Genomic DNA, 288,358 nt, shown 5'->3' on the forward strand with positions numbered 1-288,358 from the left:
TGACAGCCATTCCCCAGTATATTAAGCAACTAGATCCAAAGAATTCACATCAATCTCATTCTTGAAAGAGTTAGCTGTTTTTTTCTTAGCATGTATTTATTTAGCTCTCTGTCTACATAGGCAGACATGTAAGACTAGAAAGCTAACTGTTCTCAGTCAATACCCACATATAACATTTTCGTTTATAGTAGCAATTACAGGATGTGGTTGCCACAATAACAAGAGACTGGAGTTGGGGGGCGGGGAGAATTTCTGTCCTACATTCCTGTGAGTCATTCAGCATTCGGCTCTCATATTACATGAGGAAAGATGTTGGCTTACCCACAGAAGTGGGAACTTCTGTTAATGATATTTTTTTTACAGGTACTGTTCTTTTTATGGTGATATCCAGTTTCACAGAAAAGAAAGAAACATCAGCTAAATTGTAAAGGCTTAAGTAATTAGTGTGTTTGAGTCTCTTATCCATGTCAACTTCTTGGCTAAAGTTAGAAAAGATTAAAGAACATCTAATTTTAATTTCAGAGGTAAGCAGAGCTTTTAAATGTTCTCTTTTCTCTATGTCCTGAAATCTTGCTGATATTCTAGTTCATATAATTAATCTACTAGGAAGAGACTGTGGCATGTCACTTTCTTCTGTAGGTATCAAATTCACCCTCTGTTTCCTCTTGTATTTTAAAACCCAAAGATTAATGATTTTCTTAGGTACAGTACACATAAATATTTGTTTTCTAATTATTTTCTATTGGTGGTCCTTCATAAAATATTTTAATTGAACTGAGTTTGGGAAAAAAAACATATGGCTGACACATTTAGGTTGGCATCTGCAAAGAGTTGTATACTATTCAGTTGTTTCAAATTGGGAAATACAGAATTCTTTATATGTTTTGTGGTTACTTGAGTAACATTCAAAAATGCAAGCATTTTGAACTCTCTAAATAAAACTTCATTTCATCCTTTTCCAAGTTAAGATTAATTCTTAATCTAGCAAACATCTGAGCATTTTGAATTCGCAAGTCTTCATTTTTATATTGTAGAAATTATTTAAGCTTCAGAAAAGTAATTGAGTCTAGGAAGAATGCTCACACTGGCTACTTATTTTGCAAATTTACAAAAGTATGCACACAAAGAAGGGATGATTTTATGAGCAAACCAAAATATCTGGACATAGGTCCTATATTCAATGTGAGAATAGTTTGTCCAATTTTCTTAAAGTGGATAAATGGGTCTTGGATGTAACTCTCAGTTTAATCCTCTTCAAAATCTCTGAACAGAATAACCTGGAGTTTAAACCCTTGTGGTCTGTGTTGATTTGAAACTCCATGAGCAGTCCCTGTTGGCCTCTGTGAATTTGCCTCTCATCTTACTTTCTGACAAAGTGATTTAATGGTAGTGAGACTACTGGGGATGTTCCCAAACCTCTTCCACGTTTTCTTTAAGAAGCAGTAAATGAGCTTGAGGTTACACAGAAAATGCTGTTAGACCTGTGTCACCCTGTTGCTGACTTACCAAAGAGTCCGGATGGAGGGGGTGATAGTGACAGAGCCACTGATACAGCATGTGTGACAGAGCCTGGCACACGAGTGCATGTAGTCTCTATGTGTAGCCATGTTTGTAATCTCAGGGCCAGGGAAACCCAAACAAGAAATAGGCAAGTGAATCACAAAACACAGAAATCAAACCGTCTAAATGAAAGCAAGCTTGACAAAGAAAAAAATATATGATGCCAAGCAATACATGGTGATCCAGAATGTAACCATAGGTGTGTCATGTGCTTAGCCTAGGAACACCAAACGTTTTCCAAGACACAGCAGTTGTCAAGCAAGAATTAGTTTTCCTGCATACCTGCTGATTTGGCAGCCCACAATAGGCCCCCTCCCAACTGGACCCCATGACTCTGTCTCTCATAACATTAACCTTAGGTCTGATGTGATGGAGGGGTCAGAGGACCCTTTTGACAGCCCAGTACTTCCCTCGGCAGCCCTGCCCTCAGTGGAACCATAGGTTTCATGTCTCTCTAGCTATAAATAGGCTGAAGTTTGTAATGGGAAAATAGTGCTTTTGCTAAGAGAAGGGAAAAACCCCCATCAATTCTGAGTAGGTTTTTAAGCAGTTTTTTGCTAGCAGGTTTCCAACTGAGTGTTTTAACTCTTTTAGCTTGCTGTCTGTCAATGCAGGGAGTGGACTTGGTTCATTTTCAAGTGGGGTTGTTATGTGGGAAGATCCTGTTTAAATATCAGTGTAGAGAATTTTCTGGGGTCCCAAGCTGCTTTTCCTGATTCCAGTGCTCTCACATGTCTTCTTCCAGTGCCATACCGTGCGTGTATGAGCTCATCTACATCAAGCAGAACTGCCGCAAGGAACAGTAAAAACATTTTGGCACAGAGCAGGCAGAATGAGTCAACCATCCAACCACGGATGGGTTCAATGACGGCCCTTGTGATAATTGCATATCGTGGTTAGCAGAAGCAAAGAGGATGATGCATAAAGTTCTTGTTGCGTTAGTGTTCCCTCCTGAGAGTGTTATTTTTGTGGGGTGGAGTGGAGAAACATTGGAAATGTTGGTGATGTATCTGCTGCCAAGTTTCAAAACAGTGAGTACCGGCTGCCATCATCAAAGCAGCTCCTGTATGTTGATCCCATAATTCTGGCTAAACTCAGTAGCAACAAAGGCAGCTATATTTTGTCTGCAGGACTATAGTTAGAAAAAAGTACAGTCAGAATCACCAGATTTGGATCTAAGGAATGCAGTGCTTATTTGGACGAGTCTTTAAAGACCACAACAAGGTACTACACCAAAGCCACAGTTCTGCACTGCCAGATTCTGGCATTCAGGACAGTGATAGAAATAAAAGAACTCTGTCTTGCTTTGTGCCGTGCATTCTTGTGATTTCTTCAAGCAAACAAGTGTTTAGAATGCAGTGAATACACGTACGAACAAAGTAAGCTGTGTTTGGTATTCAGCAATGCTTGTCGAGTAGTTTTGGGCATAGAGCCTACGATAATGAATGGAAAACTTTGATCAGGACATCTGTGGCCTACCCAAATCATTTCATGGGATCTAAAGTTCTGCTGGGAACATCACTCTGACCCTATTAACCAGGGATTTTGGAGCCTTTCTTCATTGTGTACATTGTCCCAGCACACTCATGAAGTAGGAGTCATCAATTTTTATTGGATAGAGAGCTCTAAAGCAGTATATTCAAGGACATCTGAGCCCTTAAGTTACGCTTACATTTATCCTGCCTCACTGGGAAAAAAAATTTAACAGGTCTCTCTGGACAAAGAGAAGATGAATGTTGAGAGCATTAAGTCAGAAGCTTGACTTTACTTCTAGCAGACATATTTTTAGTTCCAGCTTGACTCTACCTAATGTAACAAATATATATCTCTCTATATATATTCTCTGTAGATTACAGTCATGGCAATTCTGTGACTTCAAACTGTTTTCTTAGTGCTGCTGACCAGTGCAGGCTTATCCACGAAAACAGTCAGTTTCTGGAAGATCATCATTCTTTTCCCTCTGCCCTGTATATTGGTGGTAAGACAAGCCTTTTAAAAAGTCTGTGAAAATCATAATAACTGCCATCCCAAGAACCACAAAAACACTGCTACCCTGTAGGTGGCCCTTTTAGATGTACTGATTTTTCACTTTAATTCTTGTGCCCTTTGCTTTGTTTTCAAATACCCTGTTTTACAAGTCATACTTGATTGATAAAGCACTGTCTGAAGTAATCCCAAGGTGGCTATTAGTCTGGTCTGGTCACACCTCCCGCCCCAGCAGTGACATGTTGTAGAAACAAAGTCATTCTCCTGCATTTTCAGCTCTGTTTTGACTTTACACTATAATGAAGAGAGCATGGTCATGGTATATTAAACAACTGGATAAGAGCAACATATACATTATCATTATTCTGCTTCTAGCTAAAGCCCTGACACTACAGTGGAGAAGCCTGGCTAAGAATTTACTCATAGTTTTCTTTTGCCATAAATTCAGCCTAAAAAAAATGCAGAACAGCTGAAATGGAATAGTTGTTGGCTGAGTAAAAAATAGGCACATTTATAATATCAAAGAAGACTTATGAAAATATCCCAGTTGGATTTTGAAAAAAAGTAGGAGGGAGCAGAGTGGAACAAATGCATTTCTGTTTATATTTGCTCTACAAAGTAGCCCACTCTGAAGAAACATTTATAGAAGTGAATGATTTTGAGTTTGTCTGTTATAATTTCTTGTTAACAACAGGATTTTTTGGGGAATGATTTCTGCCTACAGTACACAGGGATTTAATCTATACAGTTTTACATGGAGAATTTCTTATAATTCACCCTTTTTCTGTATTTACTTTGTAATAAATAAAAGGCCAATGTATAGTAAAAAAGGGCTAAAATAAAAATTCTTCTGCTTCTAGCAAATGGAGAGCATTTTTTGTACAAAAAGGAAGATTTTCTATGCAAATGTTTATTCCATTCATAGCAGTAAATGAAATTTCAAGAAGCCACCTTTCTAACTGTACAGACAGAGTGTAAGGTTTAAAGGCAAGTTTAGTTATTAACCCACAAACATTACTGAGGATTTTTGTACTGTTCAGTGAATTATGATTTTTATGTTTAACTTGTGACATATAACATCTATGAACCCAATCCAAACCCCAAATCCAAACAAAGCAAGCTTCTACTTTATCTAAGTTTGTTGTACTTCTAAATTTCATATTTTGGGTCTCTGGTTCTAAATACCAAGATGAAATTACTCAGCACATTAGCATTTATTTTTTCAGAAGCATTGATAATGCTGAGACCCTGCTGTAACATAGTTTAACAGCCATTCCTCGTGTCTTATAGAAATGTATTTGTAACCATCAGAAGCTGCTAACAAATGCCGACTTTTTAATAGAAGCCACTGTCCATACTTTCATTTAATGTGATTTAATGATATCTACTTGAAGGCATACTCAAATAAAGTAATGGCCTCTTTTTATATGTAAGTGCTGGTTTTACCCATAGTTTATTTTCATTGTCCTTTGCATGAATGTACTGCTGATGTGCATTAGCATGAAGGAAATCTTTTAGGAACACATGGCTTCATCCTAAACAATAGCCAAGCCATAACTGACTATAATACACTGATAATCATCAAAACTGTAGATGTAGCAGAGATCTGGCATTGTTTAGCTCCATAACTCACAGCTTGAAATGCACACACAACAGCAGCACGCTTGAAGTGTTGCTTCTTTCCACTGCTGTCTTAGGAGGTGATTACCACACAGATGCCTTTGTATCATCAGAAAGTCAGAGTAATTCCACCCAAAACTATAGCTTCAAGTAAATGCAGTTTTCATGACAAATCTTTGCCAATGAGCTGCACTCAGAAGATTCTGAATTGATTAATGATTCATTAACATCCGGGTGTCTTAGTTGCCCATGTGACAGGAGGGTGAAGAGACAATATTGTGAGAAACAGAGACAGGGCTGTGCCAAAAGTGGTGCTTTTGGGGTAAACTTTTTTTCAGGATATCGGTCATTCAACCTGAGTGCAGTCATGGTTCCAGCTTGTTTTATGAACTGGCCCAGTCCAGTTGTAGCATAGAATTAAATATTCTCATTTACAATGTAAACTGGAATCATGTTCTCAGTTCAGGGAAGACTCTATGATTCTTTTTCAGCAATAAAGTTATATTTGTTGTGGAATCATGGGCCTATTTTGAACAGTAATCTGAAGATGTGTTGTGCAAACAACTATTATCCTATGTCGCTGTTGGACGAAGAGAAACTTACCTTCTTGGTTAATAACTATCTCAGTTTTTTATGCTATGCATATTACAAACACTCTATTATTGTTTAGTGTTATTTTAGTTTTTTCATTGTGTGTTTAAAATAAATGTTAATTAGATATGACTCCAGAGAAAGATATCAAACATACACTTATTCATAGAACTTCACATTCAAAACAGACTTGCTAATATTAGGAACTATCGTTAATAAAATTTACTGTCTTGAAAACGTTATAATCTCCATTTCCTCATCCTTCTGCTCAAAAACCTCGTGATGAAAGTTGTTTGGTTTTTTTTTTTTTTTTTGTAATGATCAAATGAGAGCTATAAATCCTGCTGAGAAAAAAATAAGTTAAAGATAGAGTTTTCTTTTGGCAGATCCATAATAAAGCCCATACAGACAGAGAGCCCAGTAAATCTGGTAGATTTCTATAGTTCTAAAACGGACCCGTATTTAGCTTTACATGGCTGCTTAGAAATCAAGTTCCAGAAAGTCCTAACAGTGGCTACTGTTCTTTCCCTTAGGGTCTGAACAAGGAAATCCAATGTTTTCTGGTCAGCAGTGGGAATTCCACTTTGTAATCTGACACTCTTCATTCCTCTCTCAAAGGCAGTAAACCAAAAAATTGAAGGCAGGACAGATTTTCAAATTGTGTAGCATTTGCAAATCCTCACACACCTTTAATGATTTGTTGGCATGTACAAACTGAAAGCTTCATGACCTGGCCTTTATCTTGTCAGTTCCTGCTCTCATCACAGCATCTAGTTATGCACGTTTCACTGAGAATTCGCGATTTCAGCTCTATTGTTCCAAACTCCTGAGGAATGTGAAAAGTTATGGAAGAGTCAAGATTTTCATATTAGGAGGCTGATACAGCTCTACTGTAGCCACCTGAGTTATGCTAGTTTATACCAGTAAGTATTATGCAGTTATTAGAAAGATGTTAGTCCCTTTTTTCTACATTTTAAAAAATTCTGGTCTCTAGCAAGCATGTGGCGGTGGCATGCTTCTACATATTTATGTAGTGGTAACAACTGGATCTTTTCATGACTAGAGTGAGTAACTCAGCTCCAGTCAGTCTGTAATTTATTTCTGACAGGCTCATTATTTCTTTGCCAATAATACGGTGATGGTTAAAGCCAGCTATACAATTTAAAAACAGACAATTTTTGTGAGCACAGTATGTCTATCCAAGTACGCTTCTGTCCTAACAGTGCACAAGCCTGCCCATCCAATGCCCACTGGCTGCATCAGTTGTAGAACATGGTTGTAACACACTGAATAGAGCAAGCACATTGCCATAAAGTTTTACTTGCTGCTATAATTTCTGTTTATTCATCTTTCTGTGGTGCTGTAAATGATGGATATATATTTTTTCAAAAGTCATTGCAAAGTCTGTGGACTCTGGACTAAGAAGGTTATCCATTTGCTTTGGCTGCTTGTTGTCATTTAGGGTTTGTTCAAATGCGTGCTGGTGTCAGCATGCCGTCTGACTTCATTGGAAGATGTCAGTGCTACTTGAAAAAAATGAGACTATTTGCAGTGAAAGACTTGTCAAGCATGACACAAGCTGCAAACTCAGTTGGAACTGTGTAAACTTCTGTAAGACTTGTTTGTAGTAGGAACAAATGTGGGAAGGAGAGTAGTAGTAGGAAATCTCTAGTCGCTGTTCTCTGTGCTTTCAATATTTGTGCTGCACTTCATCCACTTCTGTGACTCATCTGTTAGAGGTGCTTTTGAAGATATATTGATTTTTAGAACATTTCTTAAAACTGTGATATTTGCTGGACTTGCATAAGAAGTTCTGACAAGTTCACTCCTGCAGATAGTGCAAATTTCTTGGGAAATCATAGTAAGGTTTGTTAAATTCTTGTATCTTGAGTTTGAGCACATCCTTATAGTTGGCACCTTTAGTATATGACATGTAGCTTGGATCCATACCCAAATAGTGACAGAAACAATTCACGTAAATTAACAAAAGCCTGCATATTTCTGTATGTTTACTATAAGAGGTTGCAACAGTAAATTCTAGCGCAATGACTTTATGCTTATAGGAAATGATGTGGGTATTGTTCATTGTCACTCTTATCAGTGCATGTTATACAGCTGAAATTTATGCATTGCCTACAAAGCAGAGAGAGATTTAGAAGAGAATGCATTGGTAATTACTACACCCTGCTCTTAATAGGTCCACCACCTTAGATGTTCTGTATCACCTTCTGAAATCAGCTGCAGGGAGGAAGGAACACTGACAATAACGTAGGGAAATGCACTCTCAGGCTCTGCACTCTGTTAATTAGGAGCCTGAGATTCACGGTTAGCACTGATTAATGTTCCTTTATATCTTGCTAGTTTCTTCTGTGTGGGAAAGATCACATAAAACTGAAGTACTTTCAAGCAACTATTGATATTAATTAACGATTTAAAGTTATTTCTAAATTTGTTACTGACAAATTAAAAAAAAAACTCTCGTCAGAGAGTGTGTCATTTAACCAAATCAGATGAACATAACTGCACTTAACTATTGTAACTGCTGCTTTTTCCCACACTGTCGTTTTATTTTTTGAAACTTCAAAGTCTCCAAATTCCTCTTGATTGATGCACTGATATTTTAACAATGTCTTTTTTGTGTACTGCAATAAGACAAGTGCTAATCCCCTTGAGGAATCTGGCAGGGCTGTGGGAATCTTCCAGCTATAATTGTACCTCTGTCGCAGATGTGATGATATTGTCAACTTCAACTGAGTTGACAGAATGTGCTGTTGTTGTTGAGGGTGTATTATATCAACTTTCTCCATTGACTCATGAGCCTAAGGGTCACTCATTTATGCATTCTTTGCTGTCGCTGGTAGGGGGTTTTTGGTACTTTTCTGGAATATGTTAGAGATATAAATGCCTGCTGTATTTAAATAAGAAAAGACTGTAATCAGAAAAAACTAAAAGGAAAAGCCAACAGGAAATCCTAATTACATAGTTAAAATAAAATTACTAGAGAAAAAAGGGCTAGTAAATTATAATCAGTGAAACTGAATTTTAATGTTGTACTAGTGGGCTGAAAAACACATCTTTCATCTTTATTAGTTTGAACATTAGGAGAAAATTAAAGTGATATAAAGATGCTGAATGTAGTTCTACTTACTGTACAACCGTGTTACCCCAAGGCTTTGATTTACTTATTAAATTGTTTATGTTATTTTAGCTGAGCATTTTAATGTTTGTTCTTCTTTAATAGTTTTTAAGTAGAGAATAATTCCATTTTAAACTAATTTTTGCAGCAAAGGACATTGCAGATGATTCATTAAATGCCTAAATGTGTAATCTCCTTGTATTCATTCAGTTTTGGATCTCTGCCTCAAGCCATTATTATCATTTGTTCAAATTCTGGTATGGACCATCCATTTCTCTGGTAATCTTAACAGGGTTTCCCTGAGTACAGAGAAAAGTCTTGACTTTTATTAGTGTGAGTTAGTTTACAGTTCTTTCTCTGTATTTACATAAGAAAAATGGAAGATACCTGTCATTCAAATAGTCTAGTAGGCCTATGAGTTGCAAAGTATTTATTCACTCTATTTTATTTTCTATGACCACACTATGAACAAATAAATCCTGTTTGCAGTTTGTTTGTTTAAGAGGGATTGCTTAGTTCAATCTTATTACAATAGCACTAATGAAGGTTCAGGGCCATAAGAGTTCTTTAATCAATTTGAAAGAGAGAGGAGAGAAGAGGAGGGAGAGGAGAGGAGAGGAGAGGAGAGGAGAGGAGAGGAGAGGAGAGGAGAGGAGAGAAGAGGAGAGGAGAGGAGAGGAGAGGAGAGGAGAGGAGAGGAGAGGAGAGGAGAGGAGAGGAGAGGAGAGGAGAGGAGCGGAGGGGAGGGGAGGGGAGGGGAGGGGAGGGGAGGGGAGGGGAGGGGAGGGGAGGGGAGGGGAGGGGAGGGGAGGGGAGGGGAGGGGAGGGGAGGGGAGGGGAGGAGAGGAGAGGAGAGGAGAGGAGAGGAGAGGAGAGGAGAGGAGAGGAGAGGAGAGGAGAGGAGAGGAGAGGAGAGGAGAGGAGAGGAGAGGAGAGGAGAGGAGAGGAGAGGAGAGGAGAGGAGAGGAGAGGAGAGGAGAGGAGAGGAGAGGAGAGGAGAGGAGAGGAGAGGAGAGGAGAGGAGAGGAGAGGAGAGGAGAGGGAGAGGAGGGGTGGGGAGGGACGGGGAGGGGAGGGGAGGGGAGGGAAGGGGCGGGGAGGGGCGGGGCTGGGAGGGGAGGGGAGGGGAGGGGAGGGGAGGGGAGGGGAGGGGAGAAAGAACTCTTCTTTGTTTGTTTCTTTTTGTTTTTCCTGCATATACTCTATTGGTGCTCCCTGAAGTCCACTTGGCCTACAATCAGCTTTGGAAAGACCATGATTTGGCTCTGAGTCAGATGTTTCAATTGAAATCAGATAGCCAAAACCACAAGAATCTAACTTGTTAGGAATGGTGACTGTTCCAAAAATGTGAATCCACAGGACTGGCATACACACAGTAAGTAGAGGACATACAAAAGAGCTTCTGCTGTGCACTTAGCTTAGAGTTTTGTTAGTTTTGCTGCTGTTACATCATTGGGAAACCATGTGCACCTTGCCATACAAGGTTGATTTTGTGTGTTTGCTGTTCCAAAGACAGAACATATATTCCATATATTCCATATATTAATAGTGGCTTTAATACTAATTTTCATTGTGTAGTACTTGGCCTGAAACTGCTGCATGGAACCATTTCTTAATGACCTTGCTCCATCTCCTGTCTTCCTGCAGCCCTCAGAATGACCATGTGTACTGAGTGTGTCTCTGCGGTGCTGGGAATTCCCAGACAAAATGTGATGCTTCCTGTTATTGGAGCAAACAGGTCTAATTCTTCTCAGTTTATTAAATTATACTGAGAATTTTCTTCCGTAAGAATTTCACCACGTGCTGTCTCAAGGATTTGTAACCAAATGTGACTCCCAGGAAAGATAACCAACTGAATCAGTTTTGATGTTAAGATATGACTTTTGCTTACTTGTCATTCAGTGACTTTGCGAATGTGCCTCCTGCTTTCTTCTGTAACTGTCCCCCAACTATCAAATACGAAAAGGCTTGAAAAGATCTCTTAAGAGAAACAATAGCAGCTGAAATTTGCCATTTTGCTAAAACTAACTCACCTAGCAAAACCATGAATTTTGCAGGTTTCAGTGGGATAGTTAGCTGGGTTTGTTACTGTGCTGTGGCCAGCACAGCATTATTTGGTGAACTACAGCTGATGTACTGTATAATTATTGAATTTGGCTATGATGACAGGCCCTAAGTTGTAGGCAATAGCTAAGTAAAACCATTACTCAATGAAACTGTAATTTCCATTACTCTGGGTTGCATGTCAGAATTTTCTTTTGCGCTATAATGCTCTTTATGGATATTTGGTACTGTGGGAAAAGCATGCACTAATGAGTATGCAACCTACTCTTGGTCAATATATACCTTATTTTTCTCTGTAATTAGTTTCTTCCTTTCTCTTCCCTGTTGAGTTTATTAGCCCTATAATTGTGATTATTAACAATGTTTACCTTTAATCAGTTGTGGTATTTTAATTATCATTTCTTATTTCCTTATTATTCTCAATGATTAGTGTCCTTGTAATATCAGTGCTGTCTGCAGCTAAATGGAAATACTGAGTTTCCATGCTATTGTCTTGATTCCATCTTATCTGTTCAAATAAGGAAAGCAAAAATTCCTAGGACTAATTGTTGTAGTGTTTCATTAATGTTATCTCCAGCTAAGCATTTTTGTTCATGTTTTAATGTAGATCATTTTTTCCATATTGGTAAGATAATTTAATTCTCAGAGAAATGAAAAACAAATGCAATTTAAAATTTAAATGTAATTTAAAGTTTTCAACTTACACACAAAATACTTAGAGATGCAGCATGACTTGCCAAGACTCACTTAGTATGTGAGAGAATCTTTGAGAAATAAAAGGCTGTGTTATTGCTTGAAAGTGTGTGATCCAAGAGTTCTTGAATTAACCGTCTTTAACAAGGATAACTATTGTGGAAACAGGTTTTGTGCTGTAGTCAGAATTGCCCAAAAGACAGGAAAAAGATTTTTTATTAGTTCACAGACACAAGGCAATTGACTTGTCAGAAGACAGGGTTATCACTGAACACATACAAATTCAAATGAATGGCTGAGAAATTTAAATCCCTTGTGAGGCAGTGCAGCAGTGTTCACAGTGTATGTAGTTGTAAGGGCTGTGAAGAAAAAAAATGACCGTTTTCCAGAAGAACTATCAACCTATTCTAAGACAAGGATTCAAATACTGAGTTCCTATAATCATAAAATCATAGAATCATTAGCATTGGAAAATACGTTAAATATTGTCAAGTCCAACCATTAACCTAACACCATCAAGTGCACCTCTGTCTTTAAGAGCCTCATCTACACATCTTTTAAACACCTGCAGGGATGGTGACTCCACCACTTGCCGAGGCAGCCTGTTCCAGTGCCCAACAACCCTTTCCAGGAAGTTTTCCTCATATCCAATCTAAACCTCCCCTGGTACAACTTGAGGCCATTTCCATTCGTCTTGCCACTTGTTACTTGGGAGAAAACACCAACACCTTCCATGCTACAACCTCCTTTCAGGTAGTTGTAGGCAGTGATAAGGTCTCCCCTCAGCCTCCTTTTTTCCAGGTTAAACAGCCCAAGTTCCCTCAGCTGCTTCTCATCAGACTTGTGCTCCAGGCCCTTCACCAGCTTTGTTGCCCTTCTCTGCACTCTCCAGCATCTCAATGTCTTTCCTGTAGTGAGGGGCCTAAAACCAAACACAGGATTCGAGGTGCAGCCTCAGCAGTGGAGCCTGAGTTTAATATCCCAACCGACCCCCCATACTAACATACACGGATATGTGCCTGAAGGGTAAATAAGCAATACAGTGAAAGGAATTGTTATGAAAATGCCTTTATTTTAAAGGAAAGACAAGGGTGGTTAGAAATACATATTTTATCTTAGGGCTGGATCTCTAAAGAAGTTTAGCAGCCTGTGGTCCAGAATTCTCAGCCTCTAGACCAGCAAAAACTCATATTTAGGTCTCCCCTATTTATATTGCAGCAGATTTTCACATTCTTGATATAGAGATACCATATCAAACAAAGTGATGGAATCATCTTCCAGTGAATAACTGGAGAAAGACAATGCTCTCTAGAGGGAAAGGCCATAAATCCTAATTACCAGGCTACTTCAGAAGTTTTCTCAGTCATTAAATTTGTTTTCAAAGTTTGTTTTAGGCAGCACACCACTCCATTGCTAAAATCAAGTAAGTTCAGTTGCATGGAATTTAAAACCAAAACACTCGCTGAACGTTTTTATGGCTTAATAATAATTAAAAACTATTATTGAGTTGAAATACAAAGTTAGAGTATTACTTTACAGAAATGCCAATTTTTGATGAAAAGGTACATTTTTTTCAAAGAAACTTCATTAAGAACTGTGCTTTATTTGAAGACAAATAAGCACTTCAATATAAAAAATAACAGCTTATTGCATTATCTTTTTTTATATTATTATTTTAAAAAATAATAATTCCATTACTTTGTCATAACAGCTTCAGGTATCAGAACAATTTTAAGTGTGCTGACACAAATTTCAGGCTTTTTTCTGGATTCCTGTTCGAGCTCTCTGAACATCTTCTGAAGTTATATGTTTTCTTCAAAATAATGTAAAGTTAGCAAGTTTTTTGCTAGTTATAAGCAAATGCTTGCTCACTCATCCATGTTTATTCAGTATACGCTGCTTAAAAGAATCTAATGTTTAGGCTGTCTTAAATATAGTGTTGTATGCTGCACTGCACATTGAAATCTCATTTCAAAAGCTTTTGAATTTTTTAAAGTATCAAGCATAAACCTCTTTGTATGTCTTCCATTATTCTGTTAAAATTCAGAATGCATGGCCTTGTAACAAGGAAGCGAATATTGTCATACTCTGTAGTTTGCCCAGTTACAAGGAAATTGCTACATCCTTGTAACTCCTAGTACTTAATTGTGATTAGTGATTGACAGACAAAAGCCACCTGGTGTGAGCTGGTACTGGAGTCAGTAAATGAGCCATATCAAAAAATACAGCATGCAAGTTTAAAGACATTTTCCCAATTAGTTTACAAATGTTTTGTTTTAGCAAGATCCAGGATCTTCCAGTTTGTATAAACTGTATTTGATCCTCTACATTAAAATGTCGTCCCCAAATTAACGTAAGTATAGACTGTGTGTATCTCCCGTTCTTTGGAAGAGAAGTGCTGTTGTGTGCCTCCAGGCCACTTAGGACATCTGAAGCTCTTTAATCTGACACATGTCAGATTAGTACTCTAGTGGGGCTATTAACATGAACATGATGTAGCCCCAGAGGATATGGAGGATGTGTTAATGATATTGCAGGCTTTTTTTGAGAGAGGATTGCTCTAATCTGTAATATTATTTTGAATTCATATTTGATGGGTGTTGCAGGTATTTTATAGCTAAAACTGTCTTGGGGTTATTTTAAAAATTACATATTACGTCTAACTGCCTTCTGGAAAAATGTAATAGATTCTCTTAATGAAGATGGCTTGTACAATATGTTCTACATAGGTTATTTTTTTGAATCTTCAGTATATTGGAATAGTTTGTGGAAAGGTCCAAGCAGATGGAAAAAGTTACCTCTCAGGAATCTCAAATTTAAACACAGAACAACTCTTTTTGCGTGGTTTGCTCGTTTGTTTTGTTGGGTTTTTTGTTTGTTTGTTTGTTTTGTTTATTTTCAGAGTTCTGGTTTAACCAAAATATATTGTGCTGGCAAAAGCACTAGACTGCATTCTTTCCAATTTGGCTTTACATTCAATAAGCTTCAAAACAGAAAGTAATGCTTCTGAGGGAAAAACAAGGATCAAAGTGAAAAGTGTGATTCAAGACAGTATAGCTAACCATATGCATGTAAATGAGAATTCTGTCCTTCTTTTCCACAGTCTGGAAATAACAAGCTGATAGATCAAGCCTGCTATGTAATGTCATTTTGGAGATGGATGTGTTCATTTCATATTATCTATATTCAGAAGTAGGGAGGGTTCCAATACATTTGTGATAAGAGCAGGAATGGAAAATAGAGTGAAACTAGAGACACATGGGACAATAAAGGGAAAAGATTTCAAAAACATTTTTAAGTGCCCTATTACAGATAACAGACAAGTAAAGAAGGTGAGAAGAGACTACTATTTCAGACTTCTGAGCTAGAAAGGATTGTTTTATCTTCTGTCAGAGCAGTTTTATTAGAGTTCAAGGTGTGGAAAGGAGACAAAACTGAGAAGGAGAATCCAAAATCCAATCTGTATCACCATTTTTGTCTCCTTCTCCATTCTGGCAATGCCATGGTCAGTGTGTACAATCCTGAGCATCCAGATAAGCATGAAATATGCTAGGAATCCACTTCCCATCCTTGAATATGGGGAATGTGTGGAAATTAGCTCAAAAGCAGCACAAACTGCCGGTGGGAGTAGTTGATGTCTGTAACTGCTCTGATTTGTGTTGCTGTGGATCTCACTGACACTCCACACGGAGCTTAGAAAGCCTTAGTGTAACCATGGTTCGCTTCTTTCCCAGGCAGGATTGTTCATTGGGATGCCCATTTTAATTCTGAAAAAGGTTTTAAGCTCTAGAGCTGGGGTTATGAAATAAGAGGCCTGTGTCACTGAATTTCTTTGAATCTTCCCAATTCTTAAGCAATTTCTTCGAGTTTTAAATCGTTTTGAAAAACTTGGCAATGTTATAATCTTTGAGATTTTTCCTATCTCTAATGAGGATAGCACTGGTGAATGAAAAATATTGAAGAATTTTGAGATATATAGTGCCTAGAAATAGCACTAGACTGTTTTCTTTTATAATTTGTAACACAGCCACTAGAACTGTAGGATATTTTAGACAAAGCTCTAGAAAATGCCATATTTGTGATAAATAAGCTTGAAGTTGAAGAACATATTGGAGTTGGTTTTTTTCAACTGGATATATGAGTTGATAGAGTAATTTCAAATATTAAGTGCATAGTATCCTATTCAAGATCATTAAATCATTTGACTGTATATATTTTCTCTTTAGGACATGAAAACAGATTTTAAGACATTAGAAGAGAAATAGATTAACATAACGGGTATTAATGTGAGAATTTTAATAGATGAATGTCATATTTTAAACACACGGTCTTTAATTATTTATACCCAATGCGTGTCTCGGTTTGTTCAGTAGAAAGGATACTACTAATTTAAATTCCCATGAATTACTGCCTCAAAGTGCACTTAAAAATATTCTGTGTCCTAGAGCCCCAGATTATGGGAAAGGAGATAACACAGCTGTTACTGCTGTTGTGTCAGGCAACATTTATTTGGCTAGACAGCTTTTTTTTCATACTACTTACAATAATATGTGTTTCGAAAGTACGGATTAGACACAGTGATAAATCTGGATCCCTTCAGTGAGCCTGAGTGCCTGCATTCAATTACAGCCTGCTTAAAATACAGTGGTAGATTCCTGCTTGTACCACACTGGCGAAGTCTCAAATTAGTTTAACAATTACTGCCCCCAAAACACCAAGCTTGCTTCAGAGCTGGAATGTGAGACCTCAGAATACTCAACCAGGGTCAACAGAGATCTCTTGACACCCACCAAAGGACTTCATCTCTTCTTATGTTGCCCTCTTTTTAAAGGTTTCAGTCTGTGAGACACTGTTCTAACCGACCTTATTTTTTCAATTTGTTTTCATTTTAATGAATGCATGCTGTTGCCTTGCATTGGTCTGCATGTCTTGGAAGAGTTTTCTGCATCACTTTCCCATGGAAGTTCTGTCCTTTGTCCCCTTTACTTGTTCCCAGTATCAGAATAATCTGCACACTATTAAACTAACTTTCCTGAGTCACCCTCGATTCCTTTCTCCTGTGGAGACAAAAAGATCAAAGTACATCTCTGGATATTTTGAAATTAAGCCATCAATTCAAATTCAGTATGGTTAAAGACAGGTCCCAGTCCTTCCTTCCAAACCTTCTTCCAGTTCCCTTTCTCACTACAGGCAACATCTCCATGCTTTCTGCCACTCAGCACTGATCTCTCCCTAGGTCATCACGTGCAGATAATCTAGATACTGTACATTGACTCTGTGCATAATAACTTGGAGACAGTATTTTTTCTGTCAATTCACGGGTAAAACTCTCAGATGAACTTTATTTTGTGTCTGAACTACAACATCCCTTTTCTCTGAACTCAGTATCTACCCAGGGTGCTGCTGCACTCTTTTTTATTATCTACAACATAAGGTGATAATTTGAGTGTCCTTTTTAGCTTAACCATGCCTCTTCTCATCTCTCATTAGCTACCAAAATGTCCGTTATATCACAAACAATCTGTGATGATTGATTTGGAGCCTTCTTTTTTGGGGGAAAAAATAAAAAAAGAAAAAGAAAAAAGAAAAAAAAACAAAAAGAAAATAATTTTGCCAAAAAATCTCATCAGTAATTGTTATTGTTATTTAGTTCTCAGCATTCCTCTGCTTGTCTGTGTCTAGGCATTGGGGGTTTTGCCTGATTTGCTTATAATGTAAGATGTTTCTGGCCACGATACTCTTATTTTACTCTGTTTGTAGTATAGTGTGAATGAGTCTGATCCATGCTCAGGGTTCCTAGAAGCTATGGTAAAACAAGTTATAACAGACGAGTTTCATGGATTTCTCCATTCTTCATCCTCAGATGTCTTTTTGTGTGAGTGTGTGTATGTTGTCCCTATTGTCAGTGGCTATAAAGTAGAGGGATCAGGTTCTTTTCTGTAACACCATATGCTGGTTGACACCAGAGGAATGAACTACTGAAAAATTAAATGTCATAACTAAGTGCTTACAGGAACTGAGATTTCTGAAAGTGATAAACAAAAACAAACATTACATGAGAAAGATACATTTTCTTGGAGATCTGTCTCAGCTAATGTTTTACATCTTGTTTTTCTTTGGGGTAGAAGAACAAACAAACCACAATAAAATAATACCCATGCCCTCACTCAATTCCCTCTGACTCCTCAGTTCTTCTAGAACTGAGTCCTCTCTTTTTTGTATTTCCCACCATTTTCTGCCTCCTTAACTCCTCTCTTTCCATTTTCATTGGAGTTTGCAGGACAAGTTCCAACTTTAGCATTGTTTTTTCCAACATTATGTTTCTCCAGTAAAATTCTTCCTTGTGTGTTTCTATAGTCAGGCCATAATTCATTTCAACAGAAATAGTGAGAAGGTTTTGGAACAGCAACAACTTAAAAAAATAGGCAAGTAAATACAATCAGGGAACAAATCTAATATTAATATATCCAAAGCTTATAAAGTTGAGATTGATTTGCTGTTTAGTCTAACTACTTCCTCTAATTGCAGTATGCGTACATGACAGTCCCTTTGTTCAGATTTAGCTTTTTGTAGGCACCATATAGACATTTTTGTATCTTCTCCAATATTTTTAATAGTTTCCAGTGACTATTCACAGACTAAGTGAGAGCTTAATTTTGAGCCAAATAGTGTCTGTTCTGCTTTCCAACTTACATGTTATTTGTTGGTTATTTGGATGTCATAGCCTTCTTGGTTGTACTTTCTGCTATCCTGTTTTGTCTGCCCTGTCTATATTCTATTCTTAAAACCTTCAGATAATGTTTTTTTGGGCCACATCCAAGGCTGTATTTGTTCAGGTGAACTTCAGGAAATTTCAGGGTAAAATAATCCGTCATTCTTACAATCCACAGAGAATATAAATAGATCAATCAAAATGATGTCAGGTATTAGTATCTGGGGTTATAAATAAACCCATGTTTAGGGAGGAAAACTGTCTAAACAAATGAATGCCTACAAAGTTAATACATGGGAAGATCTATGAGCAAGAGGAAGAACCATTATAATCATCTTTTCCATCTCATATATTACTTAATCCAAAGTGTGCTTGTTGGATGCCTCTGTTTCCTGTTTGGATAGTGCATATGTGCTATGTTCTGGTGATGAGTTATTTGTTTGTGCAGTTTGGTTTCAGATAATCCAAATAAAAATGTGTAGAGCTGCACATCAAAGCCAGTATCATAATTAGTTAGCATTAAAACCTCGCTACTTTAATAGAAGGAAATAACAAGTTTCTCACACCAATTCCAAATAAATAAGCATTTCAAATTAAGAAAATAATATGCTATGCTTAGATCTGTCTGGGTCCCGATCCTTGGCCTTCAGGACCAAATCGGGATTTCAGAGTGCTGCTTCCTACCTCCTAGTAAAAACTACCTGCTCATGACTTTTCCTCTGCCGCAGTCTCTTTCAGCCCCACAACCTGGTGCACTGAGATTGCCATGCAAGTTCTGCATCCAGGGTAGTATGGCAAAAATTTAACTGGAGCAATCTGTGCTGAGGACCAGACAGCACCCAAATTAAAATGAACTAAGCCATGGTGGTTGCCATTTGTATTACATGCAGTACTGCAAGTCAGTAATCAGTTTCTTAAAGACTTAAATATAGTGTTCTGTGGATTATCATTTTCTTATTATCCAGTGTCATCATTCCCATTAGCAATGACTTTATCCAATTGGTAAGCCTCCACATAAGTGCTGATAGCAGGACTCTGTAACTGTTCCTGCTGTGCATTTTTAAATAGCAAACAATTTTTAAACAATGGAAGAGAAAGAAGAGGCTGCTGTTGCCACTGGATCCACTACGACAGCATCCATCACAACATCACTCCTTATCACATCTGTTAATTACAGTGAGACTTACATGTGATTTGGACACACATGGGTGTCTATGTTTGCAAGCAAACTTCATAAATGAATATAGCAGAGATGCATTAATAATTATTTCCTTTCATTCAAAGTAAGCTTTATTAAATCAACAGGCACTTTATCTTTTTATTAGTTAATAGATGATCAGTGAAAAAAAAATATTTGCAATGTAGGTTTTATACTTTCTGGTTTCACCTGATTGATGGACTGTCATGGTTCTAATGCATCCTTTTGAAATGGTGTGGGGCATTTATTTGTTTGGAAAAACTTCGATCCAAAAGTTGTAGAGCCATCTGTTAGGGAGACTAGCTCAAAGTGCACTCAAAAACTGGAAAGTAAAGGTATTATAGCTTATTGAAAATTAATAACTTTGCATTATCAAGTAACATTGTGACTGCTCTATTTGTGTGAAGTATCTAGGGTTAAAATATTCTTTGAAGAGATGTTTATTTTTGGACAGGCCTATTGAGTTGTCTCCTATTGTATGTTAAAGTAACTGCTTTGGAGGTCAAAGAGAGTTCAGCTTTACAAAGACACCCTTATTTTGTAGAAAATGAGTTTTCAGAGTCATTAATGGGAACAAAAATGTCTCTAATAAAGCCTTTTTAGAATGTTTCTTTTGATGACTTGTCCAGAAACAAAGGGGAAAAGTAACATACAGATATAAGTTTGGACAATGAGCAGACATGAAAGCATATGCTCTGTTTTCGAAAGTGTAGATACCTGTGTATGTTTTCAATGTTTCTTCCACAGGAACATAAGTCTTTATTTTTTGTGCTTATTTCTTCCTCTTAAACGTACATACTTAGGAAGACATTAATTGACTTTTGTTTTTCTGAGCAGACACTAATAAGAAGGCACATATCCAACAACTGGACCCACTCAGATGGAGTGTTCCCCTGCACAGCTGAAGCCTTTGGAGTCCCAAGCAGTCAGCAGGGCCAGCCTTCATTGATCCTTCTGTATCACCAGAATGAGAGAATAATTCAGCTCAAAACCATAACTTCAAGTAAATGCAGTGTTTGTGAAAGATAGCGCTCTGATAGCTGTGAAAAAGAGAACTCTACTCTTTTCCAAGAGGAGGACAGCTTTAGCTGTAGCAAATCGAGTTTTGCATTGGTGTAGCAGTTAATCAATCTATGTCTCTGAGATACCCAGGGTGATTTATTTGCCCCTCAGTTCCAGAAGGACAGGGAACTGCTGGAGAGACTCCAGCACAGAGCCACAAAGACGATGGAGTGGAGCATCTCCCTTATGAAGAAAGGCTGAGGGAGCTGGGTCTCTTTAGCCTGGAGAAGAGGAGACTGAAGAATGACCTTATTAATGTTCATAAATATATAAAGGGTGAGTGTCACGAGGATGGAGCCAGGCTCTTCTCGGTGACAACCAATGGTAGAACAAGGGGTAATGGGTTCAAACTGGAACACAAGAAGTTCCACTTAAATTTGAGAAGAAACTTATTCTCTGTAAGGTTATCAGAACACTGGAACAGGCTGCCCAGGGAGGTTGTGGAGTCTTCTTCTTTGGAGACATTCAAAACCCTCCTGGACACATTCCTGTGTAACCTCATCTGGATGTTCCTGCTCCGGCAGGGGGATTGGACTAGGTGATATTTTGAGGTCCCTTCCAATGCATAACGTTCTGTGATTCTGTGATTTACCCATCTGGTAAATAAATTTTGGTAAATAAATTTGGTTTTATCTATTGCAACAGGCAGTTCCAATCCAGCAAGTGAAGCTGATATTGAGAAGAGCTGTATAAAGTTAGACACCTGTCATCCACTTGCAACCATCAGCGTATTACATGAAGACACAACAGTAGGGAATAGCAGAGGCATGCAGAGACGTGTCCAAGCCTAAACCATAATTTTCTCTGCAGAAGCTTTAGATGAGTACTGCTGCCAGTAGACACGTATATGCTTAGCATGAGACGTCTTAAGACACTTTAAGATTACAAAATTATTAAAAAGTCTGGGTCATCAGATTGCTGTCTTGAAACTGAAAGAATGTTAACTGGGATTTTAAAATGAGATTAGTGGGAAATTTTTCATTCTGGGGGGAAATGTTCCAAAATAGAAAATTTGCAGACAATTTTTGAGGCATTTTCTTGCAAGGTATGTCGTATGAGTATTAACTGCATTTTTTTCAGAAGATCTAGTCTAAGTAGAAAGTTTGGAAATGGGGGGATTTGCTGTTTAGCATTTCTGCTTTCAGTTCAATGCATCCTCCACGGCCAGGTCCAAGGGGACAGATGAGAAGTGTGATAGTTCATCCCGGGCGGGCACTGCCGGTCCGACAGCCCAGTGCCAGTTCCTGGCCTATCGGCCGGAGGAGGCGAATGAACGACCGTTGGTTGTTTAGACCACCAGGATGGCGGGTCAGCGTTTATTTGGACTGCTTCCAGAGCCTCTCCCCCTCTGGCCGGCCCCCGGGACACCCATCACCCTGGCCGGGGGGCACACCAGGCCGCCCATGGCCGAGGTGCCGGCTGCCCGCCCCGCCGCGGCGGCTGCCGCCGAGGCCCTGGGCGAGCCGGACGGGGCCTCCCCCGCCTTGTTAGTCTCCCGCTCGACCCCGCTAAGGGCGGCCTCTCCCCCGCCCCAGCATGGGCATCCCGCCGCAGCCGGCGGTGTGAGAGCGAGGGACGTCAGTGTGAGGGGGCCGGTCCTGGGCAAGGCAGGGCGGCCGCGTCCCGTCCCTCCCCGCCCCTCGCCGCGACTCTTTCCCTCTCTCCCTCCGACTGGGGGCGGCGGGGTCGGGGCTCGCTGGGGTCCCATTCCTCTTCCCTCGGTGCATGGTTGCGGCGGGAGCGAAGGAGGACGAGCCCGGCGGGGTGCGGGCCGGAGGCGGCGACGCAAGCGGAGACCTGGCGCTGGGGAGCCGCTCTGCCTGGCGGAGGTGAGGCGGCGGCGGCGGCGCTGAAGTTGCGAGGAGGCGGGAGGGAGGACGGGAACCGCTGGGCGCGTTTCCATTCATTGCCCGTACGGCGGCCGGGCTGCAGCTCCCCGCGAGCCGGGGCTGCAGGCGCAGGACAAGCTGGGAAGGCGCCGCGGGGTACGGGGCACGGCGCGGAGGTAACGGCGGGGACGGGGCTGTGGCGGTGGGGACGGGGCTGTGGCGGTGGGGACGGGGCTGTGGCGCCGGCGAGAGCCGCTCTGCGTCCGCCGGGGAAGCGGCGGGACGGGAGGGCACCAGCTCGCACCTTCCCCGCGGGGCCGGGGAACCAGGGAGCGACCGGCGGAGTGACCGGAGCCGCCGGGCTGCCTCCCTCCCGCCTTATCTCTTTCCAACGCGGAGGTGCCGCCGAGCAGCCAGCCCCGGCGGGACGGGACTCCCGCCGCCCGGCACCGGGCGGGAGCTCGACGGCGCTGGGCGGGGGTTCCTCGCGTACACGTACACAGCACCGAGCGGTCTCCGGTGGCTGCCCCGCTCCCTCCTGTTCCGTTCCTGCGGGAAGCGCCGTTAAGGAGCGGGGCGGGAACGGGAGGGCCTGGGGCGGGCGGAACGGCGGGGCAGCCGCTCGCCGGCGGTGTCCCATGGCGGCGCCGTGCGGGACAGGGAGCGTGAGGAGGGGAGCGCGAGGGCAGGGTGCCCCCGCCAGGCCTGCACCCACGGGCCGCGGCACCTGCGGCCTCGCCCGCGAGGGCGAGCGGGAGCCGCCCGTCTGCCCAGCCAGCTGCCCGGAGGAAAGAGGGGCTCGCAGCTCACCTTGGCACCTTCCCGCCCGCGGCGTGTTCTTTCCTCTCGCATTTCTGGGCTCAGTTCTTGAGGGAGGATGAGGATATTTTGTTTCTTCAGGTCGTTTAGGAAAGAGCAAGAAGTGGATGGCACAAGTTACCAGTGAAGGTTTGCTGGTGCTTCGGGCATCGCTCAAAGGAGTAGTGGTAACACACTGCTGAGATTGGATCCCGTAATTCAGAAGTTGCGGATGCGTTGGAGCGATGTCAAGTAAAACAGCACAGGCTGGCAGTGCTGTGTCTGGACAAGTGTATATGCTGCCAGTACCTGGTGGCAGAGCGGCTCGATTGCTCCATTGCAGTAAGTTTACACTGAGACAGAAATGAGCAGATGAGACAGTGTGTGCATCCTGATGAGAGATGTGTTATTAGGAATAACTGAAAAAATAAAAAAGCTCTAGCTGACCTCATCTACGAGAAAATATTATATATGTAAATTCAGGGCTTGGCTTTCTTAGGGAAACATTCCTAGGCACCATTACAGATACATTAATGAAAATATCTGCTTGGTCCCACTGCTGCAGTGGGTTCTGGTTGGGTAAGCTCACACCTGCAAGGAGACTTGTTTTCAGGGGGGTTGCTTTGGTCACAGAAACCTTACAGAGCTGTAACTCATTGAGGCCTAAATATATATTATAGACGAAGAGTGGCTTATTAGAAAGTATCAGTGACACTAAAATCAATATTCCAATTTATTCTGAATAAAACATGCTACAAAAATATAATCCAAATTAATCTCTGGCACTTTCTTGAGTGTTTTATCAATGCCTACCCATTGTTAGATGCAGGATATATACAGACTGTCAATGTGCTCTGTTAGGGCAGTTGTTAATGAGAGGCTTTTATCTCATAAACATTTTTATGGGATCATTCCTTGATTTTTGTTGCATTTTCTAGTTGCAGCCACTCCAGCTTTAATCACATCTCTGCTTTCTTCACAAGTTTTCTTTGTCTGGGTCGTGGAGTAGGTTTAATCAGTATGTAGGAAATTGCCCACTTTATCTTTTTTTTGTTTTGTTTTGTTTTAGTTAATCATCTGTTTTTATTAAGCGTTCTGGGAAATGCTTGGGTGATGATGTACCCACATGTCAGGCAAGTAACAGTAGTGTGTCATTTGCTTTTACGAGTATAAATCACTGGGACTGGACACAGCATTTCTCTAAAAGAATGTTATAGTCCTGTTTGTTTTTTTTTTTTTTAACCTATTTAATCAAAGCAAACTCTTCCACATCTTCTGGGTCACTCTTGATTGTGCTTGGCTGGTAAGTTTGGATCAGGAATAGTGATGGCAATGACTGTTGTGATCCCTTTTCATGATCTGACTCATGGCTGTGAAAATTATGTATGGTGTTCTGTAACACAATAGGACAACAACATATTAAGCGCCATATGCTATTCCATCAGCAGAACCTGATTGGGCTGCAGGTGACTGTAGAGGTGGCAAAGGCAAGAAACCCAATGTTTTGTTTTGCATACAGTGTAGACATTATTGTTTAAATAGTAATTACAGGAAAAGGAAGGTTCATTATTGTTCTGAGTGATGTGAAGAACACAATTATTATTCATCAAAATATGTATTTCCAGAAGCTCCTCCTTTGTTAGACATCAGTACTAGTTGGAGGATGCCTCAGTAAAAGAGAAGCAGTGGTCGTGACGAGGGGATGTGTTGAACATGGCATGGCGGCTCATAGCTGATATAAGATTCCTGTAGGCAACAAGCAGTTTCTAGGAATTTCACCCTCAGGATCTTAAAGCCAGCTTGTTACAAGAGGAAAAGGAAGAAGTCTCCTCATGTAGGAGCCCCACTGAGGTGGCTGGGCTTCCCCCTCACCATGCCTGCCTGATGAAGCTTGGCGAGGGGCTGAGGATGGCTGCTCTGCTGTCCCTAGCTCTCCTCACTTCCCACGCACACATGTGCTTTCATGCACAGGCACAAGCACACAAGGCTCCTGTTGTTGGCTGACCCTTTGCACCATCCAGCCTGTGGGGAGGAGGGCAGAGATCAACTTCTGAACTGTTGGTGGCTTTTGGCAATGGAAGATGTTTTGTGTCCCCGTTCCTACTTTCCCCATGAAAAGGGGCTTTCTGTGTCTTCCCATTTGCTGCTTTCCTCACTGTTTATGATGCCTCCCTTCCCCCACAACAGTTCCCATTTCTTTGCGGTCTACCTAAGGCATAAATCATTTGGGATCTCAACATTTTGAACTCACTTGGGAACAAGGACAGAGGTGGTAAGTGGCTGGAAGGTGGTACTGTCTCTCGGAGCCCTTTGATGCAGAGACAATTGCTGATGTGATTATAGCTGACAGATCTGCTAAAATGATGCCAAAAACTTTTGCTTAGATTATTTTTTCCTTCAGGTTTTCTAGCTTTCACAAAAATTGACAGGATTCTCCCAGGTTATAGTACCAAAAATCTTCACTGGAATGTGGACATAACAGGGTGTGTTCTTTTAAAATCATTGTCCTACATACAGATGAACTGGAATTAAGCTGAATGTAGGGCCTTTGTAAAGCACAGGAAAACTAAAAAACGAACAAGCCAAAGGAGTATTGTTATCACTTGTCTTTTAAAATCACTGGGCAGGTATGGTCAGATATTCTGAAAGCTGTGTAAACAACAGATTTATTATTTTGTTTTTAAACAGTCCTCTAAGTAAAGCAAGTAGTTTCAGTAATTTTCATGTTATATTATTGAAAGTAGTTAAGGCATTTTGAAAAATATTTTAGTGCTAATCTGAGATCTTATGGTTTTTTAATTGCCTTTGTTTCTCCCTATGTTTAGATTTAGCAGGTCAGACGTAAACTGCGGATAAGCATTTCAACACCAGTTAATCAGAGAATAATCAATTTTCCCAGAAGTGTTTTCCTAGAAGATAATTTTCTGGAAGGAAATTCCAAAGAAAACAAAATCCACAATGAAAAAAAAACAATTAAATTGGAAATTTGCTGCAAAAGCAAGCAAGTTACAGCAAATGTGCCCGATCTATGTGACTGAATCAGAAATAGATCTGAAATTCTGAACTCTGGGGATACATGTAACAATTGGGCAATTATCTTTTCCATGACCAAGAACAAATAAATCACAGCAGATGATATTTGGCGACTGTTGTGCTGTTTACACAGTCAATAGGATCCAGTTTCTAATTTACTGTAAGTAATAAAAAAAACAAATTACAGCCTGTTTCTAAAGATTATCCAGTTTTCCTTGTCTTCTGGACCTCAAATTCATAGTATCTTTCTCCACTTGGATCTATGTAGTAAGTTAGATGTGAGCTCTTCGAAGAAGAATTCAGGATGTTTAAGACATAACTGCATGAACAGAGTGCTGCAGCGTTATTTGTTCCTTACAACATTTCTTATTTATATTGGTTTAAATGTTGTTAGTTGGGGTTTTCTTTGAGGGTTTCTTTGAAGCCTGTGGTGAAAACATAGAAACTAAATGATAGACCATGAAAATGAAGTACTCTAAAAAGAGGGAGAAAATGTCCTGGAGAAAGCATCATATTGTGTTGCAGCCAGGGAGAAGACTGTGATAAATGAACCCCTACACACAATGAAGCCTTACTGTAAGCTGGTTTTCAGGATGTTATAATTTTCACCTTTATACAACTTCTATTGATTACAAGGCATTAATGAAGTAATATTGCTGAAGCAGCTGTACAGCCCCCATTACCATTGGTGTCAATGCTCCTTTTCGAATTACTTTGTCTTAATATTGTCTTATTATTTTAAACACTGTGGAGGTGTTGATAGATTTATGTGTTATATGTGGAATTTAATGTCCTATCAATGAAGATGTCTTGGGTTTGAATTAGCTTTAGAGTTCACTAATTGTCCTTCATGCTTGGTAACACCTGACATTTCATGCATTGTGGGTATTTTTAAGGATTGTTTATGACAATTCACCAACAATAGTATTAATGCTGTCATTGTGTTCCAGGTGAATAACACGAAGTTTTGTAGATAAAATTGTATAGTAGGCTTTAGTAATAATTTAACAATAATGCAAATTATATTTGCATTTATATCACCGATATGCACTGATGTATTACTGTAGGTTGTTGGCATCTTAATCTTGCAAGATTCTTTTTGATCACAGGTAGGCTCTTCAGTTACAGTGCTTTAGGAAAAAAACTCTTGTAAGTTTACTGCTAATAGGAATGGTCAATGTGGTTGTTGTAGCAACTATAACCAGGCCTGGTCTGAACTGAATGTTGTGTTCATTTATTAAAAGCCGTACAGTTTTTAAGCCAGCTTAATTCAAGCAGTGCAGCTTCTCAGGGTGTCTGAAACTTTGGGTAGCTGTGACAGAACTTTCTTGTTTCAGCTTCCAGGCGTAATCCTTTAAACCTGTTTGGAGAGAATCACCTGTGATGTGGGAGGATAAATTCAGTCTCTGTATTTGATCTTCTGTTGAGACTGCAGATAGAGTGCCAGTTGGTGCCATCTGTGTTTATAGATTTTGCAATAGTATTCACTGGGAGATTATCTGAAAGCCAGATCAGTTTACATAGGTCAATGAATTGCAGCTTGAAAGGCTTACATCTGGTATAACTGTAAACAGATTTTTCAGAGTTTTCATTGAACTTTCATTTGTCAAGATCTGACCTCATCACTGAAGTGAGTGTTGGTGCTAATGCACTGAGTCTATATACTGGCAAATGCATTTGAGAGAAGCTTTATTTTAATGGTTACATACACTTGTTTTGTCTCTTAGTGTATGTGCATTGCCTTGATATGTCCTGTGCAAACAGTAATTTTGTGGAGGGAAAGCTGTAACAAAAAATATGTTCCTATATAGAGGTGGTTTTGTTTTGTTTTGTTTTGTTTTGTTTTGTTTTGTTTTGTTTTTTGTTTTTTTCTGAAATGTTAGACAAGTAAGATATATATGCAGTGCTGCACATATAGTTACCATTCCTGCAGTAAAATATGTGTAAAAGACAAGGTGCTGTAGATAAGAGTGCAGTTTGTCAGATGCCTGGAGTTTTCTAAAACAGGTTTTGTACAGAATTTCTTAGGAGAGTTCTTAATGTACAAAGAATGACAGCATCTTTCAGCACAACTATTTAATTCTGATAAATAGTATGTGTTGAATTGTGCTTGTAATATAAACAGTGGTGAGTATCTCATGCAAATGCTATAGTTCTCAGCCTTCTATAGAATTTGCTTATTTCACAAAATAAGGCCATAAATATACATCATCGTTGTGCCAATTTTAGCAATTGTAACTCTGTTTCATAACAGACACCTGATAAAACCTGAGCATCATTTTGCATAGGTAAGTTTGCATAATGTAATGTTTACCAGAAAATTTCAAATATAAGTTCTAGTCTAAGTATAGTAATGTATTATTTTATAGTTTTTACATGTTGAGATTAGTTGCACATATGTTAATTTTAAATTCAGTCATATTTGTGGATTTGTTTCTGTGCTTGTAGAAAACCATTTAAAATTATGAGTTCAACATTTAGTGATGGACCAAGTTTGTCACGATAAAGAAGTCATGTTTTTATGCACAATAGAAAGTTTCATGCAAAGTTAATGTCTCTGTTCTCTTTCTGCATTGATTTTTCTCAGGACAGTATTGCTTTGGTATGGTTTACCTTTCAAGAGTTAACAAAGCTCTCATCTTTCTCTCTTTCTTAGATTTTCTTTAAGCTACTAATAGACATATTATATGACAGCTGATGTGCAAGATTTTCCACAGACTGTCCAGCTGATTGTTCTGCTGAGATGCTAGATAATTTAGCAGAGCTGTCCAGTTTGCAGAAATGTGCATGAGGTTTGTGTTGCGCATACATGTTTATTCAGTCATTAGTCATGATCATGACTGCATAAAATCAGTGTAATTACCTTCAACCAATCTTTATATCTAAGTGACCCAGACTGCATTCCATAACAACCCTGACAGCTCGAATTAGAGCTTGCCTTTCATCGCAGCCAAACTTGGAGTACAGAAATATCCAGCCTTTCTTGAGCTTGCTCAGTGCAAGAATGGGACATGTTAATGTGAAGGTGAAAGTCCAGTTAAAACGGAGCCTTAGGAATGTTCTAATTCATTGACACATGACCAGCCTGTATCAGCAGAGTTTACCTACTTTTTCTGTTGCACACTGCGTGCATTGCACAGTAGATGCTGTCATGGTTTAACCCCGCTGACAACCAAGCTCCATGCAGCTGCTCGCTCACGCCCCCTCAGAGAGATGAGGGAGGGATGTGGAAGGGTAGAAGTGTGAAAACTCATGGGCTGAGATAAAGACAGTTTAACAGGTAAGGCAAAAGCAGCACACACAAACAAAGCAAAACAAGGAGTTCATTCACTCCTTTCCATCATCAGGCAGGTGTTCAGCCATCTCCAGGACAGCAAGACTGTATCCATTATATGTAATGGTGACTGGGGAAGACAAATGCCATCACTTCAAACATCACCCTTTTTCTTTTCCCCCCTGCTTTCTATGCCGAGCATGACGTCATAGGGTATGCAATATCCCTTTGGTCAGTTGAGGTCAGCTGTCCCAGCTGTGTCCCCTCCCAACTTCTTATGCACCTCAGCCCACTCACTGGTGGGGTGGTGTGAGAAACAGAAAAGACCTTGACTGTGTATGAGCACTGCTCAGCAGCAACTGAAACATCCCTGTATTATCAACGCTGTTTTCAGCACAAATCCAAAACACACCCCGATACGAGCTACTATGAAGAAAACTAAGTCTGTCCCATCCAAAACCAGCACCATGTGCAATCTGTTGCTTTTAGGGTGCATCAGAAGTGTCGTGTACGCATGTATGCACTGTACTCTGCATAGTGTGTGTCTGCTTCCAAGCCACGTTTAAAGAACGTCTGGGCAAGGTCAGAGAATAGAAGTCCAAACTTTCAGCATAATTTCTCCAGCTCTTGGCTGCTAGTCTTCCTTTTTTTCCACAAGCTTCTTGAAACTGGGCAGGGAAGGGGTCTGGATGAATAGTTTATATGTGAGCAGGTTGTTTGTAACCTCATTTTTTCTAAGGCAGCCCTGTACCATCACCCACCCCCTCCCCCCCCCTTTTTTTTTTTGTTAAATGACTGAAAATAAGAGATTCTTCCTCAGGTTCCAAAGAAAAGATATAAAAAGATCATGAAGTCACTTAGTTCATTCATCTGCCTGAGAGTAGGATCACCCATTTCTGTCTTCTGTGACTTGTTCTAAGGAGCTCAACAGTCTCCCTTACATAATCATGCCATGGGAATATTTTCTTTTCATGTTATTCAATTTACACCTTTCACGTTGCAGTTCAATACTATGACTGCTCATCCTGCATCTGTGTTGGACAAAGCAAGTAATTGTTGGGTTTTTTTCTTACAATGTGTTTTATGTTGCTTCTTAACTGCTATAGGCTGGTGTTTCTTTAAGCTCAATTCTTTAACCACACAGATGCTGTTTTCTGTACACCAGTTGATTTTGTTGCTTTTCTTTGGTTTATCTTCCATTATGTCACTTTTTTTTTTTGTTTTATCCAGGTTAAAATGATATTCCACTTGAGGTTTTAATGATGTTAAATTGAATTTTATGGCATCCTCTTCATACTTGCTGACACGATGCATGTCTTCTTTGCAGCACTGTGACTCTTTCATGGTCATACAGTAATCCACCAGATCCTCATCCAAGGATACACGTTCTAAGACACTGTTCTCACTGATCGTTTTATAGGTGGTTATTTCTGCATATAATGCATAACTGCATATAATATATATAACTGTAGCATCTTGCACATGTTCTTACTGAAGATGACACTGTTTTTTCAGGTCATTCCTCCAGTTCATCATAATAAATATCTAATAAACATGCTATCTTTTCTCTATTAGTGTTGTCTGGTAATAGAATAACTTACTTTATCGCATCATTCAGATCCTGAAAATACTGGAAATCTTATCTTAAGAAAGGAAATACATTTTTAACTCTCCTTTTTCTCCTTGTAATGATCATTTTCAGGGAAGGTAATGTAGAGGGTTGAGAAAATTTTAGGACAAAGTATTTTCCTTGTAGTGCAAGTGATCTGAATTAGCCATATGTATTGAAGAATCTGTGGAAAGGAAAAATCACCGTACTCCTGACAGTCCTGCAGACTGGGAAAAGCAATTAATGCTGATACTAATGCTCACAGGGAAACTTCCTTTCTTCTCTAGTCTTTCCATTAATTTACAGGTGATAGAGGTAAATATTTTCACATAAAACTGTCAGCCTCCATCCTTGTCCATTTTTGTAATACTAATACTAGTTCATTGTATAATCCAAGCCCATTGAAAAATGCAGGTTTGAGGGTAATAGCTGTTTTGTGTGAAAGAGGAAAAGTGGAAGGTCTAACTCTGACAGAATTAGATGTGCATAAGACAAGTTAAAAAAGAATTTGAGGAATAAGTTGAGGAGCAGGAAGTCTGCCACAGAGAGTCTGCAAGGCCAGCACATTTTTGGGAAATAAAAAGAACATTCAGGAAAGATAAGGCCATTGTATAAAGAATAAGTGCATATGTTGCTTTTCTGTTCACAGTGGAAAAAACTGATGAAGGTTTCTGCACAGGAGTTCTGTTTTGTGAGAGATTCATCAGAGGGTCAGCCTCAAATTAAACTATTGACAGGAGAGAGAGAAGAATTGACAAAAATGAACAAGAACAAATTGGCTCATTCACATTCGTTAAAAAATGAAATAACTGCTACATGTGTTGTTAATGGCTAAAAGTAATAAATGCATGGCAATTTAGTGGGATTCCAGGTGTGATTTTGGAACTACAGAGGAACATATCACCTGTCTGTAATACAAAGGTGTGTCAAAGACCAGACATAGTGGACACCTGTATAAACTTGAGATAATGGAAAGAGATAACATAAACTTTTGAAGGGGAGGTAATGCCTTGTAAATGTGGAAGCATATAGATGATGGAGATCAAGTTTTATTTTTAGGCTTCTTAGATTTCAGAAAGGCTCTTAAGGAAAACAAGCTACCTTTGGAGTAAAAGTGAAGCTTCTTGCACAGATAAGAAAGCAGAAAACCAAGGGCAGATGTAAATGGTTTGTTGTCACAATGGAGAGAAGTTACCTGTGGAGATGCATGTGGATCTGTTGTAATGCCTCTGCTCTTCATTTGTTCATACATGATTCAAAAGAAAGGATTATAGAGTTTGCATATGCTGCTGTGTTATTCGGAGTGGTAAACATCTGCAGAAATACTTTGTAAAACTAAATAGGTAGGCGGTAAAACAGTATATCCAACTCAGCATTGAAGAAAAACTGATGAAATATCAGGGCAGGGAGGGCAGACTTACTTTTGCTTGTAAAGCAATGGGCTCTGAGCTGGCTTGTTTCTTGGATATAAGAAAGACCCTAGATTTGTAATAAATGGTTCCACAAGTATGCCACAGTCAAAAAAGCAAACTGAGTGTTAGAAGTCTGCAGGTTTCTAATTGAGTGTTAAAGGAATAGAGCACAAATCCATCATTTGTGTCAATGGTGTACCCACATCTTGAGTGTTGTGTGCATTTCTGGACCATCATCTCAAAAAGGATCCAGGAGAGCTGGAAAAGAACCATAGAAGTACTGCAAGGACAATCAGAGATGCATAATACCTTCCATACAAAAACCAGTTAAGTTGGTGAGGAAAAGAGACAATGGGGGTTGTGATTATAGTTTTATAAAATCATGAATGTCATAGCAAGGGTGCTAGGGTTCTGTTGTTTGTTGTCTCTCCCAGTGCAAGAACTAATGAGCATGGAAATTGAACTAGCAGGTGTTGGGTTGCAACAGCAAAAAGAGGACTTTTGTTTCATGCACATATCATTAAGTTGTGTATCTCCACAGGATGCAGTGGGTACTGAAAATTTGTATTGATTCAAAGGGAGACTGGACAAAATGAGTGGAAGAAAAAGTCTGTAGGGGATTATTAAATACATAAGCATGACCTCTGGCTTTGAGAGTCCCTGAGCTGCAAATTATTGGAGACTGGAGAGTATTTGGGGAAAGTATCGCTAAATACTTATGCTATTCTTATCCTCTTCCCCAGACATCTGCTTTTGGCTCCTCTTGGGAGCTGGGGTACTGGGCAGAAGATTTGACTTGGCATAATTTTAGATTTGTCTTTTTAAATTTTAAAAACTCAGGACACATTCTTCTGTGTTAGTAGCTCAGGATAGCATCTGCAAATCTTGTACTTTGCAGACCAAAAGCCTCCTCTTCATTTTCCTTATAATTTAAGACAGAAGTACATTTTTAACCAAACACAAAAATTACTATGAACATTTGTCTGTCTCCTGCCAGTTGGCGTCAGCTACAAATTATGTTTCATTTCAGTCATGCTAAACTGCCAGATGAGATAATACATATTGTCTCGTTTAGGGAATCTAAGCAGTTCTGTCTGTAATCCTAACTTGTTTTTTCTGATTTATTTTCTCCTATGCCTGTCTGAAATTGTATTTAATATGGAAGTTTTTAGTTTCTTTGCCCTTCTGCCTTCTACTATAGATTCATTTTAACTGCTGACATGAGCATGAAATATGCAAGATTCCTTGCAGAGTTAGAGTGAAGAGTGAAAGCTGTTAGATCATTGATTGGGACAAAGTAGTATAGAGGGAGGAAGGTTCTGTGTTATTATTCTAGAGACACTGATTTACTGGATTGATTTAGAGTGTTGATTCAATCATATGCTGTTATGACACTCACCAGCAGATGAAGAAACACGTAAGCACATGATGCAAGCATCACACATAAACATACCTTGTCAGCTGAAATGTTAATGTTAACATTGTACTAGTAGGTTTTCTGCTCTGTCAGATACTGTTCATCTCCCTACAAATCTGATGGTGCCAGAACAGATATTTTTTGTCCTCCTTCGGCTGATGTGAAGTCAGGACGAATGCAGCATCCTGCTCTCTGGCAAACTTGACAGAAATGTGATTGTGTCTGCACTTGCTCGGGGGTAAACTTGTGTTGCGTGGCGATCATACCAGATGGTAATGTACCAGATGGTAATCTGGCATTAATGAAGACACAGCCATGTGCCGCACATGCATTCTTTACCTTTCTGTCATGTATTAATATATTTCACACACTTTTACCAGATTTTCAGAAGTGGTTATGGGGGTTAAATGAACAATGCTTTTCACTCCAAACTGTATCTGCAGGCTTCTTCATGTCTTACCACCTGAAAGGTGAATGGTTCTTATCTTCTTGTGGTACCAAATAAACAATTTTATCCTCTCTTTCTCTGTGGGCTGAGACATGGGGGAAAGTAATTTTGCCTGGAGGTGGAAAGCCTGTGCAATGGTTATACTGCCGTGGAGGGTTTTTTTTGTACTGGGTATTAGACTGTGCTGTGCTATGAATAGTTGAGTTCCCAGGTTATCTCCTGCTGCTGCAGTGGAGGCTGGGTTAAACAGGCAAGGGTCATGCAGGCATTAGGAAGTTCCTTCCTGAGCCTTTGTAGTCTGTTCCCGCATCTGCTGCTGAAGCAGACTGATCATACTGAAACTCCATACAATTTACTGAAGTGGGTTTTATTGAAGTGTGAGGCTTTGGAGGTGGATGAGGAAGGGCAACATTTAGGTTTGTGTAGATGAAACTATTGAAGTTTGCTGTAAATAACTGTGAGTGCAGTTTTGTTATTGTTGGGATGTTTGTATGTAGTGGCTACTTTGATCTCTGCACACTGACTGAAAGTTAATTAATGTTACTACATCAGGGTTGTTTTGTGACTACCTTAAGATTAAACTGCAGGAAAACCCAGAAGTATTCTCATGTTCAAATATCATAATCTGATACCTGTAAATATTTGAACTGATTATATATTTACATATAGCAAATACAATTATCTGAATATTTATTAAAGCTGTGCCAAATGCAATTACTCATAGTCAACAGCATCACAGCTGGGTATTTTGGAACTGATAAAGGCAGACAAGTTTTCTGTTTAGCCAGCTCTTCTGTTAGACTTAAGCACCTCTCCTGTATGGGCAAGGGAAGACTCGGCCATGTCATTAGCTGATTACACTGAGAATTATGTCAGATATCATTAGGCTACTGTTTAGATCTGTGAAAACAGTCCAAAGAAAATATTTTTAATGTTTTCTCCCCATTTAGCCTGTTGCTATTGAGTTATACTGCAGAAGAAAGAAAAGTAGCCTTGTATTTAGCTATCAATTGATAGGATCATTGACCTCAGACCTAGTATCTATGATAGCGATTCTTCTAAGATTTTATGTAACTAAACCACACTTTTTAGGAGAAAACTGTTAAACACTCTTTTTTGAGATTAGATTATGGAAGGGAAATCATTAATTAAACAATAATCCAAATAAGTCTGTATTACTGTCCTTTCCTCCTGCAATAATTGTGGTTAAAATTTTGAGCGTGGTAATAATTATAGCAATAATAATCTGTTAAAGTGGTCAGACACTGTTTTATTTTTTTGTTCTGTTATATGGTCCCTAAATATGTCAGAAGTTGTATCAAATGCACAAGAAGTTCTAACATTGTCATAAAAAATAATTTGATAACCAATTAACAAACCTTCCATTTGAAGTTTTTCGTTCTGAATCATTATCTATGGCCACAGAGTTCTCTGCCAAGGGACAGGCTGCATTTGCAGGCATTGACGTTTATTACTTCACTTGCCATTTGTGATTGCTCTTGTGACCAAGTAGAATATATTATTTTATTGAGTCCTTTTTTTTTTTTTTTTTTCAGTGAGGATAAAGAGTTCAGATTTGCATCAAACAACCCAGATAATTTGGTAAACAAATGTGTCTCTTTCCAATGTGCTTTCCTCTACTTGAAAGGCTGAACAAAGACTGATCAAAATCGATGCTGTTATTACTCACTTGTGTTTTTCTGTATCTGATAATGTGAAAGGTTATTTATAAACACTGGTTAATTAAAATCCAGAGCGTCAGACCTGTGTCTGTCTCTCTGGGCTGAGGCAGCATTCAGCAGCTGAGGGGAATGGTAAATGTGTAGCCATCTTTGCAAACACATGTAATATACTCCATATTATCTTTAACATGCTCAGACACCACAGCCCATTTCAGGAAGATTTTGGTCTGATAGATGGTGAATGGGCAATTACAATCCCATCGAGTAGCATGGTGAAGCAGTTTGCAATCCAGAAGGAAACAAATTTATCTGATACTTATTTTTTGAGGGCTGACATATGTGCCCCTCCTTAGTCAAGTTCTCAAAAATATAAAGCTTATTTCTCATTTTGTTTTTAGAAAGCAGTGCTTTGTTTTTAACATTAGTTTCCCAGGGTTCCCTGCAAAGCCTCAGAAGCTCAAAGCATTATTATGCATCTCTTTATTCAGAGAGGAAGCAGGTACAATAAAACATTTTTATTTTTTTTTCCTAAAGGAACTGCAAATGGTAAGAATAGCTAAAAACATTAGATGAAGTAATAACAAGCATGGGCTTCATATTCACAGATGTCTAGAGGAGTCCTGTGCACAGGGCATTGTCCTTGTGAGGATGGAGTGGGCAGAACGTCTGAGTGATGGCGCAAGGGTAGATGCAAGGGCTTAACAGGCGGACTTTGAAGTCTGGACTCCTCCTGGCAAAACCTGCAGCTGTCTCCTGTCCCTCCAGGAGCTTTCTGTTAGTGTCCTTGCTCAGGGCAGGGAGCACTCTGTAGTCTTTGGATCAATGCAGATGTCTTCATTTCACTTGGAAGAAGTCAACACCCTACCTCTTAATCTGTGTTTATCTCATTGCCAGATGATAGAAATAGCCTGTCTGCTGGTCTTGCACTGAAACTACTGTCCTGTTTAAAAAATAATAAATATGTCCACCTACTGTTTCTGTCTGCTGTTTGCAACTGCCAGCTTCCTCTTTGCTGTACAATACCATTCTGCTTTTGCATGTAACTCTAAATTTTTTATCCTAGATAAGTTGTGTGTTCTAAAAATGAATACGTTTGTTCTCTTACGTTGGAATTATTTGGGAGTGTAAGCCTGTGCAGAGGCCTGTAGATGTCCGTGCGTCCTAAAATGCCCCTGGGATGGTTGGTGTTGTCTGACAGTGCCAATGGTTCTTGAGGAGCTGGTAACCATTTGATGAATGTTTCTCTCTAATTTTCTAGCCATATGTGAGTGATTTGAGCATTGCCCTGAGTGGGTGAGTTGCTTCATCATTACTACATGTGACTTTCTGGAGGGATTGTGTGGTCCGAGAGACCTCACAGATTTCCTGGACGTGGCCCACACTGTAGTTGTGTCTGTTATTTATTATATCCTTTCAGAAACAGAAAATAAACTATTTTCCCTAATGACTGTGTTTTTTTCATATGCTTAAATGAGTTTCTGCCTTTAGAGGGAAGTTATTCTGGCTCCTGTTGATTTATTTGTCTGTACTAATGCATTTGCTCAGCTCAGCTGAAGATTCACCACCTACACATTGGTTTGTTCCAGCACAAAGTAGATAGTTACATTTAAGTATGTGAAGAGTTACATTTTTAAAAACATGCACTACCTGGAAGATATTATAAAAGCAAGTGGCTGTGTGTTGCAGTTTTTATGATACTTAATATTTATAATAATGTGATTGCTTGTTACATAGTTAACTTTTGAGATATGTTTTGGGTCTTACATACACACACAGCCTGTTAATTTTGTTTGATCAGACATAGAAAATGTGTTATTTGACCATTCTTTACATGATTTCATAAATAATTTTTTAGGACGCGAAGTTCACTCTTGTGCAGAACTGAGCCATAATTTCTCAGAACAGGAACCTATTAAGGAAATACCAGCAGAGACAGACATCATAGTATCATCCTCGTTCATCATCAAACCTCCCAAATGAAATATCAGCAGGAAAACAGCATTGAGTTCTGTCTTGAAAAATATTATGTAATACTGTGCACCTATGCATTTTAAATTAAGAAGCAGATGGGTCTGGGAAGCATAATATTGAAAGAAATGGAAAAACATGTAAGATCTGAGTTTGAGATAGTAATGGAAAAAGGTAAGTTCCAGTTGTTTTTAAAAATATTCTAAGGACCAAAACAGGAGGATCAAGAAAAAGTGTTTCTTGCCTATTTTATAACACATCTCTCTGTCCTGGAGTACATTTACATTCTTTTGAATTACAGTCAGTTTAAGGTACCTGTTATGAAGAAATGTTGACAGAATCAAAGGAATTAAGAAGAAGGTGTCAAAAGCATCAAAGGGTTGGTGGGATGATTTATGAGGAAAACAAAACTGCTCTTAATGGCTTTGTTAGATGGTGGTGAAATGAGGTCAAAGGAGCAAGGTGATAATAGGATGAAATGAAGAAAATGGGTGCTGTGTGTCAATACTACTTTGTGTGTTGAAATAATTTTTTCTGGAACTGTTTCTTGTCAAATACCAAAAATTGCATTAGATATGATAAAATTAAATAGGATCCTTTGTTCTGAAAGCAATGCTGTAATCAGCAGTCTTACATTGACCTAGACTGAGCAGACAGTCTGTTCCCTATCTCATTTCTAAGAACAGTTTGTGGTTCTTGTTTTGTCTTTAAATGAACTTTGGCTTCATTAGTGCTAAAGTTCACTAGTTCTTGAATTTGTGTTAGAAGTTGTGATGGAAATATTCATTGGATATTGACCTTAATATATAGAACCTAAAGGATCACCACAATATTTAGATGTGTAGGTTTGTAGTTAACCCTTTCACTCTCCACCTCTGGGAGGAGACTCTTCCATTTCATGCATTTAAACTGACATGTTTTCCATGATTTTTCATTTTTTATGATTTTCTTTTTTGTTTTCTGTAATAACGTTGTCGTGCCTGTCATTCCCATCTCCTCGCTTTTTTGAGGCTCATTTGTCATAAGCAGAGAGCTGTATCCTGCCTCCATCTCCCTCACTTGGATACTGGATACTTGTCCACTGTGGATACATGACTATGTGACCTGAAGACACAGGTGAATCATGAAGGTCACACCATACCTGTTACTTTAACTTAGATTTATACATTTTGATTGTGTGAGTGTAAATACATGCAATTATTTATGACTGAATATTTGAGAAGCTATATATGTCTTGCATTAACCAAAAGGGTGAATGCTCTGTTTCATCAAACATCCATCAGACATAGTCATGGCATTTGTTTTTCTTGGCTCAAGCTTGTTTGAAGTTGTTATCTTTAAAAGCATTGAAAAATACTGGGCATCTGTATGTTTTGGATAGGGATGGTACAGCTGGTCCCCAGTCTTTCTTGTGAAGAGTTGGTTTATAAAACCTTTCTTTGGAGACTTTAAATGTTACCAACAGACAATGAACTACATGAAACAAAACAAGAAAATATGACCTCTGCTTTAAAAAGCAGGGAAATGTTGGTGCAGGTGTTTTTTTTAAACAGGAGGAACAGTTGAGCTATTTCCATTCCCTTTCCAAAACCTCATAATTAAATCACCTCTTATGAATTAATAAATACCACTCACAATGTACTTTTTCAGATAACTCAGGGACCAACCACGTCATAGTCATACTTTCGTCTGGTGTTTCCTGAAGAGGTGGGATAGGGCACACTGCCAGGATGTGTGGTTTATTAAATTAAATATCTATGGTAAATGCAAATTTTGAAGCTATGAGGCACTTGCATACTTCACAACTTAAAGACAGATTTCTGTCTGCTTTTATTTTTAGTTTGTGCATTTACAGTTGATATTTTAAAAATGTAAATGTTAACCAAAAATCATCAAAATTTGTTCCTAAAGGCTGAGTTAGCTTATTATTTTTTACAGTTATTTTTTCATTGCATTGTTATGAGGTTTTTTAAATGGATGGATCGTTTGCATTCATTGACTTAAGGAACTAAATACTCAACCATCTGTATCCTGGCACGGCTGCTATTGAGAAAAAGTACTTCTAAGAAACATCAGTATTCTGAAATGTAACAGGGGGGTATTGTGCGATTAGTAGAACATGTACAGTATCAGTTGGTCTTTCATTTATAGCTAGGGAATTTTTTTAACGTGATCATTTAAAACAAATTCTGTAAGTTTGTAAAACACTTGATTTGGTTTTATTCTAAACCAGGCTCCAATAGTGTCATTGTTTTCTTCCTATAAGTAGATGAAGGTGCAAAATTATGAAAAATAGAGTTTCCTTTGGTTTGATAGGAGCAGGGCAGCAAAATTTTGAGCCATCTTGGCTGGGTACTGTCAGTTTCTAGATAAAATTTCAATTATTGATTTTTGTATTGAAAACACGCGCATTAAAGAGAACCTGTCTGTCTTGTTTCAGCTGAAATGAAGTTACTTGCTTCAAAAGAGTGTATGTTCACTTCAGTATCTTGAATTATTTTACGTCCTGCCCTTGCCAGTTCCTCAGAGCCTATAGTAATTACTACTTTGGTCAATTATTAAGCTTACATTGAACGTTTGAGAAAGAAATGGATGCACGTAATAGTGTAAGGACAGAGATGTTATTTACTTAAGAGATCTATTGTTGTTATCAAGAAATGACACACTGACCTATGTGCTGTGTATGCTAATGTATTTTCTACGTGGTTTTCATGTGTGTGGTGTACATCCATGTACTCTGCGTATATGGTCCCATTTTGTGGTACTGTTGGTTAGCTTGTCACATCCAGATCTCATTAGTGTCACATAGCTGATGGAGAACTCTTGAAATGGTATTATTTTTCCATCCTGAAATACAAATTTGCCTTTAAAAATGTGATTGGTGAGCAAGAAATTGTCATCCTTACATTGGTATTACCCTTCCTTCCTTCCTTCCTTCCTTCCTTCCTTCCTTCCTTCCTTCCTTCCTTCCTTCCTTCCTTCCTTCCTTCCTTCCTTCCTTCCTTCCTTCCTTCCTTCCTTCCTTCCTTCCTTCCTTCCTTCCTTCCTTCCTTCCTTCCTTCCTTCCTCCCTCCCTCCCTCCCTCCCTCCCTCCCTCCCTCCCTCCCTCCCTCCCTCCCTCCCTCCCTTCCCTCCCTCCCTTCCCTCCCTTCCCTCCCTTCCCTCCTTCCTCATAAGCCCAGTTATGCCATGTATTTTCTGTGATATACTTTCAGTTGCTTTCAGGAGATCTGTAGTTGTTGTAGAGTGACAGGAGTTTTTGGAGTTAAAAAAAAAGAAAAGGAACCAGAATACATTAAATAATGCTATGAGCCTTGTGTCTATTTCTCTTTCTTTTTAGGAGTGATTACTGGTTAATATTGTCTGGAGCTTCTCTTTTTAAGGCCATTATGCAGTGTTGAGCTCATGTTGGTGAGAGTTTGTGGTCTTTCAAAGTTGTCTCAGAAACTGTCATTAGAGACATAACCTTCCATTCCTTTGTAAAGCTTTGCTTACTAACTTTATGGGCAAATATCAGCATCAATTATAACAGAAAATGATGCTGGAAATTTTAATAACTAGGAATAGCTATAGATAGCCTTTAGCTATATCTTTGTATTTGAAGTTTATACAAATCTGTTGATCTAAAATGAAATAAAATTACTTTTCTTCAAAGTGTTGAAAGACAGACTACCTACTTGGCAGTGATACTGTTGCAGTGCTAGCAGAGATCTGACTGAAGTTTATAGAGGTTTTATGCAGGGTAAGAGGAAATGAACTGAAGTGTGTGGTTTCCACCCATCAAGATTATGTATGATATATATACTTAGGATCACATAGATGAGAAGAAATCAGTTCTGCCTGGGCAGAAATGCAAAATGCAAGCTGGAAATTTAATTAAAAACCCCAACCCAACATAGTTGATGTAGTCACTGTTAAAGCACTTTTTTAGCAGGAACTGCCCCATGCAGTTGTCATAAAATTCTGGAGGAGCATGCAGGCACTTTGTGAATTATTTGAGAGAACAGAATTGCCAGAGGACCTCTGAGTCCTAAAGTCTGGTCTCCAGCTGTTGAATTAAGCTATATGGTAGATTTTTAGTTTTGAAAGATTTGCAGAATATCTTTTTGCCCACCATGACATGCCACTCAGAATGCTCGCCAGTGCTACCCATTAAATTCTAGACATCTGTACATTTCTAGGACACACAGTGTATCAGGTTCTGAATATACAAAAATAACAATTTGTTTTTTACGCTAATCCTTTGTGGTTTTATTTATTAGGGTGGGATTATAATCAGTGTTCTCAGGACTTAGTCTTCTCCTGTTTCACCTGACAGGTGACTTCTGTCTTTGGACACTGAAGAGGAACCAGCTACAAATCTTGTTTAAAAGAAGCCAAGATGCTGCTCCATGGGAGTGGTTGTGCTAATCACTGTGTTCAGGGCTGTTGAGATTGTTCTATGAGGAGCAAGTGGAACTGGAGCATTACAGTTGGTGCATTACTCAATAGGAATGGTATAGCTGTAAATAGAAGTGCAATACCAGCCAGGATTTTATTAGATAGTTTAGTATTAGATTGTTTAGTATTTGGAAGAGACACTAGCTCTCTTCAGAGATTTATAACAAAACAGATTCCGTTCCAGTAACACCAGCCATTAAACAACATCCTTTAAAATCACTAGAGCCAAGGAAAGTGCATCCAGAAAATTTGGAAAAGCTAAAGAATGAGTTCTCAACTCTGTTAATGCTATTTGCATCTCTATCCTCACCACTTCTTCCCCCAGTTTACTTATTTGTTGCTTCTGGAGAAGTTTCAGAGACTAGAATATGACATAAGTGTTTTTCTCTAATTTATTAGATTACACATGATGACTTAATGTTGTACGGCACAGACTTGTGGAGTGGGTCTCAGATTTTGTTATGGGCTGCTGGGAAGAAGACATTAGGAAGACAGCTGGACGTACAGATGGATGGAGGGGCTGTGCTGTCAGCCCTGAACAGTCGGATTGCTGTTGGTGCCTGTGAAGGTAAGAGCAGGCTGATGGTCGTGGACAGTGGTATCATTGCCAGCAGCTTCAGCCTGACCCTCTGCATTAGGTGGTGGTGGGCAGCAGTATTTTGCTCCTCAGACAATGGGTACTACCTGAAAAGAACTCTGCCGCCTCCAGGGAGAAGCTTCTGTGTAGGCTGGATGGAGACGCTGAAAAAGCCAGGCTTTAGGGTTGAACATTGTGCTGTCTATCATTGCATTGACTTAATAGACACTGGGAGAAGTATATAGTACTTAGTATATAATACTAATGCCAACTGGTATGGGATTGTGAAAAATTTATCTGATAAAATTAACTTGATAATGCCTTTACATGAAATGACAAGTTCAGCTGATGGATAAAGATGTAATAGACTTAGGTCGTGTATTTAACTTTTCTTTTTTCACAAAGTAGAACGAAGTAAAACCAAAAAATCATCTTTGAGCTGGCTAAATGACAGGCGCCTAAGGTAACTGTAAATATGGAGTTGCCATTGTTTTGCTGGGTTTGCATATAAGCTGCTGGCTCTTCACTGATCTTTTTAAAACAGAAATCACATTACCCTTGCCAACCTCTGAAAAGAGTCACAAAACCAGAGCTTGCAAGACCTGGAAGTACAGCTGTGATCAGGCAGCTTGACTTCCTGAGCAACAGAGACACTAAAACACTTATAAATTAATTCTTGTTTGAGTTGCAAAATAAAACCAGCATTCCGTGTGAACTGAAAATCCATGAGTGATGGAAAGATCACTCCTTTCCCTGCCAATGGCATACAGCAAACAGTGGGATGACAACAGACTGTGACAGTAATGTGGATTGGCTGGTAAACCAGGTCTGGTGAATGGCAATTCTGAAGTCAAAGTCATCAAGATAGGAAACACGAATAACTCCCATGGGCATGTCCTCTGTGAAATGTGACAACTCTGAATAGAGGGTCACAGCAGATAATCAGCTCAACATGAGTTCTCAGTGTAGCAGTATGCCTGGAAAGGACTAGTGTGATTCCTGAGTGTTAAAAATGAGGTGTTCTGCCTAGGAATTGAGATTATATTATCTGTTTGGCACTGGTACAACTGCTACTGGAATACCCTGCTAATGCCCGTGAATCCAAGATGATGTTGACTGTGACCAGAGAAGAGCCAGGGAAATTCATAGTGGACTGAGAACTATGATCTATGGTGTATTTATTTGGTTTACGGTGTCAGTAAGAAAGTTATGGGCAATCCTAGAATCCAGATTACACTTTTTTCCTCCTGAAAAATAAACTGTAATTCAACACTGAATTATTTCAGGGAAGTCATATGGCTTGAGTTACATAGCAGCACTTCCTTTCCTGTGCCATACAGTGTGAATCTATTTTACTTTGCTTGTCAAAATATCAGCTATATTTCTAGCTGTGTGTATTTGCATAGAGGCCATCTGACAAAACCATGTCTTTCATATCTCAGATTCTGGGTTAGTGTTGCACCATACAGTACTCAGGAACTCTGAAGTCCATTAAGGTGTTACCGTTTGAGAACTCCAGAAAATGTCCAGAAGGGAAAAAAAAAAACCAACAGTGGTTGAAATTGGCTGACTGCAGCACTTCTTCATGTCTGTCAGGAGGGTAACCAGTGCGTCTCTTGGGTGTGCTTCCTATGCTGGTAAGCTTGTTTTGGAACAGTCCCTCCTGCAGCACAGCCACTACACATCAGTGCAGAATTGCCATGTTTGGCTGGCCAGAGGGACCTGTCTAGTCCCTGGCAGCAACTTGTGGCCTGGAGTTCTCACCCCTCACAAGCTTGAACACTTTTTTAGAGGCTTCTCTTGTATGAAGTGATACATTCTTGAAGACCTGAATGTAATTGAGAATGTCTGTAAATCGAAATAATTTCTCTAGATATATTACTCTTCAACAATAAACTGTGGCAGCTGGGGAACTGCTTTATTTATACCCGCAATGTCTTATTTCCAGACTGTAGCACCAACATGTGTATTTGATTTCTTTAAATAAAGGTGTCTTCACAGTTGCAATACATGACTCCACTAGGCCAGAAGGAAGGATAGTTTTTTGGAGCTTTTGTCATTAGCATTCCGTTGAATGTTTACTATAGGTGCTAGTTTTGGCATGATCTCATTAGCTGAGGATTTGCTATGTCAACAAGGCTCTGTTTGATTTTGAAGTCTTTTATTTCCAGCATGACTTCTGCTGTTTCACAAAAAAAAAAACCAACCCAAAACAAAACAAAAAACATACCAAAACAACAAAAAAAATGCCACTCAACTCAAAAAAAACCCAATTAAAGTGCTTGTCTTTTTTTACACTTCTCTGCAAAAATAGCTTTGTTTGAGATCCTGTGTGATCTGATGTAGAAGAAAGTCCTGTGTACTGAGTAATGCTGTGAAATAAAGCCTTCATAATATATTGATTCAAATATAAACTTCTAGAGACACATCTGGATACTTAGCTAAAAAAAAATTAGATAGTACGGTGCTTTATTAGCTGATGTAACAAATTGCAGATGTTAAAAGAGCAAATTAAAACATGCCTGAGCAATGTAGACTTACCATTATTAAAAAACAAATCATTTGAAAATAGGGTAAAAATACAAAATTAAGTAAAAATTCTAGAAATATCAAGCAAGGTCTGTTTTTAGTTCATGTTACGATTTTTGAGTCTGAGTGTGCAGTGATTTTTGCCTAATAAGAAAAGGTGAGAATAATCAGCGGTTTCTAGCAATTAACTGATCTGCCTGCAGGATGATAATTAAAATGAGTCATGCATTTAAAAGGAAGCTGAATCTTTCTCTCCCTTGACTCATTTTTCTTCCATAAATTTGTTTTCAGAATGGCTTGCTTTAAAATTCTGCCAGAAATTGATATACCAGTATATTAAGTAATAAAATTGCTGAGTATGATTTCAAAGCAACTCCTTGCACAATTCCCATGCAGAGCTGAAAAACGCGGCGGATGATTCATGTTACCGGAGTTGAGAGCCTGCAGTGTTTGTAGAGTCAGTAGACAGGACCAGAGATCTCCAAGGGAATGGTGAGGTTTCCAGCATTAGCCCGTGGAAAGTGTTGCTCATCTCTTGCCTACCTGTGGAACACAGGTATCTGGCTGGTGGGTGCTGATGATCTCTGCCAACACGAAATCCTCTCCTGAGGACACATAGGTAAAAGATCTGTCCCCTGCCGTGTAGTCACACAGCATATTGGTTAAAGAGGATGATCTGTACTCACATCTCTCTGCAGTCTCAAGGGACCCAAGTTTGGTCACCACCTCTGAGTGGTGTGTTCTCACCACCAGGATCAAGAATTGTCTGAGGGAGAGGAGCTGGAGGATTTTCTTATTGAAAGGCTCTCTCTTATTGAAGCTGACGGACTTAAATTGAGATTCAAAAGAGAACCAGGAGGAAGGAGAAAATGGTTGAGGGAACCTGATTCTCTGTGTCTGTTTAGTTGGTGCCTGCAGTGGGGAGTTATTGTTTGTCATCCCTATGCATAGTGCATGACTGGTTTTAGGTGACTTCTTAAATTGTGAACAATGTAAATTATGTGAAGAGTCTGAGGTGTGTAAAGCATCACAAGCATCTCATGGTTTAATCAGAATTTCATGTTGTTACCTGCAACTGGTGGTGAAGGCAGGTGTTGGACTTCTGCCTGTGAAGAGCACCTGTGTTTTGGCATCGGTGAAAGAAACTCTCTGGCCCAACAAAGAGCTGACTGCTGAGCTGTCAGTATTGTGAGGTGAGTGGGCAGGCTGGCTGCTGCCCCTTGTCTCATTAGGCTTGTATTTCAGAAACTAACTTCCTCCCAATTCTAATTTCAGGCGCCAGTATAAGCAACCTGATGTTAACTTTATACACCTAATTACCAGCTGTGTTTGAAAATTTCATTCACAGTATCACCAGAAAATGTGAATTATGCGGTATTTGCCAGTATGTTTTGGAAGTTTGTGATGTGATGTGATGTATCCTTTGTTTATTACCATGAGACATTCCTCATATTCAAGGCTTGATTATTTCCAAGGAGCTGAAAACCAATGGCCCCAGTAAAGATCAGTGGAGATGATGTACTGCTCACTGTCCCTGACTGCTTTTTGCCATAAATCAAAGGGAAATAATCTCGGATTTCTTAAATGTGCTAGGATTAAAGTTAAAATTTGTCTATTATCTAGTGTATCTTTTACTTTTGTACTTGCTTAAGAATGTTTACTTGGAGCTATGCTAATATATGTTAGTTTTTCCAAAGAGATTGTCAAAAATTAAGAATGCTTTCTGGTAGTTGAGAAGATGAGAATAATCCAGCAATTGACTTCAAATGTTTTGCCAGGTGAATTTTTCAGTGTTGTTGTCTTTTTTTTTTTTTTTTTTTTAAGTTTGATTGTAAAGACTTTAATTGAGAAAATAGGTTTAAATTAGTTTCTTAGATCACAAAGAATCAGCAATAGCATTCAGACCACTAGGTTCCTAGTCATAATTAAAGTGAACCTTAAAAAAGAAGTTACCTCATGTCTAAAAGTTGCCATTTGCTAGTGGCAATTGTGTGTATTTCCACATCAAAGGAAATGGGCTGCAAATATTTTTTTAAGGCTAACTAGCTTGTACTTTCTGCAGACTGTAAATGTTAATGTTTAAACACATGGAATTAAGGGGTTAACTTCTTCTTAAGTGATTATTCAGACTGGTTAAATATTTTGCCAATTAAGAAGCAGTAGATTTTGTGTCATCTTCTAGAGTGGGGTAGAGAATTGTTAGGGCTTGATCAATTGTAGGATATGCTTGATATAAGAGGCTAATGTTTATTGACTGAACCCTTGGGTTTAAGAGCACTTTTTCTGAAATGCTATGGGATCCAATTTTATTTCATGTTGCTAGAAAAGTCTTGTGGGTTTGGGTGTTTTTTGTTGTTTTGGGTTTTTTTTGGTGTGTGTTTTTGTTTTATTTGGTTGGGGTTTTTTGTCTCTTAAATACTTAGAAGAAACCCCAACTTTTAAGTTACTGATACAGTTAACTAAAGATTCCTGGAGCTTTTCTTGCTAGAGATGTACATGGCAGATGCACAGACACAGAAATACGTATGTGTTAGAAGTGAATTAATTTGATTTTAAACCAGCTTTTTTTGTGGAGGGGTTTAAAATCTGGAATATCCTGCATTTACTGAGAACTGAGTTTCACTGTATTTACTATGTAAGTAGTATACTGGCCATATGAGGAATAATTAAACATATGGGCCCCTTCACATTTTCTCTGCAACACCTGTAACAGGAGTTTGATATGGTGGGGAGAGCTAGAAAGAAAAGGATCAGGTTAATTTGGCCTCTGATCAGGAAAAGAAGCAGGGTTGTGGTTGGTTGGTTGATTTGTTTGTTTTGGTAGAGTTGGTTTATTTTTTGGTGAGGAGCCTGCTTGTATTCAGAAACCAAACCAAACCAAACAATTTTTCTGGGAAGCTAGGTATCACTGTGGTTGGGTAGGAGCAAAAAAGTGAGGCTCTGCTAAAGGCATACAGAATGGCCTTTTCTTGAGTGTTTATTCCATTTTGCGAAGAGGGGGATATTGACCATCTTGAAGGAACGTGGATTGCCTTCTGACCGAGTGAGCTGAAACATCCCACTGTTTTCAAGAGGATCCAGTGTAGACGGGTTTCAGGAAGGTTCATGTAGTCATCAGAGGGCCACTGAGCTACTTCTGCATGAGTTGTGACCAGTTTGCTTGTGGCATGTGTATTGCTGGAATGAATGCTGTTGTCCTGCTTACACTGTTCTGCCTGATGTGTCTGTTTTTCTGTGACTTTATTCATGTCTGTTACTCCCAGAATTACAAGAATCTTTTTGTGTCTTTATCTCATCTGTTACAAAAATTACTGTATTTATATTATCAACTTGCAGTAGAATTGTGATAACTAGGTGCTGTTCTTGAAAGCTTGGAAATTATTATTTATAAAAGGGTGAGTGTTGTGGGTTTTTTTGTTTTTGATGAGGTTTTTTTTGTGTTGTTTTGGGTTTTTTGTGATAAAGTCTTTGTCCTCGTAAGAGATGAGCTTGCCAATTCTCTAGCATGCAAATAAGGATGCAAATGCAACCTTATCTGAAAAAAATATTTATCTAGATTGGGGCAGGAGGTTCCTCCTCCAGTGTCACAGTTTACTTTGTTATCACTCACAAGGATAAAGGTCTGTTTTTCATAACGATCAGCTCTTGATGTTTCTTATCAGGAGAGAATTTAGCTTCAGAGGGTATCCACCCTTCTAGTAGTGAAGCTTGGGTATCAGGTTTACTCTGACATCATTTTGGCACTCTCCTTGAAGCAGAAGAGTTCAGATGGTACAAGGCAAATAATGTTTTGTTTACTTTTGTGGTCATTTGATCATTGAAGAGCTGCTGATGTTTAGAAGAGTGGCAAATGGGCAGGTTTTTTTAAGCATTATCTCTCTAGATTTAAAAATTGCACAACAGAAGTGGTTTATCCCTTCAAACATACCTCAAACGATGAGGTATGTGTTCAGATATCGTCAGATAAATTAGTTTAACTGGTGGGTAAGTTTAGGCCTTTTAAATTCCTGTTCTTTAATTAAGCTTGTAATTCTAAACGCTATTTAAATTACGTATGGTATTCTAGAAGATTGTGGATGCTCGCATTGCGGAAGTGAAAGAAGCAGGTTTGTGTTTTGTTGTACCATGAAGTATCCTAAAAAAGGTAGGTCAGTAAATCCTTAGCAGTTATTATTGTATACATTAAACTTAGTTTACTCAAACAAATGAAGAGAAGTGTCAGGCACTAGGTATAATATTCCATGAAAGCATTGTATTTTCTAAGTAAACTGTGAAATTGGATAATTTTATAGACACATTTGTAGGCTACGTTCATTTGTTGGTTACTGCACAAAATACTGTGAATATGTCTTTATTAAAATATTTAGGACACATAATGCTGGCCTGCCCTTATTACATAATTTACAGATGTTTTATTTTAATGGAAAAGTGTGCTACAAATGTAACAGCGTTTGTGTTACTCAATTAGAAAATTATTTTGTTTGTGTTAAACTGTCGTACCCTTCAGTCAGTTAAAACAAACAAGCAAGCTAATAACATTTTTAGGTAGGTCTCTCCTAAATCTGAAAGATTCTGTTTATCTTCTGACATGACTGCAGAAAGCCTTAGCATGAAAATCTGCCAGAGCCAAGTATTTGTTCACTACTACAGTCCTAATAGAAAGCAGAAGTGTCTGAAGTTAGCAGAAAAAAATAATGTGTGGCCTTGACTCATGTCAAAAGATACAAGAAAAAATATTACAGGCGGGGCAAGCTAGAGATGTTTTAAAATCTTGTAGGTGAAGCAACTTTTTCCAATGGTACCTGAAGAGGTCAATCTTAAGAGCGGCTCAGTGTTTAGATCCCCCAGACCAGAGTGAGTGCATACCCTGGCCCTGCTCCTGACTGGCTCAAGAGGAAAGAATATCCAGGCTTTTAAATGTACTGTCTTGTTAGGAGGGTCTGTCACATCCTGGTGTAATGGAGGGAATGAGATGGGACTGCGTGGCTAGGTGCAGGGCATTGGGAAGGAGCGCAGGAGGGGGACGGTCTCTATCGTGTTCCTATTTGGGTGGCAAGAAACCTTCAAACTGTTTCGGCTGCTCCTGAAACCACAGCCTTGGGGTTACATGCAGGCGTCTTTCTTCTACCAGATGCTTTCCTTTTGGGTGCAAAAGGGGCTACTCATCATTTTGATCAAAGGAGGTCAGTGGATACAGGAGACTATAAGATGTATGGAGTTTTAACAAAAGATCTCAGCCTTGGCTGCCTGTAAAGGCCGTGACATGACTGATATCGTGAAACCAGCCTTGCTGCACTTCAGATCAAAGCTTTGCAGTCTGCTGCCCATCTTATTTCTACTTTCAGATAATTGGGGACAAGCACAGCAGGACACTGTCTGTCTGACACATGTAAATAAATTCTTAATGCGGAGATTCCTCTTCAAAGCATTCCCCCTTTACCCTCCCAGTGGTTATGTTTCACAGATGGAAGGAAGCCATTTTGTTTTCACAACTTCTGTCGTTAGAGTTTGATTCTCCCCTGGGTATCTCTTTTTCCAGGATTACAGTAGTAGCAATGTTAGTTTTGGAAATAGGAAAATAATCTGGTCTGTTCCTGGAAAGTTTAAGTAGTGCTGTATGCAACAAGGAGAGCTGTGGTACTGTGCTGGCTGTACATGGTACTCTGGATTGAGGAGTGACTGGGAGATGTGGCACTGACGACTGTTTCCAGGTAAAAGTCTATGCCCTAGAAAAACATTAATTAATGGAAGGTGCAGTTGTTATCAGGAAAGAGTGAGGGATATCACAGAAACAAAGAATACCTCCTCCTAAGACCCATCAAGATGTTTGCTGTCTTGCAGAGACATTCAGTGGTTGAGTTACTTATCCAGTGACTGTGGATGTCTTCCTCTCCACATTCTCACCATCCATGGGGCAACCATCCACTTCTGTATCTGTTGGTGGCAGAGACCAACTTCTGTTTGAAGAGATCTTCCTAGAATCATAGAATCATTTAGGGTGCTAAAAGACCTTTAAGATCATCAAGTTCAACCATTAGCATAACACTGCCAAGTCTACCTCTAAACCATGTTCCTAAGAAGCTCATCTGCATTGTCTTTTAAACACCGCCAGGGATGGTGACTCCACCACTTCCCTGGGCAGCCTGTTCCAATGCCTGATAACTATTTTTGGTGGATAAATTTTTCCTAATATTCAATCTAAACCTCCCCTGGCACAACTTGAGGCTATTTCCTCTCCTCCTATCACTGTGACTTGAAAGAAGAGACTTACACCCACCCTACTACAACCTCCTTTCAGGTAGTTGTAGACAGTGATAATGTCTCACCTCAGCCTCCTTTTCTCCAGGCTAAACAGCCCCAGTTCCCTGAACCGCTGCTTGTTCTACAGACCTATCAGCAGCTTTGTCACCCTTCTCTGCACTCTCTCCAGTGCCTCAATATCTTTCTTGTAGTGAGGGGTGCAAAACTGAACACAGGATTTGGGGTGGGGCCTCACCAGTGCTAGGTACAGTGGCAGAATCACTTCCCTGGTGCTTGCTGGCCACACTGTTCCTGATACAAGCCAGGATGCTGTTGGCTTTTTTGGCCACCTGGGCACACTGCTGGCTCATGTTCAACTGACTGTCAGTCAACACCCCCAGATCAGTTTCTGCCAGGCAGCTTTCCAGCCACTCTTCCCTGAGCCTGTAGCGCTGCCTGGGGTTGTTGTGACCCAAGTGCAGGACCCGGCACTTGGCCTTTTTAAAGCTCATGCAATTGGACTCAGCCCAATGATCCAGCTGGTCTGGAGCCCCCTGTGTGGAACCTTCCTGCCCTCCAGCAGAGCAATACTCCCACCCAACTTGGTGTCATCTGCAAACTTATTGAGGGTGCACTCAAACCCCTCATCCAGATCATTGATAAAGATAATAAACAGAACTGGCACACGCACTGACCCCTGGGGAACACCACTCGTGACTGGCCGCCAGCTGGATTTTACTCCATTCAGCACAACTCTTTGGGCCCGACCATCCAGCCAGTTTTTTACCCAGCAAAGAGTACAGCCATCTGTCCAAGCCATGAGCAGCCAGCTTCTCCAGGAGAATGCTGTGGATTACGGTGTCAAAGGCTTTACTGAAGTCTAAGTACACTCATCCACTAAGCGGGTCACCTTGTCATAGAAGGAAATCAGGCTGGTCAAGGATCCTATGCCTTTCAAAACCCATGTTGACAGGGCCTGATCGCATGTTTTTCTTGTATGTACCGTGTGATAGCACTCAAGATGATGTGCTCCGTAACCTTCCCTGGCACCAAGGCCAGAGGGACAGGCCTGTATTTCCCTGGATTCTCTTTTCAAGTGTTCTGTATGGGTTTCACATTTGCCAACCTTCAGTCAATTGGGACCTCCCCAGTCACCCATGACTGCTGATAAATGATTGAAAGTGGCTCAGTGATCAAATCTGTCAGCTCCCTCAGCGACCTTGGATGGATCTCATCTGCCCCCATAGAATATAAATTGTGTAGCAGGTCACTAAGCATTTCTCCTTGGATTACGGGGCCTTCATTCTGGTCCATTTTCTCTCTTTTCCACCTCAGGTGCCTGAGTACCCAAAGAACAACTGATCTTACCATAAAAAACTGAACCAAATAAGGCATTAAGTATCTGAGGCTTTTTCTCATCTGTTGTCACTATGTTTTCCACCACATCCACCGAAGGATGGAGATTCTCCTTAGCACTCCTTTTGTGGCTACGGTATTTACAGAAACATTTTTAATTGTCTTTTGTGGCAGTATCCAGATTATGGTCCTGATTCAGTTCAGGCAAAGGGCATTCAAGGGTTTGCTCCATTACCTGCCACTGACCTGGAAACTGCTAATGATAAACCCATTCTACCAGTCAGTATGAGAGGAGACAGCAGGAACTGGGGTGGGGGGAGGTTGCCCCCCTTTTTTTTTTTTCCTAATTTTTGTTGGGGTTTTTTTAGGTTGTATTTGGATAAGATTTTAAAAATTTTATTCATAGTTTCAGTGATCACCCATAAAGGAAGAAAAGATAGGACTGAGACAGTGACTCTGACACTGTTTTTATACATTTCTGGATGGGGAACTGTTGCTCTTTGGGTTGTTTAACAAAACACAAAGGTTTTGGAAATGCTCCTTGGCAGAGGGAGTTTCCTGGTGAATAGCAGGCTTCCATCTGGGTTCATGTGGATTTAAAAGGAGTATTTGGATGATGTGGTATGTTACTGAGGTAAGCTTCAGAAGGACGTCAACAAGTGTTGTACTGGTTTATGTAAAGTCCAGCAGTTACATATAATATTAAATGTGAAACATAACCATGATGACTTTTTATGAGAGTTTTGGACAAAAGTATGATGATATTATACTTATGATATTAACACATGCAAGAAAAGTGTACTTTTTTCAAGGATCGCAGCATTATATTATTCCTTAAGGTACAAATTTTATTCTAGCCCTGCAGTTTGTAGATTTTGACTTAATTTCTCCCAATACTATACTAAAATGTCTTGCTGTATCTTGAGATCTACTGCATCACCACTGGGAGAATTTATTTGAATTTGAGAACTTTCCTAGGAAAAATAAATGTTTTTAAATCATGAAACTATTCCTTCTAACGGTCATGGCCATTCACTCTCTTGAATTAATTTGAAAACTGGTCTTCTTTCATTTTAGTATCAATAGTGAGTCCTTTAGGAGCTTACTGCCCTGAACAGTTGTACAACTTGAGTAAGGATCTATAATAGTTGCCTGTCCAGTGCTAGTTCAGTATTGCACACTTTTCTTTTTCAGTCTTGGTCCTTATTTACTGCAGATGTTATCAGTATATCTGATTTCTGAGTGAGAACAGGAGAGGGGAAAAGAGCAGGGGAAGGAGGGGGATGCTCATTTACAGTGTGCTGTATGTCCACACGGGAAAGCTATTTTTCTGCTCTCCTTCCTGGACACACAGGTCCCATTCTAATGGATCTGTAAACCTTGATGTAAGGAAAAAAGAAAAACTGTCATGTTTACCTGAAACTTTATTTTCTTTAAGGATAAGTTTGCGTCAACTAAGTCAGCTCAGTTAGTCTTGCTAAAAAGTGGAAATTGAGCTTTTATAGTTTGACTGTTTTAGTAAGTAGAACATAGGCTGTCTTGCAGAATGATAAATTAATTGAACCATGCATAAAACAATCTACTTTTTAGGAAAGCACCTCTTATTGGAAAATGCAGGGTTTATGTAGTATGATAGGGCTTCACAAAATGCAGTAATGTACAAGGAAGCTTACCAACCATATTAATAGATTGGGATACAAGTGAAAAGCAGGTATCTCAGATTAATTTTCCTTTGTGGCAGATTTAACTCTTGTTCCATTGCTTAACAGTGAGGAATTCTATTCACTGTTACCTTTTGACTTTTCCAGCTGCACTCCTACTCTTGCTCAATCTGTGCTATCCGTAGCTTCAGGCTGTTTCAGGCTTCAACACAGATGAGAAAGCAAACAACCCCTGCCATCCAAAACCAAACTAAAACAAAGCCCCTCTAAAAGAGTCTTGCCTGCCTTTCTCCCCCTTGCTGTGACATACATACTCTGTCTGGAGATTTGAGATATATTTTCCGTGTTCAGGTTTTACATACTCTTCCTACCCAGCAAACTTTAAAGGACTAAGAGTTAATGCATGATTAATTGCATTTGCTAGTTAGATGTGACTGAACTACATCTTTGTAAGATGTCAAAAGAAAGTGCATTTGCTTTATAGTTTCAAAAAGGGGAGTGATTTTGTTAAGGAGAACTTTACATCTAGTGCCTGGAAAATTCCCAGAAATATTTGAGAGGCATAGGTAAATTTTTGAAGCAAAATCTTGGAACTCAGATGTTGCATAAAGCACACTTTCTGTCAATAATATGCATGTACTTCCATTCCATCTTCATCTTATGAGCATTTTATTCTTCTTCCTTCCTAAGTTTGTTTTTTTTTTTTTTTCCTTTCCTAGCCTGTCAGCATTCTCTGTCCTTGTGGTTCTTGAAAAAAGGAAATGCAGATGATAGCATTCTTGAACAAAAACTGGTGATGTTTTTTACAGGGTAATGTGTCAGCCTTCATCTTGCAGAGTTTTGTCATGTTTGAGAGTCTTTGCGTAATTTGGGCCTTGCTTAGTTTAAAATCCCAACATTGACTTCTGAAGGCACTCCAAGGTATATATTTTCAGTGTGCCTTCAGTTACTAGCAGTCAAATTTGTTTTAGAAGCTTATTCTTAATGAGGCAAACTTTACAGTAGGGCACAGGACACCAGCACTATCCTATTGTTTAAAAGGCACCATTTGTTTACTTCTGGAAAATGTGGGAACTGTGATGGAGCCAGTGTTGCAAATTTGAATGTAACCAAAACCCAATGAGACTGACTGATTGTCAGGGAAAAAAACTATACATATACTACTGAAAGAGAAGTTTTTCAGATGAGCCTGGTGAGATTATTTTTAGACATGTAAACTGGTTGAGTGTTATCAGTAACACGTTCTTATACTTGAACTAAAACCAATGCTTTGCCAATTCTTCTGTTTAGTCACTTAAAGATTAAATTAGGGTGTATTACAAATAATAATTTTTCTGTTTAGAACTTGTGTTTCAATTTCTACAGATGTGAAATAAATCATTAAAAAATAAAAGTTGGTTTTTTTCTATGGTAGAGAAGCAATGCAATATACTGTCTGTTCAACAGATTTATGGACAAGATCATTGCAGGCTGCTAAGCATAGCTCTAGAAAATCATTATATTAAAACAAGGACAGTCTTTGTCAAGCTTTATGGATTAGCTACTTCAAAAATAGGCCCCAAGAGCAGAAAAATTGCAGATTAAAGAATAGTGTATTCTGTGCTTCTATGTCTTGAGTTCTTTTGCTTCTGAAATCTGATTTTCCCAAGGCTCTATAGAGATTACAAGCAGTAAACTGACTGTATTTTGGTTGCTATGAACAAGTGAGGAATTTGGAAAATACAGAAAGAAGAAAGCAGCAATTGATCCTGGTGTTACACAGGAACATCTGTCTGGAGTTTCAAAAGCAGCTAGCTATCAGCTAAGGCAGATTTTCTGTCTGGCTGTGTAAGGACTGTGTGAGCTTGTTGTGTCTATACTGAAGCTGCTATTGTTCTCCTGCTGTGAAATGACAGATGGATGTGTCTATCCTGAGAGATCTGCGACTTTTGGCTGACTTGTACTTTCTGAATTCATGCATAATAGAGCTTGCTCTAGTCCTTCAAGAGAGAAGAAAAACAAAACAGAAAAAAAAAAAAAAAACCACAACACAAATGAAACATATGGTGCCAGGCTGCACTGTGAAATCACCAGAAGTACAGTCCTTTCTTCTTTTTGAAGACAGATAGGTTATTTTTCTGAAGGGGAGCTATCAGCTTTTGGTGTATTTTTGTAAGGATATAACAAACGCACTGCTTATGTATGTGCATAGTTTCCTGTGCCTTAAATAGAACAAGTTTTGTTGCTGTTCTAGAGTATTCACATAGACAACCACTACTAAAACTTGGAGTCCTGAAAACATAATGATGGAGGAGACTGAATTTATTGACAGGTTGGGAGGGAAAGGTACTTGATTCAGAAATACATATTTTGTTTTCTAGTGACACAGAGGAACATGTCATTATAAACATGTTAATTAATTTTCTAATGACATGAGTTTGCATTACTTCATTTGTAGCATGAATGCATGGTAACTAGAGTAATAAACATACCATATGTGTCTGAAGGTAGGGTTTGGTTTGTCTGACAAAATCTTATTCAAAGCATTCCTCTCTGTTCAGCTCGGATTTTTTTTTTTTTTTCTCAAACTAAATGATCCTAGCATTAGAAAAGGAATTAGCACTGGTTTTAGACTGTCTATAGGAAAAGTGCTGTTGAACTCATTTGGATTACTGTTATAAAGTAGAACTAGATGCCAGTGTTGCTGTTGTTTTGTTCAAACGCTGGCTTTTTTGCTTCTATGATTTTGCTTCTATGCTTTCCTCTGCAAGTTTGCAAATTGTTAAGGTGTGCTAAGGCAATCCATTAGTCAAGTATGCACCACTATAATTGTTTAAACTGGAAACTATAAACCATCTCCATAGACTGAAGGATCTGTTTAAACAAGATGTTTATTTAAGTCCTGTGCAAACAAATACACAATAAAGAGCTGTGTATTGTAGAAGGGGAAAACATGGAATGGGCTATTGGTCAAGCACTGTTTTTCTTTTCCAGGGTATTTTGTTGTCCTGTGAATAGCAGGTGCAATTTTTAAATTACTAGAAAGATGGCTATTAATGTAGTTAAATATTTGGCTTGCTTTTCCTCACACTATGCTTTAGACAGGTGTGTTACAGCTCATCCCTGTGCTACCTTCACTTCTGTATAGAAAAGCTGAAGGAACCAGACAAGGCCATGTGACTCATATCCATCACATAGACACAGGGCGACGTTATCAAAGGATGCATATTGTTCTCGAACAAAGCATCAGTCAGAGTCAGCCAGTCAGTATGTCTCTCTTTTTCTTAAACTAGGAAGAGACTGTCCAATCTAATTCCTTCAGCTGCTATGTTCCGTGAAAAGTGATATCTTTCTGCTAATATGTAACTTTCCAAATAAAAAATAATTTGTTCAATCCAGTGCAGTGTATTTGTAGTCCAGTATAGGTATTATAACCTTGATCCTGTTCAGTAAAATTTTGATCCAAATCCCAGTGGAAGGATTCCTGCTTACCTAAATTGACGTTCGCCAATGTGGATGAAGAAGCAGCTGTTTCTGAATGATGCTAAGATGTTGTGATAAAGGCATGGCTGATTTCAGTCAAGTTTTTGTTGAATTATAAAGTAAAAATAGTTACTGCTGGCAAAAAACATTTCACATTCAGAACTTAATTAATGGAACATGGACATTTGTAATGAGTAAGAGATAAGAAAGGTGTTGATCTAGTCCTCCTTCATCTATGTGTGATATTGTGGTGTTCTCTAGTATGTTAGCATTCAATTCAGTTCTTCTCATTGGGTTTTGGATGAGTTCCTTCTCTAGCACTCTACTATCCGATGAGGTACACCACTGGATTGCCAGCATACAGGAGATGTGAGGCCTTGTACTTGCTTGAGTCCCATATATGCATTGAACACAGCAAACTGAAATTGTGCAGAAACTCTGCACAATATCAAGCTAAAATAGTAAGTATGGATATTTTACTGATGAGTGGGTGCCAGTAAAGTGAGTGACTCTACTAGTACATTTTCTGGGCTACAGATAGGTTTGAAGCTATAATGTATGTGTTGGCCTAACTCAGCATCTGTAGTGGCAGGTGGTATTGATGGAGAATGGAACCAGAGTGCATAAATGCTAGAAATTACCTATGCTGAGTAAACTGAAGAAACAGTTTTTGATTGCTATCTCTTGCTCTTTGTTTTCTCTTTTTTTAAACCTTCCTTCTCTTTAATTTTCTTTCTTTTTTTTTTTTTTTTTAAATACTAGGAGAGAGAGAAGCACTTTTTGATGTCTCTTGAAAGTTAGGTATGTTACTGTGACCAATATTTAAATTAGTGCACAAATGATAGGGGTGTTTCTGGCAGTACCGGCAGGCTGCTTTAACTGTTTAGTGTGTAAGAATACATATCAGTGGAGTAATGTCTTCTTCATAGCTGAATCCAGTGTTCAGCCTACCTTCTAGGTAACCAACATTTCCATTTACTTTAAGGCAGGTACAGAAAAATAGATTGCCTTCTTGCCATTCCTGCTGCGTTCTCTGTGTCCTGACAGCCTGCAGAATGGCTTGTGTCTCTCCTGTCCTTGGCAGGGCGAGCTGCCTCCCAGTCTCAGAGAGAATTTCTTTACAGGCTTTTTTAGGCACTCACATTTTGGGAAAACTGGGCAGGAGGGAGAGAGTTCGGACTGCAAGTGAAGACTAATGGGATTTCCATTAGCACGATAACCTCCTGCTATAGCAATAAGGAGTGCCTCAGACCGGAGCGATGGAGACAGGGGCTTCCTGCGCTTTCCCAGTAGTGCAGCTGAAGGCAATACACGAGCAGGTCCCAGCTTACCAGGCCTGGCCAAAGTGGTTTTACTAGGTTGCACAGAAGTGCATTGTTAAACATCTGTTGAAGCAGTCTGTTTTACTGCCCCTCAACAGGCTTTTGAAGGTAAGCAATTATGTTAGTGGCTTAGGCTATTTTTTGCTATTATCTCTGCTATTTAAAAACAAAGAAACAACATTTGAACCACTGACATCTCCTCAGGCAGCAAACTAGTGCATTTTTTTTTTAACTAGATGGTTAGGAGTCACGCTTTGTAAAGTCCATGTCTCACCATTTTTGTCTCTGTCCTCTTCAGAGACCTCAGCTTACTATTTAATCTCCTATGTGATTAACTTACCTTGCTCTTTCACTAATTTTAATAGATTACTGTGCTCAGATAAGAACTGTGAGGTTGCTAAACTAAAAAGTCAGCATTATCCTTCTCCTCTTTTTCAGGGACTCCTTAGTCTGACTCTTCAGAAAGTCTTTAGCAGGACAGGAGGAGATTCTTTAGAGGACTGAGGAAGGTCAAATGTAAAAGTATACTCCATACTTCTTTCTTTGTATGTATGTGTGTATATAGATATATATTTATTTTTTTTTAAAGGTGCTGGGGAAAACGGAGGGATTTGTAAGCCAGTCAATAAAACCTTAAAGATGAAAGGAATTATAAACTGGTCAATGAAACCTTAATCCCCACACAACTTTTTAACAAGTTATTAAACAGTTTCTTTTTAAGCACCTCTGGTATAGCAAAATGGATAAGCAACCAGCATAGATTTATCAGGATCAAACTCTGTCTGGCAATTTTGATTTCCTTCCTTGGCAGCATAGCTAGTCTGGTAGATAAAAGATGAGCGGTAGATGGATGAGGTATCTTGACTTCGTTACTTTTTTCATGCAGTGACTGAATGTGATATTCTTGACTCTCCCTCACAGGTCATTCATAGAAAACGGATGGGGAAGTCCACATGAAATCATTGTAAAGTGAACACACAATAGATTGAGAAAAGATCTCCAAGTGTCATTAATGGCACATTGACAACCGAGGGGGCATTTCAAATAGGTACAGTGCATCTTCTGTTTGGTTGTGTTCTGTATTTTTATTAGGCACTTGGCTAGTAGCATACAGAGAATGTATTTGTGGCAACAGCAAGCTGGGACGTTGCATTCGCATGTTGAAATTTAGACGGGTTCAGAGTCATGATGGTAAATGACTTTCAAGCTGTGGTCTGCAGGCCCTGTGAATCCACTTGTTGCTTATAAGGCATGATGAATGATAACTAACAAAAGCATGCCTGTTATCGTTAGGCCTAAATTCACTACACAGGGTCTTATGCCGCCACTGGAAAATTTAAAGCGGTTCCCATGTGGGAAAAAGGTTGGTTGAAAAGCAATTGTTTTCGTAATTTAGAGAGACAGTCCAAACATGAGTTGAAATTCCAAATGGTCAGCACAACTTGCTGTGTTTTGCATTGAGTGTTGAAAGAGAAATAAAAAGCTAAAGTAGTCTAGCCATCAAAAATCTGAGGTTTATAGTCCAAGGACAAATCTCATCTGAGATGTATGAACAAGGAATGTTTCATGCAAGGGGACACAGCTGTTATTCTTTGCTTAGTACTGATGAGGCCTCAGGTAGAGGACTGTATACAGTAGCTGTAATAAAGTGCTTTGATAATATGACCTGCAAGAAAATTTTGAAGGAAGCAACTTTGTTTCATCTCATTGAAAAAAAACCAACAGTTGTAGGAGAGACATCTCATGGGAAGTGAAAAGCTTTATCTGAGAACTGTCTTCTGTTAGAGGAGAGCAGAAAAAAAAAAAAACAACTTAGCACTGTGCCCTTGTGGCCAGGAAGGCCAATGGCATCCTGGGGTGTATTAGAAGGGGGGTGGTTAGTAGGTTGAGAGAGGTTCTCCTTCCCCTCTACTCTGCCCTGGTGAGACCACACCTGGAATATTGTGTCCAGTTCTGGGCCCCTCAGTTCAAAGACAGGGAACTGGTGGAGAGAATCCAGCGTAGGGCAACAAAGATGATGGAGGGAGTGGAGCATCTCCCTTATGAGGAAAGGCTGAGGGAGCTGGGTCTCTTTAGTTTGGAGGAGACTGAGGGATGACCTCATTAATGTTTATAAATATGTAAATTCTGAGTGTCATGAAGATGGAGCCAGGCTCTTCTCGGTGACAACCAATGATAAGACAAGGGGCAATGTGTATAAACTGGAACACAGGAGGTTCCACTTAAATATGAGAAGAAACTTCTCAGTGAGGGTGACAGACACTGGAACAGGCTGCCCAGGGAGTTTGTGGAGTCTCCTTCTCTGCAGACATTCAAAACCCGCCTGGACACATTCCTGTGTAACCTCATCTAGGTGTTCCTGCTCCAGCGGGGGGATTGGACTAGAGGATCTTTTGAGGTCCCTTCCAATCCCAAACATTCTGTGATTCTGTAGTATGACTTAGGATGGATAATAGAAAAATAAGAACTGCCTTAGGTGTGCAAGTTTCTGTGACAGGTGCCTAATACCCTGCCTCTGTTCTGTGATTTAGCCCTCTACATTTTTCAAATAACTTGTTTGTGTGCATAGGTAGGCACTGAAATAGATGGTTAAAGATGTTGTGGAATAGTTTTTGAGATCAGAGGTTCCCAGAAACAAGTTAGACACAAAAGAAGTCTTGAGGAGAATCGAACTATACTTGACTGTAGGAACCACGTAAGGTGATGTTCAGAAATAGCTTCTAGCTCCTCCTGTAGTTTTACTAGTATAGGAACAACCTGAGTTAAGAGAAACTAATTGTCTTTTGAAACAAGGTATTGCTTCACAGGAACGAGCATTCATGTGGATAATCTTACGCTAGAGAGCAGTAAGGTGGAATATTTTTTCTGTGGACTTGCTTGTGACCAGAACCAACAGGAAGGTATTAGTTATCAGTCCCGTAGAGTTAACTGTGTCTGAAGAAAAAGGGGCATTCTCAGCCATTTGGACCCATCTGTAAAGTTTGTTTCCCCATAACTCTCCTTAGTAACTAAAGGAGCTGTGCCAAAACTGTTGTCTTATTGATTTTGTTTTGGTTTACTAAAAGAAGCAGGTTCTCCTAGGTCCCCTAATTGGGGATCAGTGAATCTCAGTTGCTATGGGCATCTGTGTCATGCTAGTTTTCCAGACTGAAACTCTCCTGTCTCGATAGCAAGAGCCAAGAACAGAGAAAGCTGAAGAGCCAACCAAAAGATCCTAACTCCCAGCTCTCCTTAAATAATTAGCATGATGCTAATGGGATGGAATACTCTTATTGATAACCCTGGATGTCAGTCAAGCTCTGCCCCATCCCTGCCCCCCTTCCTTGCTACTTCACACCTGTGGACAGAGCACTCAGAACCTCCTTGTCTCTCAGACCAGAGCGATTAAAAACATTAACTCTGTCCTGGGATATTATCTGCCTGTTTTCAAACTAAGTCCAAATAATGAGCATACTAGCTATGAAAAAGAAAGGTTTTTAACTGTATGAAGAAAACAAACTTGTTTCAGTCAAATCAACACACCCACGGAAAGGATATCAGATTAAATATCACCCTTACTTTTAGAGAAAAGTTACAAAAAATTCCTGTGTACCTAATTCTTCTTGCATTATCATTATGCAATAAGTACCATAACACTAAAAACCAAACACAGACCCCCAAAACACATGTCAAACCATGCCATTCCTGTGTAGCTGTATTTGACTGGACAGTTCACAGACTTCCAGATAAATCTGAGGGGCCTGTAGATCTTGATGGAAATTTAATAGGTAACTAAAAGAAAAGTAACATTTAAGACATGAAGGAAATCTTGGCTTAAGTGACTTCTCACTTCTTATGCTGGGCAGGATCTATGTACTGCACTGGGGCATTCGTCAGATACAGGATCTACCTGCCCAGTCTTGATTTCCACTGCATTAGAAAAGCTTTCTGAAATTGGGCCAAAAAATAACTTTTTTTTTTGTAGAACACAGACTCAGCTTCTAAATCTGCTTGTACCTAATTTGTTTTTCTGTTTGAGAGCTGGCTGTGGATCATGGCTTGTCTGCCAGCAGTGAATGAAGTCACACATATGAGAGAGGTAGAATCATTTTTCTCGTTTGTAATTTTTGTTTCTCACAATAATTTATACATGACCCTGTCCAAATCTGTTGTGTCTTACACTAGATCAGTTGTGTCTGTTGGTTTATCTGCCTTCATCTGATATTTGGAATGTCTTCCAGTATTTCATGAGAACAGAACAGCCATGTTCTGGTCAGGCCAAGTGTCCACTTAGTTCCATATTTTCTTCTATGGCAGCCAGTAAAGATGCTTGGGGAGAAAAATGTAAGAAATTCCTGAAGTATTTACAGTGATTCTTTCCCGTGGTCAGGTTCCTTAATTAGTGGTTTAGGGACCTTCTTAGTTAAAGGTTGCCCCCAAGCATTTGTATTTTAAATAACCAGCAGGGATCTGTCATTCAAGAATTTAGTTATTTTTTGCATTCTTTTGTGCTTTATGTGCATCCAATGTCTTGCTGCAATGATTACATAACTCAAGTTACGGAAAGCATTTCCTCAGTTTTTACAGATTTATCATTTAGTGAGCTGTCCACTAGTTTTTGTTGCAAGCAATGGTTCCATGATGACTTTTCCACACATCCGTCATTTGGCCAGTATCTGTGCTCTTCTTGGTGATGTTTCTTCTTTGCTGAAGCCTTCCAGTGATTTTGGTCTTGGAAGGTTGACAGTGCTCCACTGAAAGAGTCAATCTCACAACACTGTGAAAGCGCCACTGTCTACTTTGTGGGCAAGGCACTGTTTTTTTTTCTTTGCTACCAGTAAAACTGACTTAAGATTTCTATACTTAACCCAGCTTCTATACTTAACCCAGCCTCTATGAAGACTGGTTAATTCCTGTCTTCATATATTATGGGTTAGGTGACATGTATAAATTAAGGAGGAACCAAATTGTAGTTCTGAAAATGGTGATACCTCCCACAAGTAGTGTATTGCTGAAGTTCCTCCCTTTGTATGCTGTACATAGTCATTAATGGTGGCTACTATTGTTTGATGAAAAATATTTCTACAAGCATTTTTGTTGCTGATAGCACTTGTAATAGCTTTGTTTTTATGGTTTCTCCTTTCATTTTTCTATAAAAGTGTGAGAATAATGAACCAAATCTTATTATAGCCTCTTACTTTGTTTGAGAAACATGCTGAATAACTAGCAAGACTGAGAAACAAGATATTATGTACAATTTCAGTTAAATAGAAACAAAACTACTTTCGAATTTAAAATACCAAACGCTTGGTTTTGGTTCCAAAGAAAATCATCTGTTGACCTGATCGTGAGTTGGATCTGAACTGTGACCCAGTTTGTTGAGCCTGCATGAGGATTCTGTCCAAGTGCCGTGGCAGTCCAGTTGTGCCTCTGTTTGCCCATCAGGCAACCATATGTACCTCTCTATGGTTTATCAAACGCTCTGTTACTCCACTTTTGCCTACGTGGCCTTGCACAAAAGAATGAGGATATATTTGACATACAGTAGTGGAAAGGACAGCATGAGTATAGTGTTGTGGCACAATTAGGGAGCTGTAAGTCGTGAGAAGACCTGCGTATGGCCGTGCTGCTAAATGCGAGTGCATTGACCATGAGGTGGTGGGTGGTAGTGGGAAATTCGGCAGAGAGGCTGGTGGAACGTGGTCTTTGTGGCCTGGCAAAGAAAACATTCGGGACCTGTTCAGTTGTTCGCTCCTGTGTTAGCAGGAAACTGCGTCATTCTGTGGTATTAGGGGCTTCAGAGTGTGTATAGCACATGGTCCTTCCTGCCAGCAAGTGTCTTTTGTGCAGCCTTGTACAAGGTGTTGTCTTCTCCTAGCTGTTAGGTTTCTGGGCTGGGATCTGTAGGTGCTTCTGTATGTAATTTTTTTTATTAAGTCAATTGATTCAGCTATCAGCAGAAATGCAGACTTCTCAAAGCTAACAGGGTACCTCTGTTTTACAAAAATAGGTGGCCAGTTGGAGAAGGATGATAAAACATCCTGTCAGAAGTCTTGATCAACTGTGAATCACAATCTAAAAAAATCAAGTTTCATTAGTAGCAGAGTTCATGAAACTACTTGCTTTAATTAGTTTTCCATACTGGAGGAATTCTTTACTGTGTAGGGGTTTATTTCAGATGTGAGTTTTCCACTAGCAGCCAAACACTATGTATTTTAATTAAAATAATTCAGACTTCACCCCTCCAAAAGTTGATGAAATACCTCTTCTTGTTTTGTGTGATTTCCTCACATATTGCATTAGGAGCTTTAGTGGTGAGGAGGATCTGATGGATGACTTGTCTGTCCTTCCTGCTTGGTATGTTACATGGAGGACACTATGTATGTGCTGTTTGCAACTCTGTGCTAGAAGTTACAAGTTTGCAATAGACCATGACATGGTCTACTAGGTGGTATTTGGATCTGAAGAGCTAGAGCAGGGAAGCAGCATGAAGACCAGGTTGGCCAACGAAGGGTAGAGCCAATATGTGGCAGGATCCTGCTATGAAATACCAAGCTTAAAATAAAAGGAAAATGTTTTATGGGTCTTTCTTCTGCACATTTGTCAGTGTCATTTTGATTTGCAGAAGTCAAAAGCAAACCACAGGTTTTTGCAGGTAGGCTAATGCTTTCTAGCCCAGTGATCATAAATGATAGCTTAAAACATGGTTTTTAAAATAAATTGCTTGTACTGTTATCTAATCACTCACACTATGTTTAAGTTATATTGTTACAATTATTTGGCTCTTCTCTATTTTAAATTTTTAAATATTCTTTTTCTTTAGTAACAGAGAATTCAGACTGGTGAGGTTTGTAAGTCCAGTAGATCAAATTTAGTGTAGTATTAAAACTGCATTTAAGAATTCTTAGTCCTTCAAAATGAAAGTGTTCTATGGTGGACAGCAATAGCTTGAAGTTATTCCCACTGACACAAGCAGGAACATTTGATTTAAACTAGTGTTTAGCACTTTAAAAAAAATACTTAGAATATCTAACATTTTTGCTGTTACCTTAGTGTTTTGTGTTTGTTTGCTTGTTTTTCTTTTCTTTTGTAGCCAACTGATTTCATACTATAATTTTGTATTTGCTTTGCTGTTGATAAATACCGAAGAGTAGTGGTTTAGAGGGGGGATTCTTTGGAGCCTCATTTCTAGGCATTGTTCAAAAATATATAGCTAAAATGCTTTATAGGTTTTGTTTAGAGCAGGGCTTTTAATGCAGAGATCATCACTGAGTCTTTTTTTGATGCAATTTTGCAAATACTTCGTTCTTGTTTGTTCCTTCAAGCTCAAAGTTACATTTCAGTGCTGGGGTGTGGCTGTTAAAAATACATGTGATTGTGCTGCATACTGTGTTTTAAAGAGAAACAGAGAACTTCTCAATTTCTTCTGAATATGTGGTGTTTTTGGAGAAGTCTGGTAATGAAAGAAGAGGAGAGGACACAAGTATGAACTGTGTAGAAGGTTCAAGAGGTCATCTTGTTGCAATGAATGTGAAGCAGAGAGCGTCTTTCGGACTATTTGGGTGAGGTTGTACCTTGGCCTGCTCCTCAGTGCCCATGACTGAAGTTTATGATGCATGGTGGGATGCCTTTAGGCAGAGAATGAGCAGTCAGCTTTTCATTAATTTGTAACAGACAGATGGGTGGGAATGTTGTTCCACACCATGGAGAGCATGTAGTGAATTCCTTCAGTGCTAAGGAAGCTAAAAATAATACTCTAGAAAATGTATGCTTTAACCAGACCCTTTGTTTTCCAAACATCAATTTGAATGGGGGTTAAAACTATACTGTGAAAGTAAAAAGAGCAAGAAGTATCCTCCCTCATTGTAGTCTTGAAACTATTAAGCTGTTGAATACATTTAAATAAAGATTTAACATTGGTCTATAGTGCTTACATAGGAATGATTTGAGGAATTTCTCTATACGCTGTGTAAAGATTCTGTTAGAAAACTGGTGTGGTTTTGTAAGCTCTTCATATCCTGGCAGGTATTTTTTTGTACCCTTTGTGCATCTTTATTCTGCAAGGGGACTGGGGTGGATGAGCTAACCCATCTGTGAATAGATGAGTTGCTGAATCCAGTAGCTCCCAGTAGGCAGAGATAAATAAGAGTTGCACGCTAGATAAAACTAGTTTTCTTAGCTGCTGTTCAGAGGCAAAAAGTTTCAAGAAATTTTAATTTCCACAGAAAAGGGAGCAAAGATAAGAGCCATTGATACAGCCCTTTAAAATCTGTGGTGGAGTGGGTCATGTAGTGAGACTTGCCATAATGGGAAGAGAACAATAAAGGAACAACTGTTTGGAGAGTGCAGAGATGTTGTAGCTGAGGGGCCAAACACAGCTGAAGGAGGCTGGTTGCAAGGCAGAAAGAAAGTTTCCAAAAAGCAAGCAGAGACTTGCAAGTGGGACATCTTGGCTATGCATGGTTTTCTTGATCCCAGTGCTCAACTACATTCAAATATAGGGGGAACCAGAGGGAGTAAGCTGTGTGGGCTTTAATATTACTGTGAAATTAGAATGCGTTTATATAATTTTTAAAGCAAATTTAAAAACTATGGATCTGTATGTCTCTTCCTTGCTTCAGAGAGCAAAGATGTAAAAATGCTGGATGGAGCTGTGTAGGTGTGTTTCAGCTACTGCATCTCCTTGAGGAGCAAAAGGTCCATGGCAAGGATGTTCAGGGGAATAAATCTGCCCTCCCTTAAGGTTTCACACTTTTCTTGCTCAGGAGGGAGGCCCGGGCTAGAGCCCTTTCCTACAGATAAATAATTGCACTCTTTTTTTTTTTTTTTTTCCTAAAGGAGAAAAAAGGGAATTACTGGATTATTAAGATGCTGTTCTGCTCCCCATCTGCATGGTAACCAAATCATTAGAGCACTTGTATGTGAAGGTGTGTTTCTGTCCTCTGCAGGGTGGTTCATATTGTCCCAGCTCTCCTGACCACAGGGGCTGCAGCTGGCAGGTCACCAGCAAGGGGCTGCCCTCTCTTGTCCCACTGAAGCTGTGCCACTGCACAGCTGGGAACATAACCCCCTTTCTGTGGTGGGGAAAGGGAGGTTGGCCCTGACCTCATTATTTAGCTCATAGCACTCAAGGAGAAGAATGCTGAGATCTCACCTCTGTTCCAGAGACTGTTCTTTCAGCTTTAAATAGTGAGCAGTTGCTAAACTCTCCGTGGATCTCATCTTGATTTAAACATTTGGTTTTTGTATTTATACTGGGGAGGGGTTGGGGGAGGGGACAGGAAATAGCTGCAAGCTGACCTAGTATCACTAATTTAACCTGCTATGTGTAGATCCCCAAAAGGGTATGCATTAGCTGCAAGTATTCTGTTTTTAAACTACTTTTACTTTGCTAGCCTAGTTCCTTACAGCAAAGTGTACTTTTGAAATCGCTGTGGTGGGCGGCTGTGATTGATTTTGGTGGCTGCAGTGTAGTTTGTGTGTCTGTGAATTCAAGAAAGAAGAAACTGAAAATACTAGATGTGAGGTTAAACTGCATAACCCATACAATGAACTTTATGTATCAGAACATCTCAGCCAGGTAGATTTTTGTGATGTGGAGGTCTGTGAATAGAGCTGCTGTCACTCCTGTGGATGAGGGTCTGGCAAACATAACTCCTTTACTTTTTTGGGGGGTAATACTCAGAAATAACAAAGATGCATTTATCAGAAAAAACCCTCCTTGAAATTAAAACATGAAACAAATGGAAATCCCATTAACATTGTGTTGAACCACGAAAATACTCTTAATTCACAGATATCCTTTTGACTGAATACAGGAATGTGTTTTGTAAAAGGGGGAAGAATTATTGAACTTAAAAGCTGTTTGAGGCAATGTAAACATATTACTTATCCAAAACACTTAAGCAAAGGAAGTGTACCTTTCATGCTTTCCCTTAGGAATTAATGCTTTGCTTTAAGTGGTAGTAATTTACACAGCCTATAAATACAAAAAGTAATGTGAACTATAAGAGACTAAAGGTTTTTTTTTTTCTTCCTTCTTCTTTTAAGAAATGTCTGTCATCTCTTTACTGCTCAAAGCCTTGTTAGGAAAGCAAACTGTATTCTGCTATATTCAAAAGCACTAGTATGATTTTCATGTTCTTACACTTAGGCAATAGCCTTAAATATCAGTTCCTACTGCTTATTATTTATGTTAATGGTGGCTTTAAAGTCATACTTGATTGCTGCATAAGTATGGTGTAGAAAGTTGTGAAAGCTTTTTCATTTGTTTGTCTGTCTTTTTCGGTTTGTAGGATTATTGAAAATGTATTACGGCCTCATGGTTGGCCTCACAGCTTTCCTGTGCAAATCTCGAAGTTGTTTTTTCTGCCGAGAATATTAAGCATAATTATCATATTGTGCTGAGTTTTATAACAAGAATTTTTGTTTTATATTCTAGACAAAAGCATTCAATTTGTTTCCTACAGATACTCACAAAATGGGGAATTCAGGAGAATTCCTCTTTACCTCCTTACCTTTATTCCTCTTTACCCTTTATGGGTAATTAAAGCATCTTCTTCCACTCAATTGTTTTTTCCTTCCCATTTTAGTTTTTTGAATAATTTGTCTAAATACTAACTTAGGACATCTCCATTTGAGATCATCTCTACCACAAATTGAAAAATACTGGTCCAAAGTTAATGTTTAAAAGTAGTTTTGAACAAGGCTGTCCCTTCCATACAGGCAGAAAAATTGGAGTCACACAGGAGCCTAGCAGGTAAAGACAAGATTCCTGAAGAAACTGAGTGTTTTTTATAAAGCCGAAAGGAGAAAAAAAATAATTACTGTCTCTGGCCAGACCATTGGTATGGAGGTGAGGAGCTGTTTGGCCACAGGATCTCTAGTGTTGCAGCTCAGATTTTACCTGGCTGAAAGGCATTTTTGCCTTTGCATCCAGCCAGCTCATTGCTATTGAGAAGCTCTTTGGCTTGTCCATGCAGGGTTGAATCACTGTTCAGTTGTGAAGATCCAGAACAGCTTTCAGGTTAAATGTGTTGTTCTGTGATTATAGAGGATGCTCTTTACTTTCATCTTCAAACAGTGCTGCTTGTTCTGTTCATATTTTTCACTCTTCAGTGGTTTCTTGTCTTGGCATTCAGTTCTTTGAATGTGAGCAGACATTAAATAAAACTCTAAAAAGTTCTAAACAACCAAGACTTGGGCATTCAATTAGTAAGACACTAGTGCTAGAATAAGGCTTTTGAACAAAAAAGGCAGACCCAGAGTAGCAAGGTTCTTGAATGCTGATCATTGAATTGTTCTGTTGTAGGTTGTTAATAAAACTAGACAAGTTAAAGTTTTAAATCCCCTACAATAAATTCACTCCTAAGAAATTTTACTGCAATTCTATGATAAACCTGAAAGTCATAAATATTTATTTTAATGAAGAAACTACTTTTTGTCACCTGCCATTCAGCTTTGGTTTTAAATAAATGTAATTCTTCCAAAAGTTCCACAGAGCTTCTGATGTCGAAGATGCAGAAGGAGAAGGTTTCTATTTTGCTTGTTTGACAGTTGCAGCTGCCTCTGAATTTCATTCTTGCTTGCTGATAAGGTAGGCAACACATTTTATCAAGCCAAATATGCATCTTAGTATTACTCAAGAAAGACGTGAAAAAATACCGACTGTGACTAAAAGCTATGTGAAGCTAAGTTCCTGGCCTCATAGGTTCCTGATCACTGGTCCACATAATCCTTCATATTGTCAAAAGGAATGATCGAGGCAACCAAACTGACCAGGAAAAAGCTTCCCCGATCAGGCTTTTAAAATCATATATAAATATGTTTGGAGCTTGGTTGTAGTGTGATCATGGAGCCATTATATATTATTTATGAAGAAAATAATGTTGATGATTAGAGAAAATGAATCAGCATTAAGTTAAATGATCTTTGATTCTGGTCATTAAAAAATACTTGTTTTGGGAGTAAGATGCTTTTGATTAACTCTGTGGGAAGCCATGATGTTAGACATAAGGTTTGAGAGTCAAGCTTAATAGTGATGTATGCTGTCGCCCAAACCTGTTTATCTTTCATTAAAAGCAAACTATTTAGGCTGTAAGAATAATAATAATAAAGAACTCTTATTACAGACCTATAGGCTTTTAGAAGTATTTTAAACATGAGAACATGCTTTTCAGATAACTGTTCAGGTATTATGACATGTAACCTAATAGAAGAGGTATTAATTCACATTAATATCTCAGATGAATGTTAAAAGTGCCTGGAGCATACACCAAGAAAATAAAGAGTATTTAATATTAGTTTCTGTGGCTCTTTTTTAGTGCAGTTAGATTTTGAATTAATCATTAGGAATCTTTCATGAGTGTATACTCCCTAAGACCACTGTTAGACTCTGAAGTATTTTTAAAAAGAATATACAGTATTATGAAGGCAAAGAAAGGACAGGTACTGTTAGTTAACTCAATTTTTTGAAGTAGCATTTCCTCTAGATTACTTGCCATATGTGAGAACTGAAATACTGTACCTGGCTACACAACCCCAAAGAGCCTTTGCTGGATTAATTTTGTTTCCAGAAAAACGGAAAAAGTTGCAGAAACTTTAGTGTTTATTCTAGTGTATTAGTTATCCTTGCTAGGTATTTGTTGATTGTGAAGTAATCTGTCCTGCCTGTAACTTGTGAAGGTACATACCTTCTGTTAATGGCAGTGGAAACTGTCTTCCAGTTATGTGCAAGTCGTGTTTCTGATATCCATCCGCAGTGCATGATTATTCATAAATCAAGGGTTTTGTCGTATGATTAATTTATTTTCTGCCGTGCTTCTGGTTTACTCTCTATAACCTGTTTCTTTCTTATGTCAAATATTTCTGCTGAGTCAAAGACTGAAGTTTATAAATCCCAACCTTCTGAAGCATGTTTTTTGACCTTGATTTAGAATTTGGAAGGTGAAAGCAGATTTTAGGATCTTAACAGCAGGTGCCCTGGGAATTAAAAGGATGTTGAATATTATTTAAGACTCTATAGAGAAGAATAGTAGTTCTGTCTGATTTCTGGTGGCTAAAAAAAAGCACTAGAGAATTAGAAGAAATGCTTTTATTTAATCCTCTTGGTTTTTACCCTTCTATTACTTATTTTCATCTTTGAGAGCTATTATTTTCTCTCACTTTGAACAGTTAAATGACTGGAGAAAAACCCCACTATAAACTTCTGATCTGGTTCAGAAAGACAGGGATGAGGCTTTTTAATTAAAGTGAAGTTCATGTTTTGCATACTTGCATACTTGGCTGATGTGTTAATGAAGGACATGTTGAGTTTCAAGGAAACTGAAGATGCCGTTTACACAAGCAATTTTTAAAAGTCAGAATAGTAGCAAGCACAAAATAGTCCATTCTCAAAAAGACAAACAGAATGACTAGCCTTGCTGATGCTTATTTTACTGGATGGTATAATAAAAGTTTCAGTGTTGAGCATTTGACAGGTTCCTCAGTGTAGGTGATAGAACAGGATTTCCTTCTTTGTTAAGTACATTTCTTGTTTAGTTATGAAAAGGGGAATCAGTTCAGCTTTGCACATGAATGCTCCCTCGATCAGAATCATCCTCTGATTTTTTTGTTTCTTATCCAGGATGTTGGTATAGAGTATGATTAAGTTCCAAGCCACTATCCTCCCCCTTTGTAAAGTAAACAGCCTCTTTTCTTCGTTCCTGTTTTAATTTATTTCCCGCTTAATTTGCTGTCTGTTGCGTACCGTTCATCCTTCCTTATCTCATAGGAGGCATTAAGTAGCTGCTGTGATATTTTTAAAAGGTATGAAGGGATTCTATTAGGGATTTATTTTCTGTCTGGGTATGTTGAAATCAATTTGATGGCTGCATGTTGTGGTGCACTTCCTCCCTCCCCCACTGCTGGAAACATGAGTGGATTAATCTAGCTCCAAATTGCTGTACGGAAACCCTTTGCACTTAAGTCAAAAAAGTCAGTGCAAGTCTGTGAATCGTTTTATGAAAATACTGGATTGAGTTTCAGGCTTCAAGTCCCTGCTGATACATTAAATTCTTCACGGTATTGGCAGAGGGGAAGCAGAGGACCTTTCTTTAGCTGGATAAATAGGAGAAGTGTCAACTCCAGATGCTTTGAGAGGGAGACTCCAGACAAGCTTTTAGTACGATTACAGAAGGACAAAGTGGAAGAGACCCATGGGATTCCTGTGTGTATTGAATTTCATTTAGCCTTTTGGTCACACTAACAGAAGAGGAAACAAACCAACAACAAAACCAAACACAAACCTATAGGAGTCTTTAGAGTGTATGCATTTGTAGTCTTTTGGATGGCAATATGAGGGTATTGCTTTTGGTTGTTGTTTTTAATATGTTTATATATGCATATGCATGCTGTGGTATTTTAGGAAATGGTATTGGCAGAGGCCAGTCAAGCTAAAAAAAAAATAGAACTACATCTCTTCAGTGTCCATATTACATGGAAGAAAAATTAAGACTCTTCCTTGAAATATTTCCCAACATTTGAAGTAACTGGTCTTGTATGGGACTGACACATTATTTGGTAGCATGAACACTTGGCTTCGGTGCTGTGTTGGCATCAGCAAGTTTGGATGTGTGGGGTTGAATTTTGTTTGTTCACTTGGTCTTTCTCTCCAGACAGTCAACAACTTCTCTAATCTTCTGTAACCTGCAGGGAGCCTTCAGGGATACATGAAATCACAGCTATGGTAATCATGTCTGTATAACCTGCCTACTTTTTATGTATAAATAAGGATATTTATTGTATTTTAATCCTTAGCCAAGCAATATTGCCTATTCTTTTAATGTTTCAGTGGCTTTAATTCAGATTTGATAGGAACGTGTTCCAAAGCACAATGCTGTCTGATCGCAGCATGCTCTGCGTTAAAAATCTTCCCTTTTTGATATTCTTTAAGTTACATGATGAAACTGAAAATATATAATTATCATATGCAGTGGATCCTCTCTGTGCCTTCTGGCTTATGGAATTGGTTATCCTATGTATTTTAAATAGAAGTCCTAATTAAATAATAGATAGCAATTTTACTGAGCAGAAAATTTTTAGAACCCAGTAGTGTCCTTTGCTGTACAAGGCAGATTTTTTTTCCTTTTCTGTATAGCTTCTTTTTACATAAATTCTGTTATTTGATTTCTTCTGCATCTTTTCTCTTTTTCCACTCTAGGAAGTCTCTCTGGTTCTCATTCATGTTCTTTATCTGTTTCATCTAGTATGATGCAGGGTTTCAACACCGGTCACATGTGGAACTACCCAGATTTAACTGGGTTTCCACTCTCACCAGTACCAGCATGGGGGAAAAACAGAGCTGAAAATAATGGCACTTTTTGTTTTACAAATAAAGTGGCTTGGTGTGGTGTGTTGCTGTTGTTTTGTTTTGTTCACTTGTTTGGCTTCTGTTGTAGGGCATGTTTCTAGACCTACTGACTGTGGAGAGAAGTTTGAAAACACCTATTATAATGTGAGGTAATTGCATATCTCTGGCATCCACAGTTTTAGAAAACATCAAGTATTGGGAAGTTCACAGTAACACTGTAGGAGTTGGCAGCAGTATTTGGTTTCTCTGACTGAGTTATCAGTTTGGTGTGACTGAACTGAAATTTTGGCCTTTCTTTGACACATCCTCATAGATAACTAATTGTTACTTTAAGTTCAGCATTAAGTAAAACAAAGATTTTTAAACCGTCTTCCATCTACCCTGAGCCTGTGAGTTTCTTTCTCAGTCACTGTAGATAATGTCACTCTTGCACTCTTTGTATGTATAGGTCAAATGAAGGTCCATGGTAATGTCATAAGACCATAAATAAAATAGTTAACGAGAGGTTCGTTAACCCTGTATCTGATCATAGCCAGTGGCCCAAAGTACAAATCAAATTTACACTGATACTTTCATAGTGTCCTCTGCTCTGCATCTTGAAGATTTACTGAGTCAAAGGAGGAAGTTGTTGCCTTTAGTGACCATAAGTGGATCTGTCCTTCATGAACTTGTCCTGTTATTTCTTGAGCAAATGTGGAATTTAGCATCCACAGCAAACTGTGGCAGACTTCCTTAGCATAACTGCATCTGTTGTGGAAAAGTGCTTTATTGAACCTTAGTTCCCCAGTATGCTTTGATGCTGTCAGCACTTGCATTAGCAAATACAGTGAAGAGTTGTTCTCTATTATTCCTTTCTGTGCTTATCAACATTTTATAGAGATCAAAAGAAAATACATCCTTACCATGTAAATGCGTGATTCATTCAAGAGATGCTGACTCTTATACTGTAATAGCGTGGAACATTCTCTCACAACTGCAGAGCTCCATGACGAAAACATGTATTTTCTGTGTTACAGTTCTCAGGATTTTCCCATTTCTGCATGATTTTTAAAAGTTACCTGACAGGCCATAACATGGATTTTGGCTCTATAGGTGAACTACTGGGACAAGGCTGGATTTTGCTTTGCCTTATTAGTTATAGTGGATGACTTCTCAAGCGTATATTAATGATTCCCATCTGAGAGCATCTTAATTTTTTATCTTAGGAAAGAAACAAAAACATCTAGCAAAAAAGGCTTCTTAGACTCATGCACTTTGGGATACTATTACACATGCTTGTGATTATCCACTCTGCAAACAATTGTCAGAAAAATTCGTCTGTTTTCCAAGTCCCACAGAAGAACAGATGTGGAATTAAGTTTCAAACAATGTACTCTTAATTACTTACATGTGGACACAAAACGAACTGAAGCTCAGTGGGAACTGATTGGATACTTTGTTAGTCTAGCATGGAGTGGAGAATTTACATTTCTCTTAGACTTCATTCTCTGAATGGTCTTTTGAAAATAGTACTAATAAATGAACAAGCAAAGTGTCTGTTCTAGATATTTTAACTCTTTCTAGAGGGCCAAAACCTCAGGGGACCACCTGAACAGAGCTGGGATATATTATGTGTATGAATGTGAAAGAGAGATTGTGTATATACATGTAATTTTCTTCTCTTATTTGAGAGCACTTTTGATGCTGTAAGGGATATTGGGGAGTAAAGTAGCTGTGTGTCATCTGTGTGCTTTCAAAGGAATGATTTAAACCAGCCAGCTCTGACTGTGAGAGATTTCCAGTCAATATTCAATTGCTAGAATACCATAAGAAAGCAGTTATGTCAGAAAACTTGCTCATGTTGTGTTCTAAACCTCAGCTTTCAATTCAGAAAGCTAGTTTTGAGGGAGAAAAGGTTGGTATTTAGTGACTCTGGAACTTACAGCTTCAGATTTTACAGAATTATGATTTTGAATCAGTCCATTGGACAGTCACTGAGACTTAAGGAATTGTTGGATTCTTGTTCCTTGATTGAATTTCTTCATAATTAATAATAAAACTCATGGAAACAGGGCTACTGATAATTGTTCCCAGTGTGATTGCCCTCTCTCATATATGGATAGGTCTTGATAAATTGTGCCTACTAGTAGGGATCTGCATTTTCAGTTGATGCGGAACTGAAACTGTTGTTAAAATATGTAGTTTTGTATGTATAAGATTATTTTCAGTTTGCATTCCTGAACCTGCAAAAAAGGTGGGGGGGAGAACCTACCAAATGTGTTGCTTCTTAAATTTTGAAAAATTTTATTATACAGACAAGATTATGACTTGTTTCCTTGGAAGCTTTTAACCCCTTTGGGAGTTTTAAAATTAGCCTTATCATATAATATTGAAGGGTTAAGAGGCCTGTGAGCTGAGCTGCAGATACTTTTTCTCTGGAAAATCATAGAGTTGCCTCCCAAACTTCAATTGGGGCATAAGATTAGTAGTGATGCATTATCCTACCTTCATAGGAGTAAGAATAGAAGTCCTCCATCTTACTGCCTTGTAGGCTGTTCCTTGACTTCTCACCTTCCACATTCATCATTATGTTTTTTCTGGTAGCAAGCAAATGACCAATGCCAATTAAAATGTCCATTGCTAATAAAATAGCAAAATACAATGTTTTGGGAGATGGAGAGAACAAAAGGAACTTTCAGAAATGTTTGGTTTGTTCCAGAGAGGTGTTGTTTCTTAGCTTGACTCCTGGAGAGCTCTGTGAAGGTTATAACAGAATTTATGTTTGTTTTTTTTTTTTTTAAATCTTTCATATGGATTTCCTGAGGCTGTTTTGCTTTTACTTTGTTAAGTGACCAGTTTCTTCCTTTTCTTTGTTTTTGGGGAGGTCTCCTTGACCTTAGTTTTTCATGTTTTGTTTCAAAATAACCTTCTTTCATGGATATTACTTTGTTTATACACTTTGCAAAAGAAAAAAGAGATAATAATGTTCAAAATAAACATCTTTCTACCCCCGTGTCTTGTTTTTCAGCCTTTGTCTAGAGTGACATAAATGGCTAAGTATTTCATGTTCTTTAAACATGACTTTTTGAATGTAGTCAATGTAGATATCTTGTGCATGATCAAGACTTTTAATAAATGCAGTTGTCTGCTGCCTTTAATAATCACAAGCATGGGACAGAGACAGTAATTCTGTATGTGGCTGGTAAAGCTCAAATGAGAAACTGCGTTTTTGATGTTTAATAATTTGTGAGTACTTTAAATGGACTTGAATGTGTACCTTGGTCTTAACATCAGGGTTTGGAGTGGCTTTATTCTATTAAATACATACTTTCTGAGAGGTGATGGGAAGCTATGCTAATGTACTCTAAAAATGTACCAATCTTTCCATGAGAAGGCCCTTATAAGGGAGTTTGTTGCCTTGATATTGCAGGCAGCCACATTGTATGCAATTCTTTTCAACATCTCATCAGCCACTTACTTAAAACTAGGAAGGCTTCTTGCCTCTGTCTTTGTCATCGAAACGCTGTTGCAGCATCTTGCTCTTTCAGATGGTTTAGAAATCATCTCTTAACCTGCACCTTAAGTGTATTCACAGTCAATTCACAGTTTTGTTTCTGCTGCGATGTTGGCTTTTAATTTAAATATCTCTTCTTTCTTCTCGCTAATTAGCCACCTGCAGTAACTGTAGGAAACAATTATACTTCATTTTTGTCACCATTTTTTTAGGCTAAAAAAGACCAGACTTCATACCTTTTCTTAGCCCTTTTCCTTTAATCAGTACAGTATTCCCTCCGTGTTCCTAATCCAACTTGGATGTCTTCCCCTGCTTCTTGCTTATGGATGATAATTCTTTGTAGTATTCGAAGAGGGACCTCACTGGAGGCTTCAGCAACTGGTAGTACTTTCCTCTGGGCTGAGGACAAGCCTTTTGATATATTCTAAGATTATACTGGCATTCTTCACCCCCCATTTCTTGTTAGAGGTATTGCTGAAGATCAGTTATGAGATGCTTCTGAAGGTCATCCTCAAAACTATATATGCATATTAAGTAACCATTCTCTAGGAACTGAAGCTACCAGTAAACTTTAAAACTCTGTGAATCTGATGGAGAATGCCACCTGAACTGTAAGTAAGATATTTTCTTTTCTAATTAATTGCTTAAATTTAGAAAATGATTGTTTAATGAGAAAGTACAGTGGTTTTGGTTTTTTTTGAAGTTATGAAACAAGCCCAAGTTAAGCAAACTGATTCATGTAACCATCTCAGCCTCTCAGTTGTAGACATGAGGAAAGCAAGGAGTCTTCCTTCACTCCTGCAGTTGTTGATGAAAGTTAAAGGAGAAGACATCAAAGAATTTGTGCTGGTTTGAGCTGGGATAGATTTCATTTTCTTCGTAGTAGCTAGTAGGGGGCCGTGTTTTGGATTTGTGCTAAAAGCAGTGTTGATAATACAGGGATTTTTTATGTTATGGCTGCATTGCTCACACCACGCAGCCGGTGCATGGGCTGGGGGTGCACAAGAAGTTGGGAGGGGACACAGCTGGGACAGCTGACCCCAGCTGACCACAGGGGTATTCCATATCATATGACATCAGACGCAGCAAGTAAATCTAGGGGAAGAAGAAGGAAAGGCAGATGTTTGGAATAATTGCATTTTGTCTTCCCAAGTCACCATAACGCCTGGTGGACCCATGCTTTCCTGAGATGGCTGAACACCTGCCTGCCCATGGAAAGTGGCGAATGAATTCCTTGTTTTGCTTTGCCTGTGTGTGCAGTTTTTGCTTTACCTGTTAACCTTTATCTCAACCTATGAGTTTTCTCACTTTTACTGTTGTGATTCTCTCCCCCATCCCACTGAGCGGGAGTGAATGAGTGGCTGCATTATGCTGAGTTGCTGGCTGAGGTTAACCCATGACAGAATTTAAAAAGTTTTTGCATCAAACTTAAAAGTATGAGTCAGGTAAGCATCCCCTCATGAGTTTCAGTCAGTAATTTAGGGGGTGATCTTACAATTACCATAAACTTTCTTGTACATTGAATACCTTTGAGAATGTAAGGGTTAATCAGTGATAGAAGATAAACAAGCAGGAAGCCCAAGAATGCATACTGAAGAAGAACATGTCTGACTAAAATTTATATTCAGTTACTTGTATAGTTAGAGTTATACAGGTTAGAAGACAAGATAACAGTGAGTTTTACCCTCAGCTGGAGAAGAGGGGTAAAAAAGAGTTGAATAGACTTCTCCCACACACCCCCCAGACATTCCTATTTCAATTGAATCCTTCATGGATTATTCTGCAAGCCCATTTTTGGAGTCTGCAATTTGCCTATGACACTCCAGTTAATCCTTGCCAAGTACCTTTGTCCAGGAAATAGAAAAGGTAACAATGAGTTTGTATCTTTAAAGAATTAATTTATAATAATCTTGAAAGGGAAAAGAAAATCAGAAACAGAGATCTCTTTTTGCCCTCTGAATCAGGAAACCTTTTTAGGTATGATTATTTGTACATCTGTATGTGGAGAGGATCTTTCACCATCTTCTTTTAGGTAGTGAAAAGGATAGTAGAAGTGTAGGGAAAAGAAAATATTATCATTAGGAGCTCATAACTTGCAAAGAAGTTATATCTCAGTTTTACTGAAAAATCTATTTTAAATAATAATGTAAAAAAAAATTTACAGGAATTTAAAGAATAGTTAAAACTTCTTACAAAGTGTATGTTGTGACAATGAGGATATTATCAGCTTCAGTAATAGCTAAACCCAGATGTTTTATTTCTTGTATTACAAGGACAATTTCTGAAAAGAAGATTGTCTGCCTAGCAGCATTTAAGCAAATTGGCTCCAGAGAAAGCTTAAAATGACAAAAATTAAAAAGGCAAAGGAAGGCTTCTTTGTGATAAACAAAACCACAGTTAACATAGTTGCTGTTCAGTTCCCACTGTCCCTGGGGCTAGCTGATTCTTCCATCTATGAACCGAGTATAATTTTTAACTCTTACCAAGCAGTAGCTAGCTCTGGGTTAGCATCAAAGGACTGCCACTTTGTGGGTTTGTAAGCTCCCGTTGGAAAAGCAGGTTGGATGGAGGTGGCTCAGCACTTTCAGAGGTCTGTAGAAACTTGAGGATGTTCTCCACAGCAGGAAAACTGGACAGATAAGGCTTGAGTAAGGATTTTCGTTTCTATAACATGATTTTAGTCAAACATTCAAGAAAAGTATGTGAAAATTTGCTCAGGGTCCCATCTTTATTTAATTTTTCTTTATATTTGGTTTGGGTGTGTTTACAAGACTGAAGATCTGTTTTGAGGCATGAGCTGGAGAAGAGCTGAAAATAAGTTGATCTGCTCTAGGCAGTATTTTTAGCTTTGAATTAAGCTCTTGAGTGCATGATAGACCTGTTGGTTGGGTAATGTTCAATTATACTATTTTCAGTAGGAGGAACTTTGCTAAGAGGTCAAATTGAATGGCCGGAGTTCTAGAATTTTGTCACTTGCTAGACGTGAATCACTGTTGTGCTTCATGATGAAAATGCAGCTTTTCACCTCTAGAAGGTCACAGGTAGTACCTGTGGGTGGCTTAATTTGATTAGCTACTTTTTCTGTGTATTTTTAATTGCATCTATGAAGATGAAAGCTGTGAGGAAAGCATTGAAATTAGTCCAGTATATGCTTTAGGTAAATAATGATGTTTTCCTGACACCATAGAGGAGTTTGAAACTGTGTTTTGAGGACTTGTAACAGCTTGCTTGTGTCTTAGTTAGTCGGTCCCTAGTTCTGTGTTTGGTTGCTTTCTTAGATGCCTTAAATATAAGTGATGTTGAATGTTAAAACAAGTCTGCTTTGCTTTGGTGGGGAGAGGAGGATTGTGCTTTTGACATTTTGTTGTCTAGGTTGAAATCACAAAACCAACAGGTTCCTAATTCAGTTGTGGTGCAGGAGTACTGGAAAATGCAGGAATTCTATAAGGCAATTTGCACATTTTAATGACTGTTTCATTGATTTGTAATGGTCAAAGCTTGCATCACTAGGGTGGTACTCTGAGTGTAACTTTGGCCTGAGAAGGTGTTGGATTGAAAGCAAAAAACCCCCACAGCTGCTGGTTTAAAGAGCATGTGTGATATAACACATCTTTTGTTTCCCAGACTATTAGAAGGGGATAGCTCAGCAGGCTTCTGCAACAGGCTCACGCTGTCTACTGAGCAAATAAGAAAGTGCATTAATTGCTTACACTTCAACAAAACTCCACAGTTGCCATCTCTAGGCCTTTAGAAAAAAATAACTGAGCTGTCTCCCATGGAGTGGTTCTGTTCTACTTCTGCCAGCAGACGGCTTCATTTGTAAAGTCAGCATTTTGCAGGCCACAGTGTGTGGTAATCTGAGGGAAATAATTTGGATGCTAATAATACTCATCAGAAGATGTTATTTATTAAGCCAGATGACATTTTGGGAAGAAGAACAGCCTGAGTTTGCCAAGTGATTCTAGCTTGTTGCTGAGGATAGTGCTGCTGGGTAGAGCATTTAATTAGCAACCCAGTTTAGGGCTCCTGGGGGTCTAATGGGCCTCAGCCTCCCCTGGGTCCTGCCTGTGGGTGCAGGAGCTTGTTTCAGCCCAGCCTGAGGCCATCAGTCAGTGTTGGAGCTGTGTTACCAGAGTGCCTGTTCCAGTCCCAGCAGCTGCAGGGCCAACATGGATCCTGCCATTGCCCATGACAGCTGAGTTGTCCGTGGGACACATTTCTGTCCCCATCCGTCTGCAGGCAGCTGAGCGGTGCTGCCCTGGGGTGAAGCTGCTTTCTGAGTCACTTCTTGACTGGTTCCTCTCAGTGGTGGCCATGCTGCAGCATCCTACTGCAGCTTTATGGCCAAAATGGAGCCAAGGAACAGTTGTTGTGGCTGTGGATGTTCCTGCTGGAGATAACTGCTGCTGGCTTCGGCTGCCTTGGGCTGCCAGAGGTGGTGAGTTGTATGGAGCAAGACGCTCCATGCTGGCTGTGGTGTAACTCACGGTGCTGCCATGGGACAGTGACTTGCCTTATTGCTTTGCTGTCCCTGTGACACAGAGATGCGACTCTAGAGGCATGTTGTAAAGTGAACTTGTTAAGTGCTTTTACACCGCCTTTAAAGTAAACAATTTATGTCCTTTTATCCTTATGGGTAACAGCTAAAGATAAGAGCTTGCACTGATTTCAGTGAGCGTGGGTTTGGGGTCCTGGCTGATATTCTGTGTTCTGAACTTCAAGTTTTATTGCTTAGGTAAAATGAACCCTAGAAGACAAAATTCATTTTAGAGAATAATTTTACTAAAAATAAGTTTGCATATCTTGCTCCAGTAAGTAATGACTGACTTGTTAAAGAAATGTGGTAATTTGATTCACTTATCACTCAGGTACTTCTTGTATTAAGTAACAGGCTAAGAGGGATCTTTCATTCCCGGTGCAAGTCTCTTAATGCTTCTGTATTTATTCTGTTTAGTTTTGTGGGAATTTCTAGGATTATAAAAATGTAATATTTGGTTTAAACATTTTAATGATGTGTAAAACTATGTTGTACTGCTTTTTTGGTTAAGGTGGTGCAGTGGGAAAACAGGCATTAAGAGCAGGGATCAGCAGAGTATTAGAAGCACATCTGGCTTTTATTAGGTGTAAACTTCAGGGCAGGTGCATTTGGGTGAAATATTTTTTGTAGCGTAAAAAAGTGAGAATTGTTTTGTCCTCATTGAAACAGCTTGCAAATTACGTTACTCTGTATGAGATACTCTTTTGAATTTGCTTTAAATTACGTGCATATAGATATGTACCCCGATCTTCTAGGGTGAACAAATTAGGTAGATAATGCAAAGGGCAAAACTGGAGAGTTTTTTACTTTCATAGGTTTGTGTGAAGCAGAGAATAATCATCCTGAGAAGAAATGTTAAAAAAAAAAATTATTGTGTATCTCAAACTCTTAGTTTCTTATGGTCTTCAGCATTGTAATTCCTTTAGACCTTTTTTTTTAACCTCCTAGCAGTGTATCCCTAAAGAAAATACTTTCCCCTTCTTGTTCTGCTCTTATTTCTGAAGGTAGCCTTAATGACGCCTATGGATTAGTATGTTGGTTTTTCTTTTTTAATTTTATGCTGTTCTGCATTGATAGAAAAACAACCTATTGAATGCATTATGTCTATTCATAGTGACATAATTGATCATACAAACCTTTCTGAAGTACTTAAATCTTTGATTTGGATACTTGCTGTTACATAATACATGGAAGTATCACGCAGTAGTATATCTGAAGAAAAAGCTACTTGAAAAGGAGGGTTTAAGATACAGTGGATATACCCGTATTCTTTTTTTTACTTTATTTTCAGTGGGCACCATAAGTATACCCAATTCTTGTGGTTTACAAAGCCAGTGTATGTGACATGGGGATGTTATCAAACCAAATGTGTTCTCGTTACAACGTCCAGCTATCTTCTTCTCTTGCTGACTATAAATAAAAAACTTCAAATCAATGGCTCTGCTATAATTCTTCCTGAACTACAGTAGAACATTATATTTGCAAATGAGAAAGGAGTTAAAAATGAATAATGTCAGATTTTATTCTTTTGGGGGATGGGGGTGATGGGGGGTGATGCAGCCAATTTTACAGATAGTCGAGTAAAAAGGCAGAGATGGATTTTATGTATTTTTTGCCAGCTGTTGTATAAATCTATCTGAGCTATTGCAAAATTTGTAAGACAGAGCTCCTGAGACAAACAGTGAGAACCGTTTGTTTTTTCTCATTCTGACTTGTTTGGGAGGATTTGGGCTTCATTTTGGCCATCTGTGGCATAAGGAAGGTGCATCCTACCTGTGTAGTGACGGGGCAGTGGAAGGCTTGTGGAATTTCCTCTTGTTAGCCTTGTCACAAATGTGGTGGCAAAAAAAGAGCCTTTATTTTTGATATAATGCTTGCTCTCCTTCTTTTCTTTTTTTGGTATTTCTTGTGTCTTCTTGGGCAAGGAAGATAGTTGCCGTGCCCTCGACAGGTTGATGGATCTGTGAGAGAAGGCTCTTCCACAGCCACCTCAATGGGTTGATCCTGTCTAAGCCTGTCCAAACTGTTTCTCTTTCTTAGGGAGCTTAGACTCCAAGCAAGCAATTCTCCTTAAAATTTTAACTTACTTCTGTCAGAGCAATCCATCGTTTTCACATACTTAAAACCGACTGTGCATTTTTAGGTGCCTGCGTCTAAAAGAAAACAATTTGGCCTTTTTTTTTTTTTGTTCATGAAACAGTCTTTGTGTCTGCTAACAGTGCTTTATTTTCATTGCCTTGTTAACTACTTTTGAGACAGAAAAGCTGGAATAATCACAGCTACTTAGTCTTGCCTGTTGTTCTTTTTTTCTGGAGGAATATTCTATGTGCCAGGAATTCAGAGGCTGTTTTAAACTCTGCTTGCCTTTCCAGTGCTCCCAGTACATTTTCCTCTGCTCTTGGCAGCACACTCCTAACAGAGTTCTGCACTAATTTTTCTGTTCTTAAACCATCTTCACCAAGGCCAAATTATCTTTGTTAGAGTCTACTGACCTTCCGACTCACTGTTCTTTTATGTAAGGAGGTGTTCTTCATGTATCCTGTCCAGATGTACGTATAAAAATGGAGAATTTTTTATTCTTGTGGGAAATCCTGTAGTTCAATATCACTGAATCAACCTTACCTTTATCACCTTATTTTGCTGCTTTTTGGTACAGGGAATACAAAACTGGATGGAGTATTCCAGACCTGTAATCCTGGAGTGCTGGCTAAAGGGAGTTTAGTGGAGTTTAGTGGGAGTTTAGGTTGTAAGTACAGACCAGGGTGTTCTTGGCCTCCCATGCTGCCAGGGGTAACTGCTGCTTCGTGTTTAGTCCACTGTCTGCCCAGACCACCAGCTCCATTTCAGAGAGCTCTGCCCTGGGTGGCCAGTGCCTGTCCAAGGGATTAGCCCATCTCAGTCAGGTACAGGACTTTGTGTTTGCCCCTGCTCACTTCCATGAAATACATGTGTAGGGTGGTGGAAAGGGTTTGGAGGTGCATTTCATAAGCTTGTGGCATGAACGTGCTAGGTAGTTCAGGTTTTTATTCCAGTGGTTTAGGATCTTTTGGAGTTATTCCTAAGTCGTGCCTGACTTTAAAATGTTGTTACAAACTGGAATATACAAGTAATTTTAAATATATTTTCAAATCTTGGCATACTTTATTAGTAAAATAGAGGAAGAGAAAAATATGCAATTTTGTGTATGCTTAGTGGTTTATGTGTTACTAATTCATGTGTGCTTGTTTTTCTTAGCTCCTTAGTGGAGTGATGTCTAGAATGCTGCATTTCTAGCAAAACTGAAGTGTCCCCATAGTGAAAAGTTACCCATGTGCATGTAATCTCTTACAAGCAGAGATGTACCATTCCAACCACATCTACTAATCAGGCACATTGTTTTAATGTTTTTGACCCTGTACTTTTCTTACATTTTACATCAATTATTTCCCTAGGTAATGCCAGGCTTCTGAAGTGGTTGACCAAGACCTAAGGACTTGAAACAGTGGTGAGTAAATGAAATTCAGACTATATTATCTGGTATTTTCACTTGTTGCGTGACTCTGGAGACTGACTGCTGTTCAAGGGGTGGAAGATGTGCAGTAGGTTATACCTTTATGAATATTTTCTTCTGAGTACCAAGTTCCTATTCAGAGTATTCATCTGACTTTTTAAAGCAGAGACTGTAGGAAGGCAAAGAGGAGATAGTCTCAGTGACTGCTTTTGATAAGTGAAACCTCCTCCCTACCATCACCTTGACTTAGAAAATACTGAACTTAGTCTTTCAAGCAGAATAGCTAAATCTATACTTGTTGAAGAAGTAACATACAGTGTAGTCTATTGTATTAAATGAATGACACCTGAATCCAGGCTTCTCAGAATGCCAGTGCATACATTAAGCAATTATAAAATCAGACATCATTCTAGAATACATGGAACCCTGAGGTAAGTTAATCAGTTACTGCAAGCTGATTTTTTTTCTTTCTGTAAACCTCCAAGCTTGTGTCTGTGGTTCTTAACTCTGCAAACTGTGATCTCTTTTGAAAAGATAGATCATTGTTGATCCCCTATGCCTTTGCATCCTATGTGCCAATTGTGTACCTGTTGTGACTAGAGAAGACTGCAGGAAGGATCTGAGGAAGAACTTTAAAAATTTCAAATACTTTTTTAAAGTGAGTTTTGTTTAGTAGTGCATTTATGAATATATTATTCACACTTCCTTGGCTGTAGGTGCAGGCCGGCAAAGAGCCTTACAAATCCAGAGATAAACTCACCAACTGATGATTGTACTGAATAATAGTAGTAGTAGTAGTAATAATAGTAATAAGAATACTTTGAAAAAGCAACTGAATTTTCTTGCCAAGAGATAGTTAGTTGGAATAATGCAACATTTCTATTTTTCTGATTTCCATAGCAGAGCCAACTGATGTGAAATATTTTGTGTTTATGAGATCTTGTTTGATTTCAGTGCTGTTGACAGCAAATGTAAGTTTTTAGCATGAGTGGATTTGGTTGCATGTGCTGTTGACTTAGGTGAACGAGAACCAAATGCAATACAGTGAGAAGCTTTTCCTTTTTATTCATCTTCTTTTTTGCTTTAATGACCTCTGAAAATTATGTTTGTGTAGTTCTTAATTTCTATAACTACCATTTAGTTAAAACTTTGAATAAATTTATCAGTTTAGAACATTTACCTTCATGTAGTTCTATATTTACTATTTCCTATCTATTTCTACTTGTATTTTACAAGCAAAAGAAACCAAGTGAATTTTAAGTGAATTTGTCAGTTAATTTTGGATACCTTTTTGCCTACCATATTTCTACCCCCGCTCCCCTGTCCTCCACCCTCTGACAATTCTCAGGACTAATCTGTTCTATCCATGGTGTCCTGGGAAAGGTTGTCAGGCACTGGAACAGGCTTCCCAGAGCAGTGGTGGAGTCACCATCCCTGGAGCGGTTTAAAAACGTGTAGATGAGGTTCTTAGGGACATGGTTTAGAGCTAGAGTTAGGTTGTGGTTGGACTTGATGATCTTAAGCGTCTCTTGCAACCAAAATGATTCTATGATGCTATGATCAGTGCGCAAGTGGAATGAATTGATGGTTTCTGTGCACTTTGCATCCACCTTGTTCCTCCTTGGGCAGAATGAAACTTGTTCTGTTCCTACTTCTGCAAGTGTTTGTCGGGGCATTCAAGAGTACTCAGAATTGAATGGTAGATTTTTCCGGTATTTATATTAGTCCAGTTAGTACTCTAGAATACATGTTACAGGTCGTTGCCCACTTTGAATATGTTCAGTTATCTAAGATACTTTTGGTCATGATGGATACCAGAAAGACTCAAACAAAATCCTATAGAAAAATCTATGTTTTGCTCTTGCCATTAAGTGTAGACTTAATAGGAGTCATGTTAAATTTCAGGATCATGAAGAACTGTGCAAGAAGGAATTGAAACTACTTTGATCCTCATCAACCAGTCCTGTCCTTGCTGAGATACCTTCATGTATATGGATTTATATGGCTTAATTTACCTGTGTGCCAGTGTGACACCTGGATTGGACTAGATGATCTTTTGAAGTCCCTTCCACTCCCTAACATTCTGTGATTCTATAATTTGGTGACTCAAGTGTGTTTAAAAGTAGTCTTACAAACAACTAAATAATTCATGTGAAGCAACTTCTAGTTTTTTTACGGACATTTAATTGCATGACATCAAACTGAAATAATTTCCTTCTTTGCAGAGTGCTGGTAATTGTTATTTTATGATTAGTATGGTGGCTGTTCTGGTGGGATGCTCTGATACGAGGCCCTGATTCACCAGAGAATCAGAAGATATGCCTAAGGACTGTTGAAATACAGGTATAATGCTATTTGTTTAGAAACTAATGAAGTGTTTAAGAGTTTTGCTGAACAGGGGAAAAGCTGAAGCACCAGCTTTTGCCAAACTGGAACCTTGCTCATATTACAGATTATAGGGAGATACCACACGAAACTTTCACAGCAGTTGCTACAGTTGGCAACTGAACTGTGTACTGCATGGAACTCTGTCTGATGTTCGTACCTCGTAGACAGTTTATATAGCTTTATCTGACACCAAATATAGGTATTCATTCTTTCAAGTTTGTTGCTCTTTAAGAAGTTAAAAATTAAAGAGAATTCTTATTAATTTAAAATAGCTTCTTGGGTAGTGTAACACATAATATGACATATTTTATAGTAATGTACCTTGGACCAGTTAAGAGGAGCTAAGCTGTAATCCTTAGCAACGTAACAAAAACACCAGCACATGCATTAAGAACATGAAACTAACTTAAACAACTGCTTGAGCAACTGTCAGCAGCAGTAGGTGGGAAACCAAAGTAAAGGGTTAAGTGTAGTGGTGATGGTAAAATTGCACAGTTAATAAGATTAGCTCTGTGCAAATCTAATATGTTGAAAGAAAATTGAAAATATAACTTTCCCTTCATAACGGAATATGTAAATAATAATACATTTTCTCTCCAGATGTGCTAGTGAGTCTAGCAAAGGCCTAGTTGTCTGAGTTTTCTTCATAGGCATTGCATAAGTTGTCTTGGGAAAATATCTGTAAATAGGTAAGCATTTAATTCCATTAAAAAAATATTCAGTTGCAGTAAAGTAATTAATTAAGTTTTAACTTGAAGCAAGAAATAAACAACTGAGACAAAAATTTAAAGGATAAAATTATCTTCTGATAAGGTCGTAATGAAATCTTTGGTATTTTGCATACTCTTTCCTCTTCTTTTTCTCCCCAAGGTTTCCATTTAATTATAACAGCATTCACATTCATCGTGCTGTAATAGGAGTAGGATACAAGCTTATAATGCCTTTTCTAATAAACATGGAAGATAGACTCCAAAACTGTATTAGGCAACAAAGCACCACTTATTATATGTAAAATTGAAAGAATCAAGAACTGACTGCTTAGTGCAGGGTTGCTAAGCTCTTTCCAGGACCCGCATATCACAGCTGGCAGTGATCCACGCTCCAGTGAGATGCCTCAACCATGGTCAGATGCTGCAGTAGATGTCAATGTTGGACATCTCTGGAAGGCAGCAGGTGTTAGTGTGGTTGGGGAATGTTAGCCTGGGGACTCTGGTGGTTGATAGTGAGACTCATCCCCGAAGACTTGGAGGTTTGATTCCCTCTTTCAATAGCTGAAGTTTCACCAGCCACTTGCCAGTATTTTTGTGACAGGTTGTTACGTAGGTGCAGTTCTTGGACTATGGACTCTTGGCATGCCAGCTGATATAACAAATATTCTCCTGTGTTACAAGAAATCAAATGTTTTGACCAGCTAGTCCAGTTCCTCTTTGGTTAATTAATACTTACCTAGCTCTCCTGCAAAGGGACCCCATTAGCACTGAAGGGTGAGGGCTGTACTTCTGGCTTTGGGAGCAACTGGGAGAAAGCCAGGTGAAGGAAAGCAAGCCGAGTGTCTTTCAGAAGGTCTTTACTTGTGTCTTGATAACTCACAGAGAAAGGAGAGCCGAGGTTTGCTCAAGTTGTTCTGGCTGTCTTACCTATATGCTGAACTTTGCCTCATGACAGTGCTTTGTGACTTCAGGGATTACGTTCTAGGTTTCAAATGAAGCGCTGCCATATCTTAAGCCTGACATTGAAAAATTGCTGATAGTTTTGAGGTGACTAATGGTCCTGTGTGTTAATCCAACGTAGCTCACAGCAAAATACAGATGGGGACAAGGAGTTGATTTTTATGCATTATACATAAGAGCACAGAGACAGGGTGGGTTTTTTACCTGTGAAAGCCGAAACCAGAACTGTAGCTAGTGTTGCTGGTTTGTCTTTTTTTTTTTTTTAATTAAGAGCCAGAGTAAGTAAGAAGTTGTATATTTGTAATGCTTTTCCTCAATCTCTTTTCTGTGTCTGTGCTTTGCTTTTTCGTATAACTTGCTTTGTTTACTCTTTATTTGGAGAACTTTAAGGTGATTTTAAAGCCCTAATCCAAAATTGCACCCCACTTCCATGTTAATAGAAACAAAAATAGCAGTGGACATTTTTTCACTTCCTTTCTTTTTGTCCATTATCAGCAGGGAGAGAGGATGAGTTACTGAGTCAGGAAAATATTAAGGTTTGGAGTTCTTGGGAAGGCGCTGGGAACTTGCAGATGCTGTAAACCACATTGAACTGATAATTTGCTTATGGAGCAACAAATACAATGCCTAATTTTAATGTTGTTATTTCTGGAACCTAGTGCAGTTCTTGACATGGGGATGGCGTGCTGCAAGCAGGGGAGTAAATAGCAATTGCAGTGACAGGAAGGAGTGTGGTGTAGTGGATAGAGATGCCTGTCCTGACTCTTACATTTGATTTTCACCTCAGTTTTTAAGCCGCTAAGTGATATTAGGAAAGTTAATTAATTTCTTACTCTTTTGTTCAGTTTGCAAGGCCTTTTATCCAGATACTGCTCTCAGTTCATCTCACTGTGCTTTGGTGTCTGTGGAGTCCTTCAGTTGCTATAGTATTACTATTTTTACTTGCAGACTTTCTCTCATGCTGTGACATTAACTTTTGGGGATTCACTGTGTGACACTGAATCCTGAACACAACTTGAATATTCATTCTGCAAGAAGAAAGCTAATAATACTATTCAGAGCATGGCTTAGTGTTGCATCTGGTCTTGAGCAACCGCAGGCTGATGCCAAAAGGGGCAGCAGCACTTCAGGCTGTTCTTCCCCTCTCTCACATCAGCCCTCAGCCCCAAGGTGAGTTCAAGGTAAGCAGCTGATTAAAGAAAAAAAAACCTAACTGCTTGGGAAGGAAAACTACATCAGCTAACTACGCTGGCCTGGCTTGTCCTGTGGCTGAGAAATTACTAGATGTAACACAAGGGACAAAGAGGGAACAAGCAGCTGAAAGCAGGTGGGGAGAATAGTACTATTTCTTTCAGCAACAGGTAATAAATACACTAGATGAGACCTAACAAGAAAATCTAGGCTTATTAAGAGCTGCATTTTACAACAAGATTTTGCAGAAGAATATCTTGCAGTGGATGTGACAGCCCAACTTCAGTCCCGCTGATGTTAGTTGCTGCTGTTACATATTCTTCACTGGAAGTTTTTTTTTTTCTAACATAGCTTTATAAACGGCTTTTCTGAAGTAGCAGTCATATTTGGGATCCATATTACAATATCAAGGCAAATTTCTGATGCCTAAATGTTACTGTATTTTCTTTAATTTAAATTGAAGTCCACTTAATCTCACAAATTGACCTGACATAAGCTGTTCTTTATATGATATATTCTGTGGACCTTATATTCATAATTTCCCCTTTAAACTCGATCAAGAAACTTCATTCTTCTTTGAAAATGACTTCTGTAATTGGAGTTGACTCCTTGAAGGGCATTTTTCATCCAATGCCCTTTCTCTTAAAAATGTATACACCAGATTAGGTTGGTTTTTTTGATCTTACTTTCTTTGTGAGCCTCATGTAAGAAGATCTTGTATTGAAGGACCTGTCTTTTCATCTCCACTCACCCTAAGTATCCATGAAATAAAGAGAAATGAGCAGAACAGAGGAGGAGAGAAGTGAAATGCTGAAATTATTTTAGAAAATGCAGTGACTAACTTCAATTGTGGAGCTTTCATGAACAGCCCACACATGCTTGCAAGGATGCAAATATTTCCTGTCGATCATGTTCTGGGGTGAGATCAATGAGTAATTTCAGCTAAGCAAGGGGAACAGTTCAGCAGCTCAAAAAGTGAGTGTGCCTCTGAGAAAGTTGCAGCCCAATGGGGACCCCGGCCCTGAAACCGTCTGTGTGACTGACTTGGCCAGTGATGTTGCTGAAATTTCACATCTGTTATTTCTTACTGCCCACTTTTCTGGCGGCAACCAATCTTCATTTTTTCCGTTACAGGCAGCTGCTGGAACTAAAAAGAGCTTGAGTTCATTTTCAGATGTGCTAAATAGACTATGTTTTACCTTTCTTCTCCCTCCCCCGTCTTCTTTCTACCACATACTCTACAGCACACTGATGTATTTCAAAAGTGCAGGATCTGTGAGCTGTACAATCTATATGTGTCTGAAGATAAACAGATGTGTTAACCTATGCATGCAAATAATTTCTTATAAACAGGGCCATCATAAAGTCTGGGGAAATAAATATTCTTAAGAAGAATCTGTCAGCAGCAGAAGAAACCTATATAGATGGAGAAGGACTGATTGTCAGGACTCACCAATATTATTTGTGTAATATGCTTTCTACTCTGTCTGTGATTAGCTGTACCCTACGAAAGAGGTAGAACAGTACACAGAGCTCAATGGTGGAGCCAAGTACTTTATGTCCAAGTAGAACTGAATTGATTGAAATAAATAGTTCTTTTGTAATTTCTGAGGCTGACTTACTCTTTTTCTCTTCCCTTATATACTTCTGACCCTCTCTAGCTTAAGCTACGGGATCTGTTAGATTACTTTCCAAAGCTATTAAAAGGAGGGAGGTATTAGAACCTCTAAGCAAACTTGCAAATAACAGGTTGATGGCTTTTCAAACCCGTGTGTCTAAATTGTGGAAGTGAAGCATAAGACAACAATATGTTTGGGTTTTTTTCCCCCCAATAATTTATGCAGGCAGACCATGGAAAAAGCATTCAGTGACAGTTATGAACTGAGCACTGGGCTGCCTGGTGAGCATATGTTACCAGCTGAACTCTTTACAAATACCAAGGAACCACAAAAATCCCTGCTTCAGTGATTTTTTAAAACTGCATGAGATCAATAGAGATGTGACAATCAAGGACATCTCCTGACACTTGAGTCCTGTGGTCTGATGATGCTGCTGCAGTTCTGCACAGTGACAGTGCGTCCCTCAGCCCAGTAATCGCAGCTCCCCGCGAGGTAAAGCAAAAGGACTTAGGACAAAGAGTAAACAACAGTGAGAGAATATTAGTGATTTTCAGTGCAAGAGAATAAATAGGAGGACTGAATGGGAGGAGCTCAGGTCACCTAAATGTGAGATCTTCTTAGGCTATACATACCTCCTAAAATGCTTCAAAATGCTCATGAAAAATGTCTTTTAAATTAGTATCTTATTGTTCTGAAATATTAGAATGGTATTCTGGTGAACTATAGTTAATATCCCTGATAAAATCAGATATTGCTGTAATTGAAAAAATTTGCTATACCAAGTGTAGGCTGATGATTTTCTTTCATTCTGCATTTTTTGTATAATTTTTTGGTTTTAAGCACCTAATGCAAAATAGTTTTGTTTAGTTGGTAAAAGATTGCAATTGTCCTCTACTGGATTATTTTTAAACCTACTTTTTGGACAAATAATACAGGAAGATAAATATTTTCATAAAGATTCTTTTGGGGGTAAAATTTAATGCAGCAGAAAATTAGAAAGTTTATAGTCTCTAAAGATTTGTAGACTTTATTAAATGAGGAAAAAATCCTTCCCTGCAGATAATTATTTTTTTCATGTATTGAAAATGTTGAGACTGATAAGAACAAAAAGAAATTCTATACTAGGGAGGTTGAAAACAGCCCTTGCAATCGAACTAGTTTTCCAGATTGCATAGAGGATATTTCTCTCTGGAAACTGAATACCATTCCTATCCCTTCCTGAAACTGTTAAATCTGTTAGGAGTATGATAATAAAGTAATCTCGCATGCACATATGTCAAGACAACATTATATTTAGTGCAATTAAAGCAGTTTTAGGTCTGCCTCCCTGGCATTCTCACCAGTCCATCCTCTGATGACTGGCTATCAAGCTGGTTTTCTTTGTTAGTGAATTTTTTTGATGACTGTTCTCCTGGCAGCTGGAGGGACTCCATCTCAAAGGTACTGCTAGCATACTAATGCCTGTGAAATATAGAGGGGATGCTGCTTAGTCTACGCATGCAATATCTGAGCAAATCAAAAGATAATTGACCAAATGCCATGACTTTCACTTGGAAAGTCCTTATCTCATTTATTTTTACCTCCTTTAATCTTCAGTCCATGTGTACAGTTCCTTCTTATTAAAGGAAATCAGTGAACAGTAACAGTGCACTTTAATTTGTGCTACATTTCAGCAAATTATTTCAAAAATTAATAATTTCTGGTTTAGGGCAGTACTCAACTAACAGTGAGATGGGAATTAGGATTAGATGTGTAAAATCGTAATTTTTAACCTGTTTTGTGACAGTCTGGAAGATTGCTATGTTGTTCTAGATCTGAATGTAGCTTGTTTGCTTTATGTCTGTCCTATATTCTGACATTCTTGCAGTGGTCTGTGTTTGCTGCCGTGCCTATAGCAGCTCACATGTCACTCTTACTAATGAACCACTGCAGATATATATACTGTGCCAGCAGGGAATAGGGTGTTCATGGTTAATCAAGATCTCTCTGTGTTGCATCTTGGCTGTGCTATGGCAGACTTCACTCTAGCCAGACCAGAAATGAAAACAAGGTAAATAAACAAACAAAAACTCTGAAGAAATTGAGCAACATCTTAAAGTATTGAAGGTATTAGAAATGATCAGTCTTATTAACCTGAAATTATGTGAAATGACATTTCATGAGGTGATGGCCTAGCAAAACTATAACTTAAAAGCTATTTTTGAGCCAAAAGATGTGAATAGATCTTTATTGCTGTTTTAAAATGTGCTTGGAGACACAGCTCAGAATTTCATACTTACAGAAATCGGGTTGCGAGACTTGCATGTTTCCTGGTATCTGAGTAACCTTAAACGAAACCTGGTTATTCTGGCACACTTTTAATAATTTTACGTGTTGGAGCATCAAATAGCTCGACATACCATGAGCAACCTTCTAATGCTGACTGGACTTGATTCAGAATGGTTATTAAAGTGTAATTAAGATATATTTGAAGTGTTTTGCAGTCACCAGAGAAAAGGAATTCTTTACTTGATGAATTATTGGCTGACATTATAAAATGTAGCAAGGTGTCTGTAATTGTGATGGTCTAAGGAAACATCCATAAAGGGGGGAAAAAAAGGGATTTCAGATAGGTAGGCCTTCTTCGATGATACTCTGGAAAAGGTAAAAGTTTCTGCATTCACTTATGAATACCAAAACCTCAACTTACCTGTTAGAAACATTTCTGTTTTAGTAGTTGACTTCGTGTAATTTCAGAAAGGTTGGTGAAAATAAGGGTAGTAGATTAAGAAAGGGATGGATAGCAAACAAAACAGTTAAAAAAATAAAAGCCAGTGGCTAGAGGTTGAAAGCTATTAATTCTCTGGCTCCCATGAAGTACATAAATCTTCTTATTCCTCCAACACCCTAAGATGGGAGCTAGTAAACTCTCGGGTGTCCAAGTGTGAGGCACATAATCTCTGAGAGTATTGGAAGAGCTTCTGAGGAACTTCCAAGGGTATTGGTGGTGTCACCTCAGTACAGTGCTTTGCCCAGCTGCTTAGGCGGTGTATTACTGGGGTAGAGAGCACAGAGCAAAAGTACTTTGGAAAGTGTTTCATTAAGTTGTTTTAAAACTAGACTGTAGAAAGGATGAGAAATTACGCATATGAGACATTAATATGGCATACTGGGAGAACACTGCAGGGCTTCCTTGCTTTCTCAGGCTGTGAGATGTTCGGGTATAGAGACCGACAAAATGTTAGTTCTTCTCCTTATGCTGGATGCTGATGATACAGAAGATATTACATCCCCTGCTCTGCAAACCCTTATGCACATCACTTAGATGCATAAGAATTCCTTTTGGAGGTGAGAATCTCCTGTGACTACACAGAGAGAGAAACGTCTTTGTCTTTAGAGATGGGACCAGGATTGACTCTGAACTTGCTATTGCTTTGTTCCATTTTCACGTATTTTTGCAGAAAAACAAACAAAAAGATTACTTCTAATTTAAATCCACTAAAGTATTCTGCATAAGTAAAGAGCTGAGTTTGCTCAGCTGTTGCAATACTTCATTTTTTGTAAAAATATTTTTAATATAAACCAGGACTTTGCCAGGACTTTGATTCCAGGTGTTTTCTTTCTTAATATAGGCCAACTACAAATTGCCGACTTCACAATGTATCATACAGAAATTTTATTTTCACTCTGAGTGAGTGGTTCACTCCATATTTGTCATGGCTGCAGTTCTTCTTTCCTCCAGGATTGTTAAATTCAGTGACCACAGAAATTCTGAAACCTTTGCCCTCTCCTTATGATTGCTGTTGTGACAGGGCAGCTGATAAGCACTTTGAGCTCAGCCCAGTTGCTGAGGCCATCAGCGTCATTTAAGACTTGTTTTTACAGCTTAATAACTGGATTTTGGTGACAGCCATTGAGTCAGATGCAGTCCATTTGTTCTGCTAACAGCCCAACTGTGGGTATGTAAAATTGCCTTTCCCTGTTGCTCCTTACAACAACAGGTTTAATTGTTACAGGCTCATAGGAACCAATTAGATTAACAGATGTTAAAGTGAGCCAGTTTCAGGTCTTGGTGGGAAGCAGTAATTTGAGAAGACTTGTGTAAGGGTTTGCTGACACCTAGGTGATGAGTGTCTGACTTTGAGGATGTGGGTGCCATGAAAATTGCATCACTTTTCTCCCCTTGTTTGCTGAGGCCAAATGGAGCTGTTTGTAAGAATAGCAGCCAGAATGCAATCTTACTGATTTTAGAAAATAACAGTACACTCTAGAAGCTCATCTTTGGTTTTATATTTTTCTTACTGCCATCAGCTCCATGGAACCCTTAAATTTGTGCTTGCTTGGATCTGTCTTGTGAGAAGAGTTTATTTTGGGGTCTTTTTAGTTTTCCTTATTAAATGACAAGTTAGTTAAAATGTGGAACATCATCAAAATTTGATGTGACAGAGATTTGTTAGTTCATCTGCTTAATCCATTGTTGAAGCAGAATTGCTTCCTGCTGTGTGCAACCTGAAGGAGAGTTGTAATACTTTCAGTATTGTAAATGAGGACAGGGAAGTTTTTCTTTTTTTGTTCCTCTATTGACTGTTTGGTCACTGCTGGAGCAGTGGTATATGCTTCAGACAATTATTAGGATTTACAGAGGTTTACGTGAACATTGAAAGGAAGTTTGTTTGTGGCAGCTGCTTTTCAAAAACTTAGTAACAGTTATGAGGATATTCAGAGCAGCTGAATTGTAAAATATGTAAGTACCTTTGTATTGCAAGTACCTGTATGCTTTCTCCCTCCCCTTCCGATTTAGATAATGTTGATTCTTACATTACCACTTGCATCTTGAATAGTATTTGAATGGTCTTGAAATCATACAACAGGATAACAGTTTTTAACAACAGAGATCTGACCAATGTTGTTTTTTTACTGATACTGCTCATTAACGTTATTTGGTTGATTAAAAAAAAAGGCAGAAAATTTAGCTTCATGTATGTTCTTGCAGTTTTCTGACTTGTTCCAGCTTATTTATGGGTAGAATGTTATAATATTGGTATTGTAAGCTGTCCATTAAATAATGGGAGTTCTCTCTCATTAGTGAAAGTACAAAACAAAGGTATGTTGGAATTAATGTATGTGATCTTAGTGCACTGTCATTAGGAAAATGATCAGATGAAAAGTACTTTTGCAACTATCTTTTGCTTTTTGTGCAACAAAATCTGATACCCAATAGTCTGGCGTGTGATCACGGTTGTCACCTGAATGCCTCACGTCTGAATGCATATATGTAAAAAGGCAGATTCCTTTCCCCCTCACCACAGTAACAAAATTCTAAAATGTAATTACAGGCACCACTGCTGAGGTTCCTAATTGTATGACTCAAGGAAAGTGCCAGATATGACTCATGCTGAAATCACAAGAGCTGGAAATCATCTGTGGTCCCTTAGTTTCGATGGGTATCAGCTATAGTTGTACATTTCTTTACAGGATCGTGCTTGTAGATTCTCCTAGCACCATATTTCTGTGGTGTTATCCATACTAATAAAAATAAAATTAATATAAACGGGAACTGTGCCAGTGGTATTTTGACAATGGAATCTTGGTTTTGTACCAGGTGATGAAATTATAAGCATTGATTTAATTAATGATACCCATCCTTTATTAAGGGACAATATAAGTTTTACTTCATATTGGTTAAACATAGGATATTAAATAATGTGACACAGGTCTTTACAGTTTGATTCACTGGAAGCTAGTGCATTATAAAATGTCGTGTATTTAACAAAAGGATTACTTTCCATAAAAGGTCCATAAAACTGGGCTTTCCATATTCACATGAATATTCCATTCTTGTCTCGAGAAATGAGATTCAGAATACCAGACTCGTAGACAAACAGAAAATAAGTCCGTTTTCTACTCAAGTTTAATCTATAGATCTATTCCATATTCTTAGCTGATTGTGTGTGTGTTAGTCCTGGTTCCTAATAGGCAAAGGGTGTAATGATGCAATGTCTATTGTAAGGGTCCAGCAATTTGCAGCATGCCTAAATCAGTGAGATTTATATGAAGTTATGTCTTTTGTCAGATTTTCCAACCGGGGTGGCCTCATCCACCCAGGTTTTTCAAGCATTTTAAGAATGTTGGCTGTGTTCAAACTTGGAATAATCAGCACAACTCTAAGAGTCATTACATGATCCACCTGGATTTAAAGCTTGAAGTGAGAAACAGCTGTGGCTTTTTCAAGAGCTATTCCTATGATGTTTGTGTGCAAGTTTGTGTTAAGTTTGAATGAGGGAAGGGTATCTCTGTATCTGTTGTAACACTGATGAGCCTCTGTACAGAGTCCACTGTAGGTAAAAAACTCCAGTTGGCTTCAGTGAGCAGTGACTACACCCTTAACAATGGACTGTGTTTTGAAACATACCTGTGCTGGTTTTGCTGGGATTGAGTTAATTTTCTTCATAGTAGTTAGAATCTTTTCTTTTTAGTAGCTAGCATGGTCTTTTGTTTTGGATTTAGTATGAGAGTAATGGGATGACAGACTGAACTCCCTATGCCTTTGCCTGGGACAGAATTAATTTTTTCTTTCCAGTTGCTAGGTAGAGTTGGTGTGAAAAGAATGTGAGGAGTCGCTGATGTTTCGGCTCTTGCCAAGGAGACCAAAGACCTTTCAACTTTCCAGCTGCAGGGACAGCATCAGTTGTCATCCAAGCTGGCCAATGAGCTCTTCCCTACCATTAGCATCATGCTCCCTATATAGCTGCAGCCGGCTTTTCTGGCTCACTCAGGTGTTTTTTTTCCTCTTTCTGGGATTTGCTGTTCAAGACCAGGGTGCCTTCGAGACCGGCTATTTGGTGCTACTGTGTTTCAGCACGAACTCCTGTCTGGGTCTCTGCTCTTCCGCAATCAACTCTAGGGGACAGGTGCTCATGATTGCTGCTTGGAACAGGCCGGGTATCGGTTACCAGGTGGTGCATTGTGCATCACTTACTTTGTATATATATTGTTATTATTAGTTATAATGTTCTCTTTTTTTGCCGTCCTAATAAACTATTCTTATCTTAATCCATGAGTTTCTGCCTTCCCCTTTGAGTCTCTCTCCCCCAACCATATGGGCAGGGGGTGGGGGGCATGGGTGGGAGTGTTTGTGTGTGTCTCTGTGTCTGTGTCTGTGTGTGCGTGTGTGTGTGAGTGGTTGCGTGGTCCTAGTTCATGGCTGGGTTTAAGCCACAACAACACTTCATCCTGAAAGGGTCTTCTAGAACTTCCCACAATTTGGCATGTTGCTTGAAAAAGTCTGCAAAAAAGGTTGTTACTAGAACACTATTGAGTAGTTTTATTTCTTTCAAATCATTATGTTTAAGGCATTTTTTTCACCTCTAGAGTATATAAATCAGAGGGTTAAAAGAGGCCCAGAGACACATGTAAAAAATACTAGCCTCAGATGTTTTAGGAGCCTTGGAGAAGAAGAGAGCAGAGATAGAAAACAGTGGATAAAACATTGGACCTTTGTCATTGCTGTAATTATTTTTGGGACAAAAGCAGTGTTCTTCTTTGAGACAGTGTATTTAGACTGAAAAAGTATGTTGAATTGTGAACTGCTCCAGTTCTTTTAATTTCTGAATAGTTTGGGGTAGTTTACAGCTTACAGCGTCATTTGTTTAAATTCTGTGATATGAGGAAGAAGAAAAAGACCCAGGCAGACTAAAATTTAAGAGCCTTAACAGTCTGTTTCTGTGGCATAGTCTTGTATCATTCAATCTAAATTTATGATAACAGAATATAACTTTTGCCTTTGTAAAGTTATTTAAACAGTGATGGAGCTAGTTTGATGTTTGCTCAACTGTGATGAAGTACATACTGGAGTGAAGAACATATTATTTTAATTAAATAGATGCACAAGTCTTCGTGATCTTGTTATTCTGATCATCTTTTGATAAAGGTCTAGACTGAGTTTTTCAGTTGCTAAAGCATTTTGCTGACTCGCACATGATGGCTTACAGTTGCACAATAAGGGTTGATGGCAGCTATGCTGATTAACATAATGCCTTTATAATTTTAACAAAATAAGAGGCATTGTCCTAGATCATTATCATAACCTTTAATTCTCAAATGTTAGCATAGTGTTATCTGGTAATGCTGTTAGCTATAGCTGGAAAGAATTTTGTGCTTGCTCCTTTTAAAAGGTAAATTGAATTGTATCCATTTGTTCCAAGCGGACCTCAGCTTTTGGTACAGAGCAACCCTGGGTAGGTGACTTGTCTTTTCTAAAGTAGAAAAGTCTAAGGGGAACTATGGTTTTGCAGAAGAAAAAAGGAAAACTCGGGACTCTAAATCACAGAGGTGTTTTGGAAGTTGTGTGCAGCATATTGAATACTACTGAATCAAGAGCAGATTCCAGCCTTTTCTTTGCTGAGTGGAAAGCCTTCCCGCAGCGGTATTCAGAGAAAAGCATTCAGTGTTGCTTAACTTCTGCTTCTTTTCAGCCTTAGTAGGAATATTCTCTGGAGTTTGCAGTGTTGTAGAAACTATAAATTATGTAGCTTCTGTCAGTGCCATATTCAAGCATAGTATATTGTTTACCCATAGCTGCCACCTTTGAAATGCAGAGTTGCTTCATGTAGCTCTTTGTTGTTCTGTTAGAAGCTGACATTTACATGTTACAAAAAAATAATTAGTCCTCAAACATTAATTTTAGGTCTCAGGGATGATATGTAATTATTTCTCTAAAATGAGGGCACTATTGTGACTTTAGTGAGAGTAGCAACTGAATTTCTGCGATGGTGTAATACTGGAGAGGGGTCACTGAAGCTTGATCTGTAAGTTAAGAGGTTCTCCCTGAAACTGAGTGATAACGTTTGTTGACTTTTCTCACCCCAGGACTAATAAGAAAACAATAGTTCTTAGCAGAGTCTGTTGCCTTGGGTTTTAAGTCTTACTACTACCCCCATCACATTTTAAAGATTACTTTTAGCTCAAAAGGGAAGGATAGTGGGGAGATGCTTAGCAGATGGGAGGCTGACAGATAAGCAATGGTTTAAATGTTGGTCTATAGCAAGTACACAGTACTTGTTTGGAAAAAAGATATTGGGCCAAGACTGTTTTGAAATGTGTTTTCATCAAATCTCTTTCTAACTTGCGTGTTCTCCAGAATAGTTTGCAGTTGTTTCAACTTGCCGTTTACCAGGTGACGCTGCCTGATATCAGGCTGATGAAGAATTTTCCATGAACTTTCTTAAAACCTGAAAGTTCATAAAATCAGTATTTTTCATAGGTGTGTATTGCAGACTTTGACAAGAATGGAATTGGTGTGCAAAAAAGACTTTGGGTTTTTTGGTGTTTTTTTGCTCTGAAGCAGCCAACAGGGAAGTAGCTGGTGCGCATTCCAATCGAAAACCCTGGGTTGTGCCCTTGTTCACTGATATTCGGTCACGATCTTGAAAGTCTTGTTTGCATTTGAAGTGATTATTCTTAACTCTTGTGGTGCTGGCTATTAGAGGAGAGCCTGAATGATTTCTATTTCCCATGTAAACTATGGCTTTTGGCTATAAGGCATAGGCTTGATTTTGTTTTATGTTATGTATATGTTTTGTTTTGAGAGAATAGCTGTCTGACAGACAAAAACATATTGTATGCTTGCTAGAAATACTTCCAAAAATCTTTCCTGTGGTGTTGGTTAGAGAACTGTGTAATTTGTGTGCTTCATTACTATGGTTTGATTTATATTGCCTAATGGCACCTAGATTTCTAGGACTTCAGAAATGTTCATTCCATTAGAAAAAGCAGTAGCTTCTTGTTTAAAGAAGAACAAAAATTCCTGGCAGGAGGTAAAAAAGGCTGTAAATACTGCCTGCATGGCAACTCTTTTGTGCATGTACATCTTTATAAAATTGTCACTGAAAAATAAATGCCTGTACACTTACTAAGAGGCTATTGTTGTGGGTTGGTGGCTGGAAGCAATTTGAGTCCTTGAATAAAACAGAGCAATCACTGAAGCTGGATTCCTTAGTACAGTCTGGTTGGTTTGATTTCTTTTTTTTTTTTTTTTAATAAGAATAGTGTGGCTGCATTCATTCTGTAAGAGAAACAGGAAAATATTTGATGAATTTGATAAAGGGACTTGGCATGGTTTCATTTTCTAATAAAACACAATTTGAAAGTTTGGATATGTGAATTATATATCTTAGTTTCTCTCTTGTGCTCAAAGGACCTCTTCAGAAAACAAAGTAGATGCCTTTGCTTGAGTGCATTGTAGGACAGGACAGCCAGAAAGATGTTTGTCAGGTCTAGGTCAGTGTGAATTTTCTTTACATTTTAGTGTGTTGAGTTCTGTATCTCATTTTGTACTGTCAGACCTTATGGATAATGCCTCTGAGGTAATGGGCATTAATGTCAGACCAAGCCTTAGCTCCCAGTTTCGGCATCCTGATAGTGTACGAACAAAATGATTTGCACTAGGAGGAGGCAGTGCAGCCCAGTGACTTGAGTGCTGCTGCTGAGCATCAATGGCTGTCCCTGCTATGTGGAAGTGGTGATTTATGACATGGCGTCTCCTGTGACACTTTTATTGGGTATGCAGTTGTTGTGTGTGTTAGGGCAGCAAATCCATGTTGTTGTGTACAGTTCCTTGGTGGATATGAGAGGTGGGTATCAGAGGTTGCAGGGAAAAAATTGTGAGGAAAGAGAAATTCATCACACTTCTATAACCTTCCCAGTTGTTTGTATTAATTTTGGAGAAGACATCTGGAAAGCCTAGCTCCAAGAATGCTAAAACTCAGCAGGCAGCTATTAGTAAACGTACAGAGGAGAACATCTGCAGCAACCACAGGATGGCTTTCTGTGCCCCTCCTCAAGACCTAGCTTATATGACAACTTCACTTACAAGCTATCTGTTAAGACTTTGATGTAAAAGAGAAGAGAAGCAGATGTAAGATATGATCCTTCTGAGTTATTAGTGGGTATTACAAAGAAACAGAGATACAAGTGGCTTAGCAGCTGTTTCCAGTTAGCCGTGACTTCTTGTGTAACTTGGTGGTGATGCTTTAATCCAGGGAGGGCAGAGTATGGGTTACTCTTCCACTAATACAATGTAAATATTTGTGCGGAAGAAAAAACGATTATGCAGAACATTATTCTGTGAGATTGTAGTTCCCAAACATAGAATCATAATGATTATATACATATTTTTTAAATGAAAATTTGGTTATGTGAGGTTAGGTGGTTACAACTCACATGAGCTTTCTGCCTATCTTTTCCAGGCTATTCATATATTTATATTTCATTACTTCATCCACCTGTGTGCTTTCTGTTTTCACCATGCTTTCTCCCATCTTCAGATAAAGCATAGCACATTTTCTCAATTTCTCTTGTTTTTGTCATCAGTTTGTCATCATTTTTCTTTCTTTTTCCAACAGCAACCAGAGATATTTGCATCTTTTATCCATTACTAAATGGTATGGATCTCAACAGTGAAGGAGAAAAACAACCAACAGCACAGGCAGGCTGGAAGCCTGATCGTGTGATCAGTTTTGCTAAAGATCAGGTCAGCCAGCAGCAGAGCTTTTGTTCAGAGGAAAAGGTACATGATTACAAAGAACTGACACGTTTGCTTAGACATTGAAAAAGTTTATTGCCGGTTTTCTAAAACTCAATGCAGGATCTTTTTGAGAGTGCAGATCTTGCAGTGGAAGTTTGTTTATTCCGAAGGATATGTTACAGAGATGTGCTAATAGGCAGATAGGTTGAGTATCTGTGAGACAAAGTGTTAAGAGCATCCACTGGCAAAACATTAATTCGTTGTTTTGTCTTGCTACTATTCTGGTTTAGTGGGCCATGTTATGATTACACTGGTAGACCAAGGTCAAATACTCCCCTACAGAAGTGTATGAGGACTTGTGTAGTCTGTTTTTTGAGTACCTGTGAACTGGATCTGCATTCTTCTGCTTTATTTATCTGTTGAAGAATTCTCATACTAGCTATTGAAGGAGGAGATTTAAAGTTTTGATGAACATGTCAAAGTTCTTCCTGTTCTTAGAACTCAGTTCTTGGCTTTAAATGCAATTTTCAATAACTCACAAAACAGCATAAGGAAAATTTAAATTAACCTTGCATCCTTCCTACTTAAAAGAGAAATGTGACCTCAGGCATCAGCTTTTTGTGTAAGGAATTGTCTTTGACTTGCCAAAAGATAGTCTTAAAAGATAGAAAGAATTTTCCCTTGCTCTTACGATAATACCAACATTCATAAATGAAGAGCCTATAGACTGCACTTTGTGGAGGAGAGATGAGTGACAGGGGAAGGGGAGGTAAATAGAAGTATCACTCTTTTTCTCTTTCCCAAATATAATTCCATAGAATGAAGCTATTTAGACAAAAATTGAAACATAAAGACTAAACTGTCAATGAAACAGAACAGGAAAATTAATTCAGTCCACACCTAAGGATCTTTTTTTTTTTCCCAGGACATCTACCAACAAAGAAGTGAATTAATGTTGATCTGCTAAGGCAATTAAAAGATATTTCCGCTTCATGTTCAAAATAACATGTCTAATAGCTAAAATACCACTTCCTACAGGAGGATTTTTATGCAAACTACTGTACACATTTTAAATATGTCACTATGTTTTAATTTTGTGATAATAGAGAGGATATATTCTCTGTATGTTCTAATGAAAGTGTGCAAGCAGCGCAGTAACTCTTGACTGAACTGGGTGCGTTTTGAGTATTCTTTTCAAATTTGTTTCAAAGATATTTGTCAGCACTAGCTGATGGCTGCAGCAAAAGAATAATGGGTTGTGTTCAGCTTTGTGAATGCTGTTTTTCAGAATACAGACGGTGGAAACATTTAAATTCAACTTTCAAGGACTCTTCATAGCAAGAAGACTTCTCAAAGGGCTTTTTGTAGGTTTTTAAATAGCCAGCTGTAATCTTCAATGCTGCAAAACAGATTCACTGCTATAGACACAAACCCCAGGCATGTTTGTATGCTTATTATGTAAGTAAGGAGAATTCAAAAAAAGAAGCATGTTCTGGCATTACAAAAAAGAAAGCAAGGAAAACTGTTGTACTTCTTGTCCTGTTAATGCCAGAGGCCTCTGTTAAGCAGAATGAGGTGAATGGCCAACAAAATATCCCCAATGTACTGTGTAAAGCTTCACTTTCACATAGGATCTTAGTCTTTTTGGCCATGCTAACCTATTAACCTGGGACTTTCAGCATCAAATGGCAGCTTGACCCATCTCAGAGCACTTCCCGTATTGCCATATGCTGCACACAAAGATCACTTCTTGCCAATTAGGTCTACCTTTATGGCTTTCAAGGGTTTTTTTGCAAATTCAGTTCTTAAGCCTGCATTACATTGTGAAAGGCCCTGAAGGACTGACTTCTGTCTTTTGCCTGGGTGACAGGCAACAGGATTTGTTTTAGAGGACTTCTTAACAAATGGTTTAAGTAAGAGAATATTCCATCAATAATTGTAGGGTTTTTTCCATTTCAGCATTCTTTTTTTCAAACTCTGTGGCTAAATCAGTGCTAAAAGCTTTTACGAAATCTGTCCAACAGTATAATTTATTATTAGACCTGAGAGGTGAAGGCTAACTTAGCAGTGTATTTCACATAAACAAGCACTTATTGTGAGTTGGAAAAGCAACTTCTCTGGCACAGAGGCAATTTATGGCATTTTAAAAGCCTCAAGAAACTGAGACAATACAAAAAAAATATCAAAGGCTGGAATATTTCATGCTCTGACTTGTAATTTTAATTCTTTTGGGGCTTTTGTTGTTCTCATATGCCAAGTTAGCAGCAGAAGCTGTAGCCTTTGTTTTAGCTACATTTTGAGTTAATTTGATGGTTTTTTGTTATGCCTCTAGATCCAACTTTTGGAAGAGAAATGCTTGCTTTTGGACTGTCTAAACTCTTCTAGGAACAGAAGTGACTTTCGTCTCAGCAGCGTGGTGCAATAAGGGAGGCAAACCCAATTACATCTCAGATTATTCTCTTACAGCTTTGAAGTCTAAAAAATGGCTGAATGTGCTCCTCCCTATAAAGTATTCTGAGAAGCAGGATGAACAGGTTAAATCCTGCTTCTGCTGGAACTGAGACTAAACTCTTATGCATCTTTCAAGTCCCTATTCAGTATTGTTAGATTAGGGTTGACACCTATTTTGTCAGTAGTGAGTACATTCAGGTTCCCCACAAAGAACAGGAATATAGCTGCTTGTCTGATGGTCCTGGGCAGTCCTGGGGAAAAAAATGGACTACAAGGGGTGTCCTGCTGAATTTCCATGTCCTTCCCTCTCAGACCTTCAACTTCTTTGTTAAAATACAGTGTGTACATTTATTAGGATTTTGAATTTTGAATCAACCTTCTGGGCATCTGGCTTAGAATACAGTAGAGCTTCCAAACTATCCAGGAAATATTTTCATGTTAGCAAAATTTTGTCATAACAAAATACGTGTACTAATGAGTAATTAGTGCTGAAAATAAATAGCGGTGGAGTTCAATAGGTCATTACATGAATTAGAACCATGTGACAAACACATCTGAACCGTGTCTTTTGGGCAAATAAGCAGTGAAATCTTTACTTCAGACTCTTGGACCAAAATAATTTTGCTTGTCCCTTCACTTCCCCATCTAGTACTTTCACAAGACTTAATTTATTTCTCAGCTCACATTAAAACAATGGTTTTTATGTTGAAAATAATTGGGAAACTGACTCCAGATATTTTACCAACAGATTAATGGGAAATAGCTTTGTTTCAAATAGAATTTTATTCTCTGTTTCTTAGCTGAGTCCATAAATAAACTCACATATTCTGCAATTTAATCAAGCTTAATCTTTCCTCCAGCACCCGCAGGAACTGCCAGTGATGCAAACATCTGGGAATTCTAATCGTATATACAGTGTTACCTAAAGCCTTTCATCTCTCTCAGAGAAATTCTTTCTTGTCTGTTATCTGAAAACCAAATTACTTCAGTTAGTATCAGCTCTTCCTGAAGGGAAAAAGGAAAAGGTGATATATTTTTTGAAATACAAATTCACTAATGCTCTTATTATTTGCTGGAAGCTGTCTTGTTGCTTTCTCTACTGTGTATACTTACAGACACTCATAGATATACTTTTTTTTCTATACAATATACACTTAGCATTTTTTTTTCTTTTTTAGTCACATATTTATTGCAGTTTGAGTTTCCAGATGTAGGTGTTCACATTTATTCTTTAAAACTCTGAGAGGACACATTTTGCATTTAGGATTAGTATACCCAACTCATGTGACTGAGAGTAAAGGTATTTTCAATTATGTATGTAATGATAAAAGTACTTGGCACTTGACAGTCTAGAAAGAGCTGGGTGTTCTCAACATGTATATTTTACCTTGCAGGAGCCCAGAGAAGCCTCCAATAGAGGCCTTCTCTCATTAATCCCATGTCAGGATTTAGTGTGTGATGTTCTGATTTCAAAAGTGCTCTGCCCCCAGAAAGCATTCTGCAATAAAATTAATGTCTTGAACATAAGAACAACAGGCTGTAACAAAGCAGATTGCGGGAACTGGTTTACTAAGCCAACTGGAAGCTCATTCATTGAGAGCTTGCTTGGACAGTCTACGCATATTTAGTTTTTTTAATGTGCATGTGTAGCTGCAATTTCTAACTGCTGAGCTCCCTTGAGGAAATGTGCTTTGAGATGAAACTTGGAGGATAGTCATGGTAGATGAGATCAGAAAGAGAGTTCAGGCCAAAAAGGCCCCGAATGCAGAATAAGAATGTGATGCAAGAGTCTTTCGTTCTTGCTGCAGACTGCTTAGTGTTTGGTGGGGTTTTTGTTGCTTTTCCTTTTTCCCCCCAGCGCACAGGTCTAAGCTGTCAGCTGGTGTGATGAATGGTGCTCATCTGTAGCTGGAGAGTGGTGTGGCAATCCCTTCCCTGCTCCAGGACATTTCATGCTGCAGACCTGTGATGCAGACCCAGCTCTGTCTGGGAGGACCATGGAGCGGGGGGAGAGGCCACAGATGGATCTGTATGTCTGGAAAATAAGGACTGAACTGCAGGGAACCATTTGGGAAGCCAAGTTGTGTATGTCTTCCTGTGTGCTTCAGGATGATCAGTAGCTCCACGTTTACAATTAACATCCTGGTATCAAGCCTGTGCCATCGGGGAATTTGCCCTCCCCAGGTCTCTCTGCAACTTTGGGGTAATTTCACGCAGCACCAGGGTTCTCAAATGGGTGTCTTGTGGCTGGTGAGACCATGAGTCTTCTGGTGTGCCAGCACCAGGGTCACTGGCTCTGGTCACAGCAGCGCTCCTGCTCAGTGTCAGAGCCAGAGGCACTGCTTCTCTGACCACCTGGCTGCTGTTATTAGTATTTTCAAACATAAGCATTATAACTGGGAACTGGATCCCAGCCTCTTTTTTGAGATGATTTAAATATGTGTTTTTTCAAGTGTTGTCAGGATTTGGGGTTGGAGTGGGGTTGGTAGGCAGCTGTTTAGGAAAAAATTGATAAAAAGAAAACTCTTCAAAACTTCATCTGTAATGTCTGAATATGATTTCAGTTGTAATGTGAGTAAAGGAGGAAGAACTTTTTAATGAAAACAGAAGGATTATTTTTCTAGTTTTAAAGTGGGCAGGGTGCCCACTGGATACAATTGGACTAGTGTGACTGAACTACAGAAAAATAAAGAGAGACTAAATACAACTTTATTGTTTTTAAACAGTGTAGATACAAGATAATAAAGCTGACTGAGTTCTTTTGGGGGAATATACTGAACACCAGCCTGTAAGTCACTGAAACATTGCTGAAGTGAAATCATTTCAGTACCTGATCCCAGAGTTGTGACTGGGAATTAAGAAATACCAATGATTTTGTCATGTTTTCTGGAAGAAGCTTCTGTTTCTAGGGACCCTAACCAGTGTGGAGGTTTAAGCAATTGTGAAATATTTCTTGTCTGTAAACAGAGATAATGGCTTAGCTTTAAGTAAGCCAACAATGTTCTTGCTCCTAAAGCTTTGATATGTCACACTGTAATTTTTGTAATAAATATCCTTCAACTTGTGATGCTGAAGGCCACTATCTGAGAAGAAGCAGGAGGACTTGCTCTCTTCCCCACCCACTCCCTGTTGTGTGGTCCTGCCCCCTTGCCACTGCCAGCTGGGGTGCTTTTGCACTGGGAGCCAGTTCAACTAGCTCACTGAGACAATGCTTGTGTGATTGCTTCCTGGGTGTTCTCGCTTTCTCTTCTGGGTTAACTTTTCGCTGGGTTGGTGGATTCAGGCAACTCCATGGAGGCATCCAGGGACCACCAGAGTGGTCGAGGGAAGTGGAAGGAAAATGTGTCTGGCAATGGGAAAAAAAAGGTCTGGTTTAGCCTCCCTGCTAGGCTGGGTCAGCTACGACATCTACATTCACTCTTCACAACAGTGTGTGTGGATATTTTAAAGTAGCATTGTATAACAGATGCAGAACAAGGGAGCTTTAAGCATGCTGTCATGCGGAGTTTTGCAAAAGATAAGGAGATGCTGGATTTGAGGTTCCTTGTGCAGAGTAAATTCTGTACACTTCTAGGTGCTTTTCACCTCTTACTGTTAACACCCAGCTGCCCTCCCTGAGTACACTGCTTGTGGTGCCTCCTAGACAGACCCCATCTGTTCCTTCATCTGTGAGTCCTGTCTCTGATCCAGACTCCATCTTCTTCCAGTTCTCTTTATTCCTTCAGCCCACCCAGTCTCCAGCCGTGTTGTGGTTGTTGTTATTGTTTGTGTGTGTTTGTTTGGTGGGTTGGTTTTTTTGGGTTTAGTTTTTAAAGCTCTTTCACTGTTTCATTCCAAAGCAGACCCCCTGCCTGGCCTCTGCATAGCCCAATCACTGGCAGGAGAGAGAAAAGCACGCCCTGTATTCAGCTCCGATTCCAGCTCTGGTCCTTCCTGGTGCACAGCTGATTGAAATCACGATTTGTACCCTGGGGATAGTTACTATGCTCTGCTGTTCTGGTCAAGACTCCAGCTTGAGGGAAAGTTGTGCAAAGTAAGGATGCAGTTCATGGACGTTTGAGTTGCGAGACAAACTTTGGAAAGGCTTACCCACTGCCAAATGTGGGTAGATGCACACCACTCGATATCACACACCAGCTTACAGAAGATTTTATCCTCCATTGCAGATCTTACTTCTCTATCAAGCTAATAATAATTAGAAATCTGTCAGGAATGTCTTTTCTTCTTGAAGAAGAGGTCACCAGGAGCTTTTAATGCTGAAAAATGTAGCTTCATTTTCTAAAAACATATGAATTGTTTGGCTGAAACTTGTTCAAGAAAATTCAGCCTCAGGCAGGCATCTGGTATGGAAAGTTTCAGCCCAAACTGCTGTTTTGGTGAAGTTGTAAGCAATGAAAATGACTTTTAAGAGTGGAAAGTGTTGAACAATCTCTATACTAAGGCAGAACTTACATTTTGGTGGATAATGGAAACCAGTGCTGGAGTTTTAGGCTAAAGTGCAGCAACTTTCATTCCCCTTTCCTGTAAGGGAAAGCCCTTAATCAACTTGAAATTCTCCAGCAAACAATTGTGTCAGTTTAACTTTTTTCTACTTATGTGGTTACTTTCTGCAGCCTTAGCTATTTCCAAGTGAAATGTGGAGAAGCTCCGTACTAACGTAACTAACACTTCAGGAAGAACATATTTGGGTTGTGATGGTGCACAAAGGTTTTCTTGTGAGTTCCAACAACATGTTGCTAATGCTGTGAGAAAGCAAAGCAGCAGATTGTGTTGTGGGATTTAGTTTTACAATTAGTTCTGGACCATTTTGAGTGTGTGCATCACCTGGGCTGGAAGTTACTGCAAAAGCCCTTGTATGTCTTGTGTCTGCATCCCAGAGGAGCTGTTCTAGCAACATAGCAACTGCCTTGCACATCCTGTTTTGATTTGGTTGATTTATTGCCCTGTGGTTTATAGACTGGCCATGTGAAGGGCATGAATCTTGAGTTTGAATGATTGCACTGTAAAAGAAAACTCTCTTCAGATCACCCTGTAATTCTTAGCGCACTTCTGTCGAGCCATGCGAGCTTACCCCAGCTACAGCTGCTTTCATAGCACTTGATGAAACTTGAAACTGGAAGAAAGGTAGAGAAAGTCTGTATATAAATTTTTTGAATGTTAACCCCACACAGGACTTTTTCCTGTTCCATTCTGTTTTCTTATGGCTCTATTCAGCAGTGCAGTTGTTTTTACGAGTACCCTAGTTAGCTTGTGTCTCATATTTAAGGACAAAATTGTTTGTTGGATAAAACATCCATTTGTTAAGGATTTATGCACTATGTTGTGAACCTTGTTTCTAGGATCCTTGTTCCGTTACTTTGCTCAGTTAATACCAGTTAATACTCTAGTTAATTATAGATCTACTCTTTAATATGAATTAAGACTCCTTGCATCTTCCCTCAAATGTCATGTTTTTAAGATCTCTGGCCATTCTTGTTGCTGTCCTCTGGTCTCTCTTGTCTGCATCTTTTGCTGAAGTGTAAAGCAAAAAGCTAGATGCATTGAAAATGTGTGGCAGCACTTCTTTCTGTGTCCTGGTGGGAGTACTGACACATCCTTGAATTAGAAGTTTTTAATTTTGACTTTGTCATATTGTTGTCGTTTCGGCTCCTACTCAGTTGAGAGCCACTTTACAGTCAGATCCCTTTCTATAGTTCTGCTATATGTTCTTCACTCTGTACTTACAGAGCTGATGTCTCTTTCTTGCTATGCGCCCTCATCAACGTTTTCTTAATTTCGTGCAATTTTATTTTGTCCTTTCAGGAAATAACTGAGTAGTGTTCTGTGTTACTGCTATGTCCAGATTCTTGGATGCTTCTATTATTTTTTAAAAATAAAACCAAAACTTAATTTTCATCATCTCCTTCTGACTGAGAAGGAGAATGGGACAGATTTGAAGTAGGGCTTGGTAGGGCTTGTTCTGGCCTACCCCCGTTTTTTTTTTCTTTTTTTTTCTTTGTCTTTTTTTTTTTTCTCCCCCCCTTCACCAGAAACATTCTGGATCTGTCTGCCTGCAATTTTCTGGACATCTGAGCAAAGACATACATTCTTGAGATACAGCAAAAGATTATCTCCTTCTAATGTACCATTTCTGTCTGAGAAAGCAGCAAGCTGTTCCAAAATGCATCATTATTCTATTATTGCATTTTCGTTTTCCTCATTCAATCTTACTGGTGTCAATAAATAGTCCTTGATATATGTATTGAGGCTGACTTCTATTTCAATTAGATGCCTCTTGAATTCCTCTACTTATGATCATGCCTGCCTTACAATGAGAGGTCATAAGGATTACCTTCAATTTAATCAGTTCCAGCATACTATGTTTATAGACTATTAGAATCATGGAAAAACTTTGGTTGGAAAAGACCTTTGAGATCATCAAGGCCAACCATTAACCTAACACTGTCATAGCCACCGTTAAACCATATCCCTAAGAACCTTACCCATGCGCCTTTTAAACACCTCCAGGGATGGTGACTGCACCACTTCCCTGGGCAGCCTGTTCCAATTACTGACAACCCTTTCTGTGTAGAAGTTTTTCCTGATATCCAATCTAAACCTGCCCTGGCGCAACTCGAGGCCATTTCCTTTTGTCTTATCGCTTTCTACCTCAGCCTCCTTTTCTCCAGGCTAAACAGCCCCAGTTCCCTCAGCTGCTCCTCATCAGACTTGTGCTCCAGACCCCTCACCAGCTTTGTTCTCCTCCTCTGCACTCTCTTCAGTACCTCAATGTCCTTCTTAGGATGAGGGGCCCAAAAATGAACACAGGATTCAAGGTGCGGCCTCACCAGCACAGAGTACAGTGGCACAATCACTTCTCTAGTCCTACTGGCCACACTATTCCTGATACAAGCCAGGATGCTGTTGGCCTTTTTGGCCACCTGGGCACACTGCTGGCTCATGTTCAGCTGCTGTCAATCAACACCCCCAGATCCTTTTCTGCCAGGCAGCTTTCCAGCCACTCTTCCCTGAGTCTGTAGCGCTGCCTGGGGTTGTTGTGGCCCACATGCAAGACCCAGCACTTGGTCTTGTTGAACCTCATACTATTGGCCTTGGTCCATCAATCCAGCTAGTTCAGATCCCTCTGTAGACCTTTCCTACCCTCCAGCAGATCAACGATCCCACTCAACTTGGTGTCATCTGCAAGCTTACTGAGGGTGCACTCAATCCCCTCATCCAGATCATTGATAAAGAGATAAAACAGAACTGGCTGCAACACTGAGTGAGCCCTGGGGCTTGTGACCGACTGGCAATTGGATTCATGACTCATCCATTCATTTGACTTCATTTACCCAGCAAAGAGCATGCCCATCCAAGCCATGAGCAGCCACTTTCTCCAAGAGGATGCTGTAAGAAACAGTGTCAAAGGCTTTACTGAAGTCGAGATAGACAACATCCACAGCCTTTCCCTCATCCACTAAGTGTGTCACCTTGTCATAGAAGGAGATCAGGTTGGTCCAAGCAGGACCTGCCTTTCATAAGCCCTTGCTGACTGGGCCTGATCACTTGTTAGACCTCTCTCTGTGCTGTGTGATGGCACTCAAGATGTTGTTTGTTTGTTTTTATTTGGGTTTGTTTGTTTGTTTAAATAGTATTTTCAAATGAACCTGTTTATTTAAAATGCGGTCTTGGAAAGCCCTTAATTGTACCTCCTGAGAGCTGCTTGGTGGGCTTAGTGTAAAGCACTGTCTAAGCTCACACCATTGCGACACAGCACAAGAATCTTTTGACACAGATAGTCTTCTAGTGTTACCGCATATATGGGCAATATGAATATAATGTAAGCATTGGTTTCAATTGTGAAGAGGAAAATGAAGCATCACTTTTTTGAGAGGTTTGGCGCTTAGCCTTGTTGTATTCAAAACACTGAAGTCAGGATGTAACAGACACAGTGATACTTCCACCATCAACTAAGTTTCTCCATTACCTATTTTCTTTAAGAAGCTGTTTCCCAGTGATTTCATGGTACATGTTTATTCTTCTGAACTTCTAAAAGGTCACTCATCATTTCAAGGGCTCTCTCAGATGATTAGTAATCAGTCTCACTTCCTGAATACCAGCTGATGTAAGTGAATACATAGTAACTGAGTCAGCTTGTTGTTTTGTTTCTAAGATTACAGTTGTATGTTAATGCTCAAAAGGAGCTTGTATTCCTGTGATCTAGTAAGGCAAACTTTATGGAAACAATGAGTTCATGAACTATGGGCAATGAAGTCAGAAATTTTAAAGGATATTAAGCATTTCTAAGTGTATCCTATGAAATCTTTCTGCTCAGGAAAAAAAAAAAGTATGCAACCATATTTACCATTTCAAAAGTTTTGCTCTAGTTGGGAAGTCTGATACATCTACAGCCTTGATGTTGTGTATTAGCTGGTTCTGGGAACTGAATTCAAACAATGTCACCGACCAAAGGGGATTTGTGTTTTGTTATTCTCGTGGGTGAATGAAAGCATTTTACCAGCTGAAAGACTAGTGTCATAGTCTGCATTTGTCTTGTGCTTTAAGCCACAATTTTATTTTAACTAGGAGCTAAATGCATGACAAGTTACTGCAGAATATGTCTAGTGAACCTTTTCAAAATAAACCAAAACCAATGCAGACTCTCCCATTCCTCCTCACCAGTGAGCATTGCCTGGATTCTGTTGTTGAAATCAAATGGACTTCAGCTTCTTGTTTTCATGGCTGGGGGGAAAAAAGTGGCTGGAGTGTGTTCTCTGTTTGACAGCATGCATAACAGTTTATCAGTATCGGAATAAGATCTCCTTGAAATATTGTGACTTTGAATTAATTTAGATATACATATAGCCTGTTTCCACAAAAATAAGACAGGGTCTTATATTAATTTTTGCTCCAAAAATTATTACTTTTTTACATGTATAGCTGCCTGGACACTATTTAAATAGACTTTTTAAATGAAGTGTAACTAGGGATTATTTTTGGAGTAGGATTTATATTTCGAGCATCCTCAAAAATCCTGAAAAATCATGCTAGGGCTTATTTTCAGGGAAACAGGGTGGTAGTATTGTCAGGCTTAAAACTGACCTATGATAATGCTTAATTTTACCAAGTTAAATGTGAGTATTTTTTTAAAGATATGTTCTTTATATGCTACCTTACTTAACTGAGTTTATTGTTTATTTTTTAAATCACCATAGATGCTTTTTAAGAAAGGTGCAGTAATGGAAGTGTTGCAATATCCTCTGTTTTTCCACTGTCAATGTAAATATGGCTTATGTCTAACGAGGCAAGGAGGAAAGAAAAAAAAAAGGCAAATAAAGGTTTTCTGTGTTGTTTACATGCCTCATTTGTCTTACAAAGGCAGTGCTTGTTCTTGAGTGATTAACTATCACGTAAGTACAGTACCAATAAATCTAAATGAATGCTTTTTTCTCTGCCATCTCAGAAAGCAGAAGAGAAAATGGACAAGTCATCCTCGTTTTTCTCAGTATGGTGCTGCTAAACAGTTATTTTTTGAACTGTTTCACAACCAAGATTAGGATAATTCCTGCTTTTTAAGCAATATCTCTATTGCTCATCATGATCATAAGGGCATGACTCTGCAGTGTGATGTAAAATGTCTATGGATCTTAGTGGCTGTATTGAAGTCTTGAATGCTTTGCTCTCTCAGTTATCAGAGTCTCTGTGGTAGCCTACCCTTACTATAGTGGGTTGTTTAAGATCTGATAAAGGGATATAAACAGTTTTAGCCTAGCTCAAGTTGTCTTCAGCAGCATTCTTCTGTGCATGTCTTCTTAGTATTTTCAGGAGACAAAATATCATTTATATTTCATGGAGGGATAACTGCCTGTTTGTCCCAAGACTATTCTTGACCTTTTCCTCCCAAATAAATAGTTGTTTAAGCTTTGAGTTTTGGCTTGTCATTCAAAAGGAGCACACTATGGGAAGGTCAGGCTTATTTCTATAATCTCTAGTTCTTCGTAGGTTTAAGGGAATTGCTTACAGGAGTTCATAGGTGTCCTGTTTCTTGGTCCTAGTTGAGGCTGGGTTGATTTTTTTTCCCTTTCTACACTTTCCTCCAGTGTTGTCAGAAGCTGTGGTGCTGCTGAGCTGCCCTGCTGAGTGCCCTCAAAGAAGGGCACAGGCCTTGAGTTGGCCTTCAGCAACCAGCTTTTGGAGCATGAACGAATGCATCGTCACCACGTAGGTGCAACTGAATGTCCGTCATTTCTATTGTTCCTCTTCATATTTTAGCACACGTTCACTGTCTTCAAGTATAGTAGTAGTGCATTGACCTTGACTTTTCTGTGTAGCTTTCCCGTGCAGGTTATTGCAACAGCCTGTGTTTGCATTTCTATAGTGTGCTTTGTTCCACTGTGCTCTTCCTCTCACCAGCTGATTCCTATTTCTTTACTTTCTTTTTAACCATATTTGCATAAAGACATGTATGTTTTATTATTACTTTCCTTCCTCAGCAACTTGCAACTGCTCCAGATTTATTTTTAGTATTTCACCTTATCTCTTCCTTGCATTTGCTTGTGGTTTAAGGCCTTTCTGCTTATTGTTTCTTTTTATAGCTTGCTTGGGAAAAATAAAAAAAAAGCCTTAAACATAAATATGGGTTTCAAAACAAGGGAGAGGATTGTTTTACTAGATATAACTGTGACCAGCGTGTTAGTTTTACATTTCAGACACACACATCTAATCTAACCTAACCTGTCATGTTTGTTTGGGTTTTTTTCCTACAAACCAACCAACTTGCCAAGTACCTTTTAATACAATCTTATTGTAACAGATCATAAAGAAAACAAAATCTGGTACACAAAAGTTTTGCCACTTATGTGGAAAGAAGCTATATGCATTCTTGTTCTTGCAGCATATTTCATTGCAGTTGCAACTGCTTTCAAGCCCTCACGCATACAAGACAGCATCTGTGGAGTAACAAATTTAATCAGGGCTGCACATGTGTTGCAAGTAGTGTTTGGCACCAGCATATGGCAATGGAGTGCAAAGTTGCTCTGCGGCTACGTTGCTGCCGGACAGTTCCTGCAGTTTCTTATTTCAAGCTGCAGTTGGGAGACAAGATATTGGGCGTGTCCTGGGTAAACACTCTTTTCAAACTCTTCAGAGTTTTTCTGATAATTTTATGTTAACCCTCCCGAAGTGAATGCTGATGTTCTTCTTTTGTAACTAAGTATTTTAAATAAAGTATTCAAGACTTTAGTATAGCTGCTAGGACTTATAGAAGTCTTATGTCATACTGCAGAGCCATGGATTTGCCCTTATAATCATGATGGGCAAATACAAAAATTGCTTAAATGGTGAGAATTTCCCCAAGCTTGGCTTTGAAACTGTTCAATAATAACTGTGTAGAAGCACCATACTGAGAAAAACAAGGATGACTTGTCCATCTAATATTTTCTGCCTTTTATATTTCCTCCCCTGAATAGGATAGCAGATTTTCATTGTAGTGAAAAAGGAACAAAGCATGTTCTTGGGAGAAACACGTGCAGTAAACAAATGTCAGTGTTCTTGTATTCAGTGACACACACCTTGAACACAGAGGAACACAATTGCTGTTCATCTCTTGCAGCAATCTGTGTAAGTCTCTTCCAGTCCAGAGGAGATAAACCTGTGGATTTTGGTAAAAGATATGCTGTGCTTTCTAGTGCTCTATCCAGTGCTGCTCAGGCAGCATCTTAAAATACAGGGCATTTCAAAAAGATGGACCAAATATATTACAATTACACAAAAATTTACGATTTGTTTAATGAGTTATCAAGTTTTAGTAACCTTTTTATAAATGCTCTATGTTCTCTCCACTTGCTGTACAATAGTTGGTAGCTCATAGTTGCAGAGATACCTTGATTTCAAATTGGGTCCATGCTTTTTGAAACACCCTTTATTGCTGCAAAAAGACCCTGTATCAGAACAGGCATCATCAGCTGTGCAGATGCCACCACCAATGAAGCCAGTGGCAACAGCTCCACTACCAGAGCCTGGTACATGGTTTTTCCAAATATGAAGGTGAGCAATCGAGGTGGATCTCGGCCCTGCAAGGGCAGAACCAGTAAAAGCACAGGGTACGAATGGCAGCTGGGAAAGGACAGCCTGCTGTGGAGGGGCTGCCAGAGCCCTGCTGACAGCGCTGACCCAGCTGCACTTGTGTGCCAACCGGCCTCTGGGCACATCCCCAGCAGTGTTGGCTTTAAGAGTCTCGCATCTCTGTCTTCCAACAAAGCCCTCTTTCTAGGAGAGCTACAGAAGAATCTAGGTTTTGCAACAGCAATTATGTCATCTCAAGTCACTTGGTATTTTCACAGCTTCAGTTCAGATGAGATCATTATCCAAATGGTGAGTCAGTCCAGTTAAATCTTTTGGCATGTTCTGGATGTGCTGCAAATGGGCCGGACTCCACCAAAGCACTTTCAGAGCTTCTACTCTGTTACTCCTGTGTTGTCTTGACAGCTCAGGGAATATGCAGGGAAAAGGGATTCCAGGAGCAAGGACTTAAATGGTTGGTTCAATCTGTTTTATTCTTTTATTACTTGGAAAGCTCTATTTCACCCTAGTGTGGGAAGTGTAGCATATACCAGCCAGTGTATTTTTTGAGGTTATCCCATGTAGAACACTGAAGTGATCTGTCAAGTCTCATTGTAGACAATGTATTAAAGATAAAAAGAAAAGAAATAACCTCTTATTTTTTAGAAGATGGCATTCACTGAACGCAGATTAGTTGCTTTTATGTCCAATTTAATGTCGAATTGTATTCCCTGTCATATAGATAAGAAAGGAGAGTTTGCTGTGCCATTTTGGTGCAATAGATCCCAAATTGTTGATCCCCTGCTTGTGTTGCAGACACTATTCATCTAACAGTGGCTGGGGGACTGGCAGGGCAGTGGATGTGCTTGCAAGCTGCTTTGTTTCGATTTTTATTTATTCAGTGGATTGTTGAATTTGTAACAGATTTTTTTTTTCTCTTAATGCGTTTAGATGATGATAATTTTTGAAGATCAGCTTCCTAAATAGGTAATTTTGCTGGTTAACTCTAAATCAAATAAGAACTCTGATGTCCACTAATCTTTTCTGTGCTATAATGAAAAATAGATAAATCTCCTGATTGAACTTTAATGCAAAAAGAGTGGAAAGTTATTCTGTAAGGTGAGAATATTTCCAACCTTTTTGTACTATATAGATACAAGATAAAACTTTAACTGTGTCAATTAGCAAGATTTTATGCATTATCAGAGATCTGAACCTTAGTAATGGGTAGCAGTCATTGGAGGCATTTCAGTACAATAAGCAATGCTTCATTAGTAATCACAACAAAGCCCTGCTGCCAAAGGAAACGAGCTTCAGAGATTATAGCATTGGACTTTTGCTCTTTTACCTGCACGTTTTTGTCCTCTCCACGTTTAGGTAGTCTATTTTGATTTTTTTTCTTTCTTTCTTTTCTCTCCCTGGATGCTTTGAACCAATCTCATAACTTCATTACTCAACAGTGAGGCAATGTAAGGGTAAGATCTTGAAAAAAAAACCAACACCAAACAAAAAAAAAACAGGTAAAATCCTGGTTTGCTCAGTATATTCCATTTTGGGTTCAAATAGTATTGATTATTTGCTTACTTTAGGTAATCTATTAATTCTGCAGTATTAACAGAACCAAATAGACGAAGACTGGGAGAAGAGCATGTTCTGCCCACCCGAGATAGACATAAATGTGTAGCTACATTAACTAGGAAGTTTGTTCCAGAACATAACTGAAATACATGTTTGAGGAAATCACTGTGAACAGGAATATATGCAAATGGTGGCACTCTCACAGCTTAGGCTGTCACACTGAAAGACCTTTGTGGATTTGTGATATTAGATTCTGAGTAAAATTCTGATAAATGTTTAAATAAATGTCTGGCCTGGAGGACCATATTTTTTCTGTTTTCTAAATGCTGTTAGTCATTTGTTCATATCTGCTCAATTTTGCCCGTGATGAAATGAGTTGGTTTTCTAGGAGGCTATTTATTAGGAAATGGAAGATAAAAGCTGTAATTTCCAACAATGTATTTTAAAGAACCAACTAATGTTAATAATTGTCAATATCAATTTACAGAACGCGGTGCACTGTTTAAAATTGTTTTGAAACAGCACATTGCGTGATGGACAATTTTTGAAAGCGTTTCTTGTGCTGTGTACATATGCTGTACTTTTAATTTTGCACTTAAATTCTATATTTATAAAGAGCTTGGAATCAACAAGGACATCTAATAGGTAATCCTATATTTAAAGATTGTTTTCAGAATGTTTGAAACTTACTGAGCAGACAGATTTTCTTAGAGCAAGGAGTTTTTCTTAGTAATAGATGTCTATCTAGGCATTGGGAGATCTTCAGATAAAAAGGTTTGATTTTGATTTATTTGCATTTCACAAGGACCAGACATAATCAAGAAATCTCCACCTTTTGGCAATAGTACAATCAGATGCTACATTTACACTAGCTTGTAGACTGCATTTGCTTTCAAAAGGATTAATAGCAGTGAAAGCTTTAAAAATACATAAGAAAGCTGGCCGTCCTGAAGTGAGTCTACTCCCTGTAACCTTCTGGGACCTGTTGAATACCTACTATTGTCCTATAGCTTCATTCTCTTCAATAAGGTGTGAATGCAGGCAGAATCATCTCCTATAGCTGTTATGATTGAAGTTATGTTCTCTGAAGTACAAGTAGAGAAGTGTGGTCATAAAGGTAAGTTTGTTTCTTTGCAGGTGAATTTGTATTTTGTGATATGATGGACAAGCTGTTGTGGCATGTTGCTATGGGAACTGTTTATTTCAATAGTGAGTACTGCAGGAAAAAATTACAGTTTAATAACAAAACTGTTCCTTAGTGACCAGGAAAATCAAAGTAACTGTTGAAGATACGATAATTTCATTTGGCATCCTTTGTCCATGGTCATACTTGGTGAAGGAGAAGTACCTTTGCAGGCAGCATGCCAGGGCTGGAGATTCAAAATGACAGAGGAATAGCTGAGGTTTGTGTTTGAAGGATGACAAGAAAAGTGGTTGGCACAATGCATGACACCGAGGAGTATATCACACCTCCAAATTTTTAGGGTTTGTAATGGCGACATCCAAGTTTCCAGTCCCAGTGTTGCTACAGACTTTGTTATATGACTGAGGAACATCTCATCTGGAAAACTGGGATGGTTAATAATATTTTCTTCCTTCCATTGTTCCTGTGTATCTAGATGGCAGGAAGGTGTTGCACTACCTTACCTAAACGCATATCCCCACACAGGTCCAGTTTTAGTTTGCTCCATTAAGTGCTGCTGCAACACAAGCAGCAGGACATTAGTGGCAGAGAAATGATAGAGCATTTTCAGACAAGTAAAGCTGAGAAAAGTACAGATTTTTTGTCCCTCTAGCACTTTCCAACTTTCAAAAATTTTGATTAGTCATTTTCACAGTCATATGCATTTTAAGTACAGAAAAGGACTGTTAGCAATACCTAGTCTAGCAACTAAAAATGCATAAAACAAACCAGAATTTTGTACACGGCTCAGCTTGTCTAAGTATGTCCAGTCTTCATTTTAGAATTGAATCCAGTTGCAAAAATAAATCATCTGTTTCTTTTTGTTTCTTGGTCTAAAATGAGGTTTTCAAAATTTGAATTACCAGTTTGGATTTTTCAAAGCTCTTTGCAGTGAGCTTCCATTTTAAAGTGTAGAGATCTCAACTGAACATAGCATTCCTGAAATTATTAATTAAGGAAATATGCAGTATCAGAAACATCTCATTTCAGTTCTTCTTGCTTGGCTGTGGTTAAATGGTTAACCATTAATAAAGGTTAAAGCTCATGTTCATTAGATGTTTGCAGAGATATTGTACATCTGTGTTTCTCTGAGTACCTTACTTTTTTCCAGGCTAGATAAAAGGATTTTCTTGCGCTTTTTTCAAGTTTACTGTTGTGTGTGGTGCCCAGATATTTCAGACGTCTACATGCCTTTCCAGTATGGAAACATGGCAGTTCTGATCCATCACAACCCTTTTCAGTTTCCTTCAGTCACTACTGGTTCTCCTCAGCTATAGTACGACAAAAAGTCAGTGTTTCCTCAGTATGGGTGTTCCTGTCACGTAGAGAAGTTTGCATGCATTAGTGTGCTGAGCTGCTCATCTGTATTGATTATTTGGGGAGGATGTTTCACTTTAAATTTGAATTAAGAGAAACATAAATGAATACATACATTTTGAAACATGATAGGTTCTCCACCTCATCTGTCACTGATATTATAGCTGGGTAGTTTGTTTGAACTGTATGGCCCAGATCCAAAGTGCTTCCTGTTTTGCTGAAAGTGCATCCTTCCCATGCTATGGTAACGTTACACAACATAAAACCGGGGAACAGTTGATACCTGAGGTGACTCACTAACTGGTGGCTTTCTGAAGGGACTGACGTAGATTGTTGACAGTGCAAACTTGCCTGGGTTCTTCCTGCCTGTAAAAGGCAAAGCTTGGGTCCACAGCCTTAGGTCATGTCTCAGCAGAAGAATGGCTCACCCCAGGCAGTTCAGACAGACTGGAGATCCATAACCTTTGTGGTCACCCTGCTAACTAGGCCACAACTCTGGAAAGAGATACAGCAATGGTTTGCTTTCGAGAATTAGCTGAAGTGGTGCTTCCTTCATACAAGGAACCATGGCTGATTGCTACATGTCTAATTTGCCTGAAGGCAAATGGGAGGCCCAGTGTGGTGTCTCATCTTGGCCTAACTTCAATGGGCACCTCCAGTAGGTGCCTCTAAGCTTTTTTTGTCCAAAACAGCTTCTCTTTCCTTCAGTTTAAGAGACTGTTCCTTCCTAAACAGGCCTCACATCTTTGATCTGCTGTGTATGCGAGGCTTTTCCTGTCTTAGTATTGTCTTTTTAGTAAGCAACTCTCCAGAGTTTGCTGAGAAGAGGCATAAGTGAGTCATTCTTTCCTTTCCTGCCTGTTTTTCTCACCAGCCACATATTAAACAATAACCAATATATTAGTCTAATAAATACAATATTCATAAATTATTAAGAGCAGTTCCAAATCTGTCACAATGAACTCATGAGAGTGAATTGCTTTCTACAACAAGCACGGTTTCCAAGTTTTTTTGGGCTGATGCTCTAGTTCATGTGCACACTTTTAACTATTTAAACAGCCAAAGCCTAGCTTCCTTTTAAGGTAAAAATCCTTAGTATAAAAATAGCAAGGATTTGTTTGCTACTAAATATTAGTAGTACTTTCCTTCTGACTTCCTGTTTTCCTCCTAACCACCCTTTTGCCCCACCACAGTCCTTTAGACAATATAATTAAGAGTTGTTGTAAGAAGTAATTAGGTAACAAAGAAATGGGAATTCAGCTGAGACTCCTGAAGACTCCGACTTCAGTGTGCTAGTGAGGAATCAAAGTAGGAAAGGAAACTCGCGATTCCACTCCTAGTTGGTAAATTCCTGAGCACTTAGGCTATCACTAATTGTAGCCAAGATTGCTCCCTTAGTGATGATTTTTGATGTGATGTGTAATTTTCTCTTGAGATAGCAACAATAGAAATACTACACATTAGCTTTCCTTAACCCTATAGGTTTTAATAAATTTTGGAATTGCAAAAGATCTTGAGTAAGTTTTCAAAACATAATGTAATGGCTGTAGGATTAAGGAATTTTATAAGTCAATAAATACAGAGCAATGGAACAAATCTGCTTGAGAATTTGCAGTTCAGAGGAGATGCTGGAAGTCTGAGTTAGCTTGATCTCCTCTTAGTGGGGGGGCAATAAGCAAAGTTTTGTCTGGATGAGGGAAGAGGGAGATGAATCCTGTGTTTAAATTTCCCCTGCAGTTGGTCTGAAAATTTGGAAACTCTTATTCTTCTAGTGACTTCTCAGTGATGTATTGGCCTCATTAAAGTCAGTGGGAATTTTGCCATGGCTTTTAATGAGGTCAGAAAGATAATAGTGCATTTCAACTGCTCTTTTTTTAAAGCTGGAAATGAGTTTTATATCTGTTTCTTTTACAGTGATGTATTCTAGAAACAAATCCACCTGTAATTAGATGATGTTTTCCATAGCATGATGGGAAAAAAGCCATCTTGCAAAATGGGGTAAAATAACCATCTCTTGCTGCCTTAGAAGAACAACAGTCACTGTCAGTATTTTTCTTTTTTTTTTTTTTAACCTGTTATTTTACATAGAATTTGCTCATTTTGGCACATGAGGGATAGTTTAATTTAAGATTTTACATCCACAAGCTCTGCCTTTGGTAGGAAAAGGCTGAAATAAACAGGGCATAATTCAAATGAAAGGCAAAGAAATAGGGATTTGATTAGGAAACTTAGGAGAGTTTTAACTATTTTGCAAAATATTTTAGTTATATTTTACATCACACATTGTGCCAACAGGATCAAGACATGATGCACTGTAAGTCTACATTCCTTCTACTACCAGTGAAATGCATCTGTCTGTGAACAGAGTATGGCATGTTTTCAACAGCCTGTCACAATAACACACTCATTAATATGCCTGTGCAGGTTTATAGCAGTTACATATTTATGAGATATGCAAATGTTTGCTCTCCTTCTTTAATTCACAAGTGACGACTAATCAAAGCTTTGCTTTCTGTTAGAAAGCTCTGCTCTGGAATCTTGTTTTAGTAAGCAATAATTTGATGAAAATATGGAGGGGGAGGGAATCCTTCGCTTATTCTCTGCTGTTTGTCTGAAGCTGTGCAACAACTTCAGCTTTAAAGCACCTTCTCCTGTTTTGTTTTCTGACTCTGAATATTTTTGATGACTTTGAAATGTGTTGCATTAAAAAAAAAAAAGACACAGTGAAGTATCCAAGTGTCCTTCCTTCTTCTTCATCCATGTGCTTCCCATTGGGAGTATGTACAGCTTACCAGAAACCAGTGCCAGTAGGGCTTTTTGTGGTCTGCAGAAAAACCTTAGTCTGAGCCTTGTCTTTCCTTAAGTACTAATCCTTGTCCCTATTCTCTTGTACAAGGGAGTGTGATGAATGTACCTCTTCTTATATTTGCAAGGCACCTACAAGTGCGTGGGGATAGAAATGCATCTTTAGCAGGGTCGCTGGTGTTCTAGGTGGTATTTCTAGAAATACCTGCTTGGTGTCTGGTCCACTACTTTGAAGACTGGAGTGGAAGTCGGAAGCTTTCCATCTCCTCCTGGACAGCAGCACCCAGATGAATACACCTCCTGTGATGGGGACCAAGTGCGAGGAGAAGTTTGTTTACGCACATTTATAAATCACCGAGAAAATGAATAATCTCTAATGCTCATTCCACATTGTCCAAGTGTTGTCATCCCTCCTGCCTCCATGGTTTGGTGGCTGCCAAACCAGGCAGTGTGAGCTCACAGATGACTACCTCAGGTCCAGCAACACCTAAGGATGAAACCTGCATAAAGTGGGAGCTCATGTCAACCTGGGTGGGGGTCAGCTTGAGGTAACTGAGTCTTCATGAGTGAGCCTCTTTCTGTTTGTTTTAAATAGTGAGTCTGCAAACATCAATGTAAATAGGAGCCACTTCCCCTCTCATAGTTCAAAGCATTTTCACAGTGTTTATAACTGCTAACAGTGTTTCAGAGAAAGCAGAACCCAGGCTTCCAAGATTTGCACATTTTGGGTTATGAGATGCTCAAACGTGTGTTGTAAACAAGGTTTAGAAACTCCTCCATGTAGTTGTCCTTTGGACTGTAGTGAGCTTTAGAAGAAAATGTTTCATTGTGCCTGGATTTATTTTATAAATTGGGATAGTTTCAGCAGTCTGTGTGGCCTTCCATTCAGCTGTTTGTTTAAGCCAAGCCAAAAGCCACTTATCTAAAGATGATTTATTCTCACTCTTGAACTGACAGAATCAGACTGGGAAGGGTGACAGCTGAATTATAGGGCTTAGTCCTGAGCTCCCATCTTCAGTCAGACCATAAGGGGAGCATGAAGGACTGGCCGTAGCATTGTTCTAGAAGGTACTTATGGGTCTCTTGTACATTGCTTGCAGGACACCTTTTTAAAATAAACAACTGTGGTATGTGATTGACTCAGATTTGAACTTTGCAGCTGTTCCTTCCTATCTGCGTGGTATGCCAAAGCAAAACCCTGCGACTCAACATCTCCAAAATCAAAACCTTAATTCAAATACTATAATTTGGATCAGCTTCTGACTTTATGGTTTTGGCAGTGTAAGCAAAATTAAGGCAAGTGTGTTTCATTATCTAGTTCAGAAAAATAGATGTTATTTATCTACTTAGAATCACAGAATCATAGAATGATTTAGGTTGGAAAAGACACTTCAGATGATTGAGTCCAACCGTTAACCTAGCACTGCCAAGTCCACCACTAAACCACGTCCCTGAGACCCTCATCTACATGTTTTTTAAACACCTCCAGGGATGGTGACTCCACCACTTCCCTGGGCAGCCTGCTCCAATGCCTGACAACCCTTTCTGTGAAGAAGTTTTTCCTCATATCCAATCTAAACCTCCCCTGGCACAACTTGAGGCCATTTCCTCTTGTTCTATTACTTGCTACTTGGGAGAAGAGACCCACACCCTCCAAGCTACCACCTCCTTTCAGGTAGTTGTAGACAGTGATAAGGTCTCCCCTCAGCCTCCTTTTCTCCAGGCTGAACAGCCCCAGTTCCCTGAACTGCTCCTCGTCAGACTTGTGCTCCAGGCCCCTCACCAGCTACTTAGGATATAGCAATGTTGTGTGGTAAAAGTCAACAGCTGAATAGACTTAACTACAGATGTGAAAGTAATAAGTTGAGGCATCTGGCTGTCAAAATTGTATCTAAAGAGGAAAAAATTTTTAGGCCTATTTTAAGATGGTTTGCATTGTTATATTAAAACAAAATAAACAGTAATATTTTTTTGCATCCAAGAACTCAGTTTTATTCTCTCTGGATGCTGTGAGGATCTCATGTTCTCACTGACACACTTTTGCTGTGTTATACTTCAGTTAATGCAGAGCCTGACCATGAGCACTCTTCTGCAAGCAGAGTAAATGAGCCTAAAGCTATAGTTTTGACTCTTTGAAGAGCTGTGCTGTCCAGCCAGGGAGCGGTGGGTTGTGTAGTGGGTTGGGATGGTTCTGCCAAGACCCGCACACTGGGGAGCTGCCATGGTGTGCAGCCCACGCGGGTGCTTGTCGTGTGGGGCCGTTTCCCTCCAGGGACATGCACTTCCCAGCGTGAATGTTTTACTTCCATGCCCATACCATTGCAATTGTAAGAAGAGAGCGAGGCCCACATGACTTAGGGGGTGAGCCTACTTTTTGTAGTCTGTTCCCTCAGTAAGAATTATTTTGAATGAGTTAATACTAAAAGGGTTAAAGAACCATTGTATATTTTGAATTTGGGCTGTCAAAGCAAATATTTTGACAGTCGGTCAGAAGTGGATATTGAGTGTCGTGCTGTGAAGAACATAATGTTCTGTCATGGAAAAAGCTTGTCAAGGGATGGGAAACTGAGAGGAGGAATAAACGACCAGTTTTCAGCCTTGCAAGGGCCTGGCTTGAGTTTCTGTTGAGCGAAAATTGAAGAAAAGGGGAAAACAGAGTGCTGGAGGGAAACTTCATGAAGTGCAATTATTTAGCACAGTCTGTGTCTGGAAAGGCTCTGATGTATGGCACAAATGTGCTGTTGGAACTGCCTGGGAATTGGTTAGATTCATTTAGAAACTCAAGGTGGGGTGTGTTGGAAGAAAAAGGTTAACTACACAAGTATGATCAAACTGTAACTTATCTCCAGTACTTTATCTGAAACCGTTCCTTGCTAAGTATCACAAATAAGAAATGCCCTTGCCCCTTCTCTGGTCTGTGTACCAACCTACTTCGTACATTTCTGTCCATCTGCTCAGGAAAATGAGTTTTAGGTGAGTGGTGCTCCTGTTTGACATTATCACTAGTGCAAAAACAAATTAATGCAGAAGTTCTCCCAGGAGTAAGGATATGCTGATCTGGAGATACATTTTATACCAGAATAATTTCACTGGAAAGCAGGGTATATTCTGTTGAACTGTAGTTACCTACAGCATTTACTGACCTTTAAGTGCTGTAGAAGTTTCCTTGTGTTGCAAAATGGGAAATGTATGTTCCAATGAAGTCCTGAGATTCAACATGACCTCACTATCATCTTTAGACAGACTGTTTTGCTTATGCAGTGACTTTTCTGGAGATGCTGTATTTTAAAATGTTACTGCAATTTATTCTTGCATTTCAAATGAAAAAGAACCTCATGGTTTGGTCTTTTCTTCACATTCTAATATAGCATCCCACATTTGTTATCAGTGCCATGTTTTTATGGCTGCCAGTGTCTGGAATTTCCACCTACTTAAGTAAATATGAACTTTGTTCTCATCTGTATTCAATAAACAGTATTTTATGTTCAGCAGGTACAGAGTAAGCAGTAGCAGCTATGTCCTTTGCACCTCAATTAAAATCCTGGAATTACAAAGACAAGGAGTTCACATGGGTGTGGTGCTTGCACAGAAATAGAGACTCTAGAGCTTTTTGGAACTACTTTTGAAGAAATAAAGACATTTTCTGTTACATTCTCTTTAATTGTGCAGATGACATCAGAAAAATGTAGGTTTGTAGTGGACATTTACTACATTCCAGTTGTTATTTAAAGTGGAAATACTGAGAGAATTAACTTTTTTTTGGCAGGCTGACACTTCAGCTCTGTTATTACAAAGGGTGTATTCAAGTCATCAATATGTCAGGTTGTTTGAAAACTTGATGCTTTCCGTCCCAAAATGGAAAATGAGCTGAACTCTGAACTGTTATCTCAGTGTGGCTAAAAGCATAACTGAATATGTTTTGCCTTTTTTTAAAGGCAATGCTGTAACATCGAGACAAAATAGAGTTGTTGGCACAGAAGCTTAATTCTGTGTATCTGCTAGTACCAGAGAAGTCTGCAGATCTAGATGAGAAAGAGTAATGTGGATAAAATCTCACGGATGATTCACTATGACTAGTATAGGAGGGAGTAGAAATTGCTGGATGAAATTCTGAATGTGCTGAAGTTGTGGGTGTGTGTTTCGTTTTGCATTCAGTGGAACTAGGATTCAACGACTGGGCTCAAAACTCGTAAGAAATTAAATACCAAGCCCATGACAAATCTGAAAAAAAAAAAAAGGCGGGGTGGGGAGGGGGGAGGTCTGTTTCTGTGGCAGATGCTGGCCCCTTTGTGTTTGGCAGCAGCACAGCAGTGAGGTCCAGATCTGGTTCTCGACTCTCTTGCTTCCAGTTCAATGTCGATATTTTGTTCTTTGTGAGGAAAACTTGGAAGTGTGGAGGGGGTAACGTCAGGGCATTTCCTGCTCCCTCCCTTGCATTGAAGTGACACGGTTTCAGTTCAAGCTCAGAGGCGTGTGCAGTGACCCGTTTGTTATTTTAAGGCCAATATTTGGATACCAGTTGGAAGTATAGTGATCTCTGATTGCCTCTTGTACTAAGATAAGTGTAACTCTGGGAATGTCATCAGCTGCTGCTGAGAGGCAGCATAAAGGCTTGGGGAAAGCCCTCGGGAACATTTTGCTGCAATCCCAGCGTGCGTGGGACTGTGGAAGGGGGGAATCGAGGAGAGTCAGAAAGCTCAAGGCTCGCTGGCAGCCCCTCTCACTGCAGCTCTCGGCCACTTGGCAGCCACTGGGGCATTTTTCCACAGATTCCTGCTGACAGTGGTATAAGTCACCAGAGGCTGCCAGTGTTGGCATCAGTTCAGGATGAGGTGTGTGACATACCTGCAGGCAGATTGCTTTCTTGAAATGCTGGTGCAAAGCCCGATAGAGAACCTGAGGAAGGAGCTCTGCTCCTGCAAACCCCAGGCTCCAAAGGGATGGGCTGTGACACCACATCACAGTGCGGGCTGTCGCCAGCCTGTTTGCCTCTTCCCAAGGCCAGGGTTGGCTCAGCTGCAGTCATCAGGAGCCCAGAAGGCTGGAACAAAGTTCCTTCACTGCCCCTTGCACCCAAGGCGCCCATGACACGCAGAGCTGTGCCCAGCGTCCTTCCCAAAGGCGCTCTGTGCTGCCTCTGCACACTGAAGGCAGGAGCTGCACGTCTGTGAAACAGCTTAAACATGTATGAACACTTCACTGGGTGACTGCCAGCAACCTTGGTAATTTTGACCAGAGGAAGATGGAGGGGGCGTGGTGGTAGGAGTGGGTGGGACCACTGGGTGTTACTGAGATCTTTGCTTGCAAAGTGCTTGAAAAACACTCGTAATTGGATGGGGCAGAGCAGATACCATAAGTACAGCCGGGCAGCCAGAGATTAATCACTCCCCTGAGACAAATCCGGGAGGTTTTTCCAGCAAGCTCTGTTTGACAGGCCCTTGTGAGATCTTTTGCATGTTGATGTGGATCTATGCGAGTTCTTGGCTCGTTGTGGGGGTGGAAATGAAGACTTTTTTTTCTCACTGCTGATGTGTTGTCTCATTTTTCTTGTAGGTGTGTGATGTCAAACAGTGGGCAGTCCTTGCGGCCTCCCCCGCCAGCCTGCAGCATCATGTGCCAATATGAATATTAAGAGAGAAAAGCGTACTTCAGAGCTCAGCATCCCAGAAAGAAAAAAGGAGGAACTAAACGGACAGAACAAATGACCACACTGCTTGCAAAACTTGGGGCCGTTCACTTTTTCTCCTGAGAAATTTCATCTTGGCCTCTGCAAGAGAGCTGAAAGAGCAGGCAGAGCAGCTACAGTGATTTTCTTTGGGTCCTTTTTTTCTTTCTTTATTTAATTTTTTTCCCTATCGTGCCTGGATTTTAAGATTGTCAGCTGCACTGATCACCAACACTGGACATCAATATGTGTCATGTCATTGTAACGTGTCGGTCGATGCTGTGGACTCTCCTGAGTATTGTGGTGGCTTTCGCAGAGCTCATTGCTTTCATGAGCGCAGACTGGCTGATTGGCAAAGCGAAGCCTTCAAGCTCCGACGATGTGGACAACAGAACGGGGGGGTCACAGGAGCCTTACTATCCAACACTGGGCATCTACGGGCGCTGTACCAGAATCTCCCACATGCAGCTTTCTAGACGAGACACGCTTTGTGGTCCTTACGCCGAAAACTTCAATGAGATTGCCAGTGGGTTCTGGCAGGCAACCGCTATTTTCCTAGCTGTGGGAATCATGATTCTCTGTGCTGTGGCGTTTGTGTCTGTCTTTACTATGTGCGTGCAGAGTATCATGAAGAAAAGCATTTTTAATGTCTGTGGGCTGCTACAAGGGATTGCAGGTACGTGTACTTTGAAGAGCCACTAAAGATTTTAATTTTGGGGCAATTCAGGTGAAATATCGTGATCTGTCCTGTCTACAGACAGACTGCGTTAGGCAGACCTAAAGCAGTTCTATACGCTTGTGCTTATTCAAACACAACTGAAATTTATAGCTACACAGCATGGAGCAGTAGAATTGCAGCCTGATGTGTGCCAAAATGAACTGACCAGTGTTGCTTTTGTTTGCTGTTCACTTTTTTCCGCTCTGTTTGAATTTCTTTCAGTAACAAAAACTTCTCTCCTTTGTTACCAGCAGAGAGCAAAGTTAATACTCATGTTAAGGCAGTCTGTCTCCCTCTCACTACTTCAGTAATTTTTCCATGGACCAAAGGCAGTTCTTCCAGTGTCTCTTCATAACTGTGGTGAGAGCAAATACCACCCCAGGGATAAGAACAGCCTGCAGTCACACACCCAGTTCTCCAGCATTTCATGCTAAGCAGCCTCCTTCCGGGCTGTGAGTGTGACAAGCGATACCTTATGATAAACCTCCTTTAGGCAGCTTATTGTTCAGCTGCAGTTACACAGCCCGGTGAGCTTCTCTTTTCACTGTCCAAGTATCAGCTTTGCTTCGCCTGAAAAGATGAATTGCTTCTAGAGATGTGGCGTTTCTGCTTAAACCCATGGATTTTACAGAGATTAAATGACTGTTAGTAAACTGACACTAGGCAGCCCTCATTAGAGAAGTATTTGGCTTTCTGTACTTGCCAGTGAGCCATGGGGAGAACCCGTCCCATACGCAGGTTTTCATCTTTTGTGCTGTGTGCGTGTGGTCATCTGGAGGAGGAGAGTGATCTTCTGCCCTACCTCTGGCAGCCCTCACAGACCTGTGAGGAGGCAGGGAATGAGCAGGGCCACCTCCTGTTTTCCTCTTGGTGGTGCTCTTAAACAAATGTTTTTGATTCACAAAACAGTTTTGTTACAACAAAAATTAGGAGTTTTAACTTGTTTGATCGAAATGTGAATCCAGCTTCTCACCTCCACTGAGCTGGCCAAACATGTCTGTGGAGGGTGTACCTAGACAGGAAGTGTCATGACAGGTGTTCTAATGAAGCCGGTTGGTTTCATTTGCTTAGTGGAGACCTAAATTCATCTTACTCTAAACACACTTGGGGAAGTAGGCAAAAACTGAATTTGCTGCCTGCTGCAGCCAGAGGCAGCAATACAGGCCAGGGATGCTGGCTCCTGAAGAGCTGGCATGGTGGCCCTCACTGTCCTCCACTTCATGCGTCCACAGTATAGAAGTACACTGCTTATTTCATGTCACCCACAATGTAAGGTTTGTGCTTCTGAGGTAGAAATAGATCCCTAGGTTGGCTCAAGATGCTTCTGTTCACATGATGGCATGCAATTAGCAGATGAATGTTCTTTAGATAAAAATTACAGGTTTTGCTGTAGTCACTCCTGGTTTACAGAATTAGCTGCAACTAGTGTGAGAAGGATCGAACTGTGCAGTGCAGATTAAGCCAGGGGAAGGTTTTAGCTCCTTGCTTTCTTACCCTGTAGTTCAGAAATAATCCATGAAACCTGTTTTTCAGGAGATTACATCATTTTTTTTCTGTTGGAGGGGTATTTGTATAGGAGAGATTTGTTAGCAGCATAAGTAGATGCTTGGCATGTCAGACTTGGGGCTGTTGAAAAGATAACTTTAGTTACAACTCTGATACCATCTCAAAATATCTAGTCTAACATCAAGATTAGCAGGAAGTAGGTTCTTGTATCTTAGAATACTGTTCTGGTGACCATGCATGTGTGACAAAATATGTGCAAAGACAGTTTCAGTTTTATTGTCAAACCAGCTGTACCTATAATGGGACTTGTGGTCTCAAGAATTGAATACTACAGTCAACAAAGCATTTTGTACATGTTAGGGAATAGATCAGTCCTTTTTGAGATGTACTGAGGATGGAAGCACTTCCCCTCTTACAATTTAGATAAATGACACAGCATGAAACCGGGTACCAGAAAGGTCACGTTACTGAAACCGTTGCTATGAGAAGTACGCCTGCCAGTACTTGCAGCCATGCGTCTTGTGGCTAGCAACTCGTTTTCTCGAGATTGGTTTTATTGGGTCCACTGCTACTTTTGTGCCAGTAGCATTACAGCATCTGCTTACTTAGTTGAAATGATTTTCCGTATGACTTATCACAGCTGTTAATTTCAGCTTTCTCAGTTCCTGAGTTTTGGAAAATGCTTAAGCAAGTCGTTCAGGAAGGACATCTGTCGGCATAGTTAATCCATACAGGGATTATGATAGCTAGACTAATGCCCCGACCAGAGAAAAAGATACAACCCTGCTTTAATCATCTTAAGCATAAGGTCATTCTTTCAGTTGCAAACAATTATGTTTTTAATAAGCATAGGACAAGAATTCACAAAATCATTTTGTTTATCTGCCTATACCAGTCCAATATTTGCAAGTATGTCAAACATCTCATTTTCAAAGATGGGATGCACCCACGGTAGAGTCATCTGCGGGAATCCAGGATCTTGAAGCTTTAATCTCATTTAAAATCTCTGTGTCTTTGCAGTGGAGATTTAATATAATTAAAAACATAAAACAAGTTAATTTATTCCTGGAATTCATCATGAAAAAATAATAAAAGACACCGGATATATATTTTCAGTCTAGCAACATTGTTTGCGACCTGGATGATGCCTACGGTGAAATTACAGAACAGAAAGCAACATCTCCACTGTTTTGGCCCTTGGACAAATGTGCAAACTCTCATTTAGGTCAACAGGAAGGAGCCATGAACATGCCTGGTCCATAGAGGGCTTTTTTTGTGTGGCAGAAAATTAGAAATACAAAGCCATAAAGGAAGAAAAGATGGTTCTTGTTTAAACTCCCATAATTCCTTTGTTATAGAGCGAGGCCTTCTACACTTATTTTCAGGCTACAGTGCCTTTCATTATGGAGCTGCAGAAACTGTAATCAGTGGCCCTGGTTTTGGAGATGTTTGAGGATCGTTTCATCTGGAAAAGCATCTTTTCTCTGCAATAGAGAGCGCAAAGAATGGAGCCGTGTAATTAAACAGATAATTACTACCCAGCAGCAAGAAGACCAGGCAGACTTTCATTTGAATGTCTTTTTGGGGAAAGTATTCTATTTTTACAGCCTGTGAATCACTTGAAATGCAGAGGCTAGAAGAGGCAGCATGTCGTTATATGGTAGCTGGTAAGAACCGATTCAAAGTAACATTTCACAGTAATCATCCAGTTACAGGAAGTGAAAAATGGGTGATCTCCTATTAGTATATCTTGGTATGCATATAGGATTGTTGCATATGTGTTTACAAGCCTTACCCAGGCTTGGATACTTCACTTCGATGCTAAGTAATATAATCTAAACATAATCTGGCCTCAAAGTAGGGTGGAGGGGAGCTTGCGACAGAGCCTAAAAGGGGTTCAGCTTCCACCTCTGACAGTTTCCCTTATGAAGTTCATCACCAGCAGCTTTCCTTGGCTTTTCTTTTTCACACCTGAGGCCACAGCTGGGCAGAGATGGCCCCTGGCATGGTGGCTGGGTGACACGGCCCGTACCCTGCAGCTGCCAGACCTGAGGGCAAGCCACAGCTTGCCAGAGACACACTGACAGTGTGCCAGGAGGAGGAAGCTGAATTAGCAGCACGTATATTATCTCAGCCGCAAGCCTTGGGCAGGCCCCTGTGTTTCCTTTGGGGAGCTACGCCATCGTGTGCCTGGGCAGGCTTTGGGGAGAGCGGAGGGGAAAGGGTGCCCGTGTGTCAGGAAGGCAGCGGGGTTCCAGAGGTCAGTTTCTGTTATTCCTGCCTTGCCCTGCTGCAGCGGGGCTGCATTGCCAGGCAGGTTTATTGACAGGGGATAAAATAGTTCCTGTCCTCTAAAGTCTTTCCAGAGTGCTGATGGCTTTATCTGAGAGGTCAGTTGTGGGTCACCCCCTTCTCACTACTTTCTCTGTGGTCCCCTGTCTTCTAGCTCAAACAGGCCTTGACTAAATGAGTTTCTGACAGAAGAATGAAAAGAAAATAAGAATGTAAAACTTGGTTGCATCAGTCAGGAGACCAGCTGCATCCCAGCTGTGTGCTGAGGTGTGTCCTTGGTTTGGTGAGGTGAATGCACGGCTGTATTTTGCCGTCGTGTGGCTCAGCAGGCCAGGCTGCCAGCAGTGCCTTTGACAGGTGTATGGCCAGTCAAAGCAGAGGTTTGTGTCTTCAAAGGCTGCTGCCAGTAACCAGGAGCACTACGTTCCCCCAGCCACCTTGTTTGAGTCTGTCTGCTTGGGCCCAGATGCTGCAGGTTTGGGCTTCCTTCCCTCACCCCTGGAATTTCTCCTCCAGCATTACTCGGGGATGACTTGGCTTCCTCCTTTCCGGGATCCTGCTTGAGTATTCTCCTCTCATCAGCCAGTGCTGAAGTTTCCTTAACATTTCGCCCTACTTTACTCCTGCTGAGCATGTCCTCTAGTACCACCAGTTTGTTCTAGTAGGCTGTTGTTTCTTTTTCCGTGGCACTTGTCCTGCCCAGTCCCGAGCCATGAAGTCTTTTCCATGGTACTTTCTTTTTTCAGGTGTCTCACAAGGTCTTCCTCATCCATTCTTCTGTGCCTTCCATGATTTCTTATTTTTTTCCTTTTTATTACTGTTCATATCTTCTTCTGTTCCCTGCTGTGGTATTTTGTGGGATCCCTCCACCAAAATCTACTGCAGTAACTGAGCAATGGTTCAGCTCCAGGAGTGCAGCCTTACCCTCAAATGCAAGGAAACTTATCCACAATTTCCTAAAACAAAGATGTGAAACCCAGTTTAAAGCCAGCTGTGTCTGTAACAGTCTGTCTTTGCTGCTGAAAGAGTTTGTTTTACAAGTCTTGCACTATGAAATAGTTCAGTGTTTTATACTTACGGGTCATTATGTCCATTTGGGAGGCTGGCTAATTAGGAAGATGGTCTGAGCAGGTTGTAATGGGAACCATCTGAAGGGGAAGAGGATCTGGAGCTGCTTGTGGGGGTGTAGGAAGTAGGATCTGGCTGCCAGGGTGGGCTTGTGGTGCCTGGGGCCGGGGGGCTGTGCGCTGCTGGCGGCTGGAAGGTGAGGAGGCCCTGGGGAGTTGTGGAGGAGGAAGCTGAGGAGGAAGCCGGAGGTCAGCCAGGACTTTTCTTGGAGAGGGGAGAAAACACAGGAGAAGCAAGCTGCTGTGGAGGGGACATGAGGCTGCTAGAGCTCTTCGATGCTCAGAACATGTTGCAAAAGGTTACAATAGTTGCAGAGTAGTTTAAGATACTCGATTGTAAGCAGCAGCATGCTGTAAAAAAGCATCATTTTGTTTGAGAAAGGGCCAGGCTGGTGAGCAAGGAAGAAATCACCTTGTGAGCTCACATTGCTGCCTGCAGGCGACGGAAGCTGTTCCTCGGCCAGGGAGCGCAGGCAGTAGGAGAGCAGAGCGGTTTTGCCCTCGAAGGCAAGGAAGTTTCTTGTTTGTCTTTCTAAAATGCAGAGCATGCATTTTTTCAAAAAGCGTATTTCCTCTTGGATTCAGCTCAGAGTTTTTATTTTCTGATGCCAGAATTCTGAATTCTTGGGGTGAGAAGAAAGAAAAAAGGGGGGCTAGGGATTTCGCATGGAAATTCTGAGAGTCTGAACTGCTTTTGCTGTCTGTGGTATAGTGCTTCCTGTAACCTATATGGCCAAATGCCAGCACAACATCTAATACACACTTGGCTGATGAAAGTTCAAGTGAAGGGGACTGCTATGTTGAGTATGCCAGGGAAGGAAAATTGAGTTCAAGTGCTAAATTGCTATTGAGCCTGAGGGAGAGAGAGTATTAGTAACTTCAAAGACATGAAGTTTTGAGTGTTTTGTTAGATTTGGTGGTCAGCTCATCTCCTGCACTATCAAGGTGGGTACATGGGAACCAGTAAACACCCAGCAGATTGTAAATAGAATAGAAAAACAAAGAAAAAAATCAAGTTTTCAGTGATCAAGTTTGGCAGCTGATTTTCTCAGCAAGCATAAATCACTTCCATCAAGCGGTGCTCAGTGGAAGCCTCTTGTGATACCCACTGAGAAACATTTTACTGTGGCACATGTGCACAGCAAGGTCCCTTACCTCTACCAGTGTGGCTGCGATGCCAAAAAATTCTTTACACCCCAAACATGGCGATGTGGGGTCAGAGAGCACTGGCTGCCCCCCAAGAGGCCAAGGGGAGTGGGGCTCCCTTTCTGTCAGATTTTTGTTTCCTGACTTCAGAGCCAAGACTGTGCTGCTGTTCGTATATAGGATGCAAGCAGTAAGATAATATTTAAACCCAACAAATGCTATGTTTTCATTCAAACACAAGAAAAAAGATGGAAGTGGTTCTTTCAAGATGAGGGCATACTTATGCCTAGCTCCTGTCTTCAGTGTGCCTGTGTGGTGGTGAAGGAAATCGGTCGTTTTGAGTCTTGCTTCCTTCCCCAACAAGGGTGACCTGCATTCTGCTGCTGTACGACCCATGAATCCACCCAAAATTCTCCCCTTCCTGCATCCCTCTTCTTCTGTTCCTTCTCACTGAGCCTTAGTTCCTCTTCAGCTCCTCCTCCCAGCATCCCCAAGGTCTTGTTCGTGCCGCAGGATCAGTACTGAGGAAATGTAATGCCATGAAAAAGATGGTCTTCAGCCCTTTTACCTCTTTTTGTAAGCCAAGGCAGGTTGTTGCTTCGGCCTCTCTTGTAGACCTCTGATTGGGAGGTGGTGGTTTTCATGCCCTTTCTGCAGATTCAGCATAAGCGATGGATGGTTTGGAGGGCATGGTGCTCACTGGTCAAATGGCAGTGGTAAAGGTTGTGGACAAGAGTGAGAAATATACTGGGTCTTCTCCTCTTGCTTCTTTTATGGATGGACTAATTAGCACGACCTAACATTCCCTGACTCAGGAACCTCCCAAATTTACCATCCGCATTTGAGTTTCTCATTTAGCAGCTTAAAGCCTTTAACTGGGCTGTCCTTGATTGAAAACACTCAATGCTTCATTGGCTTTTAAGGTAAAATGGGAGAGGTGACCAGCCCTCGTGACTGTGCCTGAGCAGTGGCCCTGTGAGTGGAGACGTCTTTAGTTACCTCCGCATGCTGAAAACTTGTAAACATTTGGCTTTTCCCCTATAAGCTGCTTTATCTTGACTTAATTGCATGGTTAGCATCAGCCACAGAGGAGACCCCGTAGTGTGGTGACATGACTCCACATGGCCAACAGCTGGCAAAGAGGCAGTGGTGTCATTCCAGAGCTTGGGACTCATCTTACCCTGAGTCTCCACATTTACTTCCCACCAAACCAATAGTGGCTCTCGAAACATATATAAAAATTATTAAAAGCTAACAGGGAATTTGCCCTCCCCTCTCATAAAAAACAGGAGTCTGCAGGCTTGCACTTCATTAAAGAGAAGTCCAAGCAGTTAGATCACACCAATATTAAAAAAAAATAACACAGAAAGCCCTTAAGATATCATTCTGCCAAAGCAACCCATATCAACCTGATAAACTGACTTAGTTTCAGCTTTTTCTGTGGGTAGCACAATACGCTTAATAGTTGAATCTCACACCAGTAGCCCCCTTCGCTGTATTCCTGTCCCTCTTTCCACACCCCAACATCAGTAATGCTGTCAGAAGTTTATGTAGGTTTGCATGGGTTTGGTTATGAGAGAGCATCTTTGATTTGTTTAATAAATGGGAAAAGAACGCATGAGCAAAAGTATAGTTAATTTATGGCTGAAAATACTAGGGATCTTACCCTCTTCCTCAGGCTGGGGAAGGCAGTGGTCGGGGAACTGATCTGTCTTCTGGTAACTGCTTACCATTATATGACCCAGACACAATTTTAAAAGGAAAATAATATCCTTGCAGGTTTCAAGCCATCACCTGGTTATAGTTTTAAACAGTTCATTCTGTTGCCTCAGCTTAGGGTATCCCAGGTACGCTGAAATCTCTATACAGCTGCAGTCCTTTGCAGTGACTGCGGGCAGTACAGAGGAATGGACCTTGCCTCAATGCATTGCCCACTGGCAACCCTCTACAGCCATGCTTCTAACCCACCCCAAATCCCCTCTGCTTGTGTGAGCCTGCATCGAGTGTGGTGTCCAGGTAGGCTTTTTTAAGTGTTTTATCTTGTTAATGTTATGAATGTTTGTTTGTTGTGTGGCATTTCCAAGTGGGCCAGAGGCCATCTCCAAGGCACTAGAGCTTGCAGTCTCCTCTTTCTTTTTGGGCAGACACCTTCCTGCCCCTACTCAGCTGTGTGCATTCAGTGGGTTTAGCACTGATCCAGGGAGAGGGACAGCAGCTGTAGAGGCAAGTCTGGGGCCCTGTGCTGTGAGTCCCCTTAGCTGGTGCTCCCTTCAGCAGCCCGGCACCACCCTCATCCTTTACCGTAGCCAGCGTGGAGTGCTGAGACCACCACGTTGACTGGCCTGAGACCTCCTCATTAGCTCTTTTCTGAGTAAAACATGATTACTGAATCTTTTCACAGGGCTGAAGGTGTCTGTTGTGCAGCTGCTGAGCAGGAGGCTGTCAGTTCGGTTGCCTCTTGGTGGATGATACGGTCCAAAGCACGCAAGTGGTGACCTGGTAGTATTCCTGATAGGTAGGGCTTTGTCAGGGAAAGTTTGCGTGTATGAAAACTTCATTGGTTTAAGCTAGCATAATACATTTGCACAAATATTTTACACATGTAATTTTTCAGGTAGCATATTGAGACATTTGGAAATATGAGCAATAAAGGCAGAGTTATTTTGCCTGTCTGGTGCAGTGCCCCCGGGCTGCCTTTCGATCTCCCATAGTTGTGCGGAAGATGAGAATGATTGGGATCACTGCCACTGAGGACACCACCCCCTGCGCGGCCTGCGTGCTGTTGTGCGAGGCTAATCCCTCCCCGCCTTCACACTTTTTCTCTTCCTCTCTTAAAATGTTGCTGCTCGGTTGTGCTGCACCATGGGAGACTGTTGCAGTGCCACCTCATTGACCACAGCTGCTTAATTTCCTGTTTCTTCAGCAGCATTTAAAAGCTTTTTTGCTGTTTTGCTAGGAAATGAGAAGATAGTTTCAGGCTTTGCAATGGAAATTGGCTTTGTTAGTATATGCTGTTGTTTAATATGGCACAACAGCAGCTGCACAGGAGACTGTCAAAACTAAATAGCATGCCTTCACTTAGCTAAACAAGCATCTGCCTAACCCCTGTCTCAAGGGTTGCTTCCAAGGTTGGAATGAAAAGGCTTTTATTCAGATCTGACCCCAGCACATGATGTGACCTACAAATGCCCGTAACGACAGACCGGTCTGTTGGTTTTCCATTATGTTAGCCTGGCAGTGCTGCCACTGTGTAAAATCCAGGAGACGCAATTGCTCGCCGCAGTTCCCTTGCTGCAGGCCCTGAAAAGGGGGAAAGTTCTTGGTGCACAAACACAAAAAGGATTCTTCTATAGAAAAAATATTACTAAGCTATCATCTGCAGAAACAACTTTGCACAGCAGTGCAGTCTGCTGTATTTATATTGATATTTCACAGTATGCTGTAATGTTTTGCTTTGGTGTTTTAGGAGAAAGAAGTTGCCTTTACATCTTTCGAATATAAAAGGGCTGATGTTTAATAGGAAATATATTTTAGTGTAATACTCCCAATAAAATTTAAATTTAGTCTAAATTCTGTATTTCTTAAGGCTTCTCTTTGAAAGCAGGTAATTAGGGATTGATAGTAAAATGTTATGTTAGCAAATTGCCTTCAGTGGAAGATGGGAAAATGTTCTCTGCTGACAGACTTATACCAAGGAGTTTTAGTTGAGGTCTCCAGATAAAAAAGCAATTTGAACAGTTTTCTGTTGTCATTTCTAGGCATCTGGCAGCATCATGCAGCATTCTTTCAGGCCTCTGGTTTAAGGAATTGTAGGAGGAAAGGTATAAGAGAGCTGGCAACAACTAACGAAAAGGAAAATGCAATTATGAGAAATTGTCATACTGATTTAAAGAGGTGGGGTGGAGCTAATTCAGAAGTGGGAGCAAGAGTATGTGTACAGCAGAAGCTGCACTCCCAGCAGCGCAGCTGCGCTCAGAGAGGGGGTTGCATCTATAAGGGAGCGAGCCTGAGCTCTGTGAGCCTGTAGAGGAACACAGTGGAAGACAGCTTGTAACATTTTCAAAATGAATTTGTTCCTCTCAACAGGGGGAACAAACAGCAATAATTCCACAGGTAGACTGGCTGTGAATCAAAACTCTCATTTGCTGTACATCAGCACGAAGAACTGAAAAGGATTAATTGCACAAAGCTTTCATTTAGACAGGGCACTCGATTTTTGTTCTCTGCCCTTTCTCTTGAAGATGGGCTTCTCTTCATTGACACTGGGACAAGTGCAAAAATTGATTTATTGTGAAAAAGAAATCCATCATTAATATTTATTGTCCTCCTGCCAAATACATCTCAAGGCAAAATGTCGACAGGAGCTAATTGTTGCTTTATCCGATTATGCTGATATAAACTTATATGACACAAAACTGAGCTTTGTACCTCTATGGCTATCAAAAGCTTAAACACTTGCATCTTAATTTATAGCATTATATGGCTTAGAAAGCTGCACAATGCAGAATTAAACACAGAAGCAATATTTGAATGAGTCAATATTTGAATTAATTCAAACTCAAGAAACCTGAGAATTATCACAAATCTGCAGATTGTCCTAGGAGCTGGTCCTGTGTCCTGGTGCACTGCGAGTACACATGAATGCCAGAGACAAGGTGCTTGGCTCCCTTTTCCAGCTCCTCGCAGTCCCCAGGCCATGGTCTCTGCCATGTTCCGTTCACTGGCAAGAAGCATTGCTCCTGGCTCCCATCCAGCATCCTCCTCTGCCTTCTCACCTGGGACTCTCCAGAAACAAAACCACATGCTGCTCTGTGCTGTCCACAGGAAACCGAAACCCCATTTCTCTTCCTCTGACATTTTTCTTAAGACTCTCTTGTTGTAGAGGCTGGAAAGGAAAACCTTGGTAGCCAGCAGGTTTTGGATTGGATGAAGCTATGGCCGGTGCGCTGTTTGGGGATATCATCTCACTTGTGCCTTGCACTCCATCTCTGCGTGTCTTGTCTGGAAAGCAGATTGTCAGCTATTGGAGGCAGAAACTGTGAGCAGAGCTGCCAGTCACTGTGGTGATGCAAATAAATCACCAGAATGAGAGTCCTGCAGGCAGGAGAGCCCCAGAGACTGAGCAGCAGTTACAGAAAGGCAGGGTTACAGGCAGTTAGGCTTAAACTTCTGTCAAAGAAGCAAAGAGCTGTAAGGGACCTGGCCAGGCTCTGCCCTGTGGACACTGGTACGAGAAATCAGCACAAAGAATTTACCATGTTTTTTCCCCTGGTGGATCGTGCCACTGCAGACTGGCCTGTGTTTTTGGTCAACTGCAGCTGCTTGCACATGTGTTAGATGTAGATCAAGGCCACGCTGTTAGCTGTAGAAACAGCCCTCTGGCTTTTTCATGTTGCATGAAAGTGGTTGTGCAGCTTTCCTTAGGTCAAAGGTGGAAGAGCACAGAGACTGCTGAGCTATTAGTTTTGCATTTAGCTGTTTTGCCTGTAGACCATGACTTCCCAAACAGCACCACAACCTCTCCTACCCTTACTACCTCTGCTATATCTTACCTTATTCTTTCCACATGGGCATTTTTCCTTCTCTCTTCATCTGTGTTGCCGGGAGAAGGTTCTTTTTGAGCGGGTCTCTGGAAGCTGCTTCTCTTGTTACAAATAACTGGAAAGTTAACTCCTTTGGGTTGCTGCCTTCTGCTTTAGCCCATGGTTTGCTCTGTTGGTGGGTGATAAAGCATCTTCTGTCTATTTTGTTTAAGCAGAAGCAGTCATCAAGGTGACCTGTGCAGCCTCTGACCATCTCTTTTGTAGTTACTGGGAAGCAGGAGGCAAAGCTCCTCTTGGTCTTTTCACTTGAGCACCCCTTTTTGGGCAGGTAGGGAGGGTCAGGAAGGGATTGCTGGACCCTGCACAGCTCAGCCATTGCTCCAGGTATTGGAGCTTTGAGCTGAATATGCGATTGGGAGTCTGTGCCTCTCCACTTGCTGTTAGTTGGCGTGAAATCCAAGCAGTGCTGTTTCTGTTGTGTGTTGAATTGGCTTAATTGAATCATCTTTATTTTATTTTCCTAGCAAGTAGAAACCAGGTATTAATAAAATGAGAAATTATTATAAATATTAGTGGTAATGAGAAGAGGTTCATGTCCTGAGAAGCTTTCTGTTTGCACTTAAATGGAGTAGTAGCAGATAGGTTCGGTAGTGAAAACATTGCTTTTTCTTTTTCTTCTCATGCCAGGCTGGTATAGGATTCACAGAGTTAATTATCTGAAGGAAAAAAATCAGGTGAGACTTTGACCATATTCAAGTCCATAGTTAAGACTTTTCTCCAAATTTTGCTTTCATCTGTGAGAAAACAGCTGTATTTTTTCAAATTCTGGGCTGTAGTCAATATTTCTCCAGGAATTTTCTGTACTCTTTAAAAAAAAAAAAAAAAAAGGTTTTAAATCAGTGAAGTGCTGATGACTACGGTTGACAGCAGCGCTGCAGCCTTTTGTGGGCCTGCATTTTGAGGAATGGCCTTTCAGCTTGGGGCACACCTGCCATGAACCAGTAGCTTTCAGTGGTTCTGTTGCCCTAGTTTTTGTAAAAAGAGATGGGTGTAACTTCTCAGTCCTGTTTGTGACAGAGCTGCAAGCCAGGTTTGCTGCTGGACACAGGCTCTGGAGGCTTGTGAGTGATGGAGCGGTAAACTTTAAAAACTTCCTTGTTGGCAGCAGCTACATTGGCATTTCAGATCCAGTTTCTTAATTCGATGATGGTGATTTTTTAACCACCAAAGGGCTTGTGATCATTAGGGAAAATGGCAACTGGCCCATACCAATGCACAGTCAGAAAAAAAAACATATTGTAGTGATGCTGGTAATGCAGAACAGGAAACTAGTGATGAACAGAGGAGAACGAACTGCTGGTGTTTAGTCTGAAACAGCTGTGGGGCTCAGCAGGATGAAAGCACAGCTTATCCAGGTCTGTCCAAGATAAAGCAATACTTTATCCTTAATGTAGTTTGGCCAATCAGCCAGGAAACACTGCATAAAATTTGTCATTGGTTCTTAAAAGCAAGCAGTGATAAAATCCCTTCACAGAGAACAGATACCACTCACTAATGGATTTTGCCGCCCCAAAGAATAATGACATTTAGTTCATTCATGCCCATGGCATTGTGTCACTGTTAGAAAAATGCTGGAGGAAGGACTTTCCTTTGTGAAATGTCTGGCATCCATAGACATTAATTTTAGACAGTTGGATGACGGGTTTTGCATTTTGTGTGTATTAACTGCTTACTAGCTAGGAGACAGCTTTTCTTTCTCAGTGAGGAAGTTTTCTTGTATCTGGCTGAATGTCTTTAAACAACTAAGGAAACCTAATGTACGGCAGAATAGGCTGGTCTCACTAAATCAAAGATGCGAACAAGTCTTTGCTGCTGTTCTTGGTAATCTCAGTATAGGGAAGAAAGCAGGACTTCTATTCTATTCTATTCTATTCTATTCTATTCTATTCTATTCTATTCTATTCTATTCTATTCTATTCTATTCTATTCTATTCTATTCTATTCTATTCTATTCTATTCTATTCTATTCTATTCTATTCTATTCTATTCTATTCTATTCTATTCTATTCTATTCTATTCTATTCCTTGGTAGAAATTTTAGGATTAGATGGAATCTAATGTGTGAACCAGTACCACACACAGAAAGAACAACTTCCAGCCCACTTCTAGGTGACATTGCCTTTACCAGCTATTTTCATCAAGGTTGAATAAAGGGCTGTACAGTGCAGGACAAATAAAGCGGTAATATTTATGGGATGTGGAAGGCTGCACTCATTTTCTGCATGACCTGGTTGTGTTTAAGCAAAAACTAACTTTCATAATTCCTCCTGTTCTTCTGAATAAAATTTTAAAGAAAACAGCAAATTTTGTTACCTATGAGCTGTCCTGTAGCCACCAGCATATTAGACATTTTGATTAAATCTGCCATCTTTGTGCAAAGACGCATCATGTGTGCAGGGACGCTAATGTGACTTTTAATTTCCTTAATGAAGCCCTTCACTGCTTAGATAAGACTGGTCCTCATAGGATAGAAAACTATCAATATGAGAAATGATCAGAGGGGCAAAACATCTCTGAGGCACAGCAGTGTGTTCAGGTGGTTTAGCAAAACGGGGAGTTGAGGCTTTTGGTCATGCAACCCAAAAATGTGCTTTACCTCTGCAGCCATCAGTCCCCGGTTCAGACTGTCCCAGCGTTACCTGTGCACTGGCTGTGGGTACTAAGATCTGTTTGTTTGCAGCTGACTCTAAAATCTCTTCATTAGGAAAGCAGCTTACTGAACTGGCTGTTATTTTTCTGCTATGTCCTAGTGTGGCCAGATAAGCAGACACAGTGTGTTTTGGGTTTTGTTTTGTTTTTTTTTTTTCCCAGACAAGAAAATCAATGTAGAAAAAATCCAGAGGAAATAGGGCAAAAACGTTTATGATGAATGACTAAAGAAAGCTGAATGAGGGCTAGCTAAACACAAACTGAGAATGGATGCAAACATTCCTTAGTATTTGAAAAGTATAAGTATAAACAGTAGGTAGAGATGCTCAAATGTTTTGCAGGCTCTGTATACCAAGCAGTAATCTGTTAAAACAAAGGATGTAGAAGGAATATGGGTAATTAAAATTAGGAGCTAGGCCATTATCAGATGAAATAAACCTTTCACAAGAAAAAAACACAGGATAGATCCATGTCTAGATAAACCACCCCCCAATATATACTAGGAATAATCAGTAAAGGAAGGATGAGTTACCTTCTCCTAATCCTGGTACTTTGGAACAGTGACCATGATAACCCATTACTACAGGTTTTGCATTTGGTGTTACACTGACAATTTGTTAAACATGTGTCTTTTTGTTTTTATTTCTAGGCCTCTTCCTTATCTTAGGCTTGATACTTTACCCTGCAGGTTGGGGATGCCAGAAGGCAATAAGCTATTGTGGACACTACGCGTCTGCTTACAAACTAGGAGACTGCTCCTTGGGCTGGGCTTTCTACACCGCTATCGGTGGCACTGTGCTGACGTTCATCTGTGCAGTCTTCTCGGCTCAAGCTGAAATAGCCACATCCAGTGACAAAGTGCAAGAAGAAATAGAAGAAGGGAAAAACCTTATCTGCCTCCTTTAACTCCAGTGGGGAAAAATACCAGCACCTGGATCTTAATCTGCTTTCCATTGACTGGACAAGCAGATCTGCTTACCTGTTTCTGCCATTTGTGTCATTGAGCCCTGTGCATTCCAGCCACGAACTACTGAAAGGGTCTTTCTTCTTTACAGGGCAATGAGGATCAGAGAAAGGATCCCAAAAAAGCAGAATGTAAATACTTGGGGATATTATTAGTTTCATTCTGTGATCAGGACACAGTGGAGTATGTTAATCTAACTGGAGAGGTGAGGAATCATGTGCGTATAGCAGGAATGTTGTTTTAACTGACAAATTCTGGTTGATTGGGTTGCCTTACCTACCTTGGTCGCCTTGAAGAATTTGGATTTAAAATAATAAAAGCCAGCACCTATTTTTTTTTTTTTTCTTATACAAAAAGGAAGCCTATTTTGGTTAGGCTTTGTTTCCAAGGGCTCCCCTCACCTGTGAGTATTTCACCACCACCACCTGGTTTGGTACCATCCTTTTCGTTGAGGTGCTTTTTGATACTGAACTTCCTTAAAATACAGTGCCTTCTCAGACAGTAAGTGTATGGTGGAGAAAGCAAAGTTGACATGATGCAGCTTACACCAATCTTTAAGCATTTAAAAAGCTGAGTCCCTGCCAGTGCAAGGCATGTTCCACCTGTTATTTAGCAGGTAAATTATTTTGTTTCCATTGACTAGAACAGTGAAGCTGTTCTTACACTGGCTTTCACCCGATTCTGATAAAATTTCTTGAAATAGCCATTACTAGAAATATTTCTACAGCCCTTATTGAAACTCTTGAAATCCCAAGCAGATGACAACCCCCCATTATCTTGTGAATGCCAACAGCCAGGCCTGGGCTGTGGCCTCTCCTACAAATGTAGATCCCATGTTGGGCTTCAACAGTGTTATTCTTTCTCTTGCCAGTGAAACCTCATTCCTAGTGTACAGATCCGTCTGTCTTATGACCCAGAGCCACATGAGTCCTTAAGAAATTTACATTTTTCAGGAAGTCTTGCCAAATTCTACATGGCTGGGAAGATCTTTTCTGTTTTTATTAAACCACATGTAGTATGGACTCTTTTCCAACTAAATCAGCAGAAATAAAACAGACTAGCCACAAATGACATTCCTTTCTCAAAGGCAGTAGGTTCTATTACTTGTGGTGTTGCGTCACTTACTAGAACTAATACACTTCTGAAAAAAAAAAATCAAAGGTATTTTAAAAAACAAAGGAATGAAGAACTGTGCCATAGGAGCATTGGGGATAATTCATCTGAGAAGTACTAAATGAATTTTAGACTCCTCTTCTTATTGGTAGTTTAACATCATCCAATGACAGTGTTGCTCTCCAGCACTTAACTGTATAATATGGAACAGAGATTCTTGTTTACACCTTGTCAGTCCCTTAAGGTGTGACACAGATATTAAAAAAGTGTTGTTTCTGTACAGGTAGATAGCTAATTTCAATACACCACTCAAGTCAGTCGCAATACAAGAGCAGTTCAGCAATGATGACCGTGAGCTGTGCACCTGCTCCTGCAACCCACGCCCACCGTTTTCTAGTTTAAAACGGGTAATTCACTTTTCTTTTTAAAAAACCCAAAAGTTATAGTCTGGAACCTTTTCTGCCAACTGCCTGCACAGAGCAAGATTGTGCTCGTAATTTTGATTTGTTAACATCTGCAGGGCATGCACTGGGCTTGTCCCTCAGGTCCAGCACAGCTGCCAGGTGACTCCGGCTGTCCTGTGGACATTCCCCCTCACCTCCCCCTGTGCTGGGGTCTGCACCAGAGGCTGGGCTACCAGCGCAGCTCTGTCTGGGTGTGCTCTGCAATTGGAAAAGGCGAGGGAGAACAAGAGTAGCATATAAATCAGCTAAAAATTAATTATGGAATAGTTTTATAGTTTTAGCTTTTCTTAGGTGGGTAGCAATCCAGTGTCCAGGTCACCACTGCCAACAAATCTTGACACTATATTAGGGGGACAAAATGCTGTTTTTGCTTGAGCCCTTGATTAGTCAGAATAAGGTCAGTTCTTAAACAAAACAAAACAAAACAAAAAAAAACAAAAAAACAACCAAGGAGGGTATATAGTGCTTTGGCTTAGAAGTAAACAACGACCAACCTTCATTTACATTACTAGCTGACCTGTTCTATGATCTACAGAACGCTTAAAAATTTTGAATAGTGCCATTTTTAAGTACAAAGGAGGTATTTCCAGTGGCATGTTTTGCTTTTGTTTGCATTTCTAACCAAGAAGAACCAGCTTTTCTGCTTGTTGCTGACCTACTATCAACTTGCTCTGCAACAACATAATCAACTAACTTGCAAAAATATCCATGTTCATCACATAGCACAGATAGGAGCCAGGCTGGGAAGAAACACAGAACAAAAAATAAACGGAATTTATTTTCTCAGGGTTCTGTTTTTCTAGCAAGTGATAAGGTGGTATAGATATTGCAGATTTTTTTTGTTTTTTCTGGATGAGGTTTTTAGGTGTAGAGTACACTCATTTCATTTCACAGCTGTTTAAAGTTGTTCCTGAAGTTCACCTCAGCAGTAGCTTTCAAAAATACTTTGAAAAAAATAATCAGTTTAAAGCTAATTTAATTAATTTCACGAGAGGGCTGTGGAGTGTAACTGCTTCTTAATGCATATGCACTGCATAGGATGTAGAAGAATTTGCTGTGGATTCTTTAAAACCTGTGTACCAGTTATTTCAGTTTAACTTTGTTTTTGTGGTATAGAAGAATTCTGTGGTTTGATCATCTTCGTAAACTTATAATCTGTAAAGTGCCATAGACTTTTTTTTAATTGTAGCATATTTAAAAAAAAAAAGTATATATATATATATATATATATATATATATACACAAACTCGTGTGAGATGTGCAATACCAGGAATGGGGTTTGTTTGTTTTTTTATTTTATTTTTCTTAGCTTTTGCTTTTAAACCAGATATTTGAAAAGGGACGTCCCAGGGAAGAAGTGGCTGAAGTTCTGGTGGTGTGGAGAAACTAAAACATAGAGTAATGCAGTAGAATCACTGATTTTGAAGATTAATACAAGAATAGTAACAGCAGCTTAAGGATTTAACAAAAATATCTTCTAGTTTGATTTGAAATACTCAGATTTATGTAATACAGACAATTCGAATGTGATGCTGTGTCCATCTCTGGCAATATACAATCTAAAAGCTACAAAGGCCTAGCAAGGTTTCTGAATGTGCTTTATTTATAATGTGGCACTGCAAAAAAACATCGCTACTGAGCTATTTCTGGGTTGTTTATATCACCTTTGTATCTATCTTAAGTTCCCTGGATTTTGGGATGGTTTTTCAGCCAAATCATTTCCATTTTGCATTGTTATCCCACATCAGAGTCTCTCACGTCCCAGTGGTAAACACAGACGGGCTCAAGCCTTCCTGGGAAGCGGTGGGCACTGGTGCCCACCTCAGGGGCAGGACGGAGCTCAACAGAAGCAGAGTGTGGCAGCAACGTATACACCACAGCTGCTTTGTATAGGAAAAGCGGCTGTGGCAATCCTGCTAGAGTAGCTTTTGAGCCATGGTTTATTTGTGGTACTCTTTTTCTGTTCTTGAATCACCACTATGTACATTTTTTTAGCATGAACTATGTACCTAATGTGTTATTTTTAATCTAAATTTCAATTAAAATGTGAGTTTTCAAACTTTAAAAGGAGTCTGACTACCTTAATTCAAATATTCTGGACAAGTTGAGCCACAGCAAGGTCGCTTTAATTGTAGCTCTAATAGCGTGTAAGATCCCAGCCTGCTGATGTTGTGTTTCAGATTTCCATCTTACTTCAACAATTACTACCACTTACTGATCAAAAAGTATGTGATCTGAAATTGTAGCTATCTATCTGTTATACAATACAGTTGCATTAAAGAGACTTTCCAATTGACTATGTCTGACAAATGTTTCTCATTTTGCAAGTAAAGCACTGCAGTTCCTTTCTCATGAAAACAGGTAGCAAAGGTTATAGAACAAATACTGCTTAATCACATCATAGACATTTTAAATGGTGAGTGCCATGGTGAGTTTATCTTTCACCTGTGACTTGACAAACACTAGAGAGAGGTTACATATTGTTCTCTAAGCAAATCTACGGCTGAACTAGAAGTAAGGCATTTGGTAGTTCAAAGGAAAGTCAGGATAGCATTTCTGTCTCATAGTTCCAATGGTCCATTTCTATTAAATTTACATGTAATTAATTGTGTTTAGTTACTCATCTAACTGTTTCTAAACTTCCAAGTAGTAGCTTTTGGTTAAAACTTGGAACATCTAGAAACCTACAGAAGAAGTTAGGGGATGGGTGCCACTAAATGCACCACCACATTAGTCATCTCCATGAATTTCAAAGCAGGTACAGATACAGCAGTTATTCTACAAATACAAAACACTACCAAAAGCAATTACAAAGTACTGATTTGTATAGCTAAAAATATTAACTCCCATTTTAAGGTAAATGGAGTTGGCAATAGGGAACAGAGAGTTTAATTCTCTAATTGTGTGAAGTACTACAGATTCCCGTGTTCTAGTAACTTCTTCCCCAAGCTCCAGCTAGTTTTAGAATGGTGATGCAATGAGAAAGTGAATCATCATAGAATCATAGAATGCTAGGGATTGGAAGGGACCTCAAAAGATCATCCAGTCCAATCCCCCTGCCAGAGCAGGAACACCCAGATGAGGTTACACAGGAATGTGTCCAGGCGGGTTTTGAATGTCTACAGAGTAGGAGACTCTACAGCCTCCCTGGGCAGCCTGGTCCAGTGTCTGGCACCCTCACTGAGAAGTTTCTTCTCAAGTTTAAGTGGAACCTCTTACGTTCCAGCTTAAACCCGTCACCCCTTGTCCTACCATTGTTTGTCACCAAGAAGAGCCTGGCTCCATCCTCCTGACACTCACCCTTTGTATATTTATAAACATTAATGAGGTCACCCCTCAGTCTTCTCCAAACTAAAGAGACCCAGCTCCCTAACAGCCTTTCTTCATAAGGGAGATGCTCCACTCCCTTCATCATCTTCGTTGTTCTGCGCTGGACTCTCTCCAGCAGTTCCCTGTCCTTCTTGAACTGAGGGGCCCAGAACTGAACACAATATTCCAGATGTGGTCTCACCAGGGCAGAGTAGAGCGGAAGGGGAACCTCTCTTGACCTACTAACCACCCCCTTCTAATACACCCCAGGATGCCATTGGCCTTCCTGGCCACAAGGGCACAGTGCTGGCTCATGGTCATCCTGCTGTCCACCAGGACCCCCAGGTCCCTTTCCCCTATGCTGCTCTCTAATAGGTCATTCCCCAACTTATACTGGAACCTGGGGTTGTTCCTGCCCAGATGCAAGACTCTACACTTGCCCTTGTTCTATTTCATTAAAATTTTCCCGCCCAACTCTCCAGCCTGTCCAGGTCTCTGGATGGCAGCACAGCCTTCTGGCGTGTCAGGCACTCGTCTCAGCTTGGTGTCATCAACAAACTTGCCGACAGTGCACTCTATTCCCTCATCCAAGTCATTAATGAATATATTGAATAGCACTGGTCCCAGTACCGACCCTTGAGGCACTCCACTAGATACAGGCCTCCAACCGGACTCTGCCCCACTGACCACAACTCTCTGGCTTCTTTCCTTCAGCCAGTTCACAGCCCACCTCACTACCTGATCGTCCAGACCACACTTCCTCAGTTTAGCTGTGAGGATGCTGTGGGAGACTGTGTCAAATGCTTTACTGAAATCAAGGTGGACCACATCCACTGCCCTGCCATCATCTGTCCACCTCATTATATCTTCATAAAAGGGTATGAGGTTGGTCAAGCACAACTTCCCCTTGGTGAAGCCATGCTGACTGTCCCTAATGACCCTCTTATCCTTGATATGTCATGAGATGGCACCAAGGATAAGTTGTTCCATCAGTTTCCCAGGGATGGAGGTGAGGCTGACCAGTCTATAGTTACCTGGGTCTTCCTTCTTGCCCTTTTTGAAGACTGGAGCGACATTTGCTTTCCTCCAGTCCTCAGGCACCTCTCCCATCTCCCAGGACTTGGCAAAGATGATGGAGAGTGGTCCAGCAATGACCTCAGCCAGCTCCCTCAGCACCCGTGGGTGCATCCCATCTGGGCCCATAGATCTGTGGATGTCCAGATTGCCTAATTGTTCTTTAACCCAACCCTCATCAAATAAGGCAAATTCTTGCACCTTCCTGCCTTCCTCTGGGGTCTCAGCAGTACAGGGCTCCTCAGCGCAGCCTCCGGCAGAATAGACAGAGACAAAGGCAGCATTCAGTAACTCTGCCTTCTCTGTATCTTCTGTCACCAGGGCACCCACCCCATTCATCAGTGGGCCTACATTGCCTCTGGTGTTAAGTTTTATCTGCCATGTATCTGAAAAAGCTCTTTCTGCTGTCCTTGACCCCCCTCGCCAGGTTTAATTGTAAGGAGGCCTTAGCTTTCCTAGTTGCCTCCCTACATCCTCTAACAACAGCCTTATATTCTCCCCAAGTGGCCAGCCCATCCTTCCATGATCTGTAAACTCTCCTCTTCCACCTGAGCTTACCCAGCAGTTCCCTGTTTAATCACACAGGTCTCCTGGCTCCCTTCCTTGGCTTCCTACGTGTCAGGATGCTCTGCTCTTGAGCTTGGTAGAAGAAATCTCTGAATATTAACCAACTATCTGGGGCCCCTTTACCTTCAAGCAGTCTTGCCCATGGGATTTCCCCCACCAATTGCTTGAAAAGGCCAAAGTTTGCCCTGCTGAAGTCCAGGGTTGCAATTCTGCTTGCTACTCTGTTCCTGCCGCACAAGATCCTGAATTCCACCATTTCATGGTCACTGCAACCAAGGCAGCCCTCAACCTTTATCACTTCAACCAGACCCTCCTTGTTAGAGAGGATGAGGTCCAGCAGTGCACCTCTCCTGGTTGGCTCCTCCACCATTTGCATCAGAAAGTTATCAATGCACTGTGGCTGGCTGGCTGAGGAGTCCTTCCAGCAGACATCAGGGTAGTTAAAATCCCCCATGACAACCAGGGCCTGTGATTGTGAGGCTGCTCTCAGCTGCCTGTAGAAGGCCTCATCAGCTTCCTGACCTTGATCTGGTGGTCTGTAATAGACACCCACAACAGTGTCTCCCTGTTCATTCCTAATATCACAGGGAAAGCAATATAAAGGTGTTGTCTTGTTCCTGTGCTACACTGAAAGCTTGTCTTCAAATAAAAGGCATCTATTTGATTTGCAGTATCTTAAGTGAAATTCTGAGAATGCAGGAATCAGTGTCCCAAACCAACTTTAGAAACCACTCAGATGCAGTGGGATCAGAAATTTGGTCTAGCTGAGAAAGGCAAAGAAAAAATAATTCTAAATTTGATCACATTATTCTGACCACTACCTTGGACAAAAAGTATCAGCCACTGCTCAATACAGCCTATCCATTTTTTTCTCAAAAAATCCATCAAAAACACATGCATAGCAAAGACAACAGCGCTGCACTGCAAAACAGCAACACATGCTTTGGCACATGTGCAATGACTACAGCTCAGACACTGTACGATTGTTCCATTAGGCTACAAACATTGTACAATCTACTTGGAGCACTGTCAGCTGAAACAGTGACCGAGCAGCTGATGCCGCAGAGGCATGAGTGGTCAGAGGCAGCTGCTTTTTAGAATGTCCTGGGCTCCAGCCAGTATATTCTGCCCAGCTGTGGTTGTATGCACACATCTGCAAAGTGGAAAAGTTGACTGAATGGTCACAAGTAATTGGACTCTAAACCAGGCTGTGTTTTCCAGGTCTGCCTGAGCCCTGTTCCAGGCACACTGCCAAGTACTGATAAAACCTCCAACTTCACCAAAAAACAGTCTCTGAAATCTCCCATATCTCCAGCTAAACGTTTCCCTTCCTGAACCACGGGTACAACGCTTTGTACAGCAACTCCTTTGTGTTGAAGTGTTGCCCTTCACCTCTAGTGATGTAACAGCACCATGTAGGTACACTCACTGAAGCAGGACAGTATATTTTTAATATATACATTACTTATGTTGCAGTACAAAGTATATTGAGAGAAAGTGAAACAAAGCAGATAAAACTGTTGTTTGGTGTAATCACTATCCGTTCATCCAACAAAATGCACATTTTATGTGAGCTGTATATACTTCCATTAAACAGCTGGAAAATTAATTTATTTCCAGAACAAAATGTCCAAAATCGTGATCCACAAGTCATACTTCTCATCAACGTTTTCTTTGTTCCCCTCAGTAGTGTGTGATATGGCATGTAGTTTAAATCCTACCATAAACTAGTATTCTGCTACTAAGGTAAGAAATCTACACCATTTCTTTTACAAGTCTTTCTGATTTTTCTACTGATAAAAGCTACTTGCAGACATAAAATTCATTTGTAAGAAAAATAGTACAAACATTCTTACACATTTTAATGTGACTGAGTGAAACCTGACACACATATGTTTTAACTACCTGACCCACTGTGCCTTACTACTGATTCATAACCAGAATGCCCTATGTGCATGCCTTTTCCTTGACAGAAATCTTTCCAGAAGTTGTCACTTAGTATTTTTAGTCACATTTTAATTCCTTTTGCTGTTTTCTCTGTGTGTATGTGGCCTCCCAACTTTGTGTTTATATCTGCTTCAGGAACACTAGCCTTAGCAGACCAGTAGAATTATCTCCACACAACAGCACTTGAATTGTTTAACAATTCTAAACATAAAACACGACTGGATCATGCCGCACAACTGTGCTTACCATTTACAAGAAAGCACAAAACTTTGCTTTAGTCTGCCATGCTAGATCTATAAATTACAAAGAAACCCATCAAGGTGATGAAGAATTTCACTACTAAATGACACATGCATACATGACATCTGTAATCTCCCAAAAATAATCCTGACTGTATCTCAAAGCACTGTTATCTGTATTGTGCATTTGCAAATGTAGCTATGTCACCGTGGTCTAGATGAAATTGTTTTACCCTTCAAAGAAAACCCAGCAATAAATCTAGTACTGGAAAGCAGCTGTTAGAGTTACTATATGAAAAAAATCAAAAGACTTTGATAATGGCTAAAAGAAGAGCAAGACACAGCAGTGATACAGAAATGTTAATTCATAAGCAGAAATTCGGAAAATAAACAGTACCAAAGCAATGCTGTTTTCACCAACTTCATTTTACTTTCAATAGTGGTTTAAGATTCACTTAATACCTGTAGAATTTCATTCAGTAATGACAGAACATGTTTAGATTTTCACCCTTATAAGTTTACAGCACAAGAATGTGGGCTGCAAGTGTTTAAGAGTTTTCTTTGTAACAGTTGAGTAGACTAATTCTCAGTACCCTAACATTATTTTGACAGTGGACATATTGCTTCCCCATTCAGCAGAATTACAGCATTTATATACACAATTATAAAAACCAAGCAAGACTTTTACATAGATCAGCTGCCCTGCATGTTACCCTGACAGTTAAAAGAGAAATCCCCATATTGGTCAATACTATGCAGAGCAAACATCCACGAAAAAAGTCTTTGTTTATTCTATGACACGGTGTTAATACAATAAATATACAAAACTTCTAACTACTCAGACATGCAACAGAAGGACAGAAGTGCATTTGTACAGAACCATGACATTCACCAGGATGGCAGAGCCTTGTTAGTAATTTACAAAATATACAAACATCCCTCAGATAAATAAAACCAACTCCTAAATTACAGATCAATGACTACTGACATTCCAGTGTTTAAACTTCATACTTTGTAGTCAATTTGCCACAATACTACAAAATGACAACTTAAATGGGCACCATACTCCAATCAATTAATAAGAGACTGAAAAAAATCGAGGTTTTGTTAGGTACAAAATATTTTAACAAATATCAGCCTTCTCTTGTCAAAGCTAAAAATCAAACTTCTCCCTTTTGAGCTGCAAAGCATCAGAAATTTCTGGTTTAAACAATTCATGTGTAACTGAACCTTCAATTTCACTTAGGAGGTTAAAACCGTCTATTCAGTCCATGACATTGCAAATCAATGCTCCCTATAGAGAGGACATTAAATATGTTTTCTCAAAGAGCCTTTCAACATTTTTGTGGGAATTTAAAAAAAAAAAAAAATCTACCTGCCAAACTCAGGTATGTTCCTGATTTTTTTTTCCATAATGTATTTTGGTAATGTATGTTATTATGCAGTCTTTCAAACTTCAGTTAAATTCCATGGATTATGTCCCTGGGAGTCCTACCCAAGAGATATCAAGATAATAGCTTAAATTTAGATTTAAAAATAATCCATAGTAGAGTTCCTAGAGACAATCCTCAAGTCTAGAAGATTATGAAAAGAACAATCATAGAACCATAGAATCACCTGGGTTGGAAAAGACCTTTAAGATCACCAAGTCCAACCATTAACAATCTTGATATACAGCTGCTAGAAGGATTATGTCTTATCTCAACAAAAAATAGTGGCTTCTGTCTGGAAAGCTTTTAATAGCGTTCCACACAAATTTAAGTTCAATGCTAGCATGTCTACTAGTATGAAATTTTAGAGTCTCTGTTACACAGAAAATTTAAATTGCTTCTAACTTCATGATGCTGAGAACATTTAGAGACAAGTATATTCATTAGTATGAACTTCAGCATAGGTGAAACTACTTCATTTATCCACATTGAAGTTGGAATTAAAGAAATTAGTAAAAGAAAGGAGACTAATAGGGACTTCATACTAACACTACAATACTGATCCAGGGATTAAGCTGGGCATTTTATTTTTTGTAATGCTCTTCTGTTATTATGAATACAGTGTAGTGAAAAAGAACCTGTGACCGTGGGTCCACATTCAGGGCACGGAGGGGCCTCAGAATTTTATGCTGCCTTACTAAAGGTGGTTCACCTTGAGAGCTGAATTCATTTCAGTTGCAGTGTGTACTTACATAGGTTGTGGGATGTCGTCCTTCCTGTTTTCATTTTCTAAAACACAGTTTGGAAAAACATCCATAGTATTGTGCATAAGAGTCATGAGGCAATCCAAGAATATAAATAATCTTCAAAGGAGAGAAATACGACATTACACTAAGACTTGATTATATTGTAGAATATTATGACGGTAGGTACCATTATGGATTGTTCAGTTCCACAGCAGCGATTTAATCTCTTAGGCCTCCAGTTCAATGAGTTAAAATGTGATTTTGTTAAAGATGAAGATTTCTTACTTTTCCAACTCAAAATAGTTCAAAAGGTTTTTTTCCCTCAGATCACATCACAGAGATGGCTGAGTTAATGTTAAAATGAATTCAAGTATCTGTTAAATGCCATTGCCTAAAGATCTTGGGTTTAGACAATATTCCTGTTAGAAAATTAAATACCGTATGTGTAGGTTTTTGGACAAGCAGAAAGCAGAGTGACTCACTAGGCTAGAGATTTAGTACCACTGTTAAACACAAATCTACATTAAAAGAAACTAAAAAAATTTCCAAATACAACAAAATACCACTGCACATAGAAGAGGGAAGGAGGGCAAGAAACTAGTGTTCTAAAAGTCAGTATCCATTTCTTTTCCAGCAAAATTATTACTCCAGTACATGAATACTGACATTAAAACCAGCAAATATATAATCATTTAGCTTTGTGATTTAAACCATCATTTAACTTCCTTAAAAGTGTACACTGCATTACACATTCCATTACAGAGAATGTTTATGCACCATAGCCATTTCTCACAGGTAGAGAATACTCCATGAAAATAGATACAAACAAATGCTACCATTATAAAGTGGCACAGGTAAATTCTGGAGCAAAACACTATTTAAACAAGATCAAGTAACTCAACAGTACTCATGCAAACTTACAGGCTTATATCAAAAGACTTATCCTAGAAAAAGAAAAACGCAAGAAAAGAATTTATAATATCTACTCGTATTTGTCCTCCAGCAGCTGCTGAAATGGTAAAAGTAGCAGCCAAACTTAACTTGCTACATCTCTCAGCCTACTCCACTTCTTGCAGGCTGAGGGAAAAGAGTTCTTAAGAAAAATAATTGATCCAACCCCCAAAATAACCCTAGAGTGAACCACTAAAATACCTTCAAAGTTATTAATACATTTATTTAATCATTATATAACACAATTAAGTCTCACGCCAATTGTTGAAATTATTTATCCTCCATATAATATGGAAGGCTTTGTATTCTAGAATGGAACATCTTCTAAGAAGGGAAAAGAATGGCTATCTTTTTAAAATAAATAAATTTATAATAAAATAAACCAAACATTTCCCATTTTACCCATGCACAGCTGCAGAAGAGACAAACATGCTGTGTGAATTTTGATCTAGGTTTTTAGGGAATATTATAAGTAGCTGGAAAATAAGGTACAATCGAAGAGAACCGTGATGACTTTTTATGTTTCCCTACATGCGGTTTCCCTTGAACGCATTCTGAGCTGCACTGGTTGCTGCTGTTGATGCGGCGTTGGCTGCAGCAGTTTGTACAGTTTTGTTGGACATCACTCCCGTTGCGAACTCCTGCTGCGCCTTCTCAAAACTGGCACCAGTCGTGCGGTAGAGACCATGCACCTAGGGAGGTGGAAAAGTGGTGGAAAAGCAGTGAAAAAACGGTGCTGACCCTTCCATTTCTTGGTAGGCTAACAGCAATGTCTCAAACGCAAAGCAGAGCTTTGTGGTGGAGAAATCTGGTTTCCTTTTGTATTTGGGAGGACCCAGAAATGAGTAAATGGACTTTTTTTTCCCACAAATCCTATAACTTTTGGTTGCCCTGGTGCATGCATGGTTTGACTGTAGGAATACCTGTAGCTTTCTGCAAATTTAGACAGGTCTCACAGGTCTTTACGAAAATGTGTGTGGTATCAACCGTCTGAAATAACTTATATAAATACACAAACAGGCTGCATGCTTAGCATAGTGCAGGGCACACAGCTTGCAAAAATGTCTTCTGTGTCAATTTGTTTACAACTTGTCACACTCCTTAGAAGAGTTGGTAAAGTGTACATGCTAAAAAAAAAAAAAGCAGGTGACAAAAACAAAAAAGTAGTTTTGAATCTTCTGTGTCAATAACATTTTAGTGAACTTTCTTCTACTTAGTTTTTAGAAACATTTTAATTTCTCACTGATACAGTTACAAGAACAAACTAAGCTATGACTAAGTACAAAATATCCTAATAATGCAGATACACATCTACTAAACTAGTGGGATGACCAATAGCTCTGCATAGTAAGCACAGGTATTAAACTATGATTAACAAACACTCTAAACAATATGGCATATAATCCCTAGTGCAATAAAAAGACAAATCTTGAGGAACTTCCATTTACCTGCATATTGAAACTAAAATACTATTTCTGACTCATATTCAATGAAATCACAATAAAATTGTCAAATAATATCGTAAAGAAGTTTTCATTTAACTGTAGCAAGAAAATTAGCTTAGTAACTTTTTTCTTTGCTATAATGTAACTACTAATCATTCATAAAGATACACCAGGTCACATCTGAATATGCAGCTTTTTGTAAAGAATCCAGACGCATACAGCAGGAAGAATGCAAAAAAAAATTCTCTGCCATGATTTTTTCGTGCTTGTTTCTTTCCACTGTACCTGAATATTTATGCAGAAAACAAATAAGGAGAAGGGAAATCTCCAGGCAACACTCAGAATTTCTAGCTTACAGTAAACAGGCCAGAAGACTTTGGGAATATGAAAAATCTTTGAGCATAACTGTAACTGAGGCTGAATTATTAGAATTGCCAGCACAACATCAGTTACAGAATTCTCAGTTGCATGTTACCTAAAGAGCATCAAAAACTTACTAGCACATTAGTAGCTAAACTTAGGTCTTCTGGATGGAAATTCACAAAAAGGAGTCAACGGGAAAAAGTATCTTTCTTTGAGCTTTTATGTTATGCAATCACTAATTGACAATAAAATGTTGAAATAATAGAAGCAAAGAAATAAAAATCCTTTTCTGAGGTGCCAGGCATCTCCCACTTCTATTGATTTTAATATAAACGATTTTTGTAAAAGCTGAAACTTAGAATAATTTGAATCACCCTTCACTCGGCCTCATGAATCACCACAGATTTGAAAATTACAACCTGGCATCTACAGACACAATCACAGTGTTCAGTGCCTTCACTGACCCTCTCATTGTGGGCTTACCTCAGTTTATCCTATTCAGAGCTATCCTTTCCCATTTTAGTTTGCAGAAAATAAGTGCGTTGCACAAACTGCATTTTTTAACTCCAGAACAGTATAAGCAAAAAAAGTACAGTTGTTAATAGGTAAGGCACACCCCCAAGAATATAATTTAATCCCCGTTACTTGCTGAGAGAGAACCTCTCAAGCAGGAAAGCAAAATCCAGATCAAGCACAGGAAACAGAAGAGGGATAAATATGCAACTTACCTTTTTAAACATAACTAATGAGATAACAGCAGATGCTGTGAAAAGTGCAGCTATGATTATCATCATAATGCCAACAGGAATACTCTTGTTAAGACCAGTAAGAGATGAAATCCACCCACTGAAGGAAAAAGAAAGAACAAACCTTACTAGCACAGCACATGAACCATTCAACCACAAGTACCTAAGGGAAGCTTTATATCCTCCTCATTCTGATCAACTTTCAATATTTTTGAAGGAAAAGTAATGGGAATTTTACGTAAGCATAATTCAGTTCTATAATAAGCTTTTAGAGCTTAGTTTTCATTTTCCCCAATGCATGCAGTGAAACTATACAAAAAAATACCATAAAGATTATTATCTTTGGGCAGAATTGTGAAGAAAATAGAGTTGCTCACCAACATTTAGGGTTTTTTTTGGTCAAACTATCATTTCAGACTGATATAAAACTACACGATTTCGTGGAAGATAAATTTCCCTAAAAAGATAGCTTCCAGCATCTCTAAACAGAAAACACAAACATAATACACACATACAGCTTCTATGCAGGAAGACTCACTTAACAGTGATGCTCTAGCAATTGAGGTAAATAGAATATTTTGAAGCAGATAGAATCAGATTAACTAACAGAAAACACTGTATCTCAGTAGCTACCTCAAACATTTCCCAATTCTTCAAAACTGAAACACCAACAGAAAAATACAATATCAAACTTGAACTCAGAAAAGGCAGGATGCCTTAAGAAAAATAAAACATGAAGATGGAAAAGATTCTTCCAGAGAAAGAAAAAAAAGTAAAAAATTTCTGTAAACACAAACACGCTTAAAGCTTTCCTCTACTTCTTTCAAATTGCTTTGATATCCCCTATGCCCAACGGACTCTACCACAAAACTCCAAAATCCAAACTCTAATTAGCATTTTCTGATCATCTGGCTACTTTTCATACCCTATCTTCAAGATCCTTAAAAGCACACTCCACATACTTGGAGAGTTAGACCTCTAAAATAGTTTTTGTTTTGTCAATGTTAATCAATTTATCTATGAAAAAGCAAAATACCAGATTCAGAAGCAAAAACAATGAAACAGGATCTTTCCTTACACTACAGTTCTAAAGCAATGCTCTTTTGTCTGCCTTACATCTGGTGGAAGCAGCAAAAAGCACAGATACAGAGAAGCACCATTACCCAGCTACAGTGCTGCCAATCATGGCTCTCCATGCTACCATGGAGCTATAGCCAGCTATATAGCTGGCTGCTATAAACACGCTTTTAGGTAATTCAATTCTGTTGGTTTTTTTTCCTCCAAGGACAGCGACTGATTCCCAATAGCTTTTTCTTGTAAAATCTGAGTATTAGACCTCGAAGACTCCAGTGAATGACAATACACATAAAATCTTTGTGTAAAAGCTTATAAACTTACAAGCATCAAAAAGACAAATAAACTATTACAGAATAAGGAGCTGACTCAGACAAATAAGATTTCAAATAATATCAAATATATACCACTATATTCACTCAAATACACTCTTGACTTCTTTAAATTTTAGCCATAAACCTCCTTAAGAAGTAGTAACAATATTAATATACTGAGAAATAACTAATGATGTGAAATAACACGTAAACATCATATTATTACTAATTTTCATTTTCTCAAAGTTTTGCTAATGTCTTTTTCTTAAATATAGAACAAATAACATCTCTACAAAACACCAAAATACAGAAGGTAATACACAAAATAGTTCAAAGTGGTTTACACTGAAGGATAAAATTTTCATCAGCCTAATAACGTAAGTACTTCATACTCTTGGGGTATGTTTCACTCACTTCTAGATAAGAGCACTCAAAAAATGCTTTTTTGAGTGCTAAATGTAACAATTTCAGGGAACACAAGAGGTTGTTTGAAAAAATAGACTATGTCGCAGGTGGTATATCAACTCTAAGTGTTTGTCTTGCAGAAAGTACAATGCAACAGCAAACAGAATACTCACCAGTTTCCCCATCTTTGAAATCCTGCAGCTTGAAGTACATGTACAGCAAACTGACAGATATATACAAAGAAGAACACAAAGAACCTGAATGAACTGTCACTCCTGAAAGAGAGGCGGGGGGGGAAAAGATCAAAGCCACCAGGAAATTAATGACTTTTTGTAAATATTGCAGTACCAATATAAAAATATTTTCTGCATTAAATAGAGGAAAAGTGCTTTCATTTATTGACAGTGACTTGAAGTATCAGTAATTCCATGTTTTTGTAGTGTTTATTTACAAGATCTGCTTCAAGATAATATTTTTGCCATCTGCACCTCTAACAGATGAGAACACCAGCAAGTTCCTATTCCTTAGTGCTCTATTCAGCACAGAGCAGGGCCTCTTAAACTACATACAGAAGCTTTGTTACAAAGAATGAAGAACAGAATTCTGCTCCACTTTCAGACTGAAATTCAGAGTGCTGGCAGGATGGGAAGAAAATATTTTACTCATAAAAGGAAATAAAATCAAGTATGGAAATACTGAAGCATGGTGCAGACCAGATTACTGAAGCAGTTGTTGCTTAAAAGCAAAATATACAAAATAGGTTTGCTATTTGAATTACTAAAAATGCCAGCCTGACAAAGACTGAAAGTGGTAAGAAAAAAGGTATAGATGTACAACAAGCAAAATCTCAAACACCTAAACTTATTGCTATCAAAACTAATGATCACAAATGTGTTTGCTACCAAAATTCTACAGCAAGTAGAAATCAGTTAAGTCACAGAACAATTAGCTCCTCCCGTAGAAGGGATTCTGTTCATTTCTATTTATTCAACCATTCAGTTCAGTAACTATTTCATTTCCAGCTGAGCAACTGATCAAAAGCAGTTGAATATGCAAGTAGTAGTCTTTCTTTTGCAAACAATCAATTTTCAGTAAGAAAAGCTATGTATTTACTAGAGAGTAAATGCAAGTTAAACTATCTGATTCCTCAAAGATGTGTGGGTACAGCAATATCTCGTTGGTTAGCAAAAAGAAACATCTCCTTTAGTCTAAAAGTTATGCTTCATGCATTCTCTACAAGAATTAGTGAGAGAATAACCTGAATCACTTCAACGTAAAAAAAAATAATCTCAAGAAACACGTAAGAGTACAGCATTTAGAATGTCTACATGCTGATTTTCAGGAAAAAAAAAAACACACATCATTTTTGCATGCAAACCAACCATTCTATTCTTAAACACAAAGCTACCACACATCATGCTTGTGAAGTCTGCAAAGATTGCTAAAAGCTGGGAAAAACAGTAGAGTTTGATTACTATACACGTGGTCTACTCATTCTTAAGAATCTCAGTTACTCCAATTACAGATAGTGTAGGTCACTTAACAATACAAGATTTTCAAGTGTAGAATTTTTTGAAGTTCATTCAGGAAGCCAAAAATCTAAGACACTCTTAACTATTAACCTACTCAAATTCTTGGTGTGAAGGGATAGAGACTTCATGAGAATTTTCCTTAAAATTGTTATCAGCCCAATGTAAAGTTAAGTATTTCCTACAAATATTTTGGCAGTGGTAGAAGCTATAAATACTTCAAAGGATATTCCATGATATGTCTAACTATTGCCATCTATGTTTCAAATATAACAACTGAATTAATGGCAAACATACAATTTGTTTCTAATGAAAGCATACTAAAGGATTATCATAATGATAATCAAGCAAATTCTGACATCTTAACGCATTTCAACAAGTTTTTAAATATCCTAAGTCAAGCTGAAGTTGTTACCTGAAAGCTCCATAAAGTGGTCTGTACCAGCAGACAAAAGAACAAGGGGTAAAAAGCAAGAACCAGAGAATACTCAATCCAAAATCAACCCCTCGCGTAGCATCAACGTAAAACCAGGCCAAACATCCAAAGATATTAAGAAACAGTGTCACTGTATGGACTGTAGAAGCAAAAGCAAAATAGTCTTAATTAAGTTATGTATATACAATAAATTATTACAACTGTTAAAGTTAAAAGCCAAACTGCGCATTTTTAAACAAAGCATCAGCATGCTGGCAATAATCAATAGCCTCAGCAATAAGTTGATTTTCATACAATTTTCTAACTTTCAGGTAAACCCTGTATTCACAAATAAAAGTACTGAACATAAAAATTCAAGTACTATCAGGTATATGGTGAAGGAAAAAAAAATCTTATAATAAAAAATAAATCATTGTCAAACTTAAAATGATGAAAAAGAAGGTTTCTACAGCTGCAATAATTGATACTTTTCTACAGCAATAACTGGATAGAGATATGTAACTGACTACTAAATATTTTTTTGAGAGAAAGCTTATAAACTATATAAAATGCATCATCAATTTAGCATAAATTTACATTTGAAAATAAGTTAAAAAAAAAATCTTTGATGAAAAGCACTTTGTCTTCCATGTAATCAAGTAAATATTTTTATCCACTTAGTAAAAATGTTTCTCAGTAAAACAAGACTCCAAGAACCTGGCCTAGCTCCTTTAGTACATACTGCATATTTAAATATTTCTTGTAACATTGGTCTTTAGCTTCTTCCTTTTTCAGTGCTTCATTCTCAGTTCAATACTAGCATTTTCTCATCAGCAGGCCTTGTTACAGGTTAACTTTTGTATTTCCACTAAAGAAAATGCATTGGCATTACTATTTAACAGTTTATCTCAAACATATGTAGTTCTTAGAACAGGAAAAGACACGGCAGTATTAAGAAACATTACAATTGCTACCTTCATGCTATGTGGCACAGAAGTTAATTCTGCCAGACTTAAAATACAAACACGAATTTTGTCTTTGTTCAGCAATAAATAGTGACTCAGGAGCGATTTTGCTATCTCAGAGGACAGTTTCTGTCCTTGTGGACCAGGATAAAGTATTTCTAATTGAGAGTGTACAAGCTGATCCTTCCTTGCAGCAATGATTTTTTCATGTAAGTTCAGAGAAACATTTTAGTCATTCTACTGGAAGGTAAGGCTAACAGAACTGGTAAGATAATAAAGATTCTGAAAAAAAGAGTCCTCAAACTCTTCGCTGCTTTCTCAATTAGTACTTAACTAAGTCCCATATCAGCTTTGTGGGAAAAAAAGTCTTAAAGCATCATTGCATGAAAGGCTGACAAAACCCAAAACAAATCATATTTCACTCTAAGAGTCACCAGAAACAGAAAACTTCATACTTTTACATAAAAATCTTAGCACTGTTCCACGGGGTCATCAAAGCAACTCATTTATGAATTTATGTGTACGCCTCATAAAGCACAACAGATAATAAAAATTCATGCCTTCCTTTGAAAAATATGAGAAAGCTTACTAAGGGGTATTCTTTCTTTTTCTAGTCAATATCGGAAAACAGACCCCCTAGATTACTAGAAACATCCACATTCTGGTGTAGTTTGAACTTTCTGAAAATACTACTTTTTTTGTAACTGCAACTACAATAACAGGACGAGTTTTAAAAGAATACAATTGGTGCACAAGAGGGTTGAAACATCACACCTACTACTGACAGTTACCAGCAAAACAAAACCAGCAACATCAGGGTCCACTTCACCACTGTAATGGAGAACCTCACCTGTAAATATCAACTAATAGCAAGCTCTGGATGAAGACAGGGAACTTGGCTGACAATTCTCTCTTCGCTCCATTCTTCCTTTTCTGCCTGCTGCAATCTGCAGAGAGGTATTTGTTGTTCGAGCCAGCACCTTCACTAGCTGACCTAGATAAGCTTTGCTTCCGTATGGACAAGTGCTTTTATGTTCACAGTAATAGTTTAAAGTACTTTCCACCTACCTGCCTCTTCAGTTAAATGATGATACAGGTTATGAGAAGCTAACAACCACCTCAGGGCTGAAATGACCTAAGGCTTTGGCAGAAGTCTGCAACGTGCAATGTCTATACGACAATAACTTCACAGCTATACTAATAAAGTACTCAGTGTGAAGGGATCTAAGAAAACTAACAGCAGAAGCAGCTGAAGTTAAAAAAAAAAAGGGACTCATGACAGCGTAAGAGTGAATAATGGGAAATTACACTAGTTTAATAAATACTCAAACTCAACTTCATTTTTAGTAATGTAAATTTCCTTTTACAGAAGAATTCTACTTAAATATACATTCCCTGACTTAATTAGCTACACTTTATCGTCCATTAATGTTTGAAAGTGAATCACAGATAAAGACCAGGAGTTGCTACACACTAAAACACCATGATACAGAGTGGACCTAGCAGCAAATCTGTAAGAAAGCAACAATCAGACCTCTAGAAAACATAACCTACAAAAAAAGGCTGAATAAACTATGCTAATAGAGCCAAAAAAAGATGATTAATGGGGATAAATGTGTTCAATAACAACAGTGGACAACAGGGAAGATCAATCACAGGAAGGGACAGTTAAATCAAATACTTGGAAACATCTTGTAATGATAAAAGACAGCAACAAACTACAGCAGGCTTGGAAGGAGTTTATGAAGTTTCCATCCTTAGAGGTTCTCAGGAACGGGCAGATCAACAGAATAATATATGTACTATTGATTGTATCCTCAGACAGAAGGATGGGTGAAGTATTATTATTAGGGTATTGTTCTTCTACCAGAATCTACAGTTTAAGTCATTGGTCTTTGAAAGCCTTTAAAAGCCTTGTTCACAGAAAATGGAAACATTCACAACCTATATAAAGTAACAAACCCAAATGCCACAAAAGCTGTCCATGAGATTAAGCAGCTCTTTGGTTTGTAATTTCAAATAAGAAATTTTCTTTGAAAATCAGTACTACTCATTTTGTACATGCTATCAGCCTGTGGGGAAAGTAGCTGGAAAACACAGGCTTCTGAGCCAAAATAATTTTGGCATTAGATATGGGTCAAGAGACATGAGAGATTTCACTAGTAACAGCACAGAAAGATCATAAAAAGTAGTCCTCACTGCTAAAGAGGCAGGAAAACTGTAATTCTATCTGCAAGCCACTAAAAGAGAAACAGTCACAAACCCAAGATAGAATAGAAAAGCTCGAGTGGCAGCTGATAGAAGCCATTCTAACTGATTGCTGTAATGCACAAAAACATGGGAACACCGAGTCAGTGACAAAAAACAGAGGGTCTCCTCAAGGAGGGTCAAAAAAAAAGTGTGAAGACAAAACCACATCAAGGAATCAGAAAACACTGAATTCTGATACAGAGAAAAAAGTGGATGAATCCACAGAATAGGGATACAGGCTTGTTTTCCCATGAGATAAAGAGCATATAGATTCGAAACAGGTAAAAAAGTTTCCTCAGATACATAAAGACTAAGAATAAGGATATAAAAATTGCTACTAACCATGGAAACACACAGAAATCTGAAACAGTAAGGTTTGTTCCTAAGGCTGCTAAAAAGGAAGAGGAAAACTAACCTACTTTACAAAGTGCTGAGCACGCGGTACTAGATTTATGCAAATGTGATTACATTCACAGAACCCCCAGGCCTTACAAGACCTAGGGAGTTCTGGAAGAGGACCTACGACTTAGGGCAGAGTTGCAAGCAGAAGCAGGCTAGTTTGTTATGGTAATAAGTGCCTCCACTGTGGAAGCACAGCCACTCTAACAAAAAATGAGCCAAACCACACAGATACAATCCTGTGAAAGAGGAGTCACAAGGACTGATTCTAAGGCCAGCCCTAAGGCACAGAGTTCTGTACTTCATCTTTTTCTCATTTTTTTAAATTTATTTTTTAGCCTGAAATATATTTTGTCTTTTTTTCCTTTATTATGTCCTTTTCCTTCCTTCCTGAGTAACCCCTCAGCTGGAGAGTACTAGGGATAAAGAAGGAAAAGAACAAGAGAACTCAAGTAAACTCTCAGTCTATCTAGAAGAATATCTGTCATGTTAGGATAAAAGCACAACTCTTACATGCTTTGACATATTATAACCTTGCTGCTTCTTTATTTTTGTCCATAAGAAGAAAAAACAGTATTAATATTCTAATTCTCTCTTCCTAACTTCACCTCGTGTTAGAAGCATGCAGCACTGCCACAACTCAGTCCTGCAAATGGTCAGAATTAGTAATTATCCTAAAATTTTGGAGTACTTGAACTTCATATAAATCTTAATTGTCTGTCAGATTTATGGGGGTGACTAGTCACACATTCTACAGTGGATTTAGTTGCTTATTTGAAGATTAATGACTCAGCAATGAATACAGAAAACTATGGATTATGACCAAGTGGAATTCACTTGATTCAATGCTGACTGCTCATTTTATGTGTTACAATTATGTGGTTCAACCACAGTAATAAGATTACCAGACTAACAGGTAAAATTACAGAGATTTGCTAATTAAATCTGAAGCCCCAAAAAAACTAAAGAAAAGTTCTGAAATTCACCTTCCTTTAGTACGCTATAAACATATTAACAGCACCTAAACCTTTTGAATTTCTTCAGTCTCAGAGAAACTGTTAGGCACTCATCACATTAGACAAGGTAGAAGAATGAAATGCCATGGCACTTGCACATTTGGTTCATCCAGCATTCCTCCAGCCAAAATACAGCAACAGAATGAGAGCAAAATTAACCCCACAAGGATGGTGTAGAGCATTCTTGGTGTACAAAGGGTAATTTTAACATGAACTGAATATTCAGCTAATGTACACTACTTTTTTAAACAGACTGAAATGATATTAAGTCAGCTAATTTACTTTACACTATTTTATTTAAATAGACTGTGTGGCTGGAAAGCTGCCCAGCAAAAAAAGGACCAGGGGGTGTTGGTTGACAGGCAGCTGAACATGAGCCAGCAGCGTACCCAGGTGGCCAAAAAGGCCAACAGCATCCTGGCCTGTGTCAGGAATAGTATGGACAGCAAGAATGTGGAAGTGATCATACCCCTGTACTCAAATCCTGTGTTCAGTTTTGGTCCCCTCACTACAAGAAAGACATTGAGGTGCTGGAGAGAGTTCAGAGAATGGCAATGAAGCTGGTGAGGGGTCTGGAGAACAAATCCTGAGAAGTAGCTAAAGGAACTGGGGCTGTTTAGCCTGGAGAAAAGGAGGCTGAGGGGAGATATTATTGCTGTCTACAACTACCTGAAAGGGGGTTGTGGTGAGGTGGGTCTTGGTCTCTTCTCCCAAGCAGCAAGGGACACTACAAGAGGAAATCGCCTCAAGTTGCACCAGGAGAGGTTCAGATTGGATATTAGGAAAAATTTCTTCCTGGAAAGGGTTGTCAGGCATTGGAACAGGCTGCCCAGGGAAAGTGGTGGAATCACCATCCCTGGAGGTGTTTAAAAGATGTGGAGATGAGGGTCTCAGGGACACGGTTTGGTGGTAGACTTGGCAGTGTTAGTTAACAGTTGGACATGATGATCACATAATCACAGAATGTTAGGGATTGGAAGGGACCTTGAAAGATCATCTAGTCCAATCCGCCTGCTGTGAGCAGGGACACGTTCAACTAGATCAGGTTGCTCAGAGCCCCATTCAGCCATGTCTTAAATGCTTCCAGGGATGGGGCATCCACCTAGATGAGGTTACACAGGAAGGCATCCGGGCGAGTTTTGAATGTCTCCAGAGTACGAGACTCCACAACCTCCCTGGGCAGCCTGGTCCAGTGTCTGTCACCCTCGCTGAGGAGAAGTTTCCTCTCTTGTGTTCCAGCTTGATTCCATTACCCCTTGTCCTATCACTGGTTGTCACCAAGAAGAGCCTGGCTCCATCCTCATGACACTCACGCTTTATATACCTGTAAACATTAATGAGGTCCTCACTCAGTCTCCTCCAAGCTAAAGAGACCCAGCTCCCTCAGCCTTTCCTCATAAGGGAGATGCTCCACTCCCTTCAGCACCTTCGTTGCCCTGCGCTGGACTCTCTCCAGCAGTTCCCTGTCCTTCTGGAACTGAGGGACCCAGAACTGGACACAATATTCCAGGTGCAGTCTCACCAGAGCAGAGTAGAGGGGAAGGAGAACCTCTCTGGACCTACTAACCACCCCCCTTCTGATACACCCCAGGATGCCATTGGCCTTCCTGGCCACAAGGGCACAGTGCTGGCTCATGGTCATCCTGCTGTCCACCAGGACCCCCAGGTCCCTTTCCCCTATGCTGCTCTCTAATAGGTCATTCCCTAACTTATACTGGAACCTTAAAGGTCCTTTCCTGGAATCTTAAAGGTCCTTTCCAACCAAAATGATTTTATGATTCTAAAATTATATTAAGTGTCCACTGTAGACTAAAAAGCATATTAGACTATATAAAACTATGCATATTGAAGTAAATGGATCTTTTACTTAAACTCAGTCTATTAACACTGATTTTGTATTATATTTCTTAATACATAAGCTGATTTTAAAAACAGTAAAATTATTATTAAATGATCAAAGCTCATTTGACAACAACAGAGATACTTAAACCAGAAAACTGGAATATACTACAACCAAATTTCCTCAGGATAATCCTCCTCCTTTTCTTCTGTGGAAGTTCCTATGAAATAATTTAATACTTGTAAAATTGAAGCCAACAAAAATATTTCACTTCCAACATTTGACATCTACACTTAAAACAATTCCTCATTACAGATGTTTTGAAAGACAAAGAAGCTGGTATGTATCATCAGGTCTGAATAGGCACTTCGTTTTTTCTTTTTAGAAAATACTTACACATCCACAAATAGTACATAATCTTTACTGTCTTCTGGAATTCTACAGGAATGTCTACAGAAAAGTCCTGGTAGAAACAAGGACCTACTGGAAAATTCTCGGGAAGAGGTGGCCAGTTATTTTTTCTACCTGCAAAGCAGAAAGAAAAAAAGAGCTTTATAATACAGTTTTAATCTCTATTACTAGAAAGATATATGCATTTGAGCTTGTTAAAATTGTTTTATGCATGAGTTTCACAAGCGTATGGATAAACTTGGACTACCAAAATCCAAGAGTTTTATCAGCAGTACTCACACAACGGTAAAAATAAATTTCAGAAACAAAATACAATGAAATGCAGACAGATGAAGGAAAGTGCAATATTTTATCCATGTAGAAGACTAAGCAGGCATCTGACAGTTCTGATAAAATAATGAGAAAAGAGAATTCTTCACAAAACAAGCAGAATCCCTTGACTTCTAAACGCACATTTCCCTAAAGTCCTGCCATACCCACATACTTCATTAAACACAAAGACTGAGCACTGAAAAGCATTCTCCATTCTCAGAATCCTTGTATTTTTAACACCTCTAACACTTTGAACTAGTTCCCAATATAGTTTACAGCCTAAGCTTTACCTCAAAGCCCATAAGCCTCAAGAAAAGCAGCTATTGAAATGGTCTAAGCTACTTTTTTTTTGTCACAAGAAGATGCCCTACAGCATCATTGTATTTTCATACAGTTGTGTGACACAGTGAGGGCACCACAAAGGACACAACACCAAACACCTGGATTTCCTGTACGCTGATCTGCTCACAGGGTACAGTATACATTCTGCCAAACACAAGTCATATCAAGCATAGACTCAAAGATTCAACTGAGATAATAACTGCAACAAACTTCTACCGTAGCATTTCAAATTCTGGATGCAACAGAAACGTTAATCACCATGTTCCGAAATTGGAGCTGCACTAGAGACTAACCTAAAAGCATCTTTATTTGAAATCCTGACAAAGTTTTTCTAGCAATCTCTTAGAATGAATCATAGAATGGTATGGGTCAGAAGAGATCTTCAAAGGTCATCTAGTCCAACCCCCCTGCTGTGAGCAGGGACACGTTCAACTAGATCAGGTTGCTCAGAGCCCCACTCAGCCATGTCTTGAATGCTTCCAGGGATCGGGCATCCACCACCTCTCTGGGGAATGTGGTCCAGTGTTTCACCACCCTAATGGTAAAAAATTTCTTCCTCACATCTAGCCTGAATCTCCCCTCCATTATACCTTGTCCTATTGTAACAGACCCTGCTTAAAAGTCTATCCCCATCTTTCTTATAGGTCACTTTGAAGTATGGAATGGCCACACACAATAACGTCTCCCTGAAGCCTTCTCTTCTCCAAGTTGAACAATCCCTACTCTCAGCTTGTCCTCACAGGAGGGGTGTTCCATCCCAGTGATTATTTTTGTGGCTTCCTCTGGCCCCTCTCCAACAGGTCCATGTCTTTCCTGTACTGAGGACTCCAGCGCTGGACACCGGACTCCAAGTGGGGTCTCACAAGAGTGGAGCAGAGGGGCAGAATCACCTCCCTCGACTTGCTGGTCCTGGTCCTTTTGCTGCAGCTCAAGATATGATTATCCTTCTGGGCTGCAAGTGCACACTGCTGGTTCATGTCCAATCTTTCACCCACCAGTACCCCCAAGTCGATCTCCTCAGGGCTGCTCTCAATCCTTTCATCCCCCAGCCTGGATTGATACCAGCAGTTTCCCTGACCCAGGTTCACAACCTTCTACTTGGCCTTGTGGAACCTCATGAGGTTCACATGGGCCCACTTCTCGAGCCTGTCCAGGTCCCTCTGATGGCATCCTGTCCCTCAGGTGTGTCAACCGCACCACTGAGCTTGGTGTCATCTGTAAACTTGGTGAGGGTGCACTCGATCCCACTGTCTGTGTCATTGATGAAGATACTAAACAGTACCTGTCCCAGTACAGACCCCTGAGGGACATCACTTGTTACTGATGTCCGTTCAGACACTGAGCCATTGACCACTATTCTCTAGGTGCGACCATCCAGCCAGTTCCTCACCCACCCAACAGTCCACCCATCAAATCCATATCTCTCCAATTTGGAGAGAAGGATGTTGTGGGGGATCATGTCAAAAACCTTACAGAAGTCCAGAGAGATGACATCTATAGCCCTTCCTTTGTCCACTGATGTAGTTATTCCATTGTAGAAGGCCACTGGTTGGTCAGGCAGGACTTGCCCTTGGTGAAGCCACACTGGCTGTCTCAATCACCTCTCTGTCCTCTATGTGCCTTAGCACAGCTTCCAGGAGGATCTGTTCCCTGATCTTCCCAGACACAGAAGTGAGCCTGACAGGTCAGTAGTTCCCAGGGTCCTCCTTTCTACCCTTTTTAAAAATGGGTGCAATGCTTCCCTTTTCCAGTCACCAGGGACTTCACCTGACTGCCATGACTTCTCAAATATCTCAGAGACTGGCTTGGCAACTGCATCAGACAGTTCCCTCAGGACTCTGCGATGCATCTCTTCAGGTCCCAGAGACTTATGTATGCTCAGGTAGCAGTTCATCTGGTAAGAATAGAAAATTTGCAAAGCTTACATACTTGCATTATTTCTTATTTGTTTCCCTACTCAGACAAGATGAAGCTGTTAGTTCTGTTCAAACAGGTCCAAAATACTGAGAATCTGTTTTCTGCCTCTTCTACTGAAATTTTTACCAAGCCTTTCAGACCAAAGGATTGCCAGAGGCAGCATAGAGAATGTAATTAAGTAACAACTCTACCCATATTAACAACTACATTGGAATATACGTGAAGAAAAATCTGATAATAATTCAGATCTTCATTCTGCAGTATGTGGTTATTTCTCATAGGACTGGCAGTTTCAAGACATGAATTATGGAAAAATTAAGGTATAATAATTTACATTATTATTTAAGAATTGAACTTCATGCACCTTCCCACTGCTGTGGTACAGGTTTCAAAATTTTCAACTGACTGAAAGATAGCTTGCTGAGACGGTCTGAGATCAAAAACCAAGTGATCTTCTTCTAAATTCACTTTGGATACTGATATTCCAAGACTGCATATTGATAAGCAAAAAGCTAGGTCAGAGTCATTTCATTCAACACAAGTTACCATCTCAAGACATGTTAACTTCAGTGGCATGTCTATGCTATGAATGCAGACACTCCCAAACTAGCTTTAAGAAAGCACAAAAATGGATTTTCAGGCATGCCCAAATTAACCAGCTGAAATAGGAAGCAACACACTTTAATTAGCTCAAACACAGTGCTGTACAGGATCTGAGCAGATAAGACCAAAGACATCGAGCTGGGATGACCTACCAGCTTGAAGATCTTCGCACTGTAGTCAACTGTGTGTGACAACAGTGTCCTAAAGACACGATCTTAAATAGAATGGAAATAGCTACAGTATTGCAAAAGACCCTGTCCTCCAAACAATGCAACGCTACAGTGTTTCCAAAGGAGTTCAAATGAGCGCACAAAATTAAAAAAAAAAAAAAAAAAAAAAATCAAAATAATAATCTCCTCAGTCACAATATACAGTTCCTGATTTGCAATATTTTTACAAAGTCATTTGTTAAAAAACTAGTAATTTCTCCAAAGTTTAAAGAGCTTTCCTCTGTTCAGACTTGCTGAAGAATCTTCATGAACTTTGATGTGAACAACTGCAACTTAATAACAAATATCAATTTCAGAAATATCCTGAAACATACATGGAACATGAGAGTTATGTTCCCTAAGATATAGATAAATAAAACTGTCCCTAAAGCCTGGAAGATAAAAAGTAATCAACCCAAGCCATCAATAAGCTAGTGAAATTAGATGAAGGGCAATATCTGGCAAGGAAAATGAAAAAACAAACAAACAAACAAAAACAAAACAAACAAACAAAAACAAAAAACAACAAAAACAAAACACCTCATTATCTGGGAGAAGAGGCACAAAGATTTCATAGAGAGATTGAAAAGAACAAATACTGAGAAAATTAAAATGGTTTAATGAAGGGTCAATATCACGATGATTCTTTTTCTGAGAAGAACAGCAATTGTCCATTCCCAGATCCTGATATATGATGGCTCTCTAGAGCTTCCTGAGCAGTAGAAGCAGAGAGGAAGCTGCTCATCTCTTCTCCCTGGTATCCAGCAACAGAATGCATGAGAATGGCTCAAAGCTGTACCAGCTGAGGTTTAGACTGGACATCAGGAAGCATTTCTTTACCAAGAGGGTGCTCAAACACTTCAACAGGCTTCCTACAGAGGTGGCTGACACCCTAAGCCTGTCAGTTGTTAAGAAGCATTTGAGCAAAGCCCTTAACAATATGCTTTAACTTTTGGTCAGCCCTGAAGTGGTCAAGTAGTTGGACTAGATCATCACTGTAGGTCCTTTCCACCCAAAATATTCTATTCTATTATATTCTTGGGTTGAGAATTTGAATTACTAACCATTATGTAATCAGGAATTGTACTACTGCATAGTGTAAAAAACCAGCACATGTGGAAATATAACAGTCAGAATTCCAGATACAAGTGAAAATATGACACAAAGTCAACCTTGCACACAGTGTTTTCTTTCACTTTGTTTTTCCTAACTTCAGCCTGAAGACCGTCCTTCTGAAAAAGAATATTCCCGTAGTTCTACTTCTAGCAAAGTATCTTCAGTTAAGAGGATGTAAACCTTGTCATTTTTTAAATTGCCATACATAAACTGACAGTTTTGCACAGCATGCTTACAGTTTTAGTAAAAATGAGACACTGATTTTGGCTATGGTGATATAAAAAATAAATAAAAGACTAGGAATAGAACATATCTTTCCTGTTTCAAAACAGGAAAGTTCTCCTACAGATATAAACAATGGCAGAAGACAAATCAAAGACATGTTACTTATCAAGTTACTTTTACTTCTCAAAATGCTCCATTTCTATTCAATAGTATTACTTAGATATTAATCTAGAAGAAAAATAGCTGATAGCAGAGTAACACATAACAGAGGCCACATTTAAAACTTTTACAGTGAAAATCTGCACAGGTCAGGCCCGTTTTTATTCACTGTATGCATTGTCTCAAATGAGATAAACTTTATTGTCCCGAAGAGGTTATAAAGCCCCCTCTTTGATTCGTTTCATAATGTCAAACTCAAACAGTTCCTAAGAAAAAGTAAAATTTCTGCAATTTAAAGAGGCTTTTTTTCATGCATACCCCCCTGCTGATTGAGACTCTGCATTTCCCTTTCTCTGCGATCTAATTCAGCTGCTTTTCTTTCCAGTTCTTCTTGACGCTTTAGCAGTTCTGCCTGGGCCAAGGCATGCTCCTGAACAAAACAAGCATCATTAGATATTGACAAAAAGAGGAACACAAAATAAACATTCCAAGTTTGTTTTCTATAATTATCTCCAGTTATGGATGACTGACCTAGTACTGCACAAATTCATGCATTAACTGGTTACTTAAAGGCAAGTTACTAATTTTCATAAATCAACAGCAAAGTGATGCTTATTATAAAAGACATTATTCAAGAAGTGTGTTTAAATAATCACAAGTAAAAGGAACCTAGTGACTGAAAGTTATAGACAAACCTTTGCAATTTTTGTATAAGCAGGTGGTTCTTCTGTTGGTTTCATTATTGCTGGCTGGGTACTGGGTACATTAGGCATTTTCACATTTCCTGGAGGAGGCTAAGAAAACAAGATACAATTATAGGTCTCCTAATAAACATATTTTCATTAATGCTGTAAGAACCAATCTACTTGTTTTAAAGGAAGTGTTACTGATAAACTCAAAATCTGATATGCTGCCTGCAATATTTATAACTCTTAGGAAAAAGAAGTTAAGCAGAACACTGCACCACAGAATATAGTTATTTGGTTATACACTCAACTATTTGCCATAAAACACACATGGCATTTTAGGGATCAGTAGAAACTACACAGAATTTTAATTTTGTTCAGATACAAATATGAATAAGGGCAGTTACTGTTTAAGAGAACTGCAGGATTTAACAGTGATCTATTCATATTCTGAAACATGATGCCATTAGTAATGTCTTCCAGAGCTTTCTACTTCACAAAGGCTTTTATCACCTGGCTAACTACAGAAGCAATGTACTGTATTAAATTTTCCTGTTCAAGATCCATAATCTACTGCCTAACTATTCCATCAGTACATACCATAGTGTCTAGTTTCAAGTACTACTGGCAATTCATTCATTTAGTCATTACCTGTAAGAATACAGCTTACTAGACTTTTCAGTCGCTTAGATTTTTTGTTTACTTCTTTTTTAAATAAATCCTCTCCTCCTAACTCCCATTTGTCATCCTCTCTGACCTTCTCCACATCTCTCTATCTTACATAATGTTAACCAGTAGCTATCAAACCAAGAAAAAAACTGTCTAGATTGAAGTTATTAACTGAATTTTACCGAAGCAGATCAATGTAGCACTATTATGTCATTATTTTATTCCTAAATATGCTTGAAGGGAAACTATGATTCTTTCTTTGTGTATGCCCTGCTACATAAAATCTTCCACATTCTGTGATCTTTTAAGACAGAGAATCACTTACTTCTAATAAGACTGAAATCAACAACAAAAATACACTGAGAAGTGTGACGTTCGCAATACAAAAGCACCTTAAAACAAAGCAGGAATCAACTAAATACCACTAACTTGGCAAATAATGTCTCAGTCCAAATTACCTGCATCTTTTCTAAACATCTTTTGAAATGCACAAGCGCAATGCACAGAGAAGAAAAACATCATGCCTGAGCAAACCTCACCTCTGTGTGTGATACTGCAGCATATTTCAGCGACATCAGCTAACTCCAGCATTTCAAAATCATCTTCCCATTATGCATTAGCTCCTGACCGAATAGTGACGTATCGGAAAAGTCTCATTTCTCAGAAATAGCCAGCAATTTACGTTTTTCATCCTACGAAAGATTACTCAGTATTGTAGGATGAAGAAAACCAAAGGCCAAGTGCCAGGTACTGCACTTGTTTAACAACAACCCCAGGCAGCACTACAGGCTCAGGAAAGAGTGGCTGGAAAGCTGCCTGGAAAAAAAAAAACCAGGGTTCTTGATTGACAGTGGTTGAACACGAGCCAGCAGTGTGCCCAGGCGGCCAAAAAGGCCAATAACATCCTGGCTTGTATCAGGAATAGTGTGGCCAGCAGGACGAGGGAAGTGATCGTCCCCCTGTACTCAGCACTAGTGAGGCCAAACCTCAAATCCAGTGTTGTTTTGGTCCCCTCACTGTAAGAAAGACATTGAGGTGCTGGAGAGAGTTCAGAGAAGGGCAATGAAGCTGGTGAAGGGTCTGGAGAACAAATCCTATGAGGAGCAGTTGAGGGACCTGGGGCTGTTTAGCCTGGAGAAGAGGAGGCTGTGGGAAGACCTTATTGCTGTCTACAACTACCTGAAAGGAGGTTGTAGCATGGAGGGTGTTGGTCTCTTCTCCCAAGTAACAAGTGATAGGATGAGAGGAAATTGTCCCAAGTTGCACCAGGGCAGATTTAGATTGGATACTAGGAAAAACTTCTTCATAAAAAGAGTTGTCAGACACCAGAACAGGCTGTTCAGGGAAGTGGTGGAGTCACCGTCCCCGGTCAGGTTTAAAAGACACATCGATGAGGTTCTTAGGGACATGGTTTAGGGGTGGACTTGGGAAGATCTGGTAAACAGCTGGATTCAATGACCTCAAAGGTCTTTTCCAACCAAAATGATCCTATCATTCTAAATCTTATTGAGGAAATACCATTACCAAGCAGTTAGATTAGAGCTACTTACAGGACCGACTGATTTGCTATTTAGAACCAAAAGAAAATACCTACTTTCTAAGGTCACCTCAAATGTTTTATCAGCACAAAAGATGCAAGTGGGAGAGAGACACTTGGTCAATAACTATCAAAATCCTGAAGATGTCAAACTAGCTATCAGCAGAAACTAGTTTTGAGAATTAACAGGCATTTCATAAAGACACCAAGATCCATTAACTAGGAAGCAGAACAGGAATTCTCATCTCTTAGTGTACTTTTGCCTATATTATTTTGATTTTTATTGACACAGGATTTCTAGGAATAGGAACTGCTGAGGCATCTTCGAAGGAAACCAGTGAATCTGGCACCCAACAGGAAACTCCTTTCACCTTGACGAACATCTTTGTCATACAAGGGCATCCTAAAAACTACTGTGTCTTCTTTTGTCTCAGAAATAGTTAAGTAGACATAGGCTTCTCATGTGGTTTGAGGGCAGTAGAATTCAAGCCTCTTTCTTTCCCTTTCAAATTTAATAGTCCAATCCAGCCCTCAGGAACTGGGAAGACTTGGCATCATGTCAGGCATAATGAAAATTTGAAAACAAAACTTGATCCCTGTTTCTTATCTGAGCAGAATGTCACAACCATCATGCAAAAGTTCTTTCACTTCCTAATTTCATACTTACTGAAGTCTGGACTACTCACATACCAGGATAAAGCCATAGAATTCTGCCATAATTAATACATAATTTACTACGTATAAGAAAAAAGACACATTTTGACTCCTTTGTGGATCAGCATGAGGCTGTTGGAAAAAGATGTTGCTGCATTTATTACACAGCATGTTACCTATGGGAACACTGCAAACTAATTACATATTATGGGGGGAAAAAAAGTAAAACATAAAATCACTGAGCTCCCAAACACTGGATCAGGTTGCTTAGTGAGGTCACAGGATCCTCATCCTTGTATATATTCAAAATACCCCAGGAGAAGTTGCTGAGCAATGGGAGTTAGTGACCAGCTTTGAATAGGAGGGCTTTAAAAAGATGACCTCCTGAGGTCCCTTGCAACCTATAACTTGGCACTAATTTTGTCATACCTGTATGTCCATGTGCAGTTGGTTGCCTGTCCAAGTGCTATTGGTGGTTTAGGGATTTAGGTATGGAAGATACCCAACTGACTTACAGCCTGCACAGGATTGAGGAGACATAAACAGCAGGACAGATAGTCAGCAACTGTGTCTTTTTGAGGGTGTAACTAATTATTCAGACTTGTGTTGGGAGGACTGCACAAACCTCCAGCCATCACGGGAGAATATAATATCATGATATGCCACCCCCATTTGGGCAGGGGAATTAAGACAACTGTTTTTATAGAGACTTTACTTCACAGATCCTTGGTCTTTGACCCTCAATGACACATTATAATAAGTTACTTAGATCTTGAAATTCAACCAACTTCACTCTACAACACCCCTTTTTGTTCATATCCCAAATGGTACTTCTGGGATAGATCGTTTTACTTCATGCCTTGCTCTCACAGCTCCACTGGGGAGAAAGCAAAACATTATGCTTTCTCTTGAAGTGAAGAGGTTGGCTGGAGATAAATGCTCAAAAGAAGTTCTCTCTTAAATTACTTCACCCACATGGAGAAATCTATTGATTTACTGGGGAAGCAGGAAGACTTCTAAAAGAAGCCAGGTATGAATGATGAATCTGGTTTCCTATAAACACTTCACTGTGCTTGGATGCAAGACAGAAGGAGAGGAGCTGCCCAGGAACTTACTGGGAAAAAAAAAATCCACTGAAATACATCTCTTAATGATATTGGGTTGACCCTGGCTGGACACAAGGTACCTACCAAAGCCACTCTATCACTCCCCACAGAGTGTCTGCAGAGCTGTTTTCTCTCATACATTCTCACTCCTCTCCACCAGCTGCTGTTGTGCAGCAGGCTTTTTTCCCCTTTTTACATTCGTTACCACAGTAGCGCTACCACTGTAGCTGATGGGCTCAGCCTTGGCCAGCAATGGGTCTGTCTTCGAGCCAGCTGCATTGGCTCTGTCAAGACATCGGGTGCAAGCTTCCAGCAGGTTCTGACAGAAGCCACCCTTGCAGCCCCACAACTACCAAAACCTTTCCACACAAACCCAATACACTTAAAAAACCCTCCAACTCTACTTATGATTTTTTCCAAATTTTTAATGTACCCATTTGAAAGTGATTGCTGTACATATTACTACGTTTACTCCTGCTATACATATATATATATACATACACAGAGTGCTCAGGGGAGTTCAACATGCATTAGCAAAACTTGTAGAAGCAGGAAGAGACTAAAAGCCTTATTTTCATTAGTTTCATTAAATGATGAAGCAGAAGTACTAATTGTCTAATCTCATCTGTTTCTTGTTGATTTCAGAAACATGACAAAAGACACAAAGTCATCTCCATGGTGACTGTTAGAGTTTGAGACAAAACCACTGAAGATGCAGGCAATAATTAATCTGACACTTATACCATTCACTAAAAACTTTGTTTGATTTAACAATCAAAAATAAGATAGGTTTTGAAATTCAATATGAAGTAAAAAAAAGAAAAAAAAACCTGATTTCTCAGGTTAGATATCAAGGTGGTGACACCTGAGACTCTATGCCCATATTCTATGCCCATTCACTTTCCTTACTATGTCTTAGATTTTATTTTCCTACCAAATTTCCCACTGCATATAGGAAGGATATAAGTTGACTGAGAAAAGGTGAATGCAATTACACACTAAAAAAAAAGAAAAAAATAGAAAAAGGAATACCAAGAAAAAGTAGAATTTACCTTTTTTTTTCCTGTCCTATCATGATAACTAAGAAAAAACAAATAGAAAGCATCTCCCTTGGCAAGGGGAGAACACAAGTGAGCCAAGATAACAAATGTCACTATTTGGAGTTTGAAGTCACCTTCTCACAGAAGAAACTTTCTGTATTTGTAATGAAGAAATATTTTTACAGGCCAGCATGCTTTATCAACTTGAATTTGGAGGTAAGGGGGAAAGAAGCTTAATGCTGTGTTAAAGCTAGAGACTGCAAGATATCATCTCAGCACTATCACTACAAATCTGGATTTCTAATTGAAGCATGGCACTCTCAGCTTCCTTAAAAACAACTACACATTGTTACTCAAAGTGAAACAAACATGATTTTAAGTCTTACATATCAGTGACTCTCTAACTAATGAGCACAGACATCTCCAGGATACATTTTGCTACCACCAGCTTGTATCCTTTCTGCTCATCAGTGCCATTGTGGTTTTCAACTGCAGGATTACCTGAACAAAACTGTTCAGAGTGACTCAGCTTCCCAACAAAGGTAGAACAAGGAATAGCAACAAATCAAAGCCCCCAAGAACTATCCGGATCTTTTTACTCTGAGCAGCATACAAAATGCAGAGTAATTTCCACCCCTACTTTGACCAACACTGTACGACTCCAAGTCTAAAATTCACTGACCCTGCTTCTATCTCTGTTTATCCAATTTTCAAAGGCATTAACTTCTACTGTGTCTTCCCTTACACACGTAGTATCCCATTCTCTTGTGTACAAAGCTCATAGGAAAACAGAATATGTAGCACATATTTGGTAGATGTGAACATTAACTTAAAGATTTCATCAATACTCTCAACTTTCTATATGAGTGGCACCTGTAATGAGTAATTAGTACTTTTTTTTATACATGCACAGCTGACTGTTCAAAGCCAGATAACCTTAGCCATATACTTGTTTTTCTTTTCCCACAGAGCTGCAGGTTAAAGTAAGTAAATAAGTAACAAAAAAATTCAGAGTAGCTTTAGGGTTTTTTTAAACAAGACCTACTGTCTTTATAATTTATGGGCAATAGAAAGGAAGTTTGAAACTCTTCAAGCTTTAGAAAGACAACTCAAACATGATTTGTGATATTGTGAGTTATTAACAGAAAAAAAAAATTTAAGACTTATTTAATATTGTTGCTAGTTGCAAATATTCTGACGTAAACAGCTCAAAACCAAGCTTCTTCCAGTGTAGCATTTATAGCACTGTATGAAACCTTACTATTGCACTATAGAGATCAAAATATTAATATTCCCTATCTGCACTACCAGATTTGCCATATGAAATAAGCCTACATTTGAAAAATACAGTATTTGAATGTTTCTGAATTATACTGACAAACAGTAATCACCCATACATTTTGCTAATCTTGTACAAGATCTTCACTATCAAAAGTAATCACTGAAAAAATGCTGTTACAATATGAATTTACTAGCCCATTCCTTGTGTTTCCCCACCATTGATGAAAAAATAAGCAAAAGGTAAATTAAAACTATACAAATTAGAGGCAAAGAACAACTGTGTTTCTTGGACATAAATGATTCCTTTTATTACAGCACAACTTTTTCTTAGTCTGAGCAGTACTTTCACCAAGTGAAACAGAAATCAAAAGCAAGACACTGTGTGCCACACAAGCTTTAAAGCAAGTGAAATTTGTAAAAGCAAAGTGTTACTGAACAGCAGAAAACTCAATTCTGTTTTGGCCCCTTTCCAGAGAACCATTCTTTTTTAACAAGTCAAAGCTCACTTAAATCAACCTACTCACTGAATCTTCCAAATACTTAATGGGACTGTGTATTCTTACACATCTTCTATTACATCTAGGTAGCCCATCACATGTTTCACAGCATAAGCCCCAAACTCTGAAAACAATACCTCACAAATCTTACCTAAAAAGATTAACAGCATGATAAAGAAATAAACATGCTTACTGTTCTTGAATCAGAGAAAGGATTGTACTCATCTAGCCCTGGAGGAACATTTCTTGTCACTTGTGTCACAGAAGGATCCTAGAAGAGAAAATAATTCTGTAGATGTATGCACATGTATATAAGTAACAAGTCAACACTTATTATATAATATCATGTAAAACTCAGGTTTTGTTTCAATCTAAGAAGGGTTTGCTTTACTAAAAAAGCCTGTAAACATGCACATCTTTCTCTGTCTCCAAAATGACATCATTCCACTCTGAGCTTCTTAAAAACCTAGTTTAACAAAGTCTAAAAGAAACTCCATCTGTCATACATTTGATTTATACTGAAAAAAGCTCTCAATAGTGAAGGGAAGAAAACTGCATCCTGATATGTTGACTGCAGGGCTCCACAACTATATACCCAAAAAGCACAACAGAAATGCTTTCTGTAACGCTCAGTTTTCCCTACCCAGAAGTACCTCCAACTCCTTCAGGAACAGGAAAAGTATTTCAGAAAAATGAAGCTTCCCATAATGTCAAAAGCACCTCTGATTCAGCTTCTACCCAAATTGGTAAAATTGAAAAAATAAAGTGTATTTTTTTTTTCCTCCTATGAAACATACAGTAAGAAAGACTGCTTGAAGTTCAGCTTGAGAACAGAATTTCAGGAATGAAAAATTTATCTGTGCTAAAGACAGGCAGGCCTGGTTCTGCAGAAAAGCAGAAGTGCCCACTACGATAGGCCACACTAACTCTGTATAGCAAAAAGTTGTACTTATTCCACATGATGCCTGGTACCACTGCATTGTTACTGCAGTTATTTCTGCATTTTCAGAACATAAGAATGGATGAAAGGAAAGTCTTCTTGAAAATGAAGAAATCCACTTATTCAATATGGTTAGTTACTTTTATATTTAGATAAATGCACAAAACAAGCATACAATATTTTGCATGTACATCAAAGATAAAAAACAGCCACAAATATACTATTTACTTACAACTACTAAGTATAGATGTACATATTTTCTTAGTTTCAACAGTCTAGTTCAACATTAGAAAACAAAACAGAATTAATATGACTGGAAAGAAGAAAAGTATTTATATATATTTACATTCCTATTTCTTCTAAAGACAGTTACATTTAAAACGTCTACATGTAATAGTTGCCTAATTTAAAAAAGAAGGACAATCTACACTTAAGTAAAAATAAAAAATATCAAGCTACTGAAAAATAAAACCTGGATTCTAAGCATTTATTACAGCATTAGCTTAGTCTTGACAGCAGTAACCTAATCAACAGATGCAGGAACACTATTTTCTTAATGGGTGCAGTCAACTTATTTACCGCTAGAAAAAAAATTGTGTAGAATATCTATCAGCTCCAAAATCCTGAAGGATACAGCAAATGAGAACAAGTCTGTTTTTTCCATTAGCTATAGTCACAAATTTATTAATATGAGACAATTTTTAAAAATTATTATAAAAAGTTGAAGACAAGAAAATCATTGCTTCAGAAATTTAAAAATTACATCATGCATATTTTAATCAAATTCATGCACATAAGCATACATAAAAACTACCCTTCTGGCCACATTAAATGCTATCACCTTTGCCTAAAGCATACATTTAACTACACAGCAGTATTTTAACTGTGACTAAACTAGAATCTCCCTTTCTATAAATGTATACAAAATGCTGCATACAATTCAAAATCAGCTTCTCTACATTTGACTTACACCATAATTAGTGATTGCACTAAAGCCATCTTGGTGACAGTCTCCCCCACATCCTACGTTTGAATCTATAGTTTCGACTAAAATTTCATCACATCTCATGTCTCATGGTCTAATTCATTGTAACATGTTCTTTCATTAAATGACTGATACAAAATATTGTGTAGATGAACAACAAAAGCAAGGGAAAATGTGTGTGGGGAGAATGATGTTAAAATTCAACTACAAATCATCTGAAACACTGAATTAAAAGATCATAAAAAATAAGGGAAGAATTAAATCTGACATTTGAATTAGGCATCTGTTTACTAGACTTGTCGGTACAAGATCATAAAAGATGAACTTAAAATTAACACAAGTAAGAGAATTTCATAATTCAATATACAGGGTGGTAGAAAGTTGTATACAACTGAAAACTTTTGATTTCTTTTGGTGGGTCCACCCTAGCCAGCAGCTAAGCCCCTACCTAGTTGCTCATATGCTGCCCTCCCCAGTGGGATGGGGAGAGAATCACAAAGGGCAAAAGTAAGTAAAACTTGAGGAAAAAAAAACCAACAGTTTAATAAAGAGGGGGTAGAGAAATAGAAAATGTAAAAGGCAACAAAAACCCAGAAGTGATGCAAAAGCAGTCAGTCACCACCTACCACCAGCAGACAGATGTCCCTAGCCTCTGAGCAATGGTTACCTTGGAACCAGCCCACCACCACCACCAGTACCACCAATGTTACTGCCAAGAAGGACGCTATATGGCAGGGGTGTCAAACCCATTTTCACCAGGGGAGTAGTTACATTTATGAAGTCCTAAAATTACATTCAGCCCTTTGAAGGCAACCGCAAGGCCGATGTGGCCCCAGTAAAAATGAATTTGATAGCCTTGCTATATGGTATGGAACCTCTCTTTGGTCAGTCAGGGTCAGCTGTCCTGCCTTCATCCCCTTGCAACCTCTTGCCCAACTGAGCCTGCTCCCAGAGAGAAGCAGGCTGCGCAACAGAGGTGGCCTTGGAACTGTGCAAGCACTATTCAGTAACAGCTGGTGCCTTACAAACACTGTTTCAGTCACAGGTCTGAAACACACACACACACAAAAAAATTAAGTCCATCCTAGCCAGACCCAGTAGACTTATTCTAGCCCCTACATGTTAGCATGAATTAGCAGAGCATAAAATACTTACTCTCTGATCATATTTTCAGTATGGTAGCCCTTCCACAAATGCTCTCTTATCATTCCCCTTCCACACATAAAAATGTTTAAGTATAGACACATATGAAACTAGTGATACCTAAATATCAGCCACATAGAGAAACAGGATGTTTAAGTCTTTAAAACTCAAACTGGACTTAGCTCTTAAATTATCTGCTTAAAAAGTACATTTCCACGATAAACTTCGCTATTTGAAGACTGCACCATTAACTCAGTTCAATTGTGCCTGTGAAGCACTACAAACACAGTTATTTGAATAACTAGAATACCAGACTAAAGAGACAGTCACTGAACAGCAGATTCCAAAAAGCAGGAAAGAGTGGTTAAGTCAAATTTAGAACAGCAATCTACATTTAGAAATACAAAACGGAAACAATAATAAATATCTCATGAAAGAAAGCATTTTTTCTACTAGTGTTTTAGAGAAGACCAGGTAAAGAAGGTTTCTCAGATCTCTTTACACAGCTATTGTGACCCTGTAACACTGACAAATGACAGGAAATGTGCTCAGCCATACAAGCCTACCACAGCAAAAGACAGTACTAGAAGTAAGTCGTATGCTTAAATGCACACAGTGAGTAGAGCAAGAAGCCCTCCATCAGAAGATTTTTCAAATAACAGTTGCTACACTTCTGCCAAATATTGCTATTATCTGCAAAAGCAACAGAGACTCTGAAAAAAACTGAATAACTCACATGACATTCAATATGAGCTCTATCTAAGAAAAGTTTCATTACCCACTGAAAAATAGTTGAATTATACAAATTGAATCCCACATTCAAATTCTGTTCTCAAACGAGAGATGACATGAAGAGAAGAGTAACCTCATAGTTGAAGGAGGAAAATACTAGCCTAGTGATCCATATCTCTCCTACACTCATTCACCACAATCTTCTTTCAACACCACAAGTGTCCTCAGCATGGAAAGAAACAAGCTCTTCATAGCCTCTGTGCCTAGGTGTGGGCTGCTAGACTTCAAATCGTCCTAATAAACACGTTGTCAACATCTGATGGCCACCACTACGCTCCTCATCCTCAAGGCTCCCGTCTCCTTTGCAAAACTTCTTGAACCACCACTGCACTGTACGTTCGATAGCAGTTCCTGGGCCAAATGCATCGTTGATGTTGCAAGTTGTCTCTGCTGCTTTACAACCCATTTTGAACTCAAATAAGACAGATCACTTGAATTTGCTTTTGTCTAACATAATTTCCATAGTCGAAAAATAAATCTAGAGAGCAAGTAATAATTCAGTAGGAAAAAAAAAAAGGCAAGAAAAGTGCATTAAAATTATGTATAAAATAACCACATTTATTTAAAAAGGTATTCCAATATCAAATGGCAAACTTAAACAATGCAAAAACCGCAATTATTTTTGCACCAACCTAATAAAAGAATGAATTTTGAACTTAATGGAGGTTTGACTAATTAACACAGATAAATGTTGTGCAGGACCACACACCCAATGAAAAAGTGGCAGTTAAATGAACTCTATCAAATTTCTATGTTACATGACACACATTCTAGTGGTTAAAATCAGTGAAAACTTAAATATTCTAAAGGAATAAGGTATAACTTATTTTTCCATCTTTGATATTTCACCCAAATAATAAAGTTCAAATGCATTATTGTTTAGTTATTTTTGGTTTTTAATATTAAGAAACAGAAAAAAAAAGCCAAAGTGATAAGTTCCAATAGGTGATTATATACAGACACCAACACAAAGCAGCAGCATGGCTGGAACCATCAAACATACACAGAACTCAGCTTACTGCATGATTTAAGTGATTAAAAATTGGGTTATCCTCTTCAAACACAGAAGATTAGGAACTTCTGGAACAGACTTTAAATATACGCCAGCCACTGAATGCAGCAACTGTGAAATGCTTCATCCAATCTCAGACGGAGAAGCTACGTCCTGGTAGACCAGCACTTCTGTCGGAACTGGACCTGCCCTTGCACTAACTCCTCATCACAACCTGATTACACTCAACCACCCAGCTGGCCCCAGTCATGCTCCTTTCAGTGCTGATCACTGTAATTCTCATCAAACTCCTTGTTCTTTCCTTCCAATATACACTTCCTTCTCCAGTTTAATCTCAACCAAATTCCTGCCAGTTCAGGCCCATGAGTTTCTGATAGTTTTATTTAACTATTAGTGACACAAAGCACAGAACATAATTTAAGAACAGGCCATTTTTCATATCCAGCCACTGTTGGTGGTGGTGCATTTAAGTCACACACAGTCATTTCGGATAACATTTTCAAGACCTGAATTAGTTCAGGAGACTCTCTCCTATAATGTCCATCTCGAAAGTGAAGATTTGCATCGCACTCTGTGAATAACTAGGAGTCACATACAAAAGTACCCCAGTATTTATATTTAGAATGAAAGAGTCAGACAGGAATAAACAAATAAAGAAAAATAAACAAAAAACAACAACAACAACAATGGCAGAAAACCACATTTCTATCTCACATTGGTAAAAGCACCTAAGCACCTATAGAACTACATGTTTATCTGTGCTGGGTTAACAAATTATGCTTACATCACTCAGATATAGATGAAATCAACCAAATACCAAGTTATCACATACCATATACAAACACAATTATGCAGAAGTGAGAGTGTTTAAAATGCAGCAGGGTCAGTGCTGTTTTTTCATGCTCTATTTCTTTCTTCATAATTCCAGGCCCAAGAAGAATTAAAAGCACAGAAACTTCACAAACAGTGACTAACATGAGGTTTCATGTTTCACTATCCTAATAGTACACTATACTGTTAAATGTAAACTGTTTACATTGCTAAAGGAAGCCATAATGTATTGCACCTACAATAACATATTTTAACCTACGATTAAAAACCACTTACTGTAGGAAAGAATTGTCCTCAAACATTACACGTGTAACACCTGGGTGAATTAATGACTTAAGAGGCAAAATAAAGACTATTTCTGCACTTCTAATAATAATTTAAAAAAACCCCAAAACTGAGTAACCACTACAACAGATCTTTCACTATTTCAAGTTTAATATCTCATTGACTGATCAGCCATTTCCCACCCCTCTCACAGCATGATATTCAGAAGATTTTCACTCTACTACTGCCAGAACACAATTGTTAAATAGGATAGCTTGAAAGTAGCCAACTGTGGCTTCTTATACCTCATTCTCAAGCAATGCCTCTTAAATGCCACATTATCTCACAGCAGCAGAGCTATGACAAGTTCTGAGCTACTGAGCTAGACAAATTTCTCACCTGAAATAAAAAAGAAACTTCAGAGGCTCACAAGGCCAAAATTTACCTAAAGCTTGCACCAGTTGTAGTTTGCAATGAAGTACTGGATACACAAGAAAGCGTTATCTCCATAGCTATTCTTAAATCTTTCTCCTTCTTCAGCTCTGACATTCCTTTTTGTAATATTAAATCTCAATAGATAGTTCAATAATAATACTAATGCAACATGTGCTAACACTTTACTGAAAATCTGGGAAAAAATACAGCTATAACTGACACTGAATACCTAGTAAAACACTTCACAGTTTTAATAGATTTCAGTGCAGTTACAGCACTAATTAAGTGTGCTCTTGAAAGCTAACTACCATGTAGGACAGCTAAAGGACATTCTCAACACCACGATGTTCAACTTTATATTATGCAAGATCTAGGGGAGCTTACAAATTTTGAAGTGAAGAAATCAGGTAATAAAGTCAGAAAAATCTTTGTATTTTAAGTCCTTTACTACTTTAAAGACAGACAACTTAAATGGGTATGTTTTATAGTCATATGAAATAATTAAAACAAAACACAGTTATGCATACAGGCACACTACAAAACTTTGAATCCCAAAGCACAAATACTGCAGTAACCCTTCAAGTAGTTAGGGTCCTGATCCGTAAAAAATATTTAAGACTCCTCTTTCTTCCTGTAAGTTTCCATGACTTTAGCTTCACTTGAGCAATGAAAGTGTGAACTGTATAGATTCTGCTTGCACACAACACAGTAGTCATCATCTGCACTATTAGCATCAGCATCAAACCTCCAGCTTGTACTTCCTGCCAAACCAGACAGAAGATTAATTTGTGCTCACATGAGTCAGATTAAATGTTATATCCAAATTATAACCGGAATTACCTCTGTAGTAAATTTAAGCTCTAACATATACAAAGGTCTAGTGATTCAAGTAATCCTGTGACCTCAGTGGGAGCAATTAATGTGCCTAACACCATTTTTAGATACCTTAGAGCACTTCAGACATCCACACAAGAAATGCAGTCATGACAGAACTACAGCAGACCCATGTCTTTTTGGAGCAACAGCTCAAAGCTAACAACACTCTGGACACCTAATCTGACACACAGAAACTACTCACGTAATTAATATTACACACATTCAAGGGTTTCCATGATTGTGTGCTTCCACATTAAAACTGAACAAGACATAGGCCATTCTGTTTAAACCTTCACCCATATCATATAGTGGTTTGGCTTTTATCTGAAGGTCACCATTCACATTTAAACAGAAATATATCTCAGTTTCCAGTCTTACCATAATTACTATAGTATCAAATTCCTGTTCCTGCTCAGAGCTCCAAATCAACAGAGGTCATCACAGAACTCAGCTTTTAAAGTCTCAATTCCACATTCATAAGTAACCATTTCATATGTTTGGATGACTGTAACAGCCAGCCCTCAAACCTTTTACAGTCTGTCAGCCAAGCTATAAAGGCCTGTGAAATTCATAGCTCTTCTTAAAAAGCGAAGAATTTCTTCTCTTAGTAGTAGTATCATTTCCTCATAAACAAAAACCAAACAAACAAAGCCACAGCACCAATACATTTGTATTGTAGATGAGCTGCTGACTTGTTTCAGAGTAAATGAAACTTACACTGGATCTCAGGTCACTGCCATTTCAGAACCTTTGTATCTGTATGACCTCCCAAGACAGAGCACTATGACCATCCCTTACCCTATGACACTTAAAAAAAAAAAAAAGGTACAACAAGGAGACACCTACATTAGAAACTTGTCTTTTTCATCACACAAAGTTTATTTCATGCTGACTTAGTCTATTCAAGAACAAACTCTCAAGGCCTTGAGGATTGCCCAAACCCCTCCTAGGTGGTCAGACCCATGTTACCACTAAGGACTTGTCTGCTCACTATGGGACTGCTGGCTGACCCTGGTTACTTTCACCGGACCTGATCCTGACCTGACTTTCTAACTTGGGCTCCTATCTGCCTCCTCTCTATGGACTTGTCCAGCACTCCAGACTCTTGGCTGAACACAGTTACAATCGCCAGATCTGCTCTGCTCACCTTGCTCAGGTGCTGCGGGACTGCACTGTTTGTCAGTGAGAACCTTACCAAGTGTGAATTCATACTCACAAACTATGGCAAGTGCTTCTCAGTTAAATAAATGAAATAGCTTTCATTAGTAGTCTGCTTTAATTTATGATACTTGAAGTCACATCATATATGTATTTCTGCACAATACCACTATATCAAATTATAGCAAGATTATCATGTCTTCATTCGTATGGCACATGGATGGATTTTCTTCTGCACAACTTTAATGTGACCAAAAGCTTTTTAATGTTAGAATGTTACTTATCTGTTTGTTTCATTACCTCTTTCAAAACAAAACATTTCTTGGTTTTGTTGGTACAGCACCCAGGGGACAGCTATTTACAGAGGAATACTATGACTTCAAAAGCCTATCAGCTTCTGGATTCAGTTTGTCTTTTTTTAAAAAAAATGAAAAGAGAAAAAGCAGAGGTTAAGTAGCCACTGTCTCAAACTTTACAACGTTTTGAAGCCAGAAATTCTATTTTATAAAATAAATGTAATTACTTCCAATAGATACAAAAACAGAAACATAATTTAATTCTAGGCTTCCAAAGAATGAACTACCCCAAATACCATGTTTCTGCTTTACCTTTATCTTCCCAGAGAACACAATTATTTAATTCAACACCAAGCAAGAATCTCCGCTGAAGTATTTTTATTAAAATGCATGAGAACAGTGACAGAAAAATTCACAAAAAGACCACAATTAGTAAACCCAAAATACTTAAGAAAAAGAAGGATCTATCTCCAGACCTTGGCAACAACTCTTCCATGTGATCCCTCCCTGTCTTTCTTTGCCATACTACTTGTGATTTTACATTAGCACAGAAAGTAAGGAAAAAAACACCACTAACCACACCATACATAAAATTATGAAGCAAAGACAAATAAAAATATCAGTGCATTTGAATAAGGTGTTCAGACAACATGACTTGGGTTGTCCAGATCCATCTGGAAATACTGGTTCTATGTGTAAAGTATTTTAAAACTTAGACTCAGGCAAAACTTAAATGAAGACATGCATAATACCCACTAATGTCAAAGCTGTTATGCCAATGAGATGGCATTAAGGCTTGGCTTATATAGAAGGCCTTCTGTCCCTTCAAGTTAAATATGTGGATGAGCAAAGGTATGCAAGATTACCTTCTGTGGGCAGTGGAATGTGATGGAAATTAGCAAAGACTGAAGGAAGCAAAAAAAAAAAGCCTCTGAAAAAGTAAAAGTATAGAGCTTTCCTAAACAAACTTCTGCAAATAAAAGAAATCCACAACTGTGTTTAACAGTAAGCTTCAAGTTACAGAGAAGTTGTTATACAGTCCTTTTATCATTATGCATTGCAGATGAGAAGTAGAGCATGGATTCTGTCTGATAGCTACAACAGAAACTTTTCCCTGAAGAGAAACTGGGATCAACTATTGCACTTTAGCAATGTCTTCAACCTGTAAGTATGGTTGAGGTAGGTCCATAGCTTAAGTATCATAAACACTACCTAGGACAAATTACCTGAGCTGATGAGCGATGGAGGGGCAACTACACTGCTTACAATACCCAAACTGTTCTGGTTATCTCTACACAATAAATTTGGCTAGGTGTTATTTTCATAACTGTTACAAAAAGTGAGGAAAGGCAGCATGTATTTTTGTTGCTAGAACATTCTAGAACACACGTTGCACATTCTAGAACAATGACACCTTATGGGTACTTGGTGCCAGAAGGTATTAAAAAGCACAGTGCTCGCTGTCATTGGTGCCAGTCCAAACTATTGTTGGAGGCAACCTCAATGCCAGGGCTGCTGCTCATCTGGAACATCACTGCACTGTGTACAGCATCAAGTAAAAACACAGTGTCAAGCCTAAAGTACTAGCAAATAATTTTATGACCATAAAAATGAAACTAATGATTCAGACAGCCTCCAACTAATAGATGTCAGTAACGCTATGCTTCAAGCAGCTACCTGCACAGAAGTATGCTTGAAACGTGACAGTTCAATTTTTAAAAGGCATAGTTATTCCAGATAACATTATAAACTTGCTGCCATATGCTATGTGTGTGTTTCAAAGTGTCAGCATGAAATAAAATGTGGCAAAAAAAGAGTTCAGCAAGATCATTAGAGTAAGTAGCTCGGTAAATATGTTGAACTGGATTCAAATAATAAAGAACAGGAACAGAAGCATCTAAGGAAGTCAGCTCATTTTGACAGCTGAAGCCAAAACAGCAGGTAAAGAAACAATTCTAAGCTCTATGACAAGCCTGTAGCGCAAAAACTAAAAGCTTTAGAATACATTACACAGCATTTTGAGATGCAGGGTAGTATTTATCCCTAATTCCCAGTACCCTCCATGCTTCCATGCTTCAGAAATTACATGAAGAAGCAAGTAAGCTTAAGGGAGGAGGCTTGAGTGGAAAAACGGGGTAAATGTACTAAGCTTAACTATCTGGTTAAGTCATATGGAAGAAAAAAGACTGTAGTAGTACTATACACACAGAAAGTTACCGCCAAAATAATAATAATAATAAAGCAGCTTTATTTTTTTTCTTCAAAATAATGCACCTGAAACGTGATTTGTATTATTTTAGCAACACAAGAAAAACACAGAACCCTGAACTTGTGCAACGGCTGCGCCCGTTTCTAGGGCTTCCAAAAACGTTGCTTATCCTACAATCTCCCCAGAGCTGACGCGCCCCAAGCCCGGAGGAGGGCAGCCCCCCAGCGCTGCCTAACAGCGGCCCCGGCCCTCCAGCCCCAACGAGGCCAGCGCTGCCCCGCCGCGCCGGCCCTTCCACCCCCGCACTCCGCCAGGGAACGGCCGGGGTCCTTGTGTCCCCCCTCCTTTCCTCCCTCTCCCCTCGGGAATGCCCGAGGCTCGGTGCAGCCCGATCTTCCCGTGCCGCCCCAGGGAGGCAGGCTGGCGGCCGCCCCCTCCCCGCCCCCAGCCTCACCTTGAAGGGGTTGTTGAGGTCCGGGTCGGCGAAGGGGTTGCTGTCGAAGTCCGACATGGCGGAGGTAGGCGGACGCTGCGATCACCGAGCGATGGTTCTTCCCCTGCGGCGCGCCCGACACTCACCGGCTGCCCCCCCCCGCTGCCACCAGCCGCTGCGGCCCGGGCCGAGCCCGCCCCCACCGCCACCGACCAGCCGCGGAGCGCCGGCCACCCAAAATGGCCGCCCCGGAAGTGAGGTTACGGGGCGGAACGGCCCTGGGAAGGAGGGGCGAGCCCACCGCCGGGGTGGGCGGGAGCGGGGCGTGGGAGAACCCATTCCTGGGGCGGGGAGGGAGGAGGGCTGGAAGAGCGCATTCCGAGACAGATGAGGGGGGAGGCCAGCTGTGGTGAGCGCTGTTGGGAGCCCGTCGTCCTCGCTGCTCAGCCTGGGCTGGTGGGGGGGTTCTGCCCGCTGCCTTCGTCTGTCAGTACCAGCCGGGAGATCTGGGGCTCCCCGCCTGTCGCAGGGGCGGTGCCGCAGCTGGGAAGGGCGTGCGGGCGCTGCCAGCGGCCGTGGCGGCGGCGGGTGTGTCCGCCTTGAGGCGCCGGCTCGGCTGGGGTGGACCCCACTTGGTGACCATGTCTCGGGGCTACTTGGTAGCGAGCGGGCGGTACCGACCCAAAGGGAGGAGCTGTGTGGCCTCTCCTTTTCGTCCTCCTTTAGGGTGGGTCAGGACACCCCATCTAGCCTGGAAAGTGAAATGGTACCTATGAAAGCAGCAATAAAGCCTTCGAATTTGAGGCTGATTTGGTAAAAAACAAATATACTTTCTCGTTCTCTTCTGATGGCATGATGAATTGCTTGCCGAGATTGTGGCTTTTCAGGGGTCTCAAAGGTCCAAGGGCTGTGGGTTGGGTTTGGCTTCAAGCCACAGCCGCAAAATCCTGATTCTGTGGGTGGACACGTGTCCTGTTTTTGGCTGGGACAGAGGTAATTTTCTTCACTGTAGCTGGTATGGGGCTGTGTTTTGGATTTGTGCTGAAAGCAGTGTTGGTCATAGACACGTGTTCTAGATCTCGCTGAGCAGTGCTCACCACTGTCAAGGTATTTTCTGCTTCTCACACCACCCCACCAGTGAGTGGGCTCAGGGTGCACAAGAAGTTGGGAGGGGACACGGCTGGGACAGCTGACCTCAACTGACCCCAGGGGTATTCTGTACCATATAATGTCATGCTCAGTATGTATTTGGTGGAAGGAGAGGATGCTCTGGGGGATGGCGTTTCCCTTCCCAAGTAACCATTATGTGTGAGGGAGCCCTGCTGTCCTGGAGATGGGTGAACACCTGCCTGCTGATGAGAAGGAGTGAATGCTTGTTTTGCTTTACTGATGTGTGCAGCTTTTGCTGTAGTTATTAAACTGCCTTTATCTCAACCCATGAGTTTTCTCAACTTTCTAATTCTCTCACCCATCCACCCCTGGGGAGGAGGGATAAGCAAGTGGCTGTGTGGGGTTTAGTTGCCAGGTGGGGTTAAACCACAGCAACACATTAAAAGGGCTTCTTGGAAGTGTTTGACTATTTCAAACTGTTTGAAAGACTTTTGAAATAATTAACCGGAAATACTGACACTGCAGTTTGAAGAACCCATTCCAAATGATGCAAATAAGTGGGAGCAGCTGTTTGAAGCACTGAAGAACCATTGGTTCAGAGCTATGGTTGAAATTTGAAATCCCGTATACTTGATATCAAATAGTCTACATTGATGCAACACTTTTAAAGTGAGTGAATCCTGAATTTCTTTATATATTTCTTCTAAAGATTTTTTTAAAAAAACTTTCATTAGAAAAAAAAAAATTAAGCAAGTCAGACAAAAAGAAATTGCTATGAGACTAAAACTGGCCATTTAACTTTTTGGCATTCAAATGTGATTCTTTTCCATGTAATAATCATAGACTGTGGGGCATGCTGTCCAGGTTTTTTGAAGGCTGACTCAGAATGTTAACATTTTTATGTATTTTAATGGTGTTACATATATCATTATTCTGATCCTGACACTGGGAGTCATGACAATGGTGGTGTTCTGTCAACAGGTCAGGAAAAATCCTACACGTGCCTGAGAATTGATTTTGCATGGGTCAGAAAATAAAGCAATAATTGCTTCAAGGCTTGCTCTAATTTATGCAGAAGTTTCTCAATCATTTGTGAAGGACTGTCGGCAGATACAAGATGTATGCGAATGGGAAAAATCATAAAAGCATGGCTTCTAAACAACAAAACACTTTCAACTTTTTTGTTGCTATGAAGTGTAAAGTACTCCAAACTTCAAAAACCACAAAGGCAGCTGTTGCATGATCAACAAAAGTATGTTACAGTATTAGTCACATTCATTCATATCACTTACGGTGACAGGAATTTAAATCATGTTGTTTTCCAATGTTTGCCCATGGCTCAGTATGCCACAGCTCAATGATGAGAGTTGTGTGCATGGGCAACTGTGCATTTCCTCCTCTTTCAACTTAACATGAATGAATGAATGAATGAATGAATGAATGAATGAATGAATGAATGAATGAAGATTTGGCTGAAAATCATCTCTTTTCCTGTGCGGTTGCTGGTGTTTCAAATCATGGACATTGTGACATTTTTCTGATAATAATTTATGCGTAGTTAAAGGGGAATAATCTGTCAATCTCATAGAAGTTTCAATGCAGTAACTGGGACTTTTTTGGAAAGTAAAAGAAGTATTTTACAGTTAAATGACAGAACTTTGATGATGCATCTTTGCTTACTATTAGAAATGTTAACTTTGGGAGATACCAACTAGCTGCCAGCTAACAGAAAATTATAATTAATTTATCCTTCCAACTAGTTGAGTAGTTTGTACTATACATGAAGAACAAGGGTATTAGAAATGGTTGTCATTTGATGCTGAGGGTTGATATTTCAGAATTAGAAAAGAGACATGATTAGCCAAGGATGTCTTTCCTCAACAAGTCGTGTCTACTCCATACTTCCCAAATAGTAGATCTTTTTTTTTTATAATTAGCTACTTGCAATTAACTGTTTCTAATTGTGGTAAAATATATAGTTAATTAATATATCAACCTGATTTTTAATGTGCCAGTAAGTTCTTTGAAAAATAAGTTCTAGTAGAGAATGGTTGACATTATTTAGATAAAAATATCTCTTTCAGCCTCCTGGAGCTAGTTTCATTCAGTGGTTTTCAAGAATTCTGAAAATGTTGCCTTCTTAGCAAACAAAATTATATTAATCTGAATTGGTCATTTTCTCAGATAGAAGAGTTTAAACTTCAGTGAACAGTAGATTTGAACTGCTTCTGTGAGTACTGTATTGGTATACTGTATTTAAGAAATGTTGTGTAAGGAACTGACTTGATATTCCTTCAAGTCCTGCTTCTCTCCATTTTCTATCACTTGTGGAGTTTACAGTCTTTATGCCAACCTCAGATGGTGGCAAGGAGTGCTCATCAGCTGAGAGGAAAACCCCATCAGGTTTTTTTCAATCCAAAATGTTTGAATGCTGAGTAGACAACTAAGTGATCTGTCTTGATCATCTCTCTGTCCCAATAAAGCAGACCATCGTTCTACAGAGGATGTACTTTCAAAAAATAAAATCAAGCTGTAACAAGTAAGCCCTAGTGACCCCCCATTTCCTCTCATAAATGGAGCAGTCTATAGAACAGCAAATACAAGCACAATTGTTAGCAGCAAGCAGGGATGGAGAATGCCAACGTGCCACATAAGCACATAGCTAAGGCTCTGCTACTGAAGTTCGGCAAAACGACTGGCATGGAAGACTGAAATACTGCTAGAAACTCATGTAGTAGAAGCAAGCAAGAGAACTCACATTAGTGTAAGGTACAGCATCAAATTAGATCATGTGCAGATAGAAATTTTAAACTCTTTCTGAAAAATTAGGCAGAAGACAGTCTAAATTAGGCAGAAGACAGGTAAAACTTCATTTGAGGAGTTATTCAATAACAGCTCCTGGAACAATTTAAAATACAAAGAAACTTTTTCTAGGTTTTACAGCAGAGAGATTTACTTGCAAAATGTTGAAAAGGTTTTAACTTGGGGCAGAGGGAAGAAAAATGTGATAAACATGCTTTTCAGTATAGTACTTGAAGGTCATAAGCTGCAATATTCCTCAAAATCTTTTGCCTCAATTTAAAAGAAAAAATTATGGAGAAGATAGAAGAAAGGGCAGAAATCACAGCAGCATTCAGAACTCCAAAAATCTGCTACATGCAGACTGCCATTTAACTTCTCTTTCTTACAACCAGTGTGCTGGCTGCTGAATCAAAAGCTCTGTGTTTCTATCATGCAAAGTCTTGAGCTAATATAAACTTGTTTTAAATAGTCTGAAGAGGTAGCTTTGTTCTTTTTCTGGGAGTGGAGCAGCTTTGCCAGTTCTGCTGTTAGAAGGTACACTTACACCCTTTTCTGGTAGAACCAGCTTAGCCAGCTTACAGGAGGCGATGTGTGACCAAGCCAAACCTCTGGGGTCACCTAACAAGTGCAACAGTGAATAGCCACAGGTTGGTGTCTTGCCCTTTGTATGAGAAGCCTGACTACTTTCTGAAGCCCCACACTTAGATTTTTCCCATTCTGTTCCAAAACTGTTCCAGGATATTTGGAATTCTTCTCTGTGGACATCTCACCTCTCTGGAGGTAGAAGAAGAGGTAACCTAATGCACAGCCAGGCTGCGGTCATTTTCCCAAAAGTCAGTCTGGTGCTGCCAGTGATCTCATGCCCTGCATGCCAATGCTCTACCCCACTGCCTTGCTACGACTGTATGCTCTACCCCAGACCCGCACTGATGTCCAGCCACTGTTCCTCATGCCTCTCAGGAGCTGAACTTTAGTTCACATCAGAGAACCAACATCTCATTTGCTACTTGGAGTAACTGATTTTTGCTTATGTGCAGGTGCTCTAAGGGCATGCTGTGTAATAACAAAATCAGGTCATTCTTGACTTGAGCAAAGAATCGTTTTTGCTGACCTAGAAACACATTGCTCAGTGTCACATCATTTGAAACAAGGGTTAGATATGAAAAGGAAAAGCTGTCTCCCATGGAGCCATTACTGTCTGCTGCTCATTGTATTCCCCTTAGTCCTATTCTCCTCCATCTGTTCTGGGACTTTGCAAAGAGTAGACCATCAGCAAACCGTCCTTCCGTCTACTTATTTTTCCTGTGCACCTGTTGCTGATCTTTGTCCAAGGAGTAGAGCCCTTCTCTCATGCCAGGGGATGCCTGTGTTTTAGGAATGTGCAGGCACAGCACAGCTATCACCAGTAAGGTGTCTTCATTCTTCTCCCAGACTGAACTTGCCTGCCTGTTTCCCATCCTGCAGGCAGCAAAGGAAAGCATAAGCACACTTACAGAGCTCAGCAATCATTAGCACTGAAGAAGACAGCAAAATGTAATCATGTGAGAAGAGTTATTCCTGCTGGAAAAAGACTGATGTATCCATCTAGCTGGGAACAGAACAGTACCGATTTCCCCACTCGTGTCTAAAGAGTCGTGACACCTGTGGAGGAAGCCATACACTGCCACAAACACAGCATTTAAGAAGATGGGTAACCTGCCGTGGAAGCCAGTGTGTGGGAGCAATGAATAGTAAGCTTCAGTCACGAGGGAAGATACGGCAAAGCGAGCACATGCTGTTTGGGAGTGGGGAGAGCATTCCAGGCAGCTGTAGAGTAAAGCCAAGCAGCACTAGCAGTATGTGCTGCTCGCATATGTTCTGTAACAACTCGAGAGTGGGAGGAAGAACAGAAGCTAAGGCAGGTGATGAAAGAGCTAGTTCAAGCAAAGAATAGATTTCAGTCTCACCTGTCTCTTCCTCCCACTGTATTATCTCTTGCTGTGTTATACTACAGAAGCTTGGCTTCCGCAGTCATTTTCTGAACACCTCGACCTCTTCTCATACCTGTACCCCTCAAGAAGAGGTATGCTGGTGGACTTCAGTGAGAATTGTCTAGACAGTAGCAGGGCTTGTGCTATGATCCCTTCCAGCCAAGTGATTCTGGCAAATAACTTTTCAATGTGTGTCTCATCTTTTCAAATTTAAAACTGTATGTAAATAGTTGAACGTAAATAGTTGTCTGCATTTTTATTATGTTTTACTTGCATTTTAATCACTCATGTTTTCTTCATTGAGTGATTATTAAGTTGTAATTATTAAGCAGTTAAATTCCAATTAGAAAGCAAACAAATTGCATTTCTGGGATCTGGAAAACAATTCAGGGAGAAATCTGTACACACATAAGGTGTGATTCAAAATTGTGGTCCTCAAAAGTCAGTTCTGTTCTGCAACAAACAAGGAAAAAAGACTGAGAACAAAAGGTGTGGGGAATGATGGTTTCTTGGTTTCAATTCAACTATACATAGTTTAGCAGAACAAATGTGTGATTTTGCGTTAAATAGATCAGAAGGCATCCTTCACAGATGGACTCTCCTGCTTCTGATGCACAGGTGCAACTAGTTACTTATCTTCGCACAAAGCCCAACAATATATCGAGAATTTTTAGGCTTGGGGCAGCCTGGCCTGGTGTCATTCCATCTCTGAATGTACCAATTCTCCTAGTATGTGACCATTAGTGGACAAGAAGGCTCATGCCTGGCAGAGAGGTTGCCAATACAGCTGCATCAGGGCATGTACAGCTGCCATCAGGCAAGAATCCATGCGTCTGCTGCTGCAGTCACTGCTCAGTTGAAAACAAAGTTATGTATTGCTGTTGCAGTGCTGAATAGCGTCCTGGCAGTGAAGCAATGCTTTAAGGACAGTTGTTTCCAGCCAGCAATGTAGAAGAAGTCTGATATTATAAAGAGAAGCCCGGCTCTTCCAAAAAGGCTGGTCCAAAGGGAGTCTCACAGGGAAACAGGATGAACAAGCGAGGCTGCATATGCAGCAGTCAGAGTATCAGGCTTCTCACCATCCAAAACCTCTACCATTAGCTCTTGCTAAGTGAACAGCACAATTGGAAAAGTGCCCTTTGTGTCTGAACTGACTCAAACCTGTACTCCGAGGTAATATGACAATGCACAACTGCAAAAATAGAACCACAGCTTTAGACAATGAGGGAAATTTAAGGCAGTCAACTGCAGTCAGGATTAAATCTAAAGATTAGCTGGTGCAATTAATCTTGCAGAATACTCCAGTGCTGGAGAGATACTGTGTGGTAGAGATATTCTGAAGGCTGCAATAACAGACATGAAGTGAAGTTGACAGAAGGATTCATCTGTCTGATTTAAACATTAAATAGAAAAGCAGTGTGGAAAGAAAATAAAGCAGATTTTGGTTTAATTTGATAGACATGATTCTTATGTGTTGATGTCTGCTTTTTATACAAAGAAGAAAAAAGAGTGATTCCCAGAAATGTTGTCAACTAGAAGGAACAGAGGTGACAATAAATCATAAGTTAGGTAACCAGATATCCCAGTTTGGATCGGACTACCTTTTTTTTTTTTTTTAATGGCAGGCAGGATTCTTCCTGTTTTTCTCTGCTCAGATTTCATTCCTGAGAATTTTTTAGGGCAATGAGAGAACCAAAACAGTGGCCTAACACATGTAGCAGGCACATGACTTAAAACAGAGACTATATGCTTTATAGCATCCCTTTATAAAATAATCAATTAGAACAACAGCTTTCAGGAACCTCTGCAAACCTTCGTTTTGTGAAGAAAGACAACAAAAAGCCACGTGGTGGTCTAATGCTAATGGCACATACAATGTGCTATTACAATGCCATTCCTTTGAATTTGCCCTTTGACGTTAATTCCAGGCTATTAATCAGAACCCCATAAGGGAAAACATTTTGGCAGAACTAAAAAAACCTAACCACTCTTTATTTTGAGAGGCTTATTTTCAGAAGGGGCAAATTATAGATATGAAAAATGAGATACTTCAGTGTGCAGATTAGGCTTCCTCTGAAGAAGAAGAAACAAATGAAATGTTTGTTAAAGTTGTGCATCTTCAGATTCAAAGTCAATTAGAAAAGAAGGATGTTTTATCTTAAAAATGTAGTAATTGCTCCCTCTTTTCTAATAACAGTAGCTCAGTGCATGCTTTCAAGACAAAAAGTATTGTTTCTTTAAAGCACTACAGATCCCTGGAGGAAAGGATTACAACATTGTTTCCATTTTATACTGATTCCTTGTTAGGACAGGCTTGTTTTAAAAAAGAAAAGCAAGCAGGCATATCACTAAATCTAACTGCTGGAAAGAAGGGAACCAGTTTAGTCATTTTATTGTGACTCCAATCTGCTGTTTACAAAACCATTGCAAGGGAACATTGATCTTTAAAATGTTAAGTTACCAAAAGTTAGTTAATTCAATGGTTGAATCAAGCCTTACTGGAAACATAGCGAAAGTGGTGTAAAAACCACGTATCTTGCCTTTGAAAAACAATCTCGATCTCTTAAGCATTGCATAAAAGGGAAGCAAAATGGCATTATTAGCTCAAAAATTTATTCAGGAGCTTATATGCTAAGAAACTCTTCAATTAATAAGTAATACATTTCTTATTAGAGTCACATCCCCTTGTCCCCAATTTTTAAAAGATAACCACTTTTTCTATAGTTTCAAAAGTACTTTTTAAATTAAATTACAGAATTAGCCAAGAATGTCCTTTAATCTCCTTTCCTGACCCATTGCTTTTCTTGACCACGCATCCTTTTACGTGGATAATAATTACAAATTACATGACAACATAGTTTTATATACTGATAAACTTTATCTAAAAATGAATGGCTAAGGAAATCCAGGAGTTCATAAAAGTGCTTGACTTTAAAGACAGTGATACCAACTCTGAACTTCTAACTGGAGGCATGCTGAAGGCAAACTGGTATTCCCTTTGAAATACCATAGTAAAAGCGTGCAGTGAGCTCTATGCGGTACTTCAAAATTCAAAGTTCAGAATAACCTAGAAGTTTTAAATGTGAAATGATTATTTTGGTAAACAGAGATCTGAAGTGTTGGGGTGAAGATATGTAGGTCCTTGGTGAAAGAGATTGGCCACTGACAAAGTTAATGTTTTGCCAAGGATATTGTTGTTTCAGTCTTTCCATAAACACTGCAGGTAAAGCAGAGAATATTGTTTACATTTGCATGGAATAAAGAGTGATAGAGCATATACTTGGTGCAGATCTATTAAGCTGGGTTGCCAAACCATTTCAAATATCATATGGTATCATTATTACTAAGTGGTAGTGCTGTAGTGCATAGAAAGTGCTCTGCTCCGGCCAAATGTTGTATGCTCATGGAAAGACAAAAATTCAGAGGTATGTGTGTACTTAGTGTGAATCAATGCAAATTAGAAACTTCAGTCTGTTCTTTAATAAAAGCTAATTTATGCAACTGTAAAAGAACCATGAAAAAAATGTGAACCTCTCCAGCCACTGAAAGTGCTGGAGTGCAGCTCATAGTCAGGTATTACAAAGTGCTAGATACTACCCTTTGATAAGTCTCTTGGGCATTTTTAGCAGAAATGAATAATTAATTTTTCATCTACTAGTGTACGATCAATATCCTAGACCAGCGGCATGTTTAAGTACTTTAAGTGGCCAGCAAAAGATGGGATAACAAACTATTATTTTAGTGCTCAAAGCACATTCGCCTTGAAAACCCTAACCTCTTTTCCATTTTTTATGTTAGCATTTGATAGGTGTGTCTGGTTTGATAGGTAAGCTCAATTAAAAAGAAGTCATCGGAGAGTATGTGATCTGAAGGTCATATAAAGAAGCTCACTTTAAAACATGATACCACCCTGTTAAACAAACTCAATGATTATATTACTGCATAATGCTTCTCAAGCATTGATAAGCCTGTTATTTTAATGATGGATGTTCTGGTTTTGATACCTAAGTTGCAATGGGGACACCAGTTACTGTTGCTTTGAGTCATCCATTTTCCACCCCTGATGGGCTCCTACACTTTGCCTGAGCACCAGAATTCCCTCTGGAGCTGAACAATTGGCTGTCCCTGTCCCCAGCCCTGATGACAAAACTCAGGGGCAGGTCAGCAATTGATCAGCACAGAGACCCCATTGCCAAACTCCAGCCTTCCAGCACAATCCTGTCTGGCCTGGCTGTTGTGGTTGGGATGGACAAACAACATAGACCAAGTTCTTAAGAACAAACAACAATCTCCATTTATTGCCACAAGTGCATTTTTATACAGTTTGACCAATTCATGTGTTTCTTCACTATTGGTTAGAAGTTACAGCAGTAACATCTTGTTGGCTAATTTTGCTATCATCAATGTTACTCTTTTACTCCCTTCGCTCTCATGGGTACACCGTAATATCTCCGGATACTCCTTTACTCCCATCTTTCTCACGGGTAGGCCTTAATATCTTCAAGGCTAACTTCTGTTCCCATGCTCTCCGCCAGGGAATCCACGGACCCACCATAGTCCCCCACACCTGGCATCATTGCTTCCAGCGTAAGCTGTTGGTGTCATCTCATCAGCACAGCTAGATCTTGCCAGGTCATTTGAGACATGCTTAAAATTGCTAAAAGGCCTTTCAAAGAAGGAGCAGACAGAACCCAGAAAAGACATCTCAGTCTTAGTTGTAGCAGTACGTTTTGAGCTGTCTGGACCACAGCGAGGTTTTAGGATAGGAAGCCTGATAGCAGACAACCTTGATGCCATTTTTAACAAAGTTAATAATTGTAATCTCTATTTATTGAATTTTCTTTGTTCCCTCAAGCAGGTGTGCTTTGTTTTGTTTCATTTTCCTTGGTGGTTGTTTTCTCAAAAAGACTAATTTTTCTGGTTTTCGTGGTACAATAACTCTGTAGAGATCCAAGAAAGAAGACACATATTAGACATCAGTCCAAAACTACTGTTGTGAAAAGCTGTGGAACTAAGACTTAAATAGATAAGCAACAAACACTACTGGGGTGCATCAAATGCCTGAGAGAAAATACTGTTCCAAAAACAGCAGGTGAAATCTGAATTCCCAGCACCTTGACTCTAAGGAAAAGGTATGGTTATATGCTGGATATTAATTTAACAGTAGAGATGAGACTCTAAATAGCAGTTTGTGAAATTAAGTACTTTCTTAGTCACTGAGCAGAATGGCACTTTGCCTATGTGATATTAAAGAAGAGCTAGTTAATAAGCAGTTTCATGCATGGAGTAGTTCCATGAGCTTTTTGTAAATAAGCAAATGTTCTTTCAGCTTTGTTTAAGAAATTAGAATCACAGAATTGTTTCAGTTGGAAGAAACCCTCAGGATCATTGAGTCCAACCATAACTTATCTCTAGCACTCAACCATGTCCCTAAGTACCTTGTCTAAATACCTTTTAAACACCTCCAGGAATGGTGACTCCACCGCTTCCCCAGGCAGCCTGTTCCAATGCCTGACAACCCTTTCCATGAAGAAGTTTTTCCTAATATGCAATCTAAATCTGCCCTGGCACAACTTAAGGCCATTTCCTCTCATCCTATCACTTGCTACTTGGGGGAAGAGACCAACAGCCTATATGCTACAACCTCCTTTCAGGTAGTTGTAGACAGAGATGAGGTCTCCCCTCAGCCTCCTTTTCTCCAGGCTGAACAGCCCCAGTTCCCTCAGCCGCTCCTCGTCAGACTTGGGCTCCAGACCCCTCACCAGCTTTATCGTCCTCCTCTGCACTCTCTCCAGCACCACAATGTCTTTCTTATGATGAGGGGCCCATAACTGAACACACAATTCAAGGTGAGGCCTCACCAGTGGCAAGTACAGTAGCATGATCACTTCTCTAGTCCTACTGTCCACCCTATTCCTGATACAAGCCAGGATGCTGTTGGCCTTTTTGGCCACCTGGGCACACTGCTGGCTCATGTTCAGCTGGCTGTCAGTCAACACCCCCAGATCCTTTTCTGCCAGGCAGCTTTCCAGCCACTCTTCCCTTCGCCTGTAGCGCTGCCTGGGGTTGTTGTGACCCAAGAGCAGGACATGGCACTTGGCCTCAGCCCAACAATTCAGCCAGTCCAGATCCCTCTGTATGCTCTTACCACCCTCCAGCAAATTTACGCTCCCACCCAACATGATGTCATCTGCAAATTTACTGAGGGTGCACTCAATCCCCTCATCCAGATCACTGATAGAGATTAGACCTAACTGGCCCTGACACTGAGTCCCAGGGAACACCACTTGTGACTGACCGCCAACTGGATTTGGCTCTGTTCACCACAAGTCTTTGGCCTGGCCCTCCAGCCACTTCTTTACCCAGTGAAGAGCATGCCTGTTCAAGCCATGAGCTGCCAGCTTCTCTGGGAGAATGCTGTGGGATACGGTGTCAAAGGCTTTACTGAGGTCTAAATACACAACATCCCTCATCTACTAGTTAGGTCACCTTGTCATAGAAGGAGAACAAGTTGTTCAAACAGGACCTGCCTTTCATAAACCCATGTTGGCTGGGCCTGATCACATGGTTTTCTTGCATGTGCCATGTGAGGTCACTCAGAATGATCTGCTCCACGACCTTCCCTGGCACTGAAGTTAGACTGACAGGTCTGTAATTCACCAAGTCCTCCTGGCCCTTCTTGAAGATGTGTGTCATGTTTGCCAGCTTTCAGTCAACTGGGACCTCCCCAGTTAGCCAAGTTTGCTGATAAAGTTATTCCAACATGTCTCTCAAATACTATGTATCCTTATGAGTCTTTCTTCAGCACTTTTCTCAGTATTTTTTCCCCCTCTTCCTTCCAATTCCATCCATGGAAATAAATAACAAAGGAAATAACTAAAATTTTGCTCATGTTCCACTCATGCTGTGCAAACGTACCATCCTACAGGATGCTTACAAAATTTGGTAGTGTCACTGTGAAGACTGGACCTGCTATTAAATGTGACTTTGCAAAAATAGTGATAAAATAGTGATTTTTTTTGATACAAACTATGATTGTAACTCAAATTTGGCTAGTTCTTTTGTACTCTGTGAATCAGAAGAAAATCCATATTTACGATCAGTGAAAATTGGAATAATATAGGACTTAAATGCAATACAGAACACAAAGAGCAAAATTTTGAATCACAAATACTGATTTTGTGAAATTTCTATTCAAAAGTGTAAACACATTGTAAAACATTTCTTCTTCAATTTCTAATATTAATAGAATAACGAAGCTGTGTATTTTCTGCTTCGTGCTCATGATCTTGCTGTGAGGTGCACTTAACATATCAGAAATACTTAGCAACTAAACAATAGTGTTTTGTGAAAAGACATCTATTGAAGGATTGTAGAAATGCTGAGAAAATGCACTCATCAAAATAAGATATTTGACATTCAATTCAGATGAAAATTTATATGAAAAGTGCAAAACAATAATAAGTACTCCATCTACTAGTAAGTATCTGAGAAATGTTAGAAAGTGATCCAGTTTAATCTAGATGTCCCATCAAAAAGATAAGCTTGGTCAGCAGTTCTGCCAAGCATTCACAATAAAACATGAATTAAAGTGGAGTAAAAATGTTAGCAATAAGCAGCCATGGTGGCCTCCTTTTGTATTTGCCCCAATAGCTAAAAACCCTCAGGAAGGCTTTCATCATCTCATATCTCATTTGCTGTAACAACCTTTCCCCAACTATTAGTTTTTCCCTGCTCATATGTTCCCAGAATGCTGTTGCAAAATTCATTTCCACATCAGCTTCGCATCCCTACATGAGCTCTCCCTTCTCCATCACATCCTGTATGAAGTGGGGCCTGTGTAATTTTACATTTCACGTTGCTACCTGGGACAACAGTGCTATCTAATTATATGAAGCTTAAAACGTTCCATGAAAGAAATAGTACTGAACTTATGCTATCTGGTTAATTTTGAGATAACAGCTGTGATCTGCATTAGCTCATTGAAATCTTTTGCTCTTGGTTCATGTTTGCAATCCATGCTTCATAAATTTACAGACTCAATTTTGTCTTTGAAAAGCATAGCCTTGAAGTAATACATTACAAAACAATTTCCATTCCCTCTGAATATTTCAGATTTCTGTCTGAAATTTCATATGGTGAATAGCTTCACCAGCTTGCTTTCTAAGAGATTTTTTTATAACGGACTGCTGTAAAAAATTGTTATCACATATAGTAATATTTAAATACTTCTATTTTAAGTATAATGTTATCTAAGGTTGTATGCCATGAATAAATACCTCTTTTTGTTTCAAGACTTGTGCAGTTTTTAATTTGAGTCTGATTGAAAATACCTCTCTACTTTCCCTCTTTGTGTATGTAAATATGTGTGTGTATGTATTGATATATTATATTTATATTGGCTAATTCTGTATTGTGCAAATTGCCATATATTGCTGCTTGTGCTTTTAAATTCCACAGACTGTTTCATGCTTGCCAGAATTTTTATACTGAAGGTTTTGGGATCGAGGTCAGTAAGTTCTGTTCTATCAGTGTTTCTGAAGAAGCGTGTCTTCTGGGAATTCTGTCGCAGCTCTGCCCTTGTTTGTCCTGCCTCAGCATTATTTCAATTGTACTATTTTGTGTATCAACTTATCATTTAACCTTTAGGAGTTGTTTAATTATTTTTATAGGATTCTTCAAGATTCTTCTGTGGATTAAAAGCAATTCAGGAAAAAGAGATATAAAAGTCCAACTATTCATTTAAAGCCCTGGAAGTCAGTTGGTCACTTTACTGGTAATAATATTTTCAAATTTACATCAGAGTAAATAATTGCCATTCCATATTTCATTGAAACAGGTCATCCATCTTCAGGACAATAGTGCCAAAATATCAAAATTTATTATCTATACGTTTTATAAGTCCTCTGCCATCCTTTACTGTTTTAAGCCACAACACTGTGACTTACAGTATTTTAATGCATATCTTCATTACTGAAAAAAATAGCTTTACTTCCTATAATCTTTCCCAACTTTATTTTGTATATTGTATAAGGAATATGAAGTCATAAGCATATAATGAAATCTTAATTTCTGCTTCCAACAGGTTAATCCCTCCAGTTTCTTCTATGTTCTAAAAGGCTTTATAATTAAAACAAGTGGTAAGTATAGTAAGAAATGTCCATGTCTTTTTCTTCTGTATAAAGTTATGGTTTCTGTGCTTTGCTACTGTTTTCCAAATAACTGAATAGTCATTATTTTAAGTTTATTTCTCAAAGGGTTCCTAAAAACAGCTTTCTTCTATATTCTGAACAAAGAGGTTATGCTGTAAATTTCAAGTGCTTTTCCTTCTTCTTAGTTAAAGTAGTAGGTCTCTCTGTTAGTAGTGCTTGAATTCTGTATCTTACATAAATATTTTATTTTGCATACAGGCTTTCTTTTCTAAAACTAGTTTACTTTTAGTAAACTTTAGTTATAGACATTTTTTGTGAATGCCAGCATTTTGATGAAAATGTTTCTTTAAAAAATATTCCTTAAAAGGCTTACAGATTGTTGTATCTAAGAAGTCTTCACCTGATTTGCATATCAAAGCTGTGTTTGTCTGATGAAAGAGGTCTAATAAGTGTGTTGTTACATTTCAAGACCAGAGTGCATATATTTACCTACACTAAAAGACAGTATCTATAGAAGTACATCTGGCTGAGGATGCTCCTGTGTTTTTAAATTATGAGATTCTTCCATTTCTTCTGTGACATTTATTCCCTCTCTTTTATTACATATAAAATCAGCCATTTCTACATTCTGAAGTATGCTGATTCCAGGCCTCTGCATGGATATATTTGGAAAGATGTCAGTAACCAGTGCTAATTCCTGTGTATCTTGGGGCAGGGGCTTAAGGCTTGGAAAATGTTGGGAGATCAGGGAAAGTCTGTCTCTTCTTGCACATGTTTGAATATTTAACATGTTTGTACAACAGGCAGATGTTTGGTGCATTGTGACATTTTAAGTGAATTGCAATTAAACTGCAGATGTACTCTGAAGGTACCCTATTATTATCTTAATAGCATCACTAAAATTATTAGGCAGAAAATGTCAGAGTTCCAGGTGTAAGGTTTAGGGATATCCCTTGTCTGAAAATATTTCCTGTAAGAGATAAAAAAGCCACTTTGTCATTTCAATGTTCTTTGCTCTTCATGTAGCTCTGTGGTTTGCATTGCATAAAGGGATGTTGCTTTTCTAGCCATTTATTACTTTAAGTAAAATTTTGGACTTGCAGGGTAGGTAAAGTATATACTTTGTAGCAGTACCTTTTTAAGAAATCGAAATACATTAGTTTGCTATTATGTGTGCAATGAGCAGCTTGGGAACGAAGTGAGATTTGTTTTTGTAATATCAGGCAAGAAAGTGTAATGTACTGGTTTTGGCATATTTGGAACATAAATAATAAAATTAATTTCAAAGCTATCAGTGTTAAAAAGTAATTCTCTTAATCCAGTCTCTTAGATGAATCACACAGTTTTGTTAGAAGATGATCTAGCTTCTTAGAGGGAGCTGTCAGAAAGACGTAGGAATTCTGCATTAAATGTTTGCTAAGGAATGGCTGTTATTCGTTCAGTGCGTATCAATATCCCTTAAAATATCATATTCCTCCACGTTTGAAAGAATAGGTGTGTAGGTGAGAGATCATATTAGTGCCCCAAATGAGGGAAAATTTGCAACATTAACTAAATTACATCACTAGGCACCAGAAAATTTATAAAGGGAGTATTATGAATGCCTCCAATTATGGAGAAAGCTTTGGAGTTCATTCTTCATTAAATTGCTTGAAATCTACTACTAATCTCAAAGCCAAAGAAAAGCTGGCTGCATGAGTTCTAGTTCTCCAGTTACGAGAACATGGTATCGGCTCTTTGTTTAAGCCAAGATCATACACGTTTTAATCTGAACACATCTAGCAGAGAACTACAGAGAACACACACAACCTTCCCTGCGCTGCATTCCTCTGTTGTCTTATATCGTCCTGGTGATGCTCTTTTACTCATATTCTTCAGCCCTTGTAGCAGATACCACCCACATATGGGGGATTCCCTGGACATGAGGACAACTTTCCACTGCAGAAGCACAACCAAACACTGGCTGAAGCATCCATCCCACTACAGCTTTGGTCATGCCTACTTCTGTGTTTAGAGGACACTTCATATTGATCATCTCCCAAGTGACACAGGCTTGGAGTAGAAGAAGCAGTCAAGGTATTCACGAAACCATGTATGAAAACTCCTGTGTCCTACTAGTACTCTGTGAATCCATATGTCTCTCTTTACACCCAGTGAACATTGTGCTGTAAACTATGGTATTCTTACTGCTATTGTTATTTATCATGTAAAATTTACATTTTCGAGACTTGAATGTGGGAAAAACATCGTACTTTTCCCCTTAAGAAAATTAGACTTCAGGGTAAATATGCTGGATTATCCACATAGATCATAAAGGACAAACTGTTGAAGAGTGGCACAGCTTAGAGGTAAATGGAGTAAGAATATGTGGCTGAAACAGAATTATTATTTTAGAAGTCCAGTCATGAAGAAATCCATCATTATAGTTCTGTGCATGACCTGTGCATTTCCCTTCTGATTTCAAATACACCTGTGTGTCACATATTCAGTTGAATATATACTAAGATGTAATATGTATAATGTATAAAATATAGAAAAATATTTATTATAGCAAAGCATTAATATAACACTACTATACAACATCACTATTGTTATATTCTATACAACATTAAAACTTTATATAATACAAATACACATTATATTATTAGTATTTAAAATATAATATGTAATGTATAATATCAATCTTGAAATCCCTTGCATGAGTTTTAAAATGAGAAACAGCTGGACTGAAACAATTAAGCAATGGTTAAAATCTCATATGATGTGTATTTATGTATCATGCCAATTTTCAAAGTTTCTGAAGTTTAATAGTACTATTTCCGTTCAAAGCAATAAGAGCTATTTGGTTAATGCCTGATACAAGTTAGAAAAAAATGTTGAAAGTGTTTTAAAATACATTAATGCAGCATAATACAGGAAGAGAAGCATTTCTTCACTATTTCCTAAATGCCCATTTTCATTCCTTCTTCTAAGTCGAGTCCAAGTGTCATATACTGGAAATATAAATGCATTAAAGCTGTCAGACCTTAAATTGCAAAACAAACAAACAAGCAAAACAACAAAACAAAACAACACAGAAACCCTGATATTCTTCATTGATGTAATTTATTAAATTCAGTACACATAATGGCTTATATCAGCCAATCTGGTTGTCACATCCCTCGCATTGGTCAAGAGAAATAACATGCCACTGAATTAATACATCAGATGTGGAACAAATAAAAGATAGCACTTTCATGTACTTTTCTGATCTGTAACAGCACCCAGTAAAAGTACTGCCTGGTAGAGCAAGCCTGTAAGACAGGAATTATGTTGGAGGTACAGATAACTGTACTGAATACCTTTCTACTCTGATGACAAAACTTTTGTCTGCCACACTGGAAATAATGTGTCTGACATCACTTCTTCCTGGAATGTTCCTCTGCAAGTTCATTGATTTTATTTTTAAAATGAAGGCATATTAGTACATTCTAGAAGACATAAAGTGGATAAATCATTAGAGATCATTACTAGAAGTGATGCTAGAGCTCATGGCTCTCACTGTTTTACTTCTGTTCCACAACTACGGGCAAGTTACAGTATTTGTAGGTGCTGACAAGTATGAACTGTGAGTCTGGTTAACTACAGAACAAAGATGACCTTGTGAAGAGGTCAGCTAGTGGGTGTAGAAGGCGGCTCCATAAATTTTGCAGCCTAACTTCTCACCAGGTTGATTCTCACAAGTAAGATCTGGTTTCCACAAGGCTTGCTTTGGGAAGTTGTCCCATTTTCAGAATATTTTAAAACATTGACACAATATTTTAAAGTGTTGGCAAAAAGAGTTCAAACCAATGCTGGTTAATAAGAGACTCACTTTCAAGTCTAATGAGCAAGGCAACATTAATTGGAAAAGAGTTCTGACTACCTGTTTAAGTCCAAGAGCAAACACGTGTCAAAATACCCAACTGAGAAAGTTATATATCCTAATTTGTACAGGGGGTTATCAATAAATAAAAGGACACAGTTAAACAAAGTTCAAAAAAATACGATAAAAAACTGTGAAGAAATAAAGAATTAGTGAGATTTTCTCCACTGTATCAGGTGATGCCTTGTTAAGTGAAACCATATGTTGCCTGTAACTTACTTATAAGTTATTATTTTTGAAGTAGGAATTATTATATGGATTACTTACTTCATTATCTGCGTGATAAAACCTTTTTCCTACTTGCCAGGGAGGAAGAAAGGCACTCAAGATAATAATAATAAAAATACAATTTGTGTAGAAATGGCCAGATGAGAGTAATTGGTTAAATAAACTGTTTTCTGAAGAACACGCCTAACTTTGTGAAGAGTAAACATTTAGTTCAGTTCTTATATAGCTCATTCCACAACATCTGGCATGTTTTAGAGGTCAGACCTGTGTAAACAAAACTCTCTTTGTCTTTAGTGGCAGACGGGAATAATTAAACTTGCTTTTTAACAATTTCCTTTAATACTGAACTAAAACTGTGCAACATTAGCAACAAAGCTGGTGAAGGGGCCTGGAGTATTGGGGAACTGGGGCTGTTCAGCCTGGAGAAAAGGAGACTGAGGGGAGATGTTATCACTGTCTACAACTACCTGAAAGGAGGTTGTAGCATGAAGGGTGTTGGTCTCTTCTCCCAGGTAGCAAGTGATAGGACAAGACAAAATGGCCTCAAGTTGTGCCAGGGGAGGTTTAGATTGGATATTAGGAAAAAATTCTTCATGGAAAGGGCTATCAGGCATTGGAGCAGGCTGCCCAGGGAAGTGGTGGAGTCACCATCCCTGGAGGTGTTTAAAAGACATGTAGATGAGATTCTTAGGGACATGGTTGAGTGGTGGACTTGACAGTGTTAGGTTAATGGTTGGACTTGATCATCTTAAAGGTATTGTCCAATCAGAATGATTCTATGATTCTACCTATTCAGCAACACTTCCTCCAGACCTCTTGAAAAAAGATTGATCAAAGGAAAAAAATATTAAGATATCACATATTAATAAATGAAAATGACACTAATCCAAGCATAAGTGATTAAAGCTGACTGTCCCACCTTATACTTAACTGAAACATCCTTTCTTCGTATGAATACTCAACTAAGACAGGGGAACTACTGAAATTATGTAAGAGTACTTACACAAATAAAGGATGACAAGTCAGGCTCTTAGTCTGAACCTTTAGTCATCTAGCAGAGCAAAAGGAAATCACAATGGAGATCACTTTTCTGTATTCTAAGAAAGGCACATTAGACAACAAAATACATTAAAATCTAATGTAAAACCACAATGTGACCCATGAGTAAATAAACATCTTTCCTGGTTTATCCATTCCTTGAAGGTGGAAAAAAAAAAGGGGGTTTTCAATGCCAAATCTTACTAAATTAAATGAAAAAATATGTCATATCAGTAGTCATATTTAAAATATTACTAAGTATTACAAAATAGTTCGTAGCATTACTAAAATAATTAATATTTATAGATAATAAATTCACTAAGCAATTTAAAAGGCTAATATTATACATGCAGAATAAATTTTGAATTAAACTATTTAACAAGCTAACATTAAAGGAAAATGTGCAAATACAAAACACAGTCAAAACAACTTGTTTAAACATCAGTGATCTTTTTTGTTGTATACAAGTTATTACACCACTATAACGTACCTTGAGAACCAAGGAACAAAACAGATGAACACAATGTAAAACACAATTGTGCAGGTTGAAATAAAATTCAAGAACAAAACAATAATGCAAATTTTATTCTATATTGAAGTAAAAAAATAGATATTAACTATAAATAATTTCAATTTTCTCATTCCACCTGCTCTAAACAGAGAAATTCTGTGTAAAGCATCACAGGATTATTAGTAAAATAAACTTAGTGTCCTTCTATGAAATTTGAAGAGTCTATTTTTGGATTGTACCCTTATCTATAATATATTAGTGCCAAATAACTTCTGACAATTACTATTTGTGAGGGTGCCTCCACATATGGATCTCTTGATATAATGGACATAAACATAGAAAACAGTCTCAATTTTGTATTACCATCCAAATATCACAGAAATATGGGTACGTGTTTCATTTAGCTTTTACTGCTGATGAGCAGTGAAAGCCTTTGGAATCATAGAATTGTTTTATTGGTATTTTTTGAGGGTACTAAAAATATGAAGAGAAAAAGAAAAGGACAAGAGTGCTTCAGAGGAATTGTGTCTCCCCTAAACTTCTCTGGTCCATGTTTTTAAGCCTTTGGGTGGACTACGTATTGTTTTGACACAAGTTTAGCAATATAGATTGTATTAGTGTGGTCTGTTATTTATATTACTATTTAACTCCTCTCTCTGCTTCAGATCAAAAGCTTGCCTTAAAATCAATCAAATGTAAATAATAGCAACAGAGGGTTTTTAATATCTATCCTAATTTATGTCTTGCAAGTAACACTTTTATTACATTTTAAAGCTTTTCTGTTGCAACTATTGAATGACTGAAAATTTAAAGTTGATGTTCCACATGCCCATTTTCATCTAGCAGGCATGGTTATTTTAGTTCATATTAAATCCTAATTTCTGTTGCTTCAGATGTCATCTTGTTTTCATATCACTTCTTCAACTAAGTAATTTTAAATTTGAAAAAATGTTCTGTATTACTTTACATTACTTATGTACTTTGAACAGCAAAAATACAAATCAGGTGGCTCCAAACATGAAGTGACAAAGCAATGAAAGATATGGCATCCAATAGTAATTACAATAAATGGCTAAACTGACAATTACTAAAATAAGAATCTCATCCCTCATTTTGACTTGCCTGTCTTGTTTAGATGGAGATGTCTCTCAGCTTTGCTCTAATTTAGCTTTAATAACATCTCTATTAAGTAGATGCCTGTTGAACAGACAAGCATTACTTAAATAATGGCACTTCAGTAGTGAATTAACTTTCTCCTTTGCAATTAAGTAGCTGTCCATCACATTCATCAGCTTACTAAATTGTCTTTCACTATCTTCATTATTACATATTAGCCACCCACATTAATTGCTTAGGCAGACCACACAGTAACTCCTTTCCAGGGCTAGTGTTGAGTTCTTTACATATTAGTAGCCGACGATAAGGAAAAGGAGGTTGAGGACAGTGATAACTACTCAAAAATACAAGGACACGTAACTTGTAGTGTTATGAAGGACAAAAGTATTTACTTGGCTCTCACAGTAATAAAAACTTAGGTTATTATAATGCTGATTTGCATACACAACTGCTTTACTCACCTTGCATGTAGGTCTACAAGCTCTGTGTTCAGCTTCAGGATTAAGTTAGATTCCAGTTAATTTTATTTTATAGTGTTTGTTTTGGGATGGAGAGAATAGCACAAAAAGTGTATGATGGTTTCTTCAAATTCTTCTATGTCATTTGTACTAAATGTGGAATTTCTAAACAGAATCACAGTTGTTAAAAGTCAGGTATGATCATGAGTTCATTGATTTAAATCTACCATGTAAAATGGCCTGTAAAGCTTTATTGGCTTATTCCAGGTTTGGGCCAAATAAGTGGAGACTGTTGAAGGCAATAAACGTTTAGTCCTTATCTGAATATGCCTTTTTTTTGTCTAATGACTAGCCACTCTAATTTTTATGGATAAGTAAGTAGCTTATTTTGTATTTTTAAGGCTTTAATTTAAAATCTTTCCTATTGTGCTTATCTTAGATGACTTCATTCTTTGTTAACTTCTGTTTCCTCCAGTTGAGATAGAAGTGCATCCTAATACAGTAATCTTTCATCTGTCTTTTGATAAACTGGTCAAATTGAAACGATAATTTATAAATTTCTATATGGCTTTCTATTTTTTTCAAGTTGTGAAAATGTTTTTTTCAGTGTCTTTCATACCATTTCTTGTTAATATTTTTTATAATGATAGCAGAATTTATCATTACAGTCCTGTAACTACTACTACTACTACTTCTTTAACTGCTTTTTGGAATGTAGCCTAGGGCTCCACAGGACTTATCATTTTCACACTAGTTATATAACAAATTATTAGACTTCTCTGTTTTCCCTTGATCATGGGACTGGAATGCTTTCCAGTAGATTTACCTGCCTTTCTTCCTCTTGTTTTCAAGGTTCCTGAAGTCTACAATGACTGACATATTCCAACGGGTCTTCAGATACATGGTCAAATACATACCATAAGCAGAAACTTGCATTACAACTCCAAAACCTAGCCCACTTTTTAATTTCTTCTCCAACTGGATTCATCTGACTAAATTAACTTGTCTTTTACAATGTATCCCTCCATATTTGATCTACTTATCAAAGACACCATTTATAGTTAACAGCAAGAACTACTACTAGAAATAATAGAAATAGGGTATGATACATCTGACCAAGTATAAATGTCTACTTTATAGTTACATCCTTCAGTCTCCAGTAATAAATCGTATTCCTTGTGATTTTGTTCCATCTTAAGGGTCACTGATACGTTTGCTTTCTCTGCCATTCTTCCTAATAAGAAAAAATTGGTGACAATTGCTAGGCTTTTTCTAGAACACCTTACAAATCTTCTAGGGTAGCAACAGAAATCTGCAAATCTGCCTCATTTTTAAGAAGAATAACTCTGTTCAGTTTTTTTGTCCTTTTGGTGGTGCTAAGTTCTGTTCCATAACCACTGAAACCAAAATTACTGCCATAGCTTTTCATTTTAATATTTTGTTATTGGTAGCTCTCTAATTTGCTGCAAAACTATTTCCAAAAGTATTATACCTACTTTTGTGCATTGAGCATCTTTCTGGAGGGTATTTTCAAATTAGGCAGCGTATTTCCAAAAGTTTTGCCAGACTGAGCAAAGAATATCTGTTTGTTTAGTCTATTAGCTATTCAAATACACATATGAAAATTATGTTCATATAGGCTAATCACTGAAAGCATTCATGCATTTTTAATTTCTGAATTATACAGATCTTACTGTTCCTCAGGATTTGCAATAGGAAGAGACTAAGTTAGGGTGGTAGAAGTGGCAATATTCTCCTTATTAAATAGAAACATATTTTTCCAAAGCTAGCTTTTGTTCGTAAAGGATTAGTAATTGGTGTTGCATGCATTTATATGAAGTAAATTGCTACAGTACCTCTGGTAAATTTAAGATAAATTAAAACCAGAAACAAAGAAACAATTTACCATAGAATCTGCACAATAGAGTTATTCAATTAAGTAAGAAGAGCAAAATATCATCCTATTTCTCCTTTTACACAACAGCCTAAATGGGATCGTGCCACTTATTTAACCATGTAGAACTAGTTGTAAAAGCTTGGACAGTAGGATTTAACTTTCTCCTTTTTTAAAGTAGGACAAAATTATGCTTAAGCATTAAGTGAATTGCAGAAGGGCAGCCCTGAAAGAGCAGCAATGAGTTTCAAGTTCCAAGAAGCATACCTGAAAATTTTAGATTAGTGCAAGTAAAATGATATGATGGAAGAGACAGTAAAATTTAAATATGTGACACATGGAATGCTTAAGTTCTTACAAAATATAACCAGCTCCTTGAATTTCATGCTTTGTGATGGCAGTGTTTATTTCAGTCATATATTTAGAGGCTGTGTGTTAATATTAATAGCCAAAACTCCTCAGTGATTTTTACTCTTCCAGCTAAAACTGCTAAAATAGTTTAGCTAGGTTATTCCACACTTTCATAATAATGTTTCTGGAGTAATCTGAATTTGTGCTATTAACTGAGAGAAGAGGTTTCTTTTCACTGCAGGTTCATTAGTCCTAACTTCAATTCAGTTATCATTTTAATATTAACAAGAGATGCCCAGTAATATGTAAGAAATTCCTATTAGCATTTGGGACTGTTGACCAAAAATCTTCATAAGCTGCATTTTGATGAAGGTCTGATTCTCCCTGCACAAAATGACCTAAATTACTCTATTGATATTTTTCCCATACCCAAGTACCCATCATCTTTCCTCAAATGAAAGCTGCAGTTTAATTCATCCTCTCCAGTTCTATATAAAAAGCCTTGTGCACCTCCCAGTTGGATCTGATAAGCACGAAATGAGAGGTTTTCAGGCCCACTACCTCCCAAGGGAGCAGAACATCCCGTTACTAGTCGTTCCCTTGAAAATCTCAGAGGAAAGTACAGAATTCAAAGAAAGATGTATATATATGGATGTCTTTATGAGGCAGAAGATGTTACTTATTCCATGTTACTTATTCCATTACAGGCTTCTTTAAGAAAACCGGAAAAAAACTATGACAAACTCTAGTCCTGAACCTATGCTTAATAATTCATGCACAGGAAACACATGATTTCTAAGTCTAGCAAATAAAGACAAGAAAACGGAGGCTGAGGCTGAATTATTCCGAATTCAGGTTCAAATACACTGAATTTTAATAGGAGTAATCAGACTCTCTGTCAAATTGATGGATCGTTTGTGAGCACAGTGAAGATACAGTATTCTCCTAAGTGGTATTCACCTTTTCATCTCAAAAAGGAGTCAATGCATATTCTATAACTTGATCTATGAAGGGGATCAGATGAGGAAACACAGGTTCTGCTTGGAATTAACTCATTCTACAAATGTCTAAATTGCATATATGGTTCTCTGGCCATACTGGTGGGACTAGGTTGTTGAACAATGACTAGGATACCTATAAGATAATTATTCTGGAGGAGAGAAAGGACAATTGCTACATGGAGCCAACTACGAAAACAAGAAATCACACACACAAAAGATTCACAGCTCAGCTTAGTTAAACTAACGATTAGGTAGAAGGCCAAGTCAAATCTCCATTTCATGATAAAAAGACTAAGTGGAGCCATATAAGTAATCGTTTTAATTAAAGGTCTGAGTCTACATGGTCCTAAATTGGCAATATACATGAGAAATTACTATCCTATTAAGTTTTTGCAGCTGTCTATATGGTCACAGGAGAGCTCCTCTTAGCAATACTCCACTACTAAATTGTATTTTCACTGCTAATATTTTAAAACCTCACTTAATGAGATTACATTTCTGAAAAATATAAAGAATATAATTCTAAAGTATGTTTGTATAACATTCACATTTTACTAATAGTTTGAATTATTTTTCAAGGTTAGCACTGTTCTGTAATATTTCTCAATGAATGTTCAATGTCTTAGCTGAGTTCTGCTGTGTTTAGATTTTTCCATACATCTGTATTCTAAAGCATTAAAAACTGTACAGTGCATAGCATTAAATATCACACCTTATTTTAAGGTAGCAGATGTTGAGTTTGAAGTAGTGATCACAATTCAACATCCCATTATTTCCCACTAGTTCCACAAGCTTCATGTACCTTCTTGTCTGGTACATTTTGGGTACTCAAACAGGAAACCCAGTCCAGCTCAGAAGTCCGAACTCGCCTGGTTTTGTGACTTCATTCTGCTTCAGTTTCCTGGTGCAAGTAATTATATTTGGCATTTATCACATATGTATATTGTGACTATTTGCTCACAAAAACTAATTACACATCACAGGTAAGCTTATGTATTCATAAGCTTGTTTATGTATTCACAAGATGTAGTTTGTATATCGTTCTATGTACTACTGTATTACGGAATATGACTCAGCCTGGGATGCCAGCTGTGCTCTGAACCTTGTTACTAAAAATGTGTCAAGTGGGTCAGTTAGGATGCGAAGCCAATAGAAGGAACCACTGCAAAACTTTTCTGTGGTATGTGATCTGTGCTCACAGAAGCAGTCCGCAACCTGAAGTACCTGTGGCACTGCAGACCCGCTGCTTCTGGCTGCCTGGCTAACAGGACAGGGTATGTCTGTCCTCTATATGCATGAAACAGACATTTTTGGCTGATAAGAAAGGCGGTTCGTTTAAAGTCATTCAGCTCCTGCAGGCTGGACTGGTTTTGCTTAGTATGAACTTTCTCTACCAAGTCTGTAATCAGTTTGTGCTGACAGAAATTTCTGGAAACAACTCAAGGCAATCAGCGATAGTGCTTCACTGTGCAAGCCTGTCTCATTCTGTTCTTTCTGCTTACATTCCTGAATTATTAACATTGCATTGTTAGACTGGATTTGGATTGTTCATCTTAAGGGTTTCTTAATAAAGAAATGAATTTTGAAGTAGAAAACTGCATTAGCTGGGGTTTTCTTCAGTTTTTGTTCCACAACAGATTGAATATTTATGAGAAATGAAAAATGCTATATGTGTGTGAAGGCAGTTATTAAACTAACGTAACCGAAATACCTAGTGTTATAATGTATATAGTGAGAAGTTTCAAGTAGAAAACCCTGAACTAATGCTATCTTCCTGGTGCTGAATTTTCACTTTTATAACATACTGTCTTCATGCTCTTACTGATGTGAAATAGTGGGACAAAATATCAGATTTCTGAAGGTGTTGCCTATTACACTACTTCAAATAAACTCTTTGCTTTCAGCTGCAATGATCTGAACACTTGTTGGAATACAACGAGGACTGACAAGTACCAACAAAAGGTACAAGGACCAACAAAAAGCTGATTTTATGTTGTTTGGTATTTTGCAGTGTGTAAGACTGCCATTACAGATCATCTGCTGTAGCAAGGATTACATACTTACAGCATCAAACCTGTGAGCAAAATTGGACCGATACAATTCAGTACAAAGGCACCTGAAGAGAGTGAGTGTAGCAGATACAGGAGTCTACGCTGGTCCATTTTCACAGTGAATGCAGATTATCACAAAATAACTGCATAAGTTGATGCTCTAAGTATTGGAAGGCTCCATCACAGCAAAGTTAAGTTCATCACATAAATGAAACAGAACAAAGTAACTTATCCATAGGATTTCAGAAAAATAATGGCAAGTAATTACTTAAAATTTCAGACTGCTTTGAGGTAAATATTGTTCTCCATACAGTAACTTTCTTACTGACAACACAAATATAACCTTCAGCTAACATGTAGAGAAGCTGATCTGAAAACTCATGAGGTCTGTCATTGATGGCAGTTCCTGCAAAAGCTTTCCAGGCCATAACATATGATAAACTCTCCTTCTGAAACTTTAACTTGTGCTAGCCATCCTTACTCAAATAACTACATTAAAGTTAATGAGTCTACCAATGAACATACATTCAAAGCCAGACCCTACTGTATTGGTAATCTCAGATGATAAAAAGAGATGTAGAATGAAAAATATTAGTTTTCACTTTGGATACTGTGAGTCTGTGTAGCACACAGGTCTGTAAAAAGGATGTTTAAAGCCTGCACTGCTGCCTTTTAAAAAATAAAAAATAATGTTTAGGTAAATATTTGAAGATACAGATAATATTTTGAACATAATAATCTCTCTTAGGTCCACACGTAAAGCAATGCTCATGTTTGCATTAATATGAAAATCTTTCATAGTCCCCTTTACAAAAATTGTCATTGATAACCCTTCTGCTAGGCAGCAGTTAACCAGAGCATGTGTGTGTGTTGCTATGGAAAAGAAATACAGGCAACGTGTTGCGTTTTCTCCATGATATTTAGGAATGAAGAAATTCTCATAATATTAAAAGTATTTTAATAGACTCAAGTGTTTCTTACCTATGACTTCCTATTTAAAAAATATCAACCACATACTGTAAACGTAACACTGTTTAAAATTTAATAGTGTCTGAGGGTACAGCCACACTTGGCTTTTAATCATAAACTACTTAGCTTGCAAAGAGCAATAACTCACAAGGGAGTCACAACTCTTACAGAAAATAATTAGATTCATTGTGGGGCAGGTAAATGCCAGTAACATGTACTCTCCATTTCCCACAAAATCAGCTTCACTGTGTGTACTCTGGTCTCATAAGTGCATGTAAATGCATATAATAATATTTATTATGGAAAAAAAAAATAAGAAGACACTGCATCCTCTCTGAAGTCCTAAGATACCCTGGGCAAACAGAAAAAAAACATAGTTGTCCCTTATAAGCCAACTCATGGCTTCTTCACATTGCATCTTTACAAATAATCTCACTTTTTGTAAAAGTATTCCTGTGTAAGACATAGAAGAGGAAACTAGCAATTCTCAATCATCATTCACCTTGGACTGGAACAGGGAGTTGTTCAGTAAATATTATTGAGTGTTATCCAGAAGATTCATGTGAAAACACCTACCTCTTGTGCCCACAGTTGGAACTGCCACAGACAAGGCTAATTTTCATTAACTGATCTAAAATTAAACTGTATAGATATTATTTCAACACTGATTCATACTAATTATATAGCTGTTTATACTGTAAAGAGAATGTGGATCTATGGACAGTCCTTTTCTGTCTATGGATTTACAAAGCAGGTTGCAGTGAGCGCCAGGGGCTCCCAGGGAACAAGGCCAGGCCAAGAAATCAGTCTATGTAGAAGAACTTTCAAAAGCACTGATTTCTAATGCAATTAAGTTAAATTAGATGCCAAATCTAAGTTTACTTCAAAAATCTCAAAGTAAATTCAAGTGTAAAAAAAAAAAAACAAACCCCATGAATATAAATTTTCATTTTCGTGCTTGGAGGCTTAGAATTTTAATTTACTTTATGTCAGTAGAAAAGAGTAAAAAATACAAAAATCTTTTGAGAAACAGATTCAGTGTCTTTATCCTACGTGTTGTGGAGAGAATGGAAAGGTTTTCTATTGTGCATTCCTCCTATCCTTCTTCTAAACCTTTGTTTTTTAGGCAATTTCCCAGTTTCCCATTCGAAACACCAGTGCTGTTTAACATCTTTGTTGGCAACATGGACAGTGTGATCGAGTGCATCCTCAGCAAGTTTGCTGACGACACCAACCTGAGTGCTGTGGTTGACATGCTATGGGGAAGGGATGCCATCCAGAGGGACCTTGACAGGCTGGACAGGTGGACTCATGCAAACTTCCTGAAGTTCAACAAGGCCAAGTGCAAGGTCCTGCTCCTGGGTTGGGGCAACCCCAAGCACAAACGCAGGCTGAATGGTAATGGATTGAGAGCAGTCCTGAGGAGAAGGACTTGCAGGGGGTGGTTGATAAGAAGCTCAACATGACTTGACAATGTGCACTTGCAGGCCAGGAAGCCAACCATATCCCACGCTGCATGAAAAGGAACATGGCCAGCAGGTCAAGGGAGGTGATTCTTCCCCTCTGTTCTGCTCTGGTGAGAACCCATCTGGAGTAGTACTGCCTCCAGCACAAGAAGGACACAGACCTGTTGGAGTGAGTCCAGAGGAGGACACGAAGATGATCAGAGGGCTGGAACACCTCTCCTATGAAGACAGGCTGAGAGAGTTGTGGTTATTCAGGCTGGAGAAGAAAAGGCTCTGGGGGCACCTTATAGCAGCCTTCCAGTATCTAAAGAGGGCCTGCAAGAAAGATGGAGAGGGACTTTTACAAGGGCATGTAGTGATAGCACAAGGGGTAATGGCTTTAAACTCAGAGAAGTTAGATTTAGATTAGATATGAGGAAGAAATTCTTCACCATGAGGGTGTGAGGCACTGGCATAGGCTGCCCAGAGAAGCTGTGGATGCTTCATCCCTGGTACTGTTCAAGGCCAGGTTGGACGGGACTTCAAACAACCCGGTCTAGTGGAAGATGTCCCTGCCCATGGCAGAGGGATGGAACTAGATGATCAATAAAGTCTGCTCTAACCCAAACTATTCTATCATTCTATGATTTTTCTGTTCCATGCACCTTTCATACTATTTTTTCCTCTTACTGCTGTACAAGATGATTTTCATGTACTACTTTCATGTCACAGTTTCAATTACAATAATGTAAGAAGGCCATAGTGGGACAGAACAAGAGGTCATCTCTTGGCCTCCTTTCTCCGAAGAAGAGTAAGAGCAGGGCAAAAAAATTATATATAATAGTTTTGATAGGTCCCCCAGATTTTCTCAGTGTTTGGTACCAAATTTTTTTTTGCATTTCTGTCATATGAGATGTTGAGTGCCACTCAGAGAGTCTAAAAAAGAGAAAGATGTATAGAAAGAAATTGAGAGCAGTATTGATGGAAGTCTGAAGTATAGAAGAAGAGATGTCCTTAGGCAGCCAAACTACCCAGTTCCTATATACCTTAAAGCTTCAACCTATTGCTGTTTCAGGAAGCCTGGAAGTTCATCTCCATTTAGAACTGTTTTGCTGGTGTACTCTGTTCTGTTGTTTGTAACTGCCTATCCCTCTAAATGAGAGTGCCTGAATTTAGACACTTCATTTCTTTAGTGAGGGCTTACGTAACAGTAGCCTGCTTTTAAAGGTACTAATTCCGATTAAATTAATTTTTGCTGAAAAAGTCCTCATCTTTTTTTGAAAATTGAGCACTTAAGCAACTAGATTGGTAAAATGCAGGTAAGAGGCAGAAAGCTGTCAGCTGAGGAGTCAAGTGTGAATAAGAGCCTGAGTGAATATAGAAAGAGGACTTCTAGGGCCCCAGATTTGCTGAAAAAGTGGCTTGGAAACTGTGCAGAAGGAAACTGCTGTTTGGTCTTTGTATCTCTGTTTTCAGGGAACAGGACATTGTATACAAAGCTGCATGAAAAAAAAATGCTTTTCTCAAAGCAGAATGAAGGCTGTTTCGTATCAAGGGTGAAATCTCCAGTCCTTTCATCTTTCCTAGTTCCGCCAACACCACATCTAAGTGAACATGTGCATGGGTGGGGTAGTGCTCTCCAATGCTCAGTATTATCTTCTGCCCCAGAAGCAAAGCCCAATACACAATGCTCTGCTGAGGAGAACCAGATGCAGACCACCCTGGCCATTGCCTAGGTGTGGTATTCCCTGTTATCCCAACTACATTCCTCATCCCACTCCCATACTCCCACTATCCGGACTAGTGTGCCAGGTTCATCTGTGCTGCATGCTCAGTTATGCAGTTTCAGAGTAGCTGACACTCCCTTTGAGTGTCCCTGTAGAGCGGATCCTTTTGTATAACATTGGTCATTACTTTGACTTTTCTTATACCATTAGTTTCTTTTTCTATTAAAATAAGCATGAAAATACTTGATTATTGGGTAAGAACTCAGACCACTTTCCCTGAAGAACAACCGGTAAAAGGGGGCAATAGAAATGCAGCTGTCTTCTTTCACTAACATTTAATGACTCAGTCACTAAAGATAAAAAAGGAAGAAATGCAGACATTAAAGGCCATAGAAGCGGGATTTTCTGATGAGAATGGTGTCAGAAGGTTTGCATGACATATTGGCAAACTTTTAAACACTTTATCAATGTTTGAAAGGAAGTACATTATGTCTAGGACCTCTGTTGTTCGCAGTTGCTAGCTGCTTGTCTGATGTTTGAGTATGATGTATCTTCAAGGATACCATTTCATTTCCAATGAATTGTTTTAAGAAAGCTTTTCTCTTTTGATTTCAGTTATGCAACAAAGAAGTATAGAAGGCAAAATAGGATTTTGCCTCTTCATCATCATCATCTTATTTAATACTTCTTCCATAGGAAAATAAAGAACTAAAGTAGCTTGGAATGCAGAAACAAAAACCTGGATCATAGCTTACTGCTACAGAGAAAAAAATAATTCCTCTGTAGGTCATATTGGCTGTTTTGACTGAAGTGACTAGGAGTGAACTGCTTTGTGGAGCACTGGATTTAATAACCATGTAGCACCAAAGCATTCAAATTGAAGGACTAGACAACCGTCAAGTTAGGACTTAGTGACCCTGAAAGCAGCACAGATGGATCATCCTAGATATAACATCTCAAGCACATATTAAAGATAGCCATAATAGCCCTATAAACATTATAGCATTTTTTAAAACTATTGCAGTGGTTTGGCAGGAGTGAAGATAAATTTTCATTCTCAACTTCAAAGGCAGAAAAGGCAAAAAAGACCTGAGGGGATAAATAAGACTGAAAACAAAGGACGTTTCTGTTTTTCTCTCAAATAAAACAGGAAGCCCCACTAAAGCTTCAGCTTCTGTGATCAGAATGTGATGTGTAGCCTGACTTGACTCATATGTGGCATTTTTCAACTACAGATGGGGTAGACTGGTGTGTTGCTGTTTCTTAGAAGAGGAAACAGAAACAGCAAAGCAACATGACTCCAGTTCCCATTCTACTGGACTACTAGTCTTTGGTAAAAGTTCAACCGTGCCTTTATATAATATATGTTGTAATTTCTTTCATTATTCTTATTATTTTTTTCCTATTGCATTGAAATTCCTAGTTACGGTGTATGGGCTGTTGGTGCCCCACAGAGCACTTCTGGGTGGTTTGTACAAACTTGGCTTATTGCTTGCAGCTTCTTGTTTTTCAGCTGCTGAACTGTGTCACAAGACAGAGGGATATTCACGCATTTACGCAGATGCAATAAGAATAGTGAACTGAAATCTATCACATAAGAACAGTTGCACCTGCAAAGGTCTATCTAGCCCCAAATACTTTGAATATTTTATTTAAGTAGCACTAGTACCAGATTCTTATGGAAGAGTATCAGAAGAGTATGGAATGGTAATTCTCTGTAAAAAACTGTGGTTCAGGAATTCCTGAGCCAAAGATTCTATCTCTGTACTTCTTCCATGAATTTGTCTTCTTGTTCTTTGAACTCATGAAAATTTTTGCCATCAAGAATATCCCATGGCAACTATTAAAATCCACATTCTGGTTGTGCTGTAGGAAAAAAAAAAAAATCCCTTTATTTTGGACCAATAATCTACCAGTTTCATTTGATGCCTCCTAGCAGATGAGAAAAATGAGTTATGTTCTCTGTGGGATTCATGACTGTATAGATCTTTATCATAAACCAGATAGATCTCTATCAAATGTCTCTTTTCTAGGCTGCTGAGTTTAAGTCTGTTTAGTCTGAGGGTTTTTTTTGCTCATATGCAAGTCATTCCTTATCTCAATGTCTCCGTATCATTTCAAGTTTTGTTAAGTACATCATAAGATGTACTGACCAGGACTGACTACAAATTGTCTGTATTTAAATGCAGCCTACATTATAAAAAGGGTTATGAATTCACATGCAAAATAGCTTTAGCAATAAGGGTATAAATATGCACTATATTTCCTTATTTTAGTCTTCAAAATAATAAATAAGAGAATTCTGATTTTCTTCATGTAACTTCTAAGGAAGTCCCTTCTTAGAAGTATGAAAAAATGATGTATTTTACAGTGATACAGCAGCACTGAATAAGTGGAATAAAGTGCCTATTTAGTAAAAAGAATAGATATCAAAGACACAGTCTGATATTTTAACAAAAATAATGTAAAATTATTTTTAGAAAATAATTTTTAATTTAATACAATTATGTGATCATACCTATAAATACGATTACTCTTTAATATTAAATTGAAGAAATATAACTAAAATAAATATTAGTATAAATTTAATTATAATTCTATAATTACAAAATTTATTAAAATAAATTTATTTATTCCTTTGGATTCCCTACTTTTTTTTTTAAGAAATGGGACATACATCTTGTCTGAGAGACAACTGTTAATTATAGGTAAAAACCTTCAGGTTTAATTAACTAAATAAGTGAGCTAGCATTATAATCACAGTTATAAGCTGCTGAGAAACCCTTATTCCATGACAAACCAGAGATATTGTTCAACAAGAACACACATTTCCACAGCCAGGTTCCAGGTTAGGAATGGTCACTATTCAGATATGACTGCAAGGGTAATCTCTGACAAAAAAAAGGCTTGTTGTTGTTTGCCTTCCCCCCACCTCGTTTTCTGTGTATACAGTGTTACTTCCAAGATTCATCTTTCAACATTCTCATTCTTGATATGCCAGGAAAATAATTTATTGGCCTTTTCACCTCTTTCATATACAAGTGCACTTGAGTGTAGCAACTGCTTACAGACCTGATCCTCAGTGAATTCATTATATTATTCCCAGAAATCATTTATAAATTATCATACATTTTTTAAAAAATGCAGTAGGATAAGTAACATGTTTCACCCTTAGGACAATGAGAGGAGTAACCATTTCCTGGCATCGTGCCTTTATTTTCTTACTTTGTTACTTCTTCAATAAAAGACTCTTCTGTGTTTCTCCCTCAATTCCTATTACATTCTGATGAAGAATTTTATCTTCTGTCATCACTACCAGCTGAAAGTTCCATTGTGGTTTTCTGACCCTTTATTTCTCATTTTGCTTATTCTTGTTTCTGAAGAGCACTTTATCCTTTTCTCTATTATTTAATTCCAGGCTTCACTTTTATTTTTTACATTATGGGTCTACTTCTCTTACAGTGTGATTGTGTCCCCCAAATTGCACAAAAATGCTAAAGAATAAGTTAAGTGTCCTTGGACAGGGACTTTTTTGTTGCCTACTCTTTTCTCACCCCTTGGAACAGGATACACGCTGAATGCTGCAGAAGTACAAAGGTGGTTAAGTTTGAAGGTGGTTATGTTTGTGCTCCAACTACAGGGGGAAGAATTCGGATGCTATATTCATTCAACAACAGTAAAACCTGTTCCCACACTGCTGTAATCTGTACCAGCACTGACGCATAGTTGGCCCTGTGCCAAGGAAGTGACAATGTGCTTACATCTAGCCTTCTCCCTGCCTATGGACTGATAGCTTGAAATTGCTTAATTTCTCATTTCATAACTGAATTCAGAACTCAAGAATGGAACAGAGGTTTTTTAGCACAGATGTGTATTTCTATACCCTGACTGGAAGATACAGACACACTGAGAAAATCTAATCATCCTGCCATTCTTTCCACTAATATCTCTCCCTTGGTTTCTGCCGAACAACTCACAGTACCAGTGGAAAGCAAAGATACAAACATGGATGATCTATTCTAGTAACATGGAGGATGTGTAGGCACACAAAAAATGTGAAGGTTGAATTTCCTACTAAGTGCACATCGATTTTATCTTAAAAATCAGGACCCAGTAACCATTTCCAACTGTCAAGGCATGTATTTCAAAGGCAACATAACTCAGTGGAGTTTCTAGATAATAGCTAGGAGACAGTATAAAAAAGAAGAGATATTATAAGAAACACAAGAACTATGTACATATTCCTCCTTTTTAAAGCCTTTAATCCAAACTATCTTAAAAATAGCTTTAAATAAATGTGCTAGGTTACAAATTTAGACTAGAAAACTGTGAAATACTAATAAAGGCAGAAAAACCTCTGTTTTACTCTGTCAGTTATGGCAAATCCCTGAAGAAGTTTGGAGCTGACCTCAACCCAGTAACTTTATCCAGCCAGATATGTTACAGTATAAATTGTATAAATTTTTAAAAAGTTATTTAAGCTCCATCACTTAAAACTGTTAAATATTTAATTCTAATTTAGCTAGACCCTGTGCCTATCTAGATCAAGAAAAGTAGGAGATAAATTGGCAAACCTATGTCTGTAGTTGATATGCCCACATATCTATGGGGAAACCTAGAACTGACATCAACAAGGTAGACCAAGGGCAACTCTGTAACTTGCAACTGCATTAGAAAGGTTGTTTTGGCTAGCTGGGGTATTTGAGACAACACAACACATCCTGATTTTTTTCTCCTAGTTAAGATACATCTGAGATACGCCAAATTTTTCTCATTCTATAGGAGTATGTATTTTTTAAAATTAGGATACAGTGCAGCAAACATTCAAACATTGTTTAGAAAATATTAAACTCATTGCTTGAGTTCTGTGAGCATCACATATTACAGGGAATTTGCTGCAAGTTACTTTAGGCTTCCTATTTTTATATAATATTTGATAGTATGATATGTAAATATCTGGGAGGATTAAATAATGAAGAATTAACAAATAATCTTTTCAATTTCAGTGAAAGTTTTCAAGACTAATTCACCTTGGAACTTAAATGAACTTTAATGATCATTAAACATACTGGTATGATATCAGCATGAGTGTATAACAGGACTTATTCCATTGGTTTTATTTATATTTGGAGATTTTTTTATTTTGGTAATAGTTTTGAATATAATCTTAGTCTTTCTATATATACATGAAAGCTATAATTCTAATTCTAGTAATACCTATTTTGCATGTTTATGAATGAAAAAATTACAAAGAACTCTCATAATTGAAGAATTGTTTTATTTTTCAAATATTTTCTCTTTTCTGTTCTACATTTTTGCTTTCTGCTTTTCCTATTCATAATTTAACTCAAAATCTTCATAACCGCTCAAAGGAATACTAGTTGATGAAGCCAGAAGACACATAATGTGTAATTTTATAGTTTATAGAAGAGCTGTAGGAACAAAAGAGAATTTAGAGTCTCCTGGTTTCAACAGCGCATATGTGAGCAGCTCCTGTGGATAATACGGTGGCCAGTTCTGCTAAGAAAAAATGGGGAATAGGTCTTTTTGAAAGAACAGTGGTTTGCTTTTATTACAGTCCCAAATCTAGATTCAACTAGAGAGAGGCAGATCAAAGCTCTTTCAGACCATTAGTTTTCTCATTTGCGTAACAAATTTCCTGAAGTACTCAGGAATACTTGCAGCTGAGTTCATGCCTCAGACAGAAAATCCATTATTCCAGGTTATGGAATGGGTTCTTGGTACTTAATTTTAAAGTAATTGATTATACACGAGATTTCTAAATCATTACTAAATGAAAAATCTTAATATCCAGGAGTTTGTATTGTATCATTATTTATCTTTCATCAATGACATGCATTATAATACTAAACCAAATTTCAGTCAAAAGTCCAGCATTTGTGTAGGATCTGCAATAACAGCACATTCGAGGTATATCAGAAACTAACAGCAATATAGAAAATTTGAGAAAAGTATTTAATATCTTGACATTTCTGTTATACAGAGCATGAACTTCATTAAAAATGAGTTTCCTTACCGATGCACCTCCTGTCTTCTTCATTACAAACAACGTATAAGTAAACTGAGCCACGAGAGGGCACCAAATAAACATATGACAGCCTAGCTCTGCTTAAAAATAAAAAACAAACCAGCACAACCACAAAATAGACATACCTTTGTAAAAAACATTGCAAAATATCTTCTGTAAATGCTTCAGAAAGCTGAGCAAAGTGAATGTTTGTTTGAATTACAAAATTACAGTTTGACGAGTAATGTGAATCTTTTTATCTGCTTAAATGCATATGTGTATACAATATACGAGTTTTAATGAAAATACAAATGTATTTATCCATATAAATATGTATTCGTTTCCATAGAGCCTTGGAAGTTATGGCGCAATGCAACTAATTTTTAAAAGCTACATCCATACATCTCATATTACATAGCTGTTTACATCTATGAATGAAAGAGTAAGAAACTATGCAATTTACCAGATGCTAGACAAGTAGCAATTGTGAAGATGGTATGAATCATTAAAGTGAAATGTTTTCAGAAAGAAACATGATGAGTAGAAAAATGAGAAAGCCTTCTGTGTTCCATGTTTTAAGCCTTGTATATTACTTTTCCTCTGCTGCACAAAAACTTGAAATATAGAATATTGTAATCCAAAGGTGTAATTTTAGGACTCTACATTTATACAGTCCGTCAAATTGGAAAGCCCTGAGAAGCAGGAGTGGAGCCCCTGGATGCGAAGTCTGCGGTTCTTGCAACCTCCCCTGAGGTGGCTGAGTCCCCCAACCTGCACCCTGCGCAAGCACAAAAATGTAATTTTAGGACTGTACATTTATACAGTCCTAAAATTACATTTGGCCCTTTGAAGGCAACCACAAAGCTGATGTGGGCCCTGGTGAAAATGAGTTTGACACCCCTGCTGTAACCGATGAATGTAAGTGGAGAATTTAGATTTCGTAGTATTTTGTGTTTTGCAACTTGGCAATTCTGACATAATTTTGAACAGATATAAATTCAATGTACAAATATGTTAGCACTGCATGGTGATTTTGAGTAGTTAATATAGCCAGGAAAAGGCTGTTCTTTGAGCAGTTGTTGCCTATTTCAGGCTAAAACTAAACAGCAAGATCTGATAGCAAGAGCTTATAGCTAGCCTTCCTGATAGGATTGTTTAATGATACTTAATAAATCTTCATATAATACTTGCTTTCTGTTCTTGGTTTCAAGGCCCTTCAAAGCCCTTCACTGTTATTATCTGCTCCTCTTCTCATATCACAGTCCCATGATCATCCACCTCAATAGCCCATTTGTCTACTTTTCTCCATGTTTGTACTCTCAAAAATTTCTCTGAAATATTCTACAGGTCTATTGTTCTCCTTTTCTGTTAATCATTCCTCTAAGGTTACTTTCTAAGTCATATATTTAATAATAAAAGAGTTTGTTGTACTTAAGATGTTTCTTATTGCTAACAAGAAATACTTTTTTTATAGGTTTATACAAAGAAGCAAGAAGTTTAAACCTCTTGCTTCAGAGAACAGGCAGGCAGTCTTAAAAGATATAGATCTACACGACAAACTACGGACTTGGCCTAGTATAATTTATCCCTTCCTACACTATATGTGCTTTATATAGAAATAAAAGATGTAAACCTGGAGCCCCTTCATATAAGCATAACCATGTTTGGGACCAAAGTTCAAGCGCTCTCACCATTAAATGTTGAAATTAATGCATGGTTTGAAAGAGAGAGATATTTTCTAAGGACTGCTGATACGAATTCTCAGATCTCTCTGTAAATCAGAGCAACACCTTTAACTTTTAGGAGAGAAGTGTCCATTTTTGTCTGGTTCAGACCCAGTTCTCCAGCAGTCTGCTCTGGTTTCTGGCCCTTTAAAACTCAGGATGTTGCACGCTGTCTGACTTTGTGCAACTGAGAGGTGTCCAACTCAAGTCACATTATTGGAAGAATATCAGCAGTTACCATGGCTTTTTATGGTAGTTATAACGAGATATTTCCATCTACTGAGAAAGAAAACTGTGATGGCTGTTATGATAAACATTGCAAAGGGAAAGACAAAAATGGAAAGAACCAACAAGTAAAATGGCGATGGTCAGGAATATTCACCCTGGGACTTTTACACTTAAGTCACAACTTTCAAGGGACAGTCCTACAAAAAAAAATTACTGTGAGAGATCATAAAACAGAACTGAAATGCTGGCATCCATAGAAAGCAACAGTTGAGGGAAACTGCTCTTGTAACAGCCCTGCACTCTTAATAAATCCTGTATTGGCACCGCTTTTTTGTCAGGTTTGTTTTTTAATGACTCTGTTTCAATCAGATATGTGCAAGTTGCTGAAAGACAAGCAAGTCAAAAGGCTGCTCCAGAAAGATGTTATGATAGGTGTTTGTTTTTGTGGTTTGTTTGTTGTTTTTGTTTGTTTGTTTGTTTTCCCCTCTGCAAGATAAAAAGTATTGATTGAGAACTGTAACCTTTGGAAAATGAGTTCAGGTCCCAGGATCAAAAGGTTGGACTCCACTAATGTAAGTTATGTCAGGATATGGATAGAAGAACATTTTAATGAACACAGATTATTCCACAGACACTGGGAATGGGGTGGAAAGATGCACATAGGAAAATAAGATTGTGAAAAGAAATTAAGATAAACTGTCCTCAGACCACATATTATTATCCTTCTACCTTTCATGGCCTTCCTTCTGCTGTTAGTCAGGGCTATCCCACTACTACAGTGAGTGTGGAGGTCAGCATGAGGTATTGACATTTACTGGCAAGCAAGTAAATCCGTAATAGGGATTGGTCCTGGTGGACAGCAGGATGACCATGAGCCAGCACTGTGCCCTTGCGGCCAGGAAGGCCAATGGCATCCTGGGGTGTATTAGAGGGGGGTGGTCAGTAGGTCCAGAGAGGTTCTCCTTCCCCTCTACTCTGCAGTGGTGAGACCACACCTGGAATATTGTGTCCAGTTCTGGGCCCCTCAGTTCCAGAAGGACAGGGAACTGCTGGAGAGAGTCCAGTGCAGGGCAACAAAGATGATGAAGGGAGCAGAGCATCTCCCTTATGAGGAAAGGCTGAGGGAGCTGGGTCTCTTTAGCTTGGAGGAGACTGAGGGGTGACCTCATTAAAGTTTACAGATATATAAAGGGTGAGTGTCACGAGGATGGAGCCAGGCACTTCTCGGTGACAACCAATGATAGGAAAGGGTAATGCATACAAACTGGAACACAGGAGGTTCCACTTAAGTTTGAGAAGAAACTTCTCCACAGTGATGCTGACAGATGCTGGACCAGGCTGCCCAGGGAGGTTGTGGAGTCTCCTCTCTGCAGACATTCAAAACCCACCTGGACACATTCCTGTGTAACCTCATCTGGGTGTTCCTGTTCCGGCAGGGGCATTGGCGTGGATGATCTTTCGAGGTCCCTTCCAGTCCCTGACATTCTGTCATTCCGTGATTATTCGGAGCAACAGGCAGCCTGATGCTGTGGGCCCTACTTGGTGCTGTGTACGGTTGTGCCCAAGGCACAGCAGAGCGGGTCTCCCCAGCAGCCCGGCTATGTCCGCCGCGGGGCAGACCAGGCCCGGGCTCCTGCGGCGGGAGGAAGCCGCCTCCTCACGCCCCGGGGCCGGGCACCCGGCTCAGTCCGGCGGGACCGCCCGGGCCCTGCAGGCCGCTCGCCCAGGTTCCGCCCCGACCGGTTGGCTCCCCCTTCCCGCCACGTGACCCGCCCGCCCCGCCGTGCTGGCGCGTGCCCGCCGCTTCCGGGGGGCGGTCCGGGCCGCGCCGTGCGAGTAAGTTTGGCGGAGCGGGCGGGGAGCGGCGGTGGAGGCGACGACATGTTCGGCAACGGGCTCAGCTACAGCGAGCAGGGTGCAGAGGCGGCGCCCGAACTGGTGCAGGAGGCAGCGCCCACCACGACACCTTCGGCTCCCGCGGCCTTCGGGCTCTTCAGCAGCGACACCAAGAAGTAAGGGGGGCGGCCCGTCCCTCGGGCCCGCTCGGAGCTGTTGGGCGGGGGCGCGGTGGCCGGTGCGGGGCTGGCGAACCCAGCCCTGGGGCGGTGCGGGAGGAATGTGGCCTCGGGTCTCCTCTCGGCAAGGGGCAGCTGCGGGGACCGTGCCGGGGAAGCGGTGCCGCGTTTCGCCGCTTCTGCCCACTGGTGACGCCTTGGGAAAGTTGGCTTGCTCACCTTTGAGGTCTTCATAGCGGAATAGGTAACCTGTAAAGTTTTTTGGTTGGTTTGTTTGAAAAAGCGTTAAACATTCTCCCCCCGCCTCCCCTCCCCACCCCCCCCCCGCTTTTGGTAGCTAACCACACTGGCATTAGTTTAATTTTGTCTCAAAACTTATTTAAAAAGTCCTTGAAAGTATCTGTGGGAGTTGTGTTTGGAAATGTAGTTGATCATGGTAGAGTGGCCCACTTGACATGGGTGTTAACAGTGTTGTGTCTCAGTCACAAGTCAAAACGAGGAAGTGGAGAAGGGAAAAAAATCTCCCAGAGTTGAAGTGCACAGACACAGAAGGCCTTCAGTTCCTTAAAGGAAAAGTGAATTGGAGAGAAAAAAAAGTGTGTCTAAATGGGAGGATCAAGGGGTTTGCTAAGCTGGAATTGTACCCTACAACAAATTGGAAATCTATTCTGAGAGCAACCAATAAAAAGCACCATAAACTAAGGTCTCATGTACATGAGAAAATCAATCACTACTTCTTCACTTTGATTGTTCTGCACAAAGAGAACATCCATGCTCTAGAAACCTCAACTGATCTGTTTATTCTTGTGCCACACCAAAGTAAATTACAGCAACATGAAGCTGCTGTCACTCTGATGCTTAGCTCTGTGAAACAGCAGATGATAGGCCTCCTCAGTTAGCCAGACAAGTCACATTTCTCTTCCCCTACTATTTCACTAATACTTTGCTTTTTCATTCTGTTCCAGTTAAGATCTTTGCTACTTTAGCATAGGTGCCCCTCTGCTGACTTGTGTGTTGTAGCTGATTTAAGTTGTTTGCACCCTTCTTTTCTTGTCCCCTTCCACAGAAATAACTTGGCACCTTATTTCTTAACCATTGTTTTGCTGCTTCTTTTCCACAGAGGGGTGTACTCTGATCACTGGTCATGGCCATAAGTCTCTACATAACTCATTTAATCCTAGACTTCAGACTTACTTGCAAGTGAAGTATAGCTCTCTATGTTTTATCAGATGGAGAAGCTGAAGTGACTAATTCTACCTGAGGCTGCCCAGTGTCCTGTTACATTTTGTACATGTGTGTATATGATTGTCTTTCAATACCAAAGAACCAAAATAGCTTGTGAAATGTATACATGCCTTATTGATTGCTCCTTCAGGCTTGCTCTTACACTTACAGGAGGGAAGACCCATCCTCTAAAGGAAGGGCTTGAGAAGACAGCAGGCATTGATCTCTATGGTCTTTTGTAGCTGGAAAAGAAGTTCTTGTTGAAATAGGAAGTTATCCATGATTCAGACCTGTGTGGGTGAGCTCTAAGTATGGATTGGACAGTTGGAACAGAACTTGGGCATTTGTGTAGTGTGGAAAAGCCACTGGACTACAAGTGAGGTTTATTATTAGAAAAGCAGACTGTGTTGCAGTCTGTTTGGAAAATGCAATAGTCTTTTATCAAGCAAATAGCATGTGTGTTATATCGTCCACACTGGTAATAGCCAAAAACCTCCTTACTGAGAAGCAAACAAAATTTCTTTTCCTTAGAGCAGAAATGGAACTCTTCTCAGAACAGGGACTGTGTAGCCCACATGGAGAGCATCGTATGTTTTGGTGGTTTGGTTTTGTGTTCTTTGAACTGGGCAGAACTCATCCCTCCCTACAGAAAAGTACAAGATGTGTCTCTGCTTTCTAAAGTGTGGGGACAGTGGAGTGTTCCACCAGTGAAGATAAAATTACTGCTGTGGCTTTTCAGAGTTAGTTTGCTGGATCTCTCTTGATTGTCATTCATCACTGCTAAATATGATGTTAGATATGCTTATGTCCCATATCACTGTGGTGTTTCAGTGCTTGGCAAACTTTTTATTGCTGAGGGAGGGGGATTCTGCCTTAGACCTAATGATGGTGCAAGAAGTACTCATTCTCAGCAGAGGTTCAAATATACAATATGTGGCCCAGAATGTTGCTGGACTGTTGGACCAGTCCGGTAACTGTTGAACCAGAGACCTGCACTTGCCTGTTGATAGTTAATCTTAATAATATTGTGTGGTTAAAGTATAAATATCGAGGTATTGCTGTAAACACTCTATTTAAAAAGTTCAAATCTCTTTATGTTGTCTATCTTACCCTGTTTGTCGTGAAGAGGAAGTAAGCCAAAAGACTTCTGAAGTAAACAAGTAGTTTATTAGGATAAACTGTCTTTGATCTTGCAGCATTTATTATGTAGAACAGCATATGACAAGTGGATTAAAGAGGCAGATATAACTTGCCTATTTGGTATGTATTGCTTTAAAAAAGCCTTTTGGTTAGTTAGATCATTTCAGATATGTCAGAGGTGGATCTCATGTTCAGTGAATGAAAGCTTTCTGTTGATTCTGTGAAATGTCTCAGTAACTGAATAATTAAAAGATCTTAAGTACCTGAGATGAGTCAGTCTAAGCCTTCTTGTGCAGAATGGGCCACACTGCGTGGCTGGAGGTACTGTTCCTCTCCTTTTCCTCTTCTTTCACACTTGTCACGTGAGCTGTGCTTGCCTATTAATAGTAACATTTCAGGAGTTTATTCAATCTGTCCGGGTAGGTAGTCTGACACTTGCCTGTGAACTGGTTATCTTCCAGACCTAGGTCTCTGTAGGTGTACGCCAGATGTACGCCATTCATTTGCCCCCCACATGTTAGGAAAAGAAGAAAAAGGGTCAAGTTGTGGGCCACCTGAATAATGGAAATGGTTGACAGACAAGTTTTTGCCCTTAACAGGAGTTTTCAACAGAGAATTAGTAAGAGCTAAGGGGTCATGTAAGTCTTATGGACAAGCTGACTCCAGCCTGTGGACCTCAGGTTATTTCTCCATGCTCTAGATGGATGAAATCCATGAAGTAAGTCCTGCCTACTTGGAAGGCTGTCAAAACCACCTGTATGTTGTAGAGAGATACTATTTGATGCACATCACCTAAGTTAATAGGATGTTTTTATATTTACAGTGTTGCTCTATGAAGAGGGATGAAAAGTCTGACCACCTTCCAACTTTTAAGAAAACATGGAAAGCTAGTTAATAACATGGGATCCATGTTAATTGTCTGCATTAGGGTGTAGTTACTACTGCCTATGGTGAATGACAGATGGACAGAAAATTTTCATCTATATTGATTGCATTTTGAGAAATATTTACCTGCATGTAATATTACAATCTAATGATGTTTAGTTGTTTGAAATTATACAATTTCAGCAATAACACTAGCTATTGCTGTACCTAAACCAAATGTAAAAACTCACCGGTTAACCACATGAGTAGTGTCGGTAGATATCAATTGATAAGTACTATATTGAAGCAGATGGAAAAATTTATAACATGCATTTTCACCTTTACTGATTTGCATCTTTAAACTGTATTCCTGCCAAAGAAAATATATTTGTAATTTATTAGATATTTTTTCTGCAGATCTGGCTTATGCATTCTGTTGAGCCATTCATCAGAAAATTCGGCAGGGCTGCAAACCTTTTTTCTTTTTCTTTTGTCCTGAGATTTGCAAGCCTGTTTTGCAGAGAGCTGATCTAAGGTGTTGATTTCATTAAGATACTCATTCCCCAATTCTCTATGCAGGAGACTTTTCCAAGTTCATCAGAGCCAAAAACTTGTTTTCAACAGCTGCCAGAGATGTTCTTGGAGTCTTAAATCGATCAAGTTTTGCCTTGGCATATCCTGTTCCACCAGTCGTGGAAAGGTTGTATGTACATAGACTGCCATTTGTGAAATTCTTGGAGGAGACTCCAGGCCTAATATTCAAACTTGATGCATCCACTAGCTCATTGGCACTGCTACTTTGTTTCCCCATCTGTTATAATGGCATTATGCCCACTAATATGGTGATATGCCAGTTTGGGTACGGTGTACAAGCCAGCAAAGATGAATGGTTTGCATGAACTGATGACTCTACAAGATGAAATCTGAACTTTGTAGTCAGCACCAGGATAGGAACTAAATGCACTCTATGAACATGGGCGTGCTATTGCAGAGCACTTCTCCAGCTGAAATCGGTCAGATCTGATGGGAAGTGACACAGAGTAAATACATTCTTATTGCCATGCACTTGGCACATATGAGGATGCAGACAGTGAACTGCTGATTTGCTGTGATTCTCTGTAATGTAGTCATTACAATTTTTTTGAGGCTTATTTTATTCCTCAGAAATGCACGTTTTATAGTTTAAGGCCTTCACTGTGATTTCTGCATATTTATTATGTTGTCATATTTGCCCTAAACACTTGTGATCTGCATCCTGAATGGCATTAAAAATACATTTCTATAAGACTGTTAGAACATAAAGCTGACACTTGCAAGAAATTCCAGAGTTTCTTAGTTATGCTTTTCTGAAGACTGTCCTTGTCTGTACCACTCTGTGGTAGTTTTACTTTGAGAAAACCGGAGTTCTTTTGACGTATAAAGATCTGTGGACATATGATATGGACAATAAGTAGGACCAAAACCATGCACTTCAGCAGGGCAAATGTTGGCCTCTTCAAGGTCCTGCTTGAAAGAATCCCGTGGGATAGGGCTCTAAAAAGTAGGAAGGTCCATGAGAGCTGGCTGACATTCAAATGTCACTTCCTCCAAGCTCAAGACCAATGCATCCCTTCAAGGGAGAAATCAAGTAAAAGGAAGTAAGAAGCAAACATGGATGAGTGAGGAACTCGAGTCAAAACTCAGGTGGAAGAAGAATGTTTATGTAATGTGGAAAAAGGGACAGACCACCTGGGAGGAATATAATGAGGCTGTTAGAGTATGCAGGGATGTGGTGAGGAAGGCCAAGCTCCACTTGGAAGCAAATCTGGCCAGGGATGTTAAGGACAACAAGAAGGGCATATTCAAATACATCAGCAGCAAAAGGAAGGATAGGGAAAATGTAGGCCTGCAGCTGAATGCAGAGGGTGCCCTGGTGATGGGTGATGTAGAGAAAGCAGAGTTACTAAATGCCTTATTTGCTTCCATCTTTACTGCTAACACCAGCCCTCAGGTTTCAAAGACCATAGAGATTGGAGAGGAAGTCTAGCAAAAGGAAGACTTTTCCTTGGTTGAGGAGGACCAGGTTAGAGATTGTTTGGACAAACTGAACATCTGCAAATCCATGGTCCCAATGGGATGCACCCACAAGTGCTGAGAGAGTTGGCAGATGTTATTGCTAGGCTGCTCTCCATCTTTGAAAAGTTTTACAGAACAGGAGAGGTGCCTGAGGACTGGAGGAAAGCCACCGTCACTCCAGTCTTCAAAAAGGGCAAGAATCACAGAATGTTAGGGATTGGAAGGGACCTCAGAAAACTACGAGCCAGTCAGCCTCACCTCCATCCCTGGAAAGGTGATGGAACAACTTATCTCCAAGCATGTGGAGGAAAAGAAGGTAATCAGGAATAGTCAGCATGGGCTCACCAAAGGGAAATCATGTTTGACCAACCCAATAACCTTCTATGATGATATGACTGGCTGGGTAGACAAGGGGGGAGCAGTGGATGTTGTCTACCTTGAGTTTACCAAGGCTTTTGACACCGTCCCTCACAACATCCTCAGTCAGTATTAGGTCCCATCCTGTCCAACCTGTTCATCAGTGACCTGGATGAAGAGACTGAGTACACCTTCAGCAAGTTTGCTGATTATACCGAACTGGGAGGAAGGGTTGACGCACCGGAAGGCTGTGCTGCCATTCATTGAGACCTGGACAGGCTGGAAGAATGGACAGAGGTGAACTTGATGAAGTTTAACAAGGGCAAGTGTAGGGTCCTGCACCTGGGGAAGGGTGACCCCAGTCAGCAGTACAGTTTGGGGGTGGATGTACTGGAAAGCAGCTCTGCAGAGAAGGACCTAGGAGTTCTGGTCAACAACAGTTTGACCATGGGTCAACAGTGTGCCCTTGTGGCCAAGAAGGCCGATGGTACTTGGGCTACATTAAGAAGAGTGTGACCAGCAGGTCGAGGGAGGTTGTCCTCCCCCTCTATTCTACCCTTGTGAGGCCACATCTGGAGTACTGCATCCAGTTCTGGGCTCCTCAGTTTAAGAAGGACAAGAAATTACTACTGGGAGTCCAGCGGTGGGCTACAAAGATGGTGAGGGGCCTAGAGTACTAGAGGCACAGGAGGTTCCATCTGAATATGAGGAAAAACTTCTCTAGTTTGAGGGTGCCGGAGCGCTGGAACAACAGGCTGCCCAGAGAGGTTGTGGAGTCTCCTTCTCTAGAGACATTCAAGACCCACCTGGACACATTCCTGTGTGATCTGCTCTAGGTGAACCTGCTTTAGCAGGTGGGTTGGACTAGATTATCTCCAAAGATCCCTTCTACCCCCAGCCATTCTGTGATTCTGTGATACATATATATGTATATGCTAACACTGTTGTAGGTCCTGGCAGTGACAGTGCCACCTTTGTGGTGATATCTTTAAAATAAGCCTCTTCCCACCATTTTCAGGAAAGCTAAAAGTACTGCTTTTCACTCTCTTACAATCTCTTCACAGCTCTCAAATGCAGCAAGTGTTGTGCAAATGCCTGCAAATTCTGACTATTGGCCTCAAGACAGGCTGGAAGGTGACATGACCACTTCAGTGGTAGCATCACCTCACATGCCACTTCTTCAGCCCTCGGGAAACTGATCTCTGCCAACAAGGAAGATTTTTCTCTCTCAGAAGCTTCCCTGCAGCATCGGAGGTGTGGGTACTGTCAGAAAAGATCCTATGCAGTGGGGTTGCAAGACTGGTACTCTTCATCTTTTCTTGTTCCTTGGTGAAGTAGTGTATATGACCACTCTACTGATGACAGATAATCTTAGGGTAAATCACAGTCCTCTCTAGAAGGGGTTTCAAACTGCTTTGTCATAGTAGCATCCAGCTGGTTAGAACTTCTGAAATGTAGGTTTACGTATCTGTGTCGATGTTAGTGGTGGCAGCAACTTAACAGGTGTTCATGCACTGGGCTACTCAAACATTGTTCAGGTATTGTAATTTCACAACAGGGAACTGGGAAGATGCTTTATTCAGTTTTAACTTTGCTGTCTTCTGTATGTTTCCACATTGACAAGGATGAGACTGTACCTAAACCATCCAGATGGCAAGTGCTTTGATAAACTAGTGGCAAAGCAGTCATTAAATGAGTTAAATTATGTTGCTTGTCAGACTATAACTAGTGTTCTTCTCTGTGGTTCTCAGCCTTACAGGATACTACAGTCATCCTGGTTTTCCTCACATCTCTGTAGTTTATCCTTTAAAATTACAAAGTCTGCTTTTTGGGCAGTATGCATGTTTTTTGCGTTGAAAAATTAGGGGTGACTGAAGAGGAAATAGATTACTTCTTATCTCAGATTCTCTTTAAACCATACTGCAGCTGCACTCATAGCCAAATGATTTGAGTCTCTCTTGAAGTGATATTTGAATTCTATGTTGGTGTTGTAAATTGGCAATAAATATAAATAGTGTTATAATGGAAGAGAGTGGCAATACTGAATAGCACCACTAGATGTCATTCAAACAGTTTGTGGTATACAATGAAACAGTGAAACTCAGATTTCTTAATTTCCTGGTGGAAGAAGACCCCAAGTCAACAGCAAAATAAATTGCAGCATGTATTTGCTGCCATTTTAGCTTCCATGTTCTATGGCTCTGAAATCAATTTACAGATCCTCTTTAAGTGTTAAATTCAGAATTGTTTGCAGTTTAAGCAATAGTCTGAGCTAGAATAAGCCATTTAAGGATTTTGCAGTGCCAGTAAAATGTAAAAAAATCTGTTTTTCTTTTTAAATTATTTATATATATATTTATTATTATTCTTTTTAATTTTACGGGGTCACACAGGACCTTCTATAGGACTTTGTTACTACTCAGGTGCCAGGACCAAAGGTTAAGGTGCTCTGTCAGTGTGGATTTTCTACTTCCAACCTGGTAACATTCGTAGTATTTCAAACTTCACATTGGAACATATTGTTGTTCTGCAGGCAAAAAAAAAAAAAAAAAAAAAATCTCAGTATGCTGCAGTTAAAATATGTTACCCAGACTGAAGTCTCTTAAAGACTTTGAACACAAGAACAATTCAGTTGATATTGTGTAACTGAAAGCATGCAGGGGATGGAGAACTTAAAAGAAGATATGCATTATTAAAACTCTGTTGAATGGGATTTCTGTAACTTTTGTTCTATAACAGATGGTTCTATAATATCAGAACTGGTGAAGCTTGCTACCTCCTCTGTGGTAGATTAGTTTGCCATTTCTTATATCTTATCTTGCAGTGACACAGTGCTGTCCTTGTGTACAGAGACTGTGTCTCACCACGAGTTCATTTGTGTAAAATTCCCTCTCCTTTCTTAGAGGTGATTAAAACTGTTCCCAGGTTCTGGGGCGTACAGATGGCATGTGGAATCAGAATTAAATTTTTATTTTGTAAAACAGCAGGCTGATGAACTTCCAGGAGTAAAGATTTTGTAGCTAAAGCATAATCATTGCATTGCCTGCTGGGCTTCTGTTGCATTTTTGATACCTATGAAACTTCTGCTTTTTACAAAGATAGCATTGTGGTAAGTGAGTGGCTTCGTTAAGTAACTGGGTATGTTGGAGCTGTGGCTAAAAAGGAGATAGAATAAGTGTGTATCTTATCAGGGTGGAGTGAGTGTTCTCTTAACAACAGTTGTTCAGAATAAGTAGGTGCGGTGGCAAATTGTGTGCTACAGATTATGAATTAGTTTAATGCAATTAAAGATTTGTGGAAGTTACTACGAGAAGACAAAATAACTGAGAGCGAGGCCCAGATTTATCACTGACATAGCTGGTTTAAACCTCTGCCATGTGCAGTTATGCTGACTTTTTTTTTTTTTTCTTCTGTGTAAGTGGGTAATGCTGCTTAGCAGAATCTGAAATTGTAGTCTTAATCTGATCAAGATGCCATTTCAGTGACCAATGTGTGCTAACAAGAGTGTGGCGTAGTCGGAGTTGTTTAGTTGCTGTTTTACCATAAACAGCATGAAGAGTAATGCTCAGGGTCTTTTCTCGCATGAGACTCCAGGCTGTTAAAATAGTTTGGCAGTTCTCTTGGCTGCCAAGATCTAGGTGTTTTCGGGGTACTTTTGCTCTTATTTTGGTGAATTGGGGTGGTATTTTTGAAAGGTGTAGTTTGTGTAGTGGTGTAGTGTGGTGGCTTTTTGTTGTTTGTTTTTATGGCAGGGGAGCAGATGGAGCATGAAAGAGAATGAGAACTAGAAAAATCTAACCAGTGGTTATTTACTTTTTTTATAGTAAGAATATTACTAACTGGTAGGCTTGTCATAGACCCTATCATATCCACACCCTGTTGTATCTAGAAGTGGTGCAAAGACATGTGAAGAAAGCAGTACTTTGAGGCAGACAGACAAAAGTAGCATATCTCTTAAAGGCCATGATCATAAAACATGAAAACCTAGAAGAAAGTTAGAAATCATCTTCCTCCTTTTAACATTTGACCAGTAATTTAATAAGAATATATTATTCCAGATGTGTTCTGTGATTGTGATCATGTTGTATCATGTGTCATGTTTGATGCTTGCCATGAGAGAAAGTTAGACAATGATTTTGCATTCCTAATTTACAATCTCTTACCTTTCAAATTCTTTTATTGAAGAATACAAGCCTGTGGTGATAAAGATTACAGAGGCGGCTGAGTACTGATTCCTTGATACATTAATAATCGGCTCATTGCCTTTTTTGGATAGATGCTATGGAAAAAAAATAAAGATTGTATTTCATACCTTGTTCATATATTATATAGTTATAATATTTCTAATTACAGTTCACACCAGTGCTTTCAACTGCCAACTTTTTAGAACAGTGGGGCTGTATTATATATAGAAGTTGACACACTGAATTACAGCTTGGGAATGCAGGGAAACAGGTGGGACTCTTCTTTTTCCCCCTCTCAGTCATTTCAGCTCTTCTTGCTCTTAGGCAAAATGGGCTTAGAGACTATTTATTTACTCTTACAAAGGCTTTTTTGCACCTACTGTTGTTGGACCATTACTGTCCTGGTTTATATAGCTCCATATTATTTGTCAACTATTATATTTGGCTTCCTTAAGCCTGGTTTTGCTGCTGAAGTAATATAGCTTATATTTCAGTCATCTGTAATATGTACCTGACTCTGTAAAGCTAGAATTACTCTCAAAGCTTTAGTGGGAAGAGGCCAAGGTATTGATCCAGCTGGAGGGTTGCTTGCATGTTCCTGAGCTCCTGGCAAGTGAACATAGGTGATAAAGAAGTTATTTGTCTACCATTGTGTACTGAAGATCTGTCACTTCAGAATAACTAATTAGTATAGAAGCATGAACAGCAGTGTGAGGCTTGCATTTATGCTTTCTGTTTTAAGGGGTTTTACTTAAGGATTGAAATTCCCTTCCATCATCTTAATGCTTGGAAGATGAAAGTATTTTTGTACTGTACAATAAACTATATTATGGGTGTTTCCTACTCTGGAGACATTCAAAGCCCACCTGGACATGTTCCTGTGCGACCTCACCTAGGCGTTCCTGCTCCAGCACGGGGCTTGGACTAGAGGATCTTTTGAGGTCCCTTCTAATCCCAAACATACTGTGATACTGTGCGATACTGTGTGATGAAAGACTGAAATACATTTGCCTTTCCTATTGTTCATTGAGGCTGCTGATAAGAGTTGTTTTTGGAGGGAAATGACCTTTGAAATCTGTGTAGGATATTTGTTTCTAGAAGTTGAAACAGAAAGGGAGTGGGTATCCTGTTAGTTAATAAGATTTTCTTTTTTAAGTAGACCTCAGTCTCAGCAGGCAAGCTGGGTTGAGTGCGTGTTTTTTTTGTTGTTTTATTTTATTTTATTTTTTAATACTGTACTTGAAAGAATGGAACAGAATTCTACAATGCTGGATAAAATAATTGAGATGTCTTGCACTATTAAATCTGCTCTTAAAGGGCAAAACCTTGAGGTTACACTGAAGCCATGTCTAACCGTAGAGGAAAAAAGGCTTGCTGCTGCTGATCCTGATCCATATGAATATCTGGAACGATATTTTACTCTGTAAGTGTGTAATGCTTGCTAATACCAGATTATAATTTTTAGAAAAGATTGAAAGAAATACATCAGTTCATGTAGCAATTAATTTCCAAATGGATTCATCAAGAACTTATTTTTTTTATTTTTTATTTATTGGTATTTTTTTTCCTGGTGGTGCATTTCTCTTATGCAATGAAGGCTTCAGGTCTTCATGTCTTAATTTCTCTGGTTTGTATCTTAGCTGTTAACATTTCAAAATGTTTTAATTTGAAATGTGCGATGGAATATTTTCTCGAAGCAGTTAGAAGTACATTTCATTATTAGATACTTCTTTATTCTGTCTTCAAGTCTAAAATTCACATTTTACCTTTTTTAAAAAAATATTTTTTTACACTGGTAACTCAGTCATCCTGTGATAACTGACTGCTTTTGTCATTCCTGTCTTCTGGGAGGTAGCCTTCAGCATGTACTTGAATCTTCTGCTGTGTTACTTCCTCTATTTTTGCTACTTGATCCTGTACTTCACAAAACACTTTGTTTTGAAAAAGTGGTTAGACTTAAATTGGAAGTTGCTTGTAGGTATCTGCATCCTTAATTTTGCATGTTTTTCTTTTGGCTTATTAGGAACAAACGGTGTTTGGGTTTTTTCCCCATCTGGTTGTGGTCCTTAAGTTTGTGGATGTATACTGAACTGTGTGGGTAGTGTGAATTTCTCAAGGAGGGGCACAGGTAGATACAGTGCTCTGTCTGAAAATACAAGGAAAATCTCAATTAAAGTGACTATGCCTTGCAAGTAGTAAAAAATGCTGTTTAAACGTTTATGAAGATCTGGATGGCAACATTTGTCTCATTGTAACTAATTCTGGCTTTGACTTAAACCTCTTTTTCCTCCCCATCTGAAATTCTGAGGGCAATGATAAATCAGAATATATCTAGGTTTCTCATTCACTTTGGAAATTCTGTCTGGATTTCGATGTTGCCCTTTACAGTGTGAAAACTCACAGGGTTTGTAAACTTGGAAAGCTTTTGGAGTTCTTTTTAATGTTGCAAGTATCCATTCTTGAGCCGTTGTTTGCTTCATATTTTTTAGTACTTGAGCAATCTAGGCATTACAAAAGGCTATTTCTTCAAATAATCTTTTTTGTAAACTTTCAGAGTCTACACATGCAATTAGACTGTTGTCCTTTGCGTCTAAAAAGCCAAGCATGGTGAAGTTTCTTACTAGTGGTGGCTAATGAGAAGCTGTATCTGTTAGAGGACGTCCTTGCTGACTTAATATTTCTGTGTGGGAATTTTATTTCAGCTGTAAGAAGTGCTTAAACACTACATGTGTCTAATCATTGAGCTATCAATCTTGTGGCATGTGGAATAGATGTATTGTACTATAGATCTGAGGCTTTTAATCCTGAGGACAAGGGACAGCAGTTTACAATCCAGAAAGGCAGATGAAAACCTAAGGTTATATGCTTGATTCTCGTGGAGATTTGGATCATACTGAAGTCTGCTATTGAGCTTTTTGGTGATTTATGTAAGCTGATATTATATTGTAATATAGACATGTCAGCCTCAGGCTATTACATTGTGGCTCTTACTGGACAAAAAGTGAGGAGTGAATGAATGAAATTGAGCTCTTCTCTTGCCTCAAGACTTCAACTTTCAACTAACAGCAGATTGAAGTTGCATGGTCTTGCATTATTGTTGGAATCTGGTAGATTCTTCTACTAACACTTCATTATACAAGGCCAGCATGGTAACAAATACAATTTAAAAGTGAGCAAGAAGCGGCAGTGCTTCACCCAAAGTTGCTGAATTGATGCAAGAATATAAAAATAGTATTCTGATTTTATTTTTCACTTTTTTCTGTTTTACTATGCTTCTACCATAGAAATGAAGACCTAAAACAGATGTTGGAAAGCAGTAAAGATTCTGCAAAGCTGGATGCTATGAAAAGGATTGTTGGGGTATGTGATTTTTTTTTTTTTTTAATTATTATTACTTTTATTTGTTAGGGTATCTTTTTCATTGTTGTTTTTATTTCTTGGATATGAATACTGTTTTTGTTTTACAGATGCTCTACCAACTCAGCATTTGAATCTTTAAATGGTATTTAAGGAAGTCCTTAATTTGGAATTTTGTGTAGAAATTGCTCTATCAAAATATGTGCAGTCATATAATTTTAAAATGTTTATGTAACAGTGTCAATATGACTTTAAATATCAATTTTCAGTAGGGAGGTGAGATCTTATAGAGGAAATGGTTCCTTCAGAGGAGCCTCTAATGCTGCCTTAATTCAGCAGACAAGAAACAACAGAAATTTGTAGGAGTAAAATGACAAATTGTGTTAACAATTTTTACTTTTTTAGATTATATAACGTACAGGTTGTATCATGCAATCATGGTCTTTCCCCCAACTCTAAACCTAGCAATTTCTCCTTTCAGTATCCTCTAGTGATGAAAATTTTACTCAAGCTGGTTGTCTTCTGCTTTTGCCTTTATCCTAGTCCTGCCAAAGAATCAATTACCTATTAGATCTGGGTAACCTATCAGCTACTATTTCATAGAATCATTTAGCTTGGAAAAGACCCTTAAGATCATAGAGTCCAAACGTTAACGTAAAAACTGCCAAGTCTGCCTCTAAACCATGTCCGTAAGAACCTCATCTACATGGCCTTTAAACACCTCCAGGGATAGTGATTCAACCACTTCCCTGGCAGCCTGTTCCAATGTCTGACAGCCCTTTCTGGGAATAGGTTTTTCCTAATATTCAGTCTAAACCTCCCCTGGCACAACTTGAGACCATTTCCTCTTGTTCTAACACTTGCTATGTGGGAGAAGAGACCAATACCCACTTTGCTATAACCTCCTTTCAGATAGTTGTATAGAGTGGTAAGGTCTCCCCTCAGCTTTCTTTTCTCCATTTCATAACATCAAGGGTTTTTTTTTTTGGTGAAAGGTTTCTTGGCTCTCCTTCTCTAACACAATGTGCAATTGTCGAGGGTTTGACTAGTGAGAGTCTGGCACACAGAGGTGCTGTTGCAAGAAATCGTGGCCTTTAGAAGTGTCATGGTTTCAACCTGTGGTAAATTACATTCTTCTGCTTCCCTCAGAAAAGATCTTTCTTCTGGCTTTTACTGTGGGTGGGAGGGTTGGGGAGAGTTATCTGGTTTTCCCTTGGTTTTCTTTTTCAAAAAGGTGGCCAGATCTTTATCTGTATTTGGAGACTGTTGCAACTGAATGTATGTGTGTATGTATGTATATGGAGGAATCAGAAACCATTAAATTGATTCAGGTTTAAATTTTAAACCAAGGCTTTACTAGATTTTTTTTTTTCCATTCTTTCCTATGGACAATGCTCTCATTATGAGTGCACAATAAGCAAATGCACTTTTTATAAATACTTGCTACCATTACATATTCAAAGCAGTTCTTAACAACTTTTTATTTAATTTCCTATAATAGAAGTATACGATACCATAAAGCTGGACATGTGTACTTAGCACTGGTAGCTGTGGTCCTTGATGGTCTTAAGCTTAGGTGATAAGGCAAGGAGGTCTTTAGCAAGGGAAGGCAGAACTAAATTGAGCACACTCTTTCTTCTGCTCCTGCACTTACCAATTCCAGATATTTGCACTTTTGTAAGTTCTCAGTCCCCATTCCAAATGCTGGAAGAACACTAATTCCCAAGATAGCAGCAGACACCTTCTGTTTCTTGGGTATTTTTCTATTGTTCAGCTGCTGGTTCTTTTCTTGAAACAGAAACAGCCTTCTAGCTCATAAGATTGACTATTTTTGACCACAAGTGAGTTGTTTGAATTCCTGGATTCTCTGTTTTCAGTCTCTTCTATATTTTCCACGTATTTGCTGTTATCCTGTGTTTAAACTGTGTTTCATAACAGACACCTGGTACCAACCTCTGGTTCACGTAACAGACAGACAGTGAGCTTTACAGACCAGGACTGGGACCTTGCACAATTAGCACAAAGCCTTGTGGCAGTGGTGATAAAGTTCTTGCTGGGCACAAAAATGCCTATGGGTTACCAGTTGTGTGCTTACGTTTAGAGAGTTCTCAGGGATCAGATGTGCTCTCCGGAGATGAAAGGCTTCCTCTAGCCTTATTATTAGTGGAAAAAGGAACTCTGTTCAAGTATTGTTTAACGTGTCTCACTGGAATGCTTATTTTCACTAATTTTAGGTAGGAGGAAAAGCTGTGCATAACAATAGTTTCCTTACTCTTCTAGTAGACTTCAAGTCCATGTAGGTGTGATGGACAAGTACCAGGGTAACAATGCTTATAGCTCCTTTTGCTGCTTCTTCCTCCTCTAAGGTGGTTTCCAAACTCTCTCCTGGGGAGGAGGAGATTCATTGCAAATAAAAACAAATCTGTCTTGCAGAGAGTGACTTTTAACTATGTAATTTCAAGCCTAGGAGTAATCCAGTTTTGGTCTTTCCACTCCCCCTCTTACATGAAGATGTCTAAACCTACCTTCCGCTCAGATAGGTATGTGTAACTTTAATAATCAATGTAATATTTTTTTTTTCACTCAGTATGTTATTTATTTTGTGCCATGCATGAAAGGAAGAAACATAAAAATGGTAGTCTTGGAAGATTACGAGCAACACTCCTGGTTTAGATATTAATTCAAAGTGTATACAGAACTGAGTTTATTCTACTGTATGCATGAGAACACAGTAGCTGATACTTCTTTTAAAACATACACTGATATTACAACAATTCATGTTGCCAGGTCTTGAAACTTGTCTGAACTTTACATCTGGGAAAAAAATCTCAGTGGGATTTTGCTCAAAGATTTCTGAGCATAAATTTAGGAAACAAATTCACATGCCATCTCTGTCTGTCTCTTTCATGAAAAATAAGAAGTTAAGTACATTCTGACGTTAAATAGCACTTCTTGTAGAATGAAAGTTTCTGGCTGTATAGGAACTCCAGATACATAAGCAACACAATTGGAGAATGTCTAGGCACAGCAACAAAAATGACATGATAGACCTTAGTCTTGGAAAGAACTATTATGTTCTTTCAGGTTAATGATCCATGGGAAAGGAGGATTTACGCTAATAGTTATGACTTAATGAGTCAAAATACACTCTTTTAAAAGACCCTAAATACGTATTTACATGGTACACTGGAGCTATTATGGTTGATCAGTTAAATAATGCAAGTAATGCATAGAGTCATACTGTTACAGCCTGTCAGGGAAGTCTAAGGATCATCCTAACTCCTGTTGCATCAAGATGAGATGATTGATAATATTTTATTCTATGGTACTTCTCTGCAGTGCATCTTGCTACTAAGTTCTAGTTGACCCTGGTCATTCCGAATCTGGAATTTATTACAAAGATCCCCCAGTTCTGACAGCCATGGTGTAATTTAGATTCTTAGTTAAACCCCGTTGAAACTCACACATGTGCTTGCTTCTTAGTTTGTCACTTCCTGTGCTTTAATACAGCTGCAAGAAATAGTTGGTTAAATTGAAACGTCATGCTGGACTGCTGCTCTTAAACCCTTTTGAAAGGCTTACTCAGTAATACCTTGAATTACAACTACCTTTTTTCTTCTTCTGGTATCTTTCTTCTAACCTCTAAATAAACAATTTGTCAAGATATTGCCTGGTTTTCTGTGTTCTTGCTTTTGTTGCATGAGATCCTAGTTCTTCATGCCCTTAATATGTTTTATCAGTGAAATACGCAGACCTGTGGTTAGGAATATGAAGTTTAATCAGCTGTAAAAAGTTGTGGAATGGTGGGGATGCGAGATGGTTTTGAACAGCAGTAACTGCAGTTGCAAACGTCATGATCCTGTGTTGGATCCCTGCGTATTTGCTTGTCTTGGTGAGCTCTTAACCTCTCTGATTAGCTTGGTGTTTGGCTGACAGGATCCCGCTCTTGACCATAGCTGGGGGTGCTCTGAGTCTGCATTCAGCAGCACTGTAACTTCATCTAACACATGCATTAGATTCCAGGGTTTACAGCATGAACATGAAGTACTGCTGGAATTAGGTTTAAGCTATAAGCTATAAGAGAGTTGTGCAGCTATAGTGTATATGGAAGTATTTTATTCCTTCTCATATACTTGGTTTCTTATAAATAACTCCCTCCTTAGACTCTTTATACAAGGGCTGAAGCTAAACTGAAGTTTTGTTATTTGTGCTCTTTGAGACCATTTTATTGTTTACTACATGCCCTGGTTTCAAATTTCTCTGAGATCAAATATGAAAACTTTCTTCATTAAAAAACCAACCAAACAAAAAAAACCCAAAAAACCCCGGAAAAACAAACAGAAAACCAACCAACAAAAAAAACCTGAAACCCCACAGTGGGCTGACTGATCTTGCTTTTACCTTTTGATTTTTGTTGTTGTTGTTCTGTATAAACAGTCTAAGGCCTTTTGTGTTCAGCTTGCTATGGAAAACAACCTCATTTTGTTTTAAAGTGCAATGCCCATTTTTTTTTTTCCTATTTTTATTTTCTCCTTGATTCTGTTGTGCACCAAGATTGGTCCGGTGAAGACGAACAGGACTTAAAACCTATATAATTTCTGATTTTTATTTTTTTTTCCTTTAGATAGTAGCTCCCAAAAGGTAATTTTGTAAAGCTTTTCAGATTAGCAAGATCTTTGGTTTAAGTAATTTTTAAAGCATTTGAAGTGCTATCTGATATGGTGAAGTCCAGTTTGCTGATTCCATCCCCCAAACTGATAACCAGCCAAGGTTGTTGATGTGTGTGTCTTGTGGTTTATGGTTGTTTTTTTTATTGTTTGTTTGTTGTTGGTTTTGTGTTGTGGGTTTGTTTTGGTGGGTTTTTTTTGTTTGTTTGGGTGGTTTGTTTTGTTTTTTTTTTGTATGGATAGTATCCTGCAAAGTCTATTAGTTAACAAAAAAATCATACTTTATTCTCAGCTTCATAGAAATCAGGCTTGAAATGCAGATCTGGAGTAAATGCCTGTCTTTTTTAGGGGAAAAAAAACCCACAGAAACACTCAAATTATATTATTACGTTGCCAAGATTTGTCTCTCAATTTTTCTTTTTTTTTTCAGATGATTGCAAAAGGAAAAAATGCTTCTGAGCTCTTTCCTGCTGTTGTGAAGAATGTTGCCAGTAAAAATATTGAGGTATTTGTATAGCTTGTTAAGCATACTGCTATGGAAGATCTATTAATGAAAACTTTACCTAATTGTATCTGACTCCAACATAAACCGTAGAATCTCTAGTATTTTTTTAACAGAATTTCTCAGGGTTTAATTTCAATGACAGCATTGTGGTAATAGTTTAACATGTAAATAAAGAACCTACTGGCTGATTTGGAGGGAGGAGTAATAACTATTTGCATTTAGAAATTGATTGATTAGAGAAAGTTTGTGGAAGTGTGTACTGGTAATTCTGAGAAGTTTATTTGAGGTTTTGTGTGTCTTGTGAAGTTTGAGTAGGAATTGTGCTACATTGTATTAGATCAAGGCCGAGAGGTAAGGGCTGGGTAAAAAAGTTTTCACTGTTCTACTCATGCTATTTATAAAAGGTGTGTCTCAGGATTAGGATTGCAGAATGAGATCACTTTAACTCAGTTAAACAAGTCTGTATGAATTTGTGGTTAGACAAAATGTGATGTTACGAATGAATTGCATTTGAATTTTTTTATTTCACAATACCTAAGTGTTGGGTTTTTGATAATTTAGTATAGACATTTTGTTTAGTACTTTATTAGTGTGAGTGCCTGTGATTCCAGAAGATTACAGAAAAATAGCCTTCAAATCTCAGAATCTTTTGGAGAGATGTGACTATTTGGAATGTGGGGGGGGAAGGTCCCATCTTGAGCAGAGAAGAAATTTTTGCTGATATGCAGTGCAATCTTAAATCTTTGGGTTACTTTTATGTTTTACAAGATATGGAGGCTTTAAACTGCAGTCTATATGCATCTTTGAAATATGCCCTTCGTAATTTATTTTGTATGAAAAACTATGGAGGGAGCGTATGAAGAAGCAGACAAGAAAAGATTAAACTTCCTATAAAAGCAACTGATGAAGAACTTGAGTCACAATCATCTGTAGTATGAGTTATTTTTTGAGACAATTTGCCTGAATACATTTATTCAACTTGCACTAAATTGTGTGACTTTTAATTAAAAGAAGATTTATTTAGTAATTGTTTTCAGGATTGCTATACATAAAACCAGTAGCAGAAATACAAGTTTCTCTTTCACACTGTTTACCATCCATTTTATTTTAGCAGCATGTGTGTCTGTTCTTGCCCCGGTACCAGGAGTTAGACACACAAAGTAGCTGGCTTCTGTATTTTTTTTTTTCTTGTAAAAAAGCAAGAAAATGAAAAAAAAACCTCATCTTGGACTAGTGAAAATTCAAATTTCCTGGAAGTTGGAAAACAGAGATTGCATTCAACTGTGATGTGTTTAAATCCACAGGCTTACTATGTGGCTCAAGGAAATATAAAGCAGCAACTGCATTAGAAAGCTGTACAACTAGAGGTTTTATAAAGAAAATGTTACTCTGCTCACTACTAGTACTATGCACAAACTGCCAGCTACAGTGCAGAGCTATCAGAGTTATAGTTGACTTGACAAATGAGATTTGGATGAAAATAACATCTGCAAGTTTTTAGTTCTGAACTGTGTAGTGACCAACAGGCATCAGTTTGAGGAAAGCAGAGCTAGCATGCAATATTAGTTACTTTCTACTGCGCAGGATCATAATTTTGTAAAAATGCAGGAAATGGTGGTTTGAAGCACTGGCTTTTAAGAAGAGAAGTCAATTGAATGCATGCTCCAATTCTTCCCTGCTCTCCTGGAAATACGTATCTCAGCCTCTGTTATTAATAGGAACAAAAAATTCCTTTTTCCCTGGCTTATGGCACTGAAGATTATATTTCCTGCAATAATGACTTCAGCAAACTCCTGTATCTCTCTAATATACTGCAATATACAAGGTCACAGATACATCTGTGTTTTTTTTCCTTGTTTTATATGAATGGATAATAATAGTGTAATAGTTTGAGTCTAATTTCAGCATTCAAGAAGTTATTATTTTTTAGCTACTACTTTAAAGCTTTTTTTTCCCATTCTCTGAAATAATGCACATATTTGACTTGAGGCCAGATAATGACCTCTTAAGTCAAGGAGGCAGAAGTGTGCAAAGATGACAATTTGGAGCCTTTCAGAACTTCCTGTATTAGAATAACTTTAGAAATTGTAACTGTAATTTTAATAATAGGTGATAAAAGGAAATGGGGCAAGGAATCACACTTAGACTAGTTAAATATTCCCTTCCACTTTAACTTGTGATTTTAGGTTACAAGTACTCTAAGTCCAGTTTTGAACAGATACCTTACACCAAAAAGGAGTGCCATGAACAGCGTTGTTCATCTTAAGTGTTTTTAAATGTTAGACCTGGAACTGCTAGCCTAGCAGAGGCAAGACTGCACCAGTTCCAGGCTGCCAGCTCAGCCAGTAGTAGGAGTGTATTCCTGCTAGGTGTGCAAATGCAGGAATATGTTTTGTGTATATACAGACACACAAGAAATGCATGTACACAGAGGCAGCCACATAAATTGGCACAGGGTACTCACATGAAAACAAACAGCAGCAGCAGCCTGGCAGTTCAAGATGAAGGTCCCCTAGTGGGAATGTATACATACATACATACGTACATACATACATATATACGTGCATACATTAGTACAGTGTGGATCCCTCCAACAGCTGGGCTCAGACACAGTCTGCCTGGTGGTTGGCCCCTGCATCCCAGTCACCCCGCTTGCTGGCGCTGAGACATATGGGCATTTGAGGCTGCAGCCCTCATTCAGTTGCTGGTGCAGACTGCTCTACATGTATGAATAGGACTCCAATGGTCTCCCAGTAGCTACCCTGTTGTGGTCTTGCCCTTAGCCACACAAATGTGTGTACATACAACTGGACCTGGCCAGAACACACCTGGTTCTCTACTATTCAGCCTGTTGTGGTTATGCCCTTAGAGAGATGCACATGGTTCTTGACCCTTGACAGCTACAAACCATCTGGGTTCTCTGGTAGCTGGTTGGGACTCCCCTGGTCCATGCCATAGTGAGCTGCCCCTGTGGTCCTGCCCTTAGATGTCCACACCCTAACCTACCTCCTTCCTAGGCCATTTCACTTACTCACCTGTTAGTGCAGCTTGATCCAGTGGCACACCTGCACCCATTCCGGTCACTGGCACTACAGATATATGGGCTTCTGCTTGGTTTCACATGCTCCAGTCACTTCAGTTGCTTGCACCCTTGCTCATGGGCCCTGTGGGCTGTGGTCTGAGCCCAGGTGCTGGCAGCCAGATCTTCACTTGTTCCAGGTGCTGACCACCATTGACACAGGGGCCTCTGTTACTTGAGATCCCATTCCAGTTGCTGGAGTCACAGTTAAGATTCACTCTGCTCTCTTGTTGCTGGAGCCTCTGGACATCTGCACCCTTGAGCCTGTGGCCTGACTCTAGTTGCTGGCACATACATGCACCTTCACATTGAGTAGAGAATAACTATTTTCCTTGGTGAGGTAAAAATGGAATTTAATGAGAAAATACAATAGGTTATGCTGATCAATTGCAGGGCATGAAAGAGCAGATGTACCAACGAGTGAACTGTTTAGATGTGTCCAGCCATTTTTATTTGCTTACCCCTCTGTTTTCACAGAATGGTTAGGGTTAGAAGGGACCTCTGTAGATCAGCTCATCCAACCCACCTGCTAAAGCAGGTACACCTAGAGTAGATTGCCCAGGAATTTGTCCAGGTGGGTCTTAAATGTGTCTAGAGAAGGAAATTCCCCAACTTCTCTGGGCAGCCAGTGCTTTGTCACCTTCAAAGCAATGAAGTTTTTCCTCATATTCAGATGGAACCTCCTGTGCTTCACTCTGTGCCCATTGTCCCTCAGCCTGATGCTGAGCACCACTCAAAGGTGTCTGGTCCCATCCTCATGATACATTTATAAACATTAACAAGACCCCCTCTCAGTGTTCTCCAGGCTGAACAGATCCAGCTCTCTCAGTCTTTCCTCATAAGAAGGATACTCTGGGCCCCTTGTCATCTTTGTAGCCCACTGCTGGACTTCCTTGTCCTTCTTAAACTGGGGAGCCCAGAACTGGATGCAGTACTCCAGATGTGGCCTCACAAGGGCAGAATAGAGGGGGAGGACAACCTCCTTCGACCTGCTGGCCACACTCGTCTTAATGCACCCCAAGTACCATTGGCCTTCTTGACCACAAGGGCACGTTGTTGACTCATGGTCAAACTGTTGTTGACCAGAACTCCTAGGTCCTTCTCTGCAGAGCTGCTTTCCAGCAGGTCCACTCCTAACCTGTACTGGTGCTTGGGGTTATTCCTCCCCAGGTGCAGAATCCTACATTTGCCCTTGTTGAACTTCATCTGGTTCTTCTCCACCCAGTCTTTCAGCCTCTCCAGATCTCACTGAATGGCAGCACAGCCTTCTGGTGCGTCACCCCGTCCTCCCAGCTTGGTATCATCAGCAAACCTGCTGAGGGTACACTCAGTCTCTTCATCCAGGTCATTGATGAACAGGTTGAACAGGACTGGACCCTGTACTGACCCCTGGGGAACCCCGCTAACTACAGGCCTCCAACCAGACTCTCCACCATTGATCAACCTGGTCTTCCTCAACCAAGGGAAAGTCTTCCTTTCGCCACACTTTCTCTCCAGTCTCTAGGGTCTGGGATACCTGAGGGCTGGTGTTAGCAGTAAAGATAGAAGCAAAGAAGACATTCAGTAGCTCTACCTTCTCTGTATCACCCATCACCAGGGCATCCTCCTCATTCAGCAGCAGGCCTACATTTTTGCTAACCTTCCTTTTGCTGCTGATACACTTGAAGAAGCCCTTCTTGTTGTCCTTGACATCCCTGGCCAGATTTGCTTCCAAGTGGAGCTTGGCATTCCTCACCACATCCCTGCATGTCTCCTTATATTCCTCCCAGGTGGTCTGTCCCTTTTTCCACATTACATCATGTTGTGGTTTAAACCGAGCTAGCAATACAACCACAGTAGCCACTCGCTCACCCCCTCTCTCACTACCTCAACAGGCGAGAGAATCAAAAGGGAAGGGAGGAACTTAGATTGAGATAAACACAGTTCAACAAAATAACAAAATACTAATACACTACTAATAAATATATATACAAAATAGAAATAAAAGATACTAAAGGTAATTCCAAACAAACATGCTGAACAGCCAGTCCCAGTAAGCCACACATGGCCCCACAGCTGATCCCAGAGCAAAAGAAGGGAAGAAAAAGGCAGAAAGGCTCAGAGGCCTCTACAAAATGGCAAAAAAGCCAAACTAAATGTCCTGCACCAAACACTTCCCCGGCTGTACCCCAAAGAGAGAGCGAGAGGAGGGGAAGAACAAGAGAAAAGGGGATGAGAAACCAGAAAGCCCCATTCTTAAATCTGGAGCATGACACTAATGGGATGGAATACTCTCGTTAATCAGTCTGGATGTCAGTGAAGCTCTGCTCATCCCTGTCCCCCTTCCTTGATGTCTGACACCTGGGGACAGAGAGCTCAGAATGTCCTTGTCTCTCAGACCAGAGCAATTAAAAACCTTAACTCTGTGCTGGGATGTTAGCTGCCTTCTTTCAAACTAAGTCCAAATAGTGAGTGTGCTAGCTATGAAAAAGGTTTCTAACTGCACGAAGAAAATGAACCCATTTTCAGTCAAACCAGCACACATAAACATCCTTCTTCCACCTGAGTTTTGACTGGAGTTCCTTACTCATATATTCCCCAACTTGTTCCTCCCCAGATCATATAGATTCCTCTGATTCTCTTTCTACTTTGGTTCCTCCCCGAAACATCCCACGATAAGTCTTGTGCAATCCCAAAACACTCTTCATCTGTGTCCTCTTCATCTGTGTCCCATACCTGTACACACAAAAACCCCTTGGTCTGAAAGCTACCCTGGTGTTGTCTGTTGATGGATTTAACACCTGGACATGGGAGCTGAGGCTTTCCTGAAGTGGTCCTGGTGGGGGCCTGACAAGATCTCCTTGCCTCTGGGTCCTAAATTTGGCTTTCTTCCTACTACTATGTTTCTCTGCATCTCTGGGCTGATCGGTTTGTGCCATGGGCTTGGGAGAAGCTAAGGCAGCGTATGACTTGCAAATATGCCTCAACCCCTGTGGTCTGTCTGTGCTTCTTTATGAGTGTGCAGACAAGGTTTTATCATATAACCTAACATTTATTAGCAGAAGCGTTTCGTTGTTTATATTTTATGGGCCTTATATTTTAAAACAAAGAACAGGTGAATTCATGTCTTCCTCTAGGCTGTAGTTAAAGTTCTCTCATTATTTCTTTTTCCACAATTTAGTGCTAATGTATTTGTGCAGAAGGAGACAGTTAAAAGAGAGAAGGGCATTCAGTGAAGATGTCTGACTGATTTCTTCATCAAGGTTAGTTAGATGACAAGTTTAGGTCATAATGTAGCTATACATACAGCCATCTAGTTAGTGCTTCTGCATCTCAGAAACCTTCATCATGGTCCAGTTCTTAGGATGCTTCTGAAAGTATGAAGAGTTACTGGGTTAAGTCACATTTTTAGTACATTGGTCCTGATCTGTTTTCTGAAAATGTTTTGCTAAATTTTTGCCAGTTCTTAAGAATTCTTATGCAAATCTGTCTGTACAAATTGCTACAATGCAGTAGCGTAAAGCCTATGGGTTCATGTGAGTGACTTCATATCCGAGTGACTTTCCTGCCCAGAAATGGCTGCTGTTTTTTTATTTTATCAAGGCTGAATGCTCTGATACAGGGAAATGGAGGAGAAGATGCAGTAGAACACGTTCATTTGTTTTAAGAGAAGCAAAGGGCATCTTATTGTTTACAGAAGTGCCTTGTGATTTTTGTTTTTATAAGTACACGCTGACCTCAACTTGATTATGTGCATCATGTCACGGATGGTAAGGATACAAAAAGTGACCTAATAAACAATTGGTGGTATAGAACAAAAATAAGCCTTGGTCAATAACTCATGGAGTTTGATGTGCTTATATTGATAAACTAATTAAACAAATCTGCCTGTGTTCCTCAAGCCTAATGTGCCCCTGTTATTATTAGTTTTATAGAAAGGAGCATTTTAACATTGAATGAAGGTAAATGGTAAAAGAATAGTGTAGTCACGAAGCTATAAGTGCTTCCATTTCTAGTCACAGAGTGGTTTCAAGGAAAGGAGGCTTTCTTTGCACACCTGCAGTCATTCAGTGCATAGGCCTCTTGTGGTCAATGTTGATTGCTGCTTGTCTATAGCTGAACAACAAATAATTTAGTATGGTGTAACCTTCTGTGATTTAATATTATGCTTTTTGCCAGAATTGGCACAAAGATACATCTCTGATAGTGACAGTAATTATAGCACAGCTGTAGTTGAGGGTCTTTCAGAATTTTCCATTATAAACCCCAATAGTCAGTTTACAACTCCAATGTAAAAAATGTTTTCACTGCTTCCTGGGCATACAGTGGCCATGAGGGGGTAAAGTGAACTAAATTGAATACCCTCCTCCCCCAGAATCGTACTGAGGTTTTCTTAATCTTTGGATATTGCGTCCTTTGTAGTGTGCTTATATTGCCTACATCTTTTGAATGCTTGTAGTCAGGCAAAGATGGATCTAATACCCTTTGCTTTTGTCCAAGACATAATCAGATGTGCTCTTTTAATCAGATTTAAATAGTGTAAGTTACTACACTTAAGCTGGAAGTTTTATTGTCTTTCAAATGTTAAAGTAATTGATTTTGAGTTTCAAAGTAAAGTAAAATGGGCTTGTTGAAATCCTTGGCTGTTGCAGTTTAAGCTGTTTTCCATAAGGAAAAAAACATGGGGATTGCTCAGGTGGTCAGTTGCCACATGTCAACTTCTTAGATTATTAAAATCTTTATTTACTACTTGATAATATAAAGTAGTACTTTGTGTTAGCCTTCATCTGACTGTATCATTAACTACGTTATGTTTTAGCAGCTCAGGGAATTTCTATTTAAAGAATTACAGTAAATCATGAGATGTATGAGAAGCATGTGAATACTCCAGTGATATATTAGCTCTTCTTTCAAAGAAGAAAATGTTGATGAAAATGTGCAATCTAGCACTCAGTTTTATAGAATTCAAAAACTTGCTGATAATGATGTTCATTGTGTTTTATTTTCAGATAAAAAAGCTTGTATATGTTTATCTGATGCGTTACGCAGAGGAGCAACAAGATCTAGCATTGTTGTCCATCAGTACTTTCCAGCGTGCTTTAAAAGTGAGTGACTACTAAATAACATTTCATAGAGAATTTTGAGCTGGTATCACAAAAATAAAAATATCTGTGTAAGTGCAGTCTGGTAAACTAAAGCATGTAAATATCTACATCTGATAAAGTAGTTTCAAGTCATGTAATTGACGAAGTTTTTTGTGCTACCTCAAACTTCATCCAGTAGCTAGGCCTGCATGAAGTAAAGTTACTTCCCTAAAGAAAAGCAGCAGATTAGTGCTCTCAGATACATACGCCGAACATTTAATTTCTGTCATGCCTTTTCTCTTTCCACATTAGGTTATGTTTGTAGAAAGAATACTCTGTTATTGCACTGTTATTAGAAGCTTTGCAAACTCTGATGAGAAATAGTTGTTTTTCCAAAAACTGTCATATTAAGTGCTTTCACCGTCTGCATACTTACTGCTCAGAAACTGTTAAGATGTATGCATTTTGAGAGCTTAGGTGTACTGATCATTAAGTAATACTGGTCTGAAAACTCATATTGCCAACTCTAAGTCCTTGGGAGAAATGTTCTTTGGGAAGTACCATTCTGGCAGACTGTACGCTGAATTAATGCTGCTGAAATTTCAGTTTGCTAGATTTTAAAGGATTTAGTACTTGCTTAGGCAACACCTTTTATGTGTGTTCCAAGCCCATGATTAATGGATGCGGTTTACATAACAGTTCTTCCAAATGCAGATGTTTTGTGCTATTGTTTTATCTCCAAAACATTTAGCTTGATGTTTTGACATATTCTTGAGAAAATTTATTTTGTTACTGGCTTCAGTCGATAGCTTGCAGTATAGCATAACATGAATGTGTTGTCAAGTACTTCAGTGGGAGTGTTGCAACTGAGAACCACATTTTTGTTCGACTGTTCTTATATTTAATTAATAAAACTGAACTAGATGTGTTTTTTGGAATGTCTGAGTTCCACTGGGATTGCAGAAAGTGTTTTAGACCATGAAATAAAATATTGGTTGTCTTTATCCATCATTCCCATATTTTGCTTGGGAAAATGAATTATGTTAATATCTTCCTTTGCCAGATTTCCAGATTTTCCAAGTGTTTCAATGTTTTCTTTCTTACTTGCTTTTACTTTTTTTGGTTGTTTCTTGTGTGAAGTTTTGTACATTTTCTTATGAGTGCGGCGTTAGCTTGCAAACCTGACTGATAGTCAGTAGATTTACATGTTTTAATGTGCACTCACTAAGTATTGTAAACACTGCCAGGAATTTAATGATGCATTTCTGCACTATCTGATTTTATTTCTCTCCTTCTCTCATTCTTTAGGATCCTAATCAGTTAATCCGCGCAAGTGCCTTAAGAGTTTTATCCAGTATCCGAGTCCCAATTATTGTTCCTATTATGATGCTTGCTATTAAAGAAGCCTCTTCTGATTTATCTCCTTACGTGAGGAAGAACGCAGCCCATGCAATCCAAAAACTGTACAGGTAAGTGATTCTGACAGGTACAGAAGAGCGATTTTAGGATTGCTGAGGGCTATGTTTATTAAGACTGCTAGGTAAGATGGCGTGTCTCAGATATATCAGATCAGTTTCTTAAAAAGTATAAAGCGTGTGTAGGTGTTACCTCACTCAACTTATTTGCTTGGAGTTCAGGCAAGTCTCTGCTTGCTAGAATAACAGGTTAACTATTAAAAGATACAAAAAGAAATTGATACACTAACTTTTGGTTTTAATATACCAGTTATTGCCATCTGTGCAGCAACTATTTTGATGGATCGTCTCAGAACTGAATATTTCTGTGTTTGGCATCTCTATCTTTCAGCCTGAAGGCATTTGCAGTAGTTTGCAGTACAGGTGACAAATGAATACTAACTCATAGAACTTTTATCTGTGCAAATCCAAATCTTCCTCTTCCCTCTTCAGAAATTCTTGTTGTGCAGGATTTCTTGGAGGTGGGTACTAGTTCATACAGGTGGGGGCAACAGAACCCGTACCTTTCCAAAACAAAGACAAGTATTTATTCTACTATTTATTTCCCTTTTATTTGGCCTGTGCCAAAACGAGGAGGTTCCTACTTAGGTAGTGGTTCCTACTTAGGTAGCGGTTCCTACTTAGGTAGCCTGAGGCCGCTGCAGTTCCATGGCTCCTCCAACCAACCACAAGTGAGACTGAGCACGTATTCCTGATGGGCACATACATGCAAGCAACCTTCTGTACAGATCAACACATGCAGAAAACAGCACTCATGCAGACAAAACCAGCACCAACAGACTTAGCCTGTTGCCCCTTCTGGCTGGTCAACATGCAGGTGCATTAGTGAACCTATATATGTACAGTACAGTTACCCCAGTAAGGGTCCTAGATGATCAGCCTTTCTAGTAACTGACCTTGGATTCCCCAAGTGGCTGGCACTGGCACATAAAAGTGCACAGTGCTTGCAGCCCCACTGCGCTTGCTGTTACAGACCCCCTCAGTCAGACACACACATGCCCCCTCCACAGTAGCTGGTTTTAGACACTCAGACTATGCTGTAACTGACCCTTCTATCCCCTTGTCTCTGGTTGTCTCACACTGACTAGAAAGTAAGAGGTGAGAGAACAGAGAGACTGAGATGCACAAATGGGTATCTCGGTCAATCCCCACATCTTACAGGCTCTCCAGTAGTTGGTCTGGATGCCGTGGTCCCTCTGGTAGTCAAAATTTCCAGTTGTCTCCCTTGGAGACATACACACATGGCCAGCACAGATCTGTACTTCAATACCTGGCTTCCCAAGCCACCTAGTCTGGATGGATGTTCTCTAGCAATCACACACTAACATACATAATTTTCTCCAGTTGCTGGTATGGCAGTTATACGGGTCCCCGTAACCCATGGCCTGACTCCAGTTACTGGAGCTTAGACCTCCACATCACATGTGCACACAGAATAGAGACTGCCTCAGCCAGGAAAATAGTTAGAAATAGAGTTTAATGATAAGACATAACAAGCTGTGATCATGAGGTGCAGAGCATGGCCAGACAAGCATGCTGAGCAGGAAAGCATTTACATACAACGGGCTTCTGTTATGCACCTATCCTTTTACTTGCCTATGCTTGTTCCTCCTAAAATCATCTAGATTCCTCTCTTTCCCTTCTTTTCAATGTCCCATAAACATTTCATAGTCAGTCTTGTACAATCTCAGAATGCTCTTTCTGGAATTGCATAGTAAGTCTCATAGCCCTGTAGCTAGTAACACCCCTAAGTTTGAAAGGTGGTCTGGAGAGCTTCTCTCAGTCATGGTAGGTTGTTTTCAGGACAATAAAGCTGATGGGTTTCCATGACAGTGCTCTAAAGAACCTGGTGACTTCTTTATGGTGACTTTTTTTTTTTTTCCAAGTGTGCTGAGTGCTGGTATGTGATGGCCCTGGGAGTGGCTGGGTCAGGATGTTATTGGAGTTGCCCCCACCTCTGTACTCCTCTGTGTGGAGACAAGCTTTCATCATGTAACCTGACAAGAGGAAATGAATTTTTATTCTCCTCATGTAGTTTATTCTTTTGTAACATTAGTTCCAACACACAAAAGACTTCTTGGCCTGAATTATTCTCCATACACAGAATGTCCTTTGATTTTCTGATAACATTAAAAGTATTTAGAAGAGTTTGACAGTAATGATGTCTTAGTGCCAGCAAGGCACAGCAGTATGTGGACAGCAGGCTATTCCATGGAATTTTAACTTAAATTAACGATTCCGTTCTTTTCTCGTCATGACAGGCAAAGTTTATTTTACTAATCCAGAGGAAAGAACTTAGTGGTGATTGGTGCAAATCTGGAAGATGCTGAAATCTAACTTGATCACTAAAAGACCTTTTTATCAATTTTTCGTCCAGTCTCCAGATGTGATTGCATCTTCAAATGTAACTTGTATTTTTTCTTATCTCTGGTTCATATGGTATCCTATGATTAGGTGATATCAGTAGCAAGATTTTGAAGTCATCCTTGCAAATATCATTAAAAGGTAGTTTTTGTGGCAAAAAATATAGCACATGGTAAAAAAATACAGCAGTACAGTCTCGAGAAACTGTCCTCACTCCCTTCTAGTTTCTGTGAATTTCTGACTGGTCATAAAATGGATGTCAAGCTCACATAACAAGGGAAAACTAGTGAAACTAATGTTATGTGAAGGTTTCCTTAATGGTATAGAAGACCTGTACATAATTCATGAGTTTTCACTTCATGGAGACATTCTAGGCATCATGGTGCAAGTTTTGAAGCAGCTGTAGCTGCAAATTCCACCTTGCCTGGACCATAGTAACCTTTATGGTTACTTGTGAGTGGAGTTGTAACTAACAATTGTGTCCTTGGTAACAGGATTTGGAAACGGACGTATGTGAACTTTTATTGTCATGTTTTCAAAATTTACTTGTACAAATGCTGTATCTGATTGCACTGGTTTACTGCAGGACCAAGGGAGAGAGTATAGTTTTCCGGATCACTTGAAGAAGCGGCAGTACCGGGGACTGGTGAAGAGGCTGTGAAATTAACCTGTCCACAGGCAGGCCCAGTTGGCTTGCCTGCAAGTAATGGTCTTTAGCAGGCAGCCTCAGCTGATGTTTCAACAAAGCTCATGACTGGTAGCTCCACAATTCAGCGATTCAGATCATATGCTGGTGGCAAGGTTGTCTTTTGGACTGTTTTAATGAGCAGGTAATTTCAGAGGGCTTTCTCTGAAGTTGGTCAAAATCAGAGTTCTGGAGGGGGCAGATTTTTGATGTGAAAATCAGTCAACAGTTTATATATTCTACTAATTGCTCCATCTTCTGTGAGCATTTGAGTAAGAAGTAACAGCTTATTCTAATAGTGCCTGTATGTTCCATTTACTTTTTGGTTTCCATGACTTCCCTACTTGTTTGATAGTCCTGTAGTTCAGTTAGTGCTCCAGACAGACCTCTGGATGCAGGTTCGATACTCCAATCTTCCTTGCATTTAGTGTCATGGTGTTTGGATGAAAGGCTGACCTAGAAGAGCTGGTTCGTTAGTGATTCAATCAATCCGAACAGCAGGAAGCTTACGTATCAAACAGAAAAGATTTCAGGCATAGTGTGAACAGCAACATTTGTGCCCAATGCAATCAGCATTGGCAGGTACTTTGGAGTAATTTTATCATTGAAAATGTCAGACCTCTTGCTTATTTCACTTACAGTGCATTTGAAAGCTATTAGTATCTTCTGTCTATCAATAGGAAACGCTACCATGTACTTGCACCTACTTGCAGCAAGATTTGGAAAAGGAATTTTTGAAACTCCAATCACTAATATTATTGGACGCCATACTAGTAGATACTGTAATGGGAGCAGATCATTCTGAGCTCTTTAGCCTGTTATCTTATTTTCTCTCCAAGAATGCTGCCTTCCTTACCAAAATATCAGGAAGGATGAAGGGGAGGGAAAAACTGGTGTTTTTCAAACTTTCTTAATAATAAGTACTTAGTTCTTTCCCTCTTTAAATTTTATACTAATTTTGAAAATCTGAAATAGTCCCTACTAGAAAGACTTTTGACTTTTCCACTGAAGATTTTGGTCCTTGGTAGAAGATCCAGTAAACCTTTTTTGACAAAAATTGAAGTTGGAGCAAAAGATGATCATGGAAGTACTTACGGAACAATGTGCTTTTGCTTTGCTTATGCAAAAGCTTCTAACAAGTTTTATCATCCATTTAGCATGTTCTAGTATTGCTAGGTATTAGAGCCTTAGTGAAATGTTAATAGTACACAGCTAGATGTATTGTGAATCTGGAGTGTGTACCTTGAGAGGATATACCTTGCATTAGGGCAGTTCATCATTCAGCATTAAAACTGAAGTGTACAGTAATGACCCAAACTGCCTTACCTATCTGTAATTGTGTCCACACTGAAATGACTTTTCAGAGGCATAGAACTACACACCTGTGTGTCTCTTTTTACCTGCTTTCTCTTTGTAGTTTCTTCTGCCTTGGCTTTGAGTTCTTCCGTGCTCTGTAGATCCATGATGAAGAAGCAGCTGGAATAAAAAGTTGTTTGCCTACTAAAGAAGAAAGTTTGAAAATAATGAATGTTTCTGGCAAATTTTTATTTGCTCTTTGAATATGAAAAAGTTGGTACAAAGATTGTTCTTTGCAACTTTTGTTTTTCCTCTGTTTTTACTGTTTATATAGGACTACAAGCAGTCTGTTTTTCATCAGCTCACACACCAGCTTTGCATAGGTACACTTGGAAGCAACATGCAAATTTTTGAGTTCCAATACTTCTGACTAGAATTATCATTCTGCTTTGTCATGATGTTCATTCACTGTTGAATTCATTCAAGAAATTACATTCTCACTGCACAAGCAGTGAGATCCTTGTGACTTAATTTTTGAAACTCAGTCAAGTTCTCCATAATGGGTTGACCTGTCTTAATGTTTCTTAAATCCTGAAGTTTTTGAGTTTAAGTATTAAGATTCTTATAGAACACAAATAAGTGGTATAACTTGAAGGTAATCTTTATGATTTTATTTTATACTCCTTCAATTCAGTTCTCCATCCTATTATTAACTTTATTTTCAGTCAAGTTATTTTACAATCAGGTCTTTGTAATAATTTATTTTCCTGGAAGTGGTTTCTTCAATGCTCCTGGTTCCCGGCTTGTGTGTAAAGGTCAACAAACCTCACCTCCTTTAATTTTGGATATGTCTTACCAAATTAGTAAAATTCATTTTTATTTTTCCTTCTAGTCTTGATCCAGAGCAAAAGGAAATGTTAATTGAAGTGATAGAAAAGCTTTTGAAGGATAGAAGTACGGTAAGAAACTGTATGCTATTACATACACATGTATTTTTAAAGAGTTCACTCCTGAGGCTGTCATTCAGCAGTACCTAATACACTTTCCTAACCCTTGCTGATGTGTTTTTAGACATTTGTATGTAGAAGTGTCATTATGTATTTATGCATTATACTGTGACTGTAATAGCAACCATCTCCTTTAATAAGATGGTAATTTTACTTTCATAATGAGTATTCTTAATCTGGTTTTGTTCCCATGTTTTTGTGCTGTGTTTCTTTATGAAAGTTATATAATGATATGGATCAGTGTACAAATGTCATAGTTTAACCCCAGCACCCCCAACAACCGGCAGCTAGCACCACGTGCCCCTCACTCACCTGTCCCCTACTCCTGATTGGGATGGGGAGGAGGATGAGGGAAGAAACGTCAAAACTCATAGGTTGGGATAAGGGCAATTTGAGGAACACTGAAGAAAAAACGAACAAACACTAGCAGCAACCACAATGAAAGAATATACGAAGAGATGACTGCACAGCACAACCTCACCACGTGGCAGTTGCCACTGTGGCCTGGGTGGCGGCTCCTGCTGAAGCACAAAAGCACTGAATTGTGTGGTCCAGAGAGAACTGAGCACCTCCCTGACTGCCCAGCTGTTCAAAATCTACCACCCTGGCCCTCCAGCATGAGGCCCTGCATGGTATCCAAAACCCCCTTTGGCTAGTGCTATGTCAGCTACTTGTAGAAATTAACCATGTCTCAGCCAACACAGCAGAACAAATATCTGTGTATAAATGTTTTTTCACTGGGAAATTAGCTAGGTCATTTCAATTTGTTCGTGATACTGTAAGAATAAATTACTGCTGTACAGTATGCCTGTTGATGGCAGTCTCCCTTGTAGTCTGTACAACTGTTAAATGATGATACTTGCTATTCATTCGTTTATTCTTGCAAATATCTCCACTTCCAGTCTGGTGAGTAAAACTGATGTTCTAGAACAATTTCTGTAAATTTAACACTCTAGTAATGTTTTGCCTGCCCTACATAGGTACATGTTTTCTGTATGAACTCCTGAATGTCTCATAACGGTAACACACTTTGGTTTTCTTCCTGTACCCTACAAATAAGTTTCCCAAGTCTAATCCAGAAAGGTAATTGGGCAAGGAGTCAAAGATAGACTTCAAATAGAAAACAGTTGTAAATTAAAACATTCTTCTTGTTCAGATTGCTAATTTAGTGAATATAATACTTTTTGAGAAAATGAAAGTATTACTAGGTACCTGATAGTGTGTTGCTTTATCTCCTATTTGCTGAGTGGTTTTGTAACACACAAGAATGTATCTTCTGTTGTTCTAGCACAGTTCAGGTGTTCAGGACAGGTGTTCAGGACGTGAATGGTGATGTTCTCTAAAAGACATCTTGCAACTTCCACTGAAGAGTTACTGAAGGAGAGTGTCAGAGCTTAACAGCTCAGCAGACAGTAAATCAGTTAGTTAGTTCTCCTGACTGCATCTCTATTTGACCTGTACTCATTTGTCAGAGGCCTTTGTGCTTCTGTGGAGTTGCCCCCACAGTGGTTCTTCGTGTATTTTCTTCTTGTGGTTCGTGCTCTTGGTGTGCGTGCAATCTGTGAATGTGAGGTTAGATTCATTATGCCTGTGGAGGCAGAAAGGGCTAAGATACCATCTCTGTTTCAGTTTATTACTGATGGCAGGAAAATAAAATCCTGAGTTTTCACTCTGTTTCTTATCCTTATTGCTTGTGGGAAATGACAAGTTATCCAACAGCTAGTCATTTACGCATGTACTTTAACAACATGTTAAAAGAAAAAAGTATAGAATAGGTTTGGCTCTTCTTTTTCCCCAGCACACTGATCCTGGCACTTGCAGTTACTTACAAGTGGATTGATGCTTATTGTTTATAGTATGTGCCACAATTCTGATTGCTCTGTGACACTGAATACTAGACACTGTATTTATGAAGGTAACAGCTGAAGCAATACTTGAACTTATGCTATTTTATCAGCAGATTCACAAAGCCATGAATTATGGTCTAAAATTGGGTCTTCTGTACCTCTTTGAAGCCGTAATGTGGTTAACTGCTGCAAATTTTCCTCCCTCTGGTTCCTCTTGGTCTGTTCCCTATCAAGACCTGCTTCCAGCCTGGGCCAAGACATCTCAACTTGAGAAGTTTTACTTTTTCAGGAAATTATAAAAATAATTATTATTCCGGAAAGGAACTGTATGAATCTTTCTTGAAGACTCTCTGAATCAAAACCAACTATTAATATATGCTCTTTCACCCCAGACTCCACAGCTAGTGATCTGAAGTGTAGCAATCTCTCATTAATCCTTGATAGCTTTGACAAGACCAGTGTAGCACAGGAAAGCTTCACCTTCAGTAGTTATCTTTTGTCATGTTCCACTGAATGTTCCCAGAAAACCTTCACATTTACTAACAGAAAGTGCATAATGCACTAATGTTTTATGAGTAGGTAACTCTAATCTGGATAAGCTTAATCTTTGCCTCTAACTGGAGAACATAGCAGTTTGCTCACAGTGGAGTGCCTCTTGTAGCTACTTTTAGATTTTAAAATCGGAAGAGAAGTAGCTGCTTATGGGTAGTAGTCCATATGTACAGGTATGTACACATGTAACATATATAACCTTGGGTTGGATACATTTTAAGTCTTATTTAAGCTCCTCTTGGGATATTTGTATTATTTTGAACCACCTTTTTGTATTCTCAAAGCTGAATTTCATACATTTAGCATTTAAGAAAAAGCTCCTTCTACATACATAAATACAAAAGCTTTTAGAAAATATTTTACAGTCTTTGTGAAGAAAGGTAGATCAGGTTTGTTGCCACAGGAATTATAGAAATGGGTCCAACATGTAGAAGAACAGCACTTTGTCAAGGCCTAATGTAGTGCGTGTGTTTCATGAATGACCTTTCTCAGTTTTTTGCAGCTTCCATTGCCTGTTTGACAGTCAGATGGCCTGAAATTTGTAGGGTGATAATGTGTAACTTGGACCTCAAGTGCTAACTTGACACTAAGCTTTGGATTCCTTTCATTTAAATGCACAGAAGCAGTTCCCTTACATCAACATCAGTTATCATCTCCTGTTAGTTTAATATGAGCAGATCAGTTTGTTAGGGAAATGATGGTGTTTTCATGAAATAGTGTCTTTACTAGAGTGCGATAATTTTAGTAACTTTGGGAGTTGTTGAGCATAAGTGGTTCTTTGCCTTTCTTTCCAGTGCTGGAAATGTCAGGTTACTTTTGGCATTTCTGTGTACTTAAGTGCTGATAATCCTCAGACAAGCCATAATGCATTGTTTGTAATAACTTGATGCAGCAAAATCCACCATGTGACTTTTTTTCTTGTTCAATTTATTTTAGACATGTTTGTAGGAAGAATGTCATTATTAACAATTGTTATAAATGTTGAATATTGTTCAAGTGATGTTTGGGACTTTAAGGAAAAGTGAATTTTTACTCATAATCTGTTTATTATCTATAAGCATTTGACCTCAAGCAGAGTTTTTGAAACTTACTTACATAATCCCTATTTTAAAGTGGGATAGAATAGCTGTTAATACTAAACATTGATGGATCTGTAATTATGTAAACGATAATTTTTTTGTTTTAAAGAGAACATGCTATTGTGGATTATTAATGCTGTTTATGTTGCACAGAAAAGGCACGATGTATTTAAATTAGTCAGAGTTATTTTACATTTGAAATAGCAAGAAACGGTTTGAATGGGAATTTTACTACAGTAAAATTAGGCCATTTTGTCAGACTGTACAAAATGTGTTCATTTTTTAGGTCTCAATAAGTAGTAAATTTCAATATAAGCTGAGGTAAGCAAAACTTAAAATGAGATCTAACCTTAACCAAGCACTTCATTAAAATTTCTGTTGAGATAAATGGAAGATCACTTTCCTCCTTAAGTGACTTAACATGATTCAGTTAAAAGTCAGACTCTCATTTAAAAGCCAAGCTCTCAGTTAATCTAAGATGCAAAATTATCAGGTGCAAACCATCATTAACATACTCTCAAGGGTAGCTAACTGGGAATTAGCGTGTATCCACAAAGCTGTGATTTTGTGCCAGTGTATTTAATTCTTAAACAGATAAGAGATATACAAGTATTTTTATCGCAGAGACTTAAGTTTTGGGGTTTTTACCTTTGCCTTACAGAATAAAGTGCCTCAGACTTTGATAAGCAGGTTCAAGAGCATGAAAGCCTGCTCCTTTTATTTTTCTAGTAATTCTAGGTCATTGAGCAGCTGACATGATTTTATGTAGAAAGGAAGATAAGAATATGTGTGTATTTTATGCTGAAATGATTTTCTCAGAAGCTAACATAGCTATTCTCTTAGTCATGTGTGAAGGTATAATTTCAGAGGAAACTAGTTCCCTTTTTATTTTTGGTTGATTCTGTATCACTTCATTCTAATTGTACTTTCAGCTGTTCACTTAACAAACCTGATGATCTAGCTTTGTGCTAGTGCTTAATGCAGAATTTGTTGCTTAAATTGCTTTTGGCATACTGTGAAGGACTGTAGAACTCTATTGTATTTGTACCCTATGTGTTTTACAGCTCTGGTTGCGTAAACAAACAACAATAAAAAAGAAGTTAATTAATGATACCTGAGTTACAACAGTTAAAAAAAAGACAGACCCATGTTGATGTTGAAAAGGAATCACATCTGTTGTGCAAAGTGGTCAAGCAAAAATAACTTGTGACTTACACTCCTCAGTCCAAACTAAAGTATTCCAAATTGTATCTAAAGCTGCACCTAAAAAGAAGAGTATAGACCTGTAGCTAGCATGTAGTTTTATTAAGGCATATTAAAAATGTCCAAACTCTTTAACTTGGAGCTGATTTTCTTTTGTTTGGGCAGATTCCTCTGTTACAAGGAAGGTTTAAAATATTTGCGTAGAAATATAAATGCATGTGTTGCATGATAAAATGATTTTTTTTCAGGCATATCCAGAAAACTGAGTGAGTATGTGGCCACATATATTTTGTGCTATATCATAGCTGTTGCTGTTATGGCTCCTGTTGTGGGAAGAGGTTGTATGCAGAGTGCAGCACTGCTTTTGAACTCTTCTAAGACAGAAGAGTGTTAGAGAGAAATTTCTAAACACGTTGGTGAGACTTGCAGATGCTCATTGATTCCCAAGTATGTACTCCTGATATTGTGTCCCCAGAAACCTGTTGTGAAGTAATATGAGAAGGGATAGAGGCAATTTTGGGAAAAGACTGAAAGTAAATTAGTTTATTGCATGGGAACTGTTTATTGCTAATTAAGATCTACACTCCTTTCCAAAGCCTAAATTTTCCTTTAATCTCTGCTTAAATATGTTTTTTTCCTTTAATAAGAACATTTTAATCACATTAAACGACTTCTAATATATAAATAAGTTTATTATTCTGCTCTGGTATGATCATTTACTCCTGAACATAACAGGTGTATCTTAGTATTAATTCTATTTTGAAAGTGAGAAGACTTTTTCAGACTGCATGGTTACTAGATGAAGGGCAGATTCTTGTGAAGTGAGACCCCTTAGATTAAAAAATGATCCTAGGAATTGGTGATGGCTTTGCAATGAAGATCTTGATCTTTTAAACTGAAGCAGTGTATTTGAGGATAATGGGGAAAGAAAGCTGAGCACTCTACTTTTCAACAGTAGGCTTCTATTAATAACTTAATGGTTTAGTTTAGAAGGCAAATGTGTGGAAAAGACAATGTTTTCTTAACTTATTGATTTAATGTTAGTAAAAGCTTCACTTTTGTGGAATAAAATTACTGAGTTTGTGCAGACGTTTTATTGTGATAGATCTATTATCCAGCTATTAGAAGATAAATGACTGATCTTTTCCAGTTTCCTTGCCTCCAGAAAATTGAAATAAGAAGGGGAATATCATTTGGGCTGTATGATTAGGGCAGGTGGGGTGGCCATTAATTTAAGAGAGAGGAATCTTGGCAGCATAGGCCAACTTGCACTGTATTATCAATCAAACCTAGATGCACTTCTTGTGATGACCCAGCACTCTCAGGTTTTCACAGCGTTAATTAAAATTCATGACAAAATAGATGCAAGGAAACGTTTCGTACCCTTCATAATTTTATAGAAAATTTATTGTTATTAGAGGAACCATTTGCTTAGTGTGATTTTTTTCATTACCAGCTTGTCAACTAGCATAGATAATCTGGAGAAAATATGAACTCCATAGATTGGGTGTCACTTTTGTTGATGGTTCATGTAGTTTACCTTGGAGCACAGCTAATGGCTGAAGTTCATAGCAACAGCACAGAAAAACGTGGCAACCAGTGGAAGACAAATGAACCATGTTTATTGCTTTAATATAAAAAATACATAAATGGAAAGTAGCATTTGAATTTGATGAGCTCATTGCTAGTTTTGTTGGAGTGATTTATATTTTCTCCTTATACAAAAAGCTACTATTGACACAGTGAGATGGAAATTAACTGACTGTTTTTTGGAAACCGATATTTTTTGGTTTTATATTCTGATTGGATCATTTTGTTTTAATTCTAAATATTTTTATGGAATGTTGAACATTTAATAAACAAAGATTATTAGCTGTTCCTTTGTTTAGATGTATAGTAGGATCATACTATAGGGGAAACAATGTGAATTAGAAAATAATCTCTTATAAAAAAAGCATTAGGAATTTTTTTCAGATAAATCCTCTTGTTACCAGTATATTTTGAATCTGTCTTACACTGTCACATTTCCTGCATCTCCCCCCCTCCACTTTAAATGGAAAGCCTGATTTTGGAAAAAGCGATAATGGGGAGAGAGGCATGATCTTAAATAATGTCATGATATATGACAGTTCCTGTGTTCACTTGTAAGTATAGGGACTTGCCACAGGAATAAAATGGTTGTTCATCTAGTACCCCTCTTAATTTAATAGTTCATGTTCAAATTTTCTTAATATCTTTTAAGCATTCACAAGTGACAGCATTCTCATTGTAAACTTGAGGTGACTGATGTGAGTTGAAATATGTTATTGTTTATAATTCCTGTATTTCAGTATGACTATTTCTTTGTATCAAACTGTTGTTTTTCTCACAGTAACTGAACTTTTAAAAAGCCAGTGCTGTTTATAGGATCTAAACTAATTTTATATGTATTATTTTATGCCAGCTTTCAAACTATATCATATCCAAATGAAAGAGGAATACAGCAAAAGTGTGTGCAGTACTAGTAGCAGTAAAAGACAAGGGTCCACTTCAGAACTACAGTTGGACACCAGCTTCTGTGTCATCCTTCACTGATGAACCTAAAAGTTGTTGATTTTAATATTAGGCTATGACTGTTCTTATAGTCATAAATTGATCTGTGTGTCAGTCTCTCTCTCTCTCCCTCCTCCTTCCCTCCCTCCTTTTCTCCCCTTGTATGTCAAACCTGTCAAGAGACCCAATACTGTCTTGTAGTGTGAAGAAGCAGAATAACTGTTATAAAGACTATGGGACAGTGACCTAAAAAAAAGTCTCTGTGGTCTAAAGGTGTCATCCCTTTCTTTAAAACTTCAAGGACATCACACTGTCCTCTGCAAGTTTTGCATCCTCATAATATTGCTTTGTTGCCAGCAAGTTCTAACATATAACTCTACCCAGCCTTCCTTTCCCATCCTCAGCTTTTCTGGCCTTAATTGAATACCTACTCAGGACTGATAGTGGTTTGCCTGGAATTAACCACGGTTTTCTGCCGAGCTTTGAACCCAAACTAAGCATGAATTCATAGCAGTTTTTAATTACGAAATAGCTTCCTGCAGCACGTTAGTAAGGGAAAAAGCTTAGTACAAAAACATAAAATAAAGAGCTATTGTTTTTGTGATACAGCAAAAAAGAGAAAATTATTTTAGATGTAAAGTGTGTTTTATTTAGCTCGATCACATAATCAAATTTTGCTCCCTGGAATGAGTTGTATACTTGTTGGCACCAGCAGGTACTAGTATGTGGACAGGGCTGGAGACAATAAATGCAACTTCACGTTTATTCTTATTGGTAATTCGTAAAATCCCCACAGAGCCTGAAACTTGTTTAGCATAATAGCAAGACTATATTCTGAGCTGTTTTCTTTCAATTGTAATGTTGGGTGCATGCTAATAAACCAAATGTCAGCCAAATACAGGGAGAAAAATGTAACATATGAATATCATTGTATTTAATATTTCTCAAAAAGTACCATTTCAATAAACTGCACTTCTATTTAATTGCTTACTTTAAGTCATTGGGGAAATTTTAGAGGTTGAAATGCAGATCCCCAGTGCTCAGATAGAATATGACATTAATTTGCTGCCAGAAGTCTATACTGCATGCATGCTAACTGCATACATATCAGCTGCTTCATATAAAGTCTCATCATTTTCATTATTTGACTTAACATGTACTCTGACACAAAACAAATCTTAATTAAAGCAATTAGAAGAGAAAGAACAGTAATTCCAGACACACAATGACACGTCCTTATAATGCGTGGTCAGCTTTTGAGGTTTTCCCACAGTTAAAGTAACCTGCTACCGGAATTTTAACAGGAACCCCAATACAGGGTTTCCTTTCTTTATTTTTGAAAGAAAATTATCAGAAGATTTCCATAAGCCTTTAGGTGGTAAAACATTGAGAATCTATTTAAATTTTCTCATGAAAACAAAGCAATTTTTATAATCATAATATGAGGATCTTTGTATATATATATAAAGATTTATTTCTTATGGAGGCAAAAAAATGTGTGAAGACATAGAGGGGCATAAATGGTCCATTTGTGTGATTTTGGAACTGGTAGGTAAGTGCTGAAAAACGTGCAGAAATTCTGCTTGTGTGCTTTGAGGACGGGTGTTAATGTATCTCTCTATTATACTGGTAGTTTTTATGCCAGTTTTTTGCAAAGTGTATTCCTGAAACTCTAAAGATAAAATTTCAAATGACAGTTAATTTGGCCATATCAAGAGAGAAGTTTGAGTCCCAGTAGTGCTGGGAGAATTACCTCAGCTCCTCTTTAGTTTGATCACGCCAGTGTTGATAAGAGAATCCCAGTAGACCTTGTTGGGCATATCGCTGTATTATACTTCTTGTTGTTTGCTGTTGTTTCTCAGTTAATTGCAAGTTCTCTGATAATTTATTTGGAAACTATAAGAAAAAAAATTATGCTTACATTGCACTGTGTCTTCAGGGCTGGGAGCTAAGATTTATGTGTGTAATAGAAACAGCAAATGTTTTCTCCATTCTAATAAACTTACCCCAGTTCTGTTTTAAATAAGATACCATTTCTGTGGGCTTAGGTTTTTGTTGTTGTTGTTCCTTTTTGCTGAATAGAAACAGTCTGAAATTGCTGAGAATTGCTAGTATTAATTCTGATTCTCACCTGTGGATCCACTGCAGAAGGAACACTGAACTTCTGGTTTATATTTTGTCTTCCAGCTGGTAGCTGGGAGCGTTGTGATGGCATTTGAGGAAGTGTGTCCAGACAGAATAGATCTGATTCACAAGAACTACCGAAAGCTTTGCAACTTGTTGGTTGATGTGGAAGAGTGGGGTCAAGTTGTGATAATCCACATGCTAACTCGATATGCACGTACACAGTTTGTAAGCCCATGGAAGGTAAGTTTTTGACTTCTTAAATTACTATTGTGTGCTTGCATTCTGAATTATTTCCATTGTTGGATATACTTAGTCCTTTAAGATGCATTTTTATGTAAAATTTAACAAAAATAGAGATCAAATGCTAAGTCGTAGCTCTCTAAGGCACCACTAAGACAAGGCATCTACCCTTTTTCAGAGCATGAGAATTGTCCTTCCAGACTATAACATGTTCTCATTTACCCCAGGCACATCTCTTGAGCAGCAGAGAGTCCTTTTTTGTGGTGACATGACTCTTTAGGACATTTTATGTGAGTCAGAGCTAGAAAGGATTGCCATTCTGTCCTGAAACTGGGTGGAATCTACTTTCTTTGTAGGTATGAATACCCAGTAACACAGCATGGTGAAAATTATGTTACTTGTCTATGCTTTGCCATGTACTGAGGGACTGTGTGGATACTTGAATATATATGTTTTTGAAATGTGCAATGTAAAAAATGTTGTGGTGTTTTTGTTTATAATACGTAGATATTGAGTATACTCTTACTGCAAATTTGTAAAAAGATATTCAAAATACAAATCCTATCACTTCTAGCAACGAAAAAGTAGACAGCTCAAGAAATTGATGTTATTAATATTGTATCAATAGGGATTTAACTCTGAATAACAATTTAAATTAAAATAATACTTCTGGAAAGAGCTGTGTAGAATTGCTCCACACCTCCAGTTGTTCGCATTTATTACAAGCTTGAGGTAGTTACTACTGTTAAATTTTGCTATTTAATTTAATTCATGTTTAAAGATGTACATATTCATTGTTATATTATATATACTGTTTTACAGTGGTAGTTGGAGATGAACTTCGTGCATTTGCACAGAAGCATGTTTGGGATGCCTGCTCGTAATGAATATGAGGTGATCCCAGAACCTTAGAGAAAGTTTCATCATTTGATTTTTTTTAATTTTTTTCTTTAATTACTTTGTTTTTCTTTGAATGGGAGTAACTTTGCGATAGATCAGTTGGTGTGTCTTAATGCTTCTGTTCAGGCATTGTTATTTCAGTGCAAATTATTGTGGTTTGTAATTAACATATTAACAATTTTTTAAAGATTTATTTTTTTCAGGGTTGGAGTACAGAATGACACGGACTACTACTGAGCTGTTTCTAACTGTCTTTTAATTGCCTTTACCTGGGAATGAGACTGAAAAGCAGAGGCATTCTCTGTTAATATATGTGTAATTTATTATGTGAAAATAATTATAAGAAATGTATTTGGACAAACAGCTAATTTTGGTCTGATTTAGTTTACAATTATGTTCATTTCTTCTTAAATAAGCAGGGGTTATAATGAGTAGAAAACTAGAAACAGCAAAAATATCTGAAGCAGAATCATACTTTTTGCACTGCCAGCTGGGTTCTGGAACATTCTTTTTCATTTCAGATGAAAATTAAATGGTTTGTAAGAACACGTGTTTCCAGAAAATTACTTAAAATAAGGAAAGTATTTTTAGGTAATGAGACACTTAAGTAATGTTTTCCTAGCCTCCTTGAGGCTTTGAGTGTTTTATACATGTTGCATATTGAAAGCAAGTAACTTGCATTCTTCTCTCTGACCTTTAGAAAAAGCCAAAATTGATGATTTGCTTTGCCTAAAGCTAGAGTTTGAGTTGAGCAAAGGAAGAATACAAGAAGAGGATGACCTTCTGTCTTGAATGCAGAGGTTGGAAGCCTTGATGGTGTTAGGTTTCTTTAAGATTCTAATACATTTTTCACTGAAGCCAGATGGATGACAGTTGTTGCTTTGCCTTCTGCTCTCAGAATGCAAAAGGTTTGTGTACTGCCTGTGTCACTCTAAAATTGACCATCAGTGATATAGGATTAATAACACTTTGCTTCCACTTTCATGAGCTTCAGTGCAAAATTTAGTTTGTCTACCTACTCAGCAATTAAATTAACAGAATTTTTTTGCTGGGCCTAGTTGAAATGCATGCCTTTGTCAATAGGTTCTTAAATGAACTCATCATACAATAGGGCATCTTGCGCAGTAGAAGAGATTTTTAATTTAGTTTATTTGCATCATTATGGATCAGTATTTAGGCTGTTTATATGTAAATGTATGATTTGAGGAACAATTAAGTGTTGACAAAGTAGATTGCAGTCATATCAATTGCAGTGCATTTTCCATAATTTTTCTAACTGACATATTTGATGATAAATAGTGGATGCCAAGTCAAAGCCGATTATACAGTGCACTAGGAATTCATGGCGCTGTCAGGGAGAAGACCGATTGACTTTAAATTTACATATTAATGAGAAGATTTGTTAAGAGGGTGCTTGACTATAGAAAATAACAGCATATTTATAGGGCACGACACTTTATAAATAAAGCTGATGCAGGAAAATGGAAATTAAACCTATCAGATTAATAAATTCAAGACTGCTAAAATGCGTATTTGCATTTTTATTCACTAAAATTTTCCTCACTTTTTTGAGAAGCATACACTGCTTCTGTGCAAGTTGAGCTAATTCCTAACAAGCAATGGTGTAACATTGTAACATTTTGAACTCATTTTTTGTGTATTTGGAAGGCTAAAGTAAAATTTGGAATACTTACCAGTTGTGGAGAAAAATCCTTTTTTCAGCTATAAGCTTAAATTGTTGCACAACTTGGAGTTACCCATTAACCAAGAATACTTAGTGTTATGTTCCTATTTTGTCATCTCTGAAGGATAGAATTTTTAATTCCGATCATGAACGCTGTAAAGAGGAATGTCCTTGGTTTATCCTGTTTGTCTTGAAATAGTTAGAGGTTGTTTTTGAAGTAGTTACGTGTGAATAGCAGTTTTGGAATAACGTTTTTTCCTGTATGAACTGCATTCAGCTTTGACATGGGTTAATTGCAATGAGAGCAAGACACTAATTTTCTGTCATGAAAATACCTGCTTGGGACTAACTAGAAAGAACAATTTCAGCGGTTTTCTGGGAAGGCACATATTTGATGACAGATATTGTAATGCATTCCAGCTTAGATGTTTTGCCCCACCCTAGTCATGGGAGTTGCTGAGACTGCCAAAGTTGTTTGCGAATAGCTCCTGAACTATCACAGCTTGCAGCCTAATATTAATACATGAAGGTATTTAAAATAAAGTTGCTGTTGGTTTCCATGAATGTGTTTAGTTGCAGTCTAGCAGTTCAGGAACTGATTTTCAAGCTGTTTAGTCATCCCAAGGAGATGAGGATCATGGGAGGTAGTGACTGCTTCAGCTGTCCTGGTGTGTAGATCCGCCACTCAATGTGTGTGGCATCTGGGAGAGTGTCTGCTAGAAACCGCTGACTTGGTCAGAAGTTTGGACGGTCATTTCAAAGAGCAAAATGGAGATGGGAGCTGCAGTCTTGCAAAAAAATAGTGACTCTCAGGGCTGCTCAGCTTCATTTCAGACAATCGCACGTTGCAAAAATAAACTTTCTTGGTGTTCAATTAAGATTGGAAAAAATGGGGAATTGATCATGGGCTTCAATCATAGAGAAAATTATTTAAAAACAAGTACTTACAAAAAGCATGACTTTAGGCTTACACTTTTAGGATTAATTATTGAAGTATTGCTCAATTTTAAGTACTCAGAGTTTAACATAACTGATTGAGGGGTGGGACACAGAAGTTAAACCTGAAGAAAATTATCTGAAATATGAGGAATTTTAGGAGAAAAATAGTAATTCTTTGAATGTATGTACTTAAAACCATGAGTCATGGAAACTAGCGTGGCTCTTCAGGAATTACAGGAAGAAACACATTGAATTTATCTGTATTGATTGCTACCTCTGGCAAAATACTGAGGTCCCATTCTGTGATATCTAGTCATTTGTTAAATGCTTTAAAAAAGTTTTCTTAATATCTTATATGTGTGAATTCTTAGTGTATTCCATAAAGGTCGTGGTTATGTGTGATGGAATTCAGTGTTTAATGACTACTTAAAATGGCTCAGCACTGTCTAGTACTGCTCTAAATATTTGAGTTTTGTTCCCTATGTTGGGATGCACATTGAGTGAACTGTAATTGTAAATTATAGAGGTTCAAGCGCAGCATACAGGGAATACTGTCTATCCATAACTTTTGCATAACTTGTTAACTCTGTAACAAGTATTCTGAATCAGTTCTGCTGGTTTATTGCGGGAGAGCAGAGTAAAACTTCTAAGGTCTATACTGAGAGACTGAGAACAGATGAAGGGAAAGGTGTATTCAGGCTGATAGCCTCCTGTTAATTAGGTGAATTATATAGATAAAGTGCTAAAAATGACAAAAGCTAAAGTGCTTTAAAAATATTCCATATGTAAATAATTCATTTAATAATGAATCAACCTGAATGTACCTTTCCCTTCTTCTGTTCTCATCCTTTTCAGTGGTGGATTTAGAAGATGAACAGGGAGATGTAGATAGTCAAATACATTTAAGAAATATGGAGAATAACATCCAGTCTTTTAGGATAAAATTTATCAAGATATGTTATGTGTTGGTACAGTGCAGACCTTACTGAAGTTTCATTGTAGATATTTGTGCTGTGTGGTTCTACCAGATGATAGTTTTGCTGACTTTATTTTCTTTTCATTGTTTCTCCTACTGTAAAAGATTATGAGGCCAGAGAATTTTCTTCCCCAGGGATCAAAAGCAGTCATCTCATTTTCAGCTTCCATTGATCTGTTCTCTTCAGGTGCAAGTGGAAAACCACGTAGGTCAGTAGATTTATTTGAGCCTGATTTGCCCAATAAGATCAAAAGATTAGATTTAGGAAAAGTAGTGTATGGTGAATTTATGTGTTATACTTACTTCATCCGTTCTTGGTATACCTGTCAGAATCCTCAGTCTGGAGGATTCTGGATTCAGTTACTGTTCCCCTTTTTGTCAGAGTGCAATACTCTCTGACCAGGTTCTTTTAGATGTACACAAGGATGGGGTAGTGTTTAATATAAAATCCACTTTTTTGAAGATATCTGGCTGTTCTACTATAATACCAGTAGCTGCCAAGTGTACTACTTAATGAGAATAACTTAGAGCATAGATACATAACAAAAAATGGCCTCAGGTTGATTGTTGATGAAAGTCGATTACTTGAAATTTTAAAGAAAACTTTATGATGCTTATGGATATAATCTAAGACTATTTTCATGTATAATAGCATCTTCTGTCACTAAAAGGGAGCATTATTGTCTTTCTGCCTTCCCTCCATATTCTCCCTCCCTTTCCATATGTTAGGGGTAGTGTTTCTAAGGCAATCTGGATAAAGGAATTGATCCAACAGAAGAATAATTGAAAGGACAGGGAGGTTTGAATTTCAACCACATAAATTTCCTGATTTGCTTTGCTTTGTGTCTTCCAAACACTTCCTGCTGGCAAAAGAGAAGTACAGTCTGTAGATGAAGATACCATTTAACTTTGCAGCAAAGTGTATTGTTTGTTGCTTCCATTAATCCAATGCAGTGGAATAGCAGCAGTGGGTAGAATTTGTGTAGGGAAGATCTCTCGGACATTTGTATCAACTCAAAATAAGAAAGCAAGCCCTCCTTTTCCCATAAATTTGACCAATAGAGTTTCTGTGTACTCCATCCAATGCTGTAGTCTTGCCATCTTGACTTGGGATGAGGGTTTTTTTATTATTTGTATATATAGTAAAGGACATTCTAGCCATCTGTTGCAAAGAAGTTGTTAAAATTGTTTTTATTTCTGTTTAGGTCATTGACTTAAATATATTAAAATTAATTGGAATTATTTTTATAGAAATAAATTGGAAGTGTTTTAAAGAAATTTAAGTAACCGTTGTCTGACTGCTAATCATTTTTAATTTATGTATCAGATGTACCAGACGCTCATCAGCCCAGGAGCTACCAGTTTCTAGCTCTGTTTTTGGCCACTTCAGTTATATTTAATACTAGAAAATTATGTGAGCAATATGAAATTAATGCTGTTTTAGAATACTTTTGGGCCTTCTTGGATGCCAGAATATTTGGAAGTTTTTTCCTGGGCATCTATCTGTGGGAAATTAGTCTCTGTCTAGTAACTTGTGTGACCTTTTCATTGTTATACCAGTATTTTCTCTGGATAGTTAGAAGACTTGCAAAATAAGCTTCCTTAGCTACTTTGCAAATGTAAAACTTTATATAATTTTTCCTCTGTTTGAGCAAGACCTGTGTGAGGTCAGACCTCTGCTCTGAGGAAGCTTTAGTCTCCTGAGTCTGAGCCTGTAGGCTTCTTCTGTTTGTAATGCCAGGCAGAATTTTTGTTTCATTATGGCATATCTCAAAAGGACCATTGGGAAAAGTAAATATAAGAAATGTAAAATTATCTTGGATCATCCATCTCTTTGACAGTGTATCCAGACATTTGTTCCAGTTTATGGTTGGGAAAATGTCAGACAAGAAGACTGGGGGTAACTTAGGCTTGAATAGTAGTAACTCTTTCTTTTCTGTCATGGCTTTTAATATCAGAATGAATATACCACTGGTTGTTAGTGTGATAATATCACTGAAGTGAATCAACAGGTGTTCTAAGATGCTTTCAGCTGCTTTGGCTACTTGTGCATTAGGATGAAGGAAAAAAAAAATCCTGTAGTACAGGATTTAATTCTCACTGGTGATGTTTAGGTTATTAGGGCAGACTTTCTGGTGAGGATAGCAGACTTTCATCTTTCAGACTGCCAATCTAAGTACAGGTACAGTTAGCATTCTTCTAAGATTTCAGCTAATTTTGTGGCTTGAAAATTTGGGGCTCTTAACTAACATGTAGAGCAGGACTGTGGTCCAAATATGGTTTAGATGTTGGATAAATATTTTAGTAACTGTAGACAATCCTGAAGCTTTGTAAACAAAAATTACAAATAAAGATATGAGTGTGTTTGCATGTGTGGGAAATGCAGAAGATCCTTTTGTTCCCTTAACTTTACTTTTAAAACCATCTACATTTTTTTCCAGAGAGAAAGGAGTAGTTTTAAGAAGTATACATGATTTGGTGTAACTAAATGGTATATTAGGAGCACTAGTGAAGGGGAGGCACTGTGAACCATTACGGTTCTGTACAGGCTGAGT

At 38.9% G+C, this 288,358-nt stretch overlaps 3 protein-coding genes and 1 long non-coding RNA gene across 20 annotated transcripts in view; 3 read left to right on the forward strand and 1 right to left on the reverse strand.

The window, feature by feature from the left end:
• The first annotated feature begins 21,988 nt into the window (after positions 1-21,988).
• On the forward strand, positions 21,989-151,814 carry LHFPL2 (LHFPL tetraspan subfamily member 2). Of its 14 annotated transcripts, XM_071802890.1 has the most exons (8): positions 22,197-22,451; positions 23,352-23,591; positions 42,932-43,100; positions 60,601-60,727; positions 86,469-86,521; positions 88,753-88,870; positions 131,825-132,612; positions 147,627-151,814. In XM_071802890.1, exons 7-8 carry the CDS (start codon positions 132,183-132,185, stop codon positions 147,881-147,883), a joined length of 687 nt encoding a protein of 228 aa, XP_071658991.1. In that variant the 5' UTR covers positions 22,197-22,451; positions 23,352-23,591; positions 42,932-43,100; positions 60,601-60,727; positions 86,469-86,521; positions 88,753-88,870; positions 131,825-132,182; the 3' UTR covers positions 147,884-151,814. The 14 variants fall into 14 exon arrangements, 13 of the variants coding, with proteins under 13 accessions (XP_071658993.1, XP_071658991.1, XP_071658987.1 ...); XM_071802886.1 differs by lacking the exon at positions 88,753-88,870; XM_071802888.1 differs by lacking the exons at positions 60,601-60,727; positions 88,753-88,870.
• Positions 151,815-157,062: 5,248 nt separating this feature from the next.
• Positions 157,063-196,875, reverse strand: SCAMP1 (secretory carrier membrane protein 1). 2 transcript variants are annotated; one of them, XM_065860717.2, is made up of 9 exons: positions 196,702-196,873; positions 185,500-185,577; positions 178,532-178,630; positions 178,155-178,266; positions 172,939-173,067; positions 166,073-166,232; positions 164,302-164,403; positions 162,318-162,435; positions 157,063-160,473 (listed from the first exon to the last, which is right to left on the reverse strand). In XM_065860717.2, the coding sequence occupies exons 1-9, from the start codon at positions 196,756-196,758 to the stop codon at positions 160,309-160,311; spliced, it is 1,020 nt and encodes a 339-aa protein (XP_065716789.1). In that variant the 5' UTR covers positions 196,759-196,873; the 3' UTR covers positions 157,063-160,308. The 2 variants fall into 2 exon arrangements, with proteins under 2 accessions (XP_065716789.1, XP_071657906.1); XM_071801805.1 differs by lacking the exon at positions 172,939-173,067 and having other exon boundaries at positions 196,702-196,875.
• A 14,358-nt stretch (positions 196,876-211,233) lies between these two features.
• LOC139826527 (uncharacterized) lies at positions 211,234-220,410 on the forward strand. Its single transcript, XR_011736646.1, has 4 exons — positions 211,234-211,338; positions 211,648-211,702; positions 213,593-213,790; positions 219,822-220,410. It is a non-coding gene; the product is annotated as an uncharacterized lncRNA (long non-coding RNA).
• Positions 220,411-238,172: 17,762 nt separating this feature from the next.
• Positions 238,173-288,358, forward strand: part of AP3B1 (adaptor related protein complex 3 subunit beta 1) — a 152,543-nt gene continuing 102,357 nt past the window's right edge. For 2 of the 3 annotated variants that reach the window (XM_065860934.2, XM_071802570.1), the window contains exons 1-7: positions 238,173-238,399; positions 251,511-251,586; positions 256,681-256,755; positions 264,823-264,918; positions 266,206-266,366; positions 271,610-271,676; positions 281,125-281,304. In XM_065860934.2, the coding sequence (XP_065717006.1) occupies positions 238,269-238,399; positions 251,511-251,586; positions 256,681-256,755; positions 264,823-264,918; positions 266,206-266,366; positions 271,610-271,676; positions 281,125-281,304 (786 nt within the window). In that variant the 5' untranslated portion in view covers positions 238,173-238,268. The remainder of the gene's footprint in view (positions 238,400-251,510; positions 251,587-256,680; positions 256,756-264,822; positions 264,919-266,205; positions 266,367-271,609; positions 271,677-281,124; positions 281,305-288,358) is intronic. The other variant, XM_065860935.2, reaches the window with a different exon arrangement.

Source organism: Patagioenas fasciata, chromosome Z, assembly GCF_037038585.1.
Source record: "Patagioenas fasciata isolate bPatFas1 chromosome Z, bPatFas1.hap1, whole genome shotgun sequence".
NCBI classification, from domain to species: domain Eukaryota; kingdom Metazoa; phylum Chordata; class Aves; order Columbiformes; family Columbidae; genus Patagioenas; species Patagioenas fasciata.

Bases quoted from the DNA above. Each gene is read 5' to 3' on its own strand.
- LHFPL2 (XM_071802890.1), top strand. From the start codon at position 132,183: ATGTGTCATGTCATTGTAACGTGTCGGTCGATGCTGTGGACTCTCCTG. The intron at 132,613-147,626 runs GTACGTGTACTT...TTTTATTTCTAG, and splicing joins GCTGCTACAAGGGATTGCAG to GCCTCTTCCTTATCTTAGGC.
- SCAMP1 (XM_065860717.2), bottom strand. From the start codon at position 196,758: ATGTCGGACTTCGACAGCAACCCCTTCGCCGACCCGGACCTCAACAAC. The intron at 178,267-178,531 runs GTTTGTCTATAA...TGTTTTGTTCAG, and splicing joins CTTATACAAAAATTGCAAAG to GAGCATGCCTTGGCCCAGGC. The intron at 173,068-178,154 runs GTATGCATGAAA...TCTGCTTTGCAG, and splicing joins GAGTCTCAATCAGCAGGGGG to GTAGAAAAAATAACTGGCCA.